At 43.9% G+C, this 285,433-nt stretch overlaps 2 protein-coding genes and 2 pseudogenes across 6 annotated transcripts; 2 read left to right on the top strand and 2 right to left on the bottom strand.

The window, feature by feature from the left end:
- The first annotated feature begins 36,631 nt into the window (after positions 1 to 36,631).
- Positions 36,632 to 36,700, top strand: LOC131808631 (U4 spliceosomal RNA; annotated as a pseudogene).
- A 5,997-nt stretch (positions 36,701 to 42,697) lies between these two features.
- ASXL2 (ASXL transcriptional regulator 2) lies at positions 42,698 to 180,735 on the bottom strand. Of its 4 annotated transcripts, none has more exons than XM_059132446.1 (12): positions 180,273 to 180,735; positions 133,726 to 133,808; positions 98,437 to 98,545; positions 94,871 to 95,021; positions 78,362 to 78,477; positions 76,376 to 76,505; positions 75,178 to 75,321; positions 67,446 to 67,609; positions 63,124 to 63,220; positions 60,861 to 60,966; positions 57,548 to 58,262; positions 42,698 to 53,944 (listed from the first exon to the last, which is right to left on the bottom strand). In XM_059132446.1, exons 1-12 carry the CDS (start codon positions 180,327 to 180,329, stop codon positions 51,464 to 51,466), a joined length of 4,353 nt encoding a protein of 1,450 aa, XP_058988429.1. In that variant the 5' UTR covers positions 180,330 to 180,735; the 3' UTR covers positions 42,698 to 51,463. The 4 variants fall into 4 exon arrangements, with proteins under 4 accessions (XP_058988429.1, XP_058988430.1, XP_058988432.1 ...); XM_059132447.1 differs by having other exon boundaries at positions 75,178 to 75,318; XM_059132449.1 differs by lacking the exons at positions 94,871 to 95,021; positions 133,726 to 133,808; positions 180,273 to 180,735 and having other exon boundaries at positions 98,437 to 98,547.
- Positions 163,195 to 163,600, top strand: LOC131807285 (ubiquitin-like FUBI-ribosomal protein eS30 fusion protein; annotated as a pseudogene).
- Positions 180,736 to 217,629: 36,894 nt separating the features above from the next.
- KIF3C (kinesin family member 3C) lies at positions 217,630 to 253,251 on the bottom strand. Of its 2 annotated transcripts, none has more exons than XM_059132451.1 (8): positions 251,074 to 253,251; positions 230,585 to 230,686; positions 229,786 to 229,908; positions 228,590 to 228,708; positions 228,006 to 228,122; positions 219,529 to 219,637; positions 219,184 to 219,350; positions 217,630 to 218,932 (listed from the first exon to the last, which is right to left on the bottom strand). In XM_059132451.1, exons 1-8 carry the CDS (start codon positions 252,643 to 252,645, stop codon positions 218,839 to 218,841), a joined length of 2,403 nt encoding a protein of 800 aa, XP_058988434.1. In that variant the 5' UTR covers positions 252,646 to 253,251; the 3' UTR covers positions 217,630 to 218,838. The 2 variants fall into 2 exon arrangements, with proteins under 2 accessions (XP_058988434.1, XP_058988433.1); XM_059132450.1 differs by having other exon boundaries at positions 219,178 to 219,350; positions 251,074 to 253,247.
- Between the last annotated feature and the right edge of the window lie 32,182 nt (positions 253,252 to 285,433).

Here is a 285,433-nt window from a genome sequence, read left to right as displayed (position 1 = left end):
TCACTGTGTCTCTCTGTGTCAAATAAATAAATAAATAAATAAATCTTTGAGGGGGGGGGAGAAAAAGAAAGAAAGTGCCAGAAGGATTGGTTTCTTCTGAGGCCTGTCTCCTTGACTTGTAGATAGCCTTCTCCTCCCTGTGTCTTCACTGTATACTGTGAGTAACTGTCCTAAAGGTACCAGTCATAGTGAAGTAAGGCCCACACTAATAACCTCATTTTATTTTTTATTTTTCTTTACTTATTTATTAGTAATCTCTACACCCAATGTGGGACTCAAACTCACAATCCCAAGATCAAGAGTTGAGTACTCCTCTGACTGAGCTGGTCAGGCACCCCCTGATGACCTCATTTTAATTTAAGTACCTCTTTTAAGACAATATAGTCAAATTCAGTACTGATTAGGACTTCAACAACCTAATATAAAGGCTAAAACTATAAAACTCTTAGAAGAAAACGTAGGTATAAATCTTTGTTACCTTGGCAAAGCCTCCTTAGATGCACACCACAAGCACAAATGACAAAAGAAAAAGTAGATAAATTCAACTTTATCAAAATTAAATACCTTTGTGCATCAAAGGACACTATAATAAGATGTAAAGATGTTTCTTTGCATTTTTTCCAAGAAGATATATACATCTGATCAATAAACACGTGTAAAGATGTTCAACATAATTAGCTCTCGGTGGGATGTAAGTCAAAAGCATGAGGTACCACTTCACCCCCACTGGGATGGCTCCCATCAAAATCACAGACAATAGCACGTGTTGGTGAGAATGTGAAGAAATTAGAACCTTGAAACATAGCTGGTGGGAATGTAAAAAGGTGTGACTGTTTCAGAAAACAGCTTGGCAGTCCTCGGATTGTTAAATATAACATTACAGGGCCTCGCGATTCTATTTCTAGGTGTATACCCCAAGAGACTTGCAAATAGACACCCACACTACAACCTATACACAAATCTTCACAGTCTTAGTCATAACAGTTAAAAAGTGAAAATGACCCCAAACTCCATCACCTGATGAATGGATAAACAAAATGTGGTACATCCATCCATATAATGGAATAGTATTTAGTAATAAAAAGGAACAGAGCCGCGGTGCCTGGGTGGCTCAGTAGGTTAAGCCGCTGCCTTCAACTCAGGTCACAATCTCAGCGTCCTAGGATCGAGCCCCGCCTCAGGCTCTCTGCTCAGGGGGAGTCTGCTTCTTCCTCCTCTCTCTCTCTGCCTGCCTCTCTGCCTACTTGGGATCTCTGTCAAATAAATAAACAAAATCTTTAAAAAAAGAACAGAGCCAGGGTGCCTGGGTGGCTCAGTCAGTTAAGCATCCAACTCTTGATTTCTGTTCAAGTTGTGATCTCAGGCTTGTGAGATTGAACCCAGCTTGGGTTCTGTGCTGGGCATGGAGCCTGCTTAGGATTCTCTCTCTCTCTCCCTCTTCTTCTCCTACTCCCTCTCCCACCCACACCACCCCACCCACACATGCATACTCTCTTTCTCTTAAAAAACAAACAAACAAACAAAAACAGAATTGAGCATATGTTATAACATGGAGGGAAGCAGGCTCCCTGCAGAGAGCCCCACGTGGGGCCCAATCCCAGGACCCTGGGACCATGATCTGAGCCGAAGGCAGAAGCCCTAACCCACTGAGCCACCCAGGTGCCCCTGAATGTTACACTTTAAATGGATGAATTGAAAGGTATGTGAGGGGTACCTGGGTGGCTCAGTGGGTTAAAGCCTCTGCCTTCAGCTCAGGTCATGATCCCAGGGTTCTGCGATCGAGCCTGGCCTCAGGGTCTCTGCTCAGTGGGGAGCCTGCTTCCTCCTCTCTCTCTCTCTGCCTGCCTCTTTGCCTACTTGTGATCTCTGTTTGTCAAATAAATAAATAAATCTAAAAATAATAATCATTTAAAAAAAGAAATGTATCTGAATTATGTCTCAGTAAATCTGATAAGACAATCCTCAAAGACACAAAAGTATACTTGGAAGAGACATCCTCTGGTTTTTGTTAAGAGTTCAACATTGTTAAGATGACAGTTTTCCTTATATTAACTTATAAATTCAATAAGATTCTCCCAAAATGGAGAAAAGTTTTTTTTTCTTGTTTTCTGAAGCTAGACAAATTGATCCCAAAGTTCTTGTGGAAGAACAAGCACTTGGGAGCAGCTGGTAGAACACTGAAAGGACATATGAGAGAAGACCAACTCTACTACGGAGCCTCTTGGCTGAAAACGGTGTGATTCTGGCACGTGAATAGGCAGACCAGTGAAACCGAGTGGAAGGTGCAGAAGTCAGTCCAACTACATGTGAATTCTGGCATATGAGAAGCAGTCAAATGACTGAGACAAAGAAGGACTTTTTATTACGGTGTTGGGACAACTGTCCAGCCACACACAGCCTCACTCTCTTGGTGAGCTTATGGAGATCAAGCATTACTAGAGGGAATGCGAAATAGTACAACCCCTTTGGAGGGGAGTTTGCCAATATCTAACATGCATTAGTCTGTGCATTTCCCTTTCTTTTTTTTTTTTTTTTATGTTTATTTATGAGAGAGAGAGAATGATGGGAGAAGGAGGGAGGGGCCGAGGAGAGGGAGAGAGTCTTAAGCAGTCTCCATGCTGAGTGTGGGGCCAGACGAGGGGCTCAATCTCATGACCCTGAGATCACAACCTGAGCCAAAACCAAGAGTCAGATGCTTAACTGACTGCACCACGCAGATGCCTCTGTGCATTCAACTTTCAACCTAGTACTCCAACTTGTAGGAATTAACTCTAAAGATATCTCCAGAAATAATATGTTCACCTGCATAGGTATGCTTCTTCACTGTACCATTGCTCATAAATACAGAATATCGGAAGCTACCTAAATGCCTGAACAGAGAGGACTGGTTGAGTAAACTTACAATGGACTCCTAGGAAGCAATAAAAAGGAATGAGGAATATCTTTATGAACTGATTCATAGTAATTTCCAGGGTATATTATTAAGGTCTTTTTAAAAAATATTTTATTTATTTATTTGACAGAGAGAGAGAGATCACAAGTAGACAGAGAGGCAGGCAGAGAGAGAGGAGGAAGCAGGCTCCCCGCGGAGCAGAGAGCCCAATGCGGGGCTTGATCCCAGGACCCTGAGATCACGACTTGAGCCGAAGGTAGCGGCTTTAACCCACTGAGCCACCCAGGTGCCCTATTAAGGTCTTTTTAAATTTTTATTTTATTATTATTTTTTAAGATTTTTATTTATTTATTTGTTGAAGAGAGAAAGAGAGCACAAGCAGGAAGAGCAGCAGACACAGGGGAAAGCAGGCTCCCCACTAAGCAGAACTCTGATCCCAGGAACCTGAGATCATGACCTGAACCGAAGGCAGACGATTAACCGACTAAGCCACCCAGGCACCCCATATTATTAAATTTTAAAAGCAAAGTGCAAAAGCAAATGTATAGTATGTTACCTTTTGTGTAGTAAAGATAATAAATTAGAAAATAGGGGTGCCTGGGTGGCTCAGTGGGTTAAAGTCTCTGCCTTCGGCTCAGGTCATGATCCCAGGGTCCTGAGATCGAGCCATGCATCGGGCTCTCTGCTTGGCGGGGAGTCTGCTTCCCCCTCTCTCTCTGCCTGCCACTCTGCCTACGTGTGATCTCTGTCTATCAAATAAATAAATAAAATCTTTTTAAAAAATAACAAATAAATAAATTAGAAAATAAAATGGAATTGATTCTTTTAGTAAAAGATCGTCACAAGAACAATAAACCAGAAAACAATGAAATTGGTTGCTGGGTGCCTGGGTGGTCAGTCGTTAAGCAGCTGCCCTGGGCTCAGGTCATGATCCCAGGGTTCTGGGATCAAGGCCCACATCGGGCTCCCTGCTAGGTGGGAAGCCTGCTTCTCCCTCTCCTGCTCCCCCTGCTTGTGTTCTCTCTCTCTGTGTCTCTCTCTGTCAAATAAATAAATAAAATCTTAAAAAAAAAAAAAAATTGGTTGCCTGTAAGGGATTGGGTAAAGGAATAGGCAGAAAGGATACAAGAGGGAGAGACAATTTTGGGGATATCTTTTGGGATAGTTTTGGCTTCAGGAAACATGTTAATGTCACATACATTCAAAAGTAAAATTAAGGGCCACCTGGTTGGCTCAACTGGAGGCGCATGCAACTCTTGATCTCAGGGTTGTGAGTTTGAGCCCCCTGTGGAGTATAGAGATTACTTAAATAATAAAACTTTTAAAACTCATCATAAGAATAAAATTAAATAAAACTAAATCAACAAACATAAGAAAAAATTAAAAACCTGTAACTAGATGCAAATAGAAACAAATACACCCAATTGTGCTTCAGGTGTGTGACATAACCACATGAAGAGGAAGAAAGAAGTAAACCAAGAAATTTCGTGTAGAGTACTTAGATCCACCTCCAGTTGAATACAGATTACAAGCTGGAAAAAAAGAATACCAGGAAATGACAAACACAGCGGCCAATAAACATTTAAAATATTATCTTTATTGCTAAGATTTATAAGTTAAAATAGCAAAATCTTTGATATTTAATATCCAGTGTTAAAGAGTTTTTTGAAGAAATATAAATTATAGGACCTTTCTGAAAAGTGATTTGGAAATATATCTATCTTTTTTTAAATGTTTATTTATTTGACAGAAAGAGAGAGATCACAAGTAGGCAGAGACAGACAGAGAGAGATGGGGAAGCAGGCTCCCTGCTGAGCAAAGAGCTCGATGTGGGGCTCGATCTCAGGACCCTGGGATCATGACCTGAGCCGAAGGCAGAGGCTTTAACCCACTGAGCCACCCAGGCGCCCCTATCATTTTTTTTAATGTTGACATCCTTTGACCCAGAAATACAAATTCTTGCTGTCTCTTTGACAAAAACACTCAGCAATGTGTAATTAAATTTATGCATTTGGATATCTTACCAGAATTACTTCTAAAACTGAAATTGAAAAAAAAAAAAAAAAACAACAACAGGCATAAGACGTCAATTGAATTACAAGATATCCATTAGATAGATGGAAGATGTCACCACCATGAAAATGATAGTGTAAAAGAATGTTTCGTGTCCTGGGAAAGTATAAAATGGTATGTGTAGTACAATTATGATTTTGCTGAATAATATTTGTGAGAGACAAACCACCCCTAGTGGAAAAGGTTCAAAAATATAAGCAGACATTTTATAGGAGGGTAAACACATATGGCAAGTCAATGCACGGAAAGATCCTCAAGTTCATTAGTATTCAGGAAAATGCAAATTATTACTACTATGTTATAAATCTACTAGAAAGGCAAAAGTTTTAAAGTCTCACAATTCCAGGGACACCTGGGTGGCTCAATCTGTTGGGTATCTGCCTTCAACTCAGGCTCAGGTCATGATCCTAGGATCCTGGGATCGAGCCCCACGACTGTTTCCCAGCTCAGCGGGGAGCCTGCTTCTCCCTCCCCCTCTGCCTGCTGCTTCCTCGGCTTGTGCTCTATCTCTGTCAAATAAATAAATAAAATCTTAAAAAAAAAAAAAAAAGTCTGACAATTCCAAATATCGGACAGGAGGCTGATCAGATGGAAACATTCTTTATAGCCAAAGATTTCACCCCAAAGACACTCTTGACACATGCACCAGAATGACAAAATACTGAGAACAATTCAAGTGACTAGCAAGAAATGAACAAACACATAAATTATGTGCAACTCGACAACGGAAGTACTGGATAGCAGTCACAAGGGAAAAACTCCAGCGACACAACCCAGCGTGGATAAAGTGAACCCATGTGTTTTTTTTTAATGAAAAAAGCAAGAGACATATGATGAGAGCATGATACCATTTTTATAAAGCTTAAACTCAAGTAAACCCAAACAATTTATAAAATCACTTTTTTTTAAAGATTTTATTTATTTATTTGACAGACAGAGATCACAAGTAGGCAGAGAGGCATGCAGAGAGAGAGGAGGAAGCAGGCTCCCAACTGAGCAGAGAGCCCAATGTGGGGCTCGATCCCAGGACCCTGGGATCATGACCTGAGCCGAAGGCAGAGGCTTTAACCCACTGAGCCACCCAGGTACCCCTAAAATTACTTTTATAAAGCAAAGGAATAATAAACCCAGACTTGGAGAAAATAGTTACCTCAAGGGAGGCAAGCTGGGAGAGCCATTAGGTAAATGACAATTATTATCAATTATTCATATTGTTCGGCTTCTTGGTGTTTGTGTTAAAAGAGATAGAGGGAAAGAGTATTATAGGGGTGTGTGTGTGTGCATGTGTGTTGTGTTTCCTGAAGAAAAAACTGGAAGAATAAAAACCAAATAGTAGCAGAGATTATCTCTGGGGGGTAGGATTAGGAGTGCTTTTAATTTTCTTTGTATTTGTTTATATTTTCCAATGGTCTTAAACGAATATGCACTTTTTTGAAGAAGGGAGAATTTCATTTTATTTATCTTTTTACTTTGTTTTGTATTTATTTGACAGAGATCACAAGTAGGCAGAAAGGCAGACAAATGGTGGGGGCGGGGTGGGGAGAGAGCAGGCTCCCTGCTGAGCAGAGAGCCCAATGTGGGGCTCAATCCCAGGACCTTGAGATCATGACCTGAGCCGAAGGCAGAGGCTTAACCCACTGAGCCACCCAGGTGCCCCAAATGTGCACTTTTTTGAAAACAGGAAAAAATATTTTTCAAAATCTATCTTTAGAGCCTGTCCCATTTGCATGCTGCAGTCTGAACATCCAAGTCTTAGTTTCCACGGTAATAAATGATCCGAGGAAGAGGTACGCAGCGGAATCCCCAAGGTCATCTGTGACACCAACTTTGGCCAGGTAGTGAGCTCACGGTGGGGGAAATAAAGCTGCAGAAGGATGTTAGCGAGCTGCGTGGTAGGGCAGACACCTGCCAGCTGAGAGTCCGTGTGGGCAACAAGGAGGTAACAACATCTCAAGGAAAAGAATTTAATGAACCTGAAAACCATTTCTTGAAGTTACGAATCCACTGCCCTGCCCTGCCCTTTACCCCCTGACAAAAATCCCTGATAACGTGTAGATAAGAATACTGGAAACAAAATATCACAATCCCATCCTTGTATCAAATGATAGGAAACTGTCACCATAATGTGTGTCATTCTGTTCTCTGGCACTTACGGAGGATACCACGGGACTGGAAAGAGTTCAACAGAGAGTAATTAAAACGGCAGGCGGAAAGAGTGCTCTTCACATGACGACAAGCAAAAAAACCGAACACTGGCCTGCAGAGGAAGACCAGAGCTTAAAGGTGATATGCCAAAGGCATACAGAGTCGGAAAGATGCAGTCGCCGAATCTTCTGGGCCAGCAGTCAGGGGTGGCTGATGGTAGCTGAGAGAGGCAAATTTGGAAGAGATTAATAGGAACTGCTACTTTGCATGGTGGGTAGCAATGTGCAAATCTGTCCTCCCTCCCACAGAGGCTGAATCATTGGTTCTCAGTCTTCACCACACATGCAGTGAAGATGGCCCAGGAGACCCACCGGGAGGCTGGAAGGGACAAGACCACCAGGAAGAGAGACGGTACTGAGACCGTGGTAATCTCGTGCTCCGTAAGGTCTCGTGAGGTCTGAGAGTCTGGGACGGATTGCACGGAAAACCTGACAAATGAAACTTTGTGAGATGTACATTACAGTCAGCAGGTTTGCTTTTCAACAGAACTGTCCTTGGGCGTCATGCTGGGGATTGTACTGAGCCACCCACTGGGGTATTTCCCATGTGCCAGTGGTCACAGGAAGAGCTCCCATTCCGCCATGCTGTAGAAAGCTTGGGAGGCCGGAGCCTAAATGATACACTAAAGATCCTCAATAATTCCCCCAGGAGGGGCACGTGGGTGGCTCAGACGGTTAAGCATCTATCCGACTCTCGGTTCGGCTTAGGTCATGGTCTCCGGGGCCTGAGATCAAGCCCCACATCGGGCTCCACACACAGCACAGATTCTTCTTGCCCCTCTCCCTGTGCTTTTCCCCCTCCCTCTCGCTCATAAGTAAATAAAATTTATTAAAAAAAGAAAAAAAAGAATTCCCCCAGGAAGGCAACCCAGAGGCCACAGCATCAATGGAAGGTAAATCCTAGGTTTCGAGGATTTACCAAAGGCTAATTTTTTATGTGGTGTTTTCAGACACCTCAAAAGATCAACAATTTCTGTATTGACTAAACTTTCTAAAGTGGCTCAGATTTGTAAATCCAGCTGTTCTCAATCTGGCTGCCTACCAATCACCTGGTATATTTTTTTAAAAATCCCTCCATCTATGTGTTGTAATGGGCACTGGGTATTATATAAGACTGGTGAGTCACAGACCTGTACCCCTGAAACAAATAATACATTATATGATCATTAATTGAATTAAAATCAATCAATTAATCAATTAATTAATTAAAAAAGAAATGCCTCTGTCTCAGGCCCACCCTAAATGAACTGGATTTTTCTCAAGTGCCTGCAAACGATAAGAATGTGTAGCTGAAAGGGAGAACCACTGAGCTTCTCCATTTGTCCAAGTTAATTATTTGAAGAGGTTCTGATCATAGGAAGAGGGCAAAGGGCACTTGCGGACCAGCTCAGTGGAAGGAGGAAGACAACTGTGCTGGCGCGCTAGTGCCCACACGGGCCCGAGTGCCCTTCCCCCACACTGCCGGCCGCTCCCTCGTGGGTGACGGGGGCTTTATATGCCAGAAGGTCCCCAGACAGCCTTGGACATTGGAATAAAAGTTTTTCGGGTCCCTGTTACCGTGTAGCGAAGAAAGAGAAGAGAACTACGCATGCCCAGTGCCCTTCTGAGCCCCACTTCTGGGCCCCTCTCTAGAACCAGAAAGATGGACGCACGAGCCCAGCAGGCCCCGGCACAAGAAAGTGCTTCCTTGTTACCCGTGCTGAGCTGTTCTGCCTTTTCTCGAGTCTCAGCATTCGCTGCTTCCTTGACTTGCGATTAGCCTCTCCTGCTCCACGCCTCAGCACATTCGTGTTCCTCGTCTCAGCACTTCAGAGCTCAGCCTGTGGCAGCCCTCGGCGCCTTGTTCCCCACCGTGGATTCTTCCAGGGCCTGGGTCACCCCTGCTGAGCGCTTCTCTGGGCCTCCACAGGGGCCTCTGCGGCTTCATCTCATGTCCTATGAAGGGTGCTTCCAGTATGCGCTAGAACCATGGTGTGCCTAGAAAAGTTCCTCCTTTTTCTCTCACTGGGATGTTTCCATCTGTTGCAGAGATGCAGGAGTGGCAGAGCCCAAACGCAGAAAGGAAAAGAGTCACCTGTTGGAACTGAGGAGCAGGGACAGCTGTAGCAAACCGAGTAGAACCCCGGGAAGGCCAACTCCCTCCCTCCAGGCCAGCGGCATCATCCCAGCTGCGCCCCCAGAGCTCTGGGCTCCCCCTTGGGGCGGGGCAGCTTTCCACCTCCTCTACTTCTCCCTTCTTTAACTGCCCCAAATCCAAAACCACTTCACTGTCGGGTGAGGGAAAACTCCAGAAACAAACTTCACCCACAGAGGCCATCTCAGGTACCGAGATGACCCACTGGGTCCAGTTTGATTTGTTGAGGCTTTTTAATGCACATCTGTCCTCTACTTATCTCCCCAAACTTTTTTGTTTCCGCCTCCGGATCTGATTACTCTCTACCACATATCGAGGGCTCATTTCCTACCCCATTCATTGGACTCCAGACCTTTCCAGACACTAATACTAGATCATCTTCTATTGTCCCCACCAATATCCATCCATACCCTGTTTCTAGATCAAACTCGAACTCCACCTTCTCCAAAGAGCCAGTGTATTAGATCCAGTCTCCCTGCATTCTGACCACTTCTGTGTTGTATCCCCTACACCACCAGGCCCAATGGCCGTGTTCTGATTTTTGCCTTGGTTGACATGTTGATTAGTAAGTAGTTCGGGCTTTCTCATATGTGCCCATTCTGCTTCCTCAACTAGATTTCAAGTTCCTCAAAACCCAGGACTCATGGTCAGAACATGTGATGAGAGCCGTGGCCGTAAGAGATGAGAGGGAGGCCTTGGGCTTGGGTTGGGCCTCAAAGGGTCTGCACCTGGCTGGGATGCAGGTGTTAAGTGTAATTATGATGGAGGAGACTGTATTCTGTTCGTAGACTAACATAGCTTAAACCGCATTTCCACCAGTCAGCATCCTTTCGTGGCTCCTCAGAACTCTGGAAAAGTCATGGACCTGAGGAGATTGAGAACCTGTGTAGTACTTGGGTGTTTGGTGAGAAACATCAAGGAGGAGCTCCATGCCAGCGCCACACAAACTACCATGCCTTGTGCTGTGTTTCTAGAACTTTCTTACTATCAGTTCATATTTAATGAACAATTACTGTGTGCCTGGCTAGCTCAGTCAGTAGAGCATGAGACTCTTAATGAACAATTACTGTGTACTAGGCTATCAATAGAATAGAAGGTCTAAAAGACAGACCTAGGGTGCCTGGGTGGCTCAGTGGGTTAAGCCGCTGCTTTCGGCTCAGGTCATGATCTCAGGGTCCTGGGATCGAGTCCCACATCGGGCTCTCTGCTCAGCAGGGAGCCTGCTTCCTCCTCTCTCTTTCTCTGCCTGCCTCTCTGCCTACTTGTGATCTCTCTCTGTCAAATAAATAAATAAAATCTTTAAAAAAAAAAAAAAAAAAAAAAAAAAGACAGACCTAGAAATTTCTGCTTAAAGAAGCTTACAGACTTTCCTCAGGTACACAGAAAGATGGTGAACATTCAGGCTGAGCATGTGTACCAGAAACAGCTGACCAGCTTCCAACATAAGAAGAGGGGCCTGTTTGGAGAAACTGGCAAAGAGAAGGTCCTGCGATACTAAAGAAACATCAGTCTGGGCATTGAGATGCTGATGGAGGCCACGGAGGACACCTGTACTGACAAGTAATGGCCCTTTACTGATCGTGTCTCCATCTGAAGACAGATCCCATCTGGGGGGGGTGACCAAGATGAAGACACAAAGGCCCATTTTCACCCCCTGAGACTACCTCCACCACAACCTAAAGTACAGCTACTTTGAGAAATGCCACAAGAACATATCCATGCACCTGTGCCCCCCTTCCCCGTTTCAGGGACATCCATCCAACATTGTCACCGCAGGTGTGTGCCAGCCCTTGAGCGAGACTGTGCTCTTCAGTGTGCTGAACATCACCGAGGCCACTGGCAGCAAGAAGCCAGAAGCTCTGAGATTAGACATCTGCCCATCCATCCCCCCAAAGAAAAAAGTTATGTTCCTAGTCAAAAAAAGAAAAGAAAAGAAAGAAACAGTAGCAGCTTACAGATGGCCAGTGAATTATACAGAAATGACCATTTTAAAGACAGACTATGTTGGGTGCCTGGGTGGCTCAGTGGGTTAAGCCTCTGCCTTTGGCTCAGGTCATGATCTCAGTGTCCTGGGATCGAGTCCCGTATTGGGCTCTCTACTCAGCTTCCCCCTCTCTCTCTGCCTGCCCCTCTGCCTACTTGTGATTTCTCTATGTGTCAAATAAATAAATAAAGTTAAGAAAAAAAATAAAGAGAGTATATGTTGAGTACATTTGAACAGAGGTCCATTGCACTCGGGGAGCCCAAAGGAGAAGACTCATTGAGTCTAGAGGCATGGTATGGCTGACTGGAACAGTCATGGTCCCCAGGGAGTCATGCCTCATGATACCCATGCCCTTGGGTGTTGCCTTCCCCCGTCAACTCTGACTTGGCCTCGTGACTTGTCCAGTGGGACAAACGACACACATACATAAGCAGAGGCTTGCACGGTAGGACTTGCTCTCGTTGCCAGGTAAGGAAGCCAGTCCGGCCTAGAGAAGAGCCCAAGTGCAGGAAAACAGAGACAGTCTCGCTGTTGGTCGGCACCCACTGCCAGACGCGGGGGAAGGCCGTCTTGGACACTCCGGTCCCGTTGACCTTGCAGTTATCGTGCAGCCTTAAGAATGCGCCCTAGTAAAACCGACCGAGGAGCTTCCCAGCTGGTGCACAAACACGAGAGAAACGGTAATACTGTTTTAAGACTCCAAGTTTGGAGATTGGTTATGCACTAATGGATAGCATACAGAACTAAGGTAGCACCATAACAAAAGCACAGACATGCAGTATTGGCCTTGGATTGTGTGGCAAAGGGAGGCTGGAGGTCTCAGGGGAAATTTACTGAAGGAAAAGGCAGCCACCTGTGTCCTCTAGCAGTGAAACAGGGAGTGGTGACAGTCGTCCCACAAAGCTGTCCGCAGCAGCAAATTAGAAGGTAGAAAACTTCCCTAATAAGCTTATGAATCTGGCTCAAGGAATTTTCTGGCAGAATGTTAAAAGTGTAAATTGTCTTTTTTTTTTTTTTTTTAGAGGCTTTTGCTCTAAGGGACTGGAAGGAGGAATTGTTCAGTGTCCCATAGGAATTTGGAAGAGAGGAGGGGGGGTACTGGCTTCCAAAATAACGTGTTTCAGATGCCTGGGTGGCTCCCCCAGTTGAGCATCTGATCCCTGCTTCAGCCCAGGTCAGGATCTCAGGGTCGTGGTAATGAGATCAGCCTCAAGGGCTCCTGACCCAGCATGGAGTCTGCCTGCCATTCCTCTCTTACTTCTCCTTCTGCCCCTCCCCCTGCTCACTCTTGCATGCTCTCTCTCTCTCTCTTAAATAATAGTAATAATAATAATAAATGAAATAAAGTGTTGTGTATTTCCAGTCTCTCTAACCCACAAGTTTCCAAGAAAGACATGGCTTCAAGGTAGAGACCAAATCAAGTTTGAGGCTGTGACTCTTTGTTAAGACCTCAAAAAGAGGGCACCTGGGTGGCTCGGTGGGTTGAGCCTCGGCCTTCGGCACAGGTCATGATCTCAGGGTCCTGGGATCAAGTCCCATGTCGTGCTCTCTGCTTAGCGGGGAGCCTGCTTCCTCCTCTCTCTCTGCCTGCCCCTCTGCCTACTTGTGATCTCTGTCTGTCAAATAAATAAATAAAATCTTTAAAAAAAAAAACCAAACCTCAGAAAGATACGAGGTGGTGCCCAGTAGCCCTCCCCAGATCCAAGAATCATAAGCTCGAAGCCCCATAGCTCTCCAACATGGTGCCCAAAGTGAAGAGAGAACCATCTCCAAATTAATTGCAGGAATGGCTTTTGTCTAACCAAGCAGACTCTTTTCTGGGGGGGTCGTTGGACGGGGGGTTCTACTGCAGAAAGCAGGATAAGGGCTCCTCAGCTGCAGGCACAGCTCTTCCTGACCAGGAGGAGTATCTCAGAAGGCAGAGCCCAAGCCCTGACCGCAAAGAAGCACCGAGAACAATGGACGGAGGGGTCTGTCCCAGCAGCTCACAGCCCCCCCACCCCCGCCCCGGGGCAGGAGCACGCTTACCTCCAAAGCAGAGAGCCTTGACCGCCCAGCTCCTGCTCTTTTCAGAACTGCCCCATGACTGTGTGTCTCCTGCTGCAGCCGCTTTGGAGGTGAGTACTTACAAGGTCATCCTGCCCCCTCTCACCATCGCTTGCTGGGTGTCTGGAGAAGAGGAGGTGGTTTATCATTCAAGCTCACAGTTCTCGGACCAAGAGCTGCAGAGGCACGGCACCTGCGGAGTCTGCACGCACCGGGACCCGATCTCATCAGGAGGCCCTGCGCCGTGAGCCTGGGGCGTGATCAGATGAGGTGTGAGGGCACCGGGAGCAGAGAGGGGATTTCACACGTGGGAACGATGGGAGCCATGTGTTCGAGGAAGGGTCCCCTGAGTTATGCCTCCCAGTATACCCACTGTGCATGTCTCCCTCTCCCATAGACTCTGAGTGTGGCCTTGTGATCTGCTCTGGCCAACGGGACAACGTCAGACCAGAGGCTTGACAAGCACATGCCCATTAGAATATCGCCCGTGCCCATTGGGCCTGCCGGTGGAGGAGAGGCCATAGGAAGGGGAACTGCGATGCCCCAGCTGTGAGCCAACAAGTACCAGAGATCTTGATGGTCAGCCCTCCTACCCCTGTTGAATGAGTGTTTTCAGGTGAAACCAGCATTGAAAACACTCAACCCACAGAATGACGGGAAATTACAAATAATTGTTAGTTTGCGGGTCTCCTGGGTGGCTCACTGGGTTAAGCGTCTGCCTTCAGCTTAGCTCATGATCTCAGGGTCCCGGGATCAAGTCCTGCATCAAGTTCCCTGCTCAGCGGGGAGCCTGATTCTCCCTCTCCCTCTGCCTGCTGTTCCTATCTTATGCTCTCTGTCGAATGAATAAATAAAATCTTTAAAAAAAAAAAATGAATAATTGTTAGTTTGAGTAAAAAGTTTCAGGCACCAATAGATAACTGATACATAGGAAGATTTTTTTAAAAAGCTTTCTTGGAGGACCTAGTACTGAAAGATCAGAGAGGGTGAGCACAGACAAAGCCGGAGAAAGGTTATTCCTGGCCCCGCAAGGTAGGAGTCTAAGTGGAGGCAAAGGGGAAGGGAAAGACAGGCTACTTCATGATTAATACGCCAGTCGCCCAGAACCACCCCCAGAAGGAGGAAGGGAGCCCCCCCTTTTTTTATTTGACAGAGATTACAAGAAGGCAGAGAGGCAGGCAGAGAGGGGGAAGCAGACCCCCTGTTGAGGAGAGAGCCTGATGCAGGGCTCAATCCCAGGACACTGAGACCATGACCTGAGCCAAAGGCAGAGGCTTTAACCCACTGAGCCACCCAGGTGCCCTAAGGGAGCCCCCTTTTAGAAGCAGCACCAGTCAGTCTTTCATTATCGCTCAGAGGTCTTGGCTTAGCTGTGGGGTCTTAAAGGTCTGGAGCTTTCCCGCTTCTACTGCCCCAGCATACGCGGTGCAAGAGATGCTCTGGGTGGTACGGTCAGGGGACAAACATGCACTGTCACTTCTCTGCTGTGCATTAACAGGAAAGAAACCCCCAAACTGGGGCCCCTGCATGGCTCAGGTCATGTGTGTCCATGAGCTGGGGGAGGGGCAGAGGGAGAGTTAAACATCTGCCTTCAGCTCAGATCATGATACGAGGGTCCTGGGATCGAGCCCCACATCGGGTCACCTTGCTCAGTGCGAAGCCTGCTTCTCCCTCTCCCACTCCCCCTGCTTGTGTTCTCTCTCTCTCTGCCAAATAATAAATAAATAAAATCTTTTTAAAAGAACAAAACACCCAGACTGCACCAGCTAGGCGTGCGGAGGGCTCAAGGACCAGGCAATCAAGGATTCCTGTACACGCGCTATTGTTTTCCAGCCCTGCAACGATGAACGCTGTACATAATTTCTCTGGGGTTCATGCTTTGTTCATAAAATGAGAGGTGTCCTCCAGCTCTAAAAGCCTAAGGTTCTAGGAAGATATTTTAATGCAAAAATCGAGGGCCTCCTGGGTGGCTCAGTCACTTGAGCATCCGACTCTTGATTTCGGCTCAGGACGGGATCTCAGGGTCCTGGGATCCAGGCCCCACGTCCGACTCCATGCTCAGTTGGGAGTTTCCTTGGGATCCTCTCCGTCTCCCTCTGCCCCTCCCCCAGCTCATGGACACACAATCTCTCTACTTAATAAAAAAAATCTTTTTTTTTTTTTAAAGATTTTATTTATTTATTTGACAGAGAGAAATCACAAGTAGATGGAGAGGCAGGTAGAGAGAGAGAGAGAGGGAAGCAGGCCCCCTGCTGAGCAGAGAGCCCGATGCGGGACTCGATCCCAGGACCCTGAGATCATGACCTGAGCCGAAGGCAGCGGCTTAACCCACTGAGCCACCCAGGCGCCCCTAAAAAAAAAAAATCTTTAAAAAGAAATGCATTCAAATATTGTTGAATCTGAGTAGGCCTTAGCAATAGCATGGACTGTGGTATCATTGAAATGCTGTGATCTGTAGGTCAGTACAATTGGATTTTGGAATCCAATAGGGGAATAAGAATCGAGAGTCATGAAAATGTTTGTCCTTTGACTTTGTCATCCCATTCTTGGGAATTTGTCCCAAGGAAATAATTAAACATATTATAAAAGCTATATGCATCAACTCCGATGTAAAAAAAAAAAAAAAAAGCCAGAAACACTCCAAATATCTAATAAAAAGCATAAATAAATTATTGTGTAGGCAATATCATATGGCCATTATAAGAGTTATTATAAAAGGTGTAAAATCACAGGAAAGTATTCGTGATTTCACAATTAGTGGAAAAAGCTATATATATGCATATATCTATCTCATATTACAGCAACTCTATAAAAATAGACTGCATATGGACACAGCTAGAAAGAAACATGCAAATATGAAAATAGTTGTATAAAAGAGCTCAGATCATGGTGAAGGTTTTTCTTATTTCTTATAGGTTGCCTTTATAGTAAAGTGTTTTTAAACCCCATTATTGGATGCCTGGGTGGCTCAGGCGACTGCCTTCCACTCAGGTAGTGATCCTGGAATCCAAGGATCAGGTCCTCATCAGGCTATCTGCTCGGCTGGGAGTCTGCTTCTCCCTCTGACCCTCCCCCTCTCTCTCAAATAAGTAAAATCCTTAAAAAAAAAAAAAAAGCCATTATCTCTGCTCTTCACTCTGGTGACTAATCAGGTATTTCTGTGGGAGCAAGAGAACAGGAAAGCCCACCACATGCACTCTAGAGATAAGGCTCCTTTCAGGGACAGGTCACCGACAACTTTAGACTGAGATTTTCAGGGAGGTGTTTAACACAATTTTTGAAATTATGGCATACTATACATAACAGCAAATTCGCCATTTTAGCCTTTGTAAAGAGTGTAGTTCTGGGCACCTGGGTGGCTCAGTGGGTTAAGCCTCTGCCTTCGGCTCAGGTCATGATCTCAGGGTCCTGGGATCGAGCCCCACAGCAGGGCCTCTGTTCTCTGCTCAGCAGGGAGCCTGCTTCCCCACCCTCTCTCTGCCTGCCTCTCTGCCTGCTTATAATCTCTGTCAAATAAATAAATAAAATCTTAAAAAAAAAAGTGTAGTTCTGTGGCATTAAACAATTGACATTGTTCAATCACCATCACGATCCATTTCCAGAACCTTCCCATCATCCCCAGCTGAAACTCTGTATCCATTAGACACCAGTTTTCCCTCCACCTCAGTCCCTGGTAACCACTGTTCTTACTTTCTGTCTCTAAGAATTTTATTTTCTCTATCTCCTCTTGGGGAAACCATACAATATTTGTCTTTTTGTGACTGATCTAATTAGCATAATGTCTTCAAGTTTCATCCATGTTGTAGCATGTGCTGTTAAGCCTGAATAATATTATATTTATGGGAGCGCCTGGGTGGCTCAGTCAGTTAGGCATCTGCTTTTGGCTCAGATCATGATCCCATGGTCCTGGGATCAAGTCCAGCATTGGGCTCCCAGACCAACAGAAGTCTGCTTCTCCCTCTCCCTCTGTGCTCATGCTCTGTCTCTCTCTCAAGTAAATAAACCTTTAAAAAAATATATTGCATTGAAAAAAAATATATTGCATTGGATGGATAGGCATTTTGTTTATGCGTTCGTCGGTGAGAGGACATGTGGATCCATTCCAGCATTGGGCTACTGTGAACAACGCTGCTGTTTGTTGGTACTTGTTCAGTCTCTGTTTTCAATGCTGTGCATGTACCCAGGATTGGAACTGTCCACGATGTGTTCTTCAAAACAATGTACATGACCAAATAAAAACAGACCAATACAACTTGGACCACAATGGGTGATGTTGGACCTGTGGGAGCTTGGAACAAGCCAACCGGCCTGGCTTGGGCTGGGGCTCACACCCTGCCTACAGCCCTAGACTAGGGTACCTGGTTCGTCTTTTAGGATTCAAGGCCTGACCCTAGAAGGACATTGGAGCATTTCAATTTTGGGAAGGAAAGGAGCCTGCCAGACCTCCGAAGACCGTTTCTGGAGGCAGAAGCGTGAAGCTCCCAGACCCGCTGTGGCTGGAGCCCAGGTGGTAAGAACAGAGCTGGTCATTCCTATAAACGAAGCCCCGCTGGGAGGAGGAACCCAGCCTTCCCTCGCTGCTCTGATTCGTGCCTTAAAGCCGGGCTTGGGCATCGACAGCCTCTGCTTCCATCCATGCTCCCCTGGAGTTAGCTCCGTTGTCCTGGGCAGGGTGTTCTGTCCCCCTGATTCTGTTTCCTCCTCTGCCAATCGGGCGGCTGAAAGGATCCAGCAAGTTCGGTGTGCAGAAGTGGCTAACCCAGAACCCAGGGCACCCGAAACTGTCAGTACATGTCGCCTTCCTTCTCTTCCCACCTTCGTGGCTTCCTTCCCTGCCCCTCACCCCGCTTTGGGAGTCCAGGAGCCTAGGAACCCTCTGTTCTCTAGCACCTTCTCCCAGCGCTTCTAGCTCCCAGAAATGAGGCAGAAACACTGCAGCTTTGCCTTCTAGTGGTGAAGCAGGCCCATCGCAGGCGCGGAGGACATATGAGGGTTCCTGCTTGATGGGCTCGCGAAGAGGAGGTCAGGTCTGGTTGACCAGTCCATGTCTGGGTCACCAGCCGTGTCTGACAGGGACTCGAGTTTGTTGCTTACTATTATCCATGATGACACACACCAGAGCAGGGTCATTAGAAGCCCCCATTAAATATGTCACGTTTATTTGGTTAGAATGACTGACTCCAACACTAAGTGTACCTATTTGGCCTCATGCTCATCGGCTTGTAACTGATGAAGAGGTGACGGCTGAGGGGTGCAGGAGGCCACCGGGGAGCACCACCGCCCGGGCTTCCGGGCCCAGACCCAACACAGCATCCCAGAGAGCGCGGACTAGGGAGGCGTCCCTTCAGAGGTGATCCGTGAAGGACCCACATGACGGAGGGTGAGACTCCTATGCGGTTTTTCTAGAAAAGCTGAGAAATTGATGCTGGAAGGAGCCTCAGCAGCTGCCAAGCACGGCATTCGCAGTAGCTCCCGGGGTGCTTGTCCTGCTCTCTGACTGGAGAGGGATTCTTCCAGAGGTGGATGGGCTGGCGGAGGGGAGGAGTGACCAGAATAAGAACATGTTTCAGGGGGCGCCTGGGTGGCTCAGTGGGTTAAAGCCTCTGCCTTCAGCTCAGGTCATGATCCCAGATCCTAGGAGTGAGCCCTGCATCGGGCTCTCTGCTCAGCAGGGAGCCTGCTTCCTCCTCTCTCTCTCTGCCTGCCTCTCTGCCTACTTGGGATCTCTGTCCCAGAGATCACCCAGGTGTCCCAGGTGATTCCTGTTTCTATTCCTAAGGCTGCTTAGCTCTCCCTTGACCAGCCATAGGACGATTCCAGATGCTTGTGCAGGGCCAAGGGGACAGAGCGATGGGATAGAAGATGTGGGGGGCGGGGGAGGAGCCTCCACCTTACCCGCTTCACAACCCCCAGCTGTAGCCGTGCTAGTCCTGAAGCCATACAGAAGTTCACCATGTGCTCTGGCTTTTGGAGCCTGATAGGACAGTGTGGGTTCCTGCAGTACCAAAAATGACACAGGCCTCAACATTATTCTCTTACATGAGTTTTTTGGTTTTGACTTGCTTTCTTTCTTCCTTCCTTCTTTCTTTCCTTCTTTGATGAAGCATGAGTTGACATAGATAGAACCAGGGTTAGTCTCTGACAAAATAGGTGAGCGTTTTGGTTCTGTCCTATTACAACCCCATCCTGTGGTACCCGATGGCTTCACATGGCAGCAGATACCAGAACCTTCACTAGGGCTCCCCTGACTACCCCCTCCCCCAGTGACTACTGCGTTCTCTGGCACCTTCTTCAACGGATGACTTCTGCAAAAATCCAAATATGCAGCGAGTAAGGCAGTGCTATGTCACCTGTGGTGCACATGAACTCAACGGATTAGGCAGCCTTTAAAGCTACCATAAAGAGGGGCGCCTGGGTGGTTCAGCCAAACCTTTGACTCTTGGTTTTGGTTCAGGTTATGCTCCCAGAGTTGTTCGATCAAGGCACATATGGGGTTCTATGCGCAGCTCAGAGTCCGCTTGGGATTCTTTCCCTCTCCTCTGCTCCTCCCCCTTCCCCACTCTCACGAGTGCATGCTTGCTCTTGCCTATCAAATAAATAAATATATAACATCTTTAAAAAGGGGGGGGCGCCTGGGTGGCTCAGTGGGTTAAGCCTCTGCCTTCGGCTCAGGTCATGATCTCAGTGTCCTGGGATCGAGCCCCACATCAGGCTCTCTGCTCAGCGGGGAGCCTGCTTCCCCACCCCACCCTCCCGCCTGCCTCTCTGCCTACTTGTGATCTCTGTGTGTCAAATAAATTAATTAATTAAAAAAAAAAAACACCATAAAGGTTGTATAGAAACTTAGGGCAAGGGGCGCCTAGGTGGCTCAGTCAGTTAAGTGTCTGCTTTCTGCCCAGGTCATGGACACAGGGTCCTGGGATGGAGTCCCACATTGGGCTTCCTGCCCAGTGGGGATCCTGCCTCTCTCTCTCTGCCCCCCATACCCCGCTTATGCTCACTCTCTCTCTCTCTCAAAATAAATAAATAAAATCTTAAAAAATAAACTTGGGGCAATATTCATATTTTTAAAGACTTTTACTTGATTTATTTGACAGAGAGAGAGATCACAAGTAGGCAGAGAGAGAGGAGGAAACAGTTTCCTTGCTGAGCAGAGACCCTAATGCGGGGCTCGATCCCAGGACCCTGAGGTCATGACCTGAGCCAAAGACAGAGGCTTAACCTACTGAGCCACTCAGGCGCCCCTCGGGCAATACTTATTAAATAAAATGTACTATGAAGAAAACATGGGCACTTACCTCTCTGAAACTGGTCTTAGCAACAATTTCTAGAGACGTCTCCTCAGGCAAGGGAAACAAAAGCAAAAATAAACTACTGGGACTATACCAAAATAAAAATACTTTTGCACAGCAAAGGAAACCATCAACAAGACAAAAAGGCAACATACTGAATGGGAGAAGACATTTGCCATGATATGTCCTATAAGGGCTTAATATCCAAAATATATAAAGGATTTACACAGCTCAACCCTAAAAAAAAAAAAAGTAATCTGGTCTTTAAAAGGAATCCTCATGCCCTGTTGTTGGGACTATAAAGTGGTGCAGCCACTGTGGAAAACAGTGTGGAGGTTCCTCAAAAATCTCCTAAAGTAGAGGAGCGCGTAGGTGGCTCAGTCATTAAGTGTCTGCCTTCGGCTCAGGTTGTGATCCCAGGGTCCTGAGATCGAGCCCCGGGTTGGTCTTCCAGCTCAGCAGAAAGCCTGCTTCTCCCTCTCCCACTCCCACTGTTTGTGTTCACTCTTTCACTGTCTCTTTCTCTGTTAAATAAATAAACAAAATCTTTTTTTTTTAAAGTTTAAAAAAGTTAAAAATAGAAATACCGTATGATCCAATAATGCCAAAAGAAAAGAAAATCACTAACTTGAACAGATATATGCACCCGATTTGCAGCATTACTTACATTAGCCAAGATATGGTAGCAACTTCAGTGTCTATCGATAGCTGAACAAAGAAGATGTGGTATACACATATAGCGGAATATTACTCAGCCGTTAAAAAAAGAATGAGAGCTTGCCAACATAGATGGATTTAAAGGGTATTATGCTAAGTAAAATAAATCAGAGAAAGACAAATGCCACATAATTTCCCTTCTGTGTGCGCTCTAAAATACGAAACAACTCAACAAATGGCAGGGGACAGGGGTGGGGGGAGGGCAGAAACAGACCCATTAGAAAGAACAAACTGGTGGTTGCCAGAAGGGTAAAGGTGGGGGATGGGCAAAATGGGTGAAGGGGGGAGGGAGGGGCAGACTTCCAGTCATGGCGGGAGGAAGTTACAAGGATGGAAGACAGAGCATAAGGAATATAGCCAATGATCCTGTGCCAGTGTCGCAGGGTGACAGATTCTACTCTCATGTGAGCCTGTGAAGCGTACAGAGATGTCCAATCACTGTTTATACCTGAAACTAATGTAACACTCTACTTCAACCACACTTCAATAAAAAAAATATGCCAACTAGGGGCACCCGGGTGGCTCAGTTGTTAAGCGCCTGCCTTCAGCTCAGGTCAAGATCCCAGTGTCCTGGAATCGAGCCCCCCATAAGGCTCCCTTCTTGGCCGGAAACCTGCTTCTCCCTCTCCTACCCCCCAATCCCCTTTTGTGTTCCCTCTCTTGCTGTATCTCTCTCTGTCAAATAAATAAATAAAATTTTTAAAAATATGCCAACTATGCTTCCATTTTAAAAAAATAGGTATTATTAAGTGCAGAAAATACCATTATAGCGACACAAAAATTTAAAATAGCGACACAAAAATTTAGAAAAGCTATGCCAAAAAGAAAACGTATGAGAGTTGTAACCATCTTTGTTTCTTTAAAACTTTTTAAACTGTTACAGTGTTACAGTCCCTAAAAAAAAACGACCTTGCTAACTGTCCCTTTTCTCCTCTGAATTACAAGATGAGAAACCATACCCTGGATGGAAACATTTAGTAACAGAACTGCTTAACTGCTGAGTCTCCACCAACCTTGAAAGGTCAAAAGCATCCCTGCGCAATCCACGATCTATCGATGATGCGCTGGCTGGCAGCTCGGAGCCCAGCCTGTTCTCAGCAAGGGGAGCCTCAGCTCCCAGCAGCTAATGGGCTCTGGCCCAGGCAGGTGAAGAGGAGCAGCCCCGGAGCATCTGCTCAAGCAGCAGGCTGGGAGGGGCTCTGCCCAGGGCAGGAAGATGGAGGTCTGGACAAGGTGGCGGGAAGAGCTGACAGTCCGACTTGTTATTTGGACTAAGGCTGCTTGAACTCTACCATGAATAGATTCCCGCCCCGTGCCACGCACTACCTCCAGCCTGTGCCTGGACAGGACTAGCAGGAGGAGAACACTCCGAAAGGGCCAGCTCCCCTTCCCAGTCTGCGAGGTGGGGGGAGCCACGATCCTGGTCCATACACACTGCCCGCCCGCGGGAAATCCAGCGGCTGGGCACTGCCGGATAAGAATGCAGGGAGGGGTGTCGCTGGGCCAGGAGATGCAGTCAGAGGAATCCTCTGTGTCGATTTCCCGGCCGTGAGCTCAGGGAGTGGCAGAAGCATCTTTCCCTGTGGAAAGAGGGCAGGAAGAGAATGCCGGTTCCCGAGATGTGATTAGAGATTGGGAGGACTTTGCTGGAGAAAGGGGGCCCGCATGGGGCTCACGGGGGATGCGTGTGAACTGGAAGAGCCTCCGTACTCCAGAGATGCTGGGTGCTGTGGGGGAGCGGGCTGGCAGAAGGGGAAGGAAAGCATCTTTTTCTTTTTTTTAAAGATTTTATTGATTTATTTGACAGACAGAGATCACAAGTAGGCAGAGAGGCAGGCAGAGAGAGAGGGAAGCAGGTTCCCTGCTGAGCAGAGAACCCGATGCGGGACTCGATCCCAGGACCCTGAGATCATGACCTGAGCTGAAGGCAGAGGTTTAACCCTCTGAGCCATGCAGGCACCCCAGAAAGCATCTTTTTCAAAGGGAAACAATAGAAGATTCTTCCCTTTGGGGCCTTTGGCTCTTCCGATCCCTGGGAAGCTGAAAATTAGAAACACTACATCTTGGAGTTAATTCCACCCACGGGTCTTAAAAACGGTTCTGCGAAATGAAGGTGGTTAACTAGACAAAAAGTTGCTGGCTTACAGAGATAACTTAAAGCAGTGGTGCACTGAAATGAAAAATGCAAATTTCATATTTAGTTTTAAGATTCTACAGTCTGTTGCGGCTTCTTCCTCCCAGGCACAGCGTCTGTAATTTGTGGACTGACAGGATGTGTGCAGCGGGATGGAGCTTTGGCCCCGTTAGCACTAATGGGAAAGACATAACCCAGGTGTGAACAACAATTGGAAAACAGGACATTAATACACAACGTCTTTATGCTCTTTCTTTAAGCACTATAATTCTCAATCCATAGCTACTTCTCCAGTAAATGATCCTTACTCTTTCAAGGTGAGGGGAAGAAAGAAGAAAGGAAGAAAGAAAGAAAGAAAGAAAAAGAGAGAGAGAGAGAAGGAAGGAAGGGAGGGAGGAAAGAAACATGTTATACATATCTATCTTCAAAATTTCAGTTACTAATACTGACATAGCAAGTTCAAGTCAAGCCTCGGGGCGCCTGCTCAGTGCGTTAAGCCTCTGCCTTTGGCTCGGGACATGATCCCAGAGTCCTGGGATCGAGCCCCGCATCGGGCTCTCTGCTAGATGGGGAGCCTGCTTCCCCCTACCCCTCTCTCTGCCTGTCTCTCTGCCTACGTGTGATCTCTGTCTGTCAAATAAATAAATTCTTAAAAAAAAAAAAAAAAGTCAAGCCTCAACACACAACAGTTTCTAAAGAAAATTTAGTGCAACATTCCAAAATGTATGGGATGCAGCCAGTGCAGTACATAGAGGGAAACTCATAGTTAAAAAATGCCTGGAGGTTCTAAATCAGTCAGTTAGGCAAGAAAATGAAAAGGGGTGCTCAGATTAGAAAGGAAGAAGTGAAGAAAAATCACGTTCTAATTAATACTGTAAATGTAAGTGTTATGGGTTCATTCATGTACCCCACCTCCAAAATTTGTTGAAGTCCTAACCCCCCACCTTAAAAGGTGACCTTATTTGGAAATAGGGTAGACATTACGATAAGGTCATACTGGAGTAGGGTGGGTCCTTAACTCCATAATGCTATGTCCTTACACAAGGAATGTGGGGACACACAGGGAGAGAAGGCCATGTGACAACAGAGGTCAGGACAGGAGTGAGGCAACCATGAACCATGGAACACCAAGGATCCCTGGTGGCACCAGAAGGTAAGGAAAGGGCATGGAATCCACATCCGCCTAGCGCCTTCGGAGAGCGTGGCCCTGCCCACACCTTGATTTCTGACTCCGGGGCTCTAGAACTCAGAGAGGACAAATTTTTATTGTTCTAAGCCCCAGTTTGTGGGCATCTGTTACATAGCCTGAAGATACTAACACTGTTAAATGCCTCCGTCCATTAACCTGAAATAAAGCCCCCCACCTTCCCCCCCCCGCCGCAGAAACGTTGGAAACTCCTGTTGGCAGAAACATACCCAAGTCCCCTGCCACATCCCTGTCCCTTCTTCGGTATTTGGCCAAGCCCTGTGGATCTGGGGCCACCCACTCTCAGCAGCTCAGAAAAGGAAGTGGGCTCTGCCATTGACTCTCTCGCCTCCCACGCCGTGGTAGGCTCTGCTTGGGTGCTCACCCAGCATCCGCGCCCCATTTCCTCCTCAACAAACAGCCTCCCTGCTGCTCAGAAACGATAACTCGGTCCCCCGCACCACTCAGGGGTGTTCCCAGGCAGTCTAGGTCAGTCCGGGGATCTGTCCCTCTTGGTGGTGACTGGTTTAGGGGTGGGCACGTGAAGGGAACTGCCAGGAAGCTTCCGCAAATGGTCGCTCGCTCTAAATAAGAGGTGTTCTCGGGGCGCCTGGGTGGCTCAGTCGTTAAGCATCTGCCTTCGGCTCAGGTCAAGATCCTAGGGTCCTGGGATTGAGCCCCGCATTGGGCTCCCTGCTCAGTTGGAAGCCTGCTTCTCCCTCTCCCTCTGCCCCTGCTTGTGTTCCCTCTCTCACTGTCTCTCTCTGTGTGTCAAATAAATAAATTAACATCTTTTTTTTTTTAAGATTTTATTTATTTATTTGACAGACAGAGGTCACAAGTAGGCAGAGGGGCAGGCAGAGAGAGAGAGAGGGGAAGCAGGCTCTGTGCTGAGCAGAGAGCCTGATAGGGGGCTCGATCCCAGGACCCTGAGATCATGACCTGAGCTGAAGGCAGAGGCTTTAACCCACTGAGCCACGCAGGCGCCCCAATAAAAATCTTTTAAAATTTTTTTTAAATGAGAGGTGTTTTTTTCTTCCACTGCACCTCCCCGATGAAGGCAGGACCATCCCCAGATATGCGACAGGAGCAGGAGGAAGGCCAAGGTCAGAACGGAAATGCTGAGGGTACACGAGCCAGCAAGTAGGAAGACTGGTTTTTGCAGGTGAAAGACCCAGGTGACAGGTGGTGGTGTCTTGGGCAGGGTGGTGATAAGTGACTGGATTCTGGATGTATTTTGAAGATAGCGCCCAAAGGACTTGGAGGCCAGGGCTGTAAAGAGTGAGAGGGAAAACATGAGTCAAAGGAAGACTCAGGAGGCTTTAACGGGAGCAGCTGGAAGGAGCGTTGCCTTGGCTGAGACCGAAGGGGCCCCCGGGAGGAGCAGCCCAAGTGGGGAGGCTGTTGGGTGTGAGATGCCAGATCCGAGCGGGGATGCTGCGTGGGTGGTTAGACGTGCTGGGAGAACAGCAGAGAGGTCCGGGCTGGAGACACGAGTGTACTCTGCCTCCCTGCGGATAGTAGTAAGGACACAGGACGGCATGAAATCGCTAACTGGTGATTGGAGAAAAGAGAAGGAGCCCTGAGGGCTGAGCCAGGAGGCAGCACACACACTGAGAAGGTGCTACTGTGTAGATAAAAAGAAACAACCGGGCTGCCTGGGTGGCTCAGTTGGGTTAAGCCTCTGCCTTTGGCTCAGGTTGTGATCCCAGGGTTCTGGGATCGAGCCCCAGGTCAGGCTCCCTGATCAGCACGGGGAGCCTGTTTCTCCCTCTGCCCCATCCCTCCCCTGTGCTCTTGCTTTCTCTCTTTCTCCCTCTCTCTGTCAAATAAATAAAATCTTTAAAAAAAAAAAAAAAAAAAAGGAAAGAAACAACCCTCAACAAAACTATCTAAGAAAAAAACCACAAGGGGCTGGTGTGGCTCAGTGGGTTGGACCTCTGGGTTGGATACCTGGGTGGCTCAGTGGGTTGGACCTCTGCCTTTGGCTCAGGTCATGAACCCAGGGTCCTGGGATTGAGCCCCACATCGGGCTTTCTGCTCCTCAGGGAGCCTGCTTCCTCCTCTCTCTCTCTCTCTGCCTGCCTCTCTGTCAACTTGTGATCTCAGTCAAATAAATAAATAAAATCTTAAAAAAAAAGAAAAGAAAAGAAAAGAAAAAAACACAAACAGGGGTGCCTGGGTGGCTCAAGTCAGTGGGGCATCTGACTCTTGGTTTCAGCTCAGGTGAGGTTCTTGGGGGTGTTGGGATCAAGCCCTAGGAGGTTGGGCTCTGTGCTCAGAGGGAGTCTGCTTCCACTCTCCCTCTTCCTCAGCCCCTGCCCACCACTCGTGCAGAGGGGAGCTCTTTCTCCCTCTGAAATAAATAAATAAATCAAAAGAAAGAAAGAGAAAAAGAAAGAAAGTACAAATATATAAGGTCAATATTAATTATTATTATTTTTTTTTTTACTCAGTAGCCATCAATAGTAATACTGATAGCTTCCGGGCTCTGTGCTCTGTACTCTTTGCATAGTATCTCATTTAATTCTCACAGAACCTCACTAGCCATTTACAGATATCAGTGAAACAAGGTACTATTCCACAAACCAGAATCCATAAAAATGAAACCTGTTGAGATGGGGCTGTGGAGAAGAGATGCCCCGTGCTCCAGCTGGAAGGAGCTCTGAAGTCTGTTGACCTTACAGGAGGAGGAGAAAGTACCTCTTACATGTGTTGTCCGTAGCTCTAGCAAGAGTATTAAAACAAAACAAAACAAACCTGAAAATGACTTCAGTCATTGTGAAACAAGCTGCGACGCATTAACAAGAAGGACCAGCCATCTAACCTTTAAAAATGAGACGTGTATGGACTGCGTAGACACAGGTAAGGTGATCTGTCTTGGTTAGGGATTGCTTCCTGCTGACCCCGGGCTCCAGCCAAGTAGCTTTAGAGAAAGGAACACGTGGGGTGCCTGGGTGGCTCAGAGGGTTAAAGCCTCTGCCTCCGGCTCAGGTGATGATCCCAGGGTCCTGGGATCAAACCCCACATCGGGCTCTCTGCTCAGCAGGGAGCCCACTTCCCTTCCTCTCTCTCTGCCTGCCTCTCTGCCTACTTGTGATCTCTGTCAAATAAATAAATAAAATCTTCTTAAAAAAAAAAAGAGAGAGAAAGTAACATTTATTGGGAGACTAGGAAGATTTATTGAGATGTATCTTTGGGGTCCCAAGAGCAACAAAATAGCAAGGTGTCTCAAAGACAGGGACGTGTTCTGGAAAGTCATCAGGGACAAGGCCAGCCATCTGAGTGGTGACCACCATTCCCTCCTCGACCAAACTCCAGCCAGGCTTCTCAGAGCCTCTTCTCAACCAGGCCTCAACCTTGGCCAGAAAGGCTTTTTTTTTTTTTTTAAGATTTTAAGATTTCTTTGAGAGAGAGAGCATGGGGGGGGGGGCAGGGCAGAAAGAGAGGGAGAAATAAATTCCCCTCTGAGCAGGGAGCCCACCAAGGGATTCGATCCTAGGACCCTGGGATTATAACCTGAGCTGAAGGCAGACGCTTAACCAACTGAGCCACCCAGGCGCCTGGTGTAGAAAGACTTGAACGAACACTGACACAGTTGCCAGCAGCTCAAGTCCGCATCCTTGGGATGACGGAAGGCCCCGCCTGAAGGGCCTGCTGAGAAAACTCAAGGCTGCCAAAGGAATGTTCTGTTCGTTCCAGTACAGCCCTAAAAACAGAGCCCCTGTCTCTCAGTGTTGGTGGGAGGACAAGGACCTAACTTGGACAAGTGAGCCTGCTGACTTTGGGAGTCTTTAACTGGTAAGTTTCCTGACAAAAGCCAGGAAAGCTGAAATGGTACATGCAAGATGAACATCGACCAAATTCCTTTTATTTTATTTTTTTTATTTTATTATTTTTTTAAGATTTTATTTATTTATTTGACAGAGAGAAAGATCACAAGTAGGCAGAGAGGCAGGCAGGGAGAGAGGAAGGGAAGCAGGCTCCCCGCTGAGCAGAGAGCCCGATGCGGGGCTCCATCCCAGGACCCCGGGATCATGACCTGAGCCGAAGGCAGAGGCTTTAACCCACTGAGCCACCCAGGCGCCCCAATTCCTTTTTTTTTTTAAGTTTTTATTTAAATTCCAGTTAACACACAGCATAACATTAGTTTCAGGTTTACAATACAGTGATTCAACACTTCCGTACATCACCTGGGGCTCTTCACGACAGGTGCACAGGTGCGCTCCTTAATCACCGGCTTCACCCAGTTTCCCACCCCCTCTCCTCTGGTCACCGGCAGTGCCTTCTCTCCAGCTAAGGATTGTTGCTTGGTTTGCATTTTTCCTCCCAACACCCCCCAGTTTCTCTCTCGTTTTGGTAGTGGTGGGGGGGTTGTCCTTCATTTTTTATTTTTGCCACCTGCGTTTCTGGCCCAGGAGCAAGTCTGATGAGATGCAAAACTCTGTGAGGTGCCTGCCCACAGTGCCGCTCCACGGGTGACAGTGCAGCGTTGGCCCTGCCCTCCACCGGCCCTGGAAATGCCACCTCCCCGTGCACCGCGCGTCTGTCCCCTTCGGAGCCTGTCCCCTTCGGAGGGCTTGCAGCCTCCCTGCCCCCACCGCCCACCCGGCTGCCTTCAGCACAGGTCTCCGTTCATCGATGGGGTCTAGGTTTGGGAAAGCAAAGGAACTGATACCTAGTGTCGAGTTTGGTGGAGGAGAAGCTGGCAGGAGCTTCGGGACCCCAGGCTTAAAGGCAGGGATGGGGGGCACCTGGGTGGCTCAGTGGGTTAAAGCCTCTGCCTTTGGCTCAGATCTTGATCCCAGGGTCATAGGATGGAGCCCGCATCGGGCTCTCTGCTCAGCAGGGAGCCTGCTTCCACCTCTCTCTCTCTCTCCCTGCCTCTCTGCCTGCTTGTGATCTCTGCCTGTCAAATAAATAAATAAAATCTTTGAAAAAAATGGGCAGGGAGGGGCTTCGCCACGCTCTCCCTCCTCTCCATTGGGAAGCAAATAGGAAGGCTGCATGGCCAAGGTCACTGCAAAGAGGAAGACACACACATTCTACAGAGGGACAGAGAGGAAAATGGGCTTTTTGTAGAGGTCGTGACAGAGAACACGACCCAAGGGCCCCTGGTCAAGGACACAGCAGGGGGATGGAGCAGGTTTGGGGCCATTGGGAGAGTCTTAAGAAAGGGTTTCCAGAGAATGGTCAACTCCCGGTGGAGAAGAATTGGAAAGGGGAGGGTCTGGGTGGGGTGAGGGAAAGAAAAGCTGAAAGCTGTCAGCTTCACTGTCTTGCCTGGGGCTGATCTGGAAGTTTTGCCTTAGGGTTGACTTGTGGCTTTGATTCATCCTTGAGGAGGAATTGTTAGAGGGTTTCTTTTCCTTTAGTGCCCAGGGTTCTTGGTCAGGCCTGCCTCTTCTTCAAAGAACAAAGTGCCGGACAGCAAAGCAAAGTTTCTTGAGTCATAGAGTAAAGCAAAATTCATTGAGGGATTGTACAAAGCTCCCAAAGAGGGAGGGGACCAAGCTGCCCCCCCGCTTTTTTCTACAATGTCCTGTGCTCATAGTTTCAGAAACACATTTCAGAACAATTATGTAGTGGTCTCCACGTAGGTAAAAAGGGAGAAATGTTCCACCACCCGTGGTTTGCATATGGATAAGGATCGAGATGTGACAGCGGATTTAGAACAGCCAAAGAAGAAGAGAAGACTTGAGGGGCAGCTGCTACAAGGTCAGTAATTCTGCATTTGGAAGGAAACGTCTTCCCACACATTGCCAGTTTCCGGTCTCCAAGGTCCTTAGCGCAGGACTCCTACTCACACTCTTTCTCCATGGAACTTACTGTCCTCTTGTTAATGGAGCCCCACGTGGGGCCCGGATGGGAAAGAAGAGAGAGGCGTGATGTGACTACAGGCTACTAAACCATCCATTTGTGGGTTTCTCCTCCTCGGCCTGGAACAGGGATTTCTTCTTCTCTGTGAAATTCCTGTACGTCCTTCAAAAAGCCCAGATCAGGGGGCACCTGGGTGGCTCAGTGGGTTAAAGCCTCAGCCTTCGTCTCAGGTCATGATCCCAGGGTCCTGGGATCAAGTCCCACATTGGGCTCTCTGCTTGTCAGGGAGCCTGCTTCCCCTCCTCTCTCTCTGCCTGACTCTCCTCTGCCTACTTGTGATCTCTCTCTCTGTCAAATAAATAAAAATTAAAAAAAAAAAAAAAAAGCCCAGATCAGATGGTATTTCCTGAACAGAGCTACTGCTAATCGCTGTCGAAATGACCGCCAGTGCCTTGTGTTCCTATGGCACGTTCTATTTTGGAATTTGACGTATTGTTTTATAATTCATTGTGTGCACATTGAATTATATTTCCCTGCCTTTGCTCAAGGTCAGGGACGATGCTTCACTATCTCTGGCCCTCTGGTATCGATGCAGTTCTCGGCAAACCGGAGGTGCTCAATAAATGCTTGGTGACTAATTGAATTCCTTCAGTATTCCTTCGCTCATGTATTCCTTATCGACTCCTCAATGGGCTGCTAGGGAATCAATATCAGGACTAGTTCAGATTGATCTTTCCTGATCAGTCTGATCTTCCCAGATCGATGCAGCCCCTCTCAGCTGGGAGCACAGAGAAAGGCATGGAGGGCTCCTTTTTATGTTTCCTGATGTAAGACTATAAAAGAAGGCAAGAGGCCATGGTGTACCCTTAGTAGCTAGAGAAAAAGGAGATCAGATGCCTGCTCTTGCGTGACCTTCCTTCCCTAGACAACTCTATCATTCTTTCTGGCTTCCCAAACTGAGTCCTGCTCTGCAACCAGATGGAAAAGATGGAACCAGGAGAAGGATTCATCCATTTTCCTGCTGTGGGGTCTGGATGAAAATCACACATGCACTGATTTCCTGTTGTTGCTGTTACAAATTATAAAAACTTAGTGGCTTAAAACAACACGAAATTATTTTTTTGTTATTTTATTATTTATTTGTTTGTCAGAAAGAGAGCACACAAGCGGGCAGAGTGGCAGGCAGAGGCGCAGAGAGAAGAGGCTCCCTGCCGAGCAAGGAGCCCGATGCAAGACTCAATCCCAGGACCCTGGGATCATGACCCGAGCCAAAGGCATCAGCTTAACCGACTGAGCTACCCAGGCGTCCCCAAAATTATTTTTTTTAATAGTTCAAGGGGTTAGATGTCCAGTGAGTTTTACAGGACTAAAATCAAGGTCTGCAGAGCTGTTTCCTGCTGGAGGCTCTGGGAGAGAATGCATTGCCTCACCAGCTCTTAGAAGCTCTCCTCATTCCTTAGCCCTCAACACACTGCCTCTTCTGCTCTGCTTTCATCATTGCATCGTCTTCTGCCCATTCAGATCCCCTGCCTCCCTTTCCTAAGGACTCTTGGGATTACACTGGGCCCACCCAGATGGTCCAGGAGCATTTCCCCAACTCAAGATCTTGACCTTCATCACACCTGCAAACAGTTGCCCTTCTGTCTGCCGCATAAAGCAACACCACTTCCATGAATTAGGGTGTGGACGTCTCAGGGGCCCATTATTCAGCCTGTTCCAACCGGCCGAAGGTGAAACTATTCGCCTTTGCAAAGTCCTGCCTGCCCAGAAAGCTCTTCCCCGTTGCTTCTCACCTCCTCAACCATTGCGGCAAATCAATGCCGTAGCCAACTCACTGACGGCAGATGTGACTTGACAGTGTTGGGGAGAAAGGAGATGACCCAAACGAGCCCACTGGAAGCATAACAGCATCAGAGCTAAGTGGCTCTGCTGAAAAGAAGCTTTTTACCTGCATTTCGGGTTCATGCTTTCTCCAGTTCATGGAGGGGCAGTAAACTATCACGCGTAATGAGCATCGGGATATTATCTAGAACAGTAAGTGTAGTAATTCCGGAAACTGTAGTGCATGGTGTGAAGTTCAGGATAGGAGGATCGCTATCTGGAATTACACTGTTTACACACAGCTTTCTTCCCCACCTTCCTTCCCTAGCACATTACCAATGCCAGAGAGAGCAGGAATCTTCCTGTGTCATATGTCCCTAGGATCTGCAACAAAGTTTAGAGCCTAGTTAAAAAAAAAAAGTCTCAATACATGTTTAAAAAATATATACTAGTAACTTCCCACGCATCAAAAAATAAATGAGATTGGAAGACCTGGCTTTTTGAGTTTTTCCCCTGTGTGGACGGGATTGGATTAATGAAATAATAGGAAATCATCTTCATAGTAACATATGACATGGGTTCACTGACAAAGGAGAGGGATGTCCTAAGTGCTCGTACCTGGCTTTCCTCACAGAAGGAAGAGAGCACCGTGGGAGGTGAGGGCCAGCGCACCTGTTACACAGCAGCCCTGCCCCTGGGGGCCGGGAGAGGCAGCGGGCTCCGTCCAGGGCAGCGGCCCCCCCCCCCCCCGCCCCCGGGCTCCTCACACCCTGCTCTCCTTTCCTGAAAGCACCCCCCGCCCCTCCCTGGCTCACCTCTGGGACCACCTGCAGGGTCTGTGTTGGGGGTCTATTTCCTTTTTTTTCTCCATCTCCCAAAGCAGGTCTGTCTGCCTCCCTGCCATGGGATCCCCAAGACCAGGAAGATGCGGTCATGCGTCCCGTGGCTCCTCTCTAAATTAGAGCATGCTAGCTTTCGCCGTCTGTGCTAGAATCGGTTGTATGCTCGATGTCTCTGCCCAGCTGGACCCCCGGTCTGTCCTGTCTGCCCGACTCCCGGACGCACATCGGGTGACCGAGCAGCTGCCTACACTGTAACTCTTAGTAAAGAACAAGAGAATGCTTACAGATGAAAAAGGGGTACGTGTAAAGAACATGAGCTTCCTCCTGTTCCCAGCTCGCTCTCTTCCCCACCAAAGACTCCAGCAGGCCACCATCCAGCCGGGGCCACAGCAGCAGAGGTGAGCAAGCTCCCCGTCTGGGTGCTGCCTCACACCCTACGGGTCCTCAGGAGATGCTGCATGTTTGCCTCTGCCTGTTCCTACTAGGCCGGTCTGGTCCTGCCCGCTGCTCATCCTGTGTGCTGGCTGCACCCCGACTTTGAGTCGCTTAGAGGCTATTGGCCCCAAGCCAGGTCTTGTTCATCTGCCCCTCCCCAGCCCACACAATAGAGACTGTGACCCACCACCGTGCACCATGCAGGGAATCCTAACGCATGGAATGCAGGAATGGGTCTCACCAGCTCAGCACTCGGAGAGTTTGTGCGTCCTGCTCTGTACTGTCTGGCAGAGTAAAGAGTCAGCCCAACCCTGCATGGTTCGGATGTTGGGTTACCACAAAGCAGCCTTGTGATGTGAAAAGAGGCATGGGATCTCTTAGGGCCTGTGTTTCCCCGTTCCTACCATAGAGATGATATGGCAAAATCCCTCCATAAGGTGACGGGTAGATTGAAAAGAGGTCAATCTCGTAAAATGCAAGCACACCATTTTGAGAAATGAATGAAATGACTTAGATTCCCAGTGTTCTGGCGATGTGAGCTAAGCCCTTCCCAGTTTCAGCTGTGGTGTGGTGCCACCTGAGTACTGTTTACCCTGGTTTAAGTATTGATGGAGACAAAGATGAGTCCTGAGACTGGCTGGAGTCCCCAGGACAGGAGCAATAATTCCAGGACTCTCCTCATTACCATGGCACCCCTAGTGTCTTTTGAACCAGGGAAATCTAGCTGGAAGAACGCCGAGGACACGGGGACTCACTCTCTGCCCGCCCACTTCCCCAGAAGGAGCTGCGGCTCTCCCCAGTCTGGTCTGTAAGAACGTTAGCTCATCCAGTTGAGAGGAGAGCCCGGGGGAAGGACAGGAACGGGGAGGCAAGTAACAATTACACAATATCTGATTTTGCTTTATTGAAGAGTTTTACTTTAATGCCTATCCTATTAGTGTCATCGTGACGATTAGAGTTAATATAGGAACATGGATGGCATAGGGCTTGTCACGTAGTATTTGCTCAATAAATCCTGCCTTCATCCCACAACTGTTTATTAAATATCTAGCACGTCTCCAGCCCTATACTGGATCCCAGGACTATGGCAGTAACTAAGAAAGATGAATGTAGTTCCCGCCCTTGGGAGCTTATAATTTAGCAGAAATAACAGCTTGGAGACATGCCTTGCAAGCTATGAAGGTTTTGGTTTTTTTTTTTTTTCAAGATTTTATTTACTTATTTGACAGAGAGATCACAAGTAGGCAGAGAGGCAGGCAGAGAGATAGGAAGGGAAGTGGGCTCCCTGCTGAGCAGAGAGCCCGATGTGGGGCTCCATCCCAGGAGCCTGGGATCATGACCTGAGCCAAAGGTAGACACTTAACCGACTGAGCCATCCAGGTGCCCCCCAAAAATTTGATATCTTATATGTATATTTTGGAACAGAACATTCCATCTTCTCTAAAGAAGTAGTTCTCAACAGGGGTCAGTTTTGCTGCCCAGGGGACATTTGGCAAAGTCTGTAGGCATTTTTTGACATTTCTGTCATAACCTGGTGGGAGGGGGGTGCTCCTGGCCTATAATGGGTGGAGGTCAGGGAGGCGGCTGAACACACAGCAAGGCACAGGACAGCCGTCCAGCACAGACTCATCTGGCCCCACATTTCAGTACACTGAGGCTGAGAAACCACAGTCTAGAGGGGACCTGCTTATTCCACAATTGGTTACTTTGGATCACGAAGGGAGAGAAACACATTCTACCCATATGAGTCTTAGAAAAACGAGCCCTTCAGTTCTAGGCTCATGACACTTACCATGTTACAGGAGGCTCTTACGGTTTCTTGAACCAGAAGCTTATTCTTCTCGGGGGCAGAGAGAATGGACCTGGAAGTCTGTCTTCAGCGTACTCACCACTAGAACTGCATTTGACTGACTCTCTTTTTACAAAAAGTTCCGAGGGCACCTGGGTGACTCCGTTGGTTAACTGTCTGACTCTTGATCTCAGGGTCATGAGTTCAAGCCCCACTTTGGGCTCCATGCTGTGTGCGCAGCCTACTTACAAAAAGAAAAAAAAAAGTTCCTGGAAAAGGCCTTATCTATTCTACCCTTTGAAAACCCTACCACGATATGCAAATGAACCAAATTATCTCAAGGCTGCTGAACCCAAGTTTTCAGTCCATTTAGTTTTCTTTCTTTTTAAAAAGTGTTTGAAAAGCTTGTCTGGGCGTAATTAATCCAATTCGGTCTTTAGGGCAGCCCAGACTTCCAGAGTGGCTGGCTTTTGATCTAATGGTTTTCTCGCATCTGTGCAGCAAAGCAATACAAATTTTGGACAATGCAGAGAATGAGGACTAGTGAGGCAAAATAACATGAAGCCAGAAGGAGAGGGAGGGGGGAAGGAGGGAGAGAGAGCACGAGCTCAGGACAGTTAGAGTGAGACAGAGAGAAAGAGAGAGAGACGGAGGAGAGAACCAAAAGACTTGGGGGTGGGTGGGGGAGAGGGGTGGAGCTACCAAGCCCAGAAAGAATGGAAACGGCCAGTCTTAACCTTCTTAGCAATAAGAGTCCTGGATCCTCACCTCAGCTTCCTCCTTTGCCTTCTGTAGTGTTTTCTGGAAGCTTTGCATAGGGCTCTAGCTTCCTTCCCTCTCCTCCAGCTTCTGGGGAGCTCCTGTCTCAGAGTGGGCTTCTGCAGCCGAATCCTGTGCTGAAGCCACATACAGACCGGAAGGGAAGCTAGGTTGTGCACTTGAAATGCAAGACTACTTACCATTTCCGCTCACCTTATCGTAGCGGATTATCGGTACCTTATTGATGAAGCCTGAGTAGCGGCGCAGGAGTGCCCGACACAGGATATGTGAGTCATGTCCCACTCATCTGGGTTAGATGATGATTCAGACCAGGCTGTGAACCCTTTGAACTTTGTATTTCATGTCCCACAGGCTGAACAAGCCATGTTCCTTTTCTAAAAAACGAGATTTGGTTTTAAAATATGCAAACGTGGGATCTGAAACATGCCCTCCGTTTTTTCCACAGATGGGTTTACAGATTCTTTGACGAAACAGTTGATCGAGCTTTGCGCAGTGGCAGTATCGTAGCCAATGAGGTTTATCCGAGGCGCGATTATTGCTAATTGAAACAGTTGCTCGGAGCCCACCTGCAGACGTTAGGCCTCTAACATAAAGTCAGCCATGACAGCCAGTAACAAATTGATGAGAACTATTTATAATGCTTGTGCTGAACAGAATTTTGTGTTCTATTAAGCATCGTGCTTCACTTTAAAAATTACTGGGGCACCTGGGTGGCTCAGTCGGATAAGCATCTACCTTCCACTTAGATCATTATCCCAGGGACCTGGGATCGAGTCCCGCGTAGGGAGCCTGCTTCTCCCCCTCCCCCTCCCTCTGCTCTCTCTCTTGCTCTCTCAATTAGATTAATAAAGTCTTTTTTAAAAAAAGATTTTATTTATTTATTCGACTAAGAGAGACACAACAAGAGCGGGAACACAAGCGGGGGGGAGTGGGAAAGGGAGAAGCAGACTCCCCACCCAGCAGGGAGCCTGATGCGGGGCTCCATCCCAGGACCCTGGGATCACAACCTGAGCCAAAGGTAGACACTTAACGGACTGAGCCATCCAGGTGCCCCTAAATAGAAGCTTTTAAAAAAACAAACAAACAAACAAAAATTTTGTTACTGTCCTATGCCAGGTATTCTATGGCTCTCCCTTAATTTAAACGAGAGCTTAGTAAAGGCTTCCTTGAGACCCCATTTCCTTGCTTAAACTTGCCCCTGACATATGAGCCTTCAGTAAGGAAACTCAGCCCCCAAACTTACTGGTACAAGCGCATGTCTTGACCAAGGTTATCTTTCTCCTCTTGAATTTTTCTAACTTTGGTTTTGCATTCGACGCTTAGGGATCCGGGGCGGGTTTCTTCTGCTTTCCTTACAGCGCCTTCTTTCATAAACTCCCCACGTGGCTCGCACCTGTGCTCAGGGAGTGTTTGCCGGAAGGAAGAACAAGGAGGACTTTGTGACACGGGCTGTCGCCGTATCACGCAACTGCCCGGCCGGCTGCTCTGTCCACGGTCTCTGGTCCAGAAGTCTCCCGGACGGAGGGCTCTCTCCCCGGGCCAGCTTTCTTCCAGTTCTAAATGCAGTCATTGTGCGGGTGTGGGAAGCTCGGACCTTCCTCACACCCCCTCCCCCCACCCGCATGTCTTTTCTGTTAACATTTGTCTCTGGGCTGATCCCATGGAAGCTCTAGCTAGGGAGAGGAATGGAAATGATGAGGCCTGAAAATTCCTCACTCTTTGTTCTTCTGATGGGTGACGGGATAATTAGTCCAAACGAGATGCAGCCTCACGCAGACTATATTTAGTCTAATTGCAGAGGCTCTTCCCCTGGAGGAGCTGGGACTCCTCCCCAGCGGGTGGTAATGCCAGAGAAGGAACAAAATCCAGCAGGCCCGCTGCAGCCACAGCAGGGCAAGTGCTCCCCTTCTCCGAAGGGAGGCAGACGCGCGCTTGGGTCCCGGACTCCGGACATGGGGTTCCACTCCCAATTCTGCTACTGACTCCCTGTGTGACTGGAGACAGACCCTTTATCCCCTCGAAGCCTCAGATGTTTACACGTTAAATAAGCATGATGATCTCTACCTAGCAGGAGAGTAACGAGGATGCAATGTGATACCTTTTGGAAAGCAGTCTACTGAAATGTAGGCGAGTTGCCGTAAATAACAGAAGTGCCCAGATGTCCCCCTCCACCAAAGGCCAGTGGCCACTGAACATTCCTGTGTGAGGCTCTGGCCTCCTTGTGAAGTGTGTCACCATCTTCTGGCCCTTCCTCCCCTCTGGGACCACAGTGTCGCCATCCTCACGCTCACGGTGAGTGCTCAATGACTATTTGATGGCTAATATTACTATTTGCAATTAAAGTATTAAACTAGAGGGTGCCTGGGTGGCTCAGTGGGTTAAGCCACTGCCTTCCGCTCAGGTCATGATCTCAGGATCCTGGGATCGAGTCCCGCATCGGGCTCTCTGCTCAGCAGGGACCCTGCTTCCCTTCCTCTCTCTCTGCCTGCCTCTCTGCCTACTTGTGATCGCTCTCTGTCAAATAAGTAAATAAAATCTTAAAAAAAAAAATAAAGTATTAAACTAGAGATTTATTGACTCTGCAAACAGAAGAGATAACTGTATGTTTGTCTAATATACATTTTGCAAATAAATTGAGAGGTGAGCATTTTTTTTTTTTATTCCCAGGTACACTTCAAGCAGTACATAACATTGATATGTCTTTGCTTATCCCGTCAGCTGTATTGTGGAATTTAATAATTTTAGTAGAATTTGACATCAAGTTAAATATAATTTGAAATTAGAGAGTTTAATGAACTCTTCCCTCTTTCTGATGGTGCTTCAAAAAACAAAACAGGGGCGCCTGGGTGGCTCAGTGGTTTGGGCTGCTGCCTTCGGCTCGGGTCATGATCTCAGGGTCCTGGGATCGAGCCCCGCATCGGGCTCCCTGCTCCGCAGGAAGCCTGCTTCTCTCTCTCTCTCTCTCTCTCTGCCTGCCTCTCTGCCTACTTGTGATCTCTGTCTGTCAAAAAAAAAACAAAAAACAAAAACAAAAAAAAACCCAAAACTTCCTTCCCCTTGCTTTCTTTTTGTCTTAAAGTTGCAAATGAAGAGTTCTACTTGATTCAATATACATTCACATATGCAGAACTGAGAAAGATGTCTGAGATCTATGGGCTTTTTTCTCCAACTCACCCAGTCGTAAACCTCCTGTTCCCATCTCCACGTGGGCTTGCTACTCAATACCTTGGATTTCAGTGTTTCAAGCTTTCTCTTCAACCTAATTGGCACCTGCAATCCATAATTATTGGGTAATAATGTACTTTCCCTTCCTGGGAGCTCAACCTCCCTGTGCCCAGGCTCCCCGCCACCCTTTCCCACCCACTGGAGTTTATCGCCTGAAGGAAGAGAAAGGTGAAGGGCTGGGGGTGGGGGGAGATATCTGGCTAAAACAAAGCAGTTGTGGCTCAACTCTGGGCTAGAATGAGACTTTTTGAAAAGGTCACCATGAGACAATAGTCTTGAGAGCCAGGGATTTTTGAGAAATAAAAAGGCATTTGTCAGAAATGCTAAAGTTGATTTTCTACACTGCCTTTCAGGGGACTGACCACAGGGGAAACCATACATTCCTGTCAGAGGTGGAGGAGAAAGCCCTTCCAGCAGGGTGGGAATGAGCTCAGAATGAGGAGAAGGGCAGGTTTATGCTTTATTATTTTTGAAAAACTATTTATTTATTTATTTATTTATTTATTTATTTATTTGAGAGAGAGAGAGAGCACATGAGCTGGAGGGGCAGAGGGCCAGGGAGAGAGAATCTCAAGCAGACTCTGCGCTGAGCACACAGTCCAACCGGGGGCTGGATCCCACAACCTTAAGATCCTGACCTCAGCTAGAGGCCCCACTGACCACGCCCCACTGACCATGCCTCCCGGAAATGTGGGGTCTAAATGTAGGTCTCTTGCCTCACCTGGGTGTCAACACTGTGCAGCAGCTAGATGCTAGGTAAGCATGGGTAACATGAAGAATACCGAGACCGGTGTTCTGGTTCCCCCCTGAGCCTGAGGAAACTCTAGGCTTCTCTCAGACTTTGGCTTTGTACTGGAAGAGGTGCCTAAGGTACATAGGCCTGGCGTCCATTTCCTAAGATACCAACCATACAATACCAACTTCAAGGGTCAAGTTGACCCTTGAAGGGGGGAGTGGGAGTGTTAGGAGCGTTGACAGCCCCCGCCAGCCAAACGTATAGGGGTGTCTGGGTGGCTCAGCTGTTATGCCTCTGCCTTCTGCTGGGGTCATGATCCTGGGCTTCTGGGAATGAGTCCTGCTCCCCCTGCTTGTGTCCCCTCTCTCACTGTCTCTGTCTCTGTCAAATAAATAAATAAATAAAATATTTAAAGACAACAACAAGACACTACACACTTACTAGAATGGCTAAAATCCAAAAATACTAACAACATTAAATGCTGGCAAAGATGCAAAGAGACAGGAACTCTAATTCTTTGGTGACGGGAATGCAAAATCGTACGGCCACTTTGCAAGAAAGTTTGACAGTTTCTACAAAACTAAATATATTGTTATCATATAATCCAGCAGTCATGCTTCTTGCTGTTTACCCAAATGAGCTGCAAACTCAGGTCGAAACAAAAACCTGCACACTGAAGTTTATAGCAGCTTTATTCATAATTGCTGAAACTTAGGAGCAACCAAGATGTCCTTCAGTAGCTGAATGGACCAAGTAAACTGTGGTTTGTCCAGACAGTGGGATATTACCCAGAGCTGTAAAGAAAGGAGCTGTGAAGCCATGAAAATACACAAGGAAACTTAAATGCATATAACAAAAAGAAGCCAATCTGAAAAGTTTACATACTGTTTGATTCCAACTACAGGACATTCTGGAAAAGGCAAAACAATCGAGACAGTAAACAGATCAGTGGTTAAGGGGAGCGAGGGATGACTAGGCGGAGGCCAGAGGATTTTTACAGCACTGAAGCTGTTCTCTCTGATACTATAATGGTACATGTACCATTTGTACACATTTGTCAAAACCCCTAGCAGTTACAACACTAATGTAAACTCTGGACTTTGGGTGATAATAATGGGTCAATGCGGAGTCACGGATTTAAAAAAATACATCACGCTGGTATAGGATGTTAATAACAGGGGATGTATGTGGGCAGAGGGTGTATGTTCACTCTGTCCTTTCCCTTCAGTTTTGCTGTGAACCTAAACCTGCTCTTTAAAAAGTCTATTAAAAAATATATGAAACAAAAACTAATAGAACCTCAAAGAGAGAAATCTACATTGTAATTAAAGATTTCAATATTCCACTCTCAATAGATTCATCGAGTATGCAGAAGTTAGCAAAAATATGGATGACACAAACAGTTCTATCAACCAATTTGACTTAATGGACGTTTTTGTTACAGCAGCAGAATACACATCTTTCTTCTCAAAAGCATAGAGAATGCGAGCTATAATTATGGGCTATAAAACAAGCTTCAGGGGGTGTCTGGGTGGCTCATTCAGTTAAGCGTCTGACTCATGGCTTCCGCTCAGATTATGATTTCAGGGTGATGGGATTAAGCCCCCCATGGGGTTCTGTGCTCAGTGAACAGTCTGCTTGGGATTCTCTTTCTCCCTTTCTGCCTCTCCCCCTGCTTCTGGACTGGCGTGTACTAGCTTTTCTCTCCTTCCCCCTAAATAAATAAATAAAATTAAAAAAAAAAAAAAAAGGGCAGGGGAGGGGTGCCTGGGTGGCTCAGTCGGTTAAGCATACAGCTCTTGGTTTTGGCTCAGGTCATGACCTGCAAATGGGGGGATGGAGCCTTGTGTTGGGCTCCCTGCTCAGCGGGAAGCCTGCTTCTCCCTCTCCCACTTCCCCTGCTTGTGTTCCTTCTCTTGCTGTGTCTGTCAAATATATAAACAAAATTTAAAAAGCAGAAAAACCCCACAAGTTTTTAGTTTTTAAGGAAACTCCATTTCTGTTTTTTCTTTCATTGCCTGTATTTTTGGCAAATGCCAGGAATCACTGTCAGATCAAATTATGAAGCTTTCCTAATTTTCTTCTAAGGTTTTTTATATTTTTAGCTTTCAATGTTTAGGTCTTAGATCAATTTTGAGTTAATTTTTGTATGTGGTATAGGGTAAGGGTCCGATTTCATTCTCTTGCATGTGAATATTAAATTTTGCCAACTACATTTATCGAAAAGACTGCCCTTTTCTCATTGACTGGTCTTGGCACCCTTGTCAGGAATCACTTGATCATATAGGTGAAGGCTTATTTCTGGACTCTCTATTCTACTTCTTTGGTCTGTACGTCTGTCTTCATGCCATTACCACCCTGCTGGGATTACCGTGACTTTGTAGTATAGGTCTCCTTGTTATCCTTAAACTGCACAACACTTTCTTTTTGGCTCTTTGAATGTTGCTTAGAGACTGGCACTTTCTGTAGGACCCAAATGGAGCCAGGACCCAGGGATAATTGTGCGATCAGGTGCAAGCAAAGGAGCAACAGACAGGTCATTCAACATGGTATCTGGTTTCTTTGGAAAAGAGAAGGCACGGTCGCTAGAGTAAAACTGTATGCCTTTATTCAACTTAAATGAGTCATTAGGAGAAAATACAATTTGCCCATGTGCAGAAACATTATACATTCAATTCTGAGGAAGGTAGTTTTATACAACCAAGACAAGGAACAGTCTAGAAGTGAGAGGAATAAAGACGATAGTGAGAGGGAGCTAAAAGGCAGAGTTTTGTCTGTCAAAGTGCTAAGGCCTGTGTGCACAGATTTTAAAGTGAGCAAGACCAGCCTAAGGTCATGTCTTCCATTCTGATTTCTCTTGGTGCTGGTGAAAGTTTTGGGGTGTGATGCAGTGAGTCACAGGATTACGATGGTTTAAAAAAAAAAAAAAAACAGGTCATAGCACTTAGGACTAAGAGAAAGGTTTTAATGTCTAAAGTTTCATTAATCATGTACTCGAGATCTTTCATGGATTCTATGAGTTTTGTGAATTTAATAAGAACTTGATTGAAGAATCAGTAGTTTATTATCAAATAACAAATTATCAGCTTCTTCCCAGCCCAGAGTCTATCTCCTTACAAAATAAAGGGGAAACCAAATATGAGACTCTGTGGGAGTTTCATTAATTTTAAGTTGGTGTTAAGTGATTAATGCAGGTTTAGCTGGGGTCCCTACCCGTGTCTTCAAATTGCTATTGCTAGAAAACCTAAAAGGAGAATTGATGACTTAGGGCCAGCCCAACTCTATCATTCCCAAGCTTTAGCTATCTGAAAACATCAGACGCTGGCTTTTGGAAAGCAAGCAAAAAAGTAAAGCTTTTTTGTACCACACTTCCCATAGAAAGGAAATAGGCTGTGTAAAATAATAGTTCTAAAGTATCTTCAAATATTTTGATAAAATTTAATGCATTTCTTTCTTATTGGATTAAATTTTAAATATTTAAGAAGAGGATCCATGATTGAAATTATTAAAATTAAGTGTTGACTCAAGTTGGCTTAATAGTGTTTATGAGCAATGTGGGCATTATTTAACAGAAACCCGTGCCCAACCCTAAATCCTGATCAGCAGCAAAAGCTGCCACTGGATAATTCAATAGAAAACCATCACTTAACACATAAAACGTCTCAAATCAATGTTCTAATCATGGCAATTTAACATTATGTGAACCTAAAACCTTACAAAATTGTCGTAAAAGAGTAAGTTAAGAATAATTGAAAGTTTATTTAAACCTATTTTAAATCCAATCTTGGGTTTACCTTTCTTCTCCCTTAGGCATTTTCTGGGTTTTGTAGCCAAGATGGGAATCAGCAGGTTTTTAATTTCCCTTTAGCCTCTTTTGAGTTAGAAGAACAGGAACATTGTGGAAGTTATTCTTCAGGAGAACTACCTGTCTGGTCATAGCCCATCTCCACAGCCTGGTCATCTCTGGCTCCCCCCTGCAGACCCAGTCCCTCCTTCCTGTTACAAGGAAGTCTTTCTAGGGATGCCCTTCAACAGGTAAGACTGAAAGCTCCAAGGAGGTATAGAGATTCCTTAAACAGTCTTGATAGAAAAAAACCAATCTTCTGTGTAAGGTCAACAAGTATTAGGAAAATACAGGATACCCACCGTGCTACTTCCTGGACAAAGCTGAGGCATTTCACGGTGGACTTCGCCAAATACCTCTTTGACTGAAAGGTGAATATGGCTATTTTGGCGTGTAGAATTTGACTTACAAATCCAACAACCTAAGTCAACAATAAATGGTAAGGAAAATTCAAGAATAAGGACTAACAAAATACAACGATTTATCCTTTAAAAACTTTTTTTTTTAACTAGAAATTCTCAAAGGAAGAACTGGGAATTTAGGCCACTAAAAAAGGGGTAGAGTCCTGTTGAAGTTTCTTGTAATTCAAGTTCTGTGATTAGAGATGGGGTGGGGGAGCCAATTCTACAGTATTAGAATAAAACTCTGTACACTAATTTTATCCATTATGGAGAAAAAAACACGGATGCAACATCTCTTTAACAATATAAAATGAAGGGATACACTTCTCAACAGAGTACAAGATAAAAATCAAGGTTAAGTTTCAATTCCCTTTAGTTTCCTTTCAGTTTGAACATCAGTGACAAGCATGCTGCATTATTTATCTAATGGTTATTAGAAAGGGTTAGTTACTATCATCTTTAGTATCTTCCCGGACGCACTGACCAGATTAATTGAAAGGGATTCTCTTCAACTGAGACGTTACTAAGAAATTTCTTGAAGTTTCTATTAAGAATTCTACATCTTCCAGGGGCGTCTGGGTGGCTCAATGGGTTAAAGCCTCTGCCTTGGGCTCGGGTCATGATCCCAGGGTCCTGGGACGGAGCCCAGCATTGGGCTCTTGGCTCTGTGGGAAGCCTGCTTCCTCCTCTCTCTCTCTGCCTGCCTCTCTGCCTACTTGTGATCTCTGTCAAATAAATTTAAAAAAAAAAAATTCTCCATCTTCCAGTGATTGTTTTCAGAAAAGGTAAATTTTATTAACACGGATCTTCAGTCCACATTGTTATTTCACTAGGGGCAATGCCTTTCCTTAACTTACTTCATGTTTTGTCAATGTTTCATCCACGGTCTCAAACGCTTCCCTTCGATAACTCATTTACACTTCAATTTCCTTCAATTTGCTTGGGAAACAGGCAGCACACAGTACCCCTTGAGCCCCAAACTAGACACATGCTGTATGGCCTCTACCTTGTTAGGAATACCTTTTACAATTCATATGGCTGCTTGTTTACCCCTGCAGAACCCGAACCTTAGTACAGTGCTTACCACATAGTAGGTGCTCCCAGAATTATGTGAGCTAGTGAATAACATGATTTGTACACAAAACCAGCTAAAAAACATTATGTAAAAATCCTATTTCTTAAAACCACTTGTGGTCAAGTAGTGTCAAATCATCGAACACAGCTCTCTGGACTGTGATGTAAATAACGGATGACTGGGGAGTCCAGTTGAAGTTGTGTTCTAGTAGATCATTCTTTCATTCAACTGCAGATCAACTAACTATACATTTAGGCCCCTAGGTCATTAACCTGAATATGAATTTCACTTCTGATGAGGTAGGAGGCCCATTTAAATAATTACAAATATCTACAAGAAACGCCAAGCTGGGGGTAGGGGAGTACATGTCTGGAAACGGCCATAATGGGCTGGTTCACACACATTTAAATATTTCACTTTCACTCCTATTATATATGGGAATTACATGGATGCAGATGTTCCCTGAGACATAAGAATTCTCCTTTAGAAAAAGCATATTTTCAGCAAAGATTTAGAATGCTGTTCTCTTGGACTGGTAAACGATCTTCAATGTCTTTGGGCAACAATGTTTGAAATTTCAATTTTTGAAAAATAACAAGGCGATCTTTTAAACAGCATTCTTGTATCCTTATTAATTTCCAAAATATGCTCTTTTTATCAGTGAAAATAATCACAGCTGAGCGATTATGGGGAGAACTAGGGAACTAGAACAAAAAGTCAGTTTCATGGGTCACTAAGATACATTCATGAAATTCTGACATTTTTTATTTCATCCAGTCTATATTCATTTTTAAAGAATGGGCTAGATACCTTTGTGACCAAAGACTATCTAGGTACCATTCTGCTCCTTCAATTATATCCGAAAACCAAGTTTTTGCAACCACAAAATTCTCTTGAACAGCAGGATCCAGGCTATCTGTAGGTATGAGGACTAAGGGGAATTAAGCCTTCTTAGTACCTGGCTCAGTCCTTGTTTGCATAAATTCCCTTTATGACACTAGTGAGATCAAAATCCAAGTTCTCCTAGCTCTTCTAGCTTTCCGGATCAATCAGGAAAAGCCCTAAACTTGTTAAGAAACTCCCTCTCTGGACCAATCAGGAAGGATATAGAACTGGTTAAGAAACTCACTTCTAAGAGAAGAACTGGGAAACAGAAAACAAGTTTTCGATGGTCTTCATGACATTGTTTCTTCACATACCCCTACACCTGGAAGCTGGTGGCAGTGAATGTTTGCTAAGGAATTATTAACCACTGTTGAGAATGAAAAACCCATCTTTACCCCTGAGATATTTTCTTAACCATTCTTTGTTTTAGAAGCAAATACTGGGCACATTAAAAAAAAAAAAAAAAAAAAAATGCACGCACCATGTTTTTGTATTTGTTTTTGAAGTTCCCAATAACATCCCATGGTTAAGAGACGGAACAGTTGAAGGGTGAAAACAGAGACAGACAGATTAGGCAGATTTAATATTTTTACTAGAGTTCTGAAAGAAATGTGCTACCCTGAACTGTTTATCACCGAATCTCTCATTTTACTCTTCGGGACAATCTGCAGTAATCTTCCAACGGAAATATAAGGCAACGGCTGAGAGCCCTTCCCGCCCCGCTCTCAGATGGGTGTCAGACCTCAAGATTCACCAAAAACTCCAAGGTTTTTATTTTCACTTTAATTATCTTTTACTTAATAATAAAATGAAAAATAAGAATATATGAATACATACAATCTATATACATATATTTATTGCAAATACTTAAAATTCTTATGTAAAATGATTTTTCTATATCTGTGAAAAAATATGACTTTTTAAATGGTGTTGACACCAACTTCTCTGTACATACCCTCAATTCCAATGTTAACAATTCCTTTAAAAAGGCAAAAGACACAAAAGTTTAGCATTTACCAAACCAGTCTGTACAAACCTTATAAGCCCAAAGGAAAAAAAATAGCTTGTGGTAAATAAGTCGATTTTCTTTTAAAATAAAAAATAAACTCCAAAACTATTCCCCTTATTGCATTTTTTTGGAAATAATCTGAGTGTCTTTAGAGTAACTTCCTTTGTAATAATTTGTGCCTTAACAGTGAGGTCCTACATAAACATACCATATATGAGAAATCGAAGTCTTCCACTGTCACTTTTTACATAGATATTAAAATATATATTACTTAAAATATATTACTGGAAAGCTATTTTTAAAATTGATCTTTAATAGTTGTATCAAATGTAAAGCATTAAAAAAAATAAAGTAACCAAGAATCTATGAAGCTCTTACTTCAACTTTAGGAAATGTTTTACCTATTGTTCCCTTTCAATAGGTACGTAGGTATTGAAACATGGTAGGAAAAGATCCCTGCCCATCATCATGTTTCTCAGTCTCTTTGGACTATTCTATAAATTGAGCTGAAAACTACCGTTGGCCAAGTATTTACTTAGCCCGTTGCTGCAATGCAACGGGGACTTCTCCCTCTGTGCTATGAAAAGCAACCTCTAGATCCCAGAGAAACCCTGGCACTGCTCACTGATAAAGAGTTCTAGAAATAAATAGTGGCGTAATGACCAGAGAGGACCCCCCTCATTATAACAAATCATTTCACCCAAGAGTTTTTTAAGGGCTCTAAGGCGGAGAAAGGCAGTAATAAACGATTAGGATGGTAACTGTCCAGTTATCAGTATGTATGGATTTATACACCCTCCCCGGGAAGACAAGGAGGTCTTCCTTTGGCTATTTGAATGAGATAATTCCTAAAACCCCTACAGCTGGGTGCCTTGCCAGCCCATGCAAATATACTTCCCCTTCTCCAAGAAAAATGTCCCATTTGCCAGATCTTATTCTTAGAAATGTTACAGGGGATACCAAGGATAGTCTCGGCGTCTTGAGCACGGGGGTTAAGGAAAAGTAGGGCAAACCACCCCAGGTTGTTTAACAGGATGGAGAATTTTTATCAAAATTTTTCTTTTTTTCAGATTCAGGGAGCCTTCTCTACTAGTAGACAACTCAGAACAGTCATTAAGACTGAGATGACATAGTTATTGTTAATGCTATCTCCCCAGGGTGACCTACAATGGAAGGTAGCGGAAGGCTCAGGCTCGAAAAGCATACCCTGGAGGCATAAGCATCAGGCATAATGCCTGACTAGTCACTGGAAATAGTGCAACTAAATGCCATTTAAAAAAAAAAAAAAAAAAAAAAAAAAAAAAAAAAGCTCAGCATTTATTAGCAACCTTTCGGATTGAGCTGAAAGGTAGAGCAACTCCGAAAACCTAAGACAAAAAAACTGCTTTAAAGATACCGGTGTACCATGCTCTCAATCATATGAAGATTTTTCTTGTTTCTACTGCTTCATTTTCAAAAGGGCCAGACTGTTAACGTGTTTGGATTGCTGCTGTTGTTTTTCTGCTCAGCTCTGAGAATGAATGACCTTCTACCTGAAACCACTGTTGTGACACAGACAAACAGGTTGTATTCAATTTACTACCAACCCTAGAGAACCCAGTCTCTCATTCGGTCAAGATTGAGGCAGTGTACCTAGCTGACAAATCCTGTTTTAGGGACATTCACAAATGCAAGTATTTTATTAGCTGAGTATTAGTTGTTAAGAGAATCTGGGGAATAATAATGCTTAGGACCGATCTGCAAGAGCCTGGTCAAGAAGAAGAGGCACGATACGGTTTGCTCTCCCAATGGACGTGAAAATCCCTGATCCCTCTCCTCCTCTCCTGGTCAGTCTGTCCAACCGCACATTAGAGGAACTGCGGAGGAGAGGCTTCCTGTGACAGGAAAGGTGTAAAGAAGAAAGTTCACTTTGATCAATCCGAATTGGTAATTCACATTGAGCACGGAGTCAGTTCTGAAATACTCAGGCACTTCCAGCACACAGACCAGCCCTCAGGCCTGGCACTGGCGTGGGGAGTGAAGAAGCTGAGCGTGGAGAGTTTTAACCAGCAATAATAGGTCCTTTTCGCCCCTGCCCTTGGATCTACCCCGAGTACTGAAAGTTTGGGGAACCGAACCATGTTTCTTTCTTACTGGATCGTGGCTAAAGAACTTACTCCTTATCCCAGGATCCTTGGAGCCTTCGTATTTTTTAGCTATGTGTGTGCTGGAAGAAAAAGGGAAGTTAAGGAGGACATCCTATTGTCTTGGCTAAAACTAGAACAAATAATCTCGTATTTGCCTTGAGCCACAAAAAATAACAGAAGCAAAAACTGAAAACAGTCAAATAGGTTTCTTATGGGGTTCAAAAGTATTAAAAGCATACAGGGGAAGAATGGGGAACAGAACGGGGCGAGCAAAGAGTATTACTGTCTACTTTCTCCTAATCTGGAATGTGACTTAGTAAATTTACACTGTTCTGCACTTGGTAAGTATCACATCCTGAACACTAAGCACAGCCGTAAGTGTACTAGGCTGCAGTAATATTCTTACTTTACACACTTGAAATCGGGAAACTTGAAATCAATATGCAAATGATGCACAATGCAATACCCAATTCTTCAATACCGAATTGTGGCAAACTGTAGATTCATTTTAATGTTCTTTAACCAGGACCTAAATGTATGTTCTCAAAAACTCTTCAGTCACTGGCGACAAGATTTAAAAAACAACAAAGGAAAACCAAAAAGAACCAACAAAAACAAGCAACAAACTTTGGAGTTAATTTCTCTTCCTTTCTAGATGTTCCCTTAACCATTTACTGAAGCCCTTTACATTAGAGATTCCTAGTGCATAGACAGCAGTAATCTAAAACAGAGGATATGTTTTTTAGAACAGCAGAAGTGTCTAACTTTTACTCTGTGTGTGTGTATGTGTGTTTGTGTGTGTGTGTACGTACACACACACATTGTGTTCAAAGTAGTATCTAGTAAGATCACTCCTCAGATGCCTGGGAGGTCAAAACAGGCTTAACAGAACAGGCAAATGTGGCAACAAGGCGCTTTCCCTCCTGCACAACATTGGACTACAGACCGTGAGGGAACAGGGTTGGGCAAGAAGAGGAAGAGAGAGGCTACCTTGCTTCTAGTGTTAAAATCGTTTTCCGAAATTCTTTATGTTCAGTTCCTGCACTTTTTGAGGCCCTGCCCAACCAAACGCACAGTTCAAATCACCCTGTCCCTAACACTCTTTGCTCCTGCTCTCCTAGCATGCCCCCCACCACCCCCATGTTTGTAAGCGCCCGTGACTGAGTTCCTGGATGTTACTGCTAGAACTGCTGCCCCGCACAGGCCCCGCTAACAGCAGGGGCCAGGGTGTGGGGGTGCATACCCATCCTGGGCCATATTCACGTTCTCAGGGCAGGGCAGGGGGCCTTGAGGGCGGGGCGCCCTCAATTCTTGTGGGGGACATGAATTGCCAGCAGAGAGCTTGGCGACAGTACTCATTTGTGGAAGCCAAGAACCAGGTCAAGAGCTTTCAGAGTCTGAATTACTACCTGTAAAATTAAAACAGTATCAAAAATTTGAACTTAAGAGGTTCTGTTTAAGGTAAAGGGATGGAGTAAACCCTGAATCCAAATCCCGCCAAGGCTGAATAATCTTATGTAAAGCCTGCAGTCAGCCCGACATGACATAATCAGCTTGGAATGGTCATTTCTCCAGACCATTCCTTCATTCCTTCCTTTCCCTGGCCTCTTAGGAAAGGGAGAGAAGAGAGACCGCTTCCTTTAACCATGCATGGCATTAAACTTTTCTCAGAGTCACGTGAAGCAGAACATAAATCTGAATTCAAATACATCATTACCTAAACACTTGGGAAAACAATGTTAAAACAAAATGTGACATATTTACATGATTTCGTAAGTGCAAACTTGTCACAAATTCACGAAGTCTTGCTTGACCTAGACTTACTATACAAGGTGCTCTTCCTCTATAATGTAAGATCTGTACTCTGTATTCCTGATTAAGTAACATTTGTCTCTTAAGACAACTGAAACCTACTTATTTATTTCTGTGATTCCGAAAGGACGCAAAAGACCCCACATCTCATCAATCCTTCCCTCCCTGCCTCCTCCCCAGGTATCCTCTTTCTAGTCTTGTTACCGAACGACAAGGCAAGAGACACAAAGTTTCGAGGGGCCAATGCAATCGTCGTGGCAGAACGCTCCACACCCCTTGCACATGATCATGGCTTTCAATCGGCAGTAACATTTCGAAGGTGTGTCCTCTATGCTGTTCTCTTCTGAAAAGGCCTGAACCGGAATGGACTGGCCATGGCTGCTGGGATTCATCGCTTGGCTAGCAGGGATGGTAGTGACAGTCACCGAAAAGGACATGACATCGCCTACGTTGCTGGCCACCTGGCTACAGTCCGGCATCCCCGGGACAGCCGAGTTATGGTCCATGTCGGACGAGGTGGAGACATTGATCATGCCTCTGTAGCTTGGCCCGATCTGGCTGGGGCTTCCGTACAGCTTCGGGGTCTGCAGCGGCGGGAGGAGGAGAGGCTGATGGGTAGGACTGTCTGCGGTCGGAGGAAGGGCAGTCGAACTGAAAAGCTCAGGGCTGCTACGCATCGTCTTGCCTCTCACCGCATGGGCCATCTGTTTCTGGGCGGCCTGAATAAAATCTCTGGCTAGCGTCTTTTCATCAAATGTCTGGCCCCTCGTGAACAGGTAATTCTCCTTGCTTAATGTGGTCTGCTCGTGCACAGGTGTCTCCGCCTTCACGTTCTTTTTTGCCAAACAATCACTGGCGGAGAGGGCTTCTCTGCTGTGGGTTCCCGAACTTGCTTCACACTTGCCAGGACCCTGGGCAGCCTGGGGTTCCTCCTTCACCATGATGGCTTCTTGCTCGTCACCAGAACTTTCCTCGTCGGTATCTTCTTTGCCGCTGCTGCTATCTCCGGCGGCATTTTTACAGTCTGTGTATCCCATTTTCAAGGCCTCTGTGGGGCTACTTAGACACAAACGGTCTTCGGGGTTTACAGAATGGGTCCTCCTCAAGCTCTCTGAACCCCGGCCATAGGTGGAAATGTTAAGTAAGTAGTGACCTGCCATTGCAGGCTTCGATGTCCTTCTGCCAGCAAAACCCAGCATGAACCTCTGGCTTGTGGAGATGTCTTCTAACGGGAAACCTGAGTGAGTGAAGTTGAACTGGGAGGGCTGCACAAATGGGAGAACGTTCTGCCTCCGAACCCTCTGGATGAGAGTCTGAAGGATCTGATCTTGGGTAGCTTTGCTGAGGCCTTCCTGGTACTGGTGTGCGTCGATGCTAGAGTCCCTCAGGTCCTTACCTGAAAAGAGCTGCAGGGGTCTTGGAACCTGGGGGAGCTGCGTACTTGGCAAGGCTTTACCCAGCTGCTGCAGCGCCGGGAGACACTGCCTCTCGCTACCTTCCTCTCTGCTGCTGTTTTCGGCGGCGCCACTGCCTGTGAACACTGCTGCCCCCGGCTCCTCTTTCATGGCCAGTGGAACAGTTTTCATTTCAACTTTGGTGAGAGGTTTAGGCAGAATTTGCTCCATGGGAACATCCTTGCCCTGAAGCAGCTGAGTGACCAAAGGGTTATTCGCAGGGATACTAGAGCTTGGCCTTGACAGGGGTCCATTCAAATTTGAAGACGTTCCTGGAGTTTTAAGGCTAGAAGCTACTGGCAAAGTGCTCGAGGATGGAGCCGATCCCGTCGGTGCTACACTTACACTGACCTGGGGTACAGGAAGCTTTTCTAAAGTGGCTGCGGTCAATAAAGATGTTAAAGGAGAGGGAGGCACAGCTGCTGAAGCGCCAGCAGATGTCTCTGCTGAGGCTGAAGGGTCTGGCACATTCCTACCAGAACCTGCACTGGGCTCGACGGTGCCATCGGCCACAAAACGAACAGGTGAGGCACCTGAGCGGAGAGCAGGCTCTGTGGGCGCAGAGGGCGCGGTCTCCTGCCGGCAGGTCCCGGGAGCTTGCAGGTGGGTGAGAGAGGCCACCGCGGCCGCTGCCCCCGGGGGATTCAGCCGTTCGTTCGTCAGCTGCCCTACAGCTGCTGGGGGGGCGTCAGTGCGGGCTGGAGAGGGGACGCTTGCGTGCGCTCCTCCACCGGCAGCTGCTGGAGGCCCTGAGGGGGCTTGCTGTAGTTGTGCTCCAGAGACACGAGGAGGCTGTGCCTGGTCTGGGCTCTTGGTCTCAGACTGGGGCTGAGACTCTGGACCACAGGGTAAAAGCTCTCTCGTACCTCCCCTGCTTCCAGTTCCTGCCAATTCCAGTGTGGGGCTCTTTCCAGGTTTGCAGCCTCTGTCTGAGTCTGGACTCCCTCCTCCAGCAGTTTTCCTGTCACCTCCCTCTCCTGGACCTTGTCCGCCCCCGGGGCCAGGTCCCGGAATGGTCCCTCCAACGGCGGCGGCGGCGGCGGCGGCGGCGGCAGCAGCGGCGGCGGCGGCAGCCCTCTGTGCTTTGACCAGCTGGGCTTTTGCTTTGATGTCTGCGAGAGTTCTGGCTCCTGTTCTGTTAGGACTAGTGATGGAGACTGGAAAACGAGCCCTGGGAGAGACCTGCGATGTAGGAAAAGGCATGGGGGAGATTCTGGAGACCGGGATCTGAAAGGAGGAGGGAGATAAAAACCCGGAGCTTAGTTTTCATCGACAAGAAAAACACAACTTCCAGAACACTTAAATTGTTCCAGTAACCACTGCACACCAGTGACGCAAATGGGAGGTCCATGGCCGAGAGACCTAAGAGTGGAGACAGCAACGCGACTGTGCCCCTAGGGTCCTTCCACCTCCTCTCCTGGGGCCAAAGCCTCTCGTCCCTTGACACCCTCCCCACCCCGAATCCCTATGCCTCTTTTCTCAACACAACTCCCTCCTCCTGGCATTGCTACTCACGACAGCTTATTACTTAAGGTTCAGACCTCCCAGGGTATTTGCACTTTCGCATGCATGCGTGAGAGAAGCAGCATACAGCACTGCACCACTGTCTTTTTCTTCTTAGCTCTCCTGCTAAGCTGCGAGGAAAATTCTTGCTCTCTTCTGCTCTATGCACATCCACACATGCACACTTAACCAGAGAAGCTGAGTTAGCTCAATGACAGAGGTGTCTAGATAGCACCGGAAGGTAGACATGTGGGATCCACAGATGTACCCCACTCTGTCCATCCAGACGAAGGGAGTATAGACAGAACGTATATAATGTTCGCCACAGTCATTTTCACCCGTGGCTGCCTTTATACTTACTTGGGGAGCTGTTTAAAAATAAATGTGCTCTGGGTCCTCTCCCAAAACTGACAAATTAGAACTCTAGAGAAAATATCCACTTCTGAAACACTTCCTGGGAAACTCTGCTACATCACCGAGTTTGAAACCACTGATTTTCACAGCATAAAATACTGTAGCTGAAAGGAATCTGACTCCTGTCTGAAACAATACTTTGGAAGCTATCAGACTTAAATGAGAATGCATCAAAGCCTGGACTCTTCTAGTAAGTTGTTAGAATTTAAAGGAGCAAATAACTGTGACAGATGTTACAGGGCATTTAATTTAAAAAAAAAAAAAAATTTTAAGCCAAAGGGCTCTAAGAAAATGCATGTCATCCTTCCGGAAGTCCTTAAGTTAAGAATAATAAAGTCACTAAAAATTTTTCATTATTTGCAATATCCATTTCTCAAAAGGTCAATAGTTCTGAGAAACAGATTCTCTGTCACGCAGAAGTCAGAGCTATGGGATCATGTCACAGCTGTCACAGTCCACACATCTCACATCAGGACATGTACCTAATCTCTTAGCACTGAATCGCTTTTACATCTAACTGCACAGTATTTCAGAAGCTACCAACAGAGGGAAAGAAGCAAATGTTGCCCCTTGGTAATGTCTCCTGTAGATAGCTCTACAACCTGTTTATGTTGTCTGGGCATTGGTAACAAATAAACAAGAAGCCCCACCCTGATAAAGCAAGGTCGATTTTCTTCATGTATCCTGAAAAGATGGGGCGCCTGAGTGGCTCAGTTGGTTAAGTCCCTGCCTTCAGCCCAGGTCATGATCTCAGAGTCATGGGATGGATCCCCACGTTGGGTTCCCTGCTCCCTGGAGAACCTGCTTCTCCCTCTCCCCCACCACCCCCCAGCCCGGCTCCCATTCCCACTTGTTAGCTCTCCCTCGCTCTTTCTCTCAAATAAATAAACAAAATCTTAATAAAATAGAACAGATGCATACCAAATAGGAAACACCGTTTTCCATCTCTCTATACGTATTATGGTACAGACATCCATGTTATAACATGTAAGTGCATACATATGCATGTATATAACATATATACACACGTATAACATTTGTAATAAGATTTTATTTTTCTACTTAAGTTTTGGTTAGAAGATTTTGCTCTGTTATAAATTACAGTAAGTTTTGTCTAAGAACGTAGTAGGATTTGATGGGGTGCCTGGGTGGCTCAGATGACTAAGCATCTGCCTTTGCCTCAGGTCACCATCACAGGGTCCTGGGATTGAGCCCTACACTGAGATCCCTGCTCTGCAGGAAGCCTGCTTCTCCCTCTCCCACTCCCCCTGCTTGTGTTCCCTCTCTCGCTGTGTCTCTTCTTTTTGTCTAATAAATAAAATCTTTAAAAAGAAAAAAAAAAGAAACAAAGAAAGTGGAATTTGAGATACAGGTCTAAGGGGAAGAGTTATTAAAGCAACTTCTGGTAAAAAGTATTCTGCAGGGGGGTGGAGGGTATAAGGAAGAAGAAGAAAACAAAAGAAAGGGAAAAAACTGAGTAACAATAACACGTCATGGTGGACTTTAATTTTCAGTGTGGAGCCTCTCTGGATTAGGGAAGCAGACCAAGCAGATGTAAGTCAGTCTCTATAAAGATGAGGAAAGAGAAATGACACATCTCACAGTATCATGTATATTAAGTAAGACCTGAAATGTGATTCAACTCTCAGGCCCACACAGAAGTTCTGACTGACACTCATTACAGAAAGGTTTCTAATATTTTTGTAACAGGAAGAGTGGGGGATAAAAGAATTGTAAAGTGATTTTCATTAAAAAATCACAATCTCTGGCAAAGCATGCAAAGTATGTTAATGGTGGAAAAGTGGCAAACATTTTTTTTTTTTTAAAAGGGAGATTCCTAAGTGCATAAATCTTAAAATTAAAAAGTAATGAGAACGTCATACAGTTAGTAATTAAGAAGCAACACGAGAGAAAAAGAGATAGTAAATTAAATGGGTCAAGTACTAGCAACTGAATGTCTCTAAGGAATATTATCTGATGGAACTAGCTTTGGTTCATCTAAGTTAAATAAAAAAGAGGGAAAAAGTATTTCTATGTGGCTTTTTTTTCTATTTATATTTCTAACGTGAATGAACCCAATGTCTGGGCTGACAGTAGACACAACAGTATTAATAAACACCACTAATAAAAACTTATTAATATATACTATTTACTAAGTGAAAAAATGAACTGCAAACTGATCTTAAGCACAAGCCCAAGTATTAGTAAACCTTTAGGTCAGAAGTAAAAATGTGTTTGGGCTTTAAAGGGCTCACTACTGGTTAGATGCACTCTTGTATACTTAGATAAGGATACCGCTTTATGAATGTGAAATATTTGCTAAGTAGCAACAGAATGCTAACATGAAAGTCAGGGACAAAGCCTTAGCAGCAGAGCTTAGCAAGGCTAGTCTACCTTACTGATGTCCCTCAAGTAACAGCAGCCACACAGGTTTTCTTTAAGAGGGGGGAACTAAAGGTAGTTCTAGAGCCAAAGAACATCCAATCAGTTATGGCAATAAGAAAAGGACCACGGTACACTTAAAATGTCATGGCTCTTGCTACAAAGATCTCTTGATCACACCAAGGGCTTCCTTCTGTTTATTATTATATTTCTTGTTTTGTCACATGAGACAGAATAATGTCCACAACTATCTTAAGAGTGGCCAGCCAGGAGGATGGGTGGAGGTGGTCCACGTTAGTTAGATATCCAGAAACTTTCCTTACTACCAAAACACTAATAAAGATCTGTAGGAATGCAGTTCTAAATGCCTCTTTAGTCATAATTTTGTTCATGTAAGAACGCAGTTACGTGTTTATCAAATATATACAACTGCTTCTGTGTTAAAAATACCACGAATGACTTGGTATTAAGTAAGACCAGAAACTTAGTGTTCAGACACTTTCTCTTTTTCAATCCTTCCCTCTCTCTTACCTTGAGAGGTGGTACTCTTCGCACCTGGATCCTGTCCCCTCTACTGAGAAAGGGCTGTGGCGAGACTTGAAATGGCTGCTGGTGCTGGCGATTCTCCGTGACACGTGGCCTCTTCTCCCAGCTCACGGGGCCCTCTTCTTGGATGCAAGACTTCCTCTTGAGGCTTTCTGGGCTGTGATCAACCGGGGCCGATGGAGGGTCTTTTGCTGCGATCTCCTGTGAACCAGTTTCTGCCATGGGCTTCATTACCGGTTTTTCCACCCCGGGACTCTTGGGTTTGTTTGGGGACGTAATTAAAGCTTCTTGGCCTTCATCTTTGTTGTAACTAGGAGCTGTGGTGAGATGATTCTCTTTCTCAGACTCCTGTTCAGCAGAGGCAACTGGCTTCTGCTCCAAGAAACTGTCATCCTTTGGGCACTGGATGGGGAGAACACTGCTAAGCTCTTGCATATTGCTTGCTGAGGGAAGCAGGGGCTCTGTGGATTTGGGGTTTGGTTGCACCATATCTTGGCTTTCATGCTCTTCTTTTCTTACTGGGGATGGCATTTGTACCACTTCTTCTTTTGACCCTAACTGGGGAATTCCTGGGACAACACTGACAGGCGAGGCCTCTGATGGAAGCATGGATTTTGGTTGCTCAGCTGGGGTTTTCTTTACTTTGAGATCGCTGGGTGAGGCTGTCAATTTCTTTGAATCCTCAAGGCTCAAACCAGAACTAAAAGAAAAAAATATCCTAGTTGAGAAATGGCCCATGTTTAGTATTAGGAGATGATAGTATATGGCAATGCCTGGAAGAAACCCTGACACAGAGTAGCTTTTCCTCATATATCATCACCATTATTACGATTATGATTAGTGAAGCTCTGGATCTCAAGTGTTTGGAGGCAAAACCGGGCTCTGATACACACATGTGACATTAAGTCAGTCACTAGTCTTTTGTATCTCAGTTTCCTCATCATATACTGAGGTTCATACTTTGTATTATTGGTGTGATTAAATTAATGCATATAAAGTACTTAGAACAGTACCTAGCACATATTAAAGCTTGATACTATTAATTGTCATTATTATTTATGCTTATAAAAGGGGCTACCACGTCTAGAGGCAAGCGTCACAGACTACCCGCGAAGGAAGTGAAAGAAGGCCGAGACCCACGCACCCTCATCAACTCTGCTCTGTAGCACCTGCAGAAAGGACGGCCCACGAAGTCTACGGGCCCCTGAGGAGACAGGAGGAGGTGGCTGTCAATGTTTTCCAGAGGTTGAAAATTTGAACTCTGGGATTTCTGGACGCCCATTTACACTTCACTTAGTATAGTTCCATAATGCTGAGACCAATGACTCTGAGCTGTCCTAGGAGTAATGGTAAACTGGGACTTCCACAGTGTGGCCCCATTGGAATTAGGCTACTCAGCAGAGGTCATCAGAGACCCCTTGTAGTCTTTTAGCACATTGTTTAAACAAGCAAAGGCAGGAGACCCTCTTTGGTGACTTCAAATGATCAGTACTGCACCTCTGAGATAGAGTGGCTAACAACAAAAATAGACAAAAACAAAAAAACAAACAAAAACAAAAACAAACAAAACCAAAAAACAGTCCTCCTGTAAATGCTGGCCAAAAAAAGGTACAGATGAAAACAGAAAGACCCCAAAACTGCTACAATGCTCTATCTGCCTATGGAGGGAATGTACAATATCTACGGAGTGACATCTGTGACAAGAGTCTAATGGAAATACTATCATTTCTGTAGAAAGGCTCAAAACTCATACCAAGAGTGTAGAAATATCAATATATGAGACTCTTTTTTAAGACCAACATGGGATTCAAACACACAATCCCAATATTAAGAGTTGCACACTCAGGGGCGTCCGAGTGGCTCAGTCATTAAGCGTTTGCCTTTGGGTAAGGTCATGATCCCAGAATCCTGGGATCAAGCCCCGCGTCAGGCTCCCTGCTCAGCAGGAGGCCTGCTTTCTCCCTCTCCCACTCGCCCTGTTTGTGTTGCCCCTCTTACTAAGCCTCTCTCTGTCAAATAAATAAATAAAATATTAAAAAATTAAAAAAAAGAGTTGCACACTCTACCAACTTAGCCAGCCAGGCGAGCCCATACGGGAGACTCTTAACCACAAAAGGAACCACTTCCTACGTAACCATAAAGGGGATTGATGAACTACTGGGAGATAAGAAAAAGAGCCAGTAGTTGTCAAACTGTGGTTACAGAGTGTCCTTAAGGTCTGCCATTAGGTATGCAGAAGACAAGGGAGACAAACCAGTAACTCTCTGGATGTTCAATTCTACCTCAAACAACGGAGCTCCACTGTCATCTATTTAAATGCCCCCATTAACATTTTAGTTAGATTTTTCTCTAAAGATTTTATTTATTTATTTGACAGAGAGAACACAAGTAGGCAGAGAAGCAGGCAGAGAGAGGGGGGGGACGCAGGCTCCCTGCTGAGCAGAGAGCCCGATGTGGGGCTTGATCCCAGCACCCTGGGATCATGATCTGAGCCAAAGGCAGCAGCTTAACTGACTGAGCAGCCCAGGTGCCCCTACTTAGATTTTTTATTAGGAAAATAAATCCCCTTGAGATTTTATTAGGAAAATCATCCTCTTGAGAACAGAGTTTGTACCTTCATGCAGCTATGAAGACCTGCCAGAGTGCTTTCTAGAGAGAAGAGGTTGTTTATTGATGCCCTGGGTATAATGGTTCATATTACGGGATTCCTAGAACTCCTTGGTGATTCTAGATGAACTACCATCTCGTGGGATAATTAACTATTAGAAAAAAACTTCAGTGTTCTTTTAACTTATAAACTTACTGGAAGAACAATTCAGACTATTCAAAGAAAGGGACTCCAATTCGAGATAATAATTTTTTTTAAATGAAACATCCCACCCACAACAATAACGTGTCAAGAGTAACCCAATTTTGTACATCCGTGATTCATAAAAAGAAAAAAATATCTTGGTTAAGAAGAAAAATACGCAGGTTAAGCATCTGCCTTTGGCTCGGGTCACGATCCCAGGGGATCCCTGGTCCTGGGATCAAGCCCCGTGGCAGGTGCCCTGCTCAGTGTGGAGTCTGCTTCTCCCTCTCCCTCTGCCTCCTTCTGCCTCCTCATGCTCTGTCTCTGTCTCTCACTCTCTCTGTAAGATAAATAAATAAAATCTTTTTTTAAAAAAAGAAAAAAACCTGGTATAATAATAGAAGGAAATTGAGGACTAGAATTTCTGCAAAGCTGGTTAAAATGAAACACTGTGTGACACATATGTAGGAATTCACATTTGGTTTATAGAACCTGTCTTGGTATTACCTTTGACCATAGTAGCTTTCAAAGAATTGTTCTTTCCATGGCTCTACTTTTTTCTCCTTCTCAATCTCTTGGCGAATTCTCACCTGCATCTCAGGTGTAAACTCACCTGTAATGTAAAAAAGGGAAAAAAAGGATATTCAACAAAAATATGCTTTTTTAAACTTTTAAATATTTGTAAAAAACTGGTGCAGGAGTCAGAATACTATCATGTGTAAGTTAGAGAAATTTCCCCCAATTTCTCACTGGAAAGAAGCCCCTAGAAGCCACTGGGGGACATCCAGTGCTTACACACCACCGTGAGCAGTTGCCAGTGCTCAGCTGAGGCCACCTGTGTCTTTCCTCTGGGCTTCTCTTACAGCACCTCCCTCCTGCTCCAAACATCATACTCCCTACAGATTTATCACTAACCTTGAATTTGTCATTTCTTAAAGAGTCACATGGTTTCAGTAAATAATACCATTGGGCATTCTGTAATTTTAAAGTTCTGCTTCCCTTAGGCAAGTTGTATTTTGTGCCTTTTGTCTCGTACTGCATAATGAACAGCTGTGACCCAGGACCCAGCTTCCAGGCAGCCGAGGTTCCACTAAAACGGCAGGGAGTTATCTGGGAGTGGTCAGTTTTCAGTTAGAAAACTATACCATTCTAGTGCCCTGGCATAAGGCACTGAACATGCCAATGACCGCCCCGCTCTGAATATGACATTTACTTGCATACACCACTATCTACCTCCATCCCTCCCACTCCGACAGCAGAGGACACCTGAATCTCTTGGGTAGGCCATCTTCAAACTGCGGCTCAGAAAGCCTGCTCTTTTTTATACTCTAATACCCAGGACGTCAAGGAAAAATAGATAGAAATGGTAGTGTTCAAGTTTAGGTTTCTTCAGGTTAAAAGAATACAGAGGAAAAGTGTTGAAGGACATAGTCCTGGGCACGGGAGTAGAAAAGAGGACTTTGCCTGTCAGAATCTACACAGAACTACTTTTTCAGGGAGTCTACTGTATACGAGAGAATGAGGAATAAAACATACTGACTTCTGTTCACATGTGTACAGTGTTCAAAGTTTTTGCTGCTCATAAAATACGATCATATGACTAGGCACAACAGTGACTGCTCATATGCAAAAAGAGAAAAGAAAAAGAAAAAGAGAAAAAAAAAGAAACACTGATAACAATCAAAGTACCACTGATGACATTACCGACTTTAAAAAACTGGGTGGTGGGGGAACCAGGGGGCGCGAGCGCCTGGGTGAGTCCTGATTTTGGCTAAGGTCATGATCTTAGCGTCCAGAGATCAAGCCCTGCTTCCAGCTCTGCATTGAGCCTAGAGCCTGCTTAAGATTCTTTCTGTCCCTCTGTCTCCCTCCCTCTTACTACTGTTTGGTCTCTCTTTCTCTCAAAAACAAAACAAACGAAACAAACAAACAGACAAAAAATGGGGAGTTAGGCAGGGCAAAAATCCTTCATCAAATTATTCTTAAAGGAAGGTAATAGTAATGCGTATGTTTTAAAGTGTTTATGTGACTGCAGTTCAGGAAAAAAAAAAGTGGTCTTTGCTCAAGGAAATCTTTAAGAGACAGGACCAGAGTAATCAGTGAGAAAGCATCTCTACACAGAATTGCTTCTCCCCACCCTGCCCAAAAACCACAGGAAGGCAAACATCAACATTGCAGTCAACAATACAGAGGTTAATCAGTTGGTCAAGTAACTCTAAATGCTACTGATCGGACAAAATGTCAGCAAGGAGTAGCATTCCTAATGCTCTCCTTACAAGTGTATTCATTTTAAAGCTTCTCACAGTTGTTTTAGGCTATGTCTTGGTACACCTTCATGTGACCTTTCAAGTGTTAGTTTGTATTCCACGTGTACTGAAAAACAAACATAAGAGAACACTGTAACTCTAATTCTGTACTCTGCTTATTAAAATTTCAATTCCTAGGCATTCACCTAGAATTACTGAATCAAAATCTTTAGGAAGAGAGACTAAAAATCTATTTTTTTAGTTTCCCTAAATTCAAAGGTGACTTTGAATTCTTGAAGAAACATTGCTAGACTCCACCTGGAGCCAGACCTGGTTACATAGGATCCAGACAAAAGTTAGTATAGGGTTCCACACAGGATAGCTAGTTCTATGCTACGGAAACATCCTGTCCTTAGCCTACTAAAATTGCTCAAAAACTCGCCGAGGCACAGAGGTGCCAACATGCCCTCATAGTAGCTCCAAGTACATACACACTCTAGGAGGCACAAAGTTTGAACATTTACCTTCTGAGAGTCTTTCCTTCCAGCCTTGGGCTGCTGAAGTGAAGAACTCATTGTTAAGGGCTGAGCCATTTAACTTCATCAGACCATCTGGACCAACCTGAGACAAAGAACAAGCCAAGAGAAGCTTACAAAGAAAGCCAAATACACCATGTGGAATTGTACTTTCTTTAATTTTAGAGAAGAATGTATATACATTTAATTTTATAGAAACCTGAGTATATCATCCTGGATACTTAATGTATCACATTTTCTAATAAATTTCTTTCCTGTTTACCTCTCATCCCTTCTTTCAATTCCATTCCCCATTAAGTATACTCAAAGAATTGGGGTGCCTGGGTGGCTCAGTTGGTTAAGCCTTTGGCTCAGGTCATGATCCTGGAATCCCGGAATCTAGTCCCGCATCAGTCTGCCTGCTCGGCAGGGAGTCTGCTTCTCCCTCTGACCCTTCCCTTTCTCATGCTCTCTCTCTCTCTCAAATAAATAAAATCTTTAAAAAAAAAAAAAAAAAGTATACTCAAAGAATCATCTGCAAACAAATAAATCTACATGTAAGAAGGTTTCTCCCTGGGAGGTTTATTATTTCTCTTATAAAACTGTGACTAAGCTTTGAATCTTCTTTTTCTCACGTAACACACTGGGGAAGTCTCTCCAAGTCGACTGGCAGAGTGTTCGCTCCTTCGTAACAGCCGAACATGTTTCACTGTAGGCACGCACCTCAATTCATCCTCCAGTTTCGTAATCATAAACACACACCTTGTTTCCAGTACTTTCCCATAATCAACCAAGCTGCAGTAAGCATTCTGGCAAAGATGAATACACTAGAGCTTTTACTTCTGTGGAATAAACTCTAAAAGCAATGAAATATCTGTGTCTATAACTAGGTATTGTTAGATTATTTTCCAAAAAGGCTACAACAATTCATATTTCTATCTGAAATATAAGAGTGTACTCTTTGTCCTGTGAACAATATATATTAATGCGACTATTTAATTTCTGCCATTCTAATGGGTTTAAAAAATGGTAAAAATTTCCTTTATCTTGACTACTGGAGTTTTGTTCACCTTTTTTGCATATTTATTAAATATTTAGATTTGCCATCTTGTGAAATGCTTATCATTATGTATATTTTTCCAAAAGGCTACTTATTTTTTTTTTAAGGCTACTTATTTTTATTATCAATTTGTGAGGATCCCTTACATACTATTCATAGTAAAACTGTCACATCCGCAAAAAATACTTTCTCTCATTTATCTGCCTAGAAACTTGATTTGTGGTATCTTGCCAAAAGGTTTTAAGACTCTTTCTATTCAAGATTTTAGATTTCCTATCATGGTTTAGAACCATAAATCTTATTTAAGGACATAAAACACAGATCTAAAAAAGATTTAGACAGAAAAGTTGAGTAAAATTGCCCTTCTCCCCACAGTTAATATTGACATTCCAATGAGAACCTCTATGCAGAGCTGTCATTAACAAAATGATTTTCAAGTTCATAAGGAAAAAACAAGAAAAACCACCTTTCCAATTATTAAACATACCACATACGAAGCCACTGCAGTTGGAAGTCTTATTACTAACACTTGAAGGAACAAAGAAACAAGTGGAAGATGAGAGAGTATGATAAACACACACTGCTTATAACTGAACAGAATACATAATGAAGATGGGATTTCGAACTGTGAGAAAAAGATGGCTGTATCAAATACGTAGTGGTGAAACAAGAGGCTATTAATAAGCAGAAAATACAATTGAACCCCGATTTCAGAGCAATACAAAAAAAAAAAATCCTAGGTAGATTAAAAATTTAAATGTAACCTGTAAGTCAAAAACAATTTTTTCAGAGAAAATTTAAGTAACTACTGGGACATCCTAGCAACTGAGGAACTTCCCCACCAGCCTCACGTTCTATACCTATCAGGGCCCACATTATCTGCCCCCACCCCTACTCCCGCCCAGCTCTAGAGCAGAAACTGGTGAACTTTTCCTGTCAAAGGAGCAACTGCAAGTATTTGAGGCTCTGAAAGGACATAGGCCCTCTGCTGCCACTACTTCACATATGCCACTGCTGCACGAACACAGCTCTATGCCACATGTAAACTAACGCCAGTGACCATATGTCGATAAAACTTTATTCACAAAAACAGGCAGTGGACTAAAACTGGCCCAAGTTTGCTGACCGCTGACTTGTTCTCTAGAAAGTGGGAAGAGGGGTGACAGTTTCCCCTGTAAGAACAGGGGACCTCTGCTTGAATGGTCCAGAAACGAGCAAGTTACTCCATCATAAGTCAGTCCATTTCAACAGCTACAGCTGTTTAAAAAAATGTTATTTTAACTTCACATCTGCTTTCTGGAGAAACAAGTTTAGCTGTTTCCTATGACAGATCTTTAAATATATCTAGATAGGTGCTTTAATCCATTCCCCTCCGTATTCTTTTCTCTGATCTAAATTATGTCTTTTTACTTCATGGCTGGGCACTCAGACAATGAAAGATGTTTAAGTAAATTTTAAGTAAAGATGTTTAAGTTTTCGATGTTCCGTCCTAGTAATAATAATAACCAGGATTCTACAAGCACCCTAAATTGCATCGAACAGTGAAGTTGACTGGAGCTCCATACTTCTAGACATAAGGACGTTGTTTCTCAAATTACCATGTGTTCTCACCATACTCAAAAAAGGCCAAGTAATGTCCTATTAAGAACTTCCCACCAGCCTGAACTCCATGGGAAATTGAATAGATAAATTATAAAGTCCCTTTTCATTCTAGAATTTTATGTGGCAATCCTTCCTCTGAGAGAGGATAAGGGCCATTAGTCAAAAGACCATTCTAAGAAACCTACACTAGAGTTCATAGGCCTTTAGTTAGGTCCGAGCATATTCCCAACCTAATAACCTGAGCCTTTAAAAAAAGATGAGAGCAAACCCCAATGAGAAGTTCTTTAAAAACTTTGCAGAAATCTCAGCCTCCTAACTTGTTCAAACCAAAAGGTGGGCATCCCCAAAGCTGTAATTTCCCCCAGGAAGTTTTAAGGAGGGAGAAGCAGTAGCTGGGAAGGAGCAGCTCTACTTTCTTCTTTACCCCACTGCTGGTAGTGTAGCTGACTTACTTGGTCTCCGGGGAAATGGAATCTAACCTGCTTTCCTATGTGCTGACTCACATCATTACGCTACTGAAACTAACATCAGTACAGTTTAATAGAAAGATGATATTCTGAGTTAGAAATATTTTATTTTTGACACAGACAATTAGCTAAGATGAGTTGGTATACCTTACTCTTCTTTAATCTCTTACCACAAACCAGGGTATAAATTTAGTTTTCATACTGTTAACTTGGGAAAATGCCTCTCTTTCATCTTGTTTTTATAATGATTAGGAAATGAGGGGAGAGCCCATCAGGTTACTTCACACAGAGTACGTGTTTGGAAATAATAAAAAAAAACCTGGGGCGCCTGGGTGGCTCAGTGGGTTAAAGCCTCTGCCTTCGGCTCAGGTCATGATCTCAGGGTCCTGGGATCGAGCCCCGCATCGGGCTCTCTGCTTATTGGGGAGCCTGCTTCTTCCTTTCTCTCTGCCTGCCTCTCTGCCTATATGTGATCTCTGTCTGTCAAATAAATAAATAAAATCTTTAAAAAAAAAAAAACCTGTAGAATTAAATAAACCTCAGAAAATCATAATGATTCTATCTTCCTTTTGTAGAGAGGAAACAGATGATCAGAAGGGGGAGTGACTTGCTAGTCACTCTTTCCTTGATAAAAGCTAAAATCTCAGATCTTGACCTTATTACTGACCACTCTTAATCTCTCTGGTCCCTACCCAGAGAGACCAAATACCTTTGGTATTTCTTCTAGCTATCTTTTTTTAAAGAGTATGAACTATATTCGGTTTTGAAAGTTCTCAATTATGAAGGCAATAAATGTTTTTGTTTATTAAAAAATCTAACAAAAGAATGAAATAATTAACATTCTTACTCTCTTAAAAAAAATCCATTCAAAAAATCCTTGTTCAAGGTCTTAGGCAAGACAACTCTTCCTCTTCGACTGTATTCATTGAATACCTCACTTTCTAATATGATAGCTACATAAAGTTTATTCCATGATCTTGACATTCTGATAAGAGTTTTTTTTCTTTCTAAGACTTACAGGGCAAAACTATTACGAATACTTACATAAAAATGTTCTTATTTCTTGTTTTAGCACCTTTGATGCCACTTCTTTATAAGTATATATAAAAAGCTATTTTAAAAGTTTTAAGGAGTGCTAAAGGGGATGTGAAGAAAGCTTCAGAAGGGTTTCTGAGAACTGCTTATGCGTGAAAATAACACACCTGTCGATCCACCTCTGGAAGCAGTAGAAGAAGTCGCTGCTGGCAGTCTCCAGGAAGGACGGAAAAGGTGTGCTTGTTGATCAGTGCCCGAAGGTTTGTATTCACCAGAATGGAGTCTGGGGTCTCAACATCAATTTCAGCACATTTAGTCCTTTTCATTTGCCCTACAAAACAGGGGGAAAGAATCATTTGGGTCTCCTTTACATTCCTTTCTATTTTAAGTATAGCTTACACTGCAGTGCAAAAAAATCACAATTGTAACTACTTTAAATATCACACTGTGAAGAAGGAACACTTAAAAGGGTTTTAGAAATTTCTTCTAAGACGAACAAAAGCAAGGCATGACACATACACAAAATTATCAAAAGAAATCCAGAGGCGCCTGGGTAGCTCAGTGGGTTAGGGCCTCTGCCTCTGGCTCAGGTCATGATCTCAGGGTCCTGGGATCCAGTCCAACATCAGGCTCTGCTCAGAAGGGAGCCTGCTTCCTCCTCTCTCTCTGCCTGCCTCTCTGCCTACTTGTGATCTCTGTCTGTCAAATAAGTAAATAAAAATATTTAAAAAAAGAAATACAGAAAAATTCAAATCTATATATATCATCCTGAGATCCCTTTTCCTTTGCTATCAGAATTTTTTCATCAATTTTAATTCTGATTACCTAGAAATGTTGTAACTGTAGAGCTTAGTGGTTTCAAGAAACCTGGTCACTATCAAAAGGTTACAGTCATGACAAAAAATATTATAAACAAAAGACTAACTTGCCAAAAACATTTGCAAATCCTGACAAAACTTTACAATTCTTCATATTAAAAGTGCATCTAGGGGTGCCTGGGTGGTTCAGTGGGTTAAAGCCTCTGCCTTCGGCTCAAGTCATGATCTCAGGGGTCCTGGGATCCAGCCCCGCACTGGGCTCTCTGCTCAGCAGGGAGCCTGCTTCCTCCCCTCTCTCTCTCAGCCTGCCTCTCTGCCTACTTGTTATCTGTCAAATAACTAACTAACTAACTAACTAACTAAATAAATAAATGCATCTAGGGGCGCCTGGGTGGTTCAGTAGGTTGTCTGTCTTCAGCTCAGGTCATGATCTCAAAGTCCTAGGACAGAGCTCCACATGCACTCCCTGCTCAGTGGGAGGTCTGCTTTTCCCTCTCCCTCTGTGCTTCCCCCACCCCACCGTGGCTTGTACACTCTCTCTTTCTGCCTCTCTCTCAAATAAATAAATAAAATTTTTAAAAATAAATTAATAAATGTGCATCCACATGGGGTGCCTGGCTGACTTAGTTGGTAGAACATGCGATTCTTCATCTCTGGGTTGTTGAGTTCAAGCCCCACACTGAGCATAGAGCTCACTTTAAATTAATAAACAGACTGGTAGATATTTTTTAAAAAGTTTACGGGCATCTATAAATCAACATGGAAAAGAAATATTACCATGAGAAAAATGAGCACAGGTAATTAATAGTTGGCTAACCATAAATAAATCCTACGGTATTATTTTTTTTTTTTTTTGAGGATTTTATTTATTTATTCGACAGAGATCACAAGTACACAGAAAGGCAGGCGGAGTGGGTAGGGGGAGAAGCAGGCTCCCCACTGTGCAGAGAGCCCGATGCAGGGCTTGATCCCAGGACCCTAAGATCATGACGTGAGTCGAAGGCAGAGGCTTTAACTCACTGAGCCACCCAAGCCCCCCAAATTTTTTTAAATGCCCATTAAACCAATGAACACTTTTGTCTATCAAAATGGCAGATACTGCAATATAATGACGAAGCTACACACAGAAAAAGCAAAGACAATTGTCAAATACTGCTGATGTGTCCCAAATTAATATAATCTTACTGGAAGAAAATTTGTAACAGATGGAAAAATTTAATTGCAAGGAATCGAAGATCCAGAAATTTCACGTTTAGAAATACATGCACAAAGCTACACAATCCTGGATGTGGATAACCTCTGCTCCTGGTTGAAGGTGAAACAAAAGTAATCTCTCCTAAGAGGAAAGGATTTCCCTTAAGTTAGGTCCATAGGATCTTACAAATTAAAATCCAGCACTATCTCACACAGAGACTGCCGTGACAAACCACCAGACATTCTACCATGACAGAGTCAATAGAAACCAAAAATAAAAGGTTGAGTCCTAAAAGTACTGCTACCACTGAAACTGTCAAACATAAAATACTGAACAGTGCAGAATGAAATGATTAAAGAAATAAAGCATGTGACTGTAAAAATGGGGATAAAATAATCAGGAATGAAAACAATCAGGTCTCAGTAAATTCCACATAATGATCAGTAACAGCAGCACTAAACACTTCTAGAAGCTTCACTAGTGCCAGGCATTATTCTAAACACTGATAGGTGTTCAATCACTTATTTTTCACATAACCCTAGGAAGTGAGACGCTACTACTGTACATTTCACAGATCAAGAAAATGAGGCTCAGACCTGGTAACTTGCCCAAAATTGTACTGCTAAGTTAGAGTGCAGGAATTCGAACCCAGCACTGGGGCTTCGGACTCTGTTTTTATCACTGTATAGAGGAAGAGCCATCATAAACAGCATGAACTCTGACTACTAAGTATTTAAGTTAAGGGTTCATAACAGAAACATAAAATACATACATATTTTATAAAGACTTTATTTTTTTTTAAAGATTTTATTTATTTATTTGACAGAGATCACAAGTAGGCAGAGAGGCAGGCAGAGAGAGAGGAAGAAGCAGGCTCCCTGCAGAGCAGAGAAGCCGATGCAGGGCTCGATCCCAGGACCCTGGGACCATGGAACTGAGCCGAAGGCAGAGGCTTAAACCACTGAGCCACCCAGGTACCCCTAAAGATCTTATTATTAAGTAATCTCTACACCCACTGTGAGGCTTAAACCCACAACCCTGAGACCAAGAATCACATACTCCATACACCGAACCAGCCAGGTGCTCCCAAATCCCAATATATATCTTTAAATTTTTTATTTAAATTCAATTTAATTAACACACTGGATTATCAGTTTCAGAGGTAGAATTTAGTGATTCATCAATTGCATACAACACCCAGAGCTCATAACATCAAGTGCCCTCTTTAATAGGCAGAGAGAGAGAAGGGGAAGCAGGCTCCCTGCTGAGCAGAGAGCCCAATGCTGGGCTCGATCCCAGTATCCTGTGATCATGACCTGAACCAGCGGCAGAGGCTCTAACCCAATGAGCCACCCAGGTGCCCTATCTCTTTCGTTTTAAAAAGCTGCACTATACATGCAGCATGATTCATTTAATTACACACCCACCCATAGGTGGTTACCATTTGTTGTTTGCATGAACAATTCTACGAAGGTTCCAGGGAATGAGAACAGCACCCTAGTTCTGCTCTCCCATATGACTGATGAAATGATAGTGTCAGCAATCCTTGAACAGTTTTCACTATTTGTGCATTCATTCTGTATATCTACATCGGAATCAAACTTTAATTAAAAAAAAAAGATAGGGGCGCCTGGGTGGCTCAGTGGGTTAAGCCGCTGCCTTCGGCTCAGGTCATGATCTCAGAGTCCTGGGATCGAGTCCCGCATCGGGCTCTCTGCTCAGCAGAGAGCCTGCTTCCCTCTCTCTCTCTCTGCCTGCCTCTCCATCTACTTGTGATTTCTCTCTGTCAAATAAACAAATAAAATCTTTAAAAAAAAAAAAAAAAAAAAAAAAAGATAAGGGCGCCTGGGTGGCTCAGTGGGTTAAGCTGCTGCCTTCAGCTCAGGTCATGATCTCAGGATCCTGGGATCGAGCCCTCGCATCCGGCTCTTTGCTCAGCAAAGGAGCCTGCTTCTCTCTCTCTCTGCCTGACTCTCTGCCTACTTGTGATCTCTACTTGAGATCTCTTCTCTGTCAACCCCTGAGTTGGGCTGTGAGCTCAGTGGGGAGTCTGCTTGAGATTCTCTTCCTCTTCCTCTGCCCTGCCTTCTTGTGCAGGTTCTTGCTCACTCGCTTGCCCCCTCCCACCCTCGCTCCCTCTTCCCCCACCTCTCTCTGAAATAAATAAATAAATACTTAAAAAAAAAAAAAAATAAGGGGACCTGGGTGGCTCAGGGGGTTGGGCCTCTGCCTTCGGCTCAGGTCATGGTCTCAGGGTCCTGGGATAGAGCCCCGCATCGGACTCCCTGCCTCTCTGCCTACTTGTGATCTCTGTCTGCCAAATAAATAAATAAAATATTAAAATAAATAGTAAGTAAAATAAAAAATAAGAAAGAATTCTTGAAATCTGGGAGCACATGGCTGGCTCAGTCAGTGGAGCGTGTGACTCTAAATCTCAAGGTTGTGAGTTCAAGACCAAGTTGGGTACAGGAATTGGTTAAAAATAATAAAATCTTTAAAAGAAAAAAAAAAGGATAAATATTTTTTTAATTAATTTATTTATTTCACAGAGAGAGAGACAGCGAGAGAGGGAACACAGCAGGGCAGTGGGAGAGGGAGAAGCAGACTTCCCGAGGAGCGGGGAGTGCAACACACGGCTCGATCCTAGGACTCTGGGACCATGACCTGAGCTGAAGGCACATGCCTAACGACTGGGTCACCTAGGCATCCCAAAGAATTCTTGAAATCCAAACTTGCCTTTCTGGGACTGATTTACATTTTAATTATAGTGCTTTTGGAAAATTATGCTACATGTGTGGATGTAGAGGCATTTCTGGTCCCGCAGGAGCTGTGGCTCAGGTACCCTGGTGCCTGCAGAGAGCAGGACCTATTGAATTTGTTCCTGCTCCCCAAGAACATGCTTGAGTGACAGGTAAGGCAGGAAAGGAAATAATTGAAAGATCACCAGGCACAATTCAAGAACCTAGTGTACAACCTGCCGGAGGCACCAGCTTCTTTGCCTTACTGCCCTCCTTCCAGCAGCCAGACAACTTCCTTGTAAAAGTTGGTTTGCTTCTGGGTGGATAATAAAATGGAGCATTTTTGTTAGAGGCAGTATCTGCCATAAACTAAGCATACCCTTTGATCATCAATTCCACTACCAAAGATTAAAATTATTCATAAATTACATACTTACAGAATGTATACTAATATGTCAAACCCAGAGTTTGACTGGACCCTGAGACTATGACCTGAACTGAAATCAAGAGTAAGATGCTTAACTTCATTGAGCCACCAGGCGGCTTTTTTCGTTTGTTTGTTTTTTAAGATTTTATTTATTTATTTGACATACACAGATCATAAGTAGGCAGAGAGTGGAGAGAGAGGAGGAAGCAGGCTCCCTGCTAAGCAGAGAGCCCGATGCAGGGCTCAATCCCAGGACCCTGAGACCATGACCTGAGCCGAAGGCGGAGGCTTAATCCACGGAGCCACCCCAGGTACCCTCTTATTTTTTAATAAATAATTTCATAAAAACAAACAAAAAAAGCACAGTCTGAAAATATTATTAATTCTGTTGTCACACTTAACAGCTTGGAAGGGGCTGGAACCTATAAATGGGTCTGGTATAAACTAATCCTATGAATTTTGTCAGCATTGCTGCACATTTTGGGCCTCTATTCTTACCGAGATGTTGATCATCCCAATTTTTGCATCTCTGTATATGAAGTATTTTCTTTTTCTTTAGTTGCTTTTTTGGAATCTTCTCATTATCCTGGGTGTTTTAAAATTTGAAAGAATTCCCTTGGAACAGGTTTCCTTTTATTCATGTTTCTTTCTTTTTTTTAAAGATTTTCTTTATTTGACAGAGAGAAAGAGATCACAGGTAGGCAGAGATAGGCAGAGAGAGAGGGGGAAACAGGCTCCCCGCTGAGCAGAGAGCCGGATGCAGGGCTTGATCCCAGGACCCTGAGATCATGACCTGAGCGTAAGGCAGAGGCTTAACCCACTAAGCCACCCAGGCGCCCTTTATTCATGTTTCTTGACACCAATTACGAACTTTCATCTTGGGAATCTGTGGCTTTCAATTCTCTGGAATTTTATTATTTCTCTTATTATCTCAACCCCTCTTTCAATTTCTGTTCTTTCTGATGGTCCTACCATTTTTAAAAATTTTATTTATTTGTCAGAGAGAGAGAGCACAAGGACGGGGAAAAGCAGACAGAGGGAGAGGGAGAAGCAGGCTCCCTGTGGGCTTGATCCCAGGACCCTGGGATCATGACCTGAGCTGAAGGCAGATGCTTAACCGACTGAGCCACCCAGGTGCTCCATCTATTATTACATTTTATTTCAGTTACTTTCTTATTAATACCCTGGAACTCTTTGCTTATTTTTCAGTTTTTAAAACTGCAGTCTGTTCTTTCATGGATGCAGTATCATCTTTTATATCTTTCTGTGGGTATTACAGTTTTTGAAGTTATTTGTTTCAAATCTTCCGGAATTGCCTGTTTCTTCTGAATCTGGATTTCAGATTCTGTGTCTCATGATGGAGGTCTTCTTCAAAGGCAATCACAAATAATCACAATGGAAAGGCATTAAAAGGGGTGACTCAAAATTGTGGGTGGATAGGTGAGTCTTACAGAATTGTGTGCTTCCCAGAAGTGTGACCAAGAGGATTTCTATTTAGCTGGGAATCTATAAATTTGCCTTCAGATGTTTTTCTGTAGGCTATTTTTTTTTTTTTTAAAGATCGGATTTATTTATTTGGCAGAGAGAGAGAGCACAAGTAAGGGGAGAAGCAGGGAGAAGGAGAAGCAGGCTCCTCGCTGAACGGGGAGTCCAATGCGGGGCTCAATTCCAGGACCCTGGGATCAAGACCTGAGCCACCCAGATGCCCTAAGGCTATTCAATTTCTTTTTTTTTTTTTTTTTTTTTTTTTTTAGGCTATTCAATTTCTTAAGGCACCAATCCACCCGTCTGCTGCTGGAACACAGCTGGGGCTGGAAGGAAGCTGTAGTGACAGAAATATGCCTTACTACTAGCATTCTGGAAGCCAAGCAGAAAGATCACTATTGGTATTTACATTTTTCTTGATTTCCCTGATTTCAGTACACTGTCTCATTATCTGCCATTAGCCATGAGTGGTATCTCTGAGTTTGAAGTCTGTACGGTTGAATGTCACCTCAAAAATAAACCACTTGAGGCACCTCGGTGGCTCAGTGGGTTAAAGCCTCTGCCTTTGGCTGAGGTCATGATCCCAGGGTCCTGGGATCAAGCCCCACATCCGTCTCTCTGCGCAGCAGGGAGCCTGCTTCCTTCTCTCTCTGCCTGCTTCTCTGCCTACTTGTGATCTCTGTTTGTCAAATAAATAAATAAAGTCTTTAAAAACATAAAATAAAATAAACCACTTATCTCCTGCCAGGGTGAGGCATCAAACTGCTTCCTATTAACCTTCCAAAAAGGTTCCACTTTTCAAGCCTGGACTTTACCCTTCCCCGCTATGATACACGAGGTCTCCTATTCTTGACTCTTTCTGGTGTTCTGCAGCCTTAGTTAGCTTGCTTGTTATTGACATCAGCTGCTCGGCATCCAGTTCTCATCAGAGTTTCTTGACACTGCTTGTGCTTGCTGATCTGTTGTCTCCTTGTTTTATTCACTCTTATGAATCTGATCTTTTGTATTTCCAAATTCCCATCTCAGTGGGATTTCAAAGGGAGCAGGAAAAAAGGGTCAGTTTACCATGTTTCATTATGAGTCCTTCTTTTCTGTGCACAGAAGTAAGGCATAAATAATGCCAGACAAAACAACCTACTGCCAGAAAAAGAACCAAACCCCACAAAAGAGCTGATGAATTTCAAACACGGAGTTGACAAATTAAGATGCAGAACCAAAGTCTGTAAATTAACTTACTTGTGTGGAGCCTGTCAGACCTCTGGAATGACTTCTTCCCCAAGCCTAGCAAGGGATTTTCCACTTGAACGGAACACGAATAGCTGGAGTTGGAGTTCTGAGGGCTGCCTGACTGCCCATCAGACGGCTTTCCTTCCCATACTGCTAAGAGAAAAGATACATCAGAGACTGGTGACACTGAGGTTATAGATAAAAACCAATCGAACAAATCATTCAACACAAACTGAAAGGAGTTATGTGTGATGCAATGTGACCCTGCAAATGTGTTTTAAGTCTGCAAATTCAGAGTTAAAAAGTAAAATAAAATCACTTCCTTCTCCCAACACATTATTTGCTTCTGGTGTTAAACTTCCCTCCTAACAAAAATGCAAAGTTCTGCAAGATGCCTTTTAAATTTGGCAGGCCCATATAATCAGCTAGGATAAAAATGCATGGATAATATAATACAAAGTCTGTATCTAATCTGGGGGTTAGATGAAAAACAAAACAACAACAAAAATCCAAAGGCCTGTGTTTCTATCTAATGGAAATGCAAATGTAGCCTATGTTCTTAGGAAAGCTTTTTATCTTTTTTCCCCCCCAAGAGCTTTATCATTTTCTTTTTAGAGATTACTTGCGTCTCCCCCCACCCAAGATTTTATTTATTTATTTGACAGAGAGAGAGAGAGAGAGAGAGAGATAGATAGATAGATATCACAAGTAGGCAGGGAGGCAGGCAGAGAGAGAAGAAGAAGTAGGCTCCCCGCTGAGCGGAGAGCCCGATGCAAGGCTCGATCCCATGACCCTGGGATCATGACCTGCACTGAAGGCAGAGGCTTTAACCCACTGAGCCACCCAGGAGCCCTGAAAGTTTTTTTATCTTTAAAGCAGATTGCTGGTGAAGAGTTTAGTCTGGTTTAGTCTTGGCAACATCACTTTGTAAGGTCACTGTTTAGAGGCATCCAATATCAGTGGGTTACGCATCTTGGAAATCAGTCATTGATTTCATTCTAATGTGCCTATTTTGCCAATTTATTTTTTCATAACTGCATGATGATTCTGCATAAAATTTTCCCATGTATCCTGAAAGGATTTATATTGATGATCTGGCAATAATAGACTACGTAAAGAAACCCAGTAACTTGAAAACAAATGGTAAGGTATACAAATTAGAAAATTAGCTTAGAAACACTGGAAAAAGACACCCATGTCTGCCTACCAGGTTTGGTGGGTGCAGAGTCATTGGATGCTTTGACAGTCTTCAGAGAGAGAGGCTGGCTGGAGGAGATGGACATGCTCGGCCTGCATTGCTGTTGCTGCTGCTTCTTTTGCTGTTGCTGTTTCAAAGCCTGTAAGAGAAAACTAATTAGAAGCAATAAAATAAAATCATTTTTTAGTAATAACAGAAATTGAACGATTGCTGTTTAAGTGATGAGCAACATGATGATCATCCAATTTCTCTGAAATCTTGATATCAAAGTAAACAAGAACCTAAATGAGACGAATTAAATACAAGTCCAAAATGATATTTAAGAGTCGGAATATTTTTTGGCAGTATTACTCTTGTGTATAAATATGAGAATTACTCACAACCATTTTTAGAACTTAAAATCACCAGTAAAGCATGGACTTTCCATACTTGTAGCAGTGTAAAAAATTAGAGGTTTCCAATCTTTTCTGGAAATAAAATTCTAAGCCCTTCACCAAAAAGAGTACCACTTCCATTAGCTCTATGTAAAAATATAAATATTTAGCTTACATCTATTTCAGAGATGATCCACTTGAACAATAGGTGTTAAATAATTACTTGATTCTGATCTCCTGTAAGAGCAGTAAGATTTGGCCCAATGACCAAATCCTCAGCAATTTATCGCAACATAGTGAAGAGATGGGAAGAGAAGTCAGAAAATACTAGTTCCAGGAATAGTATAGTTTCTTCTGGCTATTTCAGCATAGTTTCATTTCTATAATGTTTCTAGTTTATATCAAACACAACACTAAACTATTCAGAATGAGTAAGAAGACAGCTTCCTAGAGTTTAGTCATGAAAATATGCAAAGACAACTTTTTAACACAAGGGTTAAAAAAAAAAAAAGACACAGAATCTAAGAAAGTGAAGCTACATTTCAGAAAAAGATTGGAAATCTATGACCTTGCTAAATTGCCAGTTTAAGCTTTAACCTTCAAGACAATCATGCAAAAAAAGAAGAAAAAAAAAGTGTGGAGTAACTGGCTACTCGGTTCCCACTGCCTCTTCATACTCATTTCCCACTATGTTCTTTTCTTTTTTTAAAGATTTTATTTATTTATTTGACAGAGATCACAAGTAGGCAGAGAGGCAGGCAGAGGGGAAAGGCAGGCAGAGGAAAGGGGGAAGCAGGCTCCCCGCCAATCAGAAAGCCCGATGTGAGGCTCGATCCCAGGACCCTGGGATCATGACCTGAGCCAAAGGCAGAGGCTTTAACTGAGCCACCCAGGTGCCCCTATGCATTTTTTAAAGTTAGATGAAATAGTCTATTTTTCTAAGAGATATATATAAAATTAAGAAAAATTTTTTTCCAAAATTAGTTTAAAAAGCAGGAATCAAATGAGTAACAGATGAAACTGAAATGTTAAGAAAACACTTCTTAATTGTTTTCCAAAATCTAGAAAAATAAGCAAGCTACCTAACTTATTTTATTAATAACCACCCTGATTCCAAAATTGTACAAGTATTATACAAGAAAACAGCAAAATCCAAGCAAAAATCTTAAATAAGAAAAATTCATAACATATTAAAAAATATGTAAGAAACATGTAATTTATTCCTGAAACCTAAGTATATGTTAACATTAGAAAATTCTAGTCATGGAAGTCTATATATTAGCAAATTTAAAGAGAAAAGCTACCTAATCATCCCAATAAATGCTGAAGAAACAAACCTGAAAAGTTCAACACCTATTCATAATTTAAAAACCACAAACATGCACACAAACCTCTTAGCAAATTAGGAACAAATCAAGAGCTTTTAAAACGCGATAAAAAGACTAGCTACCACAAACCTAAAACACACAAGTACATAAATTATTAAATCCAAATTGGGAAACTGCATGAATTTCTCCTTAAAAGGACCTAATGCCCTTTCAAGAAATTTTCAGTGACTTCTAGAATCATGAATTTATAATGTAGGAGATAAGACTTGATATACACAGATTAGCATGATTACCTGCTTCAGTGCCTTCTTGCTGTGCTTCTGTGACGGAGAAATGACTTTACCTGCTGGAATGCTAGGTGATGGGCAGCCTGACTGGGGAGAGGATGGCTGCGACAGTCTAGACGATACTGATGGAGAGAAAAATGACAATAAATAATGTGGTTATCACAGTTGGTATCAAGCACCATTCCTTCCCCAATCATATGCTGCTACCTGTATTAAGAACTGTGACCAAACACTTTTGGGAAGGATCTTCTTTTTGGAGTTCTACTGCAAACAGCCTCCCTTTTCAGATTATTTCCTCAGAAAACTCTAGTGAAGGATGATAGGATGGGGAAGGATGGGTGTTAGTACTCATTACTTTTCATTCTTTGAATTTTTCAATAGATTGACTGAAACAGGAAGCAGAATATATCATGAGTCATCAAGTTAGATAAAACCTGAGAAGATTCTAGAGCCTGCTGGATAGTATGTAGGTTCTTAACGTAAATCTAAAGACAACATGATATAGTGAAAGAGCCCTGGAATGACAGAATGGGTCCCGGTCTTCCTTATCTTTAAAATGAAGGCAGTAAGGCCATTCTACCTCAAAAACTATACTACAACTTTAATTCTTAATATTCCTTCATCTCTTAAACCAACAGTTTCTGGCCCACCAGTGGGAGAGCGTGCTTCGGGACTTCTCTCATGGAAGCAATGCACATTTGCACTGGTGTAATTCCTCTCTCCTCCATCACTACTTGTCTCAGACCTCATCAGAGCTTGCCCAAACCTTAGCCTTATGTGAGTTACAGTTTTCCCTTCAGGAGCCTATACCCTACTATACTAAAATAGCAATCAGATTTTTATGTTCTGTAAAGTTCAGCAATGCATTACTCATGGTAAGAGGTGACAAATAAAATGCTGATTCAGATCCTTTAAAAACAGAAATAATAAAACAGTAATCCCTACTGCCAGTGAGGACTCTGGAAGACTAACACCTTCTCCATTCCACAGTAATTGGACTGAAAGGCCCGGATAGGAAAATGGCATCTCATGGTGTAACTACAGAGTTTAACGACACCATGTAAAATGTGTTGGTGGGTAGCTACCTGATTTAACAATGCAGAAGCATGGTTCACTGGACTATACAAGTTTGGGAAAACAGCTTTTCAACAGATTCTTTTAAGTCCTAAGAAAGGAATACATAGCAGATAACATTGAAAGAGGATGCAACAGCAGACGATACTAAGAAGGTGACTTCTCACACCTGGCATACCTGCCTTTGCACTCCCTCCCTTATGATCAGGTTTATATATGGGAAAGAACTGACATAAAGTACAACATCAAGAAAAAATTCAGTGTGATATATTGTACAAAATACAAAAATAAAGATGGATAATTCCTGAGATAACTGAGCAGCAAAAAGAAACCACATCCTTTGTCTACTTATGTTGACCAATTTTAAAAAAACAACGGCTTACTCATAGAAGATTTATGTAAGATACAACTCACCTAAAGTGTAAAATTTCAATGGCTTTGGTTAAAAGTTGTGCAACCATCACCAGAATCAATATCCACGACCCACAAACATCCTGTACTGGTTGGCTATCACCCCCCTTTTCCCTAACTATGCCCCCAGTGCTATGCAATCACTAATCTACTTTAAGTCCCTATACATTTGCCTATTTTAGACCTTTCATATAAATGGAATCAGACAATACAAGCTCTTCTGTGACTAGCTTTTTTTCACTGAGCAGGTTTTAAAGTTTGATCTATACTGAAGCATGGATCAATGCTTCCTTTTTATCATCGAACAATAGACCACTGTATGCGAATGCTGCATTTTGTTTATTCACTAGGTGATGGGACAACTTGGGTTATTCCCCCTTTTGGCCATTCTGAAATATGATATGAAGAAAACTAATTAGCATGATTTTGTGTTGGACATATATTTTCAATTCTTCTGGGTTCAGATCTTAAAGTAGAACTGCTGGGTGGGGCGCCTGGGTGGCTCAGTGGGTTAAGCCGCTGCCTTCGGCTCAGGTCATGATCTCAGGGTCCTGGAATCTAGTCCCCCATAAGGCTCTCTGCTCAGCAGGGAGCCTGCTTCCCTATCTCTCTCTCTCTGGCTGCCTCTCCGTCTACTTGTGATTTCTCTCTGTCAAATTAATAAATAAAAAAAAAAAAAATCTTAAAAAAAAAAAAAAAGTAGAACTGCTGGGTGTCTTACATCAACTTTATGTTTAACTTTCTGAGGCACCGTCAAAATGTTCTCCAAAATGGCTATACCATTTTTACAATTCCACAGGAATGTAGGAGGGTTCTAATCCTTCTCAACACTTGTTACTTCCTGTCTTTGATTTGACCAATGTTCTTAAAGGGACATAATAAAAATAAAGACTATTAATATTTGACTATGTTCCTTCTTTTTAATGGTTTGCAGAAATCTGAAAATATACATTTCCTAACCCGCCTCAAATACTACCCGAGAATAAGCAGAAAACAAACAAAATAATTCTCTTAAAGTATATAAGAATTGCACTTTGCAGCCTGAAAAGTAGACAATAAAGTTATCTCTAAGTACCTTGGCAAACTATTTGGACCGTTCCCCCTTAAGGCAAAAGCCCTTTCTAACAAAAGAACCATAAACATATCTCAAGCCAGCTGAACTAAATGAAAATTTCAGGACCCACCAGTAAGGAACATCTCCCAGAACTAACTCAATGCCAAGTACAGGTCTCGTAACATCTATGAAACTTAAACTTTGTCCTAACTTTTAAATATTAAAGGCTTAAAAACATGGTGAGAAACTTCTGTCTCATAATTACTTCCAGTGGCTACACTGTCTTCAAACACAATTTTATTAGGAAGAACAACCAAAAGTAACTATCTCGTATGCCTCTAACAGCATGCTAGGTTCATCTGAACAGGATTTCACTGAACTACCCTCTAAGACGGTACAATTGGGGGACCTGGGTAGCTCAGTCATCAAGCGTCTGCCTTCAGCTAAGGCCATGACCCCAAGGTCCTGAGATCCTGTCCCATATAGGACTCCCTGCTCCCTGCTCATGGCTCTCCCTCTCCCATTCACGCTGCTTGTGTTCCCTCTCTCACGGTGCCTCTGTCAAGTAAGGGCGATCTTTTTTTTTTTTTTTTTTTTAAGATTTTATTTATTCACTTGACAGAGATCAAAAGTAGGCAGAGAGGTAGGCAGAGAGAGAGGAAGGGAAGCAGGCTCCCTGCTGATCAGAGAGCCCGATGCGGGACTCAATCTCAGGACCCTGGAATCATGACCTAAGTCGAAGGCAGAGGCTTTAACCCACTGAGCCACCCAGGCGCCCCAAGGGCGCTCTTCAAAAAAAAAAAAAAAGTAAGATGGGTAAAAGTCCTTTCTATTCTCATCCAAACTCTTCCAATTCTACCCACAGAAATAACTAAATGATATATTTGGCTTAGCATCCTTACTGACATTTTTCTACACAAATAAAAATATGAAAAGATTTTTAAAGACATATATTAATTTTTTTAAACGTTTTAGTTATTGATTTGAGACAGAAAGAAAAAGAAGCACAAGCAGGGGGTACCAAAGGAGAGGGAGAAGCGGACTCTCCACTGAGCAGGGAGCATGACACAGGCTCAAACCAAGGACATATATTCATACCTAAATTTCAAATATATACATTCTTTGTATATTGTAATATCATCTGAATTTTACATATCAGGAAATTTAATTAGTTTACCAGAGGACTCAGACAGGGGCACAGCCAAGATTCAAACTTAGTATATTTTCTTTTTCTTTCTTTTTTTTTTTTTTTAAAGATTTTATTTATTTGTCGGAGAGAAGGAGAGGGAGAGAGTATACCAGCAGGCACAGAGGCAAGCAGAGGCAGAGAGAAAAGCAGACTCCCTGCCAGGCAAGGAGCCCAAGGCAGGACTCGATCCCAGGACCCTGAGCTCATAACCTGGGCCAAGGCAGCGGCTTAACCCACTGAGCCACCCAGGCATCCCAAACTCAGTATATTTTCAAAATGAATGGGTAGTTGTTATGGGATGAATAGTGACCACCAAAAAATTATGTCCTAATCCCCAGAATCTGTGCATGTTACACTATTTGGAAAAAGAGTCTTGGCAGGTGTAATTAAGTTAAGGATCTTGAGATCATCCTGGATTATCTCAGTGTCCTAAATCCAATGACACAGAGGGCAGACAGAAAAGAAGGTGAAGACAGGCAGAGATTGCAGTGATGCGGCCACAAGGCAAGGAAGTCAGCAACCACCAGAAACTGAAGGATACAAGAAACCGAGTTCTCCCGTAGAGCCTCCATAGGGAGTGTGGCTGACACCCTGATTTCAAATTTCTGGCCTCCAGAAAGGGAGAAAATAAACTTCTGTTTATTTTATTTTAAGGCACCTGGCTTGTGATAATTTGTTTCAGCAGTCTCAGTAAAGTAATGGTATGTAAAACTGATTTTGAAGTGTCATCATCAACCCACTGACGTTTATGTATTTGGAATGTTTAAATCAAAAACAATCATTATGAATTTGGCACTCAAACTGTAACCTTTTGGTTTTATGGAAGACCCTTCAAGTTGTGAACCACCTCTGCGACATGGCTTCAGCAGTATCCAGCTTCCTCACTATATGCCACAAGAAATGTCTCAGGCAACCTTGCATATTTTTTTGCCCAACTTGGATCAGCCCCTTCTACAAAGACCCTGGTGTCTTTTAATTGGAAATGTTGTTAAAAAGACCACATGGTGCATGGTAGGGAGTGCTCACTGCTATGTGGTTACCGCTGGTTCTAGGACTTTTCAATGGCTGGAACAAGAAAGGCCTTTCTTTTAGAAAGAGAAAAATAAATTCATGGATGGATACCAAACTAAATTAAAGATCACAGGACTGGCACCTAACTTTTCTGATTCTATTATTCTATCACTTCTCTTCTTCCTTGATAATCCTGGTTCCTGATAACATTACTGTAATTATCAATTTGATTTCTACTATAGATCTAATTTCAAAGAAACCATACCTATTACTGAAAATAAGACAACTGAATGAAGTCTAAGATTTATTGGTGTTTGGTCTCCTGTAACTAAGATATATTCCAAACAACATACTTATATCATTATGCCACAAATTTGACATATTCTTGAGCTTGTTGTGTTTCATATTTCTACAAAGTACATTTTAAAAACTTACTTTAATTATGTAAAGTGATAAAACAACTTACTTCCATGTAAGTCTAGCTCCCTCCCCTGTATATACCTCTTTATTCTCCCATTTAGGAGGTCATTTATATTAATTTATACCCTTCCACTGCTTTCTTAAAAATATTTTTTAAAGATTTTATTTATTTATTAATTTGAGAGAGAGAGAGAGAGATCACAAGTAGGTGGTGTGAGGCAGAAAGCCTGATGTGGGGCTTCCGAGGACCCTGAGATCATGACCCAAGCTGAAGGCAGAGGCTTTAACCCACTGAGCCACCCAGGCGCCGCCCCTTCTTCCATTGTTTTTTAATTATTGTTTTTGTTTTGGTGAAAACAGTATAGATATTTAGCTCATTTAAGCAAAGAATCAAATATCATAAGCTGTCCAGAATATTGATTTTTTAAAAACTTAATATATTCAATATATCCTTGGGAACATTCTGGAACAGAATATAGAGATCTTCCACATTCCTTTTCCTAGGTACACAGAACTCCACTGTGCAGATGTACTATAATTTCTTCAACCAGAATGATGAGTATATTGGTTCTTTCTGGACTTTTGCTCTTATTACTACAATCTTAACCAGTGGCTCTTAAGGTATTACACTAGGAAAAACACAATCAGTATTAAAAAATCTGTTGGGGACGCCTGGGTGGCTCAGTGGGTTGATGCCTCTGCCTTCGGCTCAAGTCGTGATCCCAGGGTCCTGGGATGGAACCCCTCGTCGGGCTCTCGGCTCCATGGGGAGCCTGCTTCCCTCTCTCTCTGCCTGCCTCTCTGCCTACTTGTGATCTGTCAAATAAATAAATAATATCTTAAAAAAAAAAAATCTGTTGGAGGGGCACCTGGGTGGCTCAGTTAAGCATATGCCCATGATCCCAAGGATCTGGGATAGAGCCTCACGTTGGACTCCTTGCTCAGCAGGGAGCCTGCTCCTCCCTCTCCCGCTCTCCCTGTACCCACTTCTCCCTCTCAAATAAATACAATCTTGGGGTGCCTGAGTGGCTCAGTGAAGCTTCTGCCTTCAGCTCAGGTCATGATCTCAGAGTCCTGGGATCGAGCCCCACATTGGGCTCTCTGCTCAGCAGGGAGCCTGCTTCCCCCTCTCTCTGCCTACCTCTCTGCCTACTTGTGATTTCTCTCTGTCAAATAAATAAAATCTTTTAAAAAATAATAAATAAATAAATATTTAAAAATTAAAAATCTGTTGGAAATGGAATTACTAGATCCCAGCCCAGGTCCACTGAATCAGAAACTCTGAAGGTAGGGCCCAGGAATCTGTGTCAAAATAAGCTCCATGGAGGCACCTGGGTGGTTCAGTCCTTAAGCGTCTGCCTTTGGTTCATCAGACTCCCGGCTCAGCAAAAAGCCTCCTCCCTTTCCCACTCCCCCTGCTTGTGTTCCCTCTTTTACTGTCTCTCTCTGTCAAATATATAAATAAAATCTTAAAAAAAAAAAAAAAAAAAGCTCCATGTAATTTTCATGCATGCTCAAGTTTGAGAAGCATTAGTTTAAGCTATGTTATTTTGTATTGCTGATGGTGTGTCTGTGGATTGATTCTGAGAAGTGGGTTTGCTGAGTCAGGGCAGAAAATCACACACTTCCAGAAACAGTTTAAAGTTTCATTATTCTCAGGTTTTAAAAGGAATTCACACATGCTTTCCCTAAGTACTTCGTTTCATGTTTTACATTATATCCCTCATTTTTTGGGAATTTATTCTAGAGTATGGTATGAAAAATAGACCCATTTCACATATGGTTGAATTTCCCTGGAAAACCATTTAAGTGTGGTGTTCATTTGAAGGGGAGCTCTTCTATATTACTATTTGTATGAAAACTTATTGTTTAGATTTTCTATCTCTATTGGGTTTAAGTTTTATGCATTCTATTTTCCTACAAAATCATCCCATTTCATCTAAGTTCTTAAAGTACTGTGAAAAAGGTTTTCTTGTTTTGGGCTTACTTCAACCTGAGTTTGTGTATGTAGGTCTTTTTCCTTTTTTAAAAAAGGCAAATCAGTGCTTTCATCACTGCATACCACAAATTTTGATACATTGTTTTCATTTTCATTCAGTTCAAAATATTTTAAAATTTCAAGACTTCTTCTTTGACCCTTGTTTTTATTCAGAGTGTGTTGCTTAATCTCCATGTATTTCGCTATTTTCCAGTTATCTTTCTTTTTTTTAATGTTTTATTTATTTATTAAGGAGGAGAGCATGCACACACATAAACCAGGGACCGGGCAGCAGACGCCATGCTGAGTAGGGAGCCTGACGTGGGGCTCCATCCCAGAACCCCAGAAGCACAACCCAAACGGAAGGCAGACAAAACCAACTAAGATACCCAGGAGCCCTCCAGTTATCTTTCTATTACTGATTTCCAGTCTAACTGTGATCTGAGAGCAGACATTAGATAATTTCCATTCCTTTAAATTTGTTAAGGCATGTTTTATGGCCCAGAAGAAACTATTTTCATGTCAGTGGGAGAGGAAATTTTCTTAAGGATGTACTGGATTATATTAAAAATTGGGAAATTGTATGCCTCAAAAGATACTTTTTACAGAGTAAAAAAGACGGGCCATAAAGAGGGAGTAGTTACTTATAAGATATATATTCAATAAGGCAATATATTGGGCGCCTGGGTGGCTCGGTGGGTTGAGCCGCTGCCTTCGGCTCGGGTCATGATCTCGGGGTCCTGGGATCGAGTCCCGCGTCGGGCTCTCTGCTTGGCGGGGAGCCTGCTTCCTCCTCTCTCTCTCTGCCTGCCTCTCTGCCTACTTGTGATCTCTCTGTGTCAAATAAATAAATAAATAAATCTTAAAAAAAAAAAAAAAAAAAAAAAAAAAAAAGAAAAAAGAAAAATGGAAAAGACTGGAAAAGGCACCCATAAAGAGATATTCAAATGATTCATAATGAAGAGGACTCTAATTCTGTTGGCATTATGAAAATACAACTTAAAACCACATGGAACACTATTACATATTAACCAAAGTCTAAAATTTAAAAGACCGACAATAAGTGAGCGTGTGAAAGAGCTGAACTCACACACTGGTGGGAGTATAAATTGGTGCAACCGCTCTGAAGAATGGGCAGGACACACTACAGTTAATTCTGCTCCCAAGTACATACCCAAAAGAAAGGAGCACACAAAAGAAAGAGATACAAAAGCATTCACAATAGAATAGGCAAATACTAAAAATAACCTGATGTTTACCAGTGGTAGAATTGATAAGTAGAGCTCTTGGGGGAAATAGCTAATAAAACAGAATACTACACAGTTTTAAGAATCTGTTGAATATATACAAAAGCATGGATGAAAACTTACAAACATTACTGCGCAGCCCCCTCCCCACCGCCAAAGGCATGATTTAAGTTCAAGAACAGCTTCTGGTTCTGTCCCAGACATGTCTTATCTACACTAACAGAAATTATTACAGTGGTTACTTGGGGCAACGGTTATTACCAGAAGGGAGCAGAGAGAGGACTACTGGAGCACTGACAATGTTTTGTTCTTAGATCTGAACGCTGGTTCTCAGTGCTATCCCATCTGTGAAAATCCAGCAAGCTTTATAAAGTGTGTTTTTCTGAATTTTATTTAAAGATTTTATTTATTTATTTGACAGAGAGATAAATCACAAGTAGGCAGAGAGGCAGGCGGAGGGGGGGGGGGGAAGCAGGCCCCCTGCTGAGCAGAGAGCCCAACGCGAGGCTCAATCTCAGGACCCCGAGATCATGACCTGAGACGAAGGCAAAGGCTTAACCCACTGAGCTACCCAGGCGCCCCTCTGAATATAATTTAATAAAAGTTTTAAATAGGCAAAACTAATCTATACTGACAGGGGCCACAACAGTAGCTACTTCTAAGGAAGGATGAGCAGTGACTGAGAGCTGGCCTAATGCCTCTGCAGTGCTGGTAAACAATCATTATAGTTCATTATTTGCTCAGGAAGGTGGAGTTATTTTCCACTCTAAATTCAAGGAAGGGGGGGCAAGATCATTTTATGTTGTTCTTCCTTTAAAGGAGAAATACAAGATTTTCCCTCCTTCCTTGTTAAAGAAAAACCGCATTCCCAATAGTTTATAAGACTAACAAATCATTTAAAACCACTGCTGTTTAAATGTAGTCCAGCTAGACTATTACTATTCAAATGTAGTCCAAAGACCGGTCTGTTACACAATAAATACAAAAAGTGAGAACAAACATTTAGGTACTTTCAAAGAAATCTGACATCGCTGGGCCATTTTTACTATATTTTACTTAAGTTTCAGTCCATAATAGACAGAGGAGGGAAGAGAAGAATACTTTGTGATGAAAAGTCTGGGAATAAACCAGCTGGCCGGGGAGGGGAGGATGCAGGGTAGGAGGTGTATGGGAAAGGCATGGAGAGTTACAGAGAGTTACAGAGTTACAAAATAAGGAACTAAGATCTCCTAGAGCTACATTTTAAAAAGGATAAAAATATTAAGAATAGGACATTGTTTGAAAAATGAACATTAATGCTGCATTTTAACTTGATCAAGCACCTATTTATCATCTTTTTTAAAAAAAATGACATTTATTTCTTGACTATTCAATGACAGTATGTGTGTTGCAGGTTAATTTCAGTGTAAATTCAATTTCAGTGCAAGACACATTATATTTCTTTAGCTCTCAAATCAACACAAAGCAGTGGGAAATCATGATTTTTGCTTTCCCTCCATTCCAATGTTTCCTGGGTTTCACAGATCACTGGTTAGTGCTAGGATACCAGTGTGTTGGCCCACAAAGTCCCACAAGGACTGAAACACTGTTCATAATCCTATCTTACACAGTGGCACTTGGAGAAAAATCATCCCTCACGCTTCTATACTATCAGTTTGTTTTTATTCCAAATAAAACCAATTAATGTCACCAATTAATCTCATCCTATATCAAGGAAATCCACAGAACAAATTATTTTTTCAAGAGTGAAATGGAAATGAACTCTTTTAGCCCAAATACCAGTGATTAGAAATAAACTGAACTAACATAAATGTAGAGGTTGCTTTTAGGCAACAGGCTTGAGCAACGGAATGTAGAACCAGGCAAAAGGGCCCCCTCCTCCCAGCCCCCTGGCATAATACAGAAGGGTCCCCAGTGGACCCTAATCTGACCAATATCCACAAGCCCTAACTGACCAATGGGCGACTTATAATCAGACACAATTACCACAAAAGGGGAAGATGCCATATATCCCCATATGTCCTAGCTCTTCTCCTTTAAAAACAGCCTTCACCTATCACTTTGTGCAGACAGTCTCTGTTTTGCTGTCTTGCCTGCTTCTCCCTTGTGGTATGTATTCAATAAACTTCTAGCTCCTTCGTTCTGCCTCAGGTGAATTGACTGCCAGTGCCACCAGTGCCACCAGCTAACACCTGATTGTTGCCCCACATTTGGGGGCCCCCATCCAACTGGGAGAGACACCACAATCAACAATAATCAGTAGAAAAACAAATCAAAGCTAGTGGATTTAATGAACTGGAATTTAAATGAAAACTTGAAAGAAAAAAATAAATAAATTGAAATTAAAATTTCGAAAAGCTAGTGTAGTAACTCAGATCTTAAATGGACAAGAGGATGAAACCAACAGCAAAAGGTCTATAAACAAGAATTTTGTTCCTCGGGGCACCTGGGTGGCTCAGCTGGTTTAAGCATCTGCCTTAGGCAAAGGGCACGATCCCAGGGTTCTGGGATCGAGTTCTGTTTAAGGCTCCCTACCTGTTTCCCTGCCTGCTGATCCCTCTGCTTGTGCATTCTTTCTCTCTCTCTGTCAAATAAAATCTTAAAATTTTTTTTTTGTTCCTCTTGGTATGTGGCTATGAAAACTTGAAGTCAGTGGTGTTGCTATTCCCTGACCTATACATACTACATTTCTTAATTCTCCTAAGAAATCACTTTATGCACAGCAATACCCTATAACTAACAGAGACTAGCATTAAGGATGAACAGACTGATCCCTACACTTCTTTCCACGAATTTCCCCCTCCACCCAAACTTATCTTCATATGGCTTCCTTTCTACCTTCTTGTCTTTATGTATGTTTTCTTTCCATGATACATCCGGTCTTCCTTAGAGGTTATACTCCAAATGGAAGAAAGTATATTAGAATATCCTGTAATTCACACAATACTTACTAACCCAGGTAAAGTTAACAACTTCTTACTCCAATGTTGCCATAACATGATACATAAACACTTGTTACTTATTAAAGCCATTTGCTAACTACCTGCTTCTTTTTCTGTACTTCTAGATATGGACAGGGCCCATACCTTATTTATATTTCCTAAATACTTGACAAACAGTACATACGTACCAGAGAAGGAATGAGTGCGGTGAGCAGTCTAAATAGAGATATTTCTTTGATTTTGTAAGTAATCTAATGAATGGCCTAAATAATACTTCTCAAGATTATATCCTGATCTACTGGTGCTCCAATGTGGACTGCTCAATGCTTAAAAGCTCTCTTACTAGACAACTATCACATGACCTCACCGATATGAGGAATTTGAGAAAGACAGAGGAGCATAGGGGAAGGGAGGGGAAAATGAAACTAGATGAAACCAGCGAAGGAGATAAGGCATAAGACACTCTCAATCTCAGGGAACTGAGGGTTGCTGGAAGGGAGGCGGGTGGGAGGAATGGGGTGTCTGGGTGATGGACACGGGGCGGGGGGGTGGGGGGAGAATGTGCTATGGAGAGCGCTGTGAATTGTGGCAGGCTGATGATTCACAGACCTGTATCCCTAAAGCAAGTAATATGTTAATTTTAAAAAAAAACCTTATTTAGGAACATTTTAGTATCTAATTAGAAACAAAAATGCTTGCTTTCATATAAATACATAGACATAAAATATTAGCCACTTCTAAAAATATTAACAAACTCTGATCAAAGGACTCACAGTTATTATTTGACTTAAAAATCAACTCCCACCCCCCAGCAACCTAGCAGAGAAGTGAATTTTTAAGCTTATTTTCAGAAAATTATTGTTATTTAAATATTATTATTATTTAAATTATTTAAAACAAATTTTAGAACTTGAGGCTTGAACTCATGACTCTAAGATCAAGACCTGAGCCAAAATCAAGAGCTGGACGCTTAACCAGCTGAGGCACCCAGACGCCCCTAGAACTTGAGGCACTTAAAGCCAGTTTTACATAGTTGACTGAAGCAGTTTCAGGTTGCTGGACAACTACTACTACCCACTGAAAATATATACATTCAGAAGATATTACTTTTCAGATATATTACAGCACTGAGAATTTTCTATTTCATTGGTAATATACTGAACAAGGTCAAAAGGATATAGACTATCCATATTAGATGCCTTTGAATTAAAGACTTTAGTGAATAATCACTATTGTATTTCTTCCTGAAGACATCTAAGGGGCCCCTTCTCAAGTATTAGAAATACTATCAGACATAATGAAGCAGTAACAACAAAACTGAAGCTCATTTTTCTATAGTTGAAGGATTAATAGCTGAAAGACTGATTAACAACTAAAGTATCCAAAACTGTTATAATCTTCCTAAACCATAATCCTTCTCCTAAGGGAGAGTTTTTACTTTCACCATAGTCTGTCTTTTGAGGAATTTCATTTCCAGAAGTTAACAGACTGTTTCGGTTTTAAGTATCTTCTTCCCACACCAAGTAGAGAGAGTCTACCTCAAACTCGGCAGGCTGCAGCTACTGATTAACATTCAAACAATCCCCTGATCAAAGATGAAGAGGCCACACCTGGGTACCTTTCCTTGCTTCTGGGTATCCTACCTATCCAAGTCCTAATAGAGCCATGTTTAATACATGACGGAACTCAAATCTCTTACTCAGCCACCAACCACAAGACATAAAAAAAGATCTCTCTCAAAGATCGCTCTCCACATAAGTTAACTTTGCCCAAAGGAGTTTTTCTCCCAAGTAAAGGAGACATTTCTATGCATAATCATCCCCATTCAGTAAACTTACATATAGAAATGATTATTACAGGGCAGGCAGGTCTTTGGTATGGGAAATTAACTCTAAACATGGTATTTATCAAATTCCTAATTTAAAGTAGCTTTGAACAAGCAATTAAATTAACGTTAGATTATGCCCCTGGAAAGAATTAGTAATTCCTTATAAGTAAAAAGGTGTATTTTATATAATTAACTTGTTTCTTAAGACTCTTTAAAAGCAGGCCAAAATTGAATAAACTTTCTCTACCAGAAGATAAAAATAATACTTCTATCATTGCTTTATGCATCAATACTTATATTTTATTTTGGGGAAGGGACTCTGCTTAGCTATGATTCTACCAAAAAAGCAACAGAAAAAGTTGATTTTAATCTTTTTTTTCCTGGATTTAGTCCACCTTACCTTGGCTTGGAATTCCATAAAGCTCTTCTCTGAACATTGTTTCCTGTCTGACAATTAGGAACCAAAACTATGAACTTCTAAGTTCTTCCACTTTACATGGAAATCAATAAACTACTTTTAATATTGGACTGAATTTCAAAGTTCTGTTCTCCGTTCCTATTTGGCTGAAAGGTATACCTATTATCAAGCCAGTTTCTATCGATTTTCAACTAGAAGTATCAGTTTTGCTGTCAGAGCTCTTTATTTTTGTACATAAAAGGAAGTGGGTTTTGATACTATCTCAATGTTCTTCCTGTCTTACAATGCATTTGAAATAAAGTGATGTCAGATTGAGAGTTAAAGCCCTAAATAAGACAAAGGAATAGGCACAATTACTTTTCTCTACCTTTATTAATAAATGCAACTGATTTAGAAATGTTCTGTCGCACACTGCTGCTAACACCACTAAGTACAAGCTTTGCATGTTAACTTGCACCAGAGGCCATGAACATTCACAGGTTATATAATATGTACCTAAAAATTCACACATACATGCCATATGCCGTGGTATGACCCGTGAACAAGAGAAGCACATCCTATGAGAAACAGAATCATTCTGCACTGTTGGTCGCTCAGCAAAGAGTAAACATGAATTCCATATGACATCATGCACACCTCTTACCTTCATCTTCCAAACACCATCTATAGCCCATTCTACTCTCAGTTTAGACTACCTATAATCAGAAAAGAGCTTTACAGAACATCTCATCTTAATGTAAACTGAAGATAAATACACAATAATATGATCATTTCTAGAAGAAGAATGAATAACAACGCAGTTCAGTAACATTTTATCTGGACCACAATTCTGAATTTGCTATCATATTGCTATTAAATATCTTCTGTTACAATGCCAAATATAGTACAAGGTTAGGCTATTTAAATCTATAAAACTACTGACAATGGGACTCTGTTGTTATTTCTTGGATCTTCTTATATCACAATACATACATCTTAATTTCTTGGACATCCCCTGTAACAAATATGTTACAGCCACTACTCAGAACAGCTACTGCAACATATGTGGCTATTGAAAGTGGAAAGGACGGGGCACCTGAGTGGCTCAGTGGGTTAAAGCTTCTGTCTTCAGCTCAGGTCATGATCCCAGGGTCCTGGGATCGAGCCCCACACCGGGCTCTGTTCAGTGGGAAGCCTACTTCCCCGTCTCTCGTTGCCTGCCTCTGTGCCTACTTGTGACTTCTGTCTGTCAAATAAATAAATAAAATGTTTCAAAAAAAAAAAAAAAGTAAAAAGGAATGACCTTTGAGACCATGATTCTGTTCCCCAAATTTCTAGTCTGGCCCACTTAGTTATTGATTTTCCTGTCTTTGGACACATCCAGAAATTATGAATCTTACTGTTTCTCCTGCTTGATGATTTGGCTTGGTTCCTAATCTTAGATCACCAACTTCCAAAATTTAAACTAGGTGGGGCACCTGGGTGCTGTAGTTGGTTGTGTCTGACTCTTGGTTTGGCTCAGGTTGTGATCTCAAGGTTATGAGACCAAGCCCTGCGAGACTGCCTCCACACCAAGCATGAAGTCTGCTTGGGAATCCCTCTGGCCCTCATGCTTGTACTCTCTCTAAAACAAATAAAAAGAAATCTTCAAAAAAAAAGTTTAAACTCGGTACAAGCAGGAATGACAGAGCCCTTAACACTTTCGGTTCCACCCTCCCAAAGATCCTTAGTGGACTCTGAGGAATGTAAGGCCATACCTCCTTTCACCACTGATCTAAAACATATCTCTATCTCAAGAATACTGGTCATATGAGCTAGCTTTATCTTGACTTTATCCTATTTGTTCCTAACATCTGAGATCGGGGTTACTCTCCAAGTGAATGTGATCTTACAGCTAAAATGCTCTTATTATAAAACGTGCCCAAATTTGTATGTGTGGTAGCTTTACCAGAGAACACAAACGATGCCACCAATTATCTCAGTTCTCTCCAGGAGTATCACACATATGAATGCAGGGATGGTAAGGAATCAGAGTTTTTTCTGATACAGCACCAAATCAATAGTTCCAAAGCACTTAAAATTAATGAATCAAGTATTCCTACATATAAAACTCCAGGTTCTAGATCCAAAGACTGCTCACCTGTAACACAAACCAAAGGGGATATCCAAGCTAGGGAAATTCTTGGATGTCATTTTGTTCTAGAATATCACTATATCAGTCCTTGCAAAGGAACCATCATGAGCTGGCTTAAATCTGCCCTGCCGTGTACGACTAAGTTTATAAATATTGAGGTAAAAACAATGTGCCCTCTTCAAGAAGACTCTGCTAAGAAGCTACAGATAATTACCAAGAATAGATAATAAAGTGTATCCCTAAGTGGAAATTCTATCCCAGGGAAGCTGCAGCAACAGACATTACTCCCTAAAAAATGGTTTTTTGGGTAAGCCATGAAGCAGACACCAAGCAGGGGAGAGCGAAGAACAGACTAAATTTAGTCCTTGCTAGTACTTTCCCTGGTAAGTAGAGGGCTGTTAGAGCAGTAAGTGTTCAAATTTTAGAAGAGAGGATTAAAGAGGCAAATAAGAGCATCCTTCAAAAAGGCTATGGATGACCAAGAGCTGAATATTCATCCAGGTAAAACATAGAGAACCGTGCTGTCCAATTGATAGCCACTAGCCATGTGTGACTATTCAAATGAAAATTTAAAAAGAAGAACAAATTCAGTCCCTCAGTCAAACTGCCATATTTCAAGTGCTCACAGACATAACGAGCCACTGGCTAGGTTGGGCTGGACATCACAGACACAGGATATTTCCTCATTGCAAGAAATTCTACTGGATGGTACCAATCTCAAGGGAAAGGAAAGAGACGGACTGTCCCGGGGTCTGAATACAGAGGAGCTACTAACAAGGGCATGTGTCCTATAGCATTCAAGACTTTATCGAGAGATCAGGTGGATTTACCTTTCCTTTTCCACCTGCTCTTTTTTCCCTCCTTGTTGCTGCCACCATCACTGCTGCTGCTGCTGTTCTCAGAACTCTGGGAATCTGACTGACCATCACTGCTTTCTTCTGAACCTTCTGATAGCTCTTTCACCCCATCGGGCACGTCTTTCTGAAAATGCAGGCATCCAATTAGGATTAATCATTACCATTTCAGCAAATAGGAATTAGATTTCTGATATACATTGTTGTAACTTAACTGTGCTGATTAATTTTGAGTATTATAGGGTTCAGTAGCAGAACCAGCAATATTTTCTGAATTCCTGTCATCTCCCTTCTGTGGGTCAAATTAGCTCATGTTTCCATCTACATCCAAAGATAAAAATTATACATGACAATCACATGAAAGCACAACACAGAGGCTTAAATTAGAACAAACTGGGTCTATGGAAGTCCAAGTAAATGAGATGTTCAGAATTTAAAAACTACAATAATAATTTTGTGAAAGGTAGATATACTCATTATCCATGGATATGTGCTTGTTTGTGTATGTATTTGTTAAGTATTGTGAGTTCAGCTGACTCTGGATAGGAAGAAACAGTACATTATTTGAATCTCATTGATTTCTAAATACTGGTTAGTAAGCAGCAAGAGTCAAATACAAAAGGAATAATTCCAATCCTTTTTTTCTATTTTTAAATAAACTCTTCATGTGGGCCTCACACTTACAAGCCCAGGATTAAGAGTTGCAGGCTCTACTGAATGAGCCAGCCGGGCACCGCAAAAGGAAAAAGATTTTTAAAAACTCACAGGACTCTTTGGTGTCTACACTGAATAGTGACAATGCTAAACTGAAAAGATACCTGTGTCAGCAGAGTATATAAGAGATATACAGTAGGATAGGTGCAAGATCAAGAACTAGAAAATTAAGATGTTCTGGAGTTGAATTCTGGCTTTATCGTCTGCTAATTATGCAGTCCGGTCAAAATCTTAACCTCTTATGCCTCAGTTTCCTGGTCTAAAACATGGAAATAATAATACCTACCTTATGAGATCATTCTGAAATTAAACGAGTTAAGTGTAAAACGCTTAGGATAGTGCCTGGCACGTAATAAATATGAACTACTATGTACACATGTAGTATATAAAAATATACACAGGTAAACATATTAGTGAATTTCTAAGTTAAGAAACTATGGCTAGTTCTTTTTTCCTCTCAATATATTTTTTTATTTTCCCACATTTTATAATCAGATAAAAAATAATTCTGACCGTGTGACCCTCCTTCCTAGAACTGACTCACAACATTATAGCCAAGATAATAACCTCTGATCCAGAAAGGAACTGCTTCTTCCCAATGATATTTATATCCTTTTGCCATTTCTAAGACATTTCTTATATACTTTTTTAAAATACACACCCCATATTTTGCTATCCTTTCCTTCAAAACATGGAAGAGCTCTTACAGAGTTAGTTGCCAGTCAGACCTCCTGACCTGTAGGCGCCATTAAGTATTTTAAGTACAAATGTAACTTCTTAAGCTTAGACTCGTAACCTATCCAGGATCAGCTGGTCACCTGCGAGTGCCGCATATCTCTGAAACATTTCACCCCTCCTTTTCCCCACTCCACAGTATCCATTTTATTTCTCTAATGTCCCTTGCCTCTCTTTTACTGATCTCATAGGTCAGGCCAATTATCTCTTGCAAACAATCCATTTTTACCCTTAAATCTATCTGATTTTTTTTTTTTTAATTATCATCCTAACACAGATTTCATCATACTATTCTGAAAAACCTCTGCCATCTCTTCAGCTCTCTTTCTCTCTCTCACTCTCAAACTGCAAGTCAGGTTTTCAAAAAGCCTCCAAAATTTGATTTTCACTTAATGTTTACCCCGCCCCCAAACCCTTACCACACTGGCCCACACACAGAGGATGGTAACCACTTCTCTATCTACGCTGGTTTCAAATCCATTCTGAATCCTTCTGTGTGTGCCTCTGCTTCCGCTAGTTCCTTATCCTGGAAGGTCCTCGCCACCAATTACTTATCAGCCAACATTCAATGCAAATCTTAAAAGTTAAAACAAAAACAAAAGCTTCCTATAGCCTCTTATTCAAAATGCATCTTTGTTTCTCTACATTATGTTGATGCCTTATAATACAGTACTTTGTATCACAACAGTCTGGCAGTGTGCAATTACTTCAGTAATTATATGAGCCTCAAGAGATAAGGAACCACAGTTTATTCTTCTTTACAGTCTCTACAGTGTTCAGCACAGAACAGACATTTAATTAATGTTATTAACAATATGGAAGGTCTAGAACAGCTAAACCTTAAAAGCAACACAAAAAGCTCCCTGCAGGAGTAGAGCCTTGTATCACAGGAAGTTTAATAAAGTGTATAAGAAGGAGGTACTATAGGCAAATTAGAACTTTCTAATGTTAGTGGGCCATTCACAACCACTGAGCATAGTGATGACTACAGCTCAAAGCTAAAGAGGGGACAGAGCCCACGTACACATGGATAATAGTCAGTGCATGCCAAGTATTAATTCTCCTCCTGCTGATAATTCTTTTGGCAAACAATCCCTTTCCTGAATTCATCTGGCAGAGGGCTTCCTTTCCACCTGATAGCAAGAGTGATCATGAACCTACAAATCGCCTATCAGAAGACTCAGTGCATTTGGCAACAGTGATTATTCAGGCAGAGACACGTGGGCCAAACCAAACCAATTAAGCCAAATCAGAACTAACTCAAGAGGTCCCACTTCAGCTCCTGAAGCTCTTTTCTCTTCAGACTTACAGCCTACAGAGTGGGGGTTAACAATCAAGTCATGTATGATAGGAGAGAACCTGCCAAGAATAAAGCCAAAAGAAAGCAGAGATCAATCCCCAATGACATCATTTGAGCTCCTGGATCCGGACTGAGTGTTCTTAGAATCTATAGTTACATGAACTAATAAACTCTCTGTTTTAATCAAGCTCATTTGAGTTGGTTTTCCTGTTTGTGACTCAAGGGACACTGATAAGTGAAGGTGTCTTCTCAGCGCCAGAATTAGAAATCAGCAAGACTGTTATAGTAAAAAGAACAGGAGCTCAGAAATTTAGTAAAATCTGGGTCCACATTCCAGTTCTTACACTATCCGTCAAACACAAAGTAAGAAAATCTGATCTTCTGAACTCGGGCGTTCTCCATTACAAAAAAAGAAGAACTGCAGCTCTGATTTGTAATGGAGAATTAAATAACAAAGTAATAGAAAGCATCAAGGCTCTATTTGCTGCAAGGTAACACTCACTACTCAAACGCTATGAGGTCTTTTAAAAAGGCACTGGAAGAAGTCATTTTCACTTCATCCTTTCAAGATAGCATTATCATACAGAACGAAAAATATAGTTAGTTCTCTGGTCTACCTACAGATGCCCACAGATTAGTATAAAAGTGCACAGGATACAGAGTTACACATATTACCTCTTTCTGAAAATAAGCTCTTCAAGAACAGAGTTCTGTATTTATGATGCAAGTATCATTTAGATGTAGTCACTTCCTGTTTTTACCTTATAAATGATGCCGTAACAGAAATATTTACCTTTAAAGTATATACTCCCATTCTACCTGGAACTTTATAGAAGATGCCTTCTTCACCTCGGGAGTTTGTATGCAGCATTGCATTCAGGCAAGCAAGAGGGGAAGTCCCGCTGCAAAAAAAAAAGAAAAGAAAGAACAAGAGGAATACAATGGTTAGTTTCTGTCTCGGAGTAACGGACGTTACCCTGACTAAGATAAAATTAACTGATCAACATCATTTGACAGAAACACATTTTATAAACTATAAAAAGTCTATCCATCTATAGAGAGGCTGCCATGGAGAAAACTAATGTAAAATTCATCCCCATGTATCTAAAGGAAAAAAAAAATTTTTTTTTAAATATTTTATTTATTTATTTGACAGACAGAGATCACAAGTAGGCAGAGAGGCAGGCAAAAAGAGAGAGGGGGGAAGCAGGCTCCCTGCTGAGCAGAGACCCCCCCCCCAATGTGGGGCTCGATCCACGAACCCTGGGATCATGACCTGAGCTGAAGGCAGAAGCTTTAACCCACTGAGACACCCAGGCGCCCCCCAAAATTCTTTTTCTTAATCCTGATCCAGTATTTAACATGTAAGAAAACATGGACCTCAGAGAAATCTTACAAATATATTTTGTAAATATTGTATTTCACTTATGATTTTGTCAATTATACCTCAGTTAAGGTGAAATTAAAGAAACAAAACAAATAATCCCCTTCATTTAACACAAACTTTACAGGTCCAGAAGTAAAACACAGGGAGGAAAGAACACATCTACAGATTCCAATAAACAATATTGCTCTCCCCTAAAAAGGTAAAAAAATTAAAATATATACATACACACACATCCATTCTCTTGCACACTGCGGCAACAGACTGAATCTGAGGTGTGAAATGAACACATTTCTATTGCCTCTTATATTTTAAGTTTTTTTATTGATATAACTGACATATATTAGTTTCAACTGTACAACATAGTAATGCCATGCATACACACATGTACACACACACATACAATGCAATGGTCTCTTGTACTTAAACCTACCACGATTTCACTTAAAGAGGTAAGAGGTAAGTTCTGGAATATTTATCATCCATGTTGCACCATGGTTAAAGGTTTACGAATTCCAATACACATTTACCATATTTCTAGAATTTGGGGCCTATAATAAATCATCTGTAAAAAAATAAACATATTATTTTCCTTTCTGTTATCACATTATATTTCCTATCTTTTTGTACTTCTCTAATATGACAAATAGCAAAATAACAGAAGATGTGTGGCATTCTATATTTTTAAAAAAAAATCCGTCCTAACACCTGAGGGATAAGGCAGCTTATGTGCACATTTCGAGCTGTTCTCCCTCTCAGTTCTCTGCGGGTACCACTTAGTATATCTCAAATAAGCCTACGGGAAGATGCTGCTAGGTATCTTGGGTATACTTAAACATAGGAGTTCTCTGTAGGGGAGAGCAGGACCATGAGTCCATTTTCCCCTGGTACTTGCGAGAGTGTTGAGGGTCAAAAACTGTAAAGAAGACAGAGGGCAACCAAGAAGATTTTTCAAAGAATTTTTTGTCAAGGAAATACTGAGAGTCTCCAGATTGATTCTCACAGTTATTTTTATATAATTTGGAATTTCCATCTTAAAAATACACATAATGCCATTCTAGTCAGAATCCCAAAGTTTGTATCAAATAAATATGTAAGAAATTTCTGGGGAAAAAATGATGGGAGCCTTAAGAAGATATTAAAATGTACTCTAAGCTACTACTATTGAAGCAATAGGTTTCTAGGACAGGATAAATAGGCAAATGAACACTAGGCTGTTGCCAGAACAAATCAAAATACAGAAACAGATCATAATAAATGTAAAAGGTGCAATCTCTGTACCTTTGTACAATTCTGCACCTTTCTGTAAGAGCTACGATCTGGTCACCTGTGGTCTGATTCCCTAGCATCTACGCAAACACTCTTCAATACCTAAAATTTCCCATAAAATATTATCCCTTTCCTGGGCGCCTGGGTGGCTCAGTGGGTTAAGCCACTGCCTTAGGCTTGGGTCATGATCTCGGGGTCCTGGGATCAAGTCCCACATCGGGCTCTCTGCTCAGCAGGAGGCCTGCTTCCCTTCCTCTCTACCTGCCTGCCTCTGTCTGTCAAATAAATAAATAAATAATCTTAAAAAAAAAAAATATTATCCCTTTCCCACCTTCATACAGGGGGTTGAGACTGAATTAATACCCTGCACATCACAGGTGTAAGTCCAAACTGTTACAGCACATTTCCTGGTTGAAAAAGCCAGTCAGCATCCCTGTGTGCACTCTATTCTTCCCCACTCCCACAGTGACAGATTCAGGACCAGACACATTACTCAATCTGGGGCAACAATCTAAGGAGCTATTTTCTTGGGCATTTAAGAAAAGAAACTTTTTCTGCTGAGAAGCCCCAGAAAGAGACTCTTTCTCCTCCCCTGAGCAGTAAGAGGAAGTAATGCCTAAAACTTTCAATATGTGACCATGAGGAAAATATCTGGGATTGGGGTAAACAACAAACAGGACAGATAAGGAAAGGGTTGGGTAAGGATCACAGAGAAAAACACAACACCCAAAAAGGCACTGAACTGCAAAAAAACAAGGAAAACAGCAATAATTTTAGCAATATTACTTTTGTCACTCTATCAAGCCTTGCCTTGAGTCATTCCTACCTTTGGTATTGCTGAGGTTTTACATCATACACAACCAAAAGAGTCGTAAATAAAATAGTTTATGTTAGGTAGTGCTGGAATAGCATGTTATACATCTGTGGAAAATAATTCTCATAGAATACCTAAAACACATCTTAAATGTATTAAAAAAAAAAAAAAAAACTAAGTAAAAAAGGAGAAAGTATAAAGTAGAAGGCATTAAAAGGAAAACAGGGAGTGCTTCCGTGGCTCAGTCGGTTAAGTGTCTGCCTTCTGCTCAGGTCGTGATCTCAGAGTCCTGGGATGGAGCCCAAGCTGCTCTGTAGGGAGTCTGTTGCTCCCCTCCCTCTGCTTCTGCTCTCTCTCTTCAATAAATAAAATCTTTAAAAAATAAAAAAAGGAAAATAGTATATAACCTGTCAGATGGATAAACCTTACTAAATAAGAGAGAAAACCTAAGAATCACAAAAGAGAAACCAACTGACTAAATAAAAATAAAAAGCTCTATGTAGGAGGAAAAAAGCAACAAGATCAACCAAACTACAGAGTATAAGAACCTGAAATAAATAACTGCAGAACAAATGGCAGACAAAACGATCAATAGTCCTGGGGTGCCTGGGTGGCTCAGTTGTTGGGCCTCTGCCTACGGATCGGGTCATGATCCCAGGCTCCTGGGATTGAGCCCCATATCAGGCTCCCTGCTCTGTGGGAGGCCTGCTTCTCCCTCTCCCACTTCCCCTGCTTGGGTTCCCTCTCTCTCAAATAAATAAATAAATCTGTTAAATAAATCTTTAAAAAGAAAAAACAATGGACAGTCCTAAGAGAGCTGCTTTTAGGAAAACACAAATTTAAAAAAAGGATAAAAGGATATGAATAAGTGATCATAAAACATAAATGGTCACTGGAACACATGAAGAGAAGCCCAAACTTACTAGTGATCAAAGGAAAAAAAAAAAAATCAAGATACCACTGATCAGACTGGAAGAAATCAAATGAACCCAAGTTTAGTTAACAGGACTGTGCTAACATCAATTGCCTGACTCTGTTATTGTATAACAGTTTTATGATGTTACCACTGGAGCAAGCTGGGTAACATTTGCACGGGACTATCATTCCAATTTTCTGTAAGTCTGTAACTACTTTAAAATAAAAAAAACAGAGGCTCCTGGGTGGTGCAGTCAGTTAAACATCCAATTTGAGCTCAGGTCACGATTTCGGGGTCTTAGGATGGAGCCCCACATCATGCTCCCCGCTCAGCAGGAAGTCTGCTTATCCTTCTCCTTCTGCCCCTCCCTGACACTGCTCATGTGTGAGTGTGCACCAATGCTCTCTATATCAAATAAATAATCTTTAAATATAAACAAATAAATAAAAACAAAACAAAAAAAAAAAAAACATGAACTGATAAAATCCATTGCTAGTATAGTTATGACCAAATGAACACTCTTAACATAAGACTGGCAGAACTAAAAACTGCTACCTTCCCCACCCCATCTCAATTCTGCCTTAGGGAATAACATGGAAATATCCACTGAAATGAAAAATATGACAGCCCAGTGATCCAACAATCCCACTTCTATCTATCCTACAAAAATAAGGCCACAAGGACTTTCAGTCATATATGAAAGGATCACATCCAGCATTGTTAAAAATGTCAAAGCACTGAAAATGACTTCAAAGTCCATTAATAAGGGAATGGTTGATCATATGTTAGCAAAGTGAACAACAGGATATGCATGAATCAGTAACAACTACATTAACAACTGAAATCTAGGAAGCATTCTGTTTAGCCCTCACAACAATCCTTCGAGGCAGGCAAAATTGTTATGCCATTTTTATAAATGAAAAAACTAACAGAGAAGGGTGTCAAGTAGCAAGACCATATGATTAGGAAACAGTGAAGCCAAGATTCTAGTAAGGAGAAAGAAAACAGAAGCAGAACAGGAAAAAGACTGCTTAAATAGAAAATTAAGACCAATGAAAAAACATGTTATCTGTAGTTCAATAATCCACCTGGTGAAAGTTTGCTGCATCTAATGGTATTCAATTCCAGTATTAAGTAGTCACTCTGTTTAGCCCTATAAACTAGGGTCTCTGGGTAGGTCCAAAGAGGAAATCATTCTTAGCTCAGAAAAGGGAAGACAGAACCAGAGCACACCATAATCAGTGCTATCAAAAGAGACACAGGTCCACAATCCGTGACCCAAAACACTTAAGGCCAAATGTTTTAGGTATAAAAATCTTTTGAATTTTAGAAAAGTAACATGATATGCCATCTATTAGGTAACACCATCAAGACGATTAGAGACAGCATCCCATAACCAAACATACTGAAACATAAATGTTTACACTATATAGGATAAACTAATAATATATATAGTTTTATGTCAGTTTAAGGGAAATGCTATTGTCAAACAAGTTTTGGTATGTATGAAAAAGTTGAAGCATGTGGGGCGCCTGGGTGGCTCAGTGGATTAAAGCCTCTGCCTTGGGCTCAGGTCATGATCCCAGGGTCCTGGGATTGAGCCCGACATCAGGTTCTTTGCTCAGCAGGGAGCCTGCTTCCTCCTCTCTCTCTGCCTGCCTCTCTGCCTACCTGTGATCTCTGTCTGTCAAATAAATAAATAAAATCTTTAAAAAAAAAAAGTTAAAGCATGTTGGATTTTAGAATTATGGAATAGAGCCTGCAGATCTGTATATTTAAAGTACTTTGGGGTACCTGCCTGACTCAGGCAGTAGAGCCTATGACTCTTGATCTCTGGGTTGTGGGTTCGAGTCCCATCTTGGATGTAGAGATACTTTAAAAAAAGAAAATCTCGGGCGCCTGGGTGGCTCAGTGGGTTAAGCCGCTGCCTTCGGCTCGGGTCATGATCTCAGGGTCCTGGGATCGAGTCCCGTATCGGGCTCTCTGCTCAGCAGGAAGCCTGCTTCCCTCTCTCTCTCTCTCTCTGCCTGCCTCTCCATCTACTTGTGATTTCTCTCTGTCAAGTAAATAAATAAAATCTTAAAAAAAAAAAAAAAAAAAAATCTCAGGTTGCCTGGGTGGCTCAGTTGGTTAAGTGGCTGCCTTCGGCTTGGGTTGGGTCATGATCCCCAGGTCCTGGGATCGAGCCGCACATCGGACTCCCTACTTGACGAGGAGTCTGCTTCTCCCTCTCCCTCTGCCTGCTGCTCTGCCTACTTGTACTATCTCTCTGTCAAATAAATAAATAAAATCTTTAAAAAATATGAAATAAAAAAATGTATAAATAAATAAAAAAGGAAAATCTTTGAGTTGCCTGAGTGGCTCAGTAGGTTAAGTTTCTGCCTTTGGCTCATGTCATGATCCCAGGATCCTGGGACTGAGTCCCACAACAGGCTCCCTGCACAGAGGGGAGCCTGCATCTCCCTCTCCTGCTTCTCCCCAACCTGTGCTTACTTTCTGTCTCTCTCTCTGTAAAATAAAATTTAAAAAAAAAAAAAAAGAAAGAAAATTTTTAAAATTTTTAAAAAAATAATAAAGTACTTTAACTCAAAAAGATACAAATATCGCAATCTAGGATCTAATAACTAGAACCCCAAAAAAACAAAAACAAAGAAAATCAAAACAACCTAACCCAAAGCAAAAAACTCTTTAAAGTAAAACCCAAGAAATGAAAGTAAATGACATGCACATCTGGTGAAAAGATGTGGTAAGGTCACGAAAACACCATCATAATACTTTCCATGCAAATCTGGGTATAATTTTCCTTTAAAGGAAATAAGGAAGTTTGGAATAACCCACAAGATATACAGAACACATACTGTTTTCTTTTTTTTTTTTAAGATTTATTTTTTTCTTTGAGAGAGAGAGCTTACAAGCAGGGAAGGGGCAGAGGGAGAGAAAATCTCAAGCAGAACTCGAGGCCTGGATCTTACAACCTGAGGTCATGACCTGAGCCTAAAATGCCTAAAAGAGTCAGATGCTCAATCAACTAAGCCACGCAGGCACCCCCAGAACACTACACCATTCAAAACAAAGTTTCAGATTTGGTTTCAGGAAAATACAAAAAGTCTAAATCCTGACAGAGTTTCTTCTTATGAATAATGAAGCAACTGCAGAGAAGTACGATAAGCCACGGTTCCTGTGATGGCAGGAATAGATCTTCAAGGAAAATAATACCAAAATTATATAATGAAATAAAAATAACTGGATTAACTCCAAGAAATAGGTACCATCTGAACAGGCAGTGATACCCTGGTACTGAGGAGATGAGCGCCAAGGCAAGGTCAAGTACAGTACAGTATGAGGGAAGTCCAGACACCCGAAGCATCTAAAGCTAGAATGTCTCAAAAGATTACATGATTATCATGAGACAACACAGCCTCTGATTTTTCTTACACGTGCTCAAGACAGCAGAGCTGGGAAGGAGGGTCAGGAAAGGAACAAGTGCAGAGCTAAAATCTTACGCTGAATCCACCTCACTTACGGAAGTACACCAAGATGTTTCATACACAAAGCCCCAAAAAAGAAGTTCCTTCAGGGGCACCTGGGTGGCTCAGTGGGTTAAGCCGCTGCCTTCGGCTCGGGTCATGATCTCAGGGTCCTGGGATCGAGTCCCGCATCAGGCTCTCTGCTCAGCAGGGAGCCTGCTTCCCTCTCTCTCTGCCTGCCTCTCCATCTACTTGTGATTTCTCTCTTTCAAATAAATAAATAAAATCTTAAAAAAAAAAAAAAGAAGTTCCTTGAGTTATACTGCCAACAGACCTTAATTAGTTCTCTCTGCAGGGAAAGTGGTTACTTAGCAGTGGCAAGTAGGGCTGAAAGACCTGAGGTTTGCAATTACACTGCTCAAAAGAAGCATTACATACAGTAACTAATGAAAGGAGACATCACCTTGTAGCAAAAAGAGCCCAACTCAGATATTCACGAACACATTCCAATTCAAATCTGACAGTGGCCATGGGCAAGTCACTTTAAGCTTCATTTTCTCCTCCGTAAAAAGGATGCAATCCCACCTACTTTGTAATTTGATTGTCCAGATGACAGATAATACACAGAAAGTGTATTGTGAGAGGAGAGATCTGGCGACTGTGGTCATTACCCTAAAAACCTGCTCCTCCAGTCCAGCCTCATAGTGTTCCAGCACTCCAGGTCTCAAGTGATAGTCGATTCACCTTCACCCCCAACAGTTCTCCACTCCAAAGCCAGGGGAAACTTTTAAAAACAAATATGATCATGCCACCTTGCCAAACTTAAAATTTACCCATGATATATCATTATGTTCTTAGAATCAAGTCCAAAATAATTACTATGACCTGACCATGATCATCTTCCTACACCCTCTGCTCCAGCCTACTCTAGCACAACCTAAATCTATTAGTGAGAAAATAGCAGACACATCCAATTTGAGGGACAGAAGAGCTGGCCATCTTTAAAAATGCCAAGTCAGGGCTCCTGGGTGGTTCAGTCAGTATAGCATCTGCCTTCGGCTCAGGTTGTGATCTCGGGAACCCGGGATCAAGCCCTGTGTTGGGCTCCCCGCTCAGCTTCTCCCTCCCCCAATCCCCTTCCTTCTGTTCCCTCTCTCGCTGTGTCTCTGTCAAATAAATAAATAAAATCTTCAAGAAAAAAATAAAATAAAAATGCCAAAGTCATGAAAGACTAAAGAACAGCTCTGCAATTAAGGAGGCTATGAAGACACATGGAAACTAAATGCAAAGGCAATGTGTGAGCCTGAATTAGGACATCAGAGGAAGAATTAACTAATCTGAATAATGTCTGTTGTTTAAATAGTAGTAGTATTATGTCAATGTTAGTATCCTGATTTTGAGACTTACATTGTGGTTATGTGAAAGAATTTACTTTCCTCTAGAAAACGCAGTGTGAAGTGTTTAAAGGTGAATGGGGCATCAAGTCTATAACTTATTCAGCCATTTAAGAAATACAAAATAGATACAATGATAAAAAAAAAAGTATAAAACATTGACATTTGGGGAATTTGGATAAGAGTTACATAAAAATTCTTTGTACCACTCTTGTAACTTTTCTTAGCCTGAAATTAGTAGGCCAAGCAAATAAATAGAAAGCTAAAAGCATGCATTATATGAGAAAAGTCTTCAAAAACAGTATGCGCCAATGAAAAAGTACGAAGTACTGCAAAATGCTACAATATGGATTAACCTCAAAAACCACTGGGTGGCTCAGTGGTTAAAGCCTCTGCCTTCAGCTCAGGTCATGATCCCAGGGTCCTGGGATCAAGCCCCACATTGGGCTCTCTGCTCAGCAGGGAGCCTGCTTCCTCCTCTCTCTCTGCCTGCCTCTCTGCTTACTTGTGATCTCTGTCAAATAAATAAAATCATTAAAAAAAACAACAACACATATGATTCCATTTATATGAAATATCCAGAAATGCTCATTCTATAGACAAAGTAGACTAGGGCCTTGGCTGCAGGAACTTCTATTAACTGTATACATGTATTAGGGATCTTACTGGGAGATGGAAATATTCTAAAACTGGATTATGGTGATGGTTTCACAATCCAAGAAACTTACTAAAAATCATTGACTTGTACACTTAAAATGGGTGAAGTTTATAGTATGTATACCATACCTCAATAAGGCTGCTTCGGTTTTTTTGTTGTTGTTTTAAGATTTTATTTATTTTGACAGACAGAGATCACAAGTAGGCAGAGAGGCAGGAAGGGAGGGGGAGCAGGCTCCCCACTGAGCAGAGAGCCCGATGTGGGCCTCTTTCCCAGGACCTTGAGATCATGACCTGAGCAGAAGGCAGAGGCTTAACCCACTGAGCCACCCAGGTGCCCCTGCTTCTGTTTTATATTATTTATTTCAGAGAGAGAGAGAGAGAAAGTATGGGCAGAGAGAGAGGGAGATAGAGAATCTCAAGCAGACTCCATGATGAGCACAGAGCCTGATGGAGGGCCTGATCTCATAACCCTGAGATCACAACCTGAGCTGAATCAAGAGTTGGTCATTTTATCAACTGAGCCACCAAGGTGCACCAATAAAGTTGCTTTTCAAAAAGAAACAATGTGGAAAAGAAGTTAATCTGGTTTCTCATTCACTGAAACATTTACAGAGGAGCAATCACATAAGCACAGGGTAGTAAGTGTTGGTGATATAAAAAAGGAAGCAAAGGTTTCCGTAACTACACATTCTTACATTTTAATGTAAAAATAAGAAGCACCTGGGTGGCTCAGTGCAGTAAGCACCTAACTCTTGATCTGGACTCAGGTCATGATCTCTGGTTCTGGACTTAGTCAGGGCTCCATGCCCAGATTCTCTCTCTCCCTCTCTCTCTATGCCACTCCCCATGCTGCTATGCACTCACACACTCACTCTGTAAACAAATAGTAAGTAATAAAAGTAATGGAACTTGCACTGAGCAGAGCCAGATAGGTTTTTATTTCCTAGTGCGTGCACACACACTATGCACCGTCATTAAGCTGATGATTAACTGGTATTTCCCTCCTACCAGAGAGATGAGGCACGTTGGTACTGATTTTAAATGTGCAGTAACCAAAAAAACTTGGCCGTATTTGTAATTTTGCTATAAATTTAAGAACTGAACATAATCAGAGGTAATTATATACATAACCATAAACCTAAAATGGACCATCTCAACCTAAGTGTACACTTGACTCACACTTAAGTACCTTCACACTGTTTATACAACCAAGCTCTAGATCTCTTGAGAAACTCCAATTCTATTCCCATTAAACCCCTCTCGATTTCTCCCCTACATCCAACCCCTGGCAACCACTCTCTACTTTCTGCCTCTATAAATAAGATACATGTAAATGGAATCACAATATTTCCCTTCTTGGGTCTGGTTTATTTCACTTACTAAAGTATCTTCGAAGTTCATCTATAGTGTAACATATGTTAGAACTTCCTTCCTTTTTAAGGCTGAATAATAGTCCATTGAATATATATGTCACATTTTGTTCATCCATTCACCCATTAGTGGCCAACTGGGCTGTTTCTGTCTTTTGCCTATTGTGGCTATTGCTACTAGGAATATTGGTGTAAAAAGATCTATTCAAGTCCCTACTCTCAATTCCTTTGTGTATGTACCCAAAAGCAGACTTGCTGGGTCAAATAAAATCCTGTAACTCTTACTCATTCTCTACCTTGCTCTCAGTTTTTGCAACGCCTACAGATAAGAATCGGACAAATCCAACTGTTAACAAGGAGCTTCCCAGGTCATCCAGCCCATTTACTACAGATGCTGATAGCTCCTGCTGAAACATCAGCAGGTTATCCTCCAGTCTTTCACACAAGCATATCAGATTGTGGAGGCTACTATGTCCTCAAGCATTTCCAGTAATTCACAAATTCTTCCTTAAGCAAAAACAAGTGTGTGCATCCTATAACTCCATTTTTAGTCTTGATTTTTGGGGGAAATCAGTGGCTATTGTGGTGGAAAAATCGGTGACTTTCTATACTTTGAACTTTCCAAAATGACCCTGCAATAAGTTATCTTTGTGAGTGGAGAGAAAAAAATTTAACACTGTTTCACTATTCCGTAAGACAACTCTTTAAGTACATTAAGACTCATCATAAAATCCTAAGGCCTATTCCTTTTAATATTTTTGGTTCTCTCCTTATTGGCGTCCCCTCCTACAACCAATCCAAAGAAATGTAAGAAATTTTACAGTCCATCTGCAAAATTCACCACAGTGGAACGCCTGGGTTGCTCAGTCAGTTAAGCATCTAACTTTGGCTTAGGTTATGATCCCAGGGTCCTGGAATCGAGTCCCACAACAGGCTTCTTGCTCAGCAGGCAGCCTGTTTCTCCCTTTGCCTGCAGCTCTCCATGCTTGTACTCTCTCTCTCTGACAAATAAAATCTTTAAAAAATAAAAATAAATTGAAAAAAATAAAAAGCAGAAAAGCTTTCTTAAAAATAATTAATTAGGGGCAGCTGGGTGGCTCAGTGGGTTAAAGCCTGTGCCTTCAGCTCAGGTCATGATCCCAGGGTCCTAGGATCGAGCCCCACATCAGGCAGCCCACTTCCTCCTCTCTCTGCCTGTCTCTTTGCCTACTTGTGATCTGTCTGTCAAATAAAGAAATAAAATCTTTTTCAAAAAAAAAATTAATTAAAATACAATAAAATTCCCTAATGTCCTCTCGTATTTATTATGCCCATTTCAAAGCACTGATAAAAAAGCTTTAAGGGGCAGGGGGTGTGGGTGGCTCAGTAGGTTAAGTCTTTGCCTTTGGCTCAGGTCATGATCTCAGGGTCCTGGGATTGAGTTCCATGTTGGGCTCTCTACACAGCGGGGAGCCTGCTTCCCCCTCTCTCTCTGCCTGCCTCTCTGTCTACTTCTGACCTCTGTCTGTCGAATAAATAAATAAAAATCTTAAAAAAAAAAAGCTTTAAGGGACTTCACCAGTCTAATTTATTTATTCTTACTGACATTTCTCCTTGCAATAAATTACCCAGCCTAATCTCTAATCTCAATCTCTTGTTCATCTTTCTGTACCCCTTCCTACAGAACAGGCTTGTCAAAAGTAGGCCTCAATTAATCAGCTTCCCTATCTCTGACTAAACTATTATACACTCTATATTTATCCTTCAAAGTTCAATCCCTTGAATTTCAATAGGATTAAGTAACACTCAGACTCCCAAGGTTAAAAGAAATGTAAAAGGTCATCCCCTTCCCCAAACAGATGCTTGAATGCCCTATTTCAGGTCAATTTTAAATATACAAAGATAATAAACATGTAAGACTCTTTCACTCACATGATATATGTTACCTATACAAACACAGAAATGCATGTACAGTAATTATCCACATATAAACTAAAAATTCAGCACCAATAACTTTAAAACTAAGAACTGATTTTGATGGCATGCCTACCCACACAAAACGAAACAGAACTCAACAGCACCATTATGCTGAAAAATAGGGAGTTTAGGGGCGCCTGGGTGGCTCAGTGGATTAAGCCTCTGCCTTCCTCTCAGGTCATGATCCCAGGGTCTTGGGATTGAGCCCCACATCGGGCTCTCTGCTCAGCAGGGAGCCTGCATCCCCTCCTCTCTCTGCCTGCCTCTCTGCCTACCTGTGATCGCTGTCTGTCAAATAAATAAATAAGATCTTTAAAAAAAAAAAGGGAAAAATAGGGAGTTAAGAAATCACTAAATTAATAAATAATTTTGGTGGGTTTTTAATTCACTGGCAATTGCTATATTCTTAAAAACCCTTTCATTGCAGCGCCTGGGTGGTTTAGTCGTTAAGCGTCTGCCTTCAGCTCAGGTCATGATCCCAGGGTCCTGGGACTAGCCCTCCGCAGGGAGCCTGCTTCTCCCTCTCCTCTCTCACTGTGTCTCTGTCAAATAAATGAATAAAATCTTTTAAAAAAAACAAAAACAAGGACGCCTGGGTGGCTCAGTGGGTTGAGGCCTCTGCCTTCAGCTCAAGTCCTGTTCCCAGATGGGATTGCGCCCCATGTCGGGTTCTCTGCTGGGGGGGGGGGGGGCTGCTTTCCCCTCTCTCTCTGCCTACTTGTAATCTCTGTCAAATAAATAGATAAAATCTTAAAAACAAAAACCCTTACATTAGGGACGCCTGGGTGGCTCAGTTGGTTGAGCAGCTGCCTTCGGCTCAGGTCATGATCCCAGCGTCCTGGGATCGAGTCCCGCATCGGGCTCCTTGCTCGGCAGGGAGCCTGCTTCTCCCTCTGCCTCTGCCTGCCATTCTGTCTGCCTGTGCTTGCTCTCGTCCTCTCTCTCTCTGATAAATAAATAAAAAATCTAAAAAAAAAAAAAAAAAAAAAAAAAAAAACCCTTACATTAAAGTCCTTTGCTTGCTTTGTCATGGTCATGTCACCAACAATTCTTCCAACTAACCTACTTTTAAAAAGGAAGTAACTTAAATGTAAGTAGCATCTGAACCATCCATACCTGAATGAATTCATTTCTTCAAACTACTTTCCTCCCCAAACATACCATGAAACAAATGGAAAAGAGTTACTGGAGAGGGAAAGGGTGTGCAAGGAAATTTTTAAACAGACATTTCTGGAGAAGCCCAGTTAGGACCCCAAAATGAGAGGTATGGATTAGGAGAGTAGTGAAATAAGGGGACAAAATAAGAGTAATCTAGGATTAGCCTGGAGAGGGAGGTCACAGAAATAAATACAGATTCTGAGAAATCTGTCTGTATACTCTATCTTCTCATCTTTATCTTCCCATTATTGTCTTTTCCCCCACTACTGTTTTATCAAAAGCATGCTTTGTCCAGTACCAGTAAGGAGTAAGCAAAACCATTTCATCAAGGGGGGGGGGGCAGAAAAAATATGGTCCAATGACTGTTTTATTTGACTGATTGATTCTGTTCTATTTTAAAGTAAATAAATGAACAATAAGGTTCAATTGTATTTAGGTTAGAAAATCACAAACCCTCGATAGAGGACTTAGGAAACAGCATAACTTTTCAGCTAACAAGTAATACAAGAGTTCTTTAAGAGTTCTTTAAGGGGCTTACTCTGTCTCCTCCTCCCACTCAAAAGTGAGGCACCAGAAGCAGGACTTGTATTTCAATCAGACAGATGGAGATTCCAAGTTTTATCACTAACTCGTTAAATTAACTTCTCATTGCTTCAGTTTCTTTATCTAAGAAATAAAGACTTCAGAGGGTTTATTTAAGATTAAATAGATCATACACATGAAGTATGTGACTTAGATCAGTCTCCATTTCCACTACTGATTAACTAAAGCATCTCGCTTTTCAATCTTATGAGAAATACATAATAAAAAGAAAATAGAGACTTTGAGAGAAACACAATCCTTCTAAGAAAGGTCATGCTGTAACTACTACATATAAAACAGTATCATCAACTGCCTTTATTTCAGCTGCTCAGGATGCTGACATGTCTTAATTGCCTGGGCCAAGCTCCTGAACAGCACATATCTCTGAACTAAAGAGGTATAGAGGGTTGTATATAAGAAGTATTACTGAAAAAGAGAAACTAAAAATAGGAAACTCTAAGCTATGGACACAGTTCTGAAAGAAATAAGCTAGGGAGAGAATAAAATTGAATGGATTTGATTAAGTACTTCAAAAAATAAGAGTTTGTTAGGGCGCCTGGAAGGTTCTGCCGGTTGAGTGACTGACGCGATCTTGGCTCAGGTAGTGATCTCAACGTGAGGCCCAGCTCCCTACTGTACTCCGTGCCTAGCATGGAGTCTGCTTGTCCCTCTCCCTCTGCTCTTCCCCCAAGCAGCATGCACTCACTCACTCACTCTCTCAAAATAAAAAAATAAATAAAATGTTAAAAAAGAAAAACAACCTAAGGACTAAAAAGAAAGAATTTGTTGTAATTTTGTATCTTTGTCCTATCTGGCATTTTTTCTTCATTTAGCAATATAGTTCATATCTAAAGAGCCAAAGCTACTCCTTACAATTACTTCCTGCTTTTGAACACAAACTCTTGGTCTTGACATAGCCACCTATGTTAAGATTCGGAATCTGACTTTTTTTCTTTCTTTAAATAACCTCTATGCTCAATGTGACAGTGTGAGGCTCAACTCACCACCCCAAGATCCTGACGTGCACACTATACCAAGAGAGCCAGCCAGGCACCCTAAGGTTCAGAATTTTAAAGGAGCCAGTTGATTCATTAATTTTACCAATTTCTAGCATTTTCTAATTCACAGAAGTAACATAGAGTTATGGTAAAGCTTATATAATTAAATAGTTTTTACTGCAAATGAGCTTCCCTTAAGCCTCAAAAATAAATACTGGAGTGTCTCCATGGTTTAGTCGGTTCAGTGTCAGACTCTTGGTTTCAGCTTACATCATGAACTCAGGCTCATCAGACAGAGCCCCACATAAGCTCTGTGCTGGGCATAGGGCCTGCCTATGATTCTCTCTCTTCCTCTTCCTCTGTCTCCTCCTCTAAAAAAATTAAAATAAAGACTGCAAATGGAAAGGCAAAGTGGTACCCACAAGTAGGATCAAACCGTAAGGAGCAGCCCAGCCCAGGAAGTCTCTTTATCCTTATGGAACTGGGACTACTACCTCTCTCCCCAGATATGCTGAGCTGCCCAGTGGCACAAGCAAAAGAGGCCCATCATAAGCATCTGGTCTGGAAAGCCTCTCTGCCCCCACAGGCTGGAGACTCCCTTTACCCCACATTTAGAGTCATCAGGCAGCCTGGTTTGTGGAAACTCCTTCTAGCCCCTCAGAAAAAAGCAGCAGAGATTACTGGGAGGTTCTGTCACCAGATAAAACAAGACCAAAATAGCATAGCAAAGGCTCTGAAAATTGTTACTGAACCACAGTCCACCAAAGGAGTCTAGTTCTCATATGGTAAACCCAAACAATATGAATGCCTGCTTAAATAAAAGATTTGAATTTAATAGGACCCTAACATCTCCTAATGTAACAACTAAAATATCCAGGATCCAAATGTAATAATCATTCATCATACCAAGAACCTAAATGTGAAAAGAAAATCAAAACTGATACCAACTGTAAAACTGATATTGAAATTGTAAGAGAAGGATTCTTTTGATAAGCCCTTACAAATTTTCTTGAAACAAATGAAAATATAACAAATATCAGCAAAGAAACTGAAGTTGTAAAAAGAAGTAATGTTATAAATCTGGAAAGCACAATAATGTAAAAATGTGCTAGAAAGGTTCGACAGTAGAACAGAGATGAGAGAGGATATAATCAATGACCTTAAGGACAAATCAACAGAATTTACCCAATGTGAACAGAGAGAAAACAGCACTGAAAAAAATTAACAGAACCAGAGGGAGTTGTGGGATAATAACAAAAGATTTAAAGTTCATACCATCAGAGTCCCAGAAGGAAATGCAAGACTTAGTATTCAAAGGACTGACTACTGGCTAGAAACTTACGTGGTGAAAAAGAAACAAAAATATTCAAGAAACTCAATAAAGCTAAATAAAATAAACTCAAAGAAGTCCACACACAAAGACACACAATGAAATTTCTGAGCATTAAATTAAAAAAAAAAAATCATGAAAGCAGCCAGACAACACATTACCTACAAAGAAACACTAATTCAATCAACAGCCAATTTCTCACCTGACACCATGGAGACCAGAAGGAAGTGGTATAAAGTCTTACAAAATGCTGTCCAAAATGAATGGTCAATTCTATAGTAATTCCTTCTGAATTCTGTATCTGAATAACTATCCTTTAGAAACAAAGGAGAAATAAAGACAGTCTCAGAAACCGTAAAACTAAAGTGAGCTGCTAGCAGACCCACTTTTAAGGAATGGCTAAAGGTGGGGCACCTGGGTGGCTCAGTGGGTTAAGCCTCTGCCTTCCTCTCAGGTCATGATCTCGGGGTCCTGGGATCGAGTCCTGCATCGGGCTCTCTGCTCAGCAGGGAGCCTGCTTCCCTCTCTCTCTCTGCCTGCCTCTCCATCTACTTGTGATTTCTCTCTGTCAAATAAATAAATAAAATCTTAAAAAAAAAAAAAAAAAAAAAAAAAAGGAATGGCTAAAGGAAGTTCTTTTAATAGAAAGAAAAAGATAAAAGGGCACCTGGCTGGCTCAGTCAGTTAACCATCTAACTCTGGCTCAGGTCATGATCCTAGGGTCCTGGGATTGAAGCCCACGTTGTGCTTCCAGCTCAGTGGAGAGTCTGCTTCTCCCTCTCCCTCTGTCCCTTCCCCTGCTCTTACGGGTCCCCCCCCCAGCCTTGCAAATAAATAATTAAAATCTTTAAAAAAATATTTTTTAAAAAAGGGATACTGGGGGGCGCCTGGGTGGCTCAGTGGGTTAAAGCCTCTGCCTTCGGCTCAAGTCATGAACCCAGGGTCCTGGGATCGAGGCAAGCATTGAGCTCTCTGCTCAGCGGGGAGCCTGCTTCCTCCTCTCTCTCTGCCTGCCTCTGCCTACTTGTGATCTCTCTGTCAAAATAAAATAAAATCTTAAAAAAAAAAAAAAAAAAGGGATACTGGAGGGGCACCTGGGTGGCTCAGTGGGTTGAGCCTCTGCCTTCAGCTCAGGTCACGATCCCAGGGTCTTGGGATCAAACCCCACATAGAGCTCTCCGGTCAGCGGGAAGCCTGCTTCCCCCTCTCTCTCCCTGCCTCTCTGCCTACTTGAGATCTGTCTGTCAAATAAATAAATAAAATCTTAAAAAAAAAAGGTGAGGGGGATACTGGAGCATCAGGAAAGAAGGAAGAATAGAAATAAGGGTACATGCAAGAGACTACCCCTCTCATGAATTTTTAACTAATATTTGATGACTGAAACAAAAAACTGTAACATTAAGTGCTAAGACCCTAAATGGAATGGGTTCCACACTTCAAAGTGGTAAAATGTTCATTCCATCAGACTGATAAATCACATAAGTACACTGTAATACGCAAACACTGAGGAAATTATGCAGATACAAAGAAATACACTATAAATAAACCAATATGGAATCCTAAAAATATAACCCATGAGAAGGCAAGAAAAGAAAAACAGAACAAGGGGGGGGGCCTGGTTGACTTAGTCGGTTAAGCATCTGCCTTTGGCACAGATTATGATCTCAGGGTCCTAGGATCAAGCCCCACATTGGGCTCTCTGCTCAGCAGGGTATCTGCTTCTCTCTCTTCCTCTCCCTCTGTATTCTCTTTCTCTCTCTCTAGCTCTTGCTCTCAAATAAGTAAAATCTTTAAAAAAAAAAAAAAAAGTAAAAGAAACAGAGGAAACAAACAGAAAACAAATAATAAAATGGCAGACATAAACTCTTATCAATCATTACCTTAAACATATATGATGTAAATATGCAAATTTAAAGGCAAAGATTAGCAGAGTTGTCCTTAACAACCCCCCAACCCAACTATATGCTATTTACAAAGAATCCATTCCAGTATCAGAGAAATTGGATCTCACATATAATGCCAGTGAGAATGTAAAATGGTACAATTACTCTGAAAAACAATGTGAAAATCTCTTTAAAACTAATATGCACTTACCAGACCATCCAACACTACACTTCTGGCCATTTATGCCAGAGAAAAGAAGTTTATGTTTACACAAAAACATATGTGTAATTTATGTTTACAAATTTATGTTTACACAAATTTTCATAAAAGCTTTATTTGTGGGGCACTTGGGTGGCTCAGTGGGTTAAAGCCTCTGCCTTCGGCTCAGGTCATGATCTCGGGGTCCTGGGATCGAGCCCCGCCATTGGGCTCTCCACTCGGCGGGGATCCTGCCTCCCCCCTCTCTCTGTCTGCCTCTCTGCCTACTTGTGCTCTCTCTCTCTCTGTCAAATAAATAAATAAAATCTTAAATTTAAAAAAAAAAAAGCTTTATTTGTAATAGTCAAAAACAGGACAAAGAAAAACTGGAAACAGTTCACATGTCCTACTGTGGGTGAATGATTAAATAACTCCGCTACACATGTCACTGAATACTACTCAGCAATAAAATGGAGTGAAATATTGACACATACGACAACCTGGATGTAATCTACAGGGAATGACACTGAATAAAAGCCAAATAATTACATAATCTATATAACTCCAACAACACAAATTCTTAAAATGGCAAAATGACAGAAATACAGAACACATTAGTGGTTTTCTGGGGTTTAGGGGAATGGATGGGCTGGCACTAGGGAGGTGTGCTTGTGAAACCGGCAACACAAGGGACTTTCTTGTTGATGAACCTGTTCTGTATTCTGACAGATAGTAGATCCATGAATCTATACATGTGATTAAAATGCACAACCCAAATATACATCCATACGTCTGTCCGCGCGCGCGCGCACACACACACACCCACACAAGCATAAAGTAGACTGCAGCAAAAACAATATTCTGATCATGATACTGTACTAGAGTACAGCACATGTTACCACTGAGACAATCTGTAAAAGGGTTACTTATTACAACTGCTTGTAGCTTCTACTTTTCTCTTGTAATTTTCTACCATGAGCAACACAGTGGACATCTGTTTTTTCTCTCCTTCTGGAAACAGTGTGTACTTTGCTTTGGGGGAACTATGACCTACCCTATTGGAAAGTCAAAGTATCTCACCATGCCTAGACAGTGAGCCAGCCAGGTTCACCCTTTCTCAAATTTTAACCTTGAACAGAACAGAGACTAACTCATCCCAGCTAGAAGTGTCTTGATGAGTCAATCCGTTACTTCTAGCTACCTTAGTTAGTTAGTTAGTTAGTTCTGAAGCTGCCTTAGTTCTCTCAATTTCAGAGCCTGTTTCTTTCCTCTGAGGTTATGAGCTACCCCACATTCTTTAAAAAAAAAAAAAAAAAAAATCCCATTTTGTTTTAATCATTCACATTTGGTTCCTGTTACTTGTCCCTAAAGCATCTAATCAATATTAAGTCCCCCTAAAAACATACACACACGAGGACGCCTGGGTGGCTCATTCGTTAAGCGTCTGCCTTCATTTCAGCTCAGGTCATGATCCCAGGCTCCTGGGATCCCACACCAGGCCCCCTCCTTGGTGGGAAGCCTGCTTCTCCCTCTCCAACTCCCCCTGCTTGTGTTCCCTCTCTCTCTGTCAAATAAATAAATAAAATCTTGGGGTGCCTGGGTGGCTCAGTGGGGTAAGCCGCTGCCTTCAGCTCAGGTCATGATCTCAGGGTCCTGGGATCGAGTCCCGCATCAGGCTCTCTGCTCAGCAGGGAGGCTGCTTCCTCATCTCTCTCTCTCTCTCTGCCTGCCTCTCTGCCTACTTGTGATCTCTCTCCTGTGTCAAATAAATAAATAAAGCATCTTTTAAAAATAAATAAATAAATGGATGAATGAATGAATAAATAAAATCTTTTAAAAAAATACACAAAACTTTTCTTATCTAGTTTTTAATATTTTAATTTATAATTTTAACTGTTTGTACAACCTGGATTAAGGTTTCCTCCATAAACTGATACTCAAAAATGAATAAATTCTTATAAATGAACTTAATGGAATGCAAATGTAGCTGGAGTTAAAGAGATGTACTGAAAAAAAAAGTACTAAGCTCTAACTAAATGTCATGCCATGGCTATTTACATGAAAATATATTGTTGTGATTCCTGTTCTCATGTCTCACAGGCAAGGCAGATAATTATAATATGTAACTATAATATAACAGAGGAGTTGTTAAAACAGAGGTGTGTCTAAAATGCTATGTCAAGCACGCTTGGGTGGCTCAGTCAGTCGAGCAACTGCCTTCAGCTCAGGTCATGATCCCAAAGTCCTGGCATCAAGTACAGCTCCTTGCTTGGTGAGGAATCTGCTTCTCCCTCTCCCTCTGCCTACTTGTGCTCTGTCAAATAAATAAATAAAATCTTTTTTAAAAAATTTAAAAAATAAAAAATAAAATGCTATGTCAACACACACAAAAAAAGCCAATTCAGTAAAGGATCCAAACTATGAATTTTAACCTGTTCTAGCCTGGTTTTAAATAAGTGTTCCCACAGAAGATTTGGCCAATACAGTCTCTAAATCAGAGCATAAACATATATATTTTCAATACTACTGCCATAAAGCAAATGTTAGCCCACATATTTTCAAACTGAAATAGTTTCTGCAGAACACTAGGTATCCCAATGATAGTATAAGTCAAATGATAATTTTAAAACTAAATGTTGATTGGTTTCTAAAATTATGACCAAATAAAGTTTATTACAAACAGCAAGGACAAAAGAGCACATATAATAAAACATTTACACAGTCATTTCAGTCTTATTGTTTCTAGACTAATTGTTTACTTATAAAGTAAAAATCATGCATCCAAAGGTGAGTTCAATTAAACTTGTAGAAGAGACTTTATCATTGTACATACATCCTTAGAATAAAGTAATACTTCTTACCTTCTGGAGTTGGAATGCACCCCAAGAAAATGAAAGAAAGAGAAAAAAACTTTTAATTTTAACAATAAAGGCAAAAAATAAACTCTCCCTTCCCCTCCCAGCAATATCCACAATTCTTCAAATTAGCACCCTCCCCCCACTTTGCTAAATAAAACATTTATTTCTTCTTTAGAATTCGCAAGTTAGCTCACAATACAACTTTGTCTAAAAATGCAATTAAACTCAGCTAAATAATCTAAACCATTTCAGAAAGCAGGTGCAGTACCTCAATTATATGGCATACTAAAACTATTAAAGCAGTCTGGAGTTAAATGCGGATGAATGAATATTCTTTAATATTCTTCCCATGCATTTCAGTTTCAAGGAGCCATCATAAAGCCATCAGCTATGGACCCTAAGGTTTACTAGCTTCCCTTTGATCCATAATAAACTCACTACCATGAAGCTTAACACAATGGATTAGAATACTCTTTTCTGTCAATATCCAAGCCTTAGGGGGTTATTTTTTCATCATTAATCCTTTTTGACATCCCTACAAAGTCTGTGTTCGAAAGCAGACTGTAACAGACAGATAAAGAAAACACAGGCCGAACTCAAAGTCAGCTAATTTTTAGTTAATATGGCATCAATTTAATCAATAATGTTCTTCATTCTTAAACTGAGATCTTTTCTAGTGAAACACCTTAAGACAAATCAGTTTGGCAAATAGTCCAAAGACCTACTCTGCAGGGATAATGATTTCTCCTGAAAAGCACAGACAATGTTGACTGTACTTCCCTTGCGACCTATTTTACATAAGGACAGACAGGAAAAAAACAGGTGCTAGGATTAGTTTTTGGTATGAGATGAACAAAAACATACTATGATACCATATGAGGGGGATTATTTTGCTCATAAGTAAATGTATTAATACTAATCAAACTCAACCAGGACTCCACTGAAGAGGTAAAATTTCAATCTGGCAAATTGTTTACTGAGCATGATCTTTGCTAACTGGTTCCCAGGATTCATTACAATTCCAACTCTAAAGAAGCTTGCTTGGGATTTAAGACTGAGACGTTAAAAAAACAAAACAAAACAAAAAAACAGAAAAACAACTTTTGTTAGAAAAGAAACTGAAGCAATACAAAACAACAATATAAAGGTCTATTTAGGGGCACCTGGGTGGCTCAGTTGGTTAAGCCTCTGCCTTCGGCTCAGGTCATGATTGCGGGGTCCTGGGATCAAGCCCCAGGAGCCTGCTTCCCCCTCTCTCTCTGCTTGCCTCTCTGCCTACTGATGATCTCTTTCTCTGTCAAATAAACAAATAAAATCTTATTAAAAAAAAAAAGATCTGGGCGCCTGGGTGGCTCAGTCGGTTAAGCCGCTGCCTTCGGCTCGGGTCATGATCTCAGGGTCCTGGGATGGAGGCCCACATCGGGCTCTCTGCTCAGCGGGGAGCCTGCTTCCTCCTCTCTCTCTGCCTGCCTGTCTGCCTACTTGTGATCTCTCTCTGTCAAATAAATAAATAAAATCTTAAAAAAAAAAAAAAAAAAGATCTATTTAAATACCCCATTATTATAAATTCTTAAACTTGTACTGGCCCTTAGGTGGCTCAGTCGGTTAAGCCTCCAACTCCAAATCTCAGCTAAGGTCTTGATCTCAGGGTCATGAGTTCAAGTCCCACACTGGGTCACACACACCCCTCCCCCCAAAAATGTACCAGCCCTTTCAGAATCCAAGTTATTATAATGTCTGAGGTTTTTGTTTCAAATTCTTCCAGAAAGCCATTTACAGTTAGACAGCAACTATCCTAAAGTTATTATATGTCAGCACATAATATAAGTTTGATTTGAAAAAGAGACTAATCAGAAGAGTAGGGAAAACTAGGGATGTAGAGGCAATATGATACACTAGTAAGAACAAAACTTGAAGCAGTAAATCTGGGTTTCTAGTTTCATAGAACTTGTATGACCCTGACCAACCTCCACGGGCCTTAATTATTTAGTAATAAAATGAAATTAAATGGTAAATTCCAATTATCTCTGCCAGCTATAATATTTTATGACTAAAGTAACATAACTGGCTTAGAAAAGGGGTTCAGGAGGGACAAAAGGATGAGGAATGCAAGAAATTGCTCTTTAAACTGGGGCTATGATTTGTAAACAACTAGAGAAACTTCATTTGCAAGAAACCCACAACCACGTCATCTGCTTGTCCCCAAATTTTCCAAAACTACTATATAACTAGCATTTAGTCTTCCTTTGCAGGTCTTTTTCCATCAAGAACCAATGCTTTTAAATACTTCTCGACTTCTTTGAGAGAGGGCAAATAAGTAATGATCAACCTAACTTAAAAGCTAGGTAGTTGGCTACACTCTTACTAGCTACATAACTTATACTCCCATATCAATTTTATGGAAGATTTAAGATTCAAATTCATGCCTCACCAAAATTATTATATATCAAGAATCCTTCTGACTACTCATAATTGGCCTAACTCAGAAAATACTCAATCTGTGGATGATAAATTCATAAAACCAAGAAATCTTCCTAATTTGTCTTTCCTCTTCTACTTATGAATGTAAAGAAAAAACAGGAAGAGAACAGCATCTCAGAAAATTATTTTGTTATTTTTCTCTCCTTTCCTAAAAACTTTCTCTATTAGCATATATAAGAAGAGTCAAGGTGGGGCGCCTGGGTGGCTCAGTGGGTTGAAGCCTCTGCCTTCAGCTCAGGTCATGATCCCAGGGTCCTGGGATCGAGTCCCGTATCGGGCTCTCTGCTCAGCAGGGAGCAAGCTTCCCCTCCTCTCTCTGCCTGCCTCTCTGCCTACTTGTGATCTCTGTCTGTCAAATAAATAAATAAAATCTTAAAAAAAAAAAAAAGAAAGAAAAATCAAGGTAATAGACCTAATATGATGAACAAGGCAGGTTAAGAAAACTTGGGGGTGAGGGACAGGCACCAAAAGCAATGGCTACTTTAGAAGGAAGGCCTGAGTCCCACATTTAATGCTATGAAAATACACTGTAAACATCAATGGTTGCCAAGCTGATGAAGGGGGGAAACCTGATGTACAGAAGACTAAGGAAAAAAGTAATGAGGGATAACAGCAAGGATTAGCAGGAATGGTCTCACATACATAAAGCATTAGCCTTTGTATGCTTTACCCACAGTAGGCATACTTAACGTCTGTGCTTAGCTGCTCTCTTTCTGATAAGACACAATATCCAGTTTGCACTCAGTCTTTTAACTTCTCAGCTGTTAGATATATACTGCAATGCTGAAGTAATAAAAATGCCTAAGGCTAACTTCAATATAGTCTGGGGTGGGAAGACCATTTATAGTTTAGCTGGAGGATATATACCTTTGTTTCAATTTGCAATTTTCTAAAAGTAAACATTTATATTTAAATAACTGACTTCAGTTCCTACCTTACTAACACAGACTTGTAACATAAATGAAGTATATTATCATTTAAAAAAAAAAAAAAAAAAAGGAGGGGCGCCTGGATGGCTCAGTGGGTTAAGCCTCTGCCTTTGGCTCAGGTCATGGTCTCACAGTCCTGGGATCTCTCTGCCTGCCTCTCTGCCTACTTGTGATCTCGATCTCTCTCTCTGTCCAATAAATAAATAAAATATTTAAAAAAAAAAAAGGATATATTCTTGGATTCTGTAACACACCAGGAGAACTCCTTACTCACTGATTTCCAGAACAGGTATTGGGTATTTATCACAGACAACAGATACCTACTCTACAGCTCCAGATCATTCTACCTTTTCACTGCTATCTCGAGACTTATAATCAGGTCCTATACCAGAAGACCTTCGCACCTCTCCAGACATTCAGAGCTTTTCTTTTGAACCCACAAGTACATGCTCAGTGAATCCTTTATCAGTTCCTCACATGACCAGTTCCTCGGTTCTTTTCTACAGTAAACGGTAGCTACTGAAACCCAGAAATCATTTCTTATCTCCTCCTTCCTTTTCCTTCCCACATCCAATCCAAAAGCAAGTCTTAAAAGATGTATCTCAAATCAGTCTATTGCCTCCAGCACTAGTCAGGTAATCCAAACCACCGCATCTCATCTACTCTAATAAAACAGCCCCTTTATTAACCTCCTTAACCCCTTCAGTCCAATTTCATGATTTAAAATTGAGTGGATGAGACCTGATGAAGACAGAGTAGACCCACAACAGCCTCTTTCCCTCTGGCTGGTTACAACTAAAACCTGTGGACAAAAATACAAAAAGCAATTTCCCATATAAATACATGTACACAGATGTTCACAGTAGCATTATTCCTAATAGCCCAAAAATGAAAATAACCACAATGTCCACCAACTGATGAATGGAGAAACAAAATGCGGCATGTGCATACAATGGAATACTATTTAGCAATAAAGGAACAGAGTACTGATAAATGTTACAGTATGAATGAATTTTCAAATCATCACACTATATGAGAAAGCCAGTCACAAAAGGACATGAATTTCATATAATGATTCCATTATATGAAATACCCAAAACTGCAACTCCATGGAGACAGAAAACCCATTATTGGTTGCCTAGGGCTGGGATACTGGGGCTAAGGCAAGGCAAGGAAGAGGAATGACAGCTAATACTGCAGGGTTTCTCTGGGGATAATGGAAATGTCCTCGGTGAATATATTAAATAAAAAGACTATGGGGCCCCTGGGTGGCTCAGTGGGTTAAAGCCTCTGCCTTTGGCTCAGGTCATGATCCCAGGGTCCTGGGATCGAGCCCCGCATCAGGCTCTCTGCTCAGTGCAGAGCCTGCTTCTCTCTCTCTCTCTCTGCCTGCCTCTCTGCCTACTTGTGTTCTATGTCTGTCAAATAAATGAATAAAATCTTTAAAAAAAAAAAAAAAAAAAAAACAGCCCCTTTATTAACCTCCTTAACCCCTTCAGTCCAATTTCATGATTTAAAATTGAGTGGATGAGACCTGATGAAGACAGAGTAGACCCACAACAGCCTCTTTCCCTCTGGCTGGTTACAACTAAAACCTGTGGACAAAAATACAAAAAGCAATTTCCCATATAAATACATGTACACAGATGTTCACAGTAGCATTATTCCTAATAGCCCAAAAATGAAAATAACCACAATGTCCACCAACTGATGAATGGAGAAACAAAATGCGGCATGTGCATACAATGGAATACTATTTAGCAATAAAGGAACAGAGTACTGATAAATGTTACAGTATGAATGAATTTTCAAATCATCACACTATATGAGAAAGCCAGTCACAAAAGGACATGAATTTCATATAATGATTCCATTATATGAAATACCCAAAACTGCAACTCCATGGAGACAGAAAACCCATTATTGGTTGCCTAGGGCTGGGATACTGGGGCTAAGGCAAGGCAAGGAAGAGGAATGACAGCTAATACTGCAGGGTTTCTCTGGGGATAATGGAAATGTCCTCGGTGAATATATTAAATAAAAAGACTATGGGGCACCTGGGTGGCTCAGTTGATGAAGCATCTGCCTTTGGCTCAGGTCATAATCCCAGGGTCCTGGGATCAAGTCCCACATCAGACTCTGTGCTCAGCACGGTCTGCTTCTCCCTCAAACCCTCCCCCTGCTTATGCTCTCTCTCTCTCTCTCTCATAAATAAAATCTTTTTTAAAAAAAGAAAACACTGAGCTGTATGCTTTATAATGTTTTTAGAGTATGTTCATTATATGTTAATTTTTAAAAAGCAACTACAGGGATGCCCGGGTGGCTCAGTGGGTTAAGCCTCTGCCTTCGCTCAGGTCATGGTCTCAAGAGTCCTGGGATCGAGCCCCGCATCAGCTCTCTGCTCAGCGGGGAGCCTGCTTCGCCCTCTCTCTGCCTGCCCCTCTGCCTACTTGTGATCTCTCTATGTCAAATAAATAAATAAAATCTTAAAAAAAAAATAAATTAATAAAAAGCAACCACCTTAAACATTAAAAATTAAGAAAACTGGCACATTTGGGAAATCAAAACTTGATTCATATGGGAGTATGTAAAAAGAATTTAACTTTACCCAATGAGAGGTCTGGTCATTGCTCCTGGAAATAATCACAAGGCCCTATGACAGAGTTGAGCAGCCAGACAGCAACACTGTAATTTCGGGGAGGGTCTTTTATTTTTTTAAGATTTTATTTATTTACTTGACAGAGAGAGACAGTGAGAGAAGGAACACAAGCAGGGGTAGTAGGAAGCTACCCACTGAGCAGGGAGGCCGATTATGGGATTCGATCCCAGAACCCTGGGATCACGACCCAAGTGAAAGGCAGACACTCAGCAACTGAGCCACCCAAGGACCCCATGGGTAAGAGCTTTTAGCCACATTGACAATAAGATTAAGAGTGAGAGCTTGGGGGGCGCCTGGGTGGCTCAGTGGGTTAAGCCGCTGCCTTTGGCTCGGGTCATGATCTCAGAGTCCTGGGATCGAGTCCCGCATCGGGCTCTCTGCTCAGCGGAGAGCCTGCTTCCCTCTCTCTCTCTCTGCCTGCCTCTCCATCTACTTGTGATTTCTCTCTGTCAAATAAATAAATAAAATCTTTAAAAAAAAAAAAAAAAAAAAGAGTGAGAGCTTGGTCCACACAGTAACAGATTATCTCTAGAGGGGCTAGATACTAGAAACTCAAGATCAGCCACATGGGTCATAAATCATGCCTAGAGGATGAACCACCAATAAAAACTCTAGACACCAAGGCCTGAGTGATACTGGCAGTGTTCCAGGCATATTATCACAAACTGATATTGATATTTAACACTACCCTAAGTCATAGGGCCAGGATGACTGGAAGGTCTGTATTTGGTAATTTACCTGAACTCTGCCCTATACATTTCTTCCCTTGGCTAATCTTCATCTGTATCCTTTCCCTGTATCCTTCCCATAATCGTTAAAGTTTTCAGTGAGTTATACAATTATGGAAAATTTATGGATTTAAATTTTAAAATTATGGAGCCTTGAGAGTAGTCTTAAGGTTCCCTGAACTATACAGTTGGAACTAATAAGTGAAGTCAATCATGTGAACTGTTCCCTCTAACGCTGCAGTTGGCTAAATTCACACATTGTGAGTTTTCTGGGGGTTTTCTCACCATTTTATCAAAGTGGCTCCCAGACCCTGGTTGAGGAGATATACCACTGTAGGTGACAGATAAAATTATGAGAAAAGCTCTATCTTTCTGGCTAAGACAGGGAAAAAGAACACCAAAGGCTGGGGGTAGGGGAGATTGTACTCCTGAGAGAAAAGAATAGGACAAGGAATGCCCTAATTCTCACAGGAGGCGTGGGCTCATCCTGGAGCTCTGTATACTTGGGACATTCCCAACCAACACAGGAAAGGCTTTGAAAACTGATCCACAGCTCACATCTCAGACTAATAACCCTGAGTGGCACATGCATGAAACAAATCTCACCTACAGAAAAGTGAACATGTAGTCTGATGACAACAGGATTGACTTGAAAGAAGGATGAAAGGAACAAAGCAAGGAATCACCATTCTCCAGAGGTTTATAATAGTAAAGCAGAGCCTAAAATAATATAATATTAAAAACGTCCAGAATACAATCTTAAATTTCTCAGTAAACAATGATCCAGGAAAATGTAAGCAATTCTCAAGGGAAAAGCAATGGACAACTGCCAACCCTGAGATTACCCAGATGTTAGACTTACCAGATAAAAATGCATTCAATATTACTATACTCCATGAGGGAAAGAGAAATGAACTAATATATATGTGAAAGAAAAACATATTATACTGCAAAACTCAAATTATTCAAAAGAAGGCTCAGATGGTTAAGTGTCTACCTTCAGCTAAGGTCCTGGAATCGTGCCCCATGTTAGGCTCCCAGCTCAGGAGGGAGTATACCTCTCCCTCTGCCTCTCCCCCTGCTTGTGCTCTCTCTCACGTGAATAACCAAAATCTTTTTCTTTTTGTTTTTTAAGATTTTATTTATTTGACAGAGAGAGAGAAACACAGTGAGAGAAGGAACACAAGCAGGGGGAGTCGGAGAGGGAGAAGCAGTCTTCCTGCCAAGCAGGGAGCCCAATGTGGGGCTCACTCCAGAACTCTGGGATCATGACCTGAGCCAAAGGCAGCCGCTTATCGACTGAACCACCCAGAACCCCAAATAAATAAATAAATAAACCGTTTTAAAAATCCCTAAAATCCACCAGATAAACAGGCTAAATAAGAAAAAACATATGAGTTGGTTTTAAAACACTGTCAAGATTTTTCATAAAAAAGTGAAGATAAAAGATTAATCGATGTTCTAAGGTGAGAAATCCTAGATCCCATACAGAAAACAGTCTTGTAACCACTCCGCTTGAGAGCAGATGGAAACAAATCAAGTAAACCAAAGTGGTGTGTGGGGCCAGACAATGATCTAAGTTATTCCACTGAAAAACCACTGAAGGCTGCTCAGCTACTTATCAATTTACTGATTTTTACCTCCAAGTTCAACCTTCTTTATCTTTCTCTGTGGTAGTGGAGCTGGACCCTATAAACACTTCTCCTTTGCCAGCTGGCTCGGTATTAAGTTCTGTCAGCAGAGCGCTGGAAGAATGCTGCAGACTGAAAGGGGGCTTTTCTTCTGGTTTTACTGTGCTCTTGCCTGCCCGCTCTTAACGGCAGGCAGCACCCAGCAACATGAGGGACATTCAGTGGCACCCAACCTTCAGCAAGGTTCAGCAGAATGACTGTGGGTAGCTTCCCAGAAAATTCTGCTGGTGCCTCAGCTGGCTCTGCAGTCAATGTGGGATAACTGCCCAGCAGGAAGCTTTCCAGCAAATTCTACTAATACCCAGTAGGCAGTTTCCTATTTGCCAGGCCAGGCTACAGCACCAGTGATCTTTGTCTCCACTGGCAGAGCCCCACCTACTTCACTAAGAATCACAACCTTGGGACATAGAGGGAGACCTTGAAAGTTACTCTTTCTTAGGGCACACTGCCTCAGCCCTATAGGTACTGGTTGCTCCCCTTAAATAGTTAACTTCTGGTTAACCAACTAATAACTTAACCAGTTAACTGAATAACTTCCCTGTTCACATTACCATGTAGCTTTTGTTTGGTGACCAGACCCTGAGACTTAATAAAACTGTATAACACCAAGACTGCAGAAAGCATCCTGAAAAACCCTTTTAAGTTCTTGAAGAGACTAGTACATCAGTCTTTCTCAGCCAAGAGCCAATCACTTCATGTTTAATACTTTTTTTGTTGGCTGGTTGGCTGGCAAATATACATAATGTACAAGTTACCATCTAAACCACTTGTAAGTATAGATTTCACTGGCACTGAGTACACTCACAATGTTGCACAACCATTACCACTGTCCATTTCCAGAACTTTCGGATCATCCCAAAAAAAACTCTGTACTAATTAAAACAGTAACTCTCCGATCTTCCCTATTCTCAGCCCCGGGTAACCTCTATTCCACTCTGTGTCTCTATCAGTTTGCCTGTTCTAAGTATCTCATATAAATGGAACTGTACAATATTTATCCTTTTTCCCCCCTGTTATACCACTATTTGTCCTTTTGTGTCTGTTTTATTTCACTTAGCATGTTTTTCAGGTTCACCCACATACATGTATCAGAATTTCAATTCTTCTTTTTTTTAAAGGTTTTATTTATTTATTTGTCAGACAGAGAGAGCGCACAAGCAGGGGAGCAGCAGGCAGAGGGAGAAGAAATCCCTCATGTGGGACTCATCCAAGGATTCTGGCATCATGACCTGAGCTGAAGGCAGCCACCTAACTGACTGAGCCACCCTGGCGCCCCAGAATTCCAATTCTTCTTAAGGCCAAATAATATTCCATTGAATGTGTATACTACACTTTATTTACACACTCATCTTCTGATGGCCATTTGGGCCGTTTCCACTTGAATATATTTTAAAATAAAACAATATAATATGGACTACTCAAAATTAAATGAGCTTCCTCAGAATGGGGAACACATGGAAAACTAGAAAGGGAAAAAAGGATTGAAAGCCATGTACTGAGGACTGAAGACTGAAAATTAACTAAAAAGTAGCACATCTTCAATAAAGAAATTATCTATTTCATTCTGTCTAAAATGACCTCTCTAAAAACTTTAAAATTTTAAGACTATCACTTAACATATCACTGCAGCAAGAGGATAAGCTGTGACTACATCAGAGTATAATCTTCCAACGTCTGATACTTCATACACGTATTAACAGGTAGGTTTTTCAATGTCTGGTATGTATCAAGCACAAAAGAGGAGGGGGAAGAAGAGATGCCACTGCCCTCACGCAGCTCCCTTAATATAAGCTATAGAAAAGCTGTGTGATTTTTTTTTAAGATCACGAAAATATGTAATTTCAAGTCTTATGAAGAAATAAACAGAACACTATAATACACTAAAAAAGGAAATTTGCTCTAGCTCGTAAACTCAGCCAAAGTTCTCTGAAAAATACATATTCAAACTGAAACCTGACAAATAAGATGGAACTGAGAGAAAAGCACATTTCCTGCTATGAAGGCAGGATATACAAAGGCTAAGGTGGGAAAAGCTTTCCTACCTCTTTGAGAATTGACAACATATAATACTTAAAGCGATGATCATGGAAAATTGCACTTAAGGTAGAAGGTAAAGAGCAGGGATGCCTGGGTAGTTCAGTCGTTAAGCGTCTGCCTTTGGCTCAGGTCATGATCCCAGGGTCCTGGGATGGAGTTCCACATTGGGCTCCCTGCTTTGTGAGCCTGCTTCTCCCTCTCCCACTGCCTGCTGCTCCCCCTGCTGTGCACACATGCGCTCATGCCTGTCGAATGAATAAATGAATGAATGAATGAAAGAAAAAGATACTGAGCAAAAAAACTGAGATGGAAGAAGGAAGAATGCCTGTGGTCACTTCAGGTAACAAAAGAGAGTTTCAGGAAGGAAGCAGTATTCAGCTGTGTTAAAAAATGTTGAGAAGCGGGCGCCTGGGTGGCTCAGTGGGTTAAGCCGCTGCCTTCGGCTCAGGTCATGATCTCAGGGTCCTGGGATCGGGTCCCGCATCGGGCTCTCTGCTCAGTGGGGAGCCTGCTTCCTTCTCTCTCTCTGCCTGCCTCTCTGCCTACTTGTGATCTCTCTCTGTCAAATAAATAAATAAAATCTATAAAAAAAAAAAAAAAAAAATCCTTTAAAAAAAAAAAAAAAAAAAAAAATGTTGAGAAGCAAGAGCTAGGTACTAAAAGTCACATGGAGTTAACAAAATGGAAGTCACTGGTGAGTTAGAATGGCTTTGTGGTCCCATAACTGCATCACAACAATATAGTTTAAACAAGAACATCTACTTATAAATTGTTACCACTAAGCGAAGCCAGAAGCTATTTTTGATGACTCTTCCATCTGGTTACTTTTTCTAAATTTCTTCTTTTTATCCTTCTTTGTTTATTTACTATTCTTTACTTATTTACTATTCTTGCCTGCTCCCTAGAAATGATAATGACAAGTATAAAGTCATAGAGCCTTAGAAATTTGGAGCTTGGGGCGCCTGGGTGGCTGAGTGGGTTAAAGCCTCTGCCTTCAGCTCAGGTCATGATCCTAGGGTCCTAGGATCGAGCCCCGCATCCGGCTCTCTGCTCGGCGGGGAGCCTGCTTCCTCCTCTCTGCCAGCTTCTCTGCCTACTTGTGATCTCTGTCTGTCAAATAAATAAATAAAATCTTAAAAAAAAAAAAAAAGAAAAGAGAAATTTGGAGCTTGATGACTCTGCACCTGGCATTCAGAGCTAAGGGACTGATGGGAGTCTGGTCTCTATACACCAGATACCCTGGTCAATTTCCCCAGTGTTTCAAAAGTCTAATTTCTAAGGGAAAAAAAAAAATCTCTTGCTCATTCCTATTCTATAACTTAACACTGTTATGAAACAGTATTAGAATACCTTAGCAGAACTGTTTCTCAGACCACAAAAATTACTGTCTTTTTCTCCTATAACTTTGCACAAATTGGTGGTATTAAATAGACATTATGCGGGGATGGGGTAACTGGGTGATGGACCTTAAGGAGGGCACGTGAGGTAATGAGCACTGGGTATTACATAAGACTGATGAATCACTGAACTCTACCTCTGAAACTAATAATACACTATATGCTAATTAACTCGGTTTAAATTTTTTTAAAAAGTAAAAAAATTAGGGGCGCCTGGGTGGCTCTGCGGGTTAAAGCCTCTGCCTTCGACTCAGGTCATGATCCCAGGGTCCTGGGATCGAGCCCCACATTGGGCTCTCTGCTCAGCGGGGAGCCTACTTCCTCCTCTCTCTGCCTGACTCTTTGCCTACTTGTGATCTCTGTCTGTCAAATAAATAAATAAATCATTTTTTTTTTAAGGTAAAAAAATTAAATAAACAGGCATTATCCTTTAGTCTTAATCTAATAAATCTTATCTAATTCAAGTAAATATTTAGATTTGTATCATTGATAAATTAAGAGATTACTTTTTTAATTTACAAAAATGTTTAAAAGCTAATTCTTTGGGGCACCTGGGTGGCTCAGTGGGTTAAGCCTCTGCCTTAGGCTCAGGTCATAACCCCAGGGTCTGAGATCAAGCCCCACATTGGGCTCTCTGCTCAGCAGGAAGCCTGCTTCCCCTCTTTCTGTCTCTGCCTGCCTCTCTGCCTCCTTGTGATCTCTGACTGTCAAATAAATAAAAAAGCTAATTCCTCAAATGCATTTTAATGTTTTAATTTACAAATGTTCACACAAATTCTGAGATGCATTACATAAAATGAAATAATACTAATTTATATTTCATTGTTTCATAGTAATAAAACAAACCTAATTTGTTCCCGGCCTACTGACATTTGGCCACAAGTCAAAACAAAATTTTTTTAGCTGTGTTAGCAAAGCGCCAAGAACTCAATTTTGTATTAAAGAAAATGAGAATTAAAATCTAGAACATGCAATAGCTACATATCAAAAAACTAATTATTGTCCATTTACATATATTTCAGCACAGCTCACTATTACTCTGGCATCTGACTGAACAATTCTTTGGAGTGAAGGACTATATAGCATAATATAAGACATTTAGTCTCCCTGTTTCTTGAACATTACATGCCACAGTTCTCCCCTTCTTTCCAGACACTCTGAAAATCAAAAATAACCCCATAAATTCTGGACACCTTCCCTAAGGGCGTTTACACAATGCCACCCCTACTTGAGAACAACTAGCAGCGGCTTTAAAGCACTGCCACCCTTTTCACCTTTTAGCGACAATATCTCAGGCAGACTCCCAGATTTCCACATTAACAACACCAAGTATGTGGACCGTAATTTTAATGTTTCTTGATGGCAGAGGATCTTGATTATGAAGTGACTATTATGTGCTATTATTAATACAAGGCTCTAATAATTAAAGTATGTTTTATCTTTGGTCCTGTATTAATTGACCCTAAGCTGTTTTATTTGCTATACATAAAACTATTACTTGAAATATATACTACTTTGTTTGTATCTTTTCCACTTTATTCCTCTGGGCCAAGGTTATTTCTTCCTAGACTGTCCACCTCGAGAATTTTCCCTGTACTAGACAGTACTTTTCACCTGCTAATGACAAGCTTACTAAATCAAAAACCTGAACTCATAGATGAAGGCTTGAAGATGGCTCCAGGCCTTCCTAAGAATTAAAGTGCATGGGTTGGACACAGCTAAGAATTTTTTTTTAATTTACTTGTGGTTTTGTGACTGTGCTATTACCGAAAACTTAAAAGATCTAACAACTAAATAAATCAGAAACTAGCAAAGCAATTATTACTAAATAATCAATCTTCAGGAGTAATGTATACTGCTTACATGATGAAATAGACTAATCAAGTATTATAATTATCACTAATAAAATTTAAATAACTCACCTGATTTCTTTTAGTCCTTCTCTCTGGATAACTTGAAGAATTTCTTTATGACTCATGGGTGTATTGGGGTATTTTTCTAAGACCTGAGAAACAAGTATATAATAATAAATTATTTTTAAATTTTAAGTTACAATAATTATATATGTAATTATATTTCTTATTCTTATTAAAACTAAGTATTAATTTCTTCCAGCACATATATATCCACAGACTTCCTATCCTTTTTATTTTGGGACGATAGGAAAAACAGAAAATTAATGGAATATAGATTCTTCTCTTTTTCAGCCACAAACCACATGTCAAGTCCTGAAGTAGAAATAGATCAAAAGGATAAGATTAATAACTAAATTATTATTGTATAATATAAAATTCTTTACTTTCTGCCTCTACCCCCATCACATGCCTAACTGTGGATCTACTGTAAGTACTTAAAGATTATCCATCTTTACATTTTCAGCAAAGATTAGTATGCCAAGAGTGCTCAATAAATTCTTAACCAAAACAAATGAGTAATACAGTTGTAGGAATATTAAAAGGTACCTATGTTCTGGCGCCGGGGGAAAAAAAAAGAGGAATAAGCATAGTCTGTCCTGTCTCTCAGGCTGAATATAACTAAAAACCTGGACACAAGGCATGAAGCAGCTATCTAAGGACCCTGGAAATGGTAGTCAGCCTGGAGAAGGAAACCACAACTCTAAGTCATACTAACCCCAGAGTGAATTTTCTGGTTTTGTTTCCTCTGGGACCACTCAGCCTAGACTCAAAGGCAGTACAAATTCAGAACTGTCAACAAAGTACAGACAGAATTGGCTCCAAAAGAATTCTTTTTGGTCTAAGTATACATAAAGGGGGCCCCTAAGGAGATGGAGTTTTCTAGGTTTTTCCCTCTTCCCCTTGACCTATGCCCCCAAACAAGCCAAGGGCAGCAGCCCTGGCATTGATAATATCAACAGTGGCCAAACAGGGACCTAAAACTCCAATAAAACAGAATCCTTTTGTTTCTGAAAGCATGAAGGGAATCCACATGGCTTTCTTTCTCTGCCATCTTGTTTGGCATCAAACTCAAATGTGGTTGTGGAAGTATACAGTAAAACAGAGAAATGAAGCCCCAACTGTCCAGCCATGGGACAAGGAAGAGAGTCTCTAGGAGCCAGAAAGTATCAGGGAACTTGTAAAGAGAAAAGAGCTCGAAAAACTGATACCATGAAGATCTAGAAACACTCCTGGGGTCACTCCAGAACTATGCGTATGTGTATCTGACCATAATCGTACTATCACGTCCCCAAATTAGCCACTAGGGGTGCACACATGGAAGAGACCCAAAGCCCTCTGCAAAGGCTTTGAAAACTAGACATCGGAATTTTAGTGCAAAGAAGACGGGTTTAAAGTTTGTGATCTAAACCTAACAAAGTCAAATGCCTGCTTTTAAAAAACCGTCCTCCCCCCATCTCTCTCCACTGATTTTAAACTTGACTTTCTGAAGCACAGTTTTAACAGCTGCTTTAAAGTCTTTGTCTGGGGACACCTGGGTGGCTCAGTCATTAAGTGTCTGCCTTCAGGTAGGGTCATGATTCCAGAGTCCCGAGATTCTCTGCCTGCCACTCCACCCACTTTTATGTGTGTGCACATACTCTTGACCAAAAAAAAAATTTTTTTAAATAAATTCTCTGATAATTCCAACATCTTTGTCATCTTGGGTTTATTGTGTGTAGGTTGTCTTTTCCTTACGAGTTCTTGAGGTTTTCCTAGTTCTTCGTCAGGAGATTCTCGATTGTGTATTAGACATTTTGATGTTATGTTATCTTATTGTATATCTCTTTAAGTACAATGGAGAATGATTGGGGGGATGGATTTTTAAGGGAAATCCACAGTATTAATCTGGCTTGTTTCACTTAGTATACAGCTACCACCACACATATGGCAGATCTCCTTCTTTGTTTGTGGCTGAATAATATTCCATTGCATATATATAGTAATTTTTTTTCATATAGTAATTTTCTTTATCCCATCATCTGTTGTTAGACACTAAAGTTGTTTCCAGAGGCACCTGGTGGCTCAGTTGATAAGTAGCTGCCTTCAGCTCAGGTCATGATCCCAGAGTCCTGGGATAGAGCCCCATGTTGGCCCCCTGCTCAACGGAGAGCCCACTTTTCCCTCTCCCTCAGCCTGCTGCTCTGCCTAATTGCACTCTTAATCTCTCTGTCAAATAAACAAATTTTTTAAAAAATATATAAATATATATAAAAATTAAAATAAAGTCATTTCCATTTCTTAGCTATTGTGAATAATGCTGCAATGAATACAAGGGTGCAGATATCTCTCCAAAGATACTGATTTTATTTTCTTTGGATATATACCTAGAAGTAAGATTACTGGTAGTTCTCTTTTAAATTTTTTGAGGAACCTCCATATTGTTTTCCATAATGGCAACTTATGCCCCTTATGTAGCAAAGAAAGAGGTTATTTTTTTGTTTTTTGCTTTTTTTTAAGGTTTTATTTATTTATTTGATAGAGAGAGAGAGATCACAAGTAGGCAGAGAGGCAGGCAGAGACAGAGGGGGAAAGAAGCAGGCTCCCCGCTGAGCAGAGTCGGATGCAGAGCGTGATCCCAGGACCGGAGAGCATAACCTGAGCCATAACCCAAGCCGAAGGCAGAGGCCCAACCCACTGAGCAATCCAGGCACCCCCAAAAAGAGCTTTAATATAGAGATATACACACAAAAGATGATCAAATAAGAACACAAAAGACTGATATACTTAATATAAAAACAAAACCTGAACCCACAAAAAACGTTATCTTCCTATAAAGACTATTTTCCTATTGTGCTACCCAGATAGAATTTTTACATTTCTCCCTTAATCTGTAAATATTTCTCACTGCCTCATGGTTTACAAACATTGCATAGCCATTCTACTTCATCTGACCCTCACAACAATGCAAGAAAGAGCAGAAGAAGGTACGTCAATTTCACAGGAAGAAAAGTAAGACTCAGAGAAGTTACAAGCATAGCCTCAACTTAGAAGGTAAATAATGTATATGAAAATAAGAACATCTATAAAAAAAAAAAGAATATCTTTAACTTATGGAGTAACCATGAGCATCAAAGGAAATATTTTACTTTGCTTAAAACTGGAAAAAAAAAAAAAGCAAATTCTCAGTAATTGTGTTACTGATTCTTTTTTCACTGTAACAAATGCCAAATGTTTCAGATTATTTTTAAGTTTTCAAACAAGGGGAATTGCTGCATAAAGTTATTTTAAATATTACCAAATTGCTATCCACCAGATGTATAGGAGTTTCAATATACCCTTAACTAGCATTTGTATCATTTCAAAAATCCTTGGCAATTATACAATTAATACACAGATACATAATTTTAAAATGTTAGTTACTAATGAGGTTTAATTTTTCACATCATTAGACATTTATATTTCCTCTGCTGAATGACCCTGATATAAGGTCATGAGCTACTTCATCTAAATAATAAAAATCGGATTAAAAAATAAAATTCTTGGGGCGCCTGGGTGGCTCAGTGGGTTAAGCGTCTGACTTCGGCTCAGGTCATGATCTTAGAGTCCTGGGATAGAGCCCTGCAGTAGGTTCTCCGCTCAGCAGGCATCCTGCTTACCCCTTTGTCTGCCTGCCTCTCTGCCTACTTGTGATCTCTCTCTCTCTCTCTGTATCAAATAAACAAATAAAATCTTTAGAAAATTGTTCTTAAAAAAAAAAATAAAAAAACAAAATTATTTAAAAACGTGTAAAATTGAACAACCACGGGGTGCCTGGCTGGTTCAGTCAGTGGAGCATGGGACTCCTGGTCTTGGTGTAAGGAGTTTCTGCTCCATGTTAGGCATAGAGCCTACTTAAAAAACAGATAACAAACAAAAAACTTAGCAATTATATCACAGAAATATCAGAGTTGTCTTAACACTAGAAATACACGGTTTTTATTCCATTACAGAAAGCAAAATAGTCATTGAGTTTGCCAAGTCTACCTAAATGGATTTTCTTTCAACAAGTAAAAGAATAAAACTGTACACCATATTTGCCCAAAGCAGAAAACTACATTAAAAGCACTGGTATGGGTATAGCTCCGTATTTAGTTGCTATTCTAGGCAGACTCAGTTTCAACACAGAACTTCCCTTCAAATAATTCATTTGGTTGCTCAAAGGAAACACAAAGCCACTGAAATCGACAAGGAACTGCAAGTTCTTCTTGGAAAGTGGGAAGATGTAGAGGGTTTTGTAGACCATACTGAAAACCCGGGAGTTGACAAAAGACCACTTTGTGCAACAGACATTATGCTTGCCCTGGTCAAGAACTAGAAGGGATTTCTAGGGAAACTGATACAGTCCTCAACCTGGCGATTAAATTTCACCCTCTTACTAATCATTAGGAAATCCGGAACACTAAAACCACATAATACAAATTTAAATAAGGGCACAAATAAGAGATCTTGATTTTCTTAAATGGTATCAAGTGATTACAATAAATACTCCTCTCCCTACAGACACACAGCAGTGAATAGACTGAGGCTCTGTTTTGGTCTCTGTAAGAGCTATTAACATAAGTAAGGGATTTAGGCTGGAAAAAAAATTTAATTGATGGAAAACATTCAAATGTTTCAAGGCATAGGTACAGAGGTCAAACAGCCTGCTTCTAATAGCTCTAAGAATACATCCTAGGTGACTAAAAGACTCTAAACCCCGATCCTTCATTGCTAGAGTGAGGATTAGAACATTCTCATAAACAGGAACATGAAATAAAACATTCTGCAGTATTCTACTTACCATAAGTGGTTGATAAACAAAAGTGGCTTTTGTTATTATTAATCAACTATAACTATACAACAAAACTGTTTCCCAGTTCACATTTCTGTTACTACCCTCATTTAAAATTTCACCAGTGGGGACACCTGGGTGGCTCAGATGGTTAGGCATCTATCTTTGGCTCAGGTCATGATCCCAGGGTACTGGGATCGAGCCCCACAGTGGGCTCCCTGCTCACTCACTATCTCCTTCCCCACTGTCCCCCCTACTTGTGCCATCTCGCTCTGTCAAATAAATAAATAAAATCTTTTTAAAAATAAAAAAAAAATAAAAATCAAGTTTCACCAGTGTTTGTAAGGGAGATGAAAAACACAAAGAAGGGCTCCTGGGTGGCTCAGTCAGTTAAGCGGCTGCCTTCAGCTCAGGTCATGATCCCAGGGTCCTGGGATCCAACCTCACATCAGGCTCCCTGCTCAATGGGAAGCCTGCTTCTCCCTATCCCTCTGCCTGCAGCTCTGCCTGCAGCTCCTCCTGCTTGGGCGTTTGTGCTCTCTCGCTCTCAAATAAATATTTTTTTAAAAAGCTGAATATTTAGAAACAACAACAAAAAAGGCTACCTGCCTTTTGATTTTTCCACTATTTTCATCTCAGATAATTAACAATGCCCTACACTAATTCCTACTGGTAGTAACAAACAATTACACAAGCAAAATTTACAATATGAAATAATTTTACATTAAATGGCAAGACCTGGGCCGCCTGGGTGGCTCAGTGAGTTAAGCCTCTGCTCAGGTCATGATCTCAAGATCCTAGGATCGAGCCCCCAGCCCTCCATGGGGGTGGGGGGGTCCTCTGCTCAGCAGAGAGCCTGCTTTCCCTCTCTCTCTGCCTGTCTCTCTGCCTACTTATGATCTGTCAAATAAATAAATAAAATCTTTAAGAAAAATAAAATAAAATAAATGCCAAGATGTCACAATCATATCATTTCTCTAGACTTTTTTTAAAAATATTTTATTTATTTAACAGAGAGAGATATCCCAAATAGGTAGAGAGGCAGGCAGAGAGAGAGGGGGAAGCAGGCTCCATGCTGAGCAGAGAGCCCAATGCAGGGCTTGATCCCAGGACCCTGAGATCATGACTGGAGCCGAAGGCAGAGGCTTAACCCACTGAGCCACCCAGGTGCAACTTCTCTAGGCTTTAAATCCTGTCTACATTACAATTATCTAACTATATAGAAGACCAGCTATAAGACTATTCTGCAAGAAAAAAGAGTGAAAAATTACTGGATAAGGCACTTGCATTCATTTGCAAAAATATTTAATTAATGATTACGATTTAATTAATCATAACGAGGCTTTCTGTCAGCCCAAAGAGCTAGAAAATGGAAATTAATAAAACTTTCTCTGGTGGGGCAGCTAACTGGCTCAGTCAGTACATTTAACTCTTGATCTTGGTGTCATGAGTCTGAACGCTATACTAACTGTAGAGACAACTTTAAAAAAATAAAATAGTTTTTAAAAAGAAATTTAAAAACTTTAAAAAAAATCAAAAATAAAAATTTCTAGGGGCGCCTGGGAGGTTCAGTCACGTAAGCATCCAGCTTGTGATCTTAGCACACGTCATGATCTCAGAGTCATTTCGACGGACCCCTAAGGTCTGGCTCTACATTCAGCAGGAAGTCTGCTCAAAATTCTTTCCCTCTCCCTCTGCCCCTCCCCCACCCCAAGACCTGGGCATGCACTCTCTAAAATAAAAAAAAATTTCTATGGCATATCAGATTTTTTTAAAGATTTACTTATTTGACAGAGATCACAAGTAGGCAGAGAGGCAGGCAGAGAGAGAGGAAGGGAAGCAAGCCCCCTGCTGAGCAGAGAGCCCGGTGCTGGACTTGATCCCAGGACCCTGAGATCATGACCTGAACCGAAAGCAGTGGCTTAACCCACTGAGCCACCCAGATGCCCTAAGATTTTATTAACTTATTTGACAGAGCGAGATCACAAGTAGACAGAGAGGCAAGAAGCAGAGAGAGAGAGAGAGAAGGAAGCAGGCTCCCTGCTGAGCAGAGAGCCCAATGCGGGGCTCGATCCCAGGACCCTGAGATCATGACCTGAGCTTAAGGCAGAGGCTTTAATCCACTGGGCCACCCAGACGCCCATGGCATATCATATCTTAACTGGAAAGTCAGTACTAGGGAGCCTGGATGGCTAAGTCAGTTGAGCCTCTACCTTTAGTTCACATCATGATCCCGAAGTTCCAGGATCAGGTCCTACATCAGGCTTCCTGCTCAGCAGAGAGCCTGCTTCTCCCTTGGCCCCATGCTCTATCTCTCTCTCTCAAATAAATAAATAAAACCTTTTGGGGAGGGTATGTGTTGTGGTGAACACTGTGTGTTGTGTAAGACTGATGAATCACAGAACTGTAGCCCTGAAATAAATGATACATTGTATGTTAATTTAAAAAATAAATAAATAAAATTACACCCAACTAATAAATAAAATCTTTCAAGAAAAAAAAAGGTTGGGGTGCCTGGGTGGCTCAGATGGCTAACAGTCTGCCTTCGGCTCAGGTCATGGTCTCAGGGTCCTGGGATCGAGCCTGGCATCAGCTCTCTGCCAGTGGGGAGCCTGCTTCCTGCCCCCTGCTTGCCTGTCTGCCTACTTATGATCTCTCTCTGTCAAACAGATAAATAAAATCTTAAAAAAAAAACAAAAAACAAAACATTATTTGTGGGAATGCCTGGGTGGCTGAGTCAATTATTCATCTGCCTTTCGCTCAGGTCACAATCCCAGCATCCTGGGATCGGGTCTCTCACTGGGCCCCTTGCTCAGCAGGGAGTCTGCTTCTCACACTGACCTCTCTCCTCTCATGCTCGCTCTCTCTCTCTTGCAAATAAATTAATAAAATCTTAAAAAAAAAAAAAGACTGAAGTACTCTATTTTTAATTTTTATTATGAAAAATTTAAAATATATACAAAAGTAAAGAGAACACTACAATCAAGAATTACAACACATGGCTTATAGCTTATTTCATCTATACCATCAGCCTCTTTCCTCCACAAAACTGGATTATCTTGAAGCAAATCTCAAATAGTGTATCCCTAAATACTTTAGCTATATCTCAAAAAAAAAAAAAAGACTCATTCTCTAAAAAGCAAAAATACCATTTTAAGGGGCACCTGGGTGGCTCAGTGGGTTAAGCCTCTGCCTTCAGCTCAGGTCATGATCCCAGGGTCCTGGGATCGAGCCCCACATCGGGCTCTCTGCTCAGCAGGGAGCCTGCTTCCTCCTCTCTCTCTCTCTCTGCCTGCCTCTCTGCCTACTTGTGATCTGTCAAATAAATAAAATGAAATCTTAAAAAAAAATAAAAATATAAATATATAAAAACTAAAATAAAGTTGTTTAAAATAAAGTTGATCTCAGGGTCCTGGGATCAAGCCCCGCATCAGGCTCTCTGCTTAGATGGGAGCCTGCTTCCCCCTCTCTCTGCCTGCCTCTCTGCCTACTTGTGATCTGTTTTTCTCTATCTCTCTCTCTGTTAAATAAATAAATAAAATCTTTTTTAAAAATACTATTTAAATCTTCAAAAAGTAACTATAATTCTTTAATATCAATTTAGACCATGTCCCCAATTTTCATGGAAAAAAGCGTTTTTCTTTTTTAAAGATTTGAGGAGAGTAAAGAAGCGCACGCGCGCGCGCGCACACACGAGCAGAGTGGCAGGAGAGGAAGAGAGAATCCCAAGCATACTCTGACGTGAGCTCTGGGCCTGACACAGGGCTCAAGCTCACCACCCTGAGATCAAAACCTGAGCTGAAACCTGCTCAGGTCATGGTCTCAGGGTCCTGGAATTGAGCCCCACATCGGGCTCTCTGCTCAGCAGGGAGCCTGCTTCCCCCTCTCTCTCTGCCTGCCTCTCTGTCAAATAAATAAAATTTAAAAACAAAACAAAACAAAACAAAACATAGTTGCTTTGCTCAAAACTGTATCCAAAGATCCCTACACATCACATTTGGTTAACACAAGTCTTAAACTCTCTTTGATTTTATGACTTCTTTTTTTCTTCCAATTTATTTACAAAGAAACCAGGTAGACTACACCATATAGTTTCCCACATTGTGTATTTCACTAATTGTATAGGTTTGTGTCCCTCATATTTCCTAAAAATTAGAATTAACACCTAAAGGCCTGCTCAGATTCAGGTTCTATTTTAGGAAAAACACTTGACAGGCAGTATACTTCCTGTCACACCCTATCAGAACACACAAAATTACCTGTGGTCTCTTTTTATGAAATGACTATTATAAAGTTTCATATTATAAACTACAAATTATTTTATATTACAAACAACAGTTTCCCACCAGCATTCCAACCTCTTGTCGTAACCACTATTGATCACCACCCTAGACTTGTTATTTTATTTAGGTGTTCACAAATGGTGATAATGTCTACTATGCCTTCTTCATTCATCAGCTAGAATCCTTCTAAAAAAATGTTTTATCTCCATCTACTATTTGGTTACCTGAAGGACACATGGCTCATACAGAAAAAGGGTAAGTGCTTATTTCTTTCAGTGATTTTAAGAATAATTAACTGGCTCCCCTAGTATACTCTAAAGGTAACCAGTAAATTTGGGTTTTTTTGGGGAGGTATCATTAGAAATATTTTATGAATAACATTTTATGGAATGTTATTATGAATTTTAATATACTTTTGTGAATTACTGTATTTCCTCCCTTGCAAACTGGTTATTCATGACCACCGCCCACTTAGTATATATTACATTTGTAGAGTTCTATCTTCACATTCAATATAGTAAAACTTTAAAATAAATAAGTAATAAAACTTACTGTCACATTTCTTACAAATATTTTTTCCAGCTTATTATTCATCTTTTCATTATGTTGCCTTTCCATGGAGGTTTTTCTTAACTTCACATATCACAACTGATTGGTCTTTTCTTTTGATTTCTTTTTTTTTTAAATTAACATATTATTTCTTTGGATTTCTTTTAGCACTTCTAAATTTATCTTCTCTCCCTTCGATAGCTTAATATTTTTCCATATTTTCAGTTCCATCTAACTTTGAATTCACTTAATTTTTAATAAGAAAATATGCACAGGGGCACCTGGGTGGCTCAGTGGGTTAAAGCCTCTGCCTTTGGCTCGCTCGGGTCGTGGTCCCAGGGTCCTGGGATCAAGCCCTGCATCAGGCTCTCTGCTCAGTGGGGAGCCTGCCTCCTCCTCTCTCTCTCTCTGCCTGCCTCTCCGTCCACTTGTGATCTCTGTCAAATAAATAAATAAAATCTTAAAAAAAAAAAAAAAAAAGAAAAGAAAATATGCACAGGCAGAGTGACAAAAAAATGTACGCATAGTAGAGAAACCCAAGAGTGAGAGACGGAGAAACAAAATGGCTACGTAGATTTCTGAGCAAAAATAGTGTAGTCCATCAAATCAGTATTACATACTATTATATATTGTATTACTAGTCCTATTACATTATTTTACTGCAAGTTTAATGTAAACAAGACAACAGTACCTTTACAAAATATGTAGCTTACTTTAACCACAGGAGGGCAGTGTTTATCAAACAAAAGTATCATTTCTTTGGAATTGTTCAAGGAACTACTTCTAAAACAGTTTTTATTACTACTTCATGACAATCGGAGTAGGTCCTCAAAAGAATTTTTTGTTTTAATGTAAAACCTATGCCCAGCGTGAGGCTACAACTCACAACCAAAGATCAAAAGTCACCAGCCAGGCGACCCTGCTCAGAATAATTAAAATTAACACCACACTGAATTAAAGCATTATAAAATAGGTTTTTAACATGTACTTAAAGGGTGCCTGAGTGGCTCAGTAGACTGAACATCTGCCTTTGGCTCAGGCCATGATCCCAGGGTCCTGGGATCAAGACCCACATCTATCTCTGCCTGCCACGCCAACCCCCCTCGCCCCTTGTGCACATTCTCTTTCTCAGACAAACGAATCATTAAAATCTTTAAAAATAAAGTCCACTTAATACATCTGTTTCTTTACTCATAGATTCTTCCATCCAGCTAATAAAAAAGATATTAAAATTATACTTTCAGTACCAGGAGTAATGTAGAGAGCCCCTAAGACTCAAGTTTAACTCTAGCATAAATAACAGCAGTATTTCCATTATTCCTGCACTTAGGAGCTCCTTCCAGATACGCGGAGATATGCAGACCCCAAATTCTACATCATCTAGATGATTTTATTTTGCATTTAAAATGTACAGGTAAAATATTATAATCTTTATAGATTTGTCTCAGTGTTATATGACTTACTATCCAAAAGTTTCAACTGGTGTAACTAATGTCGCAGTAATGAAGGAGGTCACCCAGAGCACATGCACAATGACGAAAGCCTATGCTACAGAACCAACACACCAATGCCACAGAGTCACGAGAAAAGCCAGTGAATAACTAAGGAGAAGAACAGGAAGAAAATCAGAAGATCATGAGCCCTCAGAAAAGACAGAAGATTTCTAAGAAGGCTGGAATGGTGAACAATGTCAAAAACCGATAGGAGTTGCGATAACAAACCTCAAAATCCACTGTATTTTGCAACAAGGAGCTCTTTAATTAGCTTTACAAGTTCAGATTCCACTTAGGAGGGAAGAAATCAAACTTGAGAGGGTCTAAGCACTCCACAGGAGGTCCAGAGGCAGCAACAGGGAGTTAAAACAACTCTTCCTACAACAGTGAAGGAAATGTGGAATCAAGGAAAAAATCCTTTAGTCAAATGAACCTGATCAAGTTTTCAAGAACCAGGATAAAAGGAAACAAAAGTACCCCTAGCTGCCCAATTCCCCCCATTCCAACATGAGAGGGGAATAGATGACCCAGACCAAGTTCAACAAATCCTTCATTATCCAAACTTGTGCTACTTACGGTTTCACCCTTGGGAACAAGATGAATTCCGAGGATGTAGTACCCCCCACCTACCAAACTATCAAAAACTCTCTAAGTGAGTTTAGAAGCGAAACAGATAACAACACATGGAATTTTGAAGGAATAACTAATAAGAGTCAAATATCTGAAACGGAAAGAGGGAAAAGGACCCTACCTGGCTGCTTAGCGTATCTGTTGATCACTACCTCTGTCCTGAGATGCACTCCTCTGTTCAGCGCCGTGACACCAGACTCTCCTATCCCTCCTGCCTTTCCACCTGCGACTTTTCATTCTCCACAATCCTTTAACATTGATCTTCCTCAGGATTCTCTCTTAATTTCTAATCTCCTTGCACCTTTTCATCCTCACATGGTTTCAAAAACCAATACGCTTCTACAGTAGCATTCTACACACACACCCCAATAAATACAGCTTATCACACTGTATTTATTATAAATGCATTTTTTAAAAGAATTATTTATTTGTTTGACAGAGATCACAAGTAGGCAGAGACAGGGAGAGAGAGAGGTGGAAGCAGACTCCCCGTTGAGCAGAGAGCCCGATGCGGGGCTCGATTCCAGGACCCTGAGACCATGACCTGAGCCGAAGGCAGAGGCTTTAACCCACTGAGCCGCCCAGGTGCCCCTATAAACACATTTTATTTTTTTTTTTTTTTTAAAGATTTTATTTATTTATTTGACAGAGAGAAATCACAAGTAGGCAGAGAGGCAGGCAGAGAGAGAGAGGAGGAAGCAGGCTCCCTGCTGAGCAGAGAGCCCGATGCGGGACTCGATCCCAGGACCCTGAGATCATGACCTGAGCCGAAGGCAGCGGCTTAACCACTGAGCCACCCAGGCGCCCTATAAACACATTTTAAATCACTGGTCTTGCCCAGTGGTATGTAAGCTTCATAAGGGTTATGCCTTCCTCTCTTGTACATAGAGTATCCCTAGTACCTATCATATGGCAGATCTAAAACGTGGTCGCTGACTGACCAAATTAAGAACACAGGTGGCAAAACTGTCTTTAGACAATAGTAAAAATACTTGTGTGGTTTTCTTTTTTTAAAAAAGAAAGAAGGATGAAAGGTGAATGCAAATGCAAATAAGTTTATAGATTCAGGGCAGAAACTGAAATATAAGAAGTGGCAGAAAATATTTAAATAAGAGGAGACAGCTACAGATACCAGAGAATTACTGCTGGCTTCGTAAAATCACAAGTATAGGTTTACCTTAAGGTCCCTCAATTCTGAACAGCTCTATCAAGTCATTCTGATCTAGTCCATTCTATTTAGACTCCTTTTACCTGATTATCCAGGAAGTCTGTATGTCATGCACACTCCTTAGGTTTAACCAAGAAGAGTTCACAAAACATAATTCTCCCAAGATCCTTGATTTAATACTTATCTAGCAGTTAAGTGCCAGCAGTTAAGTGTTGGAAGTCCTTAATCATACATCAGCTCATTTAATTTTTATGGTAAACCTATAAGGCAGATAATACAATGGCATTTTTTATTAGATGTGAAAACTATGGCACAGAGAAAATAAGTAACTTGCCCAAGGTCACAACAGCTAGTAAGTGATGGAGGACAAGATTCTTTCCTCCTAAGCATTATGCTGTCCTGCCTCTCTCACTCGGTAACACATCCATACTACTACAATTAACCATTACTGTAATATACACAATTACTAAGTGCCAAAACCTGGGGCTGCAAAGACGAGTAACAATCAAGTCCTATAATTCACAACTAGGGTAGAGACAGACTGGTGACACAAAGAGAAAGACAATTATTAGACAAGAAATACTAAAAACATATAAAGAACTATGGAAACATTGGGCCCCTGGGTAGCTCAGCTGTTAAGATCAGAACCTTCAGCTCAGGTCCTGATCCCGGAGTCCTGGGATCCAGCCCCACATCAGGCTCCCTGCTCAGCAGGAAGCTTGTTCCTCTCCCACTCCTCTTGCTTGTGTTCCCTCTCTCACTGTGCCTCTCTGTCAAAAACATAAATAAAATCTTAAAAAAAAAAAAAAAAAAACTATGGAAACAAAGATTTTATTTATTTATTTGACAGAGAGAGATCACAAGTAGGCAGAGAGGCAGGCAGAGAGAGAGAGAGAGGGAAGCAGGCTCCCTGAGCAGAGAGCCCGATATGGGACTCGATCCCAGGACCCTGAGGATCATGACCTGAGCCGAAGGCAGCGGCTTAACCCACTGAGCCACCCAGGCGCTCCAAAAGTTCAGGTTTTAATAAAAAGAGAACTAGAAAAAAAAAATCTCCTGAAGAGGACAGGTAACCAGGTAATTCCAACCTAGAGTTACTGAATTTCGCCTTCTTTTAAAAGAAAACTCAAGTTTTGTTTTGTTTTCTCACTGTGATTAATACCACGACCCCTATAGTATCCCCCTAGAGGTACAATTTCTATTTAAAGCTCCATGAAAAAGTGGATTAAAATACCCTTTTTCTGGGCACCTGAGTGGCTCAGTGGGTTAAGCCTCTGCCTTCGGCTCAGGTCATGATCTCAGGATCCTGGGATCGAGTCCCACATTGGGGTCTCAGGGAGCCTGCTTCCCCTTCTCTCTCTCTCTGCCTGCCTCTCTGCCTACTTGTGATCTTTATCTGTCAATGAATAAATAAATTGTTAAAAAGAAAAAATACCCTTTTTCTGCCCTTGCAAAGTTTAAAAGAAAAAAAAACAAAATCGCAGGCACTGTCTAAAGAGAACTTTACTAAATAATGAGGGAAAGTTGCACAATACTAGGAAGGAGAAATAGCATAATTCACACTTTTCTATGAACACACTGCAGAATCTCACCATAATGACCTTCTAATACCAATACTCTCTGCTCTAGTTCCTGCCCTTCCACCTCCTCACCAGCTGACAGGAGGTCCAGCCAACTGCCAGAGTTCATGCAAGAAGTAAGAGCCATCATTCCTCCACAATTAGTAAGTCCAGTGTTAGCTCAAGGTCAGTGACCAAGCTACATACTAACAATTCTCCACTAACCAAAACAAGATTAAGTTAGGAGGGGGCAAAAAAAAAAAAAAAAAAAAAAAAAATTAAGCTGAAACACCAGTGGTGTTTGCCACTGGGTGGTACATTAGCAGGTGATTTTTTTTCCTTTTAACCCTCCCCACATTTTCTATCACATACAAGTATTATTTTGACCCACAAAAGTTTTTTTTCATTTTTATGCAGTCAAATCTTATCCCTTATGGATTCTGCTTTTTGTTAAGTATGCTTTCCACAGGATGACACAACAGCAGGGCAACAGGAAGAAACACAGAACCAAAGGTGGACTACATAAAAATGAAAAACTTGGTACCCTACATATGCATGTGTATGTATATACATGTACATACCCATAAACAAAGTCTAAACCCATAAATAAAGTCTAAACAAAAACTAGGGAAAAAATTGGAAAATATATCACACACATGGGGCAGCTGGGTGGGCTCAGTTGGTTAAGAAACTGACTTTAGCTCAGGTTGAGATCCTGGAGTCCTGGGACTGAGTCCGTGTCAGGCGTATCAGGCTTCCTGCTCAGCGGGGAGTCTGCTTCTCCCTCCGACCCTCTCATGCTCCTTCTCTCTCTCAAGTAAATAAATAAAATCTTTAAAAAAAAAAAAAAAAGGAAAGGAAAGAAAAGAAAAAAAGAGATGCTTGGATGACTCAGTTGGTTACATGTCTGCCTTCAACTTGGGCCATGATCCCAGGTTCAGAGAGCAGCCTTCTTCTCCCTCTCCCTCTGTTGCTCTCTTTCACCCTCTCTCAGATAAATTAAATCTTAGAAAAAGTTGTGTAAGTGAGAAAAGCAATTAAAAAAAACAAAGGACTGGCAAAGGATATAAAAGCGTAGGTCAGAGAAGAGAAATACAAGCGTTCAGTAAACATCACAAAGATGTTCAGCCACAGCCATACATCCATAAAGATGGAAATCAAAATCAAAACCAGGGTGTGTTTTTTTTTTTTCACCTATGAAGCTTGCCAAAGTCAAAAGGACTAAAAAGCTCGTTATTTGCCCAAGTGTGGGGAGCAGATACTGTCTCCATTGCTGCAAAATGGTAGGACCCGTCTGAAACAAAATCTGGTACTCTCCAGGGCTGGATAGATAGGTCTTTGACCCATCAATTCCAATATAAAAATGCACTCTATGGCTACATTCTTACAAGAACACAAATATGTACAACACTTACTTAAAGTATTTCTGCAACATCATAAATAGCCTAAATGACAATAAGTAATCAGTAAAACAGATTGATAATTAACCAAATAAAAGAGGACTATACCACTATCAAAAAGAGTCATGAGGACATCAAAAGAACAGGTAACAAAAGCCAGACATGGGGGGTGCCTGGGTGGTTCAGTGGGTTGAAGCCTCTGCCTTCTGCTTGGGTCATGATCTCAGGGTCCTGAGATCCCCCTTACTTTTCCTTGTGCTCTCACTCTTTCTGAGACAAATAAATGAAAAAGACTTAAAAAAAAAATAATAATCGGGCGCCTGAGTGGCTCAGTGGGTTAAGCGGCTGCCTTCGGCTCAGGTCATGATAGAGTCCCGCATAGGGCTCTCTGCTCAGCAGGGAGCCTGCTTCCTTCTCTCTCTCTGCCTGCCTCTCTGTCTACTTGTGATCTCTGTCTGTCAAATAAACAAATAAAATCTTTAAAAATAATAATAATAATAATAATCATGTAGCACCACCTATATATAAAGGGGCCCAGAAATAAAATCTTTGGGCAGCTGGGACAAGTACCCACTCTGCATATTGTTTCTCATCTTTGACCTAATGAATTAATAACTTCCTAGTAACAAAAGAACTTTGCATTCTTAGAATAAACTGGTTAATCATGGTGTGGTGTTCTACTATATTGCTATATTTAAAATTTACATATATATATACTTAGTAAGTCTGTTTTCCTTTTCTGTCCTATCTTTAAGCCAAGTTTTTGTATGAGTTAGCCAGTATCACTTTTGCTACACACATGGTAGGTGTTCAATAGTAAAGTAAGGGGCGCCTGGGTGGCTCAGTGGGTTAAAGCCTCTGCCTTCGGCTCAGGTCATGATCCCAGGGTCCTGGGATCGAGCCCCACATCGGGCTCTCTGCTCAGCGGAGAGCCTGCTTCCTCCTCTCTCTCTGTCTGCTTTTCCGTGATCTCTTGTCTGTCAAATAAATAAATAAAATCTTAAAAAAATAGTAAAACTACTTTCCTGTCAGAAAGGAAGACAGAAAGAAATTCAACAATCACTGATCAACAGACGTACAGATCTTAGCTGCCACAACATAACAGAAGAATCACTACAGGGGCGCCTGGGTGGCTCAGTGGGTTAAGCCTCTGCCTTCAGCTCAGGTCATGATCTCAGGGTCCTGGGATCGAGCCCTGCATCGGGCTCTCTGCTTAGCAGGGAGACTGCTTCCCTTCCTCTCTCTCTACTTGCCTCTTTGCCTGCTTGTGATCTCTGTCTGTCAAATAAATAAATAAAATCTTAAAAAAAAAAAAAAAAAAAACAATCACTACAGAAACATAACAGTGAACAAACCAAGAAGCTGATATATTCTCAATAATAGTTGTATTAAAATTTAAAACTAAGGGGTCCCTGGGTGGTTCAGTCAGTTAAGCATCTGTCTTTGGCTCAGGTCATGATCCCAGGGTCCTGGGACCGAGTCCACACCAGGCTCCTGCTCAGTGGGGAACCTGTTTCTCCCTCAGCCTGCAGCTCGCCCCACTTGTGCGTGCGCAGGTGTTCTTTCTCTCTCTCCCTGACAAATTAATAAAATCTTAAAAAAAAAAAAAAAAAAAAAAAAAAACAACCTTAAAATTAAAATGCCATCATCTTCCTAAACCCCTTAAAGGACTCATAAATTTTTCGATGAAGCCCTGGACACCACATGCCACGAGGAGGAAGGCTGATACCCTATGTAAATAACCTTCGACAGGCCAGTGCCAATCCAGAATCATTCCAGATATGGAGTTATCTAGCATCTAGGCAGGACATTCAACATGAGAGGAGTTGAGTAAATAGAGACAGGAAGGAAGACCAACCAAGAAACCCAGAGAACATGGTGTGGTCCTAGTCATGACACATCACCTCCATGACTTTAACTTCTACACCTCTCCTCATCACTGTGCTCTAGCCACACCTGCCTCCTCAGCATTACTAGACCAAGACTGGCACATTGTTGCCTCAGTCTTTATGCTGACTGCTCACTCAGAATAGAACTCTTTCCCTGAATAACTGCAAAGCTTGATCCTTCCACCTCCATCAAATGTTTGGTCAAAAGTCAACTTCTCAGAGAAGGCTTCCTTGATATCCCAATTAAAACTGCAAACCACTCCAGTCCCAGCCCAGCATTCTCCAGCCAGGGCACTTTCCTCTTCCCCTTAGCACTTATCAGTAACATAATACGCATACAATTTATGTATTTACTATGTTGCCTGTCTTCTATTCCACCCACATATTGTAAAGTTTCATGCTGACATGGATTTTTTTTTTCCTGATTTGTTCACTCCTACATCACAGAAAGGTACCTGACATATGGTAAGTCCTAAATAAATATTTAAATTAAATATTCCATATACTGAATCTCCAAAGATTTGACAGTGAGATAGAGTGTTTGCAAACTGATCCTAACCTAGGCCAACCTAAGATATTCCCCAAAGAACTGATCCTTCCATTAGCTTACAGATCTAAAGACCTGACATTTTAAAATTGACAATATTTAGGGGCACCTGGGTGGCTCAGTCAGTCAAGCGTCTATCTTCAGCTCAGGTCATGATCCCACGGTCCTGGGACTGAGCCCCACATCAGGCTCCCTGCTCAGCGGGGAGTCTGCTTCCCCCTCTCCTTTCTTTGCCCTTCCCCATCCCTGTGCTCTTCACTCTCTCTCTCTCAAATTAATACATAAAATCTTAGGGGGGGGAGGACAATATTTATAATGATACTGTCATCCTTGGTCTCTGCCTCAATCTCTCACCCTACACGGAGAAATAAGAAAAGGTTTCAGAAGAAAGTCTTCTGGCCACCCCACCCCAGAGTATGTCAATTCGGTGCCTTGCTTCACTTCACAGCAGCCATTATCTTCATCTCCATTTTGTCTACTTCAGGGAAAATTTGAAAAACAAAACAAAACTAGAGTTAAGAGGGGAGCTGGTAAAGGAAGAAAGGGGTCACAATAAAATACAGTTAATGGGTGCCTGGGTAGCTCAGTTGATTGAGTATCTATCTGCCTTCAGCTCAGGTCATGTTGCCAGGGTCCTGGGATCCAGCCTCAGCTGTGGACTCCTTGCTCAGCAGAGGTTGCTTCTCCCTCTCTCTCTACCCCTCCCCCCTGCTCCTGTGTGAGAGCAAGCTAACAAATAAATAAAATATTTTTTAAAAACAAAAAAAAAAAAAAGAAAAAGGGTGCCTGGGTGGCTCAGTCAGTTGAGCATCTGCCTACCGCTCAGGTCATGTGGTCCCAGGGTCCTGGGATCAAGCCCCACATCAGGCTCCCTGCCCGTAGGGAAGCCTGCTTCTCCCCCCTCCCAGTGCTCCCTCTCTAGCTGTGTCTCTCTCTGTCAAAGAAATAAAATCTTAAAAACAAACAAACAAACAAACCCAACACTGAATTTTATAGAAGAAAACTTCAGGCTGATATATGTGTTTAACCACTTATATTTTAAGCTTTTCTAGCCATATGAGGCAATATTATTTAATCTGAACTTCCCAGCTATCTTATAACTTCCAAGAAGCCATAGTATCCAGTATGTGGCAAAACTGGTGATCCCATACATTCTTAGGAGCAATCAATAAAAATTGGCACAATCCTTTAAAAAAAAAGCAGAAAGTCAAAGAGCAGATTATAACCAACCACATTTCTAATCTCCCCAAAGGAAATATTCCAAAAATAGGGATGCATCCCAATTCCAAGTAAGATCAGGTAAATATATTCCAGCCTGTCACTCCCACTGGAATGTAGCTATAAAACTTGAGCAGAACGGGGCGCCTGGGTGGCTCAGTGGGTTGAGCCTCTGCCTTTGGCTCGGGTCATAATCTCAGGGTCCTGGGATCGAGCCCCACGTCGGGCTCTCTGCTCCGCGGGGAGCCTGCTTCCTCCTTTCTCTCTGCCTGCCTCTCTGCCTACCTGTGATCTCTGTCAGATAAATAAATAAAATCTTAAAAAAAAACAAAAAACAAAAAACGAGCAGAATGAAAGGAGCAGCTGAGGACTCTGCAAAGAAAATGGCTTCTTCTCATGCTCACATGGAACGTGCACCAAAATACAGCACGCCATCAGCCATAAAATACAGCTTAATAAATTTAAAAGAACAGGGGCACCTGGGTGGCTCAGTGGGTTGAGGCCTCTGCCTTCAGCTCAGGTCATGATTAAACAACATATGTTTTTTAAAGATTTTATTTATTTGAGAGAGAGAGAGAAAGAGAGAGAGCATGAGAGGAGACAGGTCAGCAGGAGAAACAGACTTCCTGACGAGCAGAGAGCCCAATGTGGGACTCGATCCCAGGACTCCAGGATCACGACCTGAGCTCAAGGCAGTTGCTTAACCAACTGAGCCACCCAGGCACCCCTAAACAACATAATTTTAAACAATACGTAGGTTAAAGAAGAAATCTCAGAATAAATTTTAAAATATTATGAACTAAATGAAAATGAAAATACAAGTAATCAAAATTTCAAAATGAAGGAAAAGCAGCACTTAGAAATTTACAGCACTGAATGGATACATTCATACATTAGGGAAAAAAGATCTAAAATTAATAATCTAAGCGTCTACCTTAGGAAACCGAAAAAGAACAAAGTAAATTCAAACCTAAGTAGAACAAATAATAGAAATGAGGTGTGCCTGGGGGGCTCAGTCAGTTAAGAGTCTGCCTTTAGCTCCCCTGCCTTAGTCCCAGGGACCTGGACTGAGGCCCGCTTCTGGCTCCTTCCTCGGTGGGGAGCCTGCTTCTCCCTCTGACTGCTTGGCCTGCTCTACCTGCCACTCCCCCTCCTTGCTCCCTTCTCTCTCTCTGTCTGAAATAAATAAATGTCTAAGAAAATAAACAAATGAATAAAATCTTTAAAAAAAGAGACAAGAAGTAATAAAAATGAGAGCAATAGGGGCGCCTGGGTGGCTCAGTGGGTTAAAGCCTCTGCCTTCGGCTCAGGTCATGATCCCAGGGTCCTGGGATCGAGGCCCGCATCGGGCTCTCTGCTCAGCCAGGGAGCCTGCTTCCTCCTCTCTCTCTGCCTGCCTCTCTGCCTACTTGTGTTCTTTGTCTGTCAAATAAATAAAAATAAAATCTTAAAAAAAAAATGAGTGCAATAATCTGTGAAACTTAAAAGAGGAAATCATAGAGAAAATCAGTAAAACCAAAAGCTGGTCCTCTGAAAAATCAGTAAATCAATAAACCTACGGCTAAGAAAAAAAAGAAGACACACATTATTAGTATCATAAGTAAAAGAGAGGACATCATTACAGATTCCACGGACGCTGAAACTATAATAAAAGAACGTAATGAACAACTCAACACCCACAAATTTGATAACCTTGATGATGAAATGAAACCTATTCCCTGAAAGGCATAATCTGTCAAAACACAGCAAGAAGAAAAAGAAAATCTAAATAGGCCTGTATCTTTTAAAGAAATAGAATAGGGGTGCCTGGGTGGCTCAGTAGGTTAGGTGTCTGCCTTCAGCTGAGGTCATGATTCCAGGGTCCTGGGACAGAGCCCCACCTTGGGCTCCCTGCTCAGCAGGAGCCTGCTTCTCTCTCTCCTCAATGCTCATGCTCTCTTCTATCTCTGTCTCTCTCTCTCTCTCAAATAAATAAGTAAAATCCTAAAGAATGAATGAATGAATGATCTTCCAAAACAGAAAACACCAGGCAATTCAAGACAGAGAGCAGGAGGGGGAGAGGGAGAGCAAGAATCTTAAGCAGACTCTGCACTCAACGCTGAGCTGTACACGGGGCTCAATCTCACAACACTGAGATCAAGACCTGAGCCAAAACCAAGAGTCAGAGCTTAACTAACTGTGCCATCCAGACACCCCACCAAACATTTAAGGCAGAAATTACACCAATTCTCTACAATCCTTTCCAGAAGACAGAAGCAGGAGTATTTCCTAACTCATTCTGAGGCCAGCGATACTCTAATACCAAAACCAGAACCGAAAAAAAAAAAAAAAAAACTAAAGATCAATATCTTATTAACAGAGATGCAAAAAATCCTTAACAAAATATTAACAAATCAGGGGCCCATGGGTGGCTCAGTGGGTTAAAGCCTCTGAGCCTCTGCTCAGGTCATAATCCCAGGGGACTGGGATCAAGCCCTGCATTGGGCTCTCTGCTCAGTGGGGAGCCTATTTCCTCCTCTCTCTCTGCCTGCCTCTCTGCCTACTTGTTGATCTCTGTCAAGTAAATAAATAAAATCTTAAGAAAAATAATAATAACAAATCAAATACAACAAAGTGAATGGTAGCAGACAGCCTAGAGAAGACCAGACTTCAAAATACCACCAACTGGCAATGAGTTTAGCAAATATTTCCCTCTACTGTCTCTCAAACTGAACTCAACAAAGCCCAACCCGAGGATACAGGCATCAATGTAGATGGTTCCATTCGGATGGAGTTTCCTAATGCTCAGCAACAAAGTAAGAATTTCCCCATTTTCTGTCTTTCCTTCATTTTTTTTTTTAAAGATTTTATTTATTTACTTGAAAGAGAGACAGTGAGAGAGAGCATGAACGAGGAGAAGGTCAGAGAGAGAAGCAGACTCCCCATGGAGCTGGGAGTCCGATGCGGGACTCGATCCCGGGACTCCAGGATCATGACCTGAGCCGAAGGCAGTCGTCCAACCAACTGAGCCACCCAGGCGTCCCTTTCCTTCATTTTTAATTTTCCTTCTTCTCTCATACCTCAAACCCCAAGTAATTCTGTGGCAACAACAGCCACAGAGTTAAGTAGGTGCGTAGAACTCTGAAAGGAGGAAACCTTCCCCTTCTTACCTAAGGTGTTATGGTACCAAGAGAATGAGACAAACCCCATTGCTCTTTTAACCTCTCATCTCCTGCTCCTTGGCCCAAAAGGGACACAGCTGCAGGAAAAACAGAGTGGAATAAAGAAAATTTCTGGCCAAAGATGAGAAATCGGAGTCCCAAGGAATCAAACAAAAGAACTCAAGAAAGTGACCCCTTAAAGTTGTGAACAAACTCCTCAACTAACACCTGAGTTACATGTGTGTGAACTGGATACTGAAACAGCAGAGAACAGAACTATAGGATAGAATAGGGTCAGCAAAACTTTTCTATGAAGGGCCAAACAATAAATATTTTAGGTTCTGTAGGCCCAACATTCTATGTCACAACTGTGACCACTAAAGTATGAAAGCAGCCACAAAAAACACAAACAAGTGGGCATGGCTGTGTTCCAATAAAATCTTACTTATAAATAGGCAGTGAACTAGATCTGGCCCACAGGCCATAGTTTCACAACCCACCACCCAAATCCCAAATGCTATGATGGTTCACACAAAGGACAAATCCAAATAGCAGTTAAAAGTCTTTAAAGACTTAACTGACATTAAAACAACCCACAGAAGGCTGGTGAAAACTTGAAGCCTCAACACAATTCAGTCAACCGTTCACTAAAACAAAACTATTAACATTCTCCATAAAATTTAAACAAGACAAAGAGTATCAATTACAATCTAAATTGACTTGGTATTGGGGCATCTGAGTGGCTGAGTGGGTTAAACCACTGCCTTCAGCTCAGATCATAATCTCAGGGTCCTGGGATCAAGCCTCACATGGGGCTCTCAGCTCAGCAGGGAGCCTGCTCCCCCCCCCACCCCGCCTGCCTCTCTGCCTACTTGTGATCTCTGTCAAATAAAAAAATAAAATCTTTTTTAAAAAATAAATAAATAAATGTACTTGGTATAGCAAGACCCAGAAAAATCTCAACTTGCTTGGGAAAGAAAATCAAAAGATAGAAGCAAAAAGATAATGCTGATGATGAAAATGTTTCAAAGACTTAAAAGCAGGTTTATAAAAATGCTCCAAGTAAAGGTAAAACACTCTTGAAGGAAGAGGAAGATACAAAGTAGAATATAAAGAAGAATCAAATGGAAATTTTAAACAACCAAAACAAACAAAAAAACACCTCACTGAATTAATCAACAGCAGAAGAGGAAGTAAACATGAAAACAGAAAAACAGAAATTAACTAATGATTGGGGGGAGGGAAAAAACCTTTACTCAAAATTTAAATTTTTTTTATGTTACAGATCAAGAAAGTAAAAGAAGGGGCGCCTGGGTGGCTCAGTGGGTTGAGCCTCTGCCTTTGGCTCAGGTCATGGTCTCAGGGTCCTGGGATCCAGGCCTGCATTGGGCTATCTGCTCAGCAGGGAGCCTGCTTCCCTTCCCCTCTCTCTGCCTGACTCTCTGCCTGTCAAATAAATAAATAAGGGGCGCCTGGGTGGCTCAGTGGGTTAAAGCCTCTGCCTTCAGCTCAAGTTGTGATCCCAGGGTCCTGAGATCGAGCCCCGCATCAGGCTTTCTGCTCAGCAGGGAGCCTGCTTCTTCCTCTCTCTCTGCCTACTTGTGATCTGTCAAAAAAATAAATAAAATCTTTTAAAATAAATAAATAAATAAAATCTTTAAAAAAAAAAGAAAGACTTCTATGCAATATCTACAAATAACTCTTACAAACCAACAAATGACAAATATCCCAATTAAAAAAAGAGAAAAGGGAAAAAAAATTGGCAAAGGATACGCATAGACCTTTCTCCAAAGAACATAGACAGTGGTCAGTAAACAGATAAAAGGATGCTGTAAAAAGCACCTTTCAAAAAAGCACATGAGAGGCATGTGGGTGGCTCAGTGGGTTAAAGCCTCTGCCTTCTGGTCAGGTAATGATCCCCACGTCCTGGGATTGAGACCCCCATCGGGCTCTCTGCTCAGCAGGGAGCCTGCTTCCCCCACCAGCCTCTGCCTGCCTCTCAGCCTACTTGTGATCTCTGTCAAATAAATAAATGAAATCTTAAAAAAAAAAAAAAAACACACATACATGAATAATATCATTTATTCATTAGGAAAATACAAATCAAAACCACAATGAGATACCAGTTCACATCCACTAGAATGGCTATGATTATTAAAAGAAAAAAAAAAAAGAGGAAAACCACAAGGGTTGGCAAGGATGTGAAGATATTAGAATCCTCAAATATTGCTGGTAACAACGTAAACAAATAGATGGCAAACAGTTTGGCAAACAGTTAGGAAACTCCCCAAAAGTTAAACATAGAGCTAACAACCTAGCAATTCCACCCCTATATATATATAACAAAAGAATTTAAAAACCAAAAAGAAAAAACTAAAAAGAGGCGTTTTAGTTCTTTTTCAATTTTGCTCCCTCTGCACAAAGTCCTCTCTTCTGCTGGCATTCCCTAGCACACTCTGCAGGGCAGGAGTGTTGTCTCCAGCAGCCACACGCAGCAGGGAAATGTGGGCTGAAACAGGGTTAGCGCTGCTGATACAAAACGTTGTACATGAAATGTTCACAGCAGCATTATTCACAATAGCCAAATAGTGGCAACAACCCAAATGGCTATCAACTAATGAAAAGATAAAAGGGAGTATATCCATATGATGGAATATTATTCAGCCATAAAAAGGACACGCTACAATACAGATGAACTTTGAAAACATTATCTTACATGAAAGAAGTCAGACACAAAAGGCCATATTTATTGTATCATTCCATTCAGAAGAATCCAACAGAGGCAAATACTCAGATATAGAAAGTAGATTAGTTATTACCAGAGGCTGAGAGGAGAGAATGGAAAGTGACTGCTAATAGTAACGAAAATAACAGGTAAATATCAATGAGGCTGAAAACAGAAAAATAAAGAAAAAACAAAAGCTGTTCTTTCATTAGATCTATAAAACTGATAAACCTCTAATAAAAGGAACAAAGAAAAAAAGAAAAGACACAAATTACCAGTATTGGGAATAAAGAGGCGTATCACTACAGACTCCACAAGCAGTAAAGGAATACTACAAAAAAGACTCTAGAGGGACTCCTGGGTGGCTCAGTTGGTTAAGCAGCTGCCTTCGGCTCAGGTCATGATCCCAGAATCCTGGGATCAAGTCCCACATCGGGCTCCTTGCTCAGCAGGGAGCCTGCTTCTCCCTCTGCCTCTGCCTGCCATTCTGTCTGCCTGTGCTCGCTCTCTCCCCTTCTCTCTCTCTGATAAATAAATAAAATCTTTAAAAAAAAAAAAAAAAAACTCTAGAGACATAAATTCAACAACTTAAATGAATGGGGTAATTGGTCAAACTCCTAAAACCTACTCAAGAGGACAGAGATAATCTTAATAGTCCTATAACTAGGGGCGCCTGGGTGGCTCAGTGGGTTAAAGCCTCTGCCTTCGGCTCAGGTCATAGTCCCAGAGTCCTGGGATGGAGCCCCGCATCAGGCTCTCTGCCCGCCTCTCTGCCTACTTCTGATCTCTCTGTCTCTCTCTGTCAAATAAATAAATAAAATCTTAAAAAAAAAAAAAAAAAGTCCTGTAACTATATAAGAGATTGAATTTATAGTTACAAAACTTCTGTAACGAAGTCTCCAGACCCAGAAATTTTCACTGGTGAGGGCTAGCAAGTATTTACAGAAGAAATAACACCAGTTCTACAAACTATCCATTCTCACTATTCACAACAGTTATGTTCCATAAAGTCACTGTAAACACTATTTAGCAAATACTGAACCACTGCTCCTGGAGGAAACAGAGGTTCCTGAAAGACTGCTCACATTTTTGTCAACAATCAGTACAACTTTGATTTTATGTGCTTATATTTGAAGATATTTTATTTAATACATGTTAATAATGCATTAACAATGAACTCATGGCCGACAGCACTGTAAAACTCTTGCCTATATAAAGCTTATCTAACACAGGCAATTTCTCCATTAGGAACATCGCAGCTTTTTGCCTTTTTTTTTTTTTTTTAATTTATTTGATAGAGAGAGAGGTCACAAGTAGGCAGAGAGGCAGGCAGAGAGAGAGAGGAGGAAGCAGGCTCCCTGCTGAGCAGAGAGCCCGATGCGGGACTCGATCCCAGGACCCCGAGATCATGACCTGAGCCGAAGGCAGCGGCTTAACCCACTGAGCCACCCAGGCGCCCCGCCTTTTTTTTTTTTTTTAAACAGCTTTCTTCAACTTAAGAATACTAGATAGTGGGGTGCCTGGGTAGCTCAGTGGATTAAGCCTCTGCCTTTGGCTCAGTTCATGATCTCAGGGTCCTGGGATCGAGCCTCGCATCAGGCTCTCTGCTCAGCAGGGAGCCTGCTTCCTCCTCTCTCTCTCTCTCTCTCTCTGCCTGCCTCTCTGCCTACTTGTAATCTCTGTCAAATAAAATAAAATATTTTTTTTTTTTAAATCTTTTAAAAAAGCAAATAAATACCAGATAGTACTTCAGCACTACACTTGGGGGCCATTTTAAACAGTAAGAGCACCAACAAAAATGCAAAAGCCGGGCGCCTGGGTGGCTCAGTGGGTTAAGCCGCTGCCTTCGGCTCAGGTCATGGTCTCAGGGTTCTGGGATCGAGTCCCGCATCGGGCCCTCTGCTCAGCAGGGAGCCTGCTTCCCTCTCTCTCTCTCTCTGTCTCTCCATCTACTTGTGATTTCTCTCTCTCAAATAAATAAATAAAATCTTTAAAAAAAAAAAAAAAAAAAAAAAAAAAAAAAAAAAAAAAAAAAAAAATGCAAAAGCCAAGGCACTAAATAGGCCACAAAAAGGACACAATTTCACTATGAGAGATGAAACAAGAAAGCAAAGCAGAGACCTCAGGTGGGAATATCCACATTAGGTGAGTCAAATTTTTTGCCACACTGTCCACATCCATGGATGACCACAAAAATGTCATGAGTACTGTTTCCAGTGTTAGGCATAAACTTTAGGGGGTGTCTGGGGTGGCTTAGTCTCTTAAGCTTCTGACTTTTGACTAAAGCTCAGGTCATGATCTTAGGGTCGTGAAATCAAGCCCTACATCAGAGCCTACTTAAGACTCGCTCTCCCTCTCCCTCTGTCTCCCTCCCTACCAGGCTGCTCACACTCCCTAAAAATAAAAAATAAGGGGCACCTGGGTGGCTCAGTCAGTTAAGTGTTTGCCTTTGGTTCAGATCATGATCCCAGGGTCCTGGGATCGAGCTCTGCATCAGGCTCCCTGCTCAGCTGGGAGCCTGCTTCTCCCTCTCGCTCTCCCACTTCTCCCTCTCCAGCTCCCTGTTTCAGTGCTCTCGCTTTCTGTCAAGCAAATAAAATAAAAAAAATTTTTTAAATAATAAAAATAGGGGCACCTGGGTGGCTCAGTGGGTTAAAGCCTCTGCCTTTGGCTCAGATCATGATCCCAGGGTCCTGGGGTCGATCCCACATAGGGCTCTCCGCTCGGCAGGGAGCCTCTCCCCCCACCTCGCCTGCCTCTCTGCCTACTTATCTCTCTCTCTGTCAAATAAATAAATTTTTAAAAAGAAGAAGAAGAAGAAGAAAAAACAAGAGTAAATTTTAGCAATAGATAAATTCACAAATACTGATCTAGGAATGATGATAAAAGAATAGGGGAGGGAGACTTCTTAACTGATTTTTATGAGACCAGGATTATCCCGGAATCAAAACCCAGAGGCAGGGACGCCTGGGTGGCTCAGTTGGTTAAGCAGCTGCCTTCGGCTCAGGTCATGATCCCGGCGTCCTGGGATCGAGTCCCACATCGGGCTCCTTGCTCGGCAGGGAGCCTGCTTCTCCCTCTGCCTCTGCCTGCCATTCTGTCTGCCTGTGCTCGCTCTACCCCCCCCCCCTGATAAATAAATAAAATCTTTAAAAAAAAAAAAAAAAAAAAAAAAAAAAAACCCAGAGGCAGATGATAGAAGAAAACTACAGATGAATATCCCTCATGAACAGAACTGTAAATGTCCTCAAGAAATACTGGCAAATCCAGCTATATATAAATTATATATAAAAAGCATTAACACAGGGGCGCCTGGGTGGCTCAGTGGTTTAAGCCTCTGCCTTCAGCTCAGGTCATGATCTCAGGGTCCTGGGATTGAGCTCCGCGGCGGGCTCTCTGCTCAGCGGGGAGCCTGCTTCCCTCTCTCTCTCTGCCTGCCTCTCTGCCTACTTGTGATCTCTCTCTATCAAATAAATAAATAAAAATCTTTAAGAAAAAAAAAAAGGCATAATAAACCACGACCACCAGGTGAATTATTTTTTTCCCCAAGGACTGCAGAGCCAATTCAAAATTTGAAAATCAATGTCATCCACCATAGTAATAGTCTAAAACTTTAAAGCAAATGATCTTGGCAACTGAGTCAGAAAAAGCATCAGACAAAACCCAACATCCACTCATAACAAAAACTCTTGGTAAACTAAAGATAAAAGGGAGCTTCCTGAACCTGACAGTAAGTGTTTACAAAAAAACCTATAGCTAGTACACTCTACAAAGACGGAATGCTTTCCCCTGTAATTAGGAAAAAAAAATATATCTACAAATCATATTCAGCGAAGGGTTTGTACCCAGAATACATACAGAATTCTAGTACCATCAGAAGAACAATAAACAACCCACTTAAACAGTGGGAAGAAGACTTAAACAGACACTTCACCAAAGACGATACAGATTTGGAAAATAAGCACATGGAAAGATGTTCGAGAGTGACATGGCCCACAGTAGGCAGTGAGGACACAGCACCCTTGTTTCTTCCTCGTTCGTGACTCCCTTTTTACAGTAGCAGCTGCCCTGGCCACAGTTCTGTCTCTGACATGCAGCTCTTTGTCTGCACCCAGGAGCTACACACCCTCAGGGTGACTGGGCAGAAGACAGTCGCCCAGATCAAGGCTCCTGTAACCTTGCAGGAGGGCACTGTTCCCACAAGATCAAGTACTGTTCCTGGCAGGCATGCCTTAAGACCATGAGACTACCCTGGGTCAGTGTGGAGTAGAAGCTCTGACGACCCTGGAAGTAACTAGTTGCACGCTTGGAGGTGAAGTCCATGGTTCCCTGGCCCATGCTGGGAAAGTAAGAGGGCAGACTCCCAAGGTGGCCAAACAAGAGAAAAAAAAGAAGACAGGCTGAGCCAAGTGGCAGATGCAACACAACCGGCGCTTTGTCAACACTGTGCCCATCTTTGGCAAGAAAAAGGGTCCCAATGCCAACTCTTAAGTTGTCCCTTGTAATCCTGGCTTTCCCCAATAAAGATACTTAGTTCAGTTTAAAAAAGAAAAAAAAGATGCTCTTGTGCGCCTGGGTGGCTCCATCGTTCATTGGCTGCCTTCAGCTCAAGTCATGATCTTGGGGTCCTGGGATCAAGCCCCGCATCACGCTCCCTGCTCAGCAGGAAGACCGCTTCTCCCTCTCCCACCCACCTGCTTGTGTTCCCTCTCTCGCTGTGTCTCTCTTTGTTAAATAAAAAATAAAATTAAAAAAAAAAAAAAAAAAAAGGATGCTCAACAACATAAGCTATAGGGAAATCAAAATCACTATGATTTACCATTACACATTTATCAGGATGGCTGAAACAGGGGTGCCAGGGTGGCTCAGTGGGTTAAGTGTCTGTCGGCCTTTGGCAGCATCCTCTCAGCGTCCTGGGATCATTTGCGGTATCAGGCTCCCTGCTGGAGGTGGGGGTGTCTGGGGTCTGTTTCCCCTCTTCCTGCTCATGTTCTCTTTTCTCTCTCTCTCAAATAAAATCTCTTAAAAGGGGCGCCTGGGGCACCTGGGTGGCTCAGTGGGTTAAGCCGCTGCCTTCAACTCAGGTCATGATCTCAGGGTCCTGGGATCGAGTCCCGCTTCGGGCTCTCTGCTCAGCAGGGAGCCTGCTTCTCTCTCTCTCTCTCTCTGCCTGCCTCTCTGTCTACTTGTGATCTCTCTCTGTTAAATAAATAAATAAAATCTTTTAAAAAACGGGGGGGGGGGGGGCGCCTGGGTGGCTCAGTGGGTTAAGCTGCTGTCTTTGGCTCAGGTCATCATCTCAGGGTCCTGGAAATGAGCCCCACATCAGGCTCTTTGCTCAGCAGGAAGCCTGCTCCTCTCTCTCTCTCTCTCTCTCTGCCTACCTCTCTGACTACTTGTGACCTTTCTCTGTCAAATAAGTAAATAAAATCTTAAAAAAAAAAATCTCTTAAAAAAAAAAAAAAAGGCGGGGCGCCTGGGTGGCTCAGCGGTTAAGCTGCTGCCTTTGGCTCAGGTCATGATCTCAGAGTCCTGGGATCGAGTCCCGCATCGGGCTCTCTGCTCAGCGGGGAGCCTGCTTCCCTCTCTCTCTCTCTCTCTGCCTGCCTCTCGGTCTGCTTGTGATCTCTGTCAAATAAATAAATAAAATCTTTATTTAAAAAAATAAATAAAAAGGCTAAAATTTAAAAATGCTGACAGGGGCGCCTGGGTGGCTCAGTGGGTTAAAGCCTCTGCCTTCAGCTCAGGTTGATCTCAGGGTCCCCGGAACGAGCCCCACATGGGCCTCTCCCTCTGCCTGCCTTTTCTGCCTATTTGTTATCTCTGTCAAATAAATAAGATCTTTAAAAAAAAAAAAAAAATGCTGCCAGTACCAAGCACTGGCAAGGGTGAAGAATAACTACATTTCAAACAGACTGCTGGTGAGAATGCAGCCACTCTGAAAGCTTCCCAGTTTCTTACAAAGCTAGACTATACACTTACCAATTATGCAGCAATCCCACTTCTGGATATTTACCCTGGAAAAATGAAAACTTAACGTTCAAAGGAGAATCTGCCCACAAATATTTATTGCAACTCCATTCTTATTTGCCAAAAGCACAAACCATTCCTCAACAGTGAATGGGCTAAACCATTATACATTGGCACAATGAAATACCACTCAGCAAGAAAAAGGAATAAACTATTAATACACAAAACAACACAAATGAACCTCAAAGGCATTAGAGTGAATTAAACAAACCAGTCTCAAATGGTCATATGCTATATGATACCATTTATATAACATTCTCAGAAAGATAAAACTAGTGATGAAGAACATATCATTGGTTGCCAAGGGTCAGGGGCAAGTGGAGGGTAATTACAGCAGAACAGCAAGAGAAGAGTTTCCTGGCTTGTACCTGACTATCGTGGCGGTGGTTACGTATGCTAAATTCACACAACTGTGTAACAAAAAGGTTAATTTTTTACTGCATGGGAATTTTTTTTTTTTTTTTTTTAAGATTTTATTTAGTTACTGCATGGGAATTTTTAAAATAAACTTCTAAATGAAAATAATGGAGTGAGGTACCAGGGCTGTGCGTAAGTAGAAAATAAAAAGATAGTCACTACAGCATTAGTGGCCATTTTAAGTTTCTCATTTTAATACTGTTGAACATTTATGACATAACCACATAATGGAATATTCTTTAGCCATAAAAAAGGGTTACTATTAGCAACTCCACAAAATGACACATAAAAGTATTTTTTAACATGAAAAACCAGAATAGAAACTGAGAGACTAATTACAACCAAGCAGAAGAAAACGTATCAAAGACTAGAAGGAGGGGCGCCTGGGTGGCTCAGTGGGTTAAAGCCTCTGCCTTCTGCCCGGGTCATGGTCCAGGTCCTGGGACAGACCTCGCATCGGGCTCTCTTCTCAGCAGGGAGCCTGCATCCCTCATCCCTTCCTCTCTCTCTGCCTGCCTCTCTGCCTGCTTGTGATCTCTGTCTGTCAAATAAAGAATAAATAAAATCTTAACCAAAAAAAAAAAAAAAAAAAAAAGACTAGATGGAAATATCCCAAAATGTTTACATTGTATCAAACAGCAGAATAAGTAAGGGGCACCTGGGTAGCTCAGTGGGTTAAAGCCTCTGCCTTAGGCTCAGATCATGATCCCAGGGTTGTGGGATCGAGCCCCACATCAGGCTCTCAAAGGGAGCCTGCTTCCTCCTTCTCTCTCTGCCTGCCTCTCTGCCTACTTGTGGTCTCTCTCTGTCAAATAAATAAAATCTTAAAAAAAAAAAAAAAGTCGAGTAAGTGATTTTTTCCAAATATTACTTCTATAATTTAAATAATTCATAAGATTTTTGCAAAATAAAGGAAACCTGTTACATTTGCTGTAACTAAATACATTTATTTTAAATTTCAATATGTATGGACCAAAATGGTATTATGCTAAACAGTCAAATCTGTATGATTTCCCAACCAACAAACAGAAACAAACCCACAGATTTAGACAAGCTGATGGTTGCCAGCAGAAAAAGTGGGTGGTGGGGGAGGACCAAGTATGTGAAGGAAATATGACGTAAAATCTTCCAATTGTAAAGTAAATAAGACACAAGGATATAATGTAGAGCATAGAGGATACAGTCAATGATATTGTAAAAACTTTGTATGACAAATTATATGCATTTCAAAATGTATAAATATTGAATCACAGGGCACCTGGGTAGCTCAGTTGTTAAGCATCTGCCTTCGGCTCAGGTCATGAATCTTAGGGTTCTGGGATCAGGCCCCACATCAGGCTCCCTCCTCAGCAGGAAGCCTGCTTCTCCCTCTCCCCCTGCTTGTGTTCCCTCTCTCGCTGTCTGTCTCTGTCAAATAAATAAATAAAATCTTTTTTCAAATTAATAAATAGATAGATAGATGGATAGCTACTGAATCGCTGTCTGGTACAACTGAAACTAATACAATACTGTATGTTAACCAATCTCCGATAATGAACAAATCTCAAAAGAGTGAAAAATGATATAGTAATCCTAACTCTGAACCAAGATTCACAAACAATAAAGTGAAGTAAATTTCTGAAATATCAAACCTCATCTAGGTCATTAATCAGAAAAAAGACTAACAAAAAAGGTCTAATACAGACTAAGAAAACATCTAAAAATTATACAAAGTAGAGTAAAACCATTTACAAATAAATGTTTCAAGGCATACACAATTCATACCACAAATATGCTCACACCATTTTTAAGATTAGCTTTAAAGCATAAAACTTAACTGTTCTTCATATAGAACTTTCAAAACCCCTTGAATTAGGGGTATCTGGGTGGCTCAGTCGGTTAAGTGTGTGCCTTCAGCTTAGGTCATGATCCCAGGGTACTGAGATGGAGCTGCGCTCCTGGCCCACTGAGAACCTGCTTCTCCTTCTCCCTCTGCCTGCTGCTCTGCCTACTTGTGCTATCTCTCTGTCAAATAAATAAATAAAACCTTAAAAAAAAAAAAACTTTAAAATAATCTACAAATTCCTGGTGGGAGGTCCACAGAAAGTTAAACAATCATTTTCATTAAATCTGTGTCATTTGCTACCTCTTGTCAGCTAGAAAACAAACCTAAGAAATAGATATGAACCAAATCCAGTAATAAATGAAAAAATGGGAGCACGAGGGTGGCTCACTGGGTTAAGCCTCTGCCTTCGGCTCAAGTCATGATCTCAGGGTTCTGGGATCAAACCCTGCATTGATTGGGCTCTCTGCTCAGCAGGGAGCCTGCTTCCTCCTCTCTCTCTCTGCCTGCCTCTCTGCCTACTTGTAATCTCTGTCAAATAAATCTTTTAAAAAAAATTTCTTTTAATTTTTTTAATGAAAAAATGGGAAATAATCGATACTTTTTTTAAAGATTTATTTATTTATTTGACAGAGAGAGATTACAAGTAGGCAGAGAGGCAGGCAGAGAGAGAGAGGAGGAAGCAGGCTCCCTGCTGAGCAGAGAGCCCGATGCGGGACTCGATCCCAGGACCCTGAGATCATGACCTGAGCCGAAGGCAGCGGCTTAACCCACTGAGCCACCCAGGCACCCGGAAATAATCGATATTTAATGGTGTTTTCACAAAGAACATCATGCATCCCAGAGCTACCACAGTATCTGACTCCAGGAAACAATTCACTGAAATACAGTATGAATGGCTCCTCCTTAAGAGTTGTGCAACACACAGCCCTGATTCTACACCTGCCCAAACCTGAAGACCAAGGGTACAGAAGACAGCGGTATGGGAAGAACTGTCATCAGGAATCCAGAAATAAGAAAAATCAACATGAGCTAGAACAACTGGGGAAGTTTTGCTTTCTTTTTTCATCTCAAGAGCAGTAACATCTTCTTGTGCTCAACAGCATTCTACAACTTCCTGTCTGTGTGAGAACTTCAGATCAGCAGAACTTTGGTAAAGGCTTCTGTTGGAAAGCTGTAAATGGGGTAGGTGTGGGTAGAATAGATAAGAGAAAAAAATTTGAATGGTATGAAGAAAACGTACACCTCCTCCAACCCTTTTAATCCAAGAGAGCCCTCTACAGCCTCATCTCACAAAATGACCCAAACTGCTCAAATACAGATGTGATGTTATCTCCTGCATAAAAAAAAAAAAAAAACTCTCTGTGAGTTTTTAGAATAAAAATTATTGTCAGCCCAACTTCTACAACTCTCCACATTTTGGCCCCAACCTACCTGTTCTGGCGTTAACTCTCAATATACAATACTCACAGGTAAATTAGCCAGGCATCAAACATGCCCTGCATTTTTTTATTCTCCCTCTTTTCAGCTCTTCCCTCTGCTTAAAATGCCCTTAAAATCATCATCCATTAATACCGAGGCTAAATATTCTGAGACCAAGCCTGCATAATCCCCTCCCCACCAAATTTGAGTATTACTACAGTTTGCTAGTATATGACCTCTGTAACACAAATTTATTTTGCCATTATTTATGAATAATTATGAAACTTAGGTTAAAACAATAAACTATCTCAGTTTTTTAAGCTTATTTATTTTTTTAGTGATCTCCACACCCAGTGTGTGGCTCAAATCCAGGGCTCTCAGATCAACACTTGCAAACTCTTTTGGCTGCACCAGCCAGCTATCTCTGTTTCTGTGTTGTCAGGATTCTGAGCAAGGATTAACTGAGTCTTGCACTTAGGGTCTCACTAGGCTGAAATCAAAGTATCAGCTGGGACTGTGAACTCATCTGAGGCTTTGGGTTCTTTTCCAAACCTCCTAACAAGCTTCCTTGTTGGCAGGTTTCAAGTCTCTTTCTGTTTCCTTGCTGACTCTAGGCCAGGAGTCGCACAGCTCCAGGAGGCTGCCTGTCATTCCTTGCCACATGGCCCTCTTCATGCAGTTCACAACGTCTAAGTCAAGAGCAGGATTTTGTGCAGAATTTCCTGAAGCAGGAGATGGATCTTTCAGTGAGTTCCCAGAGTTGTTCAGAGCTAGTTTAACTCTCTGTGTGATTCCACATTCACCTTGGAAACAATTGGCAAATGGGGTCCGTGAGGTTAAATGGCTTTTCATTTAAATAGTCTCAAACCTGTGCTTATTTTCTAAGAAATAACTTCACAACATTTAGTTTTCCCATTCAAAAAATGTAAAACAAAACATAATTTACAATATGTATTTTGGGGGCACCTGGGTGGCTCAGTGGGTTAAAACCTCTGCTTTCGGCTCAGGTCATGATCCCAGGGTCCTGGGATCGAGCCCCACACTGGGTTCTCAGCGCAGCAGGGAGCCTGCTTCCCCCTCTGCCTCTCTGCCTACTTGTGATCTCTATCAAATAAATAAATAAAATCTAAAAAAAAAAAAAAATAGTCCTATTTTGGGAACCTCAATGGCTCAGTTGTTGAGCATCTGCCTTTGGCTGGGATCATGATCCCAGAGTCCTGGGATCGCGCCCCAAGTCAGGCTCTCTGGTCACCAAGAAGCCTGCTTCTCCCTCTCTCACTCCCCGTACTTGTGTTCCTGCTCTTGCTGTCTCTCTGTCAAATAAATAAAAATCTTAAAAATAAATAAATAAATAAAGTAGTCCTATTTTACCTGTCATGTTTTTATTGAGTGATTAATGATATATCTGAAAACTGTTTTCCTATTACCTTTACCTTGTAATCCATCTCTTTTTTATATTATACACACAATACAGAAAAGAAAAACCTTTCATAATACATTAACGTATTTCACAGGTAAAATCCATTTAAATATAAAAACTTGTATGGGGGCACCTGGATGGCTCAGTTGGTTAAGCATCTGACTATTGATTGGGCTCAGGTCATGCTATCAGGGTGCTGGGATCAAGCCCTGCATCAGGCTCCACACTTGGTCTGTTTGAGATTTTCTCCCTCTCCCTCTGCCCCTCCTCCCCTTCTGTCTCTAGAATAAATAAATCTTCTTAAAAAATGCGTCTGAACCACTCAAATCATACAGGAAATTAATCTCTATAAATCAACAGAACACATTACAATTTTACATTACTATTTAGAAATGTCACTAACACCACTAAGCACTTTACTTGAAACTGAATATAGCTAAACCAGCTACTAAATAATTCAGACACCAGTGGGTTCAAGATTCAAGATGATTTGGGCCATCCCAACCTGTGAACTCCAGTGACAGTCCATTCTAAAGGAAGTATCAAGTTTTAAATGTCAGCAGCCAAAGAATTTTCAAATGAAAATTTGACAACATTCAACATTATTTCCACATTATTTTTACCAAAAGATGGATCAAATTACTCAAAAGACACTATAAGATTTTATGAGTGTTCCCTGATGCCTAGTACTAAGTACATGTGCATTTACCATTAGCCAATTTTAGTTTTTTTTAGATTTTATTTATTTGACAGAGAGAGACACAGTGAGAGAGTTAACACAAGCAGGGGGAGTGGGAGAGCAAGAAGCAGACTCCCCTCTGAGCAGGGAGCCTGATGTGGGGCTCAATCCCAGGACCCTGGGACAATGACCTGAGCCAAAGGCAGATGCTTAACGACTGAGCCACCCAAGCGCCCCCAATTTTAACTTTCTTAAGCAAGTAGGCAGAGAGGCAGGCAGAGAGAGAGCAAGTAGGCAAAGAGGCAGGCAGAGAGAGAGGAGGAAGCAGGCTTCCCACTGAGCAGAAAGCCCGAAGCAGGGCTCGATCCCAGAACCCTGGGATCATGACCCGAGCCAAAGGTGAAGGCTTTAACCCACTGAGCCACCCAGGCACCCCCAATTTTAGCTTTCTTAAGCAAGGTCAGAAGTAAGAATTATTGGGGCGCCTGGGTGGCTCAGTGGTTTGGGCTGCTGCCTTCGGCTCGGGTCATGATCTCAGGGTCCTGGGATCGAGCCCTGCATCAGGCTCCCTGCTCCGCAGGAAGCCTGCTTCCCTCTCTCTCTCTCTCTCTCTCTGCCTGCCTCTCTGCCTACTTGTGATCTCTGTCTGTCAAATAAATAAATTAAATCTTTAAAAAAAAAAAAAAGAAAAAAGAAGTAAGAATTATTACAGAAATTTCCCAATGTTGGGACGCCTGGATGGCTCAGTTGGTTGAGCAGCTGCCTTCGGCTCGGGTCATGACCCCGGGGTTCTGGGATCGAGTCCCACGTCAGGATCCTTGCTCAGCAGGGAGCCTGCTTCTCCCTCTGCCTCTGCCTGCCTCTCTGTCTGCCTGTGCTCACTCACTCTCTCTCCCTCTGTCTCTGACAAATAAATAAATAAAATCTTAAAAAGAAAAAGAAATTTCCCAATGTCAAGGGGTGCCTGGGAGCTCAGTATGTTAAGAGCCTGAGTCTTGATTTTGGCTCAAGTGGTAATCTCAGGGTAGTCTTAGGGTCATGGAATCAAGCCCCACGTTGGGCTCCATGCCCAGTGGAAAGTCCATCTAAGATTCTCCTTCTCCGGGTGCCTGGGTGGCTCAGTGGGTTAAGCTGCTGCCTTCAGCTCAAGTCGTGATCTCAGGATCCTGGGATAGAGTCCTGCATCAGGCTCTCTGCTCAACAGGGAGCCTGCTTCCCTCTCTCTCTCTCTGCCTGCCTCTCTGTCAAATAAATAAAATCTTTAAAAAAAAAAAAAAAAAAAGGTTTTCCCTCTCTTTCTGTTCCCCCAACCCATGTGCATGTGTGCTCGTGCTCTATAACATATTTTTTTTTTAAAGCAAGAAAAAAAAACAGTAAAGAAAATTCCCCATGTCCAACCATAACTCTTTTGAGTCTTTGGATACCGTGGTGTATCTTGGAATAATTTTCTTTCCCAGAACAAGAGAACCTTGACCAGTGTTTGTAGCAAACAATACTATTAAAGTTGACTAACTTTATTCAATTGGTGCTCTCCTGAAAGTTAGAACAGGATCCTCTTTATCTCCAACTTAAAAAGGTGAAGAGAGGGGGAAAAAAAAAAAAAAAAAGACTTAGCACTCACGCAAAAAAGTGAGTTAAACTTTGCAGATAGAAACATGTAAACCTTTAGGCCCCTCTTGCCTTTAAGGTCATCTTTGTGGCTTAGCTTATACAGCCCCTCTTCTTACTCTAGCTTATACAGCGATTGATTCTTCTTCCCAGGGTCATGAGTCCAAGCCCCACACTGGGCATGGAGCCTACTAAAAAAAAACAAAGACTGTCTTCCACCAGCACAGTCTTACTAAAATATAAACTAAATTCCCCTTATTTGTTCAGAGTAAAACATATTTTATTTAAGGAAGATATGCCTTTGAAACTAAACATTTTTTAAAATTTACAGGGCACCTGGGTGGCTTAGTCATTAAGCATCTGCCTTTGGCTCAGGTCATGATCCCAGAGTCCTGGGATAGAGTTGCACGTCAGACTCTGATTATCAGGAAGCCTATTTCTTCTCCCTTTCCCTATGCCTGCCCCTCTGCCTACTTGTGTGAGAATGCTCTCTTGCTCTAATAAATACATAAAATCTTAAAAAAAAAAAAAAATTCAGAGGGCACCTGGGTGGCTCAATCATTAAGCATCTGCCTTCAGCTCAGGTCATGATCCCAGGGTCCTAGGATCGAGCTCTGCGCCCCTGCATCGGACTCCCTGCTCAGCAGGAAGCCTGCTTCTCCCTCTCCCACTCCCCCTTCTGTTCCCTCTCCTGCTCTGTCAAATAAATAAATCTTTAAAAAAAAAATTCAGAATTCGGTTCCTTACACTAGCCACATTTCAAGTTCTCCATGGCCACATATGACTGGGAACTACTGTGTCGCACAATACAAATACAGAACATTTCTACTAAGTTCTACTGAATAAAAGAAATGTATAACAAAGTGGCAAAGAGTAAAGATTGGAAAGTCCTTGGAATAGAGAAAAGTAGGAAAAAACAGTGACCTTCAAAATTTTAGAGGGGACTATAAATTTGCACAAACTCAAAGTTTACAAACTCTTTATCCCATTCACAGAAATGCACGTGCACATGCACACATACAATGTACATGCATACATACATATCTGCCCACTTGCAGACACTGAAGTATTAAAGGAAAAAAACCTATAAATGGCCTATATGTCAAAAAAATCAAGGATTGATTTTTTTTTTAAGATTTTATTTATTTATTTGACAGAGACACAGCAAGAGAGGGAACACAAGCAGGGGGACTAGGAAAGGGAAAGTAGGCTTCCCACTGACCAGGGACCCCAATGTGGGGCTCGCGGGGCTCGATTTCAAGATGCTGGAATCATGACCTGAGCTGAAGGCAGAGGCTTAAAGACTGAGCCACCCAGATGCCCAAGGACTGATTTTTTAATGATGGTACATTTAAAAACAATGGAATATTAAGAAAACATTAAAGAGAATGAGGCAGATACGTAAGTCATAACATTAAAACCCATCCATGATGTCAGTCAAGCTGCTGCCTTAAGTTCAGGTCATGGGATCAAGCCCCATAGTGGGCTCTCTGTTCAGCAGGGAGCCTGCTTCTCCCTCTCCCTGCCACTCCCACTGCTTGTGCTCTCTCTGTGCAAATAAAGAAATTTAAAAAAAAAAAAAGATCCATTGATAAGTCATAACCAAAAACAAGTTTTGGAACTGTACATAAAATATAAATAGGTATACATATTTATGTATATCGCCACATTCAGGGTTAAAAGTCCAGAAAGCTGTATTTGAACTCTCAACCATACTTAATTACAGTGTGGTCCCTCTATTTTCAATATTTCAGTATGCAGATTTTCACTTAATCCCATTTTAATTACAGTGACTCAGCAAAGATTAACTCTTTACAGTCTTCTGTTTGATGAATGAGCCTACACAACTTCAACAGAATCTCATAGCAATTAATACTGCTGTTTTTAAGTCAGATTTAAAGAGTTCTGGGGTGCCTGGGTGGCTCAGTCATTAGTGCCTGCCTTTGGCTCAGGTCATGACCCCGGGGTCCTGGAATCGAGTCCCACATGGGGCTCCCTGCTTGGGGGGGGAGTGCTTCTCCCTTTCCCACTGTGTTCCCTCTCTTGCTGTCTCTGTCAAGTAAATAAATAAAATCTTGGGGTGCCTGGGTGGCTCAGTGGGTTAGAGCCTCTGCCTTCAGCTCAAGTCATGATCCCAGAGTCCTGGGATTGAGCCCCGCATCAGGCTCTCTGTTCAGCACGGAACCTGCTCCCCACCCCCCCGCCGCCTGCTTGTGATTTCTGTTAAATAAATAAAATCTTGGGATGCCTGGGTGGCTCAGTTGCTTAAGCGGCTGCCTTCAGCTCAGGTCATGATCCCAGGGTCATGGGATCAAGTCCCACATGGGGCTCCTTGCTTGGTGGGGAGCCTGCTTCTCCCTCTGCCTCCTCTGCCCGCCTCTCTGTCTGCCTGTGCTCACTCAATCTCTCTCCGTCTCTGACAAATAAATAAATAAAATCTTTAATAAACAAATAAATAAAAGCTTAAAAATAAAATAAATAAAATCTTTTAAAAATAAAATAAATAAAATAATAAAATAAAATAAATCTTTTATTTTTTAAATAAAAATAGAATGGGGCGCCTCAGTGGCTCAGTGGGTTAAGCCTCTGCCTTAGGCTCAGGGTCCTGGGATCAATCCCTACATTGGGCTCCCAGCTCAGCAGGAAGACTGCTTCCCCCGTCTCTCTGCCTGCTTCTCTCCCTACTTGTGATCTCTTTCTGTCAAATAAATAAAAAAAATCTTTAAAAAAAAAATACAATAAAGAGTTCTAAAATTTAGGATTTTAAGTTTAGTATATCCAATAACCTTTAATTTTTTTTTAAGATTTTACTTCTTTCTTCACTAGAGAGAGTGCAAAGAGTGAGCAAGCACACAAGTAGCAGGAAGAGGGAAAGGGAGAAGCAAACTCCCCACTGAGCAAGGAACTTCACACAGGGCTTGATCCCAGGACCCTGGGATCATAACCTAAGCCGAAGGCAGATGCTTAACTGACTCAACCACCCAGGCACCCCCAAACAGCTTTTTGTAGTGAAAACACAATGCCTTTCACCAACAGCAAAACTGCACAGCCAGCCTTTTAAGAGAAAAAAAATCTGTATAGGAGGAAATAGCAAGGAATTCTGCAAATGTGATGCTATTCTCTAAGCTCCTAACAGAATTCTGGGAGATGCACAGAAATTTTTCTTTTTTTAAGATTTTACTTATTTGACAGAGAGACGGTGAGAGAGGGAACACAAGCAGGCAGAGTGGGAGAGGGAGAAGCAGGCTTCCCACTGAGCAGGGAGCCCCATGTGGGGCTGGATCAAACCCAAGCCCAAGGCAGACACTTACAAACTGAGCCACCCAGGCTCCCTTGTATTTTTAATTTTTAAGAAAAAATTATAATAAAGATCACGGGTCCTGAAAATTTCTAAGACTTTCATTTTTTCTAAAGCATATTTTATTTAGATGTTTTCCTAAACACCTTTCTATTCATTATATATATATATATATATATTTTTTTTTTTTAAAGATTTATTTATTTATTTGACAGACAGGGATCACAAGTAGGCAGAGAGGCAGGCAGGGAGAGAGAGGAAGAAGCAGGCTCCCTGCTTAGCAGAGAGCCCGATGCGGAGCTCGATCCCAGGACCCTGAGATCATGACCTGAGCAGAGGCTTTAACTCACTGAGCCACCCAGGTGCCCATCATTATATATTTTTATCATTATATTTGGTTCTTTTTAGAGAAAGAGCACATGCCCGCTTGAGCACACAACTGAGGCTGAGGGAAAGGGAGAGAGAGAATCAAGCAGTTTCCATGACTTAGTGGGAGCCTCTCACACGGCTTGATCTAACTAAACCCTGAGATCATAACCTGAGTGAAATCAAGAGTCAGATGCTTTAACCCACTGAGCCATCCAGGCACCCCCATTGTATTTCCAGTTATTTTTCATTTTTTGTACTTCCTACACAAAGTAATTAAACTCTGATTATTCCTCTAACAGAATTTTTTTTTAATTAAAAAAAATTTTTTTTTATTTAATGGACAGAGAGAGAGCACAAGCAGGGGGAGTGGGGAGAGGGAGAAAGAGGGTCCCCACTGATCAGATGCGGGACTGGATCCCAGGATGCTGGGCCACCCACGTGCCCCCAGCAGAAAAAATTTTCTATCTTCCATCTTGTTCCCCATAGTTAAATAACTCTAGGTAAATGACAAAAATAAAAATCTATGTACACTCAAAATAATATTAACCACTAAGGGAACTCTATAGATAGCATCCCCCCCCAAAAAAAAGCCACCTTTTCTTAAATCAAAAAACCACATGCTAAAGATATACAAGACAGACTGCTGTGCTCCTCACCTCTAACACCCATACTTCACTCCTCATACCTGATCACCTTATTCCCAAGATATCCAAAGGTACTTCTAAGTGTGTAACTCTATGGTCTGTCTCTCTGTCCCCTCCACTTAACAAGCACAACAAACCTGTCCTTTTAGGACAATGCTTCCTTAGTTGTGGTGCATAATAAGGGAAAAGTCAAAAAAGAAAACAGGATCAACAAGATTGTACTATTTCAAAAGCTCTGCTTTATAAAAACAGCTAAATTACTCAGGGATGTCATTAAATATTTAGACGATACAAGGGTTTTGGTTTTGTTTTGCTTTGTTTTGTTTAAAGAATGAGCGTAACTGGGTGTGCTCACAGTTCAGTGGAATGGTCCTCAAGATCTCTGGCTTACTACAAATTTTTCTATTCAAACTGCACCAAACTCTATACTATAGATCCAAATCATTTCATCACCATCACTGCCACCCTTCAAATTTAAAACATGTGTGGCTGTTAACTAAATGTCTGAGTAATGCTTTTTATAATTAGTGTACTTATATAGGGCAAATATAAGATCAGTCAGATGGTCCTATGTGGTGAATGACATTCAAGTTCTGTGGAATCTCAACTCTATTATCCCTCTCTCTGGTGTCCCTAGTTACTGGAACCAGTTTATACACTTTATTTAATCAGCCTCTTAGCATAATTTTACTATCTAACAGTAATTATGAATCTTATTATCTTGTTTTTTCAGACTGTTCATAATAACCTTACATCAATCGGTAGCTCTCACACATCCACACACTACCTTCCACCATACATGGATATATTCACTTATAATTAATTTTATTTATCTGTTGCTATATTATTGGTCAGAAATATAACCCCGTTTTAATAGTGCTCCCAAAACAAGACAGCTCTACAATGCATGTACCAAGAACACAATGAAATAAGATATAACTTGTTTTCATAAATAACTTTATTCTTTCCTTGCTGAAACTGTTCCTAGAACATTTGACCTTAATGCTTATGAAATAAGTTTCTTAAGATATACTTCTCCTAGTCCTCTTAATCTTATAAATATATGCAACATTTCTTAATTTAGGTCAAAGTTACTTCCATTTGCCAGATCACTGATTTTCTGATCTCATTATTTTGAAATATTAAAGATTTACTTTTGGGGCGCCTGGGTGGCTCAGTGGATTAAGCTGCTGCCTTCGGCTCAGGTCATGATCTCAGGATCCTGGGATCGAGTCCCGCATCGGGCTCTCTGCTCAGCAGGGAGCCTGCTTCCCTCTCTCTCTCTCTCTGGCTGCCTCTCTGTCTACTTGTGATTTCTCTCTGTCAAATAAATAAATCTTTAAAAAAAAAAAAAAAAAAAAAAAAAAAAAAGATTTACTTTTATCTATTCCCTCTACATTTACTTCTAAATAGGACTTCCTACAAACGGAAATCTTTTGAATACAGGGATTTAGTTTAATTCCTCACTTTACAGATGATAAACCAAAACGAGTAAGGTGATTTTTTACACTTTGGCTACTAGGGAAAGACAAGTTTTAGTGTCAGCATTCTCTTTCTAAAATTCATTTTTACTAAAATTGAGGCCTTACATTTGCCAGAACCAAATAATACCAAGCCCCTTCAAGAACTCACTCAGTACTCTACTTAATAAACGAGCCTTTCCATCTTTTAGATACTATTTTTCCGCATAGCTAGCTAGGCATGAAATGTTTATTATGAATTAACAAATATGTTAAGTATAGGAAAATCTAATCAGCAAATGCAAATTTTTCCTACTTGTCACCATCTCCTAATGATTAGACTATTTTAACCAAAGAGGTCATAATTCAAAAGTACTCTTAAGATTCTAGAGACTTAATTCACATAATTAGGGTTGTGGTCGGCTTACCTATAATTAAAATCTGCCATCTTTTTAAAAAAAAAGAAAAAGTCTTGAGGTACTCATCAAGTAGAAGAGAGCTTAACAGCCGCCTGTGAAGGAGCAATTTCCTCACCTCCAAAAAAAATTATTTCTAGAGTTTAGAAGGAAACTATCAGCACAGTCACAATTATGAAGAGAGACTGTTAAGTGAAAACACTCAATAAATAAAACGTGCTTTTATTAATTCACTAACTTTTCACATTTCCAACTAAAACAAATACAAGCTTAAGACTCATCAATCCCCTATCACATCAAATTTACAAAACAAATGCACAGGGTTTACAAAAATGCACAAGATTGAATAAACAGCAGGATCCAAATGTGGGGAAATAAATTAAAAAGACTGAATAGTAATATAACAAAACATTAACAAATATAGCTGAAGGGTGAAATAAGTGATTTCTTATTTTCTTCTTTATACGTTCCTTTAATTTTTCAAAATTTCCCAGTTTACATTTATTACTTTCATAATCAGAGAAAAAAAACCCTCATTTAAAAAAACAAACCGTACATCATATAAAAAAGGTTCATTTGGGAAGGTTCTCCATATTATACAAGTAAAACTGACATGATTCACCATTAAAGATAATATCTCCACACTTTCTCAGTTTTCAATACTAACATGCTGCTGTTTTATGTCCTATTACTTTTCCACTGCATCGCCTAATGTTTCATTTCTACATACATTCACGCTTTTCCTTTTTTTCATACGACACAATGAAAGTCTCACTGAGCACTTAAATCCTACCTCTAAACCCCATTATGAAAAATTAGGGGGAAAAACAGATGCTTTTACCTACTAATTACAACTTCGTGAACCCACCATCACTTTAACTACGGAAAAGTCAAGGCCGGGTAAACTACACGTCCCACCATGCATTGCTGCCTTGTTCAGAGTAGATCTCTACGGAAACTGAAAAAAAAAAAAAAAATCTACAAGTCCCACCTGTTACTTCGTTTCTAAACACCTCCTGCACTTTCAGCTTCAACAGCAAACAAAAACAAGAGCCTCGTGACCTCACGTTGGATCTGGGAGCCCAGACGAGCAGGGGACCCGGGGTCAGGCGGCATGTCTGCTATAGCGGGTAAATTCTACCAAGATCCAGCGCTCCTCTCTTCTTTCCGGGGCTGGGTGCACGCACAAGCCTTCTCCTATCTGCATCCAATGGGGGCTCTTCAGCCGCACAAGGGAGAAGAACCGGTTACTGTGCAAGCACAACAGACTTCCCCATGCCGGGGCGGGAGCTACCAGAGTGGAGGTGAGAGCGACGTGACCCCGAAAGGCAGCTTCAAAACACCAAGGGGACTCGTCGCAGACGCAGGGAGAAGCCACAGCCCCGCGGCGACCCTCTTCCGCTGGGCGCCTCCATTCCCACAGGGATCACAACCCCGACACTAACCGCCGCCCTCTCCGCGCGGTTTTGTGCCCCCTTCAGCCGGGTCGCCGGGCCAATGACCTCCCTTCCCCTGCGACCGGCAGGCGGCGAGGAAACAAAATTCTCCCGGGCTTCCCCTTCGCTCCCTCCCCCTTACCGTCTTGGCGGCCTCCGCCCAGGTCCTGCCCTTCTTCCTACGGCCCTTTTCCCTCATGTCGGGTCTTGAACTGACTGGGAGGCTCCCGTGTCCGGGCTCCGGCCGCCCTCCCTGCCTGCTCTGCCCTGCGATGCTTTTCCCGCGGTGCCGGGAAAGGTGGGAGAAAGGGGAAGTCAGGCCGGAGGAGCACCCAAGCAGAGGAAGCGGCGGGGTGGTGCGCGGGGGGGCGGGGGGGGTCTATGGGGCGGCCGGTCCTCCTGCTGCCGTTGCCACTGCTACCGCCGCTGCCATATTGGGTCCTTACTGTACGGGCAGCCGCTACGGTCACGTGATCGCTCCCGCGCGGCCGTCACTACTGTACGCAGCCGGCCGCGCGAACGTGCGCGCGCGCTCCCCCGCCTCCCGCGCTGGCCTGCAGAGCGAACGAGCCGGCGGTCCGCAGCGTCTCCTCCCTCCCCCGCCCTTCCGCTCGCCGCCTATCCTTTGGAGCATGCGCGGGAGGGAGGGCCGACGCTGATGTGCGTCGGCCCTCCAGCGCTCACGCCTAGAGTGAAAATCCGCCTGCGGAAGCGGAACTTGATCCATCCCGGAAGGCTTAGTGAGCGTATGCTGACCGCGTGCTGCACGCCGCGGTGGGTTTAGAACATTGGAAGAGCCGGACTTTTACCTCAAAGGACGATCTTCCTGGCTGTCACTTTCAATAAGCCTCCTACTTGTGTTTTTTTCTTTGTCCATGTTCATTTTTACAAAGGTTATGTTTTTGACGATTTGCAACAGTTCTCGTCTGCTTACTATCCCCTTTCGATAGATGAGAGATGAGTTTGAGTGACGTACGAAGCTCATCTGTCCAGGATGCGGAGAAACCAAGAATCAGTTCCAGCTTGGAGCCCTTTTTCTAGCTCCTACAATGTCTCTGACACTTAGATGATTCCCCTCGCGCCCCCTCCACTTTTTTTTAAAGGCCACAAGTAACATCCGGGCTTTTTCAAGTGAAGAGTCTCATCAAGGACCCGAATGGTGTCTTTTTTGTCTGGGTGACCTCAGTCACTGGCACAATGCCTGTAAATATCAGGAAACGAATAAATATTTGCTTAACGATTCATCTAGGTCTGTGGTCGGAAATCTTTATTTGTAGAGTCAATAGCATCCTGAAGAATCCAGAATGTGGCATCTTCCAGCGTATTATCCATGTTTTTATACTTTGCAAAGTAAAACGAACTTGTGTACTAACACCTCCTTTTCTCCAAAATACATCTGCTTCCAGAAATTGTTTCCGGTCTAGTTTAGTAAAAGGCGAAAGATGTATGACATCTGAAGAGAAACCAGAGTAAACCTAGCTCTCTACTATATTTTAAAATAGGACTGAGAGGCTGTTTCTTGGAAGGAAAGAATGGTGAGAGCAATCGTTAACTTGGAATCCATGGTTTGGTGTCAGAAGTTCATGGACCCCCTAAATCTATGAACAATATTTTTGTGTGTAATTGTGCATTTTTGGGAAAAGAGGATTCGGAGGCTCCTGGCTAGCTCAGTTGGTAGAGTGTGTAACTCTTCATGTCGGCTCTGACTTCTCGCCCTACAATGGTCATGGAGCCTACTTTTTATTTTTATTTTTTTAATAATTTATTTATTCATTTGAGACTGTGAGAGCAGAAATACAAGCAGGGAGATTGGAAAACGGAGAAGCAGACTTCCTGCTGAGCAGGGAGCCGGATGAGGGACTCCAATCCATACCCTGGGATCATGACCCCATCCCAAGGGAGATGCCCAACGACTGAGCCACTCAGGTGCCCCTGGAGACTACTTTAAATAAATAAATTAGGGGCTCCTGGGTGGCTCAGTTGGTTAAGCAACTGCCCTCAGCTCAGGTTATGATCCTGGAGTACTGGATCAAGTCCTTCCCTGCTTAGCAAGTAGCCTGCTAGTCCCTCCCCTTCTCCTGCTGTCTCTCTCTCTCAAATAAATAAATAAAATATATATTTTTTTTAAATTTCGGGACACCTAGGTGGCTCGTCGTTAAGCGTCTGCCTTCAGCTCAGGGCATGATCCCCTCGTCTTGGGATGGAGCCCCACATTGGGCTCCCTGCTCAGCAGAGAGCCTGCTTCTCCCTCTCCCTCTGCACACTGCTCTGCCTACTCGTACTGTCTCTCTGTGAAATAAATATATTAAAAAAAAACAAAAACTGGGGGGCGCCTGGGTGGCTCAGTGGGTTAAGCCTCTGTCTTGGGCTCAGGTCATGGTCTCAGGGTCCCGAGATCCAGCCTTGCATCTGCATCTGGCTCTCTGCTCAGCAGGGAGCCTGTTTCCTACTCTCTGCCTGTCTCTCTGCCTACTTGTGATCTCTCTCTCTGTCAAATAAATAAATATAATCTTTTTTTTAAAAAATTATTTTTTTCAAAGGGAGCTGTAATACCAAAAAAAAAGTCTTATTTATTTTATTTATTTATTTATTAGACAGAGAGAGACACAGTGAGAGAGGGAACACAAGCAGGGGAAGTGAGAGAGGGAGAAGCAGGCTTCCCACCAAGCAGGGGGCTCAATCCAAGGACTATGGGATCATGACCCAAGCCAAAGGCAGACACTTAAGTATTGAGCCACCCACATGCCCCAAAAGACCCAAAACAGTCTTAATGGGAGTTTGAGAAGCCATCTAGATATGTGCGTATAGTTCTCCTTCCGGCACTGATTAAACAGCTCCATAACAGTAATTGAGATGGGTTTATTTTCACAAATCCTTTTAGGAACTCATAGCATTATCCATAGCACTCAAGATACGTACCATCTCCCTCTAAACCGTAAGTCTAGGGGCACCTGGCTGGTTCAGTCAGTAGAGCAATAGAACATGCAACTCTTGGGATCGTGAGTTGAGCCCTACCTCAGATGTAGCAATTACTTAAAAATAAAGTCTTGGGGGACACCTGGGTGTCTCAGTCAATTAAGTGTCTGCTTTTTGCTCAGGTCATGATCCCAGGGTCCTGGGATTGAGTCCCACACTGGGCTTTTTGAAAAGCAGGAAGCCTACTTGTCCCTCTGCCTGCTGTTCCCCCTGCTTGTCTTCTATCTCTCTTTCTCCAACAAATAAATGAAGTCTTTATTAAATAAATAGACAAATAAATAAAATCTTTATAAATAAATAAAGTAAGTAAGTCTTTGGGGTTGAGATGCCTGGGTGGCCCAGTTGAGTTGAGCATCTGACTTCAGCTTGGGTCATGAGTCCAAAGTCCTAGGATCAAGCCCGGCATTGGGCTCCCTACTCAGCAGAAGTCTGCTCCTTCCTCTGCCACTCATCCCACCTGTACTCTCTCTTTCTCTAATAAATAAATAAAATCTTAAAAAAAAAAAAAAAAAGTCTTGGGCACCTGGGTGGCTCAGTTGGTTAGGCTTTGGTTCAGGTCATGATCCTGGAGGCCTGGGATTGAGTTCCACGTTGGGCTCCCAACTCATCGGGGAGTCTGCTTCACCCTCTGACCCTCTCCCCTCTCATGCTCTCTCTCACTATCTCTCTCTCAAATAAATAAATAAAATCTTAAAAAAAAAAATCTTTGGGTCACCTGGGAGGCTCAGTTGGTTAAGCACTGGACCCTTGATCTCAGCTCAGGTCTTGATCTCAGGGTTGTGAGTTCAAGCCCTACATTGGGTTCCACAAGAGACATGGAGCCTGCCTAAAAAATAATAATAATAATAATTCTTGGGGTGCCTGGGTTGCTCAAATGGTTAGGCACCTCCCTTCAGCTCAGGTCATGATCCCTAGGTCCTGGGATCAAGCCCCACATCAGGCTCCCTGCTGATCAGGGAGCCTGCTTCTCCCTCTCCCACTCCTTGGGGTTGTGTTCCCTCTCTCATGGGGTCTCTTTCCATCAAATAAATAAATAAAACCTTTAAAAATATAAAAATAAAAATCTTGGGCATGTGGGTAGCTCAGTCGGTTAAATGTCTGACTCTTGGTTTCAGCTCAGTTCATAATCTCAGAATCATGAGATGATCCTCACATCAGGCCCTGAGCTCAGCAGGGAATCTGGTTGAGATTCTCTCTCTCTCCCTCTCTCTCTACCCCTCCCCCCACTTGCACTCACTCTTTCTCACTCTCAAAATAAATTAATATTTTTTTGTTTCTTTTTTATTTTTTAGATATTTATTTATTTGAGAGCAAGCATGAGAGAGAGAGAGAGCATACGAACTGGGAAGGGGGCAGATGGAGCTTGAGAAGGAGACTCCCTGCAGAGCAGGGAGTCTGACAAGGGGGGGGGTCTCAGTCCCAGAACCCCAGGATCATGACCCGAGCCAAAGGCAGACACTTAGCCAACTGAGCCACCCAGGTGCCCCTCAAAATAAATAAATCTTTAAAATATATATTTATTATAGATAGATAAATAGAAATACTTTGCCTCCTTACATGTCTAAATAGATAATATATATACACAGAAATAGTAGACTGTGGATATAGATAATAGATTCATAGATACATAAATAGAGTAGATAGAGACATCTCCTTGTTGACCAGGCCAGCGTCCAAATGGGCAGTATCTGCTGGAGCACCTGTGTTGGAAAATAGCTTCCATCATGATGGTCATGGGCCACATGCCAGGCCCAACAGGGATAGAGATGTTATTTTCAACATCTTTTATGAGGCAGGCATTGTCAGAAATATTGCTAGATCAATTTTGTAAAGAAGCAACTTTTTCATGAAGCTGTTACTAGAAATCTAATCATCATTAAGATTGTTAAGAAAGATGACACTAGTTTTTGCACATCTGTAAGAAATCATTATTGGCCAAGAAATTTGAGTTTCTGGCTTGCCACAGGGTGGAATGAGGGAGGAGTCACTCTGGTTTCACTTCCATGTGCACAAAAGCAAGAAGTCAAGACTAGCAATTCTCAAGGCCTGTTCCTCAGGTGTTCACAGTTACAGCCATGGACCCCTACTCTCCCACCCTCTCTACCCTCAGGGCCTGGATTTCTTTTCTTTCTTTTTTTTTTTTTTAAGATTTTATTTATTTATTTGACAGACAGAGATCACAAGTAGGCAGAGAGGCAGGCAGAGAAAGAAGAGGAAGCAGGCTCCCTGCTGAGCAGAGAGCCCAATGCGGGGCTCGATCCCAGGACCCTGGGATCATGACCTGAGCTGAAGACAGAGGCTTCAACCCACTGAGCCACCCAGGCGCCCCAGGGCCTGGATTTCTGATTGTCTTTTCAAAGCAGACTAGGATGTTATTATAAATTGAACAGAATCCTGGACATTGAGCCCCTAGTTCGCACAGCTCCATCATAGAGCTAAGTCTGTCTGACACAAAGACCATTTCCTACACAGTTTTCCCCGTACCATTTATTAAAGAAACTATCCTTTCCCCAGCATATATTTTTGGCTTCTTTGTCATAAATTAGTCTGTTATACATGTGTGGGTGTCTTTCTGGGCTCTATATTAGGTTCTGTTGACCTATATGTCTTACATATCAATACCATACTGTTTTACTACTCTAGCTTTGTAATAGAGCTTGAAATCAAGAGTGTGATGCCTCCAGCTTTGTTCTTCTTTATCAAGATTGCTTTATTTAGGGCCCTTTGTGGTTTCATACAAATTTTAGAATTGTTTTCCATATTTCTGTGAAAAATGCCACTGGCATTTTTTTTTAAGATTTTATTTATTTATTTGACAGAGAGAGGTCACAAGTAGGCAGAGAGGCAGGCAGAGAGAGAGGGGGAAGCAGGCTCCCTGCTGAGCAGAGAGCCCGATGCGGGACTCGATCCCAGGACCCTGAGATCATGACCTGAGCCGAAGGCAGCGGCTTAACCCACTGAGCCACCCTGGCGCCCCGCCATTGGCATTTTGATAGAGTTTGTATTCAGTCTAGATAGCTTTGGGTAGTATGGACATTTGTTTTATTTTATTTTTTAAAAAGATTTTATTTAGGGGCGCCACTGAGCCACCAAGGCGCCCCTTCTTAAGTCTTTTTCATCAGAGTCCTATAATTTTCAATGTTCAGATCTTTCACCTCATTGCTTAGATTTATTTCCAAGTATCTTATTCTTTTTGATGCTATTATGAGTGGTATTGTTTTCTTAATTTCCCTTTCAGATAGGTCATTGTTGTTATGTAGAAACACAACTGATGGGGCATCTGTGTGGCTCAGTGGGTTAAAGCCTCATCCCTTTGGCTCAGGTCATGATCCCAGGGTCCTGGGATTGAGCAGGGAGCAGCAGGGAACCTGCTTCCCCCACCTCTCTCTGCCTACTTGTGATCTCTGTTGGTCAAATAAATAAATAAAATCTTAAAAAATAAAACACACAAATAAGTTTTCTATATTGGTTTTTTTCTGTTTTTTAAAGATTTGTTTATTTATTTGAGAGAGAGAGCGCAAGCAGACAGAGAGGGAGAAACAAGCTCCACAATGACAGGGAGCCTGACTCTGGGCTTGATCCTAGGAACCTGGGACATGACCTGAGCTGAAGGCAGAACTCTTAACCAACTGAGCCACCCAGGTGCCCCATCTATATTGGGTTTGTATGCTGCAAAATACTAACTCATTTATTAGTTCTAACAGTTTTTTGGTGGGATCTTTAGGGTTTTCCACATATAATAAGACATCTGCAAATAGAGACAATTTTACTTCTTCCCTTCCATTTTACTTACCTGTTATTTCTTTTTCTTCCTAATTTCTCTGGCTAGGACTTCCAGTACTATGTTGTATGAAAGTGCAAGAGTGGACATCCTTGGGGTGCCTGGGTGGCTCAATGGGTTAACTCTCTGCCTTCGGCTCAGGTCATGATCCCAGGGTCCTGGGATGGAGCCTGACATCAGGCTCTCTGCTCAACGGGGAGTCTGTTTCCTCTATTCTCTCTGCCTGCCTCTCTGCCTACTTTTGATCTCTGTCAAATAAAAAAAAAAAAAAAAAAAGAGTGGACATCCTTGGGGCACCTGGCTTGCTCAGTTAATGCATATGGTTCTTGATCCAAGGTCATGAGTTTGTGCCCCACATTGGGTGTAAAGATTACTTGGAATGGGGAGAGAGTAAATTAAATTAAAAGAGAGAGAGAGCATCTTTGTCTTATTCCTGACCTTAGAGGAAAAGGTTTCAACTTTTCACCATTGACTATGATGTTTGCTGTGGGTTTGTCAGATATGGTCTTTATTATGTTAAGTTATAGTCTCTGTACACCTAGTTTATTGACAGTTTTTATCATGAAAAAATGTTGATTTTTGCCAAATTTTTTGCATCTATTGAGATGATCATATGATTTTTATTTTTCATTTTGTTAATGTGGTATATCACATTGATTTGCAGCTATTGAACATCCCTGGAATAAATCTCAATTAATCAAGGTGTATGACCCTTTTAATGTACTGTGGAATTTGGTTTGTTCATTTTTTGAGTCCTCTCTCTCTCTTTTGATGAGTATGGTTAGAAGTTTATCAATTTTATTGATTTTTCAAAGAGTCAGCTCTTGATTTCATTGTTCTATGGTTTGCTCATTTTTTGCTTAAGGATTTTTCTACCCATGTTCATCAGGGACATTAGCTTGTAATTTTCTCTTCTTGTAGTATCCTTATCTGGTTTGGTATCAGAGTAATACTAGCCTCATAAAGTGAGTTTGGAAGTGTTTCTTCTCTATTTGAGATCTTGAGAATTGGTGTTAATTTTTCCCAATGTTTGGTAGAATTCACCAGTTAACCCAGCTAGTCTTGGACTTTTCTTTGTTGGGAGGTTGTTCATTTTTTAAGATTTTTATTTATTTACTCGACAGAGAGAGAGCACAACAGTGGAGGTGGGGGGAGCATCAGGCAGAGGGAGAGGGAGAAGCAGGCTTCCCACTGAGCAGAGAGCCTGATGCAGGGCTTGATCCTGGGATCCTGAGATCATGATCTGAGCTGAAGGCAGAGGTTTAACCCACTGAGCCACCCAGTAACCCTATAAGTCTTGATATATTATATTTCCATTTTAATTTGTCTCAAAGACTGTTTTTTCTTTCTCTTCTGACTTCTTTGACCCACTGATTCTTCAGGATCCTGTTGTTTGATTTCTGCATACTTGTGAAGCTTCCAGTTTTCTTCTTGTAACTGATTTCTAGTTTCAGACCATTGTGGTCGGAAAAGATGCTTGATAAGGCTTTAATCTTCTTAAATTTATTAAGACTCGTTTTGTGGGGCGTTTGGGTGGCTCAGTGGGTTAGGTCTCTGCCTATGGCTCAGGTCAGGATCCCAGCGTCCTGGGATTGAGCCCCGCATGCAGCTCTCTGCTCAGCGGGGAGCCTGCTTCCTCCTCTCTCTCTGCCTGCCTCTATCTACATGTGATCTCTGTCTGTCTAATAAATAAATAAAATCTTTTAAAATAAATAAATAAATAAATAAATAAATGAAGACTCCTTTTGTGACCTAACATACGATCTATCCTGGAGAATGTTCCATGTGCCCTTGAGAAGAGTATATTCTGCTACTTTTGGAGGAAATGTTCTGTGCATGTCTGTTAAGTCCATCTGGTCTAGCTCGTCATTTAAGTCCAATGTTTCCTAATTGATTTTTTGTCTGGATGATCTATCCTTTGTTGCAAGTGGGATATTGAAGTTCCCTCCTATTGTATTGCTGTCCATTTCTCCCTTCAGTGTTAATGATTGCTCTATATATTTAGGTGCTTCCATGGTGAGTGGTAAATATTTACAAATGTTATAGCCTTTTGATGAATTGATCCTTTTACAATTATAGAGGGATTCTACCTGTTTCTTGTTACAGGCTTTGGCTTAAAGTCTTTTCTTTTCTTTCTTTTTTTTTTTTTTTTTTGAAGATTTTATTTATTTATTCATGAAAGAGAGAGAGATAGGCCGAGGTTGAGGGAGAAGCAGGCTCCTGCGGAGCATGGAGCCCGATGTGGGATTTGATCCCAGGACTGTGGGATCACGACCCAAGCCGAAGGCAGCCACTGAACCAACTGAGTCACCCAGGCGCTGCCTAAAGTCTATTTTGGGTGATGTAAATATAGCTTACCTCTAGTTCCTTTGGTTTCCATTTGCATGCAATATCTTTTCCCATCCCTTTACTTTCAGTCTATCTGTGCCCTTAAAGCCCCAGGCAGGGCTCGATCCCAGGACCCTGAGATCATGACCAGACCTGAAGGCAGAGGCTTAACCCACTGAGCCACCCAGGCGCCCCGAAAAACCCATTTTTTTTTTTTTTTTAAAAGATTTTATTTATTTATTTGTCAGAGAGAGAGCGAGCGAGAGCAAGCACAGGCAGACAGAGTGGAAGGCAGAGTCAGAGGGAGAAGCAGGCTCCCTGCGGAGCAAGGAGCCCGATGTGGGACTCGATCCCAGGACGCCGGGATCATGACCTGAGCCGAAGGCAGCTGCTTAACCAACTGAGCCACCCAGGCGTCCCCGAAAAACCCATTTTTAAAGCTATTTCTGTCCCTATGTTAAGAGATACCCAGGTACTCGTTGTATTTTGTTTTACGTTTCAGTTTGGTAAATTAGGTAAATAATGCATTATTTGTATCATTGTATCAGAATGCATTATAATGAACTTAAATAGATACCCCAGTTTGGTAGAATTTATCCAACTCTGTCTAATGACCATGCAAAGAGAATTTTTTTTTCAAGAGACTTCTTCTGTAGTTTCACAGATAGCTAGACCAACATTGCTTCCGGAGGGAAATAGATTGAGCAATTGTTGTAAAAATGCAATATGAGGGGCACCTAGGTGGCTCAGTGGTTTAAAGCCTCTGCTTTCAGCTCAGGTCATGATCTCGGGATCCTGGGATGGAGCAAGGCATTGGGCTCTCTGCTCAGCAGGGGGCCTGCCTCCCCCTCTCTCTCTGCCTGCCTCTCTGCCTACTTGTGATCTCTGTCTGTCAAATAAATAAATAAAATCTTTAAAAAAAAAAATGCAATATGGGATAAACAGCATTGTATGAATGTGCCAGAAAACAAGGCTGCTGTTAGCTCTGCTCTCATCAAGTCTGCCCTCACCACAGACTTCAGCTTTAAAAAGTGGGCCATCTCAAACACGCTTGCCTTGTCTTAGGTCAGGACCAGGAGGAAGGCTGTAGGAGGATCCTGTTCAAAGTCCTCACCTCTGCCCCTATAGCAGTCGATAACAGTCACTGCTTAGAGGCAGAGGTGCTATGAGGACTATTGAGTCTGAATGACATTATACGTGTCTAGAAGCACCTAGAACAGTGTCTGGTACATTGGAAGCTATCCGTAACTGTTAGCTATTGTATCTTATGTGTCATATATGACCAGAAAAAAAGGACAAAAGCAGACCTTCTCAACTCTTCTTCCCTCCTGCAAAACTTATAAATAACGAGCTAGTCCCATTTCTCTACTAAGCAGCAAGATTTAGCTTACTTGCTCACAAGGCCCGCAAGAGCCTAGAGGAAAGGAATAGATCTGGCAATCTATATAGGAGGATACAAAGATTGAGAAACTTCTCAAGAAACATTTTTGTTTTTTAAGATTTTATTTATTTATTTGACAGAGAGAGAGAGAGAGATCACAAGTAGGCAGGGAGGCAGGCAGAGAGAGGAGAAAGCAGGCTTTCCGTGGAGCAGAGAGCCCGATGTGGGGCTCGATCCCAGGACCCTGGGATCATGACCTGAGCTGAAGGCAGAGGCTTTAACCCACTGAGCCACCCAGGCGCCCCTCAAGAAACATTTTTTAGGGGCACCTGGGTGGCTCCATTGGTTGAGTTTCCAACTCTTGATTTCAGTTCAGGTCATGATCTCCGAGTCTGAGATTGAACTCCAAGTTGGGCTCCCTGCTCAGCACAGAGTCTGCTTGTCCCTCTCTGTCCCTCTCTGCCCCTCCACGTGCACTCTCTATCTATCTAAAATAATAAGTAAAATCTTCTTTTTTTTTTTTTTTTTTTTTTTTTTTTTAAAGATTTTATTTATTAATTTGACAGAGAGAAATCACAAGTAGACAGAGAGGCAGCCAGAGAGAGAGAGAGAGAGAGGGAAGCAGGCTCCCTGCTGAGCAGAGAGCCCGATGCGGGACTCGATCCCAGGACCCTGAGATCATGACCTGAGCCAAAGGCAGCGGCTTAACCCACTGAGCCACCCAGGCGCCCCAGTAAAATCTTCTTTAAAAAAATTTTTTAGAGGCACCTGGGTGGCTCAGTGGGTTAAGTCTCTGCCTTCAGCTCAGGTCATGATCTCAGGGTCCTGGGATGGAGCCCCACATCTGGGCTCTCTGCTCAGCAGGGAGCCTGCTTCCCCCCCACCTCTGCCTGCCTCTCTGCCTTATGATCTCTCTCTCTCTCTGTGTCAAATAAATAAATAAAATTTAACATTGTTTTAGGGACAGTTTCTGCTGACTAGTAATATAATCTTGATACTCAATCCAATTCAATTAAGCAGGTTAATTTAGTGTATTTTGGGTACCTGGCTGGCTCAGCAATTAAGCATCTGAGTTCGGCTCAGGTCATGGTCCCACAGTCCTGGGATCGAGCCCCACATGGGGCTCCCCACTCAGCGGGAAGCCTGCTTCTCCCTCTCCCACTTCTCCTGCTTGTATTCCCTCTCTTGCTGTGTCTCTCTCAAATAAAAAAAAAAAAATCTTAAAAAAAAAATTAATATATTTCATTCATGAGCCAAACACTGAGGACCAGAAATGAATGCAACACTGCAAAGCAGTGTGGTCAGGGCCTGAGTCTGTCATGTTTATTATATTTGCAGTGCCCAGAATAGCACCTTGTAACAGGAAGTGCTCAATACATTTTTATTGAATGAATAAGTAGATACAGGAATAAATAAACAAGACACAGTCTTTACTCTCAAATAACTCATATTAAAATATGAAAGACCAGGACCCCAGGATCATGACCTGAGTTGAAGGCAGCAGCTTAACCCACTGAGCCACCCAGGAGCCCCGAGTCCTCATTTTCTTTTCCTATCTTTTTTTTAAGTGAGCTCTACGTCGCATGTGGGGCTCGAACTCACTACCCGAGATCACTACCAAGAATTGCATGCTCTCCTGACTGAGCCAGCCAGATGCCCCAAAAGGGTCCTCATTTTCTCTCCTTCACCTTTTATTAGTAATTTTGAGGATCAATGAAGTGTCAACACAAGGTTCCCATTTTCTGCAAAGAACTAAAAAGGCAGTTTCCTGAGAATGTAGGCTGACATGTAAACCAGACTTAGAGATGAAAGGTCCCCACAGAAACAATCTTAGTCCAGGTTCTTGAAAGCGCAAATCTCAATGCTACTGACAGGCACGGACCAGCTCACTTCATGGGTATGGGAGCCCAACTTTGACTGCGCGGGACTGCAGGTGGTCAAAGGCTCAGAGATGCAGGAAGCAGGAAGGAAGGCAGAGGAATTGGAGGCCAGCCAGGAACAAGCTAGGAATAGCCAGGATGTGCTGCTCCTTAGTTACCGTGGGTTTTGTCCAGCCAGATGTCCTCAGCATCTCCTTGGTTTTCTGCCTGAGGAATTCGACTATTCATTCTGAAGTTATCTCACATGCTGTTCACACTCACAAATGCTCCTACGAGGCCAAATACATCTTCAAATCTTCATTCTAACGAGAGACTGTTTACATAGATGTGGATACAGCCTGGTAGATTTAGGTTCGAGTCCCAACTTTGTCATTTATCCAAGGGAACATAAGCACTTTATTTAGAATCTCTAATCTTTACCTTCCTCGTCTGCCAAAAAGTTCAGATAGTTTACTCAATAAAGATTCACTTTTGAGGGGCACCTGGGTGGCTCAGTGGGTTAAGCCTCTGTCTTCTAGTCAGGTCATGATCTCAGGGTCTTTGCTCAGCCGGGAGCTTGCTTCTCCCTCTCTCCCTGCCAGCCTCCTCTCTGCCTACTTGTGATTCCTCTCTCTGTCAAATAAATACAATCTTAAAAAAAATTCATTTTTGAGTTCCTATTATGTGACAGGCTCCCATTTGGATATTGAGAGAACAGAAGAAAACCACGTAAGGAAGCATAATTCCTGTGAAGACCAGGAAGAAATAAATAGATAAGACTTCAGTACTAGATGTTGATAAAAGCTTGGAAGACAATCCACCCCAAGCGGATATGCAATACAGTGACTGAATTGGAGCATCTTTGGATTACAAAGAAAGGCTCTCTGAGAATTTGACATTTGATCTGAGAAGGAAGAGGAAAAAGACAAGAAGGAACTAGCCCTGTGAAAATTAGGGTGTGGAGCATTCCAATTAGAGGGAAAAAGAATTAAAAGCCCCGAGGCCTAAGAAGAGTTTGGTGTGTCCTTGGAATATAAAGAAGACCTAGTGGAAAGTGAGGTGGAGAGAGAGGTCTGGGAAGAGGTGGGCGAGGTAGGCAGGGCTGAGGAAGTGGAGGAGGATGTGAGAGCTTTGAGAAGAGCCATGAATGTGTGAAATACTTGTTCGGGAGAATGGGGGAGAGAACATACTGGAGAAGTGTAGTAGGGTTGCCTGGCAGCACTGAGACTCCTTTTGCGGTGTGTGGTCATGAATTTCAACTAGAACTAGTTGGCATAGTGGATGTTGCTCTGAGGATAAGATCAAGTGAATGGAAGTTTCTGACACGTGATAGATGTTCCGAAAAGCTCACTAGCTATTCTGAGGGAGAAAATATTAAGATGAAGGAAACTAAACCAACTCATGTATGTTTTGCCACCATTTGCAATGCAGAGGGAGTGGAAAATGATATGCTATGGATTCTGATACTTGGGTTCAGGCTGAATTTCCCTTCTAAAGGGAGTTTTTTTGTTTGGATATCTCAGATGTGCGTGGTTTTGCAAACCCGCTGCAAAATGCTGTGATTTTTTGCTCTTGCGGTCTTAATAAACTGGAAGTAGATTTCTTTCATCCGTCTCTTGTAGAACCACTTCCTTATATTCCAAGTACGGGAACACAGCTCATGTCAGTATATGCACAAAATTTGCTTTGCTTCATCTTTTTTTGCACGTTCAGACAAAAGAAAGATTTCTTCTCGCAACTTTCCAAGATGTCTTGAAATGTTAATTCACAACATTTGATAACCTGGGAACAATTGAGCAACCTAGGATACCGCATCTATTGCAAACTTAAATAGAATCTCCCCAGCAATGGCAGACATGGAGAAAAATCACACCTGAGATGTTATGTAATTTCACCTCACGGATGAGATCTTTTTTGACACATCCCTTTTTAAAACTCCTTAAGGTTTGGATGTCCTGATATGGGAAAAGCTGATATGGGTGCATTAGATTTGAAGGACAGGACATGGAGTTGGTGGGGACCTCAAGGACAGAGGCTGAAAGACAGGGAGGTGCCAAGAGGTGAGAAGGATGGGCGATTTGCAGGAGGTTAGTGAGGAGTCCAGTCCGGTAGGGAAAGGGGGCTTGCTCACTAGGAAGCAGAGAGTGATGGAGAGGAATCTGAGAGCAGGCAAAACGTGGGATTCTAGGCATGCAGGCTGAGAACAGGCTGGAGAACTGCGGCTCTTAGAGAAGTTGGAAAGAATGAAGGAGACCCCTCCAACCTCCGTTTTGGACAGCCCCCACCTTTGTGTGCTGCAAACTCTTCCCCTACGTGGTGGTGTCTCCCACAGGTATTATCCTGTCTGAGGTCTGCAGTTCGTCAAAGAAACATCCTCCTCTCCACCTTCTCCCCCACTCCCCATGCAAGTTGGAGAAAAAGAGCATCCGAGGTTGTAGGAAATGCAGCTGGTCTCCGTCACATCCGCCCAATACTTAGTGTTCCCGTATATGCTGACAGCTCCTTCCTGCGAACATCTGGGATTCCCTGCCTGAGAGTTTTCCCAAAATCACTGGTGCACGCTTGGCTCATGAGTAGGGCAAATGAGGAAAGGTAGGGTTTTGGTGTCCCCAGAGCCACCATCAAACAATGATTGACTGGAGTTCAAGTAGAAATACATTGCTGTTACATATTGCTGTGTAATAAACCACTCCAAAACTGGTGGCTTAAGACAATGATTTGGTATTTCTCATGGTTCTGTGGGTGGACTGAATGGTTCCTCTTCCAGTTTTGCCTGGGCTCGCTTACACAGAGGCATTCAACTGTGGTCAGCTGGGCAGAAAGGTGGCCTTACTTACATGTCTCGCGATTTGCTTTGGCTGTTGACTTGGAACACTTTGGTATTCCTCCACATGGCCTTTCTTCTTTACCGGGCTAGACCAGATTCCTCAAACATAGAGTTCTCAGCATTCAGGAGGGCAGAGGCAGAAGCTGCCAGACACCTGGAGATCTAGGCTGTGTCTCAGGCACAGTATCACTTCTGCCATTTTTATTGGTCAAAGCCTGTCACAAGATCATCCCAGATTCAAGGGCAATGGCTCATAGACAAGGGTGCACCTAGGAAACAGAAAGAGGAAAGATGGGCAGACAATAGGGGTATTGCTTAATTTACATAACAAAAGATCAAGAATGAATGTGAAAGAGAGGCATTCCACCTAGGGTGAGGCCCCCCTCCCCTCACCAGTCACCCTCCTGTATAATCCCCTCCTCTCAAGAACCCATACCTTGTTTCTAGCCCAGAGAGTATAGTAAAGGTGATGGGATGGTCACTTCCTTAATTGGGTTATGTTATGAAAGACACCATCTTAGCCGACTGCCCTGCAAAATCTTCCTGCTGGCCTTGAATGAGGAAGCTGCTAGAAGGTGAAGTGCCTGGAAGAGCTAGGGCCATGATCAAGAGCTCTTGCTTTGTTTGGGCCATGGTCAAGAGCACTTGCTTTGTCCTACAACCGCAAGAAACTGAATTGCATCAGCAAGGACTTCACCTTGAAAGAGTGTTCTGAACTCCAGGAAGGAACTCTCCAGAAAGGAAATAGTCTGCCTGACACTTCCATTCCAGCCTGTGAGACTTCAAATGGAGGACCCAGCAAAGCCACTTGTAGACTTCTGACCCATGGAAACTGTGACTAAAATGGGGTGTGTTCTAAACTGCTATGTTTGTGGTCATTTGGTAGGCAGCAACATAAAATGGATACGAGGGAGTAGAAAGCCGAGGTCAGCCACTGTGAGGGAAAATCATAATCTGTCACCCAGTTTCCAGATCTAGAGCCCATGAGTTGAAGGGGATCCCAAGTCCTCTTGAGGAAGGACCCCACAGGGCTGCAACAATTATACACAGTAGTGATGCCATTATTCTTTCCACATGGGGACTGTGGCCATTTACTAGGATAACTGGGCAATGTGGAAAAGGGAATATCTTGACCCTCCAAGAGGTATGAGCTGACACTGAGAGCAAGTAAGGCAAAACCCCAGCACGGTTCCCTACTGGGGGATCTACTGCCTTAGCGCCCTTGGTTCTCAGGCAAGGGCTCCATAACCAAAGAATCAGACACATTTCCCAAGGATGGAGACAAGCAACCAAGACCAGCAAAGATCCGGCTGAGCGGGAGGGAGATCCAGAATAAGTGGAAAAGGAGGGAGATAAGAGATACCAGGACAGCTGCAGGATCTGTGCAAGTGCATGGGCTGAGGCAGTTCTATGAACTCATCTCAATTAATTTTTATTTTATATATGGTTCCTGACTACCACCTTGAAGAGTCAATGACAGAATGGAGTCAATGAAAGAATGGAGTTAATGTGGGATAGGAGTAGAGCAGAGGCGCAGAGGCGGACAAGGTGTACTTGTGCCCTGCATAATCCCTTGGCCTAAACCTCTCTCAATCTGATGGCTTTTTCCGGCTGTACCTGCAACCCTTTGCCTGCCACATTTCTCTCTGCATATTTAACGCACACTTGGAGCAGACCGCCATGGCCAGAGTGTTAATGGACTCTGAAGCGACTCTCAACCAGTAACTGAAAGGAGTTGGTATACACCCCCGGCTTCTCTGCTTTTCTGGGGGACTGCTCTGAGACACGTTCTGCACAGTTGCCTGGATCTGCCCCAAGACTGAGCTCTAATTGCTCGTGAACGCCTCTGCCTGGCTTCCTCTCTTCTGTTTCCTTCCTTACTCCCTGACCAGGCCTTCCTGAGATCAACTCCTAGCAGATTACTTGCACTGATGGTCCTGTCTCAGAGTCTGTTTTTGAGGATCCCAACCTCAGATATGATATCAATTTGAGAAACGTGGTACATTTCAGAATCTCTGGATGGGGAGGCCAAGGTGGGAAATTTACATAGCAAGAACGCCTCCTCTACAACCAAGCCTAACAAGATGGATGTAGCTCACAAACGCCATGTTGAGTGAAAGGAGCCAGACACAGAAGAGCACATACTGTATTATTCCATTTCTATAAAGTACGTCAACGGGCAGGATGAATTGGTGGTTGTGTTTATTTCCCAGGACCCTGGGATCACAACCTGAGCCAAAGACTGCTGCTTAACCAACAGAGCCATCTAGGTGTCCCCAAATGTGGTCTTAAGAGGCATTATGAATTTTAGTATCAAAGAAATTTTAGTATCAAAGAAAATTTTAGTATCAAAGTTGTTTTTAGAGAGTCTACACTGAAGTCTCTAACTGGCCAAGAAAGGGTCGTCTGGTCTACCTATAAAGTAGTTCAGCCCTACTTGGGTATTCCAATTTTCCAATGAAACTTCTTTCAGAGAGAAGTGGTTCTTATATTTTATATCCACTTCTTCCCTAAATCTTTTTAAACTTTGCCTAAATGGTATATCCTAGGCTCATATTATTTTGAAGCAAATTCCAGATACCACATCATTTCATCCAGAAATGTTTCACTGTATCTCTAAAAATAAGTACTCATTTATAACATAACCACAGATTATTAACATACTTTAAAAATTAATAATTCTGAGGGCGCCTGGGTGGCTCAGTGGGTTAAGCCTCTGCCTTTGGCTCAGGTCATGATCTCAGTGTCCTGGGATTGAGCCCTTGCATCTGGCTCTTTGCTCAGCAGGGAGCCTGCTTCTCTCTCTCTCTGCCTGACTCTCTGCCTACTTGTGATCTCTTCTCTGTCAAATAAATAAAAATCTTAAAAAAAAAAAAAGTTAATAATTCCATAATCCCATTTACTAGTCAGTCAATGTTCAAATTTCCCTAAAGGTGGATGTATATATATATTTTTTAACAAATTTAGTCATTTCTGTTCAGTGTTTGAACCCTGCCTGCCCCCATTCATCTCCACTTTTACACTCGTCTCCTTTGCTTAGATCGTGCTTCCTTTCTCACCTCCCGAGCAAGACACCGCCTTCCAAATCTGTTCAAATATCACCTCCTTCAGAAATCTCTCCCCAGCAAAACTAAGCAGTTGGTCACTCCTACAGCACGGACACCCGGCTCCATCTGTGTACACACCTGTCTCTCCCTCAGACTGTGATTTCCTTGAAGACATGAACTTTATTCTCTGGGTCTTTATAACCCTTCTATCTAGCATGGTGCCAGGTCCATAGTATTTGATTGAAGCCAGCTTATTATTTCCAAGGACAGGCTCCCAAGGCCCTTCCGTTGTTCTTGGTGTTGATCTAACCTTTTCTAAAGTTCAATGTCTTCTGCACAGATAGTGTTTTTCCTTCCTGATCTGGACTGGGGATTGACCTGGTGTTGGCAATCTGAAAGCTTTTAGAGAGCACTGGAGACAGTATTAATTGGTTTAGAGTCCCCGGCCCGCCTTTTTTAAGATTCCAAGATTGATATAAAGCAGAAGGACTGAGGGAAGAGAAAGCTACTTTGTCAATCAGCAGCCTGCTCTGGGACGAACGCCCTAAGAGCTCTACAGAACTGGAAAGAAAAGGGTATTATCCTTCCCCTCTAATTGAATACCATCTACAGATCTACAGACCTGGCTCTCTGAGAAGGACCTTGCAACACACTCGCAGTTTCTAAACTGTAATGAATAACATTTTGAATCATACTTTTCAAGTGTTTCTTTAGCTCAGAATCCCTTCTTTGGGTTTTTCAAGTCTATAAGATCAATATACTATGCAGATAGAAGCACTGGTAGAAAGGTGGCCAGCAGATCTTTGGGGCACCGCTCTATTGGGGTCCCATATTGTCTCTCTCATGTGGTGCCTGAGACAGAACGCAAGGCATCCATCATTCATCCAATCTGTTACCGTTCAACAATTTATTTTATCGAGGGCCTGCTGTGAGTTCTGTACTGGTGACACTATGCAGAACAGGATGTGCTTCTCTTTTCTTGGGGTCTACACGCTAGGCGGGGCACAGGGGAGAGAAGAGGTCATCACTGTAAGCCAGAGTTCTCAAACTTTTTCACTGGACTCACCCAGAGGGTTTGTTAAAGTACAGATCTCTGGCCCCGACCTGCAGAAGGTCTGATGCTCTGATGCCTTAGGTCTGGAGTAAGACCTGAGAACATGCAATTCTAGGAAATTCCCAGGGGATCCTAAAACTGCTAGTCCAGGGGCCACACTTTGTGAACTGACGTCAATAATCACATGCTAAAATTCCTTCAGATAATGGTAAGTGCTATGCTTTTAGAAAACAAGAAAAGGAGAACGGAGTAGAGCATTACCTGGGTGGGGAGCCACTTTAGATGGAGTGACCAGGGCACGCCTCTGTGAGGTGATACTTGATTGAGATCAGAATGATGGAAAGGAGCCAGCCGTCTAAAAGTCTGAGAAAAAGACAAAGAAAAAGACAATTCCAAAAAAAAAGACAAAGCAAGTGCAAAGACCCTGAGCAGGGAACAAGCACAGCATATTTGAGGATCAAAATAGGACCTTAAAAGAGCCAGCAGACAGGATTTTTTGAAATGCAACATAAAGAAAGCCATTGGAGACTTTGAAGCAGAGTGCTAGTATGAACTCCTTTTGCATTTTATTTTTTTTTAAGATTTTATTTATTTATTTGACACAGAGAGAGAGAGATCACAAGTAGGCAGAGGCAGGCAGAGAGGGAAGCAGTCTCCCAGCTGAGCAGGGAGCCCAATGCAGGGCTTGATCCCAAGACTCTGAAACCATGACCTGAGATGGAGGCAGAGGCTCAACTCTCTGAGCCACCCAGGCGCCCATCTTTTTGCATTTTGAATAGAACTTGTTTGCTATGGGGAAAGGGCAGGAGGGGAGGGGACAGCAAGGCGGAGCAGACAGACTGGTTAGGAGGCTCATGATGGGGGCAGGGAAGTTACTGGGGAATTGGTGACAAATGGGTGAGCTAGAGAGTGGTGAACACCGGGTTTGCACTGCTTGGTTCCAGGTAGGGATCAGCAGATTGTCACCGAACAAATGAGAGAAAGAATGAAGCTACCTTCCTTTCTGAAGTGATGATGATCATCTTTAATCCTTCACTGATGAAACGAAGAATTCTGCACATCATCATTCCCCAAACTGGGTTCCGTTGCCTACTTGGTCACAGGGATTTTGTGGAGGTGGGAGGAGTGTAGGTGTGGGCGTTAGCTGAAATCTTTTTGGCTCTCCAAGCCCCTTCGCTCTCTGGCTCTCTTTTGAAATATTTCACTGCACCCTCCCCCACTTTTTGCCGGATAGAATGCAAGCTTCCAACAGCTCCCTGAGAATCATTTTCCCTTTGTAAAGCAAATTGAGTGGGGGCGGCTGGGAGCTTTGCGATTCCCCTGGGAGGTGTAAGGCGTTGGTTGGTCTCCCGGGACTCTGGTTGCTGGGAGAGGCTGGGAGTGACGAGCAAATCTTCCCTGCCGCGCTGAGGGCAAAATCAATTTATTCCTCTAAGTCATTTTCGCTGAGCTGTTTTATTACCGTTTTCCACTGCATCTCATCCCGCTAGAACAAAATGCAATCAAAACATAGATTTAATTTGACAAGGGGAAAGGGCCATGAACAACTGTAAATTGTCAGTACTGTGGCAGACGACAGCCCTGATCTCTGCAAGAACAAAGATGAGTCAAGCAGCTTCCGCAGATTAAAGAGAGCTGTCAAACCGCTCCACGGAGGAAGCTTAGGTGTGGGGGAAAGCATCTGAAACACAAGTCACTCCTTGGAATGCTAGCAAAACTTTCAGAATTCCCTGTTAAAACAATTCCATCGTTTTAGCATTAAGCTATTGTTTTAGGATTAGGTTTCAAAAAGTTAAATAATAATAATCATAAAAGGAGAAAGCCTGTTTTTTGTTGCAGCGGTGACATTGAAATTCTTGCACCAGTCAAAAGGACTCAAGGGTCAGCTCCCAGGACCCTGGGGGGTCCGGGGGTTGGGGGCAGCAAGAGCACAAACCCCTTCCTGCTGAGCTGTCTCTCTCCTCCCAAGAAGCCCTTGTTCCCTTGGCGTCATCCTTTCCGGGTCCTGGGCTTTCTGGATGAGGTCCCTGGAGAGCTCTCTTGCACCTTTCTTTTTTTCTCTTTCCTGCAAATCCATTTCTCTCTCTAATAACGTCTCTTAACCAGGCAAATACAAAAGCAGCCAAGGAACAGAACTTTCGTAGGCTTTTTAAAAATATATATTTAACTATTAGTTCTATGTTCTCAGTTCCTGATTACAAATTTACGTAAGTAAAATGTATTAGCATTCTTTCTCAAAAATAAGAAAAAAAAATCTGTTTTCTTTTTCTTTTTTAATTTATTTTTGTTTTGTTTTGAAATCACAATTTATCCCCTGTGGGCCACTGATGGGAGAGAGAGAGAGAAATGGAGAGAGAGAAAAAGAGAGGAGGGGAAGGAAGGAAGCAAGGAAGCAATGAGGTAGGAATGGAAGAAGTTCTATGCTCTTAGATTCCTATCTGTGGGGGCCGCCTAATTGTGTCATCAGACTTTATGCCTATTTTTAAAGAAAGATGTTATTTGATCGTCTACGTTCCAGGGTCGGCACTAGCTCAGGAAAGGGAGGTCACACAGACCGGCATCAAGAATGAACATTTGTGTGTGACTATGTAGAGCTAGAAATCGTTCATCCTCCCCTTTGGAGAGAGACCAAGCAGATGGCTGAGTGAGGAAGCATGTGTTTAAAGGGCATCATGGAGAGAAGAGTGCTAGCCAAACAGAACACACATTCCACATGGTACCAGATGTGTAGCCCAGGTCTCTAAACCTGCGTAGGGGCACAGGAGTGCCTGCGCATGCGCACCTCTCTCCCCAACCACAGCGCCACTCCCCCCCCCCCCCCCAGCAGCTCCTCCTTCCATGAATGCAGCTTGTGAGCTAGGCACAGCCCCAGAACGGGGTGGGCAGCTCTTAGCTACCCATTCTCAATAGTCCCCAAATACATAGATCAAAACATTAAAATTATTTCTCTAAATATTGCTTAATTCCTGTGTATATGTGTGCATGTACGTGTATGTTTCTTTATTTCTACATTTCCGACTTGGGAGATATTGATCTCATAATTAAAAACTAGTTTCTGGGGTGCCTGGGTGGCTCAGTGGGTTGGGCCACTGTCTTCGGCTTCGGTCATGATCTCTGGGTCCTGGAATCGAGTCCTGCATCCAGTTCTCTGCTCAGCGGGGAGCCTGCTTCTCTCTCTCTCTCTCTCTCTCTCTCTCTCTGCCTGCCTCTCTGCCTGCTTGTGATCTCTGCCTGTCAAATAAATAAATAAATAAATAAAATCTAAAAAAAAAAAAAAAAAAAAAACTAGTTTCTGGTGTACCTGGCTGGCTCAGTTAGAAGAGCCTGCAACTCTTGGTCTCAGGGGCATGAGTTTGAGACCCAGATTGGGTGTAGAGATTACTAAATAAATAAATAAATAAATAAACTTAAAAAAAAAACAGTCTCACGGGGGTGGGGGGGTGTCACCTGAGTGGCTCAGTTGGTTAAGCTCTGCCTTGAGCTCTGGTCATGATCCCAGGGTCCTGGGATCCAGTCAGGCTTGGGGCTCCTGGCTCAGTGGGGAGCCCACTTCTCCCTCTGCCTGCTGCTCCCCATGCTTGTGCTCTCTTTCTGCCTCTCCCTGTCTCTGACAAATAAATAAAATCTTAAAAAAAAAAAAAAAAAAAAAGTAAGGAAGGGAGGGAAAGTTTTTTCTATGGAGATACTTGCCTATTTATGTTTTCTTTATCAGAAGGAGAGCAGCCTTTGGGATGGAGGTTGGGGGGTGGGGGGTGAAGTGCTATGGAAGAGACAGCAGAAAAACCAGAGCTAAGTTGCCAAGGGGGAATTTGAGGTTGGCTTCTAACTTGAATTGCTTTGCCTTGAAAGCTCTGCCCAATGGCTGCAGGGACTAAGGTAAATTTACTCCAAAGCTACTGAAGCTTAGTCCCTAGGATACCCCTGCTTGCAGGGCCCAGTGAGGAGCCTTAACGATGTATTTATATGGTCATATGTTCCTTACAAAATTCTATAAGATATTTCAGGGGCACCTGAGTGGGCTTCAGACTCAGGTTATGATCTTGGGGTCCTGAGATGTAGCCCGTGCTCAGCAGGGAGTCTGCTTCTCCCTTGTCCTCTGCCCCTCCCCTGCTTGTATTCTCTCTTGCTCTCTCTCTCTCTCTCAATAAAAAAAATCTTTTCTTAAAAAATATTTTATTTATTTATTTGACAGAGATCACAAGTAGGCAGAGAGGCAGGCAGTGAGAGAGGAAGGGAAGCAGGCTCCCTGCTGAGCAGAGAGCCAGATGATGCAGGGCTCCATCCCAGGACCCTGGGATTGTGATCCTGGGATCATGACCTGAGCCAAAGGCAGAGGCTTTAACCCACTGAGCCACCCAGGTGCCCCTCAATAAATAAAATCTTTAGGGGCGCCTGGGTGGCTCAGTGGGTTAAGCCGCTGCCTTCGGCTCGGGTCGTGATCCCAGGGTCCTGGGATCGAGTCCCGCATCGGGCTCTCTGCTCGGCAGGGAGCCTGCTTCCCTCTCTCTCTCTGCCTGCCTCTCTGCCTGCTTGTGATCTCTCTCTGTCAAATAAGTAAATAAAATCTTTAAAAAAAAAAAAAAAATAAAAAAAAAATAAAATAAAATCTTTAAAAAAGGGGAAAAAAAAGATATTTTAACTGGAGTTACTTAAAACCACTGTCTCTTTCTACTCCCACTTCCTTCATACCTTCATGGCATGGCTGCAGACATTTTTGAATTCTAAAGAGAAGTTGAGTTGGAGACAGATTTAGTTTGGTTTAGTGGGATATATTTATGTGGTTCACAGTCACTTGCACGTATAGCTATATTATTGCTAGCCGGCCTAGTGCGGGAATGGCTGCCAGGAATATGGCCCTCATCCACTCGGCCAACTCATCTGGTAGCAAAATGCAAGGGTGCAAGGCCAGACATTATTAATGGGTAATGAAGAGTCGTGCAGTGCCTGGCACCGGAGATAGTGAAGGAGAGACGATACTGACATTTACAGAGCCCAAAGCTAGTCTGCAGAAATCTCTTCCAGCTACCAGATGTGCAAAACAGTGGAACTGGACTGTTCGGTTCTCTGCAATGCCTGATCAACTTGGAAATACCCTCCTGTTAGGAATGTACATGACACAGTGTATATGACCACAAGATACAGGTGCCTGGATGGCTCAGTCAGCTAAGCATATGCCTTCCTGCTCAGGTCATGATCCCTGGGAGGTCCCTGGGCAGGGGTGGGGGTGGGGGTGGGGGTGTCTCTGCTCAGCAGGGAGCCTGCTTTTCCCTCTCCCTCTGCCTGCTGTTCTACCTGCTGCGCTCTCTCTAGTAAATAAATAAAATCTTAAAAAAAATAATAACCAAAATTTAAAAAAAAAAAAGATGAAAACAGAGGGAGGCAAACCATAAGAGACTTAACTATAGAGAACAAACTGAGGGTTGCTGGAGGGGAGGTGGGGGGGTGGTAACTGGGGGTTGGGCATTAAGGTGGGCATGTGATGTAATGAGCACTGGGTTTTGAATGCAACTGGTGAATCACTAAATTCTACCCCTGAAACTAATAAAAAAAAAAGTATACCATCAGAAAAAATAATAATAACCATAAGCAAAATTTCTTTTTTTTTTTTGATGGATATTGTGCATAAGAGAATTTATCAGGATTCTTGTGTTTACAGGCACAATCTTGTGGCCATAATAAAAGAGTTAGTACATTTGTGTTTATGTTTTCTGCATCCCTGCAGATACTGACATGCGAAAATAATACCAAAAATTTAGGGGAGCCTGGGTGGCTCAGGGGGTTAAGCCTCTGCCTTCAGCTCAGGTCATGATCTCAGGGTCCTGGGATGGAGTTCTGCATTCAGCGCTCTTCTCAGCAGGGAGCCTGCTTCCTCCTCTCTCTTTGCCTGCCTCTCTGCCTACTTGTGATCTCTGTCAAATAAATAAATAAAAATCTTTAAAAAAAATTCATATGAAACCATCACAATTAGAACATTGCCAACAAACTGGTTAATAAGCATTATTATTTCAAACAGTGTTTAAGTTTAGTTATTGGGCACACACAACTTGGAATGTCCTGAAATCTTATAGCTCAGAGATGAAAAAAAATTTGTTAGAGGATTCCCCAAATTTGTTTTTTTTTTTAATTTTTAATTTTTATTTATTTTTTAAAAAGATTTTAGGGTACCTGGGTGGCTCAGTTGGTTGAGCGACTGCCTTCCGCTCGGGTCATGATCCTGGAGTCCCGGGATCGGGTCCCGCATTGGGCTCCCTGCTTGGCAAGGAGTCTGCTTCTCCCTCTGACCCTCCCCCCTCTCATATTCTCTCTCTGTCTCTCAAATAAATAAATAAAATCTTTAAAAAAAAAAAGATTTTATTTATTTATTTGAGAGAGAAAGAGAGAGCATGAGAGGAGAGGTCAGAGGGAGAAGCAGACTTCCCATGGAGCTGGAAGCCCCATGTGGGCCTTAATCTCAGGACTCCAGGATCATGACCTGAGTTGAAGGCAGTCGCTTAAGTGACTGAGCCACCTAAGTGCCCCTATTTTTGTTTTTTTTATAAAGATTTTATTTATGTATGTATTTGAGATAGAGAGAGAGAGAATGAAAGAAAGATAGAGCATGAGAGCTGAGTGAAATAAGTCGAGCAGAGAGAGTCAATTATCATATGCTTTCGATTATTTGCGGAGGATAAGGAATAACATGGAGGACATGGGGAGATGGAGAGGAGAAGGGAGCTGGGGGAAATTGGAGGGGGAGATGAACCATGAGAGACTGCGGACTCAGAAACAATCTGAGGGTTTTGGAGGGGAGGAGAGTGGGAGGTTGGGGGAGCCTGGTGGTGGGTATTATGGAGGACATGTATGGCATGGAGCACTGGGTGTGGTGCATAAACAATGAATTCTGGAACACTGAAAAGAAATTTAAAAAATAAATAAAAATTAGAAAAAAAGAGAGAGAGAGAGCATGGGAGGGGAAAGGTCAGGGAGAGAAGCAGACTTCTCGCTGAGCAGAGAGCCCAATGTGGGAATTGATCCCTGGACCCTGGGATCATGACTTGAGCCAAAGGCAGCTACCCAACCAAATGAGACAACCAAGCACCCGGAGGTTTTCCCAAATTTAACCATAGTTCTAAGGATTTACATGACATTAACAAGAAAGAGTTGAAGCAGAAAGAAACTTCTAAACTTTCAGTAAGGGGCACCTGGGTGGCTCAGTGGGTTAAAGCCTCTGCCTTCGGCTCAGGTCATGATCCCAGGGTCTTGGGATCGAGCCCCGAGAGTCTGGCTCTCTGCTCAGCAGGGAGCCTGCTCCCTCCTTTCTCTCTCTCTGCCTGCCTCTCTGCCTACTTGTAATCTCTGTCAAATAAATAAATAAAATATTTTAAAAAAAAATAAATAAACTTTCAGTAAGAGAAAGACTGAATTATTTTTCTATTTTTAGGGAAGAAAACATTACAAAATTGCTGTCAAAGGTAGAGGTATCCAAAAAAAATGCACTGTAGAAAAATACAGGGCAAAAAGTCTTAGAGAGTTCTGTCATGTATTTAAAATACCAGTTTTGGGGCGCCTGGGTGGCTCAGTGGGTTAAGCCGCTGCCTTCGGCTCAGGTCATGATCTCAGGGTCCTGGGATCGAGTCCCGCATCGGGCTCTCTGCTCAGCGGGGAGCCTGCTTCCTCCTCTCTCTCTCTCTGCCTGCCTCTCTGCCTACTTGTGATTTCTCTCTGTCAAATAAATAAATAAAATCTTAAAAAAAAAAAATAAAATAAAATAAAATACCAGTTTTGGGGCGCCTGGGTGGCTCAGTGGGTTAGGCCGCTGCCTTCGGCTCAGGTCGTGATCTCAGGGTCATGGGATCGAGTCCCGCATCGGGCTCTCTGCTCGGCAGGGAGCCTGCTTCCCTCCTCTCCGTCTGCCTGCCTCTCTGCCTACTTGTGATCTCTGTCTGTCAAATAAATAAATGAAATCTTTAAAAAAAAAATTCTCTTGGGGCGCCTGGGTGGCTCAGTGGTTTGGGCTGCTGCCTTCGGCTCAGGTCATGATCTCAGGGTCCTGGGATCGAGCCCCACATTGGGCTCCCTGCTCCGCAGGAGGCCTGCTTCCCTCTCTCTCTCTCTCTCTCTGCCTGCCTCTCTGCCTACTTGTGATCTCTGTCTGTCAAATAAATAAATAAAATCTTTTAAAAAAATTAAAAGAATTCTCTTAAAATACCAGTTTTGTATTATTTTTCTGAATTTTGCAATGTGCTATTTGTTAGCTTTTTTAAAAGATTTTATTTATTTATTTGACAGACAGAGATCACAAGTAGGCAGAGAGAGAGGAAGGGAAGCAGGCTCCCTGCTGAGCAGAGAGCCCAACGACTTGACCCCAGGACCCAGGCGCCCCTATTTGTTAGCCCTTAAACTCTGTAATATGTTGTGATTTATTTTCTTATTCTAAACAAATATTCACTCTGATGTCTAATTTTGTTTCATAATACCTTTTCTTTTTCTTAATAAGTGCTCTCTTCCCACTCCCCAAAATTGTGTAAGGTCCAAATCCCCCAGACTTTGTCTCTACTGTTCCTGGCATAGACACATCTGGACTTTGCTGAGGCCATAATGAAAAGCCCAAAGAGGGGTGGCTGGATGGCTCAGTGGGCTAAAGCCTCTGCCTTCCACTCAGGTCATGATCCCAGGGTCCTGGAATCAAGCCCCACATTGGTCTCTCCACCCAGCGGGGAGCCTGCTTCCTCCTCCCTCTCTCCGCCTGCCTCTCTGCCTACTTGTGATCTGTCTGTCAAATACATAAATAAAATCTTAAAAAAAGAAAGAAAGAAAGAAAGAAAAGCCCAGAGAACACAGGGCAGGGGCTCCTGCAGAGTTCAGTTGGTGGAGCCCACAACGCTTGATCTCAGGGTTGTGAGTTCGAGCCCCACCTTCGGTGTAGAGATTACTTAAAAATAAAATCTTAGGGCGCCTAGGTGGCTCAGTGGGTAAAGCTACTGCCTTCGGCTCAGGTCATGATCTCAGGGTCCTGGGATCGAGTCCCACATTGGGCTCTCCACTCAGCAGTGAGCCTGCTTCCCCCTCTCTCTCTGCCTGCCTCTCTGCTTACTTGTGATCTCTCTCTGTCAAATAAATAAATGATATCTTTAAAAAAGAAAAATAAGAATAAGATCTTAAAAAAAGAATAAAGGGCATACCCCATGAACAGGTAAAGGGCTAATACATGCAATAATACTATAATAAAATCCCCGATAATTCGCCACTTAGAAGAAAAACACAGGTTTCCACTTTGAAAGGAGATGGGGCAAAGTTCTAACCAATAGGAGTATGCAAATTCCAGGTTCCCATAAAGGAATAGGGTGTGTCCTCTACTTCTTCAACACTCTGAAGATGTTCACCAACAATATGCAAGGGGTCTTGGTCTCTACTTCCACGGAACAGCCCTATCAGTCCCCAAAGGAGCCTTGGTCCACTTAGACCCATAATACTACGTGAGCGAGTAATAAAGTTTGTACCTTGTTTAAGCCCCAATTGTTGTAGATTGCCAATAGGCAGCTGATCTTACATCCTAAGTGATACAACAACCATAATGATAACATAGGGTTCTTTTTTTGTTTTTTAATTTGACAGGCAGAGATCACAAGTAGGCAGAAAGGCAGGCAGAGAGGGGGAAGCAGGCTCCCCAATGAGCAGGGCGCCCGATGCAGGGCTCCATTCCAAGACCCTGAGATCATGACCTGAGCCGAAGGCAGAGGCTTTAACCCACTGAGCCACCCAGGCACCCCTAACATAGGGTTCTTAATTGTTTATAAAATTCTGGTGTCTCTTATCAGTAGCTGTTGGTGAGGGGGTGGGGCAGGGAAAGGTCATCAGTTTGACCTTTTCTATGAGGATCCTGAAGCCAAGGATGTTGACTGACTTGCCTAGGAGCATGTGGAGGAAGGTCCCAAATACCACTACCTCACCAATGGGGACAAGTGCCAGGTGGAAGCCACAGTGTGCACATTGGGCATCAGCACGGGTGATGAGTATGCTGGCTCTCCGCTCTATTTATTTATTTATTTATTTATTTTTAAAGATTTTATTTATTTATTTGACAGAGACAGACAGAGATCTCAGGTAGGCAGAGAGGCAGGCAGAGAGAGGAAGGGAAGCAGGCTCCCTGCTGAGCAGAGAGCCAGATGTGGGGCTTGATCCCAGGACCCTGGGATCATGACCAGAGCCGAAGGCAGAGGCTTTACCCCACTGAGCCACCCAGCCCCCCCCTTTTTTTTTTTTTAAAGATTTTACTTATTTGAGAGGGAAAGAGAGAGAGAGAGAGAGAGAGAGCACCTGAGCCAAAGGTAGGCACTGAGCCAACTAAGCCACGGAGGTGCCCTGAATTTTTGCTCTTAATATTTACACCTATTCTATTTGTAAACTCCTAGAGTAGGGACAGTTTACATCCTTGTTTTTTTCTTGTCTTCTCGTACTTTTCGAAATTTGTTGTGGCACATGGAAAGGAATATAGAATTGGGGGGGTTCCTGCTTCAAAAATAATGCGTCTCTCCCCTTGTCCCTCTTTAATTTTCTCCTTTCCTCAGGGATTCAGTTTAAAAAGCCATCAGGTGTGGCTGCAGAGCAGGGCCTGGCCAAGGTCGGTACTGGAGGGCAATTGAGCATGGTGGCAGCGCCAAGAGAGTCAAGAAATTGGCCACATGCAAGGGAATCTGGCAAATAAGTAAATCCGCTGGGGTTAATGGGAACCAGATGTCTCATCTGTCAGGGAAAGGAATTATAAATATGAAAAACGGGAACACCAAAACCAACCCTGAGATGCTGGGTCGACAGTGGAGGAATGGGGGCACCTGGGTGGCTCCGTCAATAATCCTCTGCCTTTGGCTAGGGTCCTGATGCCAGGGTCCTGGGATCGAGTTCTGCGTTATGCTCCTTGCTCAAAGGAGAGCCTGGTTCTCCCTGATGTTCTGCCTGCTTGCACTCTCTCCTTCTGTCAAATAAATAAATAAAATCTTAAAAAAAATTATTTATATATTTGACAGAGACAGATCACAAGTAGGCAGAGAGGCAGGCAAAGAGAGAGGAGGAAGCAGGCTCCCCGCTGAGCAGAGAGCCCCTCCCCTCCCCCTTTGGAGCTTGATCCCAGGACCCTGGGTCATGACCTGAGCTGAAGGCAGAGGTTTAACCCACTGAGTCACCCAGGTGCCCCAATAAAATCTTTTTAAAAAAGATTTTATTAATTTTTTTGACAAAGAGAGTAAAAGAGAGCACGCATGGGGGAAGAGGCAGAGGGACAAGCTGGCTTCCCACCAAGCAGGGAGCCCAATGTGGGGCTCAGTCCCAGGACCCTGGGATCATGACCTGAGCCAAAGGCAGCTGCTTAACCAACTGAGCCACCCAGGCATCCCAGTAAAATCTTCAAAAGAAGAAGAAGAAGAAGAAGTAGTGGGAAATTTACATAGTTCTCAGTCTCTCCTGACAAAATACTATTCATTACGAAAGGTTAAGGAAGAACTACTTTATAATAGAGAAGCCTGGTAGACACCGCCTAAATAAATGATCCAAGTCACTGGTAATAGGATAACACAATGTCATTACCTGTCACCTAATGGCGTACAGTGAGAAGGCCACAGCGTCCGAGTCTGTGCATCACCTGGATCTAATTAGGAGGAAACATCAATCCTTAATTGAGGGACAGCCCACAAATTAACTGGACTAAAAGACTGGAACATGTTAAGGGTGCAAAAGTCAAGAATGGAGTAAAGTGGCGGGGTGCTGGCTGGCTCAGTCGGTGGATCCTGTGACTCCTGATCTCAGAGTTGTGAGTTCAAGTCCCCTGTTGGGTGTAGAGGTTATTTAAAAATAAAATATATATATATATTTTTTTCAGATTTTATTTATTTATTTGTCAGAGAGAGAGGGAGCACAGGCAGACAGAGAAGCAGGCAGAGACAGAGAGAGAAGCAGGCTCCCTGCCGAGCAAGGAGCAGGATGTGGGACTCTATTCCAGGACACTGGGATCATGACCTGAGCCGAAGGCAGCCGCTTAACCAACTGAACCACCCACGGGACCCTAAAAATAAAATCTTAAAGGAGCACATGGGTGGCTCTATCGGTTGAGCAATGGACTCTTGATCTCCACTCAAGTCTTGGTTCATGAGTTCGAGCCACGAGTCGGGCCTTACACTAGACACGGAGGACTACCGAAACTAAAAAAAAAAAAAAAAAAAAAAAAAAAAAAAAAAAAAAAAAAATTTTAATATAAACAAACAAAAAAGAGTCTATGGGTGTTCTTAGTAAAATTCTTGCAAGAAATTCTGTGAGTTTCTATTTATTTATTTATTTATTGTTATTTTTTAAAGATTTTATTTATTTATTTGACAGACAGAGATCACAAGTAGGCAGAGAGGCAGGCAGAGAGAGGAGGAAGCAGGCTCCCTGAGAGCAGAGAGCCCAATGCGGGCCTCCATCCCAGGACCCTGAGATCATGACCTGAGCTGAAGGCAGAGGCTTTAACCCACTGAGCCACGCAGGCACCCGAGTTTCAAATTATTTAAAAAATAAAAATAAAATCCACACACAACAGAAAATATAAACAGTGAGTTAGATGAGTAAATCTTTATGCCTTCCAAGTCCATCTCACCTGCTGACCATTTGTTTGACTTTGGGAAATCACTTTCCATTTCTGGGTCTACTTTTGCTTATTGGCACGTGGGAGATTTGGATGTGAGCAAATAGTCACGTTGGTTTTTCTAGCCCAAAGGGGATAGCACCTTACCTCTCCCTCTGTCCCATTGTGAAGAAAAAATGAGGCATGACTGAGTACAGGAGCTCCAGGGGCTCTGAGGGTCCTTGAGGGACTTAAGTCTTCCTCCTCTACCATCTTTGAGTGTGTTCCTGGTGTCTACATAACCCCCCCACCCCGCTTCCGCTGGCAGGTTGAAAGGCAGGTCCTCTGGGAGCGTGACTTGGAATTGCAAATGGTTTAAGGAGATTCTCACCCTTCAGTGCGAATTCACGGAGATCACCTGGAGGTGTTCGTTTCACATGCAAATTCCTGGCAAATCCCCCCTAATACTGGTTTAAACCTGTAGGGATTTGTCTGCCACCATTATTATTCTTTTTTTTAAAGATTTTATTTTTAAGTAATCTCTACACCCAGAGTGGGGCTTGGGTTTAGAACCCCGGGATCAAGCGTCACATGCTCCACTCCAGCGACTGAGCCAGCCAGGTGCCCCGTCTGCCACCATCATCAAACCAGATGTGAACCGACCCAGGCTGGTGTCCCTTTTTTTTTTTTTGGTGATAAAGGTTTTATTTATTTGTTAGACAGAGAAAGACAGGGAAAGATAGAACACAAGCAGGGGGAGCGGCAGAGGGAGAAGCAGGCCTCCCACTGAGCAGACAGCCCGACAGGGAGATTGATCCCAGAACCCTGAGATCATGACCTGAGCCCAAGGCAGACGCCCAACAACTGAGCCACCCAGGAACCCCCTCCCCCCACCACGTCTCCCTTCTGGGCTTTATTTTTCCCAACAACACTATCACCATCTGACATGCAATGTGTTTTCCTTGTTCAATGTCTTTTTCTCCCTACCCTATAGTGTAATTACCAGACAGGGGTAGGGGGTGGGGAGGGCAGGGGCTTCTCTTTATTCTGTTCACTGCTGTATTCCCAGCACAACGCCTAGAATGAATATGTGGGTAACAGGTGCTCGGTAAATGGTTGTTCAATGAGAGAATGCATTTCCAGGGGGGTGCATGTGATTTTTAGGAAGGAAGAAGAAGGGGAAGAGGAAAAACATTTCCACAAATTCGTAACCAACTTCCATTTATGTCTGCTTAGCCAAAACCATGTTACATTGCTGCAGGAGAGTCTAGCAATATGAATATTTTTAGTTGGATACACTGTTCTCCTTTTTTTTTTTTTTTTTTTTTTTTAAGATTTTATTTAACAGAGAGAGAGCATAAGCAGAGGGAGTAGCAGACAGAGGGGGAGGGAGAAGTAGGCTCCCGGCTGAGGGAAGAGCCCCAATGGCTACGGGACTGATCCCAGCACTCTGGGATCATGACCCAAGCCTAAGGCAGCTGGTTAACAAACTGAAACACCCAGGCGCCCTATGCTCATCTCTTTGAGCAATTTTTATGAATAAGGAAGAAGGGAAGAATGGATATTGGAAAGACAACCTATAGGGTCTACCCCATGCATCTGTACTTGACCTAATGGAGTAGAAAGAATCTCTGAGGGTGTTAATTGTGATGCAGGTGAGCCTTGGACCATGTCCTAAGAAAAATAGCCAGAATAATAGGATGGCTGGCTGCAGAGCAAACTTTCTTTCCTTTTTTTTTTTTTTTTTTTTCCCAAGATTTTATTTATTTTTTTGAAAGAGAGTAAGAGTGAGCATGAGAGGGGAGAAGGTCAGAGGGAGAAGCAGACTCCCCACTGAGCTGGGAGTTGGAAGTGGGACTCGATCCTGGGACTCCAGGATCAGGAATGGAACCAAAGGCCACTGCTTAACCAACAGAGCCACCCAGGTGCCCCAGAGCAAACTTGCTTTCTTTCTTTTTTTATTCCGAAGATTTTATTTATTTGACAGTCAGAGATCACCAGCAGGCAGATAGGCAGGCAGAGAGAGAGGGGGAAGCAGGCTCCCTGCTGAGCAGAGCCTGATGCAGGCTCCATCCCTGGACTCTGGGATCATGACCTGAGCAGAAGGCAGAGGCTTAACCCACTGAGCCATCCAGGCGCCCCAGAGCAAACTTTCTTAAGCCATCATGGGTGACGGATGCACACGTCATGGATGGCTCACAGTCACAGACAGCTGTGCAGACCACACTCCATCCCCAGAACTACCCCCAGCATCTTCTTTGAGACAATCTTTATTTCCACTCCCCCTCCATACGCATGGTTACAGCCACAGAACTTTCGGAGGTCTTGGTCAGATATCGTGTTTCCACCCGCCTGACCCTAACCACTGAACTGGAATCACATTCTCATGAATCTGGCACTGGGAGTGAGATTCTAAGTCTCTCTGGGTGACTGGATTGTGTCAACAGAGAGCTGCTGCTGGCAGATGTATATTCTACGTCACGAACTGGAGTAGCCGAGGAAAGAGCTCGAACCCCACAAGGAAGAAGTTGGGTGAACTAGAGAGGGTCTTTGTGGCATTTGAGTCCCCGGGACTCGATTATTCCTGAGCACTGGTTCTGTCCTTGCCCTTGGGGTCCACGGCACACTTTTCTGTGTCCTTATTTCATTCAGGCCATTTTAAATGAATCTTTAGTATGCCCAAGAGTTTCCACTAACACACATCCCGGCCTCTGGAGATCAGGGGCTCAGTCTTGGAGGAGGAGGTGAAACATGGCGGCTTCTTTATCAACAAACAGTTAGTCAAAGATCCCGGGGCCAAGGGAGAGTTTCTACCCTCTGGCTTTTTTGTGAAGCTCTAGAAAACCACCTGTGTCAGTCATACAGGTGACCCCTGACTGCTAACAGGAGAAAGCGAGTGTTTTTTTTCTTCTTCTTCTTTTTCTTTCCTTCTCTTTCTTTTTCAAGGATTTTATTTATTTGACAGAGAGAGAGAAATCACAAGTAGGCAAAGAGGCAGGCAGAGAGACAGTGGGAAGCAGGCTCCCCGCCGAACAGAGAGCCTGATGCAGGGCTCGATCCCAGGACCCCGGAACCATGACCCCAGCCCAGAGTCAAAGGCAGAGGCCCGACCCTCTGAGCCATGCAGGTGCCCCAAAACAAGTGGTTTTAAAAGAGGACCTCTACGTTCAGGTTCTGAAGATTTGGTTTTAATTCTGACCACTCCCCTTCTATCCCTGGCCTTCGCTACTTATAAAACACACAGGGTACCTATTATTTTCCTGAGGAACAGCTGAGCTTGAGGGGTGGCACAGAAGGGAAAAACAAAACAAAACATGGGCTTTAGAGTGTGGAAATCCAGCCTCGTCACTACCCACATGTCTTGAGCCAAGTTAGTTCGTTTTCCTAAATTCCATCTGTGAATCAGCGACAATACCTTCCATGGGGGAGGCTGAAGTGAGCGTGCACGGGGGTGAAGGACCTAACCCAGCACCTGGCAGAACTCCAGCAGCAGAGCCATTCCAGCCCTGACACTCCAGGCTGGAACAGGGCAGGTGGGCAAGGAGCCCTTCAAGGGGAAGGTTGACCAACTGGTCAACCACAGTGCTCCCCGAGGGCCTTCTCCTCCCCGGAGGTAGGGGCTTTGTGTTTGTTTGTTAGCAGCAATGACTTTTCATTTCCCATAAGGCCTCCATGCTCCAGGAAACCAACAGCCAGAACCCAGATGGAGGGAGGGAAAGAAGCCCCGGGAAGAGAGCCGAACGGGATATTAGGTTTTTTTTTTTTCAAAGATTTTTTATTTATTTAGGGATATTAGTCTTTTTTTTTTTTTAAATATTTTATTTATTTATTTGACAGACAGAGATCACAAGTAGGCAGAGAGGCAGGCAGAGAGAGAGGAGGAAGCAGGCTCCCTGAGGAGCAGAGAGCCTGATGTGGGGCTTGATCCCAGGAACCTGGGATCATGACCTGAGCCGAAGGCAGAGGCTTTAACCCACTGAGCCACCCAGGTGCCCCGGGATATTAGTCTTTTAAACCATTTTAATTCCATGCCCACGATGTGCCAGCCACATCTATGTGCTTTACACACATTACTACCCGCTTTCATCTCTCCTGACTGATCAATGGAGGGGCAAAGCTGTCACATGGTGATCGACAAGCTAATCTGGACATCCAGGCTGTTCAGACACCTGCTAACAGCTCAGAATGAACGGGATCAGGACTGTTCACCCGGAACACGAACAGCCATTGCCATGGCTCTCACACAGACTTCAGGCTAGAGCTGGGACCTTCCTCCAGGCCTTGTTGGGCACATGAGTCCCCTTTAAGCTGCCCATTCTTCCCCAAGGTCCTGATAGCTGCAGCTGAGATCTGAAAACTCCCCAAGCCCTCTTGGAAAAACAAGGAAGAGAGAGAAAGGAGAAAGTGCATAAGCAAGTATAAAGAAGTAAAAAGGGAAGAGAAGGCAGGCAACCAATTCTGTGACGATACTCATTCCTTTATTATCGACTGTGTTAATTTGGACAGGGCTGGGCAGCAGGCTGCCGGCAGCACCAAGCTGCAGGTGCGTTTCAGCTCAACAGAGAGGCCTCATCTGAAGCCAAGGAGCCAGAGGGTAATGTTTTTTTATATATATTTATATATTACATACGTCCCCGTATAGTCATATGTATAGAGTGACAAGAATGGGCCACTGCATTAACTGTTGTCCTAAATAAAGACCATAGCAACAGACACAGAAATATGGTCCTCATCAAGGCCTTCACTTTGTCAATCAAATGTTCGATACATCAAAAGGGAAAGGAGAGAGACAGAGAGACTGAGATCCAACCACCCCGGTGGTCCTGTTCCCAGCATATCTTACACTGAGTGTTGAGTGTCCCCCAAGTGTAGAGCGGAGGTAAACACACACACACACACACACAAGAACACGCACACACACACGTACCAAAGCCACAGGCAGGAGCTCCTCCTTCGACACACCTCGGGCCCAGCCCTCGGACTGGGGGGGGGTGGTGGTGGTGAAACTGGGTATTTTGTGCTCTAAGACTGTGAGGGTCAAGTGACCAGATGACGCAGAGTCGATGTGTCCAAGTGATGAATGGGGGTGACACGTGCTGTTTCATCCACAAATAGGAAAGGTCAGCGGGAGAGGCTGTTTAGTGTAGGCATGACGTCCCTTGGTGCCCAGGCCGCCTGGGGGATTTCTACACATAATTCCTGTCCCAGACATAGTCAAACCTCTGATCCGAATCCTGAGTCTCAAATAATCTCTTGCGCTCTGATGAAGAATGGTGTTCCCCTGAAGGACGGGAGCAAATGGCAATTGAGTTGTCCAACCATCTAGTTGTTGTCATTTCTGTCATTTTCTATGGCAGAAATGACAGCATCAGTGAAGGAAACCAAACCATAGCTTGGTCCCTAGAGCAGAACTTGAACTGTGCAAGAAGGGTTCACTTCCTGATGGAACAAGAGAAGACCCAGGTAATCAGCCCCCATTCCTGCCCCACCAAATGCAAGCATCTCTGTCAGTTTCATGCTTCTGTCCCAATGACTAAAATCCTTTTATTTCTGGGAACCAGAGATTCCCACTATGAGGGCATTTTGAGATCTTAAATCACTTGTTTCTTTCGTGATTGCCTGTTTATTCCTCTACCAAAATATACACTTACAAAGTAAATCAATGAAAATTAATCTTTCTATCTTTTTTTTTTTTTTTGGTCAAAACTTACTTACTACTTGAGATAACTGGAAACATTTTCAGATGTCACAAAAGGAAGTGGGGAGCATTTCCCTAGGGACTAATTTGCACAACGCTGAAGAAAGGATCCGTTTTCAACAAAACAGTGCTTGACAAACGGGATACAGAAACTGGCGTTAATTGGCAAAGCTCGCAGATCGGGCCTGGGTCTCTGTCTCCTGTGCTACGTGAAGGGGGAAGCAACAGATTCCGGTACCTTTGTGTAGCCAGAGGGAGAATGACATTGATTCCTGCCACCCTGAACTGGGCTCCAGGCAGCTGCAGAGGAAAAGGACCACAGCAGGAAGGAGCAGCATCTCAAAAAACGGGGAGTTGGCTTGATCACTTGACCCAAGTTATTTCTCCGTGGGGACAGAAACGAAGGGACTCAGAGACAGGACTTCCTTTGATGACTGTCCGTGTTGTCTCCATTACGGTTTCGTTTTCTGCAGGTCCTGAAGGGGGGCCTCCACCGGTCGGTTCACAATTCCCATCCAGAGGTTGGGACAGTGGCCAGGAAGCAGAGCTGGGTAAGCCATGAGTTTTTGCCGAAGCCGAAGAGCATGGGCTGTGTCGGTGAGGTCATGTAAGTCCTTGAAAAGGAGCCCAAGAGGCCGAAAGAGGTTATCTGAGGTCCGGAGAGGGAAGTGCAGGCCTCTGTTCGCTGGGAGCACAGGCCCAACGCTGTCGGGACATCTCTGGTCCTTTGTGGACATCGAGCGTTTTTCTAGTCCCAGAAAGTGCTTAGGAACTGCTCACGGTCAGCTGGAGGAGATGGATGATGGAGTGAGACAGGTAGAAAGAGTGCTCTCTCCTCAGGCCCTGGCTACCTTCCCTTCTGGGAGCAGCTGACAGAGAGGAGCTTGAGGTCTGACACGGGGGTGGGGGGTTCTAAAGTCAGAAGGAAAGGAGGCTCTGTAGTGACCACCGCAGGCTCAGGCGAGGGCATCTCCCCCAAAACCGAACTCCACAAATAAATAACATTAATTAAATAAAGGAGGCTGAGAAGAGCGGGCCGACGCGCGGTCTGCCAGGGTCTCGCCCCCTCACACATACGCACACGCACATGCACACACACGCACGCACACTGAGTGTCAGGTGAGACGATCCAGGGTTGGCTCCCCGTCCCAGGAGGCTCTTGGCCGGGCAGCCTGACGGAAGGTTGTCACTCATGGTCTAGCACTGTTGTGGGGCGCAGAGCAGCGGAGGCCAGTGAGGCCTGTGGGGTAGAGGCTGGAGGCCGCTGAGGAGTCTGGCACCTGCAGAGGGGAGGGATGAGGTGTGAGAATGGGGAGGCTGAGAAACAGCAGGAAACCGAGAAGTGAGGACTGGCCTTTGCCTCATTCTGTTGCTGTGGGAACTCTTCCCCGAAGACCCCAGTTATCCCTTCCCTCCACCCTTAATGCCTGGCAGGTACAACCAAAACCCTCCTCAGCCTCATCCAGCCTCTGTGGTCTCTGTGCCTCCTAAGTCCCCTGCCCACTCTGAGCACAGGGGTACTGACCAGGACCTGGACTTTCGAACTTTAGATGTGGAAGGTCTTTCCAGAAAGCTGTCCAAGCGCATGAGCCTCTCCATGTGTAGCGCGCGGGGATCTTGTTCTTGGTCATGAGAGAATTCCATCTCAAAGACAGCTGGGGGGGACACATCCAGCTCCAGGAACATGATGTTTTCAGCCTGTGGTGGGAACATCAGAGCAGACGTGAGCAGCGGCCCTGAAGGTTCCATCTCTTCGGCACTTCGTTGATATTGGGGATAGCAGAGGTGGTGAGGTAGGCAGAGCAAGCAGAGATTATGAGCATCACCTCCCTTGGGCTCCCTCTCCTTCCCTCCCTTCTATTTCCCAGCTTCTTACCCTGTACCTGGGGTGGGACCCCATTGCCATAGCAACCCGAGCATACTGGCTGATAGGCCTCTTGTAGCCCACTGCGGACGTTGGACGCTTCTTCATTTGGCTGTTGTTGCTGTGGGGGAAGAGGCTATATTAGAGTGGGTTTCTTTTGAAATGGGGGAAATGATACGAAGAATTAAGTATCATTCAAAGTAGGCAGGAGGTTCTGCAGATAGTCCACAGGAATGTTCTTCTCTTTGTTTTGTTTTTGTTTTTTTAAGATTTTATTTATTTATTTGACAGAGAGAGAAAGCGAGAGAAAGAACACAAGCAGGGGGAATGGGAGAGGGAGAAGCTGAGTGGGGAGCCCCACGAGGGGCTTGATCCAAGGATATTGGGATCATGACCTGAGCCAAAGGCTGATGCTTAAGGACTGAGCCACCCAGACGCCCCTCTTCTCTTTGTTCTAATACAGCTGGACAACTAAAAACTATCATAACCCAAGAAACCATATATTTCTTTACTCTTGTATTTTTTCTGTCCCCGCCCTGCCCCTCACAGTAAAATGGTTTGACTAAGGGCTGAAATGAAGAAAAGAAATCTAATCTTCTTTTAGCTTTCAGATTCATAGGCTGATCTCACAGACTATGCAAAACCATTGACGATGAGTGGCTCTTTTCGGTTTTCTTCTTAAGAGTCCAAAAAAAAAAAAAGATTAAAAAATCAGGCTTGAATTGCAAGGGTCCCAAAATAGCCTAAACAATCCTCAAAAAGAACAAAGTTGGAGGGTTTGCATGTCCCAGTTTCAGAACTTAATACAAAGCCTACAGTAATCAAGGCTCTGTGGTACTAGCATAAGGACAGACATGGAAATCAATGGATTAGAATTGGGAGTCTAGAAATATATCCTTATATCTACAATCAGTTGATTTTCTATAAGATTATCAAGACCATTCAATGGGGAACAAACAGCCTCTTCAACAATCCGTACTGGGACAACTGGATGTCCAAAGGCAAGAAAAATGAAGTTGGATCGTATCATCTATAAAAATTAACTCAAAATAGATTACAGACTTAAATGTAAGTGCTAAGAAAAAAGTCTGCATTTCCAACAAAATGTTAATAGTTATTGTCTTTGGATGGTTTGATTACAGATGATTTTTATTATCTTTATGCTATTCTGCAAAATCTAAACTTTTTTATAATGAAAATATATCACTTTATATCTAATTATCTCAGATATTCAGAAAAGTATAAAAATAATTTATGTACACTTAACATTCAGCTTTGTCAAGTCATCTGTTTCACATTTTGTTATACTTACATCAAATTTTTTTTAAGAGATAAAGTGTAAGCAGTTTTTTTTTTTTTTTTTTTAATGTAAGCTGTTTTTAAATCTCCTGTCTCTCCCTCCCCAGAGTTAATTACTCTCTTGAATTTGCGGTGCTAATCAACACAGTGCATGTTTTTATAGTTATTTATATATGTGGATATTCATAAACAATATACATGGGTATTTGTATGCCTATTGCAAAAATTTGAACGTGTGATATACATACTGCATTTTCTTTGTGCTCAACAAACTTTTTTCTTTTAGATTTATCCACATACCTCTAGATTAGATTATTAAAGTTTTGCTTATATTAACCATTTTAAGGTTGCAGTATAACATCATATATATTTATGTATATGTATAATATTGTCTTGTTAATGGACATCTAGGTTGATTTTTTTTTTTTTAAACACAGTGCTGTTGTGAACATTTCTGTATAGATATCTTTGAGTACATATTCAACAGTTTCCCTGGGGTATACACCTAGGAATGCAATGGTTCCATGGTAGGGTATGTACATTTTCAACTTTGCTAGATATTGCCAAATTGTTTTTCAGATTGGTTATGCATTTGAACACTTCGTTGCTTTCTATCCTAGCCATCTCACAGGATAGCAGACTTCTTCCTTTCAGCAGTTTGATGAATGTGGCCTATTGCTTTTATTATCCAAATAAGCAAACCAAGATAGGAAAGAAATCCACAAAGTATTTCCATTAAAACAAAGTAACACAGGTTTTGGAGTAAGACCTATCTGAGTTCAAACTTTGGCTCTGCCCCTTAAAGCTGTGTTACCTTTCGAAGTCACCAAATACCTCTGAGACTCAGCTGTGTCACCCCCCCACCCCCCACCCTGTCACACAGAACTGCTGAGATGAAGCAAGACAAGCACTTAGCAGAGCACACAGCAAAGGCTCAACCCCCCAGCAGCTGGGAAGATGATTTATTCTCCATTCAACTTGATAATTTCAGGCAGAGATACAAAGGAGCAATGCAAAAAAAAAAAAAAAAAAAAAAAAGCCAAAAGGCAGACAGAAGACAGAAGAGGAGAAGAAACAGGCGGAGTACTTCACAGATAGGACATCCTGTCCTTGAGGAGTGGAACGAGCAGTGCAGGGGCTGAGGGAACGGTGCCTGCCTTCTGCAGCAGAGAGTACCCAACAATGTCATTCTTGTGGTTCATTTTATCAAGCATGTAAGAGAGTGCTGGACCCCACCTAGGGGTCCCCTCTGGCCCTACTTTATGGGTAAAAACAGGGAAGGATGGAACTGTAGAAGCCCCAGCTCACTCTGCAGCTGTGTGGTCCCTGGGGCAGGGGGGAGGGGTGCGGGGGGGGCAGAGGTGCAGGGGTCTGGGCGGGGGAGGGTAGGGAGGCTGTGCATAAGCACAGCAGCAGCCCTGACAACTCCAGGAGAGAGGGGGAAAATTAGTAACATCACCTCTTATTTCTACGGTGCATCTACACATCCCGTTTGAACTTGGCCACAATCTCCCGAGGTGTACACAGGGCAGAAAAATAGCCTGAGGCTCGGGACAAGCAAAATGCCTTTGGATTAGGAAGACGTTTGGAACTGGATCTGCCCAGATACTCTTTTTAGGATGCTGCTCTGTGTCTCAGGAGGACACCAGGCCAGGCTGGGGCTGGGAGCGTCTGCAAGCTCTGGGAATAGGACTGGGGGACAGGGCTGGGAGAGCCGAGTGGTGGATCAGTGCAAATTGGCAGCCTGACCCAGTAAAGATGCCAGGGCTATTCTGGGTGGCATGCGGGAAGAAGGGGCTGGGGGAGGGGAGTCTGTAATTGGGACACCAAATTTCCCATCTACTCCCTCTTCTGCCCCAGGCCTACTTTCCATGATTGATCCCTCTCTAGTAAGAGGCAGTGGCTGACTGCCCAGAGCAGGGGCCTGGCTCTGCCTAAAAGCCCCCTCCCAACAGGGATCCACAGTAGTTACATGCTGCGTAGATACTAAGACTTGTCCTATGACCCACCCTTGCTGCTATATGGCTGCTATCACAGTATTTTTTTCCCCTTAATACTAATAAAAAGTGATCTCTCAGCTCTTAGGGGCTAACCCCGATGTCATTATCAGATGTTTGGTTTCCCCCCTTTTTCTCTTTTGTGCTGCAAACTGGCATCCAACATCATAGGGAGAGTTTTCTTTCCAGGTCATGCCCAATCCTCTGCCACAGCGAGCCTGGTCTCTTCGATCTAGTCCCTGTGTCCCCGCAGGCCAGCAGTCCACCAGGCAGCATTCCCTGGCATGTCTACTGACCCCCCCCCCTTTTTTTTTTAAGATTTTTACATTTTTTTTTTTTTTTTTAAAGATTTATTTATTTATTTGACAGAGAGAGATCACAAGTAGGCAGAGAGGCAGGCAGAGAGAGAGAGAGAGAGGAAGAAACAGGCTCCCCGCCGCGCAGAGAGCCCGATGCGGGACTCGATCCCAGCACCCTGAGATCATGACCCGAGCCGAAGGCAGCGGCTTAACCCACTGAGCCACCCAGGCGCCCTACATTTATTTTAGAGAGAGAAAACACGAGCAGGGGGAAGGGCAGAAGAAGAGGGAGAGAGAGAAAAACCCCAAGTAGACTCCCCGAGGAGCACAGAGTGGGACTGGATCCCAGGACTCTGAGACCATGCCTGGAGCTGAATGCAGCCGCCCAGCCAACTGAGCCACCCAGGCCCCCCTAAGCGGTATAACCTGCTAGAAAGGTAACTTGGCAGTATGTTCTAAGATAGACAATGTTTATACTCCTTCATCAGATCCTGAAATTTTCTTCTAAGAAAGTCATCTGGGAGAGCCTGGGTGGCTCAGTTGGTTAAGTCAACTTCACGGGTGAAGCAATTTGGGTTCACAGAGGTTTAAAAACCTTTCCCAGGGGTGCCTGGGTGGCTCAGCTGGGTAAATGGCTGACTGTTGATCTCAGCTTAGGTTGTGATCTCAGAGTCCTGGGATCCAGCCCGAGGCCAGTCTTCACGCTCCGCAGGCAGTCTGCGGCCCTTACCCCATGCTCAGTCTCGCCCTCTCTCCCTCTCAAGTAAATAAAATCTTTTTTTTGGGGGGGGGGGGATTCCATTTACTTATTTGATAGAGCATGATCGCAAGTAGGCGGAGAGGCAGGCACAGAAGGGGTGGGGAAGCAGGCTCCCTGCTGAGCAGAGAGCCTGATGCGGGTCTCGATCCCAGGACCCCGAGATCATGACCCAAGCTGAAGGCAGAGGCTTAACCCACTGAGCCACCCAGGTGTCCCAAATAAATAAAATCTTTTTAAAGATTTTTTTTTTTTTTAATTTATTTATTTGACAGAGAGAAATCACAAGTAGATGGAGAGGCAGGCAGAGAGAGAGAGAGGGAAGCAGGCTCCCCGCTGAGCAGAGAGCCCGATGCGGGCCTCGATCCCAGGACCCTGAGATCATGACCCGAGCCGAAGGCAGCGGCTTAACCCACTGAGCCACCCAGGCGCCCCCAAATAAATAAAATCTTAAAACAAAAACTAAAACGTTTTCCAGGCCACAAGTAAGTGGCAGAACAGGGACTAGAATTCAGAATGTTCTAAACCCCAAGTCCAGTCTCTTCCTACTGCACCATGATGCCTTTGAAAAGATTCTAGGGTAGCTGGGGTTGCAAAGGGCCAAGGGCTAAAGTCACAAATAGAATTTTATGAACTATGAACCAATGGCTACAGTCATTGCCAAATATAAACCCCTAGAAGACAATTTTGTATAAATCCAATGAAAATTAAAGTCTATAATAAGAGGGGCGCCTGGGTGGCTCAGTGGGTTAAAGCCTCTGCCTTCGGCTTAGGTCATGACCCCAGGGCCCTGGGATCGAGCCCCGCATCGAGCCCCGCATCGGGCTCTCTGCTGGGCGGGGAGTCTGCTTCCTCCTCTCTCTGCCTGCTTGTGATCTCTGTCTGTCAAATAAATAAAATCTTTAAAAAAAAAAAGTCTATAATGAGAAACTAAACATTCAAGGTCATATTGTACAGTAGTTTTTGCTGGAGCTGGCTGTGAAACTGGTTTCTCAGTTCAAGTTTCTTTCAAAATTGTTTGTGAGGATAGAAGGCACCTTACCTGTGATTCAACCAATGGTGATACAGAGATGTTGGAGAAAAAAGAAAACGGGGTAGATTTCCCAAATAAGTACATATGGGCGTGTTTTAGGAGTTGCCTGGCGGGTGTGCCTGGCTAGCTCAGTTGGTTAAGTGTCTAACTCTTTTCTTTTTAACTTTTTTAAAATTTTAATTTTTTAATAAAGATTATGTATTTATTTAACAGAGAGAGACATATAGTGAGAGAGGAAACACAAGCAGGGGGAGCGGCAAAGGGAGAGGGAGAAGCAGGCTCCCAGCTGAGCAGGGAGCCAGATGTGGGGCTCCATCCCAGGACCCTAGAATGTGACCTGGACTGAAGGCAGATGCTTAACGACTGAGCCACCCAGGCACCCTGAGTGTCTGACTCCTGATTTTGGCTCAGGTCAGGATCTCAGGGTTGTGAGAGGGAGCCCTGCATAGGACTCTGCACTGGGCCTGGAGCCTGCTTGAGATTTTGTTGTTGTTGTTGTTGTTGTTTTAAGATTTTACTTATTTATTTGTCAGAGAGAGAGCAGAAGCAGGGGGAGCGGCAGGCAGAGGGAGAAGCAGGCTCTTGGGTGAGCAAGGAGCCCAATGTAGGACTCGATTCCAGGACCTGGAGATCATGACCTGAGCCAAAGGCAGATGCTTAACCGACTGAGCCACCCAGGCGTCCCACTTAAGAGCCTTTCTCTCCTGCTCCCCCTGCCCCTGGCGTGCTGTCCCTCAATTTCTAAAATAAAACTAAACCAAACACACCCCCCCCCAACATACCCCTGCATGCAGTTTGGAGGGCAACTCTGTGCAAGTTGAAGTCAATATGTAGGGCCTGATTCTTCCCAAAGATTTCTGTAAAGAAAACACTACACAGATATGCCCCAGTGGGAAGCTTTTGAGAAATGATCAATTTTCAGGCTTTCTTTTTTTTTTTTTTTTTTCTTTTTTTTTTTAAAGATTTTATTTATTTATTTGATAGAGAGAGATCACAAGCAGGCAGACAGGCAGGCAGAGAGAGAGAGAGAGGAGGAAGCAGGCTCCCTGCTGAGCAGAGAGCCCGATGCGGGACTCGATCCCAGGACCCTGGGATCATGACCTGAGCCGAAGGCAGCGGCTTAACCCACTGAGCCACCCAGGCGCCCCAATTTTCAGGCTTTCTGATGGCAAGGAAAACACCTTTTCTCTCTTTGCACTACTCTCCTCGAGCAAGACAAGACGGATGGTGGGGAAAAGAGGAGAGAGAGAAGAAGGGGGAACAGGGCCTCAAAAGCAACTAAGCTCTCCTGTTCTGCCCAGAACTGTTTGGTGTGGGGAGGAGGGGGTTGAGGCACACAAAGAGCAGGTCAGGAGCACAACTTCACCTTTAAAGCCAACGAGACGGAGACAATGGGCTAGGAAAGCCAGCAGGCATCCGGGGTATATGGAAATTCTTTGCACTGTTCTTGCAACGCTCAGTTTTCAAAATAAAAAGTTAAAAAACATGCCTTCTCAGAGTCTCTCATCTCATCTCTATCTAATGTAAAGAAATTCCTCAACCTGCAAACTTTTTTCTTTTCAAAGCTTTTATTTTGGGGGCTCCTGGGTGGCTCAGTTGGTTAAGCACCTGACTTCAGCTCACATCATGATCTCAGGGTCCTGGGTTGAGTCCTGCTCACAGCAGGGAATCTGCTTCCTCTTCCTCTTCCTATGCCCCTTACCCTGACCCGATCTCTCTCTAATAAATAAATAAAACCTTATTTGTTTGTTTATTTGAGTGATAGAGAGCACAAGAGGGGAGAAGGTCAGTGGGAAAAGCACACTCCCTGCGGAGCTGGAAACCTGATGCAGGACTGGATCCTGGTACTCTCCGGGATCATGACCTGAGCCAAAGGCAGTGACTTAACCAACAGAGCCACCCAGCCGCCCAATAAATAAAATCTTTTAAAAAAATTACTTTTAAGTTATTTCTATACCGAACATGGGGCTTGAATCCACAACCCCAAGGTCAAGAGTTGCATTCTCTACCAATTGAGCCAGCCAGGCACCCCTGTAAAACTTAAGTTGAGAAACTCAGAATTCTAACTACAAAATCAATAACCCTACAAATCAGAAGCCTCACCAGCATCTCTCTCCAGCAGAGGGCACTAGAGTAGTGGCTTTCAAGCTGGGCTTCCTTTCAGAATCTCCTGGAAGCTTTGCGTCAAGTCCAAAGGGACACCATTGAAAAGTTCTCTATTCATGAACTTACCACTTACAAAGCTGCAATGTGTAAGCTTGAGTAGGGCCAGCCTTTTAGACAGCAGATCGATTAAATAGGCATCTGATGTTTTGGGGAGAAGCCAGAGACCTTTATAGCTAGCTTCCCACCTAGTGTTGGGGAGAATCCTGTGCTATCTTGTCATTAATATTCCTAAGATAAAGAGAGCAAAGAACCCCCAGGAAAGTGCTTTGGTATTCAGCCTCCTAAACAGCCCTGTACAGATTTTCAGTTAAAGGACTGTGGTTGGGCTGAGTGAGGCAGTCAGTCCCTCTGTTGGGTTTGAGGAGCATCTTATTCTTCAAGCCACCAGCAGGGGGAGCGATACACCAAGTCGGCGGATGCAAACTGTCCCTTCCAGCTTGGCTGTAGAGAAACAGGTGGAAATGCTGAATCACCAGGCTGAGCTGCTTGACCAAGCCTGGGTCACACCGCTATCATTTCCTGATCTGATCACTTCCCTGCATTCCTGACCGGGCTGTGAGCTCTGACCGTGCCTGATTTACCTTCAGTCCGGAGAGTCCTGTACACAGTGCCCAACACAGGAAGGCAAATATTAACTATTGTTGCTGTTTTTGGCAGCCGATGAATGAATCTTCTCCAGACTGACTGGATGTTGTCATTCACTGGGACTGCCAAAAGGCTGAGACGCTCTTCCCTTCCTTGGGTCCCTCACGAGGCACCTGAGACATTTTGTTTTGGGCAGAACACCCTTCCTTCGTGAAGACGCCTACGTTGGAGAAATCCATCCTCCACCTGCATCTTTCCTACCCATCTCCAAATCCACAGAAAACCGCTGTCACCGCAGACCCCTGGCCGCCCCCAACCTGGGGTGCGCCCAGACCAGGCGGTGAGGGACTCACACTCCGGCGGGCACAAGTGGCTGGAACTTCCACTGTTCCTCCTCACAGTCCAGGAAGAGCCGGTTCATGATCTTGTTCTTCTCCTCAGGGGGTATGAAGTTCTCGATGATCAGGTACCTGGGAGCAGGAATGAGGTAGAGATGGGAAACTGGGGAGGGAGAGACCACAGGGGGCATGCGAAGGTTGGAGCAAGATGTCAAGAGGCAAGTCAAGAGGGAACAGAGGAGACGGAAAAACCGGACAGCTGGAGAAGTGAGGATCCCTACAGCAATCACAGAACTTGAAACCCCTGCTTCTGGGGCAAAGACTGTGGACTCAGGGCCCAAGGGGTCACTCCTGGCCAGCACCCAGCATGCACTTCGGGAGACTCATCGCTGCGGCCGGGCAGAGGAAGGAGAAGGAAACAGAGGCGGTATAAGCAACTCGTCCTCCCCCCTCAGACACATTTTATTCCTAAGGGATGTGGACTCCTGGGGGAGTAGACGGCTGGAACGAGGCCTTGAGGAAGGAATAAGCCCCTCAGAGAGAGGCCGGGTAATGATGGACAGCGGAAGACCAGCAATGGGAAGAGGAGGGGGCCCTACTTGAGCTTGAGCTCCCGGGTCTGCTCATTCTGCGCCTCCTCCAGGTCCTGCCGAACGCGGATGTACTCGTCGTGCTGGTCCTGGATCTCTGCCTTCACCGCCTGCAGCTTGGCGTAGAGCTGTGCGGGGACAGGCGCCGCTCAGAGGCTGCGCCGTGGGGTGACGAGGCCCCTGTCTCCCGGCCCAGACCCCGATGCTGCAGGCTCAGGCTCCACCAGCAGAGTCCAGGGCGAGGTCCCTGCCTCCTCCCTCCTGCCCTACCACAGATGAGGGCGGGGTTTTCAAAGGGCCACCCTGTCCCTCCTCCCCTAGGACCTGTTACCTGCTCCCTCTCCGAGGCTGTCACCTTGTGGAAAACTGAAAGGGACCCGAGAGACATTTTAGTCCCAACACCCTCTTTTGGTAGAGGAGGTGACTCAGGGACACAGTTGCTCAAGGTCACACCACTAGTTACAAGAGTCCGGGTCAGGACCCAAGTACAGAACTGCTGTGCCGGAGTCCTGGAGGGAAGGGGGCCTAAGCCAGTTTGGAAGGTGACCTGTCCCACTCCTGCCTCTCCAGGATCATGATCCGGCTTTCCTGGAGCGATCCCGCTCCTAACCCGCCAAGAGGAAGATACGTCCCTGGAAACTGCCACTGCAGCTGGGCCTCCTCCTGGCCTGCTCTGGGCCACTCACATCAGCAACCCAGCGGGTTTTCCAGGTTCTTCCCAGAATCTGGGCTGGAATTTGCCGCTTCCTGTCCCTGTGCACGCCCTTCCCTGGCCCTGGACTTTGCAGGGTTCCGGAGATCAGTTTCATTCCTTCCTGTGTCTACAGAGGCCTGCGGCTCCCCTCCAGAGCTCCCCCAGGCTTGCGTCTCCTCAGGCCTCCTTGACACTCCTGTCCTGGGCCTGGCTACCCAACCGTGACTCGCTGGTGACACTGCGCAGGGAAAGTTACCCACCGCTGTCAGGATGGCAGCAGGAGACTGGAGGTGAAGGCCTTCCCAGCCCACCAGGCCCAGCCTGGCCCAGGAGAAGAGGCTCTAGTCTGCCCCAGCCCCGGACCCCTGCCTTCCCCCCACTCCTCAGGCCGGCAGCCCCGGCGAAGTCACTCTGGGCTTCAGCAGTTCCCTAAAGCACAGACCCCCTCAGGTGGGGTCAGTGACTGCCTCGGGCCGAGGCTGCACCCCCCCCCCCCCCCACAGCCTCTCACCTTCTTGAGCTTCTTGGTTTTGACCTCCACCTCCTGCTGCAGGGACGTGTATGTGCCCCGGAGCTCCATGGTCTCCTCGTCGCGGAGCAGCATCTCTTGCTGCATTTCCCGTTCACGGCGTTTCTAGGCCAAGGCAGGGCACAGGGGCTCAGTGGGCCAGCATGTCCCAGGGAGGGCCAAGGGAGCTCAGGGTACAAGCTCACTCTGCCTATCACAGGATCTAGCTCCACTGTGGCCACAGACACCGGGAAGGAGAAGAAAGCGTCCCATGGCCCATGGCCCCTGCTCCTACCCGTCAGCGGAGCCTCTCTGAACCTTCTTCTTAGCTCATGTAGCCATGTCTGTGCCATACACTGCCCCCTGGGGATGGAGACCCCCGCCCGAAGAGCTGGCCCATTCCAGGAGTATCAAGCCAAGATAGATTCGCATCATACTGGCTTCCCAGCTGCCTTGCCTTCTCCCCATATGGCATCACAGATGACTGGTAGGACCAACAAATTGTGGTTCTTGAAGATTCAGGACATTGTCATACGGTTGGCACAGAACTCACACCTTTGTGGAAGGCCTGGAGAACCACCAGCCATGGAGAGCCACCACTTCCTCTCACCCCTCAGCTGGCGGTGCCCTTGACAGAGGCAGCTCCTGGGCTGGGGGACCCATGGGACCCAGGGCTGCGTGTCTGAGGTTCTTAGCAATGTATCCCAGGGATGCTGAGTCCCTGACGGCTCACTGCCCTGTGTCCTCCAGACAAGACCTCAAGGCCATGAGCGTCCACGAGACCTGAAGCTCCCAGCCCTACCTGCTCCGCAATCTCCTGCCTCTTTAGTTCCAGCATCTTCTGCTGCTCGTTGGTATGATCCATGATGTTCCTGCCCCCGATGAGTAGCTTGCTCTCCATGGCCTGCGGACACAGAGGGGTTAAAGGGATGGGATTCTCAAAGATGGCCACAGCATCTCCAACTTGAGAGGTTTGCTTCCCTGCTCTGTGGTCCGTCCAGGAGTGGACCAAAGATGTGTCCCTGATGGGGCCTCATGGCCCTCCCTGAGAACAAAGTTGCCCCTCCAGCCTCCTGGGCTCCCGCCCAAGGCTTCCATCATCAATAAGACCATTAAGTGAGGCAAAGAGAGGGCATCCCTCAGGGAAAATAGGCACCTGATCTGTTTGATTTGGATACAGCTGGAAGGTTGGTTCACCATGCCTGGGAGGGGCGTGCAGGAGGCTTTTGAATCCTGGCATTTAGCTCCTAGCTGGTGTTTAAGAGTGGGGAGCAGTGACCGGGCAGCCCAAATCTTTAGTTAACAGGCTCCTGACTCAAGAAGATGGCTCTCAACACAGGTGTAATCTTCAGCTGACATGGAAAGCAGAAGAAGCTTCTGCAGCACCAAGGGGCAATGTGAGGCCCCAGAAGCCGCATGAGCTTTGGGGGCAGCCAGAGAGACGCCACTAAGTGCAAGGCCTAGACCAAGGGTCCCCTTCAGCTCTCACATCTGTAATATCAGAACGGCCTCTGTTCCAGGATGTCTGACAAATATTGCTGAGTCCTATTTTTGAGGGGCTGAATTCAGCCCTTAACAAACATGATCTCCATCCTCAGCCCAAGAGAAAGCTCCTGTTACTCTCCTCACTTAACTGAAGAGATGGAGAGAAACTCGACCAAGGTCATGCCGCTAGTGAACGAAGAGGTAAGATTTGAACCCACCACCTCTGGCCCCACTCTGTGAGCCCCGGTGCTCAGCACAGACCTGCCGTACGGATAATAGATGCGTATAAACTGGGTAAACCAGGGTGACGTGAAACACATTCTCACTCCTGCTCATCAGAGGGTGCTGCCCCCGGGCACTCCAGCTGTCCTCTGATTTCATCGCAGGCTTCCCGGAAGGTTGAAATCACCTTGAGCCACCGGATGATATTGGCTGCGTCCCTACTGGAATTTTTTCCAGTGGGACCAGCTGACCTGCTTCCGGGCTCGCAAGCAGAGGCTGCTGTCACGGTGTGGGGGCAGGGGACCCCTCTGCCACCTGTGGAAGCCCCATCACGGGGGACGGAGCAGGACAGGGGTGGAGGGCTGCTTTTGGGGGGCCAGGGGTGGGGCTCTGTGAGGATGCCATTGGCCCCTGCGTGACAGCGGGCTCATCGGAGTGGCCCCACGCAGCCTCCGAGGCCAAGAGAGAGCTCCTGCTGAGCTCGGGGCCCTGGAGAGCCGCCTGTCCTCACTGCCACCCCACCCCCTGCCACCAGCTGTGCTTATACCTCCCCCAGGCCTTGCTCCTGGACGCTGTCTCACCATCTGGCTCACCCCGACAGCACAGGCCTGAACCCATCCCAGATGCTTCCTTCTCACTCAAGCCCAGAACCTGCACGATCTTTTGAGTGAACGAGGCCTTCAATTTTGTGCCCTGTGTACCTTACCGCCCTCTCCCCAGGCCCTGCCCCGAGTGCGTCTCTTGCCGCCCTATCAAATCCCATCAAGTCTGCCTTCTTGTTAGGGCTCCCACCATTCCCCGCTTTCCATCTGTGAGTACACGTGCTGACTTCACCGCGACTCTCCTGACTCGCCTGGGTCGTTGCCCTCAGCTTCCCCATCCATCCGTCTCCCCGTGACACCCAGGGGCATTCACCAGAAACACAAGTCAGGGGGTGCCTCTCCTCTGCTGCCAAGTACCTCAACAGGCAAAGAACATCTGTTCTTTGCATGATGAAACCCAGAGTCTGCTGCGGCGCCCTGCCCGGTGGGCTGGCCCGGCCTTCCAGCCTCCTCTTACCACTCACTCCCCAAGTGCGCTCCAGCTCCCAGAAGAATTCCAGCTCCCGGAATGTGCTGGCCATTTCACAACACTGGGCTTCTCTTGCCACTCCACATCTGCCTAGAAAACCACTGCTTATCCTGCAAGACTCAGCGGAAGCGACTTGGGGTGTGTGCTCCGATTCCCTCACATCGGCTCCTTTCCTCCTTTGGTCCCCGTCACTAACCAGGACACATTCCTCTTCTTTTCCCTGCATGGACCATTATTGCTTACATCCTGTCTCCCCTGTGAACTTCTTCAGGGCAGGGATCATCCCAGGGCTTAGCATAGAACTTGGCACATAGTAAGTGCTCAATAAATGTTTGAGGCCCTGAAAGGAATCCCTGGGCTTGTGGGGTGGCGGTGGGGGTTAGGGGGAGTTCCAAGTCTTTTCCTGGGCTCTCTCATCTGGAATAGAACTGACCCTTTATCCCAGCTTCTCCTCCTTCAACAGACAAGCCCACACTCGTTGTCGGAGGGCAAAAGGGCAGAGCAGCAGGGTCTGCGCTTCTGGGAAACCTGGCAGGAGGGAGGGGATGGGTGTGAGGAGGGAGGAAGGGGAGACAAGGCAGGAAACCCCCTTCTGCTGGGGCCATGGATAGCGGATCCCTCCAACTACCCGGGACACAAGATCTCAGGGACCTGGTGTCTGGCCTGGCTTCCTATTCTGGGGCACTCCAGCCCTGAGTCCTTGTACCGCCCCTTGGTAATTGACGTCATTCCCGTGTTCTTCACTCTTTGCAATCTCATAAAGGCACTACTTCTCAAACTTGGTTGCTGTATTAGTCACTGGGGAGCTTTTAAAATTCCCACTGCTGGACCACATCGCGTTATTATCTTGGGCCCCGCCCCTCATGAGTGGCTTTAAGAACTCCCATGCCAGGTGCTCGGGGAGGAGTCTCGAAGCCAAGCGCAGATGCTGGTGCCCTGGTTTTCCTGACTGATTGATGGGCTGGGGACTAGGGCAGAGAGAGAACAGGGCAAGGAACCGGAAAGAAGAAAACCATGGTTTTCTCTGCCTGTCGGGTGTTTCACATTTACTTCTAATAACCCTTTAAGAAGTAGGTCTCAAGGGGCACCTGGGTGGCTCAGTGGGTTGAGCTGCTGCCTTCGGCTCAGGTCATGATCTCGGAGTCCTGGGATCGAGTCCCGCATCGGGCTCTCTGCTCAGCAGAGAGCCTGCTTCCCTCTCTCTCTCTCTGGCTGCCTCTCCGTCTACTTGTGATTTCTCTCTGTCATATTAATAAAATAAAATCTTTAAAAAAAGAAGTAGGTCTCAAACTCGGATGCATATTAGAATCATCCGGGGAGTTCTTCCAGGCCCAGCGCCCAGACTACATCCCACTGCCAATCAAACTGCAAAGGGGCTGGGGAGTCCGCCATGAGGTCCAGGCATCAGTGGTTTTTAAAGGTTTAAAGGTTTTTAAAGGTTTAAAGCTTTTGGCTCAGGTCGTGATCTCTGGGTCCTGGGATCCAGCCCCGGGGTGGGTTTCCCAGCTCAGCGGGCGGGGGTGGGTGCGTGGGTGGGGGAGTGGGGTGGTCACCTGCTTCTGCCTCTCTCCCTGCTTGTACTCTCTCTGTCTTTCCCTTTCTCAAATGAATACATACAATTTTAGAAACAACAACAACAAGAACCACTGCTTTTTGAGGTCCCCCAGAATCAGTATTACCTGGGGACTTGTTAGAAATGTAGGATCTCAGGGGCGCCGGGGTGGCTCAGTCAGTGACGTGTCTGCCTTTGGCTCAGATCATGATCTCCAGGGATGGAGCCCTGCATCCAGCTCCCTGCACAGTGGGGAGTCTGCTTCCCCCTCTCCCTCTGCCTCCCTCCACCCCCACTTACGCTCTCTCACTCTCTCAAATAAATACAATCTTAAAAAAAGAGAAAGAGAGAGAAAGAGAGACTTGCAGGATCTCAGGCCCTACCAGACCTAGTGAATCAGAATCTGCTTTGTAATGAGATCCCCAGGTGGCCTGTGGGACATGCTCTAAGGGACATGGTAGTAGCAGCAACAGCTTCCTCATATAGGCTCAGACTGGGTAAGTCATCCATCCAAGGTCACATTGCAGCCCTTCAATTTAAATGGAAAACCCAGGTCCAGGTCGGCCTGGCTCCACAGCCCGAGCTCTTTCCACTCCAGACATTCTTTCTGTTTAGTTTTTAGGAAGCAGAACCTGCTCAAAGAAAAGCAACATGTTTCCAGCAGGAGGAAATCACATCTGACTCATGTCCACGGTTATTCCGGTACTTAGGGAAGCCAGTAACCAGTCCTTTAGAGGTTAAAACGCTCCCCGCCCCTCATGGTTCTACATCAGAGGGGTGGGGGGCTGTGAGGAGAGCGAGAAAGGGGAGCACTTTCTCATAACGCAGGTGGGGGGATGGGGGTGGATCAGGGAAAGGAAACAGAAACAAACAGGCATGTCTCTGGATGGAAAAATGTGTGGATATGAAAAGACAGGACTGATCGCCAGTAGAAATCATGCAAGAAAGACAGCACCAGGCAGACCCCCAGCCCCACAGATGCCCCCAGATCTTCCTGAGTGCTAATGTTCGAGAGCATTTCTAGGCTGTGTGAGCTGACAAAAAACGTCCTATGAGCTTCAGTTACAGTTTTATGCTCTGGGAAGAAGTACTCCTAGCTCTACGAATTAAATGATAGCTGGGAGCAGTCAGTTGTAAGCTGAAAAATAAAAAATAAAAAAATAAGAAAAGAGTAAAAGAACAGCACGGGGTGGGGGGAATAATTCTCTATTGTTCCCAGAAGACATTGGCTTAATATGCCACCAGAGCTAAAAAAGCCACCAGCATCTGGCCAGCCACCACCATAAAGGCCTTTTGGAAACAAAACAAAAATCATTCCACCCAAATATAAAATGGTGGTGATGCGGCTGAATCTGGGCTACTGTGTGTAGTTCCATCGCTGCGTCTCTGGGGACAGGCAGGAGGGAGAGAGATCCAGAGGACAGCTAAAACCATCCAAGGGCTATTAAAAAATAGGACTCTTCAGTGTGCAAAGACGAAGAAAGGTTAAGAAGATAGACCTGGAAACTGCACGATCAGGTGTGGGGGCGCCTGGCTGACTCAGTCTGCAGAGCTTGAAACTCTAGATCTCAGGGTTGTGAGTTTGAGCCCCAGGTTGGACGCTGAGCTCAGGTAATTAAAAAAATAAAATAAAAATAGGTGGGCGCCTGGGTGGCTCAGCTGGTTAAGCGACTGCCTTTAGCTCAGGTCATGATCCCAGGGTCCTGGGATCGAGTCTGGCATCCGGCTCCCTGCTCCATGGGGAGTCTGCTACCTCTGACCTTCTCCCCTCTCATGCTCTCTCTCACTGTCTCTCTCTCAAATAAATAAATAAAATCTTAAAAATAAATAAATAAAAAAAAATAAAAATAGGTGTGAAAAGGAACGATCTGGACTTTTCCAATCAATCCTGGTACATAGAGGAAGAGCTTATACTTTGGACTTAAAAGGACAAATAAAGGGAAGTTCTACTGCTTACAGAAGGTAATGCCTTTATGGAATTTGTTATCTCAGGAGGACTGTATTAAATATCTAAGAGTTTATTAAGGGATTCTAGGGCCACATTTTTTGTAAGTGAGCTCTATGCACAAAGTGGGGCTTGAACTCAGGACCCTGAGATAAAGAGTTGTATTTTTTTTTTTTAAGATTTTATTTATTTGACAGAGATCACAAGTAGGCAGAGAGGGAAACAGAGGGAGACAGGGAAGCAGGCTCCCCGCCGAGCAGAGAGACCAATGCGGGGCTCAATCCCAGGACCCTGGATCTGAGCCAAAGGCAGACGCTTTGGCAGATGCTTAAGTGACTGAGCCACTCAGGTGCACCTGGGGACCTATTTTTAACGTTTTATTGTCTTTCCTTTTTAAAAAAAAAAAAAATAATAATATCAAATTAAGTACAGAAACAAAATTAGAAAAACTTTCTCATGAGATATTTCTCATCTAATCACCTTTTTAAATTTTCCCTGTTTTTCCAGATTTTTCCAAATGCACACATCATTTTTTCACACCAATAGATATGGTATAAATATAAGTTCATGTCCTGCTATTTCCATTTTATCAAATCTCTCCAGAATTTCCTGTTATATCCATAAGGTTTGTGACTATAAATATAATGGCTGCATAATATTTACAGTAGATAATTTAACTATATCTGAATAGCCCCATAAGAAAGATATTTTGGTTGTGTACAATGTTTACAATAAACACCCTTGTAAAAAAAAAAAACTTTGTACATATAATTTTTTTTCATCTAAAAAAACTTTTTTTTTTTTTTTTAAAGATTTTATTTATTTATTTGACAGAGAGAAATCACAAGTAGATGGAGAGACAGGCAGAGAGAGAGAGAGGGAAGCAGGCTCTCTGCCGAGCAGAGAGCCTGATGCGGGACCCGATCCCAGGACCCTGAGATCATGACCTGAGCCAAAGGCAGCGGCTTAAACCACTGAGCCACCCAGGCGCCCTAAAAAAACTTTTTTTAAAAAAGATTTTATTTATTTGAGAGAGCATGAGCGAGAGAGCATAAGCAGAGGGAGCAGCAGAGGAAGAGGGAGAAGCAGGCTCCCCGCTGAGCAGAGAGCTGATGTGGGGCTCCATCCCAGGACCCTGGGATTGCCACCTGGGCTGAAAGCAGACGCTTAATGAAGGGTTATAAACATTTTGTCTATCTTAGAACATATTGCAAAGTTACCTTTCTTTCTTTCTTCTTCTTTTTATTTTTAAAAGATTTTGTTTATTTATTAGAGGGACGCCTGGGTGGCTCAGTTGGTTGGACGACTGCCTTCGGCTCAGGTCATGATCCTGGAGTCCCGGGATCGAGTCCCGCATCGGGCTCCCAGCTCCATGGGGAGTCTGCTTCTCTCTCTGACCTTCTCCTCATTCATGCTCTCTCTCACTGTCTCTCTCTCAAGTAAATAAATAAAATCTTTAAAAAAAAAAAAGATTTTGTTTATTTATTAGAGAGAAAATGAGAGAGAGAAAGCATGAGAGGAGAGAGGTCAGCAGGAGAAGGAGGCTCCCTACTCAGCAGGGAGCCTGATGTGGGACTCCATCCTGGGATTCCAGGATCATGACCTGAGCTGAAGGCAGTTGCTTAACCAACTGAGCCACCCAGGCGCCCCCGAAGTTACCTTTCTAACAGATTATATCACCAAGGGTCATCTGGGTGGCATAGTTGGCTGGGCGGCTGCATTCTGCTGGAGTCATGATCTCAGGATCCTGGAACTGAGCCCCACATTGGGCTCCCTGCTCAGTGGGAAGTCTGCTTCTCCCTCTCCCTCTGCTGCTCCCCCTACTTGTGCTCTCTCAAATAAATAAAATCTTAAAAAATTTTACCACTTAGGTGCCTGGGTGGCTCAGTGGGTTAAAGCCTTTGCCTTCAGCTCAGGTCATGATCCCAGGATCCTGGGATCGAGCCCCGCATTGGGCTCTCTGCTCAGCAGGGAGCCTGCTTCCTCCTCTCTCTGCCTGTCTCTCTGCCTACTTGTGATCTCTGTCTGTCAAATAAATAAATAAAATATTAAAAAAAAAGTTATACCACTTAAATGACTGCCAGCAATAAATAATGGAACAATTTTTGTTATACTGTCATAGGCATAATTATCATTATTTTTAAAATTTGCTATGATAATAGATATAAAATTGAACCTCCATTGGTTTTATATTCTCTAAATTGTTGAGGTGGACTTGTGGAGGTCTGATCTCTCCTTTCACGGCATACCCCTTTATGCATTTTTTTAATTATTTTTTTTCTTGGTGATTTTTTTTTTTTCCAGATTTGACACTGAACTGACTGAGCCACCCAGGCGCCCCTCTTGGTGATTTTTAAGTAAGGAGCCAGACCTCTGATTCAAACAATGCTTTGTTCAGCCTCCACCTTCTCCAACTACCCACACCTAAGTCTCATGCTCTTTTCATTCAAAATTCTGGATTCAAGAAACCCATGTGGACACGGGTAGGCGGGATTTGAGCTGCCAATCAGGCCTGGAATCTGATGTATCAGCCAAGACTCCCAGGGCCCCCCAGGTTCTAAGCCCCTCCCCCACCCCCCATGACGTGATTCCCAGGACAAGTTTCTCTCTGTTGGTTCCTGCTCCTCGGCCTTCAGCTTAGATCCCTTCCTTGGACCTGAACCCTGCTTCAGGATCTCCCCTTTGAGCCGGGTCCTGACCTCCATGAAGAGAATTCTGGATGATTTCTGAATGTCCATCATCACCCAATTCCATTCGTCCACTGCCCCTATGCTTCTCTGCTAGCCCCGCTGAGACCCAGCGCAAACGTGGTCTGAATGACAACTGAATTTGCCTTTCTGGTGACTCGCCAAGGCTTGCCCACTTTCCTAGCCCACACGATCAGCCAAGCCTGCCTGACAGAGCCTGTCTTGTGCTAGAAGAGGGGGCTGGTCCTGGCACAAAATCTGTGGGTGGGCCCCAATCCAGGTGCAAGGTCTCAGCCGCTACCTTCTCCCCAGTCATAGCCCATGCTGGCTGTTTCCCCCCCACGCTCTGAAATGCATCATGCACGACTTCAGTTCTTTGCTTAGAAACAGGGTTTGGGTTTTTTTTTTTGGGTTTTGCTTGGTTTTTGCTTTTGCTTTTAATTTCCCCCCATTTTTCTGAGGATACCACTGGCCATCTCCTCCTTTTCTTTTCTTTCTTTTTTTAAAAAAATATTTTATTTATTTATTTGACAGAGAGAGATCACAGGTGGGTAGAGAGGCTGGCAGAGAGAGAGAGAGAGAGAGAGAGAGGGAAGCAGGTTCCCTGCTGAGCAGAGAGCCCGATGTGGGACTCGATCCGAGGACCCTGAGACCATGACCTGAGCCGAAGGCAGCGGCTTAACCCACTGAGCCACCCAGGTGCCCCATCTCTTCCTCTTCATCAGATCTCTGTTCTTACCAGCATCTGTGGAGGGCAGGGAGGGACAGTGTAGTCTCAAATCCCTAGGTCCCCCTTCAGGCTTGGGGATACTAAGCAGAGGCATAATTATCATTATGCCTGGGGTCCTAGTCCCCAGGAAAAGTTCCCTGGGGTTCTTAGCCTCTGGAGTTAATGCTGCCTTTGTGATCCCTCATGGCAAAAGATAGGTGGGTGGAGCCTGCAGAGAAGACTGGGTTTGGTCTTACTGGTTCTCAATCAGTCCAGTGTAACTAAAAGGCGAGCAGCGGTTGTGGGGGTGGAAGAGGCAGGGCGGGAAACTCAGGAACATGGGTCTGACTCTTGAGAAACCGCTACAAATCGCGGCATAACTAAGGCAGCCTCAGTGAACCTTCAAGCCCAATCCTCTTTGCTTGACAGATTAGGAAACTGAGGCCCAGAGATGGAGTCGTCTAAGTCTGGAGTCTCACAATGAAGGCATTTTTATATGTATGGTTCCTACATCAACTATGCTCTTTCTGAGTAATTTCCCATTTTGATCAGGGTCTTGATTCCCGATTTTGGAGGCAAGTCAACTGCCGTGACAGCGAACGGTCAAGCCCATCACAGGGACCATGTGACTCTATGTGACTCTATGGACTCAGCTGGGGGTACTCAGAGGTTCACCCCTTCCTATTCAAGGAGCAAGCCCGGTGCAAGACCAGAAGGAGCAGGGAGGAGGCCCCAGGACTCATTTTTTTTTAAAGATTTTATTCATTTGTTTGACAGAGATCACAAGTAGGCAGAGAGGCAGGCAGAGAAAGGAGGAAGCAGGCTCCCTGCTGAGCAGAGAGCCTGATGCGGGGCTCGATCCCAGGACCCTGAGATCATGACCTGAGCCGAAGGCAGAGGCTTAACCCACTGAGCCACCCAGGCACTCCCCAGCCCCCAGTACTCATTAAGGCTGATCTGAAAAGCCAGAGAGGAGACAGCAGGCCCAGCCAGCCACTTGTCTGAGAAGATACTATCAGGTATGATTTCACAGAGAAGCCAGATAGGCTCCGCTCGGCCACTGCCAGCTCATCTCTCACATGCTGCAGGAGACAGGAGTCTCAGAGGCAACTTGTCACGTGCCTGCAGCTGGGCTAGTTCCCTTTTAAACGAATCATCCTATTTGGTCATCATAAGAACCATGCGAGATAACGAGTATGATCCCCACTGGACATAAAAGAAAACAGGGATTCAGACAGGTGACGGACTCCCTCCAGCTGACGGAGCCAGCAAATGGCAGAGGTGAGATTTGAACACCAGCCTCTTAATTCCACTGGTATCCCTCTCCCTGGGCCACAGCTTTCTCCCAGGCTCAGGCAGCAAGGTGCCTTGGAGAGCAGCAGCATTTGGTCTCGGTAACATTGCCAGATCAGGAAAGCTCAGGGCACCATTTCTTTCTCTGAGAGCTAAGCCAGGCAGATCTCTGCTGAAGATGCTTCTACCCGAGGTGCCTTATGGGGGCCTCTGAGGTGAGGGGATGAGGGTGTTAATTATGGGATTCGGGGAGGTTGTCAGGATCTCTAGCCTCCCGGAGAGAAGTCAAGTGCTGGGATGCTCGTGGGAAAGGCTGCCTCCTGGGTTCCATGGAGGGACCACAGCCAGAGCACTGGGCAGGTCAGACAGTCTGAATGCTAGTACATGCTCTGCCACCCTTTTTTTTTTTAAGATTTTATTTACTTGACAGAGAGTGAGAGAGATCACAAGTAGGCAGAGAGGCAGGCAGAGAGAGCCGGGGAGGGGGGAAGCAGGCTCCCTGCCAAGCAGAGAGCCTGATGCGGGGCTCAATCCCAGGACCCTGAGATCATGACCTGAGCCGAAGGCAGAGGCTTAACCCACTGAGCCTCCCAGGAGCCCTGGCCACCCTATTTGCTATGACATCTAAGGCATCTGATTTCTCATCTGGAAAACGGAAGAGAGCACCCACTAACCTTGCAGGCTTTGGTAAGTGGTGAGTTGGTTACAGAGGTGAAATTACTCGGTAAGTGATAAATCACTTACCCACAATCCTGTGTCAGTGGTTACTTGTCAATCAGTATCTGATTGACGGGTACTCACGACTCATCACAAAGAGCAAAAAACCCCAATTAGTGGACCATCTTTGCTTTCCTCTGTTATTACAGCCACTCCGACTGCCACAGAACGATTTCTCCTTTTGGGGCTCCCTGGTTATAGACTTCGAGAAGCCAGCAGTAAGGGAAAAAGAAACAAAGGAGACAACAGGAAAGGGAAGAACAGTGCTAAGTTCAGTGATTCTCTGCCCTGAGGAACCAAAATCAGGAGACCCAGACCGTTTCCTGCCTTCAGTCTCCTTGGATGGCTTAAGACACAACAGAAATGATGCACGTCTCAAAGGCTGGGAATTCTCTCATTAAGAAGGAGACAGTTTGGGCTCAGGAAACGTATTGGCTGGGGAGTGAGGTAAGCTGGACTCCACCCGCAGCCTTGTCCCGGACGGGGGTGTGGATGCCCAGTAGTACATCGATGCCCCTCAGAGAAAAGAAGGAATAAAAAAAAAAATCAGCCCATCGACTTCAGTGAGAAAACCATAAGCATCTCAGACCTGATCCCTAACTTCTTCCTTCCCCCCTGTTCCCCTCTGGCCAACAATAGAATGCTACAGTGTCAGGACTGAGGAGACCTAACGAGGCTTCAAGTGCAGACTCAGCATTTGACAGCCGAGGCATGGGCCCAAGGGGCTTCCGTGGGTCATCCAGGAAGCCATCCATGTGGCCGGTGGCTCCCAGGCAATGGTTGGTCATTCCTCTCCAGTTCCCACTGCCTGTCATTCAGGCTGACCTCTAACCCTGGGCTCCCGACCTGCTGCTTCCCAGGTGAATCAGCAAATAGTACTGAAAGCAAGGAAGCACCTACGGATGATTTCTTAAAGTCCCTGGGAGGGGAAGAGACTTGTCCAAGGTCACAGGATTGCCCATAACTGGGTATCACTGAGAATTATTATCAACACTGGGTCTCCCTCAATTATTCATTTTTAAATTTAAATTTATTATTATTATTTAAGATTTTATTTATTTATTTGATAGAGAGACAGAGAGAGAGGGAACACAAGTAGGGGGAGTGGGAAGGAGGAAGCAGATTTCCCGCTGAGCAGGGAGCCTGATGTGGGGCTTGATCCCAGGATCCCGGGATCCTGACCTGAGCCAAAGGCAGACACTTAACAACTGAGCCACCCAGGTGCCCCTTTAACTTATTATTTTTAAGATTCTATAGAATTATTTGAGAGAGAGATCAGAGAGGGAGAGTGAGAGGGAGAAGCAGATTCCCCACTGAGTGGAGAGCCCAACGAGCTGGGCTCTGTCCCAGGACCCTGAAACTACGACCCGAGCCTAAGGCAGATGCTTAACCAACTGAGCCACCCAGGGCCCCAATCATTCATTTGTTTAAAAAGGTTTAAAAAACCCACTGGGTGGCTCAGTGGGTTAAACCTCTGCCTTCGGCTCAAGTCATGATCTCAGGGTCCTGGGATCGAGCCCTATGTGGGGTTCTCTGCTCAGCGAGGAGCCTGCTTCCTCCTCTCTCTCTGCTTGTCTCTCTGCCTACTTGTGATCTCTGTCTGTCAAATAAATAAAATAAAATCTTTAAAAAATAATAATAATAATAAAAAGGTTTTACTTATTTATCCCAGAGAAAGAGAGGGAGGGAGGGGAAAGGAGCAGAGGGAGAGGGACAAGCAGACTCCGTGCTGAGCGCAGAGCCCGACGCAGTGCTCAATCCCACGACCCTGAGATCATAACCTGAGCGGAAATCAGGAGTCTGACGCTCAACCAACTAAACCTTCCCAGTGCCCCAGTTATTCATTATTTTTAAGCCAATCTTCCAAAGAGGTGTTAACACATTTCTTTTATATTTTCTTCTCACTTAAATTTTTAGGTTAGTTTTTATTTAACAAAACATATGTTTATAGTGAAAGTAAAAAAAGTATAAAGTAAATAAATAATAAATAAAAGCCCCCCCCTTCCCCACTAAAATTCCTAGAAATAACTACTGTTGGTGAATTCTCGTGATTCCTTCCAGAAATCTAAAAAATTTGAAGACTTCGTTAACTATACCTGCTAACTTATGTTCTTGGTTATGGGTACTTAAAAAAGATTTGTTGATTATATGAATGGACAGAGCCAGGTGAGTCGGAGGCTGGGGGTTTGCATCATTAGGAAGGACAGAGATGGGTTGAGCTAAGCATCTCCACAGACAAGAGCTCCCACTGGGGCCTATTAGCTAGGGATCTGGCAGGAATCTTTCATTTCCGAAGCTGGTAGTATAGTGTGGGGGGTTACAGATCATGGGTTCTGGAGTCAGGCAGACAGAGGCTCCTATTCTGGCCACAGTACTTCCAAGGCATGTGACCTTGGGTTGTTCCTTCCTTAAGGAGTCTCAGCATCCTCATTTGTCACATGGAGATTAAAATAGTACTACTTCATGGTGTTATTGTGAGGATTAAAGAAAACGAATGCACATGAAAACAGCGGCATGCTTGGTGTTAGACATGCACTGAAGAAATGGTAGCTCTCGGGGCACCTGGGTGGCTCGGTTGGTTAAGCGTCTGCCTTTGGCTCAGGTCATGGTCACAGGGTCCTGGGATGGAGCCCTACACTGGGCTCCCTGCTTGGTGGGAAGCCTGTTTCTCCTGCTCCCTCTTCTGCTCCCTCTGGCACTCCCCATACTTGTGCTCTCTCACTCTCACAGTTTCTCTCTCTCAAATAAATGTATAAATATATAAATAAATAATCTTTAAAATAAAAAAAAAATAAAATAAAAGGGCACCTGGGTGGCTCAGTGGGTTAAGCCTCTGCCTTCAGCTCAGGTCATGATCCCAGGGTCCTGGGATCGAGCCCCGCATTGGGCTCTCTGTTCAGTAGGGAGCCTGCTTCCCCCGACCCCCATCCCCACTCTCAGTCTGCCTCTCTCCCTAATCGTGATCTCTGTCAAATAAATAAAATCTTTAAAAAAAATAAAATAAAAAAATAAAGAAATGGTAGCTGTCATCGTCATTACTATGGTTGCCATTATTATCTTGCAGACTCACCTCAAGAAAGGAGAAAGCCTGCAGGCCCATTACCTAGTGCTATAGAAACAGAGCAGCCCAGGTCCTGGTCCTCCTCTGCTGGGGACATCTGGCAGGAGAAGGAGACAACTAAGCAGGAACTCTTTAGTATGACTGGGAGTTAATGCCCAGGAATTTCTCAGGATATTACAAATTCCAGATCCACCAGACTACAAGAGCAAGTGGCCCCTAAACCCTGAGCACAGGTGGGGTGCCTTGCGCAGAGGGCGGGGCTGAAGGGCTGCATCTTTGGGAGGAGGGAACCATCTTCTTATCTTCTCAGGCCACCCGGGTCTGGAGCTCTCAGGCCCAGAAGGCTCCAGAAGTGTGCAAGACTGGCCAGGTAAAACTGGCTAGCAGGACATGGCCAGAGAAGGGTGCCCTTCTCCAGCTGCATTCCAGGCCCTTCCCCAAGTCCTCAGAGCACAAAGAGAACATTATCACACCCACTTCATGCAGTCGTGCTCTCTGGGGGCTGGCTGTGACTGAGGGCCGTGCGTAATAGACTCCTCCAGCCAAAGCACATCGGGAGAAACCCAACACTGGACCCGAAGGCCTGCGGAGCCTCCATGTAACTTGAAGCCCCAGACCTCTGATGGGAATGTATTAGTCAGTCTTCAGTGCTTCCTGCCAGTCAAATCTTTATAATTACAAAATGCCCCCAGCTCGCGACAGTTCTGTGAAATGATAACACTGCCAGGGATGAGTAGTTAACTGTCCCCTACAGCACTTTCTCTCCTATGGGGGCTTCTCCCCAGGATCCCTGCTGTTCAGCCCTTTACCTACGCTCTCCCTCCTGCCCTGGGCCTTTATGACTTCACTTCTCTTTCCCCTCTTCCCCATCCCCTTCTATTTCTTCCCTGTTTTTCTCTCCATTCTCTTCTCTCTCTTTTTATTGTTTAAAGATTTTATTTATTTATTTGACAGACAGAGATCACAAGTAGGCAGAGAGGCAGGTAGAGAGAGGGGGGGAGGCAGGCTCCCCACTGAGCAGAGAGCCCCATGTGGGGCTCAATCCCAGGACCCTGAGATCATGACCTGAGCCAAAGGCAGAGGCTTAACCCACTGAGCCACCAGGTGCCCCCCCCCCCAAAAAAAGAGTATTTTTAACAATCAAGGACTTTTAGGAGGAGGAGACTTAAAAGGAAATCAAGATTAATGGTTTTGTTGATACATGAATCCCTTTAGAGCAACTCTGACACTCCATTTCTCCTTGAGCACTTCCACGGTTTGGAGCCTGCTACCTCTAGGAGCGGTCCATTTCTAGGTGTTAAGAAGTTCTTTATATTGAGCTTAGTCTGCTACCCTAATTCCCATACCCTAGCTACTAGGACAATCCAGGATATAAAAACAGTGCAACAGCAGAAAGGCAGTGAGGTACATATTAGGTTCAAAAGATTGAGGTAGACCAGCTGGCTGTGAGGTCTCTCACTGGAGTAGCTTGCTTGTGGGGTCAAGACAGAGGAGACATATGGCAGCCGGTCTCTGCTAGGTCTTGAATGCCAGTCTAAAATGTGGTGTGTTTGACTTATCAAGGCAAAGCCAAGTGAGACTGTCCATTAGGCAGTAATAAAAAGCTGTGCTTACATCCCAGGAAGTGTGCAAAGCACTTTAACATTATCTCATTTAATCCTCTCAAAAACGTAAACGTCGGTACTGTTATTATTTCATTTTATAGATGAGGTGACAGGTCTTTCACGAAACCCAGGCCTGTCTGTGTCTGATGCACATGATCTGAATACAGCACTCTACAAAATAACGTCAGCAGCGACCAGGATGGGAGGCCCTGATCTGGGAACGCATTTACTAGACAGAGAGAATGTCCAAAACAGAAGGCCTGGGTCCGCTTTGAGTACTCTTCTACAGACAGGCCCCGAATCTCCATTGCTAGTCTCCACAGATCCATTTCCAGCTGCCCACTGGATTTTGTCACCTCAAATTCCATGGCACAAGCTTCTGCCAGTTTTCACCTAGCACCCAGTTCCCAAAACTGATATTCCAAATCTTGAAGCATAAAAGATCACATTTTGGGGGCGCCTGGGTGGCTCAGTGGGTTGGGCCGCTGCCTTCGGCTCAGGTCATGATCTCATGATCTCAGGGTCCTGGGGTCGAGTCCCACATCAGGCTCTCTGCTCAGCAGGGAGCCTGCTTCCTCCTCTCTCTCTGCCTGCCTCTCTTCCTACCTGTGATCTCTCTCTGTCAAATAAATAAATAAAATCTTTAAAAAAAAAAAAAAAAAAAAAAAAAAAAAAAGATCACATTTTGTGTTTAACCAACCTGGGCTCAACTAGATTTGCCACATAAAACTATGAGGCCTCGGGCAAGTTACTTAACCTCTATGGGCCTCAGTTTTCTCAGATCTAAAATGGGAAGAGTAACAACACCATTCTTGGAAGGTGCTTGCGTAGATTAAATTCGATCATGTGTACATAACCAGTAGTACAGTGCTTGGCACATAGCAGGTGTTATGGAAACAGCATCCTTATAGTGATGACTGCTGTTTCTGGGGCTTGAATCTCCCTCTTGGTAACCTTTTTGTGGTTAATCCCCATGCTGAGAGGTGGGGGGAAGAAGAGGGAGCCACAGAGTGGACAGTAAGCATTCAGTGTAGTTTGCATTCTCTGTGATGACCTCGCCCCTTTGGCTGTGGGCGCCACTTCGGCAGGGTCTCTCTTCTACACCCGCTGCAGACAGAGCCGGGTTCTAGCTCTTCTCCCTCCAGACCTGCTCACGTGGGGATAAACAGGCAGTGCCTCTTCCACCCCTCCTTTTAGCTGAAACCAGCATTTTGTGTCATCTACAACCCTAACGTCCCTTAGCCACCCTTCTTTCCTTCTAAGAATCTAGGATCAGTTACAGAAAGCACCTGGTCCAATCCCTCAAAAAAACTGAGTTCAAAAGTCAAGGATCTTGCACAATGAACTGCGAGTAAAGTGGGCCTTCTCTCAACCCATCCACACGCTTTCACGGGTCCTCACTGCAGTCCACACATTGTGCACGAACGTCTGAGCCCCAGCCTCAGTTGTGGGTCTGTGACTCTCCCTGCACCCGCTTCCTCACAGGCCTAGCGTGCTATCAAGCCCCTGGGGGATACTCCGTAAGGAAGGGCTGCGAACGATTAGTGAGAAACCAGCCCGATCACAATCACGAGCCCGCACGCATTTGCACACCCTCACATCCCCCGGGGCCCCCAGTGAATATGGAAGGAGAGATGAAAGGAGACTCCAAGGAGACAGGCTCGGTGTTTGTACACAGTGAGGGGAGAACAAAGGAAACAGGGAGCCCGGAGGTGGCAGGCAGGGGAAGCAGGCGGGCCAGGCTGTAAGAGGAGTCGGAGAGAATGAGGGCAGTAGGTCGTACCAGCTCTGGCTTCGAAGCCCCCAGAGGGTGGTGTGAACTGGAAGAAGGGAATGGGGGGAGGCGGTTAGGGGAGCTGCTGCCGAAACTGAGAAGTGGGACCTGGAGAGAGTGTGCAGCAGATGGGGAGCAAAAGCTCAGTGAAGGGAGCAGGAGCTCCCTCTCTTCTGAGTCCTCCTGGCTCTTTCTTGCCCAGCTCTGCTTCCAGAGCTGTAGGGTTATGGCGAGGCAGCTGGGATCGGCCGGTGGGGGTGCGGGGGGTGGAGAAAAGAGTCAAGCTAACAGCAAAGATGTCAGTCCCCCAGATCACTGGATCCCGGCTTGATCGACAGAGGCCACCCTGTGGCTGCTAATGCCCCTCCCTTTATTTGGTCCTTTCAACTTATTTCCAACGCCCTCCCACTAATGATCTCATTTCATCTTGAGCACAAACCTGTGAAATAGGCAGGCCTGGCATTATCTCTGATGTGCTCCTCCCCTCTAATCTGTGATCTCTCAAGAGCCCTCAAATTGTTTCCTCCATCCTAGGAAGATCCAATGCAGAATCAGGCCGTGCCTTGGGAATAAGAAGAGGTTGGGGTTCTCTGTCCAGGCTCCACTCAAGTTGTCTTGTTCGTGTTTGTCCTGGGTTGGGTGTGACAAGAAGTCACAGGATACGGACTCATTCCCCTCCTGGAATTTCCCAGCCAACCTGCCCCCTTCCCTCATGTCTGAAAGCCTGGCACATAGTGACCATGTCCATCAGTCTCCAGGGAGATATGTCAGACTTCTCTTCATTAGGAGAATAGAAACCTGAGGCCTAGAGAGGCAAAAGCCTTGGCCCTGAGTCACACAGTGAGCAGACAGGGAGGGATGGTGATGACTTGGGAAGAACAGGGAGCACAAGGAGACCTGAGTCCCAGTCTTCGCTCCACTATTTTCTCAGCCCAGGGGCACAGAGACAGGCATTCCAGCTCCCCAGTCTTGGTTTTCTTAACTGTCAAATGGGGACAGGAACACCCATCTCTTGGGGTAGCTTGAGATGAAGATGTCAAAGTGTTACATAAAAATGAATTATTCTGATTATCAGGTAGCACAGGTAACGTTAGGACTCGGGCGTAAGGGGAAAAGGCTGGATCAAGCATAAGGAGTCTGGGATCTCATTAACTCACCTATATGGCCCTGGGCAAGGCCAGGCCTCAGTTTCCCAAGGCCTCTGCCACCTCTAAGAAGGAGGGTTCTGTGGACCATACCTCTATTGCAAGAATTCTGGCGCTGGCTGCCCTGACTTCTTGACTGTCCTCTTATTTCTGCCCCACATTGCCTTAGATCCAAGAATCTTACTGAGGGAGCTGGTCAGTTGCCAAGAGTGGGAGATCCCATTGTTCCCAATGGGAAGGATCTGCTAGATCCTTCACACCAACCCCTCTCCCATTTCCTCAGGGCTGAAGTGTGCTTCTGTACTGTCTTAGCCTCCACTGCCTCCCAGCTTTAAGGGGAATGAGGGTGGAGAAGGGAAGTAAGGGGGAAGGGGCTTCCCTTGGTAATGAAACTAATGACAGATTGCCCATGTAAGATTTTCCAGTGGAAAGCACCAGATTGCCTGGATTCCTTTCCTCCTAGGGAGGGCTGAGTCTAACTATTCGGCTATCATCTTGCTTCTCCCCAGATGGCCCCAAAGGTGCCAGGCCTCTGGGCCATTCTTTGAGGAAGCATCTCAGCAGAACCCTTGCTGAGCTCATGGAGGTGAATTAAATATTAAAGACACAAGGCCAGAGCCCCTGTGCAGCAGCACATTCCCATAACCCAGACAATGGCACACAGCTCATCTGCCCACCTTCCCAGCAGCCGCCACTCTCCCTCCCCAGGCTGAGTTCCCTGCTCCCCAGCCCACACTCTTGAGAGGGCATAAAAAATAGCTATGTTTTGTTCTCTCCAGCAAGTGATCAGCTCCTGGTTCCCTGTGTCCTCCCTCCAACCCTCAGCACTGAGGAGTCCAGGGACCTGGAAATGCCTGGAACATTGAGTTGTGGCATCTGCGGCAATGAAACTGAACAGGTCTGTGGCTGGTCTGACAGAGCCCTCTGTAGCTTAGCCCCACCTTGTGCCTGGAGGCCCCAGCAGGAAGATCTGGATAGCTCTCAGGGCAATGGGAAATTAGATCTTGCTGGGATGAAGCCTGGGTGGCGGGGGGGGGGGGGGGGGGGGCAGTTTGCTTCTCAGCTTCGAAGAATTTCAGAGATCACCCAGGCTACCTCAGTTTTACAAAAAGGGAAGCTGAGGCTTTAGGAAAGGAAAAAGTAACTTACACAAGGTCACTCGATGAGCGATAGAATAGCTAGGCCCAGACTCCAGTTCTCCAGGGTAGAGCCCAGTGCTCTCGCCTACCCTCCCCATGATCTCTGGATCTCCTTCCTAATTCTAGCAAGCACTGGGCCCTGCATGGGTCCTATGGCTGCTTTCAGGGGGCAGGATCCATTCCTAGTTCCTCTGGCTATCCCAGAACCAAAAGAGCACAGCGTTCGTGCGCTCCACCTCAGCTTTGTCACCTGGTAGGATGGTACCTTGGTCATTGCACCTCTGAGCCTTAGTTTCTCACCCATAAAATGGGGGCTTAAGAACCAGTGCCCCGGATGGCTAAGGATCAGATGAGATCGTGTCTGTGGGGCATTTGGTAGACTGGGAAGTGCTATCCAAATGTCAGATATTATTAAAATGGTGTGAGGTGTGAAGGTGCTACAGAGGGAGGAAGTCCCAGGGGAGGCGGCTATGCAAGGGAACCCACCCCCAAATGGGGCTGAGGCCCTGCCTCAGGACCTGACTGATCCTGACGGCCACCAACAGAGACTGACAGGCAGTTGGTCAGACCAACCCAAGCTCCCCGGCTTGAAAGACCACCTGCCTGCTTTGCTTTGCGCGCACGCGTGTGTGTGTGTGTGTGTGTGTGTGCGCGTGTGTGGTTTGTCTGTCCTCCTAAGAGCTCCTGGGATGCTCTGCCCGGCAGCCCAGAATTGTGGGGATTTATTTCCCTGGCTGCTCCAGGGGAGTATTGGGCAGGAAGGCAAGCGTGTTGTGCTGAGGGAGGACACCTTGCTTCAGGTAGGATCAAAGACCCGAAAAGAAAAGCCTGCCAGCCCAGATCCCCTTGGGCACCTCTGGAGTCCCGCTGCTGTCTGGGGCCCTTACCTTGTACTTGGCCGCGAGCAGCTCCGTGGCCTGCTGCTCCCGCCTTAGGTCTTCCAGCATCTTCTCCTTTTCCTCCAGCAGCTTCTGCTTCTCCTCGCTCACCAGGCTGCGGTCATCCTGGATGGCCGCCTTCTCCTCCTCCAGGCGCTCCTTCTGCTCCTGCAGGTAATTCTCCATGTTCTTATCCAAGGCTGACTCCAGGATGGGCTGGGGTGGGCGGTGGTTGTTGTTGTTGTCATCCTCCTCTTCGGCCACCCAGGCCTCTATCACCGGCCCCTCGGGGTACCCAGCTGGGGCCGACACGGCCTTCTTCCTGCGGCTGCTCTTTCTCCGGAGCCGCTTTCCCAGCATCCCCTTCTTCTCCAGCTGGGCCTTCAGGCGAGCGATCTCCTCCTGGAATTCCCGCAGCAGCGTGTCCTTGGGGTCCTCGTTCACGCGGGGCTTGTTCTTGATGTTCTTGGCCCTGTTGGCAAAGCGCAGGGTGGAGAGGCTCTCGTCGTAGCTGTGAGAAGCCGGCCCCAGAGTGGCCACCATGATGGTCTTGGCGTTCCCCCCCAGAGAGTCTTGGAGCAGCCGGGTCAGCTTGGAGTCCCGGTAGGGGATGTGGGTGCTCCTGTTGCCTGCCAGAGCAGCGATCACGTTGCCCAGGGCAGACAGCGAGAGGTTGATTTTGGAGGCTTCCTTAGGCCTCTCTCCACCACTACCACCACCACCACCACCACCGCCGCCGCCGCCACCACCCCCACCTCCACCGCTGCCGCAGCCCGTGGACTGTGTGGCCGTCCCTCCGGCGGCATTGGGGCCTGCCTTGTTCTGCCTCTCACTGCCAGCCAGGTCCACCAGGTTGAGCTTGCCCACACGGATGTGGTCCTGGCCATCTGAGCCCCGCTCACTGCACTCCACAGTGATGACGAAGATGGCATGGGAGCGGGAGCTGACCTCATTCATGTGCGTGCTGCCCACCGCCCGGGTCTGGTTCCCCAGGTTCATCACGTGCTCGATCTCCTTGACGTTCTTGGTGACGAAGGAGGAGAGGTCCTTGATGTAGACACCGGTCTCCGGGTTCTCCTTCAGTTCTAGCCTCTTGCCAGGCTCTTTGGAGAGCAGGTCCCGGATCTCCTCCTGGTAGATCTCCAGGTAGGAGGCCCGAACCAGGTACTGCTGGTTCTGGGAGCGAGAGATGTGGGTGAAGATATGCTCAAAGGCATTGGGGATGACCCCCCGCAGCTCGGGCTCCACCCAGGTCCCCTGCATGGTGTAGGTCTTGCCGGTGCCCGTCTGGCCATAGGCAAACACCGTGCCATTGAAACCCTGAAGTACGGAGTCTACCAGGGGCCTCACGGTTTCATCATATAAGTCTGCCTGCTTGGAGCTGGCATCATACACGGCATCAAAGGTGAAGGACTTGGGCAGTTCCCCTGGGGCAGCGCGGGGGTTCCGCAGGGTCACCTGGCCCAGTTTCACGTCCATGGTCAGGATCTGCTCGTGACCAGCAGCCTCCTCCTTCCGGCTGAGGGGGCGGCACCGGGCCACCACCTTAAGGGCCTCGCTGGCCTTGGTTTTACTGGCCATCTTGATGCTCTGTCCTTCCTGCTCCCCAGGGCCCCTCCGCAGCCTGGGCGGTCCTGCTGGCCTCCCTAGGTTGGGATCAGCGGGGCCAGCCCAGCCCCCAGGCGCCGCTCTTCAATCCGCATGCAGCCTCCTAGGGTGGGGATGCTGGGAGGTGGCCCCGCCGCTGCTGCAGTCCGGGCCTCCACCGCTCTCCGGTCCTCGCTGCACGGGCCGGGCAGGGGGAATTAGGCAGAATCCCCCGGCAGCCGCGGGAGCCGCGCCGGCCGAATGGCAGTGCCCGGAGCCCGCCCCATGCTGGGGCAGAGGGAGCGCTGCCGTAAACAGCTACCGCAACAATGAGATAAAGGAAGAGGAAAATGGGATGGGGGGTGGGCGGCGAAGCTGTCTTCTCCTCCTCCTCCTCTTCTAGGGATCCATGGCGGGGGCTGCAGGTCCTGGGCGGCCGGGGGTCCCGGCCCTCCCGAGGGCAGAGGCTCACCTGGAGTCCTCCCCCCGCGCTGGGGGATCATTCATTGCAGCCCGCGCGGCTGCTGCTGCCCCTGCCTCCACCTTCCCCGCCGCTGCCACCGGAGAATGAGAGAGAAAAACAGAAGGGGATGGGGCGGAGCAGCGGCGGCGAGAGTGATGTTGCCGCCGCGCTGCGGCCCCAGCTAAGCCGCCCGGCTGGGGTGGGGTAAGGGGCGGGGCTGCGGGGCGGGAGGCGCGAGCCCGGCGCGGCCCGCGCGCTGGGAACAAGGGGGCATCGCCTGCTCGCACCCCCGCAGACCCCTCCGGAATTACAGGCTCGGGTGCCGAGCCTGGTGGGTCCCGCGCCCACCAGGCGGGTGCGGCGCAGACACCGCCCGCCGTCACCCCACCGGGCCCGAGCATGCTGGGAATTGTAGTCCTGCCTTTGTTAACCCGGTTCTGGCAGGTTGCAGATGCCTTCTCCGGTCCGGGAGGCCCCTCCCTCTCTGGCACGCAACCTAAGAGGGACTGCTGAGGTCGCAGCCTACCTGGGACTGGGGTATCCACCACCCACACTTGTTCCCTCCAAAGACCATCCTCCATCCCTCCACTGCTCCTGTCTTTCAGCCTGCAGACGTGGACACGTCCCCCCTTCCCTTCGGAGGGTCGCTAGGTACCTTGACTCCTGCATGTTTCTCGATTCTTCCCTTCCCTTCTCCTGAGCCTGGTTTACTTCTGGCCTTCCCCTTGTCTCTTGAAACCACCTTCCAGCTGATTCTCTCTTCACGTCTTCTCTGCACATGTACCCGGGTCCCCTGCCTTCCTCCTCTTCCTCTTCTTCTAGGCTTCCAACACGTATACAAGCCCCACCATCTTCTGACCCCGGCCTAATTTCCCAGCCTCCCCTCCAGGTACTCTCCCACAGAGAACCTGCGGTCCAGAAGTTCATTCCTTCAAGCAGTTCCCCCGGGGCCTGCTGAGCTCCTTGTCCACAAGGACCTCTCATTCTAAGAACCTTGTTTTGACCGTGCTGTGTTGCATCCTTGTGCCTTTGCCCAGAGGGCGCTGTCACCCTTCTACACCTGGCAGCCTGCCACTGGCGCAGTTCAAGCACTTCCTCCTCTGGACATCTTCCCTGATCAATTTCTTTTCTATAGCAGAAAGAGACGCAGAATTTGCATAAAACAAAGCTCGGGTTCAACTTGCACTTCTGATCGCCATCCAGAATGGTGTGACTTTGAGCAATCTCTTATCTTGCTCTAGCCTCAATTTCCTCATCTGTTTAAAACAACTAGAGGGCGCCTGGCTGGCTCAGTCAGTTAAGCCTCCAACTCTTGATTTTGGCTCAGGTCATGATCTCCTGGTCCTGGGATGGAGCCCCCCTCAGCTCTGGGCTCAGCAGGGAGTCTGCTTGTCCCTCTCCCTCTGCTCCTCCCCTCCCTATGTAAGTAAATAAGTAAGTAAATAAATAAATAAAATATTAAAAAAAAAAAAAACAGTTGGATGGAGGAGGGGAATAATTTCTATGGAGTGGCCATGAGACTCAGATGAAACAATTAATAAACTCTTCTGCCGATGAGAAGACTTTTTTTTAAAAAGATTTTATTTATTTATTTGACAGACAGAGATCACAAGCAGTCAGAGGCAGGCAGAGAGAGGAGGAAGCAGGCTCCTCACCGAGCAGAGAGCCCGACTCAGGGCTTGATCCTAGGATCCTGGGACCACAACCCGAGCCGAAGGCAGAGGCCTTAACCCACTGAGCTACCCAGGTGCCCCAAGAAGCCTTTTTTTAAAAAGATTTTATTTTTGAGTAATTTCTACACCCAGCATGGGATTCAGACTCACTATCGAAGACCAAGAGCCACATGATTCACCTATTGAGCCAGGCAGGAGCCCCTGAGAAGACTTTTTTTTAAAAGATTTTATTTTATTTATTTGACAGAGAGACAGAGAGAGAGCATGAGAGCACAGTTAGGGGGAGTGGCAGGCAGAGGGAGAGGGAGAAGTAGGCTCCCAGTTGGGCAGGGAGCCTGATGTGCAGCTGGGCGTGGAACTCATCCTTGGAGCCTGGGAACAGAACCTGAGCTAAAGGCAGACGCTTAAACAACTGAGCCACTCAGATGCCCCTGAAAATAAATAAATATTTTTTATTTTATTTTGTCTTTAAAAAGATTTTATTTATTTATTTGACAGACAGAGATCTCTGTAGATCAGAGTAGGCAGAGAGGCAGGCAGAGAGAGAGGAGGAAACAGGCTGCTTGCGGAGCAGAGAGCCCGATATGGGGCTCGATCCCAGGACCCCGGGATCAAGAACTGAACTGAGGGCAGAGGCTTTAACCCAGGTGCCCCCCGAGAAGACCTATTTTTAAGCAAGCCCTTAAAACATGCTTGTGGCCTGGTTTGGTTTGCCTGACAGCTTTCACTTTCTTGAGTATCCTCGATAGACCAGTCCATGTTTGCTGTTCCTCTTTGCCGGTCTTCATATTTTTCCTCTAGGATACAAATCAGGTATAATTCCTCAAGTCCAAGGACCAAGCCAGTGTCACCCATGTCCTACTCTGCGGAGGGCGGTTGCGTCTGTGGACTGAGTCTGAGTTGTCCTTCCTCTCTGAGATCCAGAGCGAGGAGGTAATTATTTGAAACCTCAAGGCCCCTCCCCACAGAGACACTGGAAGAACCTTTGCATAAAACATCTCTGATCATGTTATTCTCTGGAGGACCTTTTTGTTTAGTTCTTCACCTTCCAATCTTCACCTTCAAATGCCCTTCAGGACCTGAAGGGCAGCTCGATTGGAATCTTGAGGCTGAGCTGGTGGCTTGCTTACTTGTGAACTTTCCTGGCTTTCCTCAACCCTCTCTTTGATCAGGCTGTACATCTTGTGAGTAACTTGGCTTTTGGACCAATTACTGGGTGGGGTTTTGGCTTTGTAGACTAACCTTTCTTGGCTCTGGCAGCCTGACTTCTGGATGGACCGACTATTTGGCTCTTGGACTATTTTTCTTGTTGCATTTGGCTTTAGTTTTTGGACTACCCTTTCTCTCCTTTGCCTAACACCTGATGCCAGGGTGCTGCCGGACAAAAGGGATTCTGGTCTCATTCTCCCCACTTGATACCACCACCTGGCAAGGCACTTGCCCAGATCTTCCTGCATGGAAGGGAGGCTGGAAGCCGATTGCTCACATGGGCAGATGTATGATCCTCAGTAAAGGAAAAGTTCCCTGAATAGCTTATTTTCTCAGAATTAAGGATTCTGCCATCACTCACAGGGTTTACATGAGTATTAAGGGAGATAATGCAGAATCTCCCAGGATGTAGAAGGCATTCAAGAAATCGTAGTTTTCCTGCCTTTTGTCCTTCGTATTCAAAGTTGTTCACATCCTGCATTTCCCTTTTCAGCTTCTTTATCATCCATTCTTTCTTCCCTCTCCCTGTTCCACACTCAAGTCTCCAACCACTTGGGTTTGCTCGAAGTCCTCCCAACACATCATAATTTGGGGGGGTCTCCATATGATTTTGCCCATACTGCATCTCTGTCTGCAGTGTTCCCCTAACTTTGTTTCTGTCTACACAGGCTCACCTCCTATTCATTCTGTACCTTGATATAGTTTCTACTACCACTGCTCAATAAAGATTCCTCTTGCCAAGGGTATCAGTAACCCCACAGTGCCATTTCTAGTGGGCCCTTTTCAATAGAAGCTTTTGACACAACCCACTTCTTCCTTCTTTAGCAAACTCTCCCTCACTTCCTATGGTTTTCATGACCCTATACTTTTCTGGGTTTCTTCCTCCAGCTCTCATGAGTTCTGATTGCTGAGTTTCAGTCTCCCTAATCAATTGACCTCATTCAGCTTCAACATTGAGTGTTCATTAAAGTCCTAAGCCCTCTTCTTCTTTCAATGTCACCCTATAATGATCATTATAGCTCATGGCTTCAATTGATATTTAAATGATTCCTAAATTGGTATTCCAGCCCAGACTTCTCTGAGCTCCAAATCTATATATCCAATTCTCTAATGGATATAGCTACTTGGATGGCTCCCATATGCTTGAAATTCTACTTGTTTTCACTGAACTCATCATCCTCCCTTCCAAACTTTATCCTCCAAGAATGGTCCCTAACTCTGTAAAAAACTCTTCCCCCACCCTCCATATATCCCTCCAAATACCAAATCTTATCAATTCAACTTTCTTAATATTTGTCAAATCTATCAACTTTTCTTCACTTCCACAGCCAATATCATGACCCAAGCCACCATCTTGTCTGGCCTGGCATCCCCACAATGGCCTGTAGTCTGGTCTCACTAGATATGCTTTTGCCTCTACTTATTCATTCTTTACAAAGTAATCTTTTATTTTATTTATTTTTTAAAATTTATTTGACAGGCAGAGATTACAAGTAGGCAGAGAGACAGGCAGAGAGAGAAGGAAGCAGGCTCCCTGCAGAGAAGATAGCCTGATGTGGGGCTCGATCCCAGGACCCTGAGATCATGACTGGAGCCGAAGGCAGAGGCTTAACCCACTGAGCCACCCAAGCGTCCCCAAAGTAATCTTTTATTTTATTTTATTTTTTAAAGGTTTTATTTATTTATTTGACAGACAGAGATCACAAGGTTTTATTTATTTTTTTGACAGACAGAGATTATGACCTGAGCCGAAGGCAGAAGCTTTAACCCACTGAGCCACCCAGGTACCCCCCCACCCCCCGCAAAGTAATCTTTTAAAAACACATGTCTGATCAAGTCACTCCATGCTTAAAACATTTTAATGCTCATCACTCTTCTTAAGTTAAAGTCTAAATCATGAATGTAGCCCCCAAAGACCTATACAGTCTGGTGCCCATCATGTCTCCAGTCACATCTCATGCCACTCTTCCCTTGCTCCCTGGGCTCTAGTTACAGTGGCCTTCCTCAGTTCTGTTCCAACTTCCTACCACAGGACCTTTACACAGGGCCTGTCTCTGCTACATAGAACATTTATCTTCACCATCTTTACTTAGATACCTTCTCTTCATCCTTAAGCTCTCAGTTTGAATGTCAATTCCTAAGGGTATATCTCTTGACTTTCCCACCTGTTTATATTCCTTTGTAATATGTTCTTTTTTTTTTTTTTTTTTAAAGATTTATTTATTTATTTGACAGAGAGAGATCACAAGTAGGCAGAGAGGCAGGCAGAGAGAGAGGAGGAAGCAGGCTCCCCACTGAGCAGAGAGCCCGATGCGGGGCTCGATCCCAGGACCCTGGGATCATGACCTGAGCCGAAGGCAGATGCCTTAACCCACTGAGCCACCCAGGTGCCCCATTATTTGCCCACTTTTGTTGTTCTGTGAAGATATAACATGACTGTTTCATTCATTTCCTTTTTTTTTTTTCCCCTAAGGAAACTCTATGCCCAATGTGGGCCTCAGACTCACGAATCTGAGATCAAGAATTTCATGCTCTATCAACTGAGCCAGTCAGGCGCCCCTGTTTCGTTCATTCTTTTTTTTTGTTTTTTAATTTTTGATTTTTTAGAAACATATATTTTTATCCCCAGGGGTACAGGTCTGTGAATCGCCAGGTTTACACACTCACCAAAGCACATACCCTCCCCAATGTCCATAATTCGACCCCTTTCTCCCAAACCCACTCCCCCCAGCAACCCTCAGTTTGTTTTGTGAGATTAAGAGTCACCTATGGTTTGTCTCCCTCCCAATCCCATCTTGTTTCATTGATTCTTCTCCTACCCACTTAAGCCCCCATGTTGCATCACCACTTTCTCCTATCAGGGAGATCATATGATAGTTGTCTTTCTCTGCTTGACTTATTTCACTAAGCATGATACGCTCTAGTTCCATCCATGTTGTCGCAAATGGCAAGATTTCATTTCTTTTGTGGATGCATAGTATTCCATTGTGTGTATATACCACATCTTCTTGATCCATTCATCTGTTGATGGACATCTAGTTCTTTCCATAGTTTGGCTATTGTGGACATTGCTGCAGTTTTGTTCATTCTTGCATCCACAATGACTAGTCCAGTTCCTGGCACACAGCATGTGCTCAGGAATATATTTTTTATAAGTCAATGAAAGCCCTGTATGAATATTACCTCTTCTGGGAAGACTTCCTTGATTCCCCTAATTCTATCTATTCTAATTAATCTTTCCTTTCCTCATAATTGTATAGCTCCTTGTTTAACTAGTCTTTTTTTTTTTTTTTTTTTAGATATTGTTTATTTATTAGACAGAGAGAGAGATCACAAGTAGGCAGAGAGGCAGGCGGGGGGTGGGGGAAGCAGGCTCCCCGTGGAGCAGAGAGCCCAAGTGGGGCTCGATCCCAGGACTCTGAGATCATGACCTGAGCCGAAGGCAGAGGTTCAACCCACTGAGCCACCCAGGCGCCCCTTGTTTAACTAGTCTTATACTACTCATACAGTCTGTCTCATACTACGGTTACCTGAGTTTGTCTCTCTCCATATAATACGAAGCCCCTGAAGACAGGAGCTATCCTCTTTGTCTCTGTGTCTCCTTTCCCCATACCTAGCATGATACTGCTATATTCACTTTAGGTAATCAGAATCGATTGTTACACAAATGAATGAATGAATTCAGGGCAAGAAAATGGGGAGGGAAGACAAAGAAGCAATGGCAAAAAAAAAAAAAAAAGAAAAAAATTCTTATATCTATAGAATGATTTACAGTTAATAAAGTATTATCACTTATTACCGAGGAGAGGGGCAAATATTAGTATCCCGTTAAAAGGAGGAGTCCAAGCTTCAGGCTAAGGGACTGGGGAAGGACACCCTGCCGTCAAGTGGCACAGTCTTCAGACTCCAAAACTTTAACCCTGGTCGTCTGTCTCCTGTGCCACAAGGCGAGCTTCCTATGGACATGGCAGGATGGCTGCTTCTCAGTCCTGGTTTGAGTAACGGTTTCGTAGGAGTGGAGACCTATGGTTGGCTCCGCGGGAGGAAGAAATTCCCTTCCCCGTGTCTTCTGTGACAATGACAGTTCCTTTCCCAGAGGATTCCCATAAAATCACCTTCTTCCATTGTGGTCCCAGGAACCAGTCAGGGTGAGATTGTACCAAGAAGGCAGGGTTAGCTGTTTAGTAATCCTGAGGCCTGCAAATTTTTCAGACCCAAGTCATTGAGATTTGGGGTTACCCTGCAAAATCAAGTCCTGCCAGCAGAGGGAGACATGACTATGTGACAGAATCCCTGAAGAAGCTCTAAGTCTCTGGACTAGTCATCACTGTAAGATTTATCTAACTAGAGACCCCAGTTGTGTCCAAGTCTAGATTACTAGCAGCTCTCCTTTTCCTAACAGTTTATTTTCTCTTTTACCTGCTGTATTTTCTGGTAAATGGGAATGGAGTCAACTTCCCATCCCCTCCACTCAAAATACAGAAAAATCTGAAAATTAAAAAAACCCTGAATATTAAAAAAACACTGTCCTTAGTAGCTACCCTTTATTGGGCACCTAATAGGTGGATCACAGAGTGTTGAGCAGAGAGCCTGATGCGGGGCTTGATCCCAGGACCCTGAGATCATGACCTGAGCTGAAGGCAGAGGCTTAACCCACTGAGCCACCCAGGTGCCCCAAGAACATGTTTTTTTAAAAAGATTTTATTTTATTTATTTATTTTTAAAGATTTTATTTAGTTGACAGTCAGAGATCACAAATAGGCAGAGAGGCAGGCAGAGAGAGAGAGACGAAGGAAGCAGGCTCCCTACCGAATAGAGAGCTTGATGCAGGGCTCAATGCCAGGACCCTGGGATCATGACCTGAGCCCAAGGCAGAGGCTTTAATCCACTGAGCCACCCAGGTGCCCCATTAAGATTTTATTTTTTGGGGCGCCTGGGTGGCTCAGTGGGTTAAGCCGCTGCCTTCGGCTCAGGTCATGATCTCAGGGTCCTAGGATCGAGTCCCGCATTGGGCTCTCTGCTCAGCAGGGAGCCTGCTTCCTCCTCTCCTCTCTCTGCCTGCCTCTCTGCCTACTTGTGATTTCTCTCTGTCAAATAAATAAATAAATAATCTTTAAAAAAAAAAAAAAAGATTTTATTTTTTATTTTTCTTATTTTATTTTATTTGAAGATTTTATTTAGAGAGGGAGAGAGGGCAGGTGCGCAAACAGGGGGAGGAGCTGAGGGAGAGAGAGAGAGAGAGAGATTCTCAGGTAGACTCTTTGTGGAGTGTGGAGCCGGCTTTGGGGCTCCATCTCACAAGGCTGAGATCATGACCTGAGCCAAAATCAAGAATCAGTCGCTTAACTGACTGAGCCACCCCGGCGCCCCGAAAGATTTTATTTTTAAGTTATCTCTATACCCAACGTGGGGTCCGAACTTGCAACCCCAAGATTAAGAGTTGCACACTCCTCCAACTGAGCCAGCCAGGTGTTGCAAGAACAGGTTTGGAAGAGTTTTGACCATACCAAATGGTGTATATTAATTTAAAAAATATATATACATTACCAGGGTGCCTGGGTGGTGCAGTCAGTTAAGTGTCCAACTCTTGGATTCAACTCAGGTTGTGATCTTAGGGTCTCGAGATCAAGCCCCGCGTCAGGGTCCACACGCAGCAGGCGTTCTGCTTGAGATTCTCTCTCCCTCTTCCTCTGCTCCTCCCCCCTCATTCTCTGTCTCTCTCACTCTCGTTCACTGAAATATAAATGTAAGTATAAATATATTTATATTTATATAAATATATAATCAATTCTTTTTCTGCTTACTCTCCATGCAGTCCATCAACAGATCCTACCTGGGTTCTACCTATAAAATCTACCGGTCCTGGGACGCCTGGGTGGCTCAGTTGGTTAAGCAGCTGCCTTCAGCTCAGGTCATGATCCCAGCGTCCTGGGATCGAGTTCCACATCGGGCTCCTTGCTCAGCAGGGAGCCTGCTTCTCCTTCTGCCTCTGCCTGCCATTCTGTCTGCCTGTGCTCGCTCTCTCCCCCCCATCTGATAAATAAATAAAAATCTTAAAAAAAAAATTAAGTATTCTTAAAAAAAAAAAAAATTCTACCGGTCCTGATTCCCACCACTGCCACCGTGGTCCATGCCACCTTCTCTCTCACCGGGACACTGCAGAAGCATTTTTAACAGGCATCCCTGCTTCCTTCTCCTTCTCCATAGAACAGCCAGATTTCCTTCTACTCTATAAATCAGATCATACTACTTCCTGCTCTCAACCTTCCAGTGGCCTCTCATTACTCTCAGAATAAAAGCCAGAGTCCCTTGCCTGGGCAAGGGGACTGTCTGTGATGGGTCCCGGGTTCCTTCTCCTGTTTCATGTGTACAGACTCTGCCCTGGCTATGCTCTGATTCAGGAACACTGGTCTCCTTGTTCTTCAGTTCCACGAGCACATTCCAGTCATGCGGCCTGTGCACTTGTTCCTTCTGCCCGCGGGCGTTTCCTCCCATGACCTCTCGTGGCCTCTCTCCTCCACTCCGTTCCCTTGTGTTTCCAAATCCATTAGAATGCGAGCACCATGACAGAATCCAATTCTCTAGTCCAGTGTCTAGAAGTGTGCCGGCTTCATAATAAGCCTTCAGGAAACATTTGTTGAATAAATAAATGATGGGCGCTTGGGTGGCTCAGTCAGTTGGGCGTGTGACTCTTGGCTTGGGCTCAGATCGTGATCTCAGGGTGGTGGGATCGAGACCCTGCATCCAGCTCCGCACAGCCAGGAGTGAGAATCCTCTCTCACTCTCTAGCGTGAGGCTTCTCTCCCACTTACTCACGTGCACTCTCTCTTTCTCTCTCTCTCAAATAAATAAATACATCTTTAAGTAAAGTAAGCAAATGTAGTTATTAGTGGCCTTTACAATCATCGTTTTGAATGGCTGGTTATCTTCATGTAAACTGGGTTTTACTGTGGACTATTAGGTCGAACCATCTGAAATTACCATTTTGTTTGTTAAAAATGGTTGACACTGGCAATTTTACATAGTTCAGTTTAAAAAGCACACTCAGAATGTTGCATTGCCTGAGAATACTGCTTAAAGAATTATTATAAAACAATATCCTCTCCCCACCTAAAAAATAAAAAAATAAAAAAAACTCCAAAAAACCCCGCATCCCTGGGCCGGCCACCCAGGCTGAACACAGGACCTTCCCGGCATCCCAGGATCTCCATGCAGGATCCTCCAGCATCCCATTTCTCTCCTTCCTCTCCAAGGTAACCACTCCTGATTTCATATTATTCACTTGCTCACTTTTCTTTGCTCTTTTACCGTCTAAAGAGTATGGTTTTGTTCTGCTTATTTTTTAATTTTATTTTATTACTTATTTATTTATTTTTAATTTTTTTTTAAGATTCTATTTATTTATTTGAGAGAGAGCATGAGAAGGGAGAGGGCCAGAGGGAGAAGCAGACCCCCACTGAGCAGACAGCCTGATGAGGGACTCCATTCCGGAACTCAAGGATCATGACCTGAGCCTGAGGCAGTAGCTTAACCAACTAAGCCACCCAGGCGCCTTCTGCCTGTTTTTTAAAGTAAACTCTACGCCCAGTGTGGAACTTGAACTCACAACCTGAGATATAGAATCATGTCCTCTACCAACAGAGCCAGACAGGTGCCTCCATTTTGTCCATTTTTGAGGTTTATATAATTCATACAGTATGTATTCTTTTGTATCTAGTTTTTTTCTTGTTTCTTTTATTTGATAGATTCATCCATGTTGTGTCTGTTGTGTGTAGTGTTATTACTGTATGATATTTCATTGTGTGACTCTATCACCTATTGCCTCCTCTTTTTCTTTTCTTTAAAGATTTATTTATTTATTTTAGAGCAAGAGAACAAGAGAGCATGAGAGGAGGGAGGGGTGAGGGGAGAAGGAGAGAGAATCCTCAAGAAGACTCCCTACCGAGTGTGGAGCCCAATGTGCAGGGACGATCCTAGGATCCTGAGATCATGGCCTGAGCCGAAGCCAAGAGCCAGACGCCTAGCTGGCGGAGCCACCCAGCACCCCCAAATTATCATCTACTCTTGGTGGACATTTGTGTTGTTTCCAATGTGGGGTTATTACAGGCTATGCTGCTGTGAGCATTCTGGTTTATGTCTCCTGTGTGCTTTTTTTTTTTTAAATTTTATTTATTTATTTGACAGACAGAGATTACAAGTAGGCAGAGAGGCAGTCAGAGAGAGGAGGAAGCAGGCTCCCTGCTGAGCAGAGCTCAGGGCTCGACCCCAGGACCCTGGGATCATGACCTGAGCCGAAGGCAGAGGCTTTAACCCACTGAGCCACCCAGGCGCACCCTCCTGTGTGCTTTGAACCCATTTTTGTTGCATGTATCCTGGAATTGCTGGACCATAGAGAAAGCAACTTTCGACTTCAGTTGGTGAAGTCAAACTGTTTGCCAAAGTGGGTGTAACAGGCTGCACTGATAGCAGTATATGAGCATTCCAGGTGCTTCACATCAGAACTAACACTTAATACTGGCATTCTTCATTTTAGATACTCGGTATCTCATTGTGGTTTTAATCTGGATTTCCCTGATGGCAAACAAAGTTAAACATCTTTCCATATGCCTGCTGACGTTTTATATCTTCTTTTGTGAATTGCCCCTTTCATATCTCTTGCTTCTTTTTTGAAATTATGGATGGGTTTTATTTATTTATTTATTTAAAGGTTTTATTATTTGACAGAGAGAGAGAGACAGCGAGACAAGGAATACAAGCAGGGGGAGTGAGAGAGGGAGAAGCAGGCTTCCTGTGGAGCAGGGAGCCCGATGCAGGACTTGATCTTAGGACCCTGGGATCATGACCTGAACCAAAGGCAGACAAGTAGCAACTGAGCCACCCAGGCACCCCTCTTGCTCATTTTTAAAAGATTTTACTTTTAAGTAATCTCTGTGCCCAACATGGGGCTCAAACTCACACCCCCAAGATCAAGAGTCTCATGTTCTTCTGACTGAGCTAGCCAGGCACTCCTCATGCTCATTCTTCTGCTGAGTCAAGTGTCTTGTTCTTTTTTTTTTTTTCCTTTCTTTTTTTAAAGATTTATTTATTTATTTACTTGCCAGAGAGATCACAAGTAGGCAGAGAGGCAAGCAGAGAGAGAGGGGGAAGCAGGCTCCCTACTGAGCAGAGAACCCCTTTGGGGGCTTGATCCCAGGACCCTGAGATCATGACCTGAGCCGAAGGCAGAGAGGCTTAACCCACTGAGCCACCCAGGCACCCCACCTGTCTTGTTCTTATTGTTTTATAGGAGTTCTTTTATATTTCGGCTTTGAACTTTCTGTAGTTTATATATGTTGCAACCATCTTCTCTGTGGCTGTTTTATTCTTTTCATGATGCCCTTTTCTATCCAGGATTCCTTAAATTGAATGCAGACATATTTCTCAATCTTTTTCTTTGATTAGTGCTTTTCATGTTTTGCTTTGAAACTCTTCCTCTGGGGCGCCAGAGTGGCTCAGTAGGGTCAATTAAAAAAAAAAAATCTTTAAAACTCTTCCTCTACCCAAGGTCACAAAGATATTTTCCTATATTATTTTCTAAAACTGTTGTTTTATTTTCTTACACCAAAAATTTTGACAATTTTATACAGAACCTGCCAAGTTTGGGTGTTTAATATTAAGCCGCATAACTGACCAAGGTCCAAGATGTGAAGTTACCATGTTCAAGAAACTGGGGGGAATCACTGTATAAACTCACTAGACAGTGTATGATAGAAGAATGCACACTTTATCATAGAAAACCTGTTTACCCATAGCAGTTGCTTCAAAAAGCCTTTCAGTCTTCTCTTGGATTGTAAAAATGGTGTTCAGGATTTCAGTGTAAATTAGCAACTTTCAACTCTTTGGTGTGCCAGGTATCTTATCTTCATCTTCCGTTTCTTCCACCCCAGCCTGTGTCACGAGGTTCTCACCATTTTCCTCTAGGTCGTCAATGGGACTACTCATGCCAACAATTCTTCCCATGATCTGGTTGGACATAGTCCGATGTTTATCTTGCATCTGTTGCGGGAGTGTCTGCATGACCAAGGTGAGATCCAGCAAGTGCTGGGGTCAGTCTTGGCTGTCTGTCCCATTCTCAGCTTGCCAGTGAAGTCTCAACCATCACCTAGACTCTAAAAGCACCATTGTTGGGGGTGCCTGGGTGGCTTAGTTGGTTAAATGTCTGCCTTCGGCTCAGGTTATGATCCCAGGGTCCTGGGATCGAGCCCCGCATCAGGCTCTCTGATCAGTTATTGTTTTAGATGGCAGCCACTTTATAATTTATTTCAGGATATTCTATCTATTGTTTGCTCATTGAAGGTGATCCTTTTGTTTTTCTCTTTTCAAACACTATTTTAAATGTGGGAACAACCTCATCCAAGCCCTCTGGGACTCAGGCAAAGGAAGCGAGGGTGAGGTGGGGTGAGAGGTATTGCCCCCTAACATTCTAGCTTTGCTCTGCTCCTGAATTCCATAAGGTTCTTCCCTTGCCTGTCAGCCAAGCTTGCCGTCATCACCTAAGTTGGGAGGGGCCTACAGGATAAAGTCAAGAGACCTGAGCTGAGGCGAAACTCTGGCCACTCTGGCATTTGACCTTGACAGGAAAAGCACCCGACTCTCTCTGCCTCATCTGACCTGTGCTGATCAAGGCACAGACTCCTGCATCTGCAGACTGCTGGGTCTGGTGCCCTTTGCCCTGGTCTACCACCGCCAATCCACTGTCAGACCAAGGACTTGGCTTCTGCATCCTGGAATGTTGCAGGGGCGGTTTCCTGGGGTGATTCACAAAGTGCAGGAATGTTTCAGTCTGACACAGGGACTGCCATGGGGGAGGGGGATGCGGGTGTCCTCAGCCAGGAAGCTTCCTCAGTGTCCCCAGGGATCTCTGCCTTTCTGAGCTCCTCATTGTGGCTCTCATCCTGGAGGGTCATCCTGTCACCTTCCCCCGCACCCCAGGGCACTACACCATACTCTTTGCTGCTTCTCATGCGATGCTGTTTCTCCCACTCTGAGTCAGGGAGCATGTGTGTGATTCTCTGCCTCTGCCCACCCAGCGGCTGGACACGGAATACACTCTCTAGCTGTGAGAGGGAGACATCAAATAGTGTTGGGCGGAAGGATTGCACAGTGGTCCACATGCACACCTCTGGCCTGAGTGGTGGCTGACTGCTGTCCCAGAGGAGTGACAAAGAAGCTGGAACAAATGCCCACAGGCCAGGGCAAGGTTTTCAAAACCCAAGTCTGTGTCTCCGGTAAAAGTTCTGGGGTTCTCTGCAATAGTTTCACCCAGAGGCCATGCTAAATGCCAAGGGGAAGTTAATGCCCTTAGAAGATCCAGTCTGTACCCTCTGAAGGTTTAGAAGTGAAAGAGAACAACAGCTGTTATGAGTGCGGAGCGGCGTGGCTCCAGGAGCTGGGAGCAGGCTCTGAGTTGGAATCAGGAAACCTGAGCTCTGGCCTGGCTCGGCCATCGTGTGCCCCGTGACACTGGGCCTCCTGGTGACTTCACCCCTCTGAGCCTGTGCCTGGGTAGGCCCAGCAAGGGGCAGCCCTGCCCAGCTCCTGCACCGTGACAGAGTCAGAACAAGGGACACATGTATATAGAAGTACTTGGAAAAGCTTAAAGTGTTGTCATGACATAAGGGTTATTAGAAAAGCGCTGGTATAGGAAAGGGGTAGGCCGCTGACACTTCTCGAGGTACTTCACTCGGTAGTAGGAACAATCCTTTATTTGTTCAGTACTTGAGAAGTTACAAAGGGTTTCCAGGCTTTTTATCTCACCTGAGCCCCACAATACCCAGCGAAGCAGGGCAGGGATCATTCGCCCTGACCACTGAGCCGGTGAAGAAAAGGAGTCTTAGAGACCACAATTTTCCCATGGTCCTAGAGTCGCAGAGCCAGGACTAAAACCCCCTTTCTGTAGTGCTATGCTCCTTAGGATGGGCCCATTATGGCGCTCCCTGTTTCAGTTGCTGCAACCCCATGGGGCAATTTCCCACAAGATATGTGAACACACCCGAGCAGGCCCCAGAACCCCCATATGAGTGGAAGTGGTGGGGAAGTCAGGGAGAGAGAAAAGAAGGCTGTAGTTACCTCATGAGCATGGGAAGTTACTAAAAGTGGGGGAAATACTGTGATCAGAGCTGTGTTTTTTTAAGAAATGTTTTTCTTCTCTACCTCTTCCTTCCTCATCTGCTCATTCTTTTCTCCTTCTCCCTTCTTTCTCCTCTTTACTCTTCATTTACTTTGTATAATTCTTTTTTTTTTTTTTTTTTTTTTTAAGATTTCCTTTATTTATTTGACAAAGACAAGTAGGCAGAGAGACCGGCAGAGGGAGAGGGGGATGCAGGCTCCCTGCTAAGCAGAGAGCCTCATTCAGGGCTCCACTCCAAGACCCTGAGACCTGAAGGCAGAGGCTTAACCCGCTGAGCCACCCAGGTGCTCCTACTTTGTATAATTATCCATTATACAATGTGAGAAAGAAAGGAAATAAGAGAAAGAAATAAGAAAGAAATAATAAGAGATTTCTCTTGAAATCTTGAGATTTCTCTCAATAAGAGAAAGAAAGGAAAATTCTGGGATCTTCCATCACCAAAACCCTTGCGTGTTCAACCAGCTGGAGCCCTAAGTCGCTGGCACCTTGCATATATAGGACGTCAGGGTCCTGCCCAGAGACTCCCCTCTCCAGGCGGGGAGCTTCATGCTCCAGGAGAACGCCAGGATTCAGTGAAGGGATACGACTTAGCAGGCATGTACAAGTTGGAACCAGGTCCCTGGGTCCCTCCCTGGCCTTCTGGAAAGAGGCTTGCCCCCCAGAACTGCCTGAAGTGGCCCAGAACCTGAGATCTTGGCAGGATGCTCTTCTCCACGGGGTGCCTGCCCTTCAGAGTTACGTACTTCCAAGGCCACTAGCAAATGGCCAGGTGGCTGATGTGTACATCTGGGGTGCCCCCTGCGGGATGCCTGACCCTTCTTCCTCCCCAGCTGCCTCTTATAAGTTACAGGCTGACCTTCCTCTCCATCTGTCTGTGTCCCACAGAGACCACACGCCGGGCAGCTGGGGTCCCGGTCCCACGCTTTGGGGAGGCTCTGCCCCGGAAATCAAGCATGGACGTCTGCGCATGTGCGCACGTGCCCAGGTGCGCACATGCCCAGGTGCGCACGTGCCCAGGTGCGCATGTGCGTGCGCGATGAGCGCGTGGCGTCTCGGGAACGAGAGGTTCCCGCTGTTCCTACAGAGAGCCTCTGCCTCGTTCATCTCTCTCAACATCACATCCCCACCACCAGGCAAGTAATTGGCACCGAACGAATATTCTCTGCAGGAATGAATGAATGAAGGATGAATGAATTGGAGGATATGTAGGGCCTGGCTAGCGCCAACCAGAAAATTGGGGGCCTTGCTAGCACTTTAAGGCGTCCCAGCAGAGCAAGCTGCGAGGCACTGGGGCAGCTTTTAAAGAGCCTGGAGTGAAGCAAGGGAGGCTGCAGGGCAGTGGGAGGGGGTGGGGGTGGTGTGGGGATGGGAAAGCAAGAATCCTGGGGAGAATGTCACTGGCCACAGGCCCTCTCGCCCTCATCCACAGCAGCGCTGCTGGGCTCGGGTCTCCCCCTGCCTCTCCTTCCCAGACTAAAACCAGCCTCTCTTTTCTCCTGCTTTCTTCGAACACAGACCTTAGAGCTTGCCCCCTTCAGGACCTGTTTGTCACCCAGTTGGTCACCTCTAGACACTTTTAATAGTCTTTCCTGCTGGCGCTTCTCTCAGCTGCTTTGAGAGTAACCTTGCCTCCCTTGGTTCCCAGGGCGCTCCAGCTTCTTCTGCCAGGTGTGCCTTCCCTCCTGGAAAACGGAAGAAAGTGGACTGCAGAGGCAGAGAAGAGCAGGTGGAAGATCCCATGGACCCAGAGATACAGAGGGAAGAGCCTCTTTGACTTTCCAGTTCCCCAACTGAGCTGGCGGGAGGAGGCTTCCATTCCTTCCAACCAAATGATACCATGACAGTTTGGGCATTCCCACCTGGGTGGATTCCAAATGAAACCAACCTTCCCCTCACCCCCGCAACTTACCATCCCCAGCTAGGTCTTTCACTCTCAGCTGCCCTGTCTCCACCATCATTGCCAGTATTTGGAGTTCATTTTTCTCATGCTCTCGTTCACTCAGGAAGTACCTCTTACTTTTCCCATCCCCTTCCATCTCTATTCCTCTCCACCTTCTACTCCATACCTTCCTTATCCCAAGCCTCTGCCTCAGAACCAAGCTTCCTTCCTGTGTCTCTGATGCCAGGGTCTCTCTCTTCCACCCCATTCTATAGACCAGACCTGCCACATTATTTATTTTCTTTTTCATTTAAATAAATTATTGGGGGGGGCGCCTAGGTGGCTCAGTGGGTTAAGCCTCTGCCTTCAGCTCAGGTCATGATCTCAGGGTCCTGGGATAGAGCCCCGCATTGGGCTCTCTGTGCAGCAGAGTGCCTACTCTGCAACCCCCCCCCCCCCCCCAGCCTCTCTGCCTACTTGTGTTCTCTGTCAAATAAATAAATAAAATCTTTAAAAAAAATTATTGTGGGGAGGTGTGCCTGGGTGGCTCAGTCTGTTCAGTGTCTGACGTCAGCTCAGCTCAGGTCATGATTTTGGGGTCCTGGGATCTGGCCCTGCCTTGGGCTCCTTGCTCACTGTAGAGTCTGCTTCCTCCTCTCCATCTGTCCCTTCCCCCAACTCATGTGCATGTGTATGCTCTCTCTATCTCTCAAATAAATGAGTAAATAAATCTTTAAAAAAATTATTCAGGGGGCGCCTGGGTGGTTCAGTGGGTTAAGTCTCTGCCTTCAGCTCAGGTCATAGTCTCAGGGTCCTGGGATCAAGCCCCTCATTGGGCTCTCTGCTCAGCAGGAAGCCTGCTTGCCCCTCTCTCTCTGCTTGCCTCTCCACCTATTTGTGATCTCTCTGTGTCAAATAAATAAATCTTAAAAAAAAAAAAAAGGAAAAGTTTGAACTACATTATTTAAAAAAAAATTATTTAGTATACCGTGTATTGAGAAAAACTTGCCAGGGTCAAGAAAAACAGAAAACATATATGCCTAATTTAGCATGAATGATTATGGGCTCTAACCATCCCCATGTTAGGAAACAGAACTCTGTCTGTGCCATTATTTTATTCTTTCTTTTTTTTTTTAAAGGTTTTATTTATTTATTTAACACAGAGAGATCACAAGTAGGCAGAGAGGCAGGCAGAGAGAGAGAGAGAGAGAGAGAAGGAAGCAGGCTCCCTGCTGAGCAGAGAGCCCGATGTGGGACTCGATCCCAGGACCCCGAGATCATGACCCGAGCCGAAGGCAATGGCTTAACCCACTGAGCCACCCAGGCACCCCCATTATTTTCTTTAAATATCTCTTTTAAGTTGTTCCAGAACATTATCAGGCTTCCTACACTTTTTTTTTTTTTTTTTTTTAAGATTTTATCCATCCATTTGATACAGAGAGATCACAAGTAGGCAGAGAGGCAGGCAGAGAGAGAGAGAGGGAAGCAGGCTCCCTGCCGAGCAGACTTGGACTTGAACCCAGGACCCTGAGACCATGACCTGAGCTGAAAGCAGCAGCCCAACCCACTGAGCCACCCAGGTGCCCCAGGCTTCCTACTCTTTGTCCAGCTTCCCTAGCATTTCTTTTGGCCTGGCCCCACCAGGCTTAATAATTGTTTGCCACACTAATTGACTCTAAGCATTACACTTTGTCTAAGAGCACAGGATCAGAAACAAAAAAAACCTATATTCTAGTTCCCTGTTGTTAATTGACTCTCTAAATTTAAATATACTTCTAAGCATGTGGGGCTTGGTCTCACAACCCTGAGATCATAACCTGAGCTGGAACCAAGAGTTGGATGCTTAACCAACTGAGCCACCCAGGTGCCCTCGAATCAGGACTCTTTCAATAGCAAGTAACAAAAACTAAATTCAAACTAGCTTACATCAAGGAAATGTAATGACTCACTTCTCTGTGTTGGCTTTTTTTTCTTCTTCTTCAGGTGTTCCAGCAAAGGTTCTGGATGTTTCTCATTGGCGGGCTTGGATCATGTTCCCCTCCCTGAAGTACTGTGGTAAGTGGTGGGCCAGTTCTGGTTGGGAGTCTGAGAGTGGAGAAAGCGCTTTCCCAGGGAAAAATGGGGTCCCTGTTGCAGAAGATGGGAGACAGCAAGCAAGAGCAACAGGTACTCTCCAGTTCTCACTTCCCTTGTGAGTGGGAATCTCTGTTCTGCCAATTGCTTAAAGCTACTGGGAAAATAAAAAATACATCAAGGCTAGGATGATGCTCTGAAAAAGTTAAAATTCAAGAGAAATGGGAGTGATTTTGAAGGTGATGGTTTCTTTGCCTGTTCCCCATCCTGTTCCCCTGTCCCAGAATGCCCTTTGCTTGGCTCTCTAAAGCCTGCCCTCCCTTCTGCCCTCAGCCCAGTGACAAGCGGAAATTTTCAGCACCTAGAACCTCTTGGGAGCCTTTGGACCACTCAATATTTAACTAGACATGGTCTTCATTGTCTTGTTTATTTATTTTTTTAGGAATATTATAGTTTATTTGACAGTTCATACAAGGATCATCCACATTTATGGATGAGCAGGAAACAGTTTTGGGTCCCAGGATAGCTCCTCCTCTCTGCCTGAGATGCTTAACTCTTTTACTGTAGCCCAGCTGGTGTCTGCTCAGGGAGTTACGATAATTTTAATTTTGGCTAAAAGAGAAACAAAAAAATCCTAGCAGTTGCACTGTTCCTTAGGGGTTTCCCAGGCCTTATTCTCCTCTCCCCAGTTACTTAGTAGCCTCTGTGAAGGGAGAAACTGTATCTTTGTTCTCTACTTCTCATCCTAAGACCATGCCACAGTGAGCACATTTTAAGTGTGCTGTATATTTCTGTTAGTTGATATGAAAGTTGATCTTGGGGTGCCTGCGTGGCTTAATTGGTTAAGCCTTTGCCTTTGGCTCAGGTCATGATCCCAGGATTCTGGGATCAACATCCTTCCAAGTCAGGATCCCTGTGCAGTGGGGAGCCGGCTTTTCCCTCTCCCTCCTGCTCCTGGTCTTTCTCCTGTACTCTCTCTCTCTTCCAAATAAATGAGTAAAATCTTTTTTTTTTTTTTTTTTAATTTTATTTATTTATTTATTTATTTGACAGAGAGAGATCACAAGTAGGCAGAGAGGCAGGCAGAGAGAGGGGGAAGCAGGCTCCCTGCTGAGCAGAGAGCCCGATGCGGGACTCGATCCCAGGACCCTGAGATCATGACCTGAGCCGAAGGCAACGGCTTAACCCACTGAGCCACCCAGGTGCCCTAAATGAGTAAAATCTTAAAAAAAAAAAAAAAAAAAGTCTGATCTTGTGGATGCCTGGCTGGCTCATTCAGTGGAGCATGGAACGCTTGTTCTCCGGGTTGTGAGTTCAAGTCCCATGCTGGGTGTAGAGATTACCTAAAAATAAAAAAAAAAAAAACAAAAACAACTTTAGAACATTAAATAAAAAAATTTTTTTTAAAGATTTTTATTTATTTGACAGACAGATCACAAGTAGGCAGAGAGGTAGGCAGAGAGAGAGAGGAGGAGGAGGCAGGCTCCCTGCTGAGCCGAGAGCCAGATGTGAGGCTTGATCCCAGGATCCTGGGATCATGACCTGAGCCGAAGGCAGAGGCTTTAACCACTGAGCCACCCAGGCGCCCCAAATAAAAATATTTTTAGAAAAAGTTGATCTTGTGGGGGCGGCTCAGTGGGTTAAAGCTTCTGCCTTCGGCTCAGGTCATGATCCCAGGGTCCTGGAATCGAGCTCTGCATCGAGTTCTCTGCTCAGTGGGGAGCCTGCTTCCCTCCCTCTCTCTTTGCCTGCCTTTCCACCTACTTGTGATCTCTGTATGTCAAATAAATAAATAAAATCTTAAAAAAAAAAAAAAAGTTGATCTTGTGAAGCAGCAGAAAAATAGGCCCAAAAAACCTAGATTGGAAAGGTTTCTACTATATCATAGTTAACTTAGTCTCAGGGCCTGCAAATCTCCCACTGACCTCTGGTCTCATGATATTTCTGCTAGTCTCAGAATCCTGGTGTCACTCTGGGCACTTTTCCTGGGTTTCATGTCCTGGCTTTTGTCTCCTCCTTGGGGATGTGCCATCTTTCCACTTACTTCTCCAGAGCTACTCCCTTTGTAACCAGAGCCAAGAAAGTCTTCTTCCATTCCTTGGAACTCTTCCAACAGTCTGGGTTTCTACTTTATGGAATACACTTTGTTCAGGTAACTGGAAGGAAGGCAGAGCTCGACCATGAACCTCACCTCCCAGAAGAGACCCTGCCTTCTCTGGTCTACCGTGGATAGTCCCTTCCTTCTAGCCTGACGGGGGTCTATTACAATCATCTAATGCCCCGAACAAGTGTACAAGACACACATACATACAAAGTGGCATGAGGACTTAGGGACAAAGAATGTCAACCAAAAGGATGTCATTCTCTTAGAGGGATACCCTTCATTCTGGCAGGCCATGAGGAAGATATGTGGGGACCCTGGGGTTTTCCTTTCACTTTTTTGGGCTCCCAGAAACCACCTCTGGTGACTCAGTAACATGAGCCTAAGGGTCAAGAAGGTGGGGCACAACTTCCCATCCAGGTTTACCCAGTTTTACCAGGCAGAGGAGTGTGCTGAGGCTGCAAGAGAGGAAACCCAAAATAGAGGAAGGAGAGGGTGTTGGTTCCTCAGCTTGTTGAGACCAGAGTTGTGTAGCAAGACAAACTGGAGTGTGTTCAGCATTTCTCCTTCCTGACTTGGGTTTCATCTTAGCCCCAGTTCAGTGGTGGCTCTGGTAGTTCAGGGCGCTGACGGATCCAAGAGGAAGAAGCCTGCACAATCCTTCATCTAGTGGGGGTGGGGGTGGACATGGGGCGACTTTTAAAGTAAGCCACTGGCAAAATCCAAGTCAGTTACATTTTTTTTTTTTTTTAAAGATTTATTTATTTATTTATTTGACAGAGAGAGATCACAGTAGGAGAGAGGAAGGGAAGAGATCACAGAGAGAGAGGAAGGGAAGCAGGCCCCCTGCTGAGCAGAGAGCCAGATGTGGGACTCGATCCCAGGACCCTGAGATCATGACCTGAGCCGAAGGCAGCGGCTTAACCCACTGAGCCACCCAGGCGCCCCCAAGTCAGTTACATTGCCCCACCTCTGGATACATCTTCTTCTGCTTCTCTACCCTACCCGTTCTGCCCTCCAGCCATGACAAATTCCTTATCATTCCTAAGCATGACAGACATGGCTGCTGTGTAAAGATTCACGGGTTGTGCACTGCGTAATTCTTAGAGGTGCCATTTCTATAGACAAAGGAAAGAATCATGTACAATTTTACCAGGTAGTCTTGAGCCAGGTCCTTTTATGACTTCTTTTCCACATATTACTTTCGCTGCCAAGGATACCCTTGTTGGCTTTTCCTCTCACTATGTATTCACCTGGTGAATCATCTAACACTTAGTTTTCAAATTCTGCTCAAATAATGTTGATGAACACAAATGTAACTACTGAATGCTTTGGGAAAGGCTCCCAGGCGTCTCAAACTGGCACACTGTTCACTCATTCCACCTGGTAGTTTTGTTATGCCCATGGGGTGTTCTGAAAGGCAATGTAATGTAAAATCCACCGGAATGATTAAAATGAAAAAAACATAATGACAAGTGTTGGTGAGGATTTGGAGCAACTCAAACACGCATACAATGCTAATAGGAGTGTAAATTTGGGAAGACTGTTTGGTGGTGTCTGCTAACGTGGAAGAGATGCCTAGCCTATGACTCAGCAGTTCTGGTAGAAATGCGTACATATGTACACACACACAAGTGTGCAAACGTGATCACAGCAGCACTATTCATAATCGGTCCAAGTGAGAAATAGCTCAAATGCCCACTAATGGAAGAATAGAAGACTAATGTGATATATTCATAAAATAGAATATTGACACAGCAATTAAAATGAATTAATTATTGCGTCACATAACAACATGAATCTGGCAAACACAATGTTGAGCAAAGGAAGCCAGACATTAAAGAATATACATGCTGCAAAATTCCATTTCTATAAAACAAGTACTGTGGTGCTAGAAGTGAGAATAATGATTGTTCTGGGAGGACAGTTAATGACTGGAAAAGCACATGAACTTTCAGTGGTGTTAGCCACATTCTATTCCCATAGATGTGTTTATTTTGTGAGTTTGTTGAGCTGTACATTTAGGATTTGGACACTTCCATGTGTGTATGCTACGCTTCAAAAGAAAAGATTACTTTTTTTTTTTTTTTAAAGATTTTATGTATTTATTTGCCAGAGAGAGGAGAGAGAACATAAGCAGGGAGAGCAGCTGGCAGAGGGAGAAGTGGGCTCCCCGCTGAGCGGGGAGCCAGTTCAGGACTCGATCCCAGGACCCTGGGATCATGACCTGAGCAGAAGGTAGATACTTAACTGACGGAGTCACCCAGGCACCCCTAAAAAAAGATGACTTAAAAGAATAAAAGTAATGTCTGTTTTGGGCAGTGATGAAGTCTCAGAATCTAGATGTATCCTCTGCCTTAGTCAATTATAAGACTGAACAAAATATATGAAATGATGGTTTGAAGACATTGGATAACAGGCACCTCAGGACAGTGATCCCTGAGAGAAGAGAAACAGATGGGATGAGTCCTACAAGTGTCTCAGCTTACCGCCTAGAGAGAGCTTCCGGGCTGCTGCAGAGACAGAGAGAGGCAGAGAGAGGCAACTCTTGGAGACCTGCAGAGGGGTCTCCCTGAATTGTTGCTTGGGTACCGATCAGTATATGTGTGTACAGAAATGGCCACCACGGGGAAAGAAGCTGGGTAGAGGGCTAGGAGATGGACCAGCCAGCAGAGCTTATGCAAGGCTGGGAAGAGTTGGTGTTCCCACCAGCAGGAGCAGAAAGACCTCCCAGCACAGCGGGCATAGAGCCCTCAGAAAAAAATTACCCCCATAGTCATGCCAGATTAGTCCCATTCCAGGAGTTGTTCTGGATCCCACCTAACAAAGCTGAAAAGCAAGCCTTGAAAGGGTCAGTTTGTTAAGCTTCTGACTCTTAACATCAGCTCTGGTCTTGATCTCAAGGTCGTGAGTTCAAGCCTCATGTTTAAAAACAAAATATGATAAAATACGCAGAACATCAGTGAGTGGAGGCAGCATTGAGCAGCCTTACATGCATGTAGCCGGAGTCTCAAAAAGAGACTATGAGGTCAGGAGAGGACAAAAAACATATTGGAAGAAATAATGGCTGAAAGTTGCTTAAATTTGGTAAAAACTATAAACCCACAGATCAGAGAAACTCAACAAACCCCATACCTAGAAAATGTGAAGAAAAACTGCATCAAGGCACATCATAGTCAAATTGCTAAAACACAATGATAAAGAGAAAATGTTAAAAGCAGCCAGAGGGAGGGGCGCCTGGGTGGCTAAGTGGGTTAAGCCTCTGCCTTCAGCTCAGGTCATGATCTCAGGGTCCTGGGCTTGAGCCCCGCATCAGGCTCTCTGCTCGGCAGGGAGCCTGCTTCCACCTCTCTCTGCCTGCCTGTGATATCTCTCTCTCTCTCTTTCTCTCTCTGTGTCAAATAAATAAATAAAATCTATTAAAAAAAAAAAGGCAGCCACAGGGAGAAACCCATCATGTGCAGAGGAACAAAGATAAGGATGGTAGCAGACCTCTTGCTGGCTACATGCAGGCCAGAAGATAATGGAGAGACATCTCTAAGGCACTGAAAGAAAAAACCTCTGACCAAGAACAGAAATACCTTTCAATAAGAAAGGTGAAATAAACTTTTTCAGAAATACAAAAGCTGAGACTCTGCTTCTGAGTGTCATAAAAATTTTTACCATGTGAGGGGCTCCTGGGTGGCTCAGTGGGTTGAGGCCTCTGCCTTTGGCTCGGGTCATGGTCTCAGGGCCCTGGGATCGAGCCCCACATTGGTCTCTCTCCTCGGCAGGGAGCCTGCTTCCCCCCTCTCTCTCTGCCTACTTGTTATCTCTCTCTCTGTCTAATAAATAAATCTTTAAAAAAGAAAGAATTTTACCATGTCAAAAAAACAGAAAACAGTCACCACTGCAGAAAGCAGTAACCACTCTTGGGCTTACTATAAAAAGGAACTGCGTGAAGATCCTGGAGAGAACAGAATCTGATCCACTCTTTCCCTGCCTCTCTGACCCACCTCGCTGACTCATGCCCGGGGCACACACAATGCAGCTCAGCCAAAGGCAGACAGGGCTGAGGCTGGGGCTGGAGCCCGCAGGGGGCGACGAGGGAACAGAAGGAGGGAACAGAAGCAGACGGGCAGAGTCAGACCGAGAAGTCCTCGTTCTCTTAACCCGGGGTGCAGTGCATCCTTGTTGCACACAAAGGGCGCTTGGCTTCACAGGGAAAAGCACACAGTCCTTCTGATGTGGGAAACTGGAAGAAAAAAGGAGCCAGGGAAACAGTAAAGACGGAGAAGAGTGGAACCTTGGAGAGGAAAGAAGTGGGGGCATCTGGCTGGTTCAGTGGGATGAGCATGACTCTTGATCTCTTCCAGCCCCACCTTCGGTGTAGAGATCACTCACACAAACAAATAAACTTAAAAAAGAAAAGAAAGCACCAGAGAAGATCTCCAAGCTGTCGACCCATATTGTGAGGTTCCCAATAGGGTCGTAGCCGGAAGCGTCCGGAAGCGTGAGTGGTGAAAGAATTCACACAGAGAGAACAAAGGAGGTAGGGGTCTATTGAATATACCAGAAGCGGGTGGTGGTCAGGACAGCACAGGAGAGACTGTCATGTGTCAGGTGGTGGTGAGGGGCCATAGTTACAGGGCTCTAGGGCAGAGTGAGGGAGTACAGGGACATATGGAATTTTCCCTTTTTTGATAATCTTAGGGACAGTACCTGGTTGTGATGGGTCAGTTAGGGCCTATGGCTGTCTTAAGGTGGGTTGCTTAATGAACCTATTTGCCTTCAGCTGGGTGGTCTCTGTGGGATCTTTTGCCTAATTAAGTTTCCAATGCTCGAGCCTGTTGCCGAAAGCAGCCTCTACACATATTTCTGACTGATGCATGAATCACACATGCATGGAACAGACAGAATGAAGAGGCTGCAAAAGAAGTGGGATTTGCCATTCCAGCCTAGCCAAGAAAATTTGTTGCTAGAACAAAGGAAATAATACTCATTGGTGAAAAATAGCTGTATTAGGGTTCTCCAGGGAAACAGAGCCAAATTTGTGTCTGCGTATGGACACGGGGAGAGAGGGAGAAAGAAATTGATTTTAAGGAAGTAACTCTGCTGGCAAAATTCCTTTTTGGTCAGGGGAGGTCAGTCTGTTTTATTAAGACCTTCAACTGATTACATAAGGCCCACCCACATTGTAGTGGATAACCTACTTCACCCAAAGTCCACCGATTTGAATGTTAATCTTTTTTTTTTTTAAAGATTTTATTTATTTATTTGACAGAGAGTGGGCACAAGGAGGAGGAGTGGGCAGAGGGAAAGGCAGGGCCAGGCTCCCCACTAAACAGGGAGCCTGGGGTGCCTGGGTGGCTCAGTGGGTTAAAGCCTCTACCTTCAGCTCAGGTCATGATCTCAAGGTCCTGGGATCGAGCCTTGCATCGGGCTCTCCGCTCGGCAGGGAGCCTGCTTCCTCCTCTCTCTCTACCTGCCTCTCTGCCTAGTTGTGATCTCTCTCTGTCAAATAAATTTAAAAAATCTTAAAAAAAATAAACAATAAAAAATAAAAAATTATAAAAAAAAATAAATAAATAAACAGGGAGCCCAGTGCAGGGCTTAATCCCAGGACCTGAGCTGAAAGCAGAGGCCCAAATGACCCAGCCCCTCAGTGTCAATCTTATAAAAAACAAAAACCAATAACAATCTCCACAGAAACATCCAGAACAATGTTTGAGCAAATATCTAAGCACAGTGACCCAGCCAGGCTGACACATAAAAGTGACCATCACAATAATTGTCTCCAGCATCTCCACAAATTCATATTCTTAATGATGATAAAAATAGCAATCCAAAATTACTTCTGAATAAAAGACCAAGAAAATAAAACATTCTCAAGAGAAAAATAAAAATTGAAGCAAAATTGATAGAGTTAAAGGGAGAAACATAAAAGCCCATAACCATAGCGGAAGTTTAAACTCTCTCTTTTGGTAATTGATTAAACAACTAAAGACAAGATAACTCAAATAGTTCTGTTTTTGGTAAAACTGTCTTTATTTGTAGATGACCTGTTGTGTATGGAAAAAAAAAATACCCTTAAGAATCTACCAGAAAGAGGCACCTGGGTGGCTCAGTGGGTTAAGCCTCTGCCTTTGGCACAGGTCATGATCTCAGGGTCTTGGAATCGAGCGTTGCATCAGGCTTTCTGCTCCGCAGGGAGCCTGCTTCCCTATCTCTCTCTCTCTCTCTGGCTGCCTCTCCGTCTGCTTGTGATTTCTCTCTGTCAAATTAATAAATAAAAGCTTTTATAAAAAAAAAAAATCAAGAGTCAGATGCTTAACAGGCCGAGCCATCCAGGTGCCCCTAATTTTTTTTTTTTTAATTTTTAAGTAATCTCTATGCCCGATGTGGGGCTGGAACTTACAACTCTGAGATCAAGAGTCATAGGCTCTATTGAGTGAACCAGCCTGGTGCCCCAGGACCCTCTTTTTCAGTTTTGCAGATGATGGGCCTCAGAGAAGGAAATACATTCTTTTTTGTATTTTTTTAAAATATTTTATTTATTTATTCGACAGAGAGATTACAAGTAGGCAGAGAGGCAGGCAGAGAGAGAGAGAGGAAGAGAAGCAGGCTCCCTGCCAAGCAGAGAGCCCGATGCGGGGCTTGATCCCAAGACCCTGGGATCATGACCTGAGCTAAAGGCAGAGGCTTTAACCCACTGAGCCACCCAGGCGCCCCTCTTTTTTGTATTTTTTTAAGAATTTATTAATTTATTTGTTAGAGAGAGCAAGCACAAATCCAAGCAGGGGGAGCAAGAGGCAGACAGAGAAGTAGGCTCCCCGGTGAACAAGGAGCTTGATGTGGCTCAATCCCAGGACTCTGGCAGACACTTAATAATGATTGAGCCACCCAGGCAACCCAAAGGAAGTACATTCTTATGCTTTAATATTCAAAGGCTCATCTTTCCATTACATCTTGTTCCTTTTTTTTTTTTTTAAACTGAACAATATATGTTGAGCAACTGCTCTCTGCCCTGTGCTGGCTAGGTGCCAACAATATTTAAGTGAACAAAGCAAATATATATATTTCTTTCCTTTATCTATTACATCTGGTTCTTAGAGGCAACCTAAAGACAATTGCCTTTACCATATACTTTCTCCTCCCTGCCTTCAATGTTTTGTACTTCCAAACTAAGCTCAAATACAGGCCGACTGGGTGGCTCAGTTAGTTGAGCATCTGACTCTTGATTTTGGCTCAGGTTGTGATCTCAGGATCATGAGATTGAGTCTGGCATCAGTCTCCACGCTCAGTAGAGAATTTGCTCAGTAGGGAGTCTGCTTGAGATTCTCTCTCTCTCCCTCTGTCCCTCCTCCTCATGCATGCACTCTCTCTCTCAAAATAAATAAATACATCTTTAAAAATGAAACAAAACAGGGGTGCCTGAGTGGCTCAGTGGCTTAAAGCCTCTGCCTTTGGCTTGGGTCATGATCCCAGGGACCTGGGATCAAACCCCACATCGGGCTCTCTGCTCAGTGGAGAACCTTCTTCTTCTTCTCCTGCTCCCCCTGCTTATAAGCTCTCTCTGTCAAATAAATAAAATCTTAAAAAAAAAACAAAAACAAAACAAAACAGAAAACAAGGCTCAAATAGTGAAGAGACTCTTAGGTCCATGCCACCAGAGTATTATCAAAGGTGGCTTTATGGGTGACTTTAAATGCTCTTTGTTTTCTGTATTTTCTGAAGTTTCAACATCTGTTTTTTATAAAGAAAACAAAAGTTACTTAGGAAAAATCCTCCAAAATCTCAAAGTAAAGCTCTTTTTCTCAGGGAAACTTTCCCTGGCCACACCACTTTCAAGTGTGACTCCGTGATCCCTCTTCTGTCCACGCAGTCACCCTGCATTTCCGTCCTTCCTAGCCCAGAGGAGAAGTAGGGGAACCATTACAGTGTATCTCTTTACTTGCACTGTGAACTAGAGGGCGGGGACCATATCTTACTCATTTCTGAATCTCCAGCCCCAAGCACAATGCTTGGTGTTCTTCAAGAGCTCAGGAATTGTCTGTTGAATGAACAAATAGATGAGGTTATCAAGTCATGGGTAGGAAACAAGATGGAGGCCCAGGGCCTAGAGCTATGGTGGTGAGGAATGCCGTAGGTCTTAGGTGTTGTTGTTACTGAAACAGATTCTCAGGGAGCAGACCAGACCAGAGGGGAAATTTCATGCTGAGTCCTCTGAGACTGGGCTAAAACTTCTTAAGTCATCCTGGGGAAATGAGAGGGGGAGGGTTGCAGAACCTGGGATATAGCCCAGCCTGTTGGAAGGAATTCAATAATCATAGGTGTGGAAGTATCCCAGTTTGAAATTATCTATTGATTTGTTTGTTTTGTTACTTGTCACCGCTCAGTAGCGGGTGCACTCCATGAGGAGAGGTCCTTATCTTGATCACAAGGGCATAGACCAATGCCCATCACATAGATGGCACTCAATAAATATTTGTTGAATTAATGTTGAATGAATAACTCTGTCTCCACCAGGCCCATGAGAGAGAGCCCCGAAGCAGCATTATTCATTCATCCTGTAAAACATAATTGACAATAGGCCTGAAGAAACCCCAGTCAGCACATTCTTCCCTCTGTGGGAAGGCGTGCTGCGGAAGCCAAAAGTAGATCTGAGAGTTGCTTGGTAAATACAGAGTTGGACTAAGGGGACTTGGAAGATCTTAAGAGACCGTGTCACTGAGCTGGGGCACCCTGATGAGTCATGCTTTCCTACATGAGGACAGATGTTCCTTGCCAAACAGGATCCTGCCTTGCCCAATGCTGCCTTCTCTTTCCTGTCACTGTGGGAGAAACACTGACCGTCTATCCCCATTCTTCTTTCTCGGTGTGCTCTATCAGCCCTAACACTCTGGAGTTCTTAGGCTTTCCCTCATGTTACTGTGCCCAGGATTACAGTGTCCCTTCCTGGTTACATTTCCCACTCTGGCTTCAAAAGAAGATTTCAGCTGTCATTCCCATATCCTGCTAAAGATGAACAATCCTAGACCTCAGTTTGAGACCTACGATCTGAGTTGCAAAGTCACTCATTGTCGCTCTACCTCAATTTCTCTATCTTTAGAAAATGAAGTAATGACACCTTTCCATGTGTCCCACAGGATATTAAGCAAAAGAAACTGAAGATGAAGCGTATGTGTGGTTCAGAGCTTGTGCTTCAACCCTTATAATGAAGTTCCATACCCAGTTGCCACTAATGAGCTACAAGGACATTAAGTCATTTTGTCTGATACTTAGGCCAGCATCTTATTCTTAGTAAGCAGGAAGTCTTGATATGGCCCTATGACCATAGAATGACCCGAGACAACTCCCCACTTTCCCAAAGGAGCATACTTAAGGAAAGATAGTTGCTTTTTGGGTAACTAGTGTGCTTTTACTTTGTTGAGTGTCATATATAAACTTGAGACTGGGGTGTCTGCCTGGCTTCTTTGCAAGAACATGTGACTCTTAACCTCAGGGTTGTGAGTTGGAGCCCTATGTTGAGTGTAGAGATTACTGTAAACAAACAAATCAACCTAAAAAAAACCCCAACTTGATACCATAGTTAAATAGTTTAGGAGAAAAAGGGAATTTCAGAAGTCACGTAGTAGGAGGGATGGAGAGAAAAGACCTCGCAATGGAGAAAACTTTTTCTTCTAAGATTTTATTTATTTATCTGACAGAGAGAGAGAGAGAGAGAGAGAGAGAAATCATGAGCAGGGGAGTGACAGACAAAGGGAGAGGGAGAAACAGGCACCCTGCTGAAAAGGGAACGTGACATTGATATTGACATCACAGGGCTCAATCCTAGGACCCCGGGATCATGAACCAAGCTGAAGGCAGACGCTTAACCAACTGAGGCACCTAGGTGCCCCTGGAGAAAACTTCTGAAGGAAGAACAGGTCTAGCTGGTCAAATGGGGGAGTCTAATTAAGTTTTGCTTTGTGGTATACGATGTAATAATCCTCTTCTCCATGTTCCCATGAAGTCTTCAGTAAAGTCTCATTAGTCCTAAATACTTTGGAATTGGAATGTATTGGAGGGGTGCAGACAGAGTGCTTAGTCTGGCTGTGATGTAGATGATGTGTAGAGGGAGTGAGGGTGAAAGCCAATCATCTTCCAGTTATATAATCAATTTTAAACTGAAGAGGTGAATTATGTAGTCCAATGGGGTCTTCCAGTCCTAGTATTTTATAATTTGATATATGGAATAGAGTGTTGCCAGGAAATTCCTTTTTCTCTTTGAATCTCTCTTATAATCTTTTTAGGTTTTAGTAACTGACTTTTTAAACTTCTCTTTTTTAAAAAAATATTTTTATTTATTTATTTGACAGAGAGAGAGATCACAAGTAGGCAGAGAGGCAGACAGAGAGAGGAGGAAGCAGGCTCCCTGCTAAGCAGAGAGCCCGCTGCGGGGCTCGATCCCAGGACCCTGAGATCATGACCTGAGCCGAAGGCAGAGAGTTAACCCATTGAGCCTCCCAGGCGCCCCTAAACTTCTTTTTAAAAATTAAAAAAATTAATTACAATAGAGTTGACATATAATGTATAGTTTCATGTGTGCAACATAGTGACTTGACAATTATGTACATTATGATGTACTCACCATGATAAGTGTACTTAGCACCTGTCACCATAATTATTACAATATTACTGACTATATTTCCTATTCTATGCTTTTTATCCCCATGAGTTATTTATAACTGGAAATATGTATCTCTCTCTCTCTCTTTTCTTTCTCTCCCCCCCCCCCTTTTTAATATAACCATTACATCCAGTGGGGGGCTTGAACTCATGACCCCAAGATCAAGAATTGCATGCTCTCTGACTGAGTGAGCCAGGTACCCCAGGAAGTATGTACCTCTTAATCCCCTTCACCTTTTTTGCCTATCTCCCCACCCAGCCTCTGGGAAATTCTGATGCAGTAGATTAGGATGGGGCTTGGCAATTCCCATTAACAAATATTTCCCCAGATGATAGTGATGTACACCAAACTTTGGGCATCATTGTACACATACTTATCATATTCTGTGGCCAAATGTTTAATTGCCCAGGGAGAATCACCCTTCTCCCAGTCCCTACCATGCAACATTGCTGACAGAAGCAACTAAGGTATATTCCGAGAATGTTAATTCACATTAATATTTTTTGAGTAAAACATGCTTACAAAAATAATGTTGTATTGGTGGGGGAAAATACAACAAATGGT

Source organism: Mustela lutreola, chromosome 9, assembly GCF_030435805.1.
Source record: "Mustela lutreola isolate mMusLut2 chromosome 9, mMusLut2.pri, whole genome shotgun sequence".
Lineage (NCBI taxonomy): Eukaryota > Metazoa > Chordata > Mammalia > Carnivora > Mustelidae > Mustela > Mustela lutreola.
This window is presented reverse-complemented; position numbering and strand designations above follow the sequence as displayed.

Bases quoted from the DNA above. Each gene is read 5' to 3' on its own strand.
- ASXL2 (XM_059132446.1), bottom strand. From the start codon at position 180,329: ATGAGGGAAAAGGGCCGTAGGAAGAAGGGCAGGACCTGGGCGGAGGCC. The intron at 78,478-94,870 runs GTAAATCCACCT...TCTCTCCATCAG, and splicing joins GAGCAGGTGGAAAAGGAAAG to TATCGTCTAGACTGTCGCAG. The intron at 63,221-67,445 runs GTGTGTTATTTT...TCTTTGTCTCAG, and splicing joins TTCCAGAGGTGGATCGACAG to GTTGGTCCAGATGGTCTGAT.
- KIF3C (XM_059132450.1), bottom strand. From the start codon at position 252,645: ATGGCCAGTAAAACCAAGGCCAGCGAGGCCCTTAAGGTGGTGGCCCGG. The intron at 229,909-230,584 runs GTAGGGCTGGGA...GCCTTGGCCTAG, and splicing joins GGCAGGAGATTGCGGAGCAG to AAACGCCGTGAACGGGAAAT. The intron at 228,709-229,785 runs GTGAGAGGCTGT...GTCCCCGCACAG, and splicing joins AAACCAAGAAGCTCAAGAAG to CTCTACGCCAAGCTGCAGGC.